The sequence below is a fragment of the Rhineura floridana genome, chromosome 4 (assembly GCF_030035675.1).
Source record: "Rhineura floridana isolate rRhiFlo1 chromosome 4, rRhiFlo1.hap2, whole genome shotgun sequence".
Lineage (NCBI taxonomy): Eukaryota > Metazoa > Chordata > Lepidosauria > Squamata > Rhineuridae > Rhineura > Rhineura floridana.
This window is the reverse complement of record NC_084483.1, coordinates 74,501,361-74,789,718: the sequence shown is the minus strand read 5'-3', so window position 1 is coordinate 74,789,718 and position 288,358 is coordinate 74,501,361. Positions and strand designations below refer to the sequence as shown.

At 41.7% G+C, this 288,358-nt stretch overlaps 1 protein-coding gene across 15 annotated transcripts; it reads right to left on the bottom strand.

The window, feature by feature from the left end:
* Positions 1-107,898: 107,898 nt before the first annotated feature.
* Positions 107,899-247,444, bottom strand: LOC133383184 (uncharacterized). Of its 15 annotated transcripts, XM_061623370.1 has the most exons (6): positions 247,279-247,444; positions 226,938-227,278; positions 202,079-202,145; positions 201,552-201,634; positions 200,821-200,902; positions 191,652-191,993 (listed from the first exon to the last, which is right to left on the bottom strand). In XM_061623370.1, exons 3-6 carry the CDS (start codon positions 202,125-202,127, stop codon positions 191,866-191,868), a joined length of 342 nt encoding a protein of 113 aa, XP_061479354.1. In that variant the 5' UTR covers positions 202,128-202,145; positions 226,938-227,278; positions 247,279-247,444; the 3' UTR covers positions 191,652-191,865. The 15 variants fall into 15 exon arrangements, 9 of the variants coding, with proteins under 9 accessions (XP_061479347.1, XP_061479348.1, XP_061479353.1 ...); XM_061623363.1 differs by lacking the exons at positions 191,652-191,993; positions 200,821-200,902; positions 226,938-227,278 and adding exons at positions 107,899-108,886; positions 112,345-112,559 and having other exon boundaries at positions 202,079-202,172; XM_061623364.1 differs by lacking the exons at positions 191,652-191,993; positions 200,821-200,902; positions 226,938-227,278 and adding exons at positions 107,899-108,886; positions 112,345-112,559.
* Positions 247,445-288,358: the final 40,914 nt, after the last annotated feature.

Sequence of the window (288,358 nt, the reverse complement as noted above, 5' to 3'; positions counted from 1 at the left end):
TTTCATCCCCAGAGAAAGTTGCTTTTATTTCCCCATTCATTCTCAGGGGACTTTAGAATTTCAGTAGATACAGGGTTTTGAGTTCACCTTATCATTGTGAGATGGCTTAGGGTGATGTGTGTGGGTGTGTGTGGGTGGGTGGATGTCTCCCGCACTTCGTAGCCTTCCTGGCTGTCCACACTTCCTGATCTGAAAAAGCATCATGGGAAGATTTACCTTATGACGTCTTCCCTTGGGTTTTAATTGAAGCACAGGCACTAGGGAAGGCTGCAGAATGCAGACCGCTGGTGAGCTGATTTGAAGAATGAAAGGACAAACACCTCTCAGCTACCTCAAAATTAAGACAAGCATGAAAAAACCCTGTACCCCACCCATGAGAGTTTCTCTGACATTTTTTCTCTGCTTTGATAATTTCTGAATGAAGTTTCTTTTCTCATTAATTGATGGAGAATGGTTGAAAAAATGCAGAAGACATTTTCAGCATAGCAGTAGTTTAAATATGTGCTAAAGCCCTCCCCCCCCATATTAGTTGGGCTTATTTCTTAGATTGATTGAGTTTGTGGGACTTCTAATTTTCTAAACTTGAAGAATGTTGGGCATCAGATAACAAATAGCCATAAGAAACATTACAATTTTGTTCTTACCAAAATGACATGGTATAAAAGAAAATAATTCTGGTTTAAAAAAATTCCCTGACTGCCCTTCATTCAATTTTTTTTTAAAAAAAATGCACAATCTAGGATTAGCTTTCATTAAAAGCTATATTCAAAACCTTCATGTCAGTGTTAATGATTGATATGGTATCAATGACTGGACCATTCTATTTGTTCTTGTATTTATTTATGAAATTTATATCCCACCATTCCTCCCAGAAGGAGCCCAGATTATATCTCCAGTGTTAGGGATTACTATTATCAGACCATCCAACATACTTATGTCACTTCACCAAGAATTCCAAATCCCTAATAAAATCTGTGATAGTATTGATGCTTGGAATTTATCAGAGGGTATGTACAATTCAGTCGCACCAGGAGACTTTATTTTTCTTTAATCATTACAGAGTGATTCATTTTATGGAGGATGCTTTTTTCCTGACTAATATAGTAGATAATCAAGGGAGAAAAACCTATTAACATAATGTAGAAAAAAGCTTCAAGGTAGAGCAATATTTTTAATCCATATTTGTATGAAATTCTATAACAAGGATTAAGCAAAATATAAACAATGAAATGCACATTAATTTCTTCTTAACAATAGCCATGATCCAGAGATAGCTGTGAGCAAGTAGGTGTTCTTTATTAGTAAGCCAGACTGCAGATAAAAATGCTGTTCATTCCCATCAGAAGATGGATGTGAACATGGTGATATTTACAGTGCAGTGCCAAAAGAGGTACAATTTAGTTGAATCACCAGCACATCCATATCGTGATGCTTTTGCAGACTCAGTTACAGTTGATGCACATCTCTTTCCATGCACATCAATTGTCTTATCCCTGTACAGTGTTCCTTAGTAATCTGCCCTTTCTTTGTTATTGCAATGAGTTGTGGAAGTTTGCATGGTGCAACCTGCTATTTCAGGCTGCAAGTCTCCTACCATTTGCTGGTGATGTCTATCTGATAAGGGTACTTCATGATTACTTTGGATGGATTTAATCAACTTTCTCTTTTAAAACCATATCATCATCATCATCATCATCCTACTCTTACTCCCAGAAGGAGCTTAGGGCGGCACACAAACATATTTCCTATATTTTGTTGAACTTACTACTCTTTTTAAAAAATATACCCTGTATCTATGAAGGTGAACAACACAAGAAAACAACTGTGGTTAAGAATTAGTAATATTATAACATGAAGACAGTTGCTCTACCCAGAATAATGCTATCAAGCCTATTGAAATAAATGGGGTAGTAATGACTAACAAGTCTCATTTATTTCAGCAGCCTTGGCTGAAATCTCCTGGATCTGGGCCTATCTCTTGCTATATCTTAGAGTTGCTTGGTCTTCAGTTTTTTCACGGAGACTCTGGTTTTTGGAGGTCCTTCTCAGGTCTCCAGTGAGTCACCCCAATCTTTGGATTCTTAGCTTCATTGTTTATAAAAAATTAAGTTTCTAGGTAGTCTGGTTCAAGAGATACACAGGTCTGTGGTGGCACCAGCGGTGGGGGAGTGCCCTCCGGATGCCGCTCCCGAGAATGCAGCCGGAAGAGCTGCGGCCTCAGCGTGGAGCAGGTGCGGCAGCTCTGGAAGTACAGAGCCAACGGAAACGAACACCTGCAAAAGCCATATTGAAGCAAGTGTCTCTTCTCCACCCCTACACATTTAACAGTGGTATTAAAAAGGGGGTTGAGGTTGCAATTTTATCAACATGGCAAGTTCTCCGGAAGATGATGGGACTTGTCTTAGCTACCGTGCATAAAATCATGAAAGTGGTGTTTCCAGCTACCCCACTACCTCCGGCCTCTGGAGGGCTTGCAAGAAGTGGCTGCAGGATTGAGACTGCGAGTAACATCATGGGTGGGGTGTTTCTAGGAGCAAAGCTGAAACTGTCTTAATTTTCTTTTATATTTGCCATATCACCAAGAGGTGTAATGTGGCCTGCTAAAGAATGTAATGTTATACTTATAGTATTGAAAAGGTTTTTGTGTTTGCTGTGACATTTGTTATTGTTTTATTACTGCTGTTGTATTATTTTATTATGAAATTGTTTTTGTAATTGTTGTTTGCTTTTGTTGTAAGCCACTTGGAGCACAATTTTTTTTCTGTAAGTCGCTTTGAGTTCCATTTTGGAAAAAAGAGACTAATAAATATCATTAATAATGATAATGATAATGATAATAATAAAATGTCAGCCCTCCCCCACAACGTCTGTAAGAAGTTGGCTGCTCTAATCCCTGCCCTTTCAGGTTTTTATCCCATAAGTGAAGTCAGGGTTGTGCCTGATGAAAGATTTGCTGACCTCCAGGCAAGAGCTAGAACCCACTGCAAATCCACAAAACAGTTTCCTTTTCCTGTTTGTCTGCACATCAGAAGTTGAGTGTATAACTTTCAGCAGCATCAATATTGCATTTCCATAATAATATACCAGGAAATCTAGAACTGAAGATCACAGCAGGATGCAGGTAGGCATACACAATAAACAATTTCAGTTATTATGATTATAATAAAAGTGTACATGCAGGTTTTTTTAATTACTTGCAAAAACAGCACATTATACATTTTATTTTTCAAATAATTTTTGAACAGAAATTTGAAAAAGTATACATGCTGCGGCTCCTGATGCCGTTTCTAATTATAAGGAATCAAACAAACTTAAATTTTACAGGGGTGTTGAAGAGGGCCATTTATTTATCTAATTCATAGCCTGTTTTGAAAACCTTCCCAATACGAAGCTTTAACCCTATACACACTTTTCTGGGAGTAAAACTGCAATGCTAATCCCACGTACCTGGGAGTAAACCCCATTGAATTCAGTAGGACTTACTTTTGAATAGACATGATTAGGATAGTGCTGTAAATCAGTGGGAGTTCTGAGTGAACATAGCAAACAATTGTGTTGTACATCTTTCTCTCCCCCTCCAATCCTTTTTTATTTTTAAGCAACTAGGCAGGGCTTAGAATTATTAGAATTAGAATTTATTACCTGCCCTTCACCCAAAGGTCAATACTCTTATTTGTAAGAAACTAATACTGTTTTTTTTTTAAAAAAAATGTTCTGCAATGACTAACTGGTTTTCACAATAAACTATTATATGGGGTATATGTATGTATGAGACCCGTTTGCGAATAAACATGCATAGGGTTGCACTATAAATATCTTTATAGGCTGTGTAAATAATAAACATCTTTGGCATGAATGCTGATATAAATATTTGTTCATACTATGGCTTGATATGTATCTGATTTCATGCTATGGTAGTACATTATTATTTCCTCTATGTTTTCAGTGTGTCCTTTCTTTGGATGGTCATGGTTCCCCTCTGTTGCTCTGAGGGGCAGCATAGGTTGAGAGATGGTGAGTAGCTCATGGTCGCCAAGTAAACTTTGTAGCTGATTTCCATTAAAAAAATAATTAAAATGATATATATGCAGGGAAAGTTTATGAAGTAATGCAGATCCACATAATGCATTTGAAGCACATGCAACTCACATTTAAAGCTCACGACTTCCCCCAAAGAATCCTGAGAAGTGCAATTTCCCTCTCACAGTTATAATTCCCACAAGTCTTAACAAATTACAGTTCCCATGATTTTGTGGTGGGAGTCATGTGCTTCAAATGTATGTTGAATATGCTTTAAATGCATGGTGTGGATCTGCCCTAGGTATGTTGTGCATCCATTAATGAATTGAAAAGAGCAATTTTAAAAGATAGCTTTTAAACAGGGGAAGGGCTGTAGCTCAGTGGTAGGGCACATGCTTTGCATGCAAAGGTCCAAAATCCAATCTCTGGAAAAGTCTATTGCCAGGAAACCTGGAGAGCCAATGCTAATCCACGTCATCAGTACTGAGCTAGATGGTATCAAATGGCCTGAGTCGGTATAAGGCAGATTCCTTTGTTCCTAAAGGTGGAAAGAGACCCAAGGGCCACAGTGACTCTGAAATTTATTTATATATTTTATTTACAACATTTATATACCACTTTATTATAAAAAACCTCAAAGCAGTTTACAGAAGGAATTAAAACAAAATTATTGGCAAAAATAGTTAAAAACAGTATTCAAAAACATTCAAAATAATAAAACCAACAATGAGTTAAAAACAGATAAAAGCACAATAGCTTCTACATGCCTGGGTAGCTTGCCTAAATAAAAATGTTTTTAGCAGGTGTTGAAAACAGTATAATGAAGGCACCTGCCTAATGTCAATAGACAGGGAGTTCCAAAGCATATGTGCTGCCACCAGAGCTTGGAAAAGTTACTTTTCTCCCATCAGCCCCAGCCAGCATGGCCACTGGATTGGGCTGATGGGAGCTGTAGTTCAAAAAAGTAACTTTTCCAAGCTCTGGCTGCCACACTAAAGGATCAATTTGTTATCAGAGCAGAACAAGGACTATGTGGCAGCCGTAACATGGAAAGCACACCTTGAACTTTGCCTGGTAGCAAATCAGCAACAAGTGCAGGTTTCAGAGCAGAGGTATTATGTGCTGATAGGGTCTCACTCATGTCAGCAATTGTGCTACAGCATTCTGCACAAATTGCAGCTCCCAGATCAGGTTATACTGTATGGCGATTTCTGTTACCTTGGCTGACTGGCTGCCAGGATTATTTTAGTTTTGATTTTTGGTTAGGAACCCTGACTGGCTGTGGGATGCTGAGTTTTCAGCCTTACTCATAGGAATCTTGTTGTGGTTGGTATGGCATTGCATTTAGGAAATCACTGTCATTTGTTTTTCTTTTTCTATTTGCATTTCATTTACCTCTGACCTCACTCCCTCATATCCATAAAAGCAATAACAATGTTTCCATGCACTCAGCTCAACCCACTTAAACCCACTGATGATGCACCTTGTTGTCTGCATGATGGTTTGTTTCTTGCCCAATAGTGTAAAGAGAATTGGGAAGTGTGACTTCAGTTGCTGTTGTTCCCATTCTACTGCCTGTGAAGGTAGACAAAACCATGTGTGTTTTCTCTCTGCCCATTACTACTCACTGGAATTGGGTTGGCTGTCAAAGCGCGTTTATAGCAACCCAAAGGTAAGGCAGGAAAGAGTAGAGAATCTTCCTACCTCTTACTCATTTCCTAAACCTTTCCCAAACCTCTTTCTGTAGTGAAGGGTCAAGTCTGCAAAGAGGTTCAGAGCAGCCACATTAAAAGGCAGGCAGGCCATTCCAGGCAGGGGGTTGCCTACCCTGCTTGGATATGGATATCTTTGCAGAGGATCCCTAGTCAAGCCTTACCAACAACACAGTCCTAACAATATCTACTCAGAAGTAAGTGCTGTTGAGTTCTATGGGGCTTAGGCCCTTAGTAAGTGTGTTTAGAATTGCAGCCTTCAGGGGCATCCATCTTTCATCCTGAGTGCTCCCATCTAACATCGCCACTACACTAGGCTCCCTTCTTCCAACAATGGCCTTCTGGTGACTGGCCTGGCCTGAGGGCATTGAAACCCTTCTTGCCAGAAGCAAGTAAACTAGATTAAATGTTCCCTACCCAGGCTCCCTAAGCAGGTGAGTAGGAATGATCCCATCACTTCAGCTGGACCTAGCTAAGATTTCTATCTTATTTCCTAATTGGAGAATATTTTTTGAGTGGTATGCTCCAAGCAACTGTGGTTGATGCTTAACATATGATGCTTAATGACATCACTAGGGCCCCACCCCACCCTGTGACATCACTAGGGCCCTTCCTGCATGACATCACAAGCAGAGCTTGGAAAAGTTACTTTTTGAACTACAACTCCCATCAGCTCCAGCCAGCATGGCCACTGGATTGGGCTGCTGGGAGTTGTAGTTCAAAACAGTAACTTTTGCAAGCTCTGGCACAAGGGCCTCACCCTGAAATCCCAGGATTTGGGATCCTTCTGCCCTGGCAACCCTACTATATTTTGAAAACTATAACACTGCAACTTCATAATCTTTATTCCACCCCCCCCGACTTGCACAGGAAATCCATGAAAGACACACTGAAATGAAGTGTGTTAATTTGTCCACTGTACCAACAGTCATTAAAAAACTGCAAGCACAGCTGGGGGTTTCCAATTGCAGCTGTGGAATAGCTTGTGATTATGGTTCTTTGTGTTTTGTAGCTGACAATGAGACCTACTGTGCATGCAGTTTTTCAGAATTGCTGTGTTTATAAGAATAAGTAGGAAGACCTTGCTCTAGATATTCACTCTCTGTATCTTCACTCTCCTGATGTACCTATTAAACATGTATGTCATTTTTACCCACTGAAAGCATTCAGGCAAGAACCTGGGTTTCTAGATCATCAGAGTCAGTTAAGTTAAACAACAGCTGGAAGTGCCAAATATCTAAACCTTCTTTGTAATCTTGTTAAGTTATCGACCATTTCACACTTTATGCCACAGGAAAACTGGGTTTGCCACCAAATCTGCCATTGACAGGGAGCTGCTATTAATTCTTGCTCTCTGACAAGTGTATCTGTATGTACCTCTATTTAGAAATGTGTTTGTTGTGGTTACATTTTAAATTTTTAGGTGCACACCAACACAAACATTTTAGATGTAGACTTAGACTTAAATTCATGCACATTTCCTGAGCATGAACATAATAACAAAGCATCTACAAGAATCATATTATCTAGGTTCCTGGCCTAAGAAAAACGATTGCATGCTCTAGATGTGTAAAACAAGAACGAACAGAATGTACTATCTAGATTAGCCTTTCCCAACCAGTGTGCCTCCAGATGTTGTTGGACCACAATTCCCATCTTTCCTGACCATTGGCAATGCTGGCTGAGGCTGATGAGAGTTGTGGTCCAACAACATCTGGAGGCACACTGATTGGGAAAGGCTAATCTAGAGCATGCACAATGTGCTTCAGTTTATTGAATAGCGCTGGCTTCAATTTATTGAAATGAACATGTGTAGGCTCTGGTTTTGCCCAACTGAAGCAAAATATTCCCTTTGTTCTCCTTTCAAAATGTATTACTTTTTCTGATTTTTTATTTGTATATTATAAAATGAACTTTTTTGAAAACAGATAACATGTTTAGCTCTTTCCTGGAGACCTAAATTCTAAATATCTGACAAGTTGTTGAAACTGGGGCTCAAGAAACTCTTCTTCTCCTAGTATTGTCAATGGATACATTAAATTACATATCATCCCAATAGCCTCTTGTGTTTGTAGCCCTTATTAAATTCAAAGGCTTAATATGTAACTAATCACAGAATTCAGGGACTGATGAGACAGATGTTCAGGAAAACTACTATTTAAGTCCAGTCGGAACTAAGCATTTACTAAAGCTTACCAATTCACCAGAATTACAAGAAATTCCTTTGATTTTGCTGGAATGAGAATTTCTACTTCTTGGAGGTGATGATTTATCTGTCAATAGTACCAAGGACGGCTGTTATATTGCTGTATTCAGCAGTATGCACTGTTGTCAGGCACTTGAGTAAGGTTAAATAAAACTGTGGGAGGCCTATCTTCAAACCAGGAACTTCAGAAGGCTAAAGACTTAAAATAAGATTAGTGGATCAGCACCTGACGCTAGTATTCCCATGTGGAGCACTACCTTTTTGGAACATGCAGTGAATTGTTAGCACAAATAAGAAAATAAGAAAAGCACAGTTTCCTTCTTTCTTTTTATCATTGTATGCAACTGGATTTGATATCTGAACAGCAATGTAAACTTGAAGTAACTTAACTCTGTTCACTGAGTTCTGCTATTTATTTATTTACTGCATTTCTACTACCCTTCAACTAAAAATGGGTCCCCAAGGAGGCTTACAGCAATAATTCAGAATACAAGAGCAATAAAGTTAATATAATAAGACTTCTGAAGACTGTTGTAGATTGCTTCTGAAGCTCTATAGGCCTAGTATGTATTCACCAATGGATAAAAAAAACACCTTGCGTTTTAAGAACGTACGTATAGCACACAGATATTACTATCAAACTTTAAAAAGCAGTGAAATTGGGCAGCTATAGTGAATGCACCAGGGGACCAGGGGACCTGACCTCCTCTCTGAAATATTGTATTGACCTACAAAAAATGCCAACACCATTTGGGTTGGTCTTTCACAGTCCAATCCATTTCCTGTGTAGCTTGGAAGAATTTGGTAATGTGCCTTTGAGCAGATGGTGAGTGGTGGCAGGAGGAGGGCAGAGGAGAGAGGGAGGGGAAGGAGGGAGTAAGGGGAAGGGAGGGGAATATGCAGCTTTGATCATTTGCATGCTTATTGAGTTTAATTTAGTTTAATGGGATTTACTCGTGTGAAATCATGCGCTGGATACATGAAACCAACCACGGAAAAGGAGGAGGGGAGAGGAGGAAGGGAGGGGGGAGGGGAGAGGGGAGGGAAGGGAAAAGAGAGATGGGGAGATGGGACAGGGAGAGGAAGGGAAATGGCAGGTCTGATCATATGCATTTGATTGCTTATTGAGTTCAATGGGAATTATTGCCATGCAACCATATTAGGATAGGTGAAACTGACCACAGGGGAGGTTTCAGTTTAATATGGTAGAACGTTAAAAATCCATGCTGGCTATAGTATACAGTCACTCCCATGGCTCTATAACAAAGACACCTAGGTCTTATAAATGGATAACTCCCTAACTGAGATATTAAGGAAATTCCCCAATAGATAGAAAGGTGAATTTTGGAATATGGCTAGTCCAACACACACTGATTACTAGAAAGGTAAAACATATACTTAAGCAAACTTATAAGCAAAACCTTGTTCCTCACTCCCCTGAAACCTGGTATGGATGATGAACTCTTTTTTTATAGAACAGAGAACAAACCAAGACACAGGTGGGGCTCACTATTATGCTGTGTGTTTTCTTGCTTCTAGATGGAGAAGGACTTGCAGAACTACCATATAAACACAGCCTGATATCCAGTAGTGGTTGGTGTGGAGGGGTGGTTGCGCTTTCCTGACCTGTCATCAGTGGCATCACTGTGCCTTACCAAGAGGGAGAGGGGAGAGGAGAGGAGGCCGGGAGGTCAGCACCGTGCAAACACATAGAAGCTTGGAACTTATAACTTTGAACCTGAGTGACTGCTTCTAACCTCATTTGGCAATTTAATACCTATCTCTCATTTTCAAGCAATCAGCATCAGCATCAGTAGCAGCTAATGACTAACTTTGTGTGGTGTTTTCTATAACTTTGATTTATACTGGAAGGAGTAGTTAATCTTATTTGTAGTTAATTTATAAAGCCCTAACTTGATTTAGGACTTTAATTATGAAAATACATTATTTTTCCTCCATCTCTGCATTAACAGCCTGCCTAAGACCTCAGAAATCTTGCCATAGATATTAGTTTTGCTAATACAATTTAAGCAGAGGCTAATGATACATAGATTACACCTGAATACTTAATTCCACATTTAATTCATATTTTCCCTTCCTCTAAATAATAAGATATTAAGCTAGAACTTGATCTCCACCAACGTGGTTTTTGAACTGTTTATCTTCATTGGCCTTGGAAGAAAAATTATTGTACCTAGTCAAAAGATAATCACCATGTCTAGGGAAGGGCAAATCAGCTGGTTTCTTTCAGTTTCTCATTTTTCCAATCTGAAGTTCAGTTCTCCACATTTCTATGTCATTTTGTGATTTTTTAAATAAAAAGTTCCTCATGAAAATTCACCAGTATTTTACTTCAAACTTCTGCTAATATTTACTTTTTGGCACACAGTTTTGCCTAATACACACATTTTTGCAAAGCAATTTCCCTAGTATAATGCAGTTTTGTGTACTATTTTCACTAGTATATGCATTCTTAATTATATCTTAGTATAAGCATTTTTGCACACATTGCTTGAGTGGAGAACTACATTGCAAAATTCAAAGGTTTTCAAGGATGGCTGTGGTTTGGTTCACGTATTGTACCCACCCACAGACCACGAGGGCAGAGCGACGCTGCATAGAAGTCCGGTTTGAGGCACATGATTTTCATCCATAAATCAGAGGAGCAGAAGACTTCCCCTGCTCCCCCCCAAATAATGCCCAAAAGTAATGCTGGAAACATTACAGTTACTCCACAAAAGTACTAACATTACTCCTAGTTCTATTACAATCAAAATGTAAAGGAATTGCCCACTCATTCCTCAAAAAAGTAATGAATTACAAGTAATTTGTTACTTGTAACAAATTACTTCCAAGCTCTGACATCACCATTTGCCACTTACTGAGATTTTACAGACTGCACTTATGGGGCAGGGTGGTGGCAAGGTCACAACAAGGTCAGGGCGGCACAGGTCCACTAGTACAGCCAATCCAGTGCTCCTCCCAATGCTACCACACTGCCCCAAACTCCCTGGCACTCCACCCCGCCCCATAAGTGACACCACTATTGGGAGGCCAACTTCATGGCACCACAGTGGAACTTTCTTTACAGCTGCAGTCCTGCTTCCTGGTGAACATAGAAGGATTCATTAGACTCCTCTTTTTTAAGTTATGAGGATTACCAGAGCAAAAGCTTTGGGATCATATTTATTTATTTATTACATTTTTTTCATGCAAGGGCAGGGAGCTGAAAACTCCCGAGAGCTGTTTTAAACAAACCACAGTTTCCTATTATGCCCAAACATTGGGAAACTGGTTTGTTCTAACAACAGTTAGTTCAAACACACCAGGATCAAACCACAGCCTCAGATCCTGGTTTATTATCTAAATGTATTACCTAAATTTTAAAACTAACTTTGTATTGAAGGATGGTACAGAAATGAAACAAACAAATAAATAAAAGTCATTTTTGATGGAAAGACTTTTTTTTACCATTTAGGGAAAGATGGGAGAGACCAGCATATTAGCAAATTTGAAAATATAATCCCACTTCCTCAAAGGCCAAAGCTAATAACATATAAATGTTTGAAATGTAGAATAGTCTAGAGATGTATATTCACAGGGCTGGTTCTAAAGGGCGGCCAGGTGGGGCACTGGCCCAAGGGCCCCTGGAACTACAGGGGGCCCTCCACTCTCCTTCCATGATCAGCAGAAGCATCCACAGACCACCATCCTCCCCGCTATCCCCCCACTTTACCTACTTTTCCGTTGTTTTTTGCGGAGTGCAGATTAGCCATCAATCAAGATGGCAGCATAGGTTTCCTTAAGGGGCTGAAGCCTCTGCCGCCATCTTGGCTGATGGCACGTACGCGTGCTACATGCGTGCATTGCTGCCATCAACAAAGATGGTGGCAGAGGCTTCAGCCCCTTAGGGAAACCTCAGCCGCCATCTTGATTGATGAAAAACCTGCGCGCACCGCAAAAAACAACGGAAAGGTAGGTGAAGCGTAGGGATAGTGGGGGGATGGTGGGTGGCACGGAAGCTCCTGTCTTGAGGTCCGTGGATGCTTAAGTTCCGTGGATTGCAGAGGGGCCCAGGGCAGGCTGGTACCCAAGGGCCCCGGCATGCCTGGGGCTGGCCCTGTTTATTCATATGAACTGTAGTTTGCTGACAGGGGGAATGTTGGGGTATTCTTTAAAAAGCACCGATTAAGCAGTGAAGCTTGATTAAAGTGTAGAATGCTTTTACTCTTATAATGGATAGACCTCACTGAGCCACTGCAATGTTCCAAGTTCTCTGTTTATCTTTGTTCTAGCTGTGCAGTCCTAAATCAAGATAAAAAGCAACTCGACATGAAGGAAAATAAAAAGAAGGTCATTTAATCACCCTGTTAGCTTAAAATGATTATTGATTTCTAGAGGTGATGTCTAATTCTGCCAGAAAATCCATTTCAGTAATGATTACTGCCCTCTGCTTTATCTATAGTACTGGAGGTTATTAAAAGTGGGAGTACCCAGGGAAGTATATGGGCTTAGACCACTAATATCATATTTAATATTTTTTTATCAGAACAGAGATTCAGACTCTGCCCTTTAACCTACAACAGAATTGGGATAGACAACTAGGAAAGTGTATTTCACTGTAAGTCTAATTATTAATACACCCCATGGAAATCTAGTGCCACATGGCAATACATGATACATGATAGATAAATATCAGCTGGGAGAAGGGCATAGTGAATATTTCATTGCACACATCTCAAGAAATATGCCTAGAAATATGCCTAGAAATCCTCAATATCTTTTTTTAAAAAACAACAACTTATTGTTCTTTTTTCAGAGCTCTTAAGTTTTTACATACAGGTTACTTATATGGGAATAGCCAGTGTTTTTCCTTTTTACAGAGAGCAAAATTGACTCATACTAAAACAAATTTACATTCCTTTCTATGACAAAGTTTCCAGATCTATAATTATGATGTTTGTAAAGATGTTTCTAAACTGGGCTTCTTTGACCAGGCATATTTGCTTGTAATTATAAGAGGGGAAGGAAACCGTGTCTGTTTATTTGTTAAATTTCCCAGACCTTATTGGAAATTTAATTATTCTCTCACCATGTCTTGATCATGGTATCTACTGTATAATTCCATCAATTTCATGCCCAGGGAAACATCCAAAACACAAACACCAGACATTTGTAAAAGCATCGTTTATTTGGCATATGTTTTTATTAACAAGGGGTTATGTGGGGACAATGAATCTGGCCTATTAAAGGATTCATCTCGGTTACAGACTTTCAGTGATTAAATATATTTGGTGTGATTTGTTTCTAAACCGAGAGAAGCTGGGGTTCACCTATGCCCTCTTAACATAAAACAAATATTCCTAAATCGCAGATATTTGGGCTCAGGCTGTGATTAGTCACTTAAGTGAAAAACATACTGTATATGCTTAGACATATCATTTTCTTGTTGGTACTTCACATGTACTGAGCCTGTTGCATCAAAAATTGTATCTGGAGCTGACATTCTGGCTTACATTGTGCCCTGTGATGATTATTTACTATTCATTTATTTATTATTGAATGTATAATCTCACCTTTCCTCCCAAAGGATCCCACGGTGGCAAACCCATCAACATTAAAAAAAAGTTTAAAAACATCTTTAAGGGGAAAAAAGGTTTAAAAACATCTGTTTTTTAAACCAGTCGGCATCTGTGTTGGAATTACTTTTTAAGATGTTTTTAAACCGTTTTTTCCTTAAAGATGTTTTTAAACCTTTTTTCAAAAAATGTTTTTAAAGATGTTTTGTTTTAATATATTTTAAAGTCTGTTTTTATGATGTTTTAAAGTGTTTTTGGTGCTTTTGTTTGCCACCCTGGGCTCCTACTGGGAGGAAGGGCAGGATATAACTCAATAAAACAATTTAACAACAACAAGAAGAAAAACATTCCAAAAACATAGCTACAGTTAAACACATTCTTTCATCCAGTGATCTCCAGGTTACCAGGGACAGTGCCCTTCAGCCACCAAATGCTTGGGTAAACAGGAATGTTTTCAACTTCCTCCTGAAAGTCACTAGTGATGGAGACAGGTGCACCTGACTGGCAGGGCCGGCTCCAGGCATGCAGGGGCCCTTGGGCATCAGCTTGTCCTGGGCCCCAGTGTGTGTGTGTGCATATGCACGCACATGCCCTCCATGTGCACACGCCCCCTGCGCCCCCCCCACATCCTCCCTATCTATCTAGTCTTTTACCATTGTCCTTAATGAAGATGGCGGCTGTGGTTTCCCTAAGGGGAATGAAGCCTCTGCTGCCGTCTTTGTTGATGGCATACGTGCTTGCTACGCGCGCACATCTCTGCCATCAACTAAGTTCAGTACCTTAAGGAAGCTGCGGCCGCCATCTTCATTAAGGGCAATGCTAAAAAGCTGGCTGACAGGTAAGTGGGGGCATGGGGGGGCTGCGGATCGCAGAAGGGGAATGGGGGGGCCCTCAGGGTCTCCTGTAGCTCTGGGGCCCTTGGGCCAGTGCCGAACCTGGCCAACCTTTAGAACCAGCCGTGCTGACTGGGGAGGGCATTCCACAGATTAGACTTAAACAGATTTTAAAATAAAACAACTTGAGAATGAAGGCATGTGAGTCAGGCAGACAGGCTGCACATTCAAAAATCATTCTATGGTTTATCTACATTCTTAATTATAGCAGCCTTCTCAAACAGTCGGTGTAGGCTGGCCTATGAAGGTGAATGGGGGGCTGCCCTGCCAATGTCAATCTGCCTCCAGCCAGCCCCCACCTGTGACCCGCCTGCCTTCTTTCTTACCCAGGGTGTAGCCCTGGCTGTCGGCTCTCTCCTCCTTAATCTCAGTGTTCTTCTTGTTGAACTCAGCAGAGAGAAAGACGGGGACCCAACTAGATTGAATTGCCAGTGCCTGTCATTGTGTCTGGCCCTGCCTACTGCTGGCCTCCCTGCCTTCTGCCCTCCCAGCCACCACTACTGACAGTAAAGGAACAGAAGCAAAACTAAATGCTGCAGAGATTTCCGTGCTTTTCCTGTAGTAAGCAGCTCCTTGTATAATATTCAGAACTGGTTGTAAGTGAATGTAGTTTCAGCCACGGTGTGTATAAAAGAACCTTTAAATGCTTGTTATTTGCTGATGTATCATGTGGGCTATATGGCTGGTAGACCTGTTGGCCAGAAGGAGCCCTAGAGGAAAAGTGTTCCCTTCAGGCTTTTATGTAGAGTGTGAGGCTTTTAGAATGCACTTCAGATTTTTTTTTTTGAGGACAGCTGCTTATAAAAGAATTGTTCCCCTGCATTGGCACTGCAACAGCAGAGCTCATAATCAAACAGCCCGTGACAGACATGGAAGGGATGGTGAACAAGGTGAAGGGTTGCGGCTCAGTAGTACAGCCTCTGCTTTATACGCGAAAAGTTCCAGGTTCAGTCTCTGACGTTTCTTGGCAGGGCTTGGAATATTTCCTGGAGAGCAGCTGCCAGTCAGTATAGACAGCACAGAGCTGGATGAACCAAATATCTGACTCCACGTTAGGCAGCTTCCATGTATTGACTGATAAGCAAAAATGAAATGGACTGCATGTCGCTACACGATGATGGTGGTGATATGCATTTGAATACTTCCATTTTTTGAAGAAAAAAAACCTGGCCAAAAAACCAAACCCTCCTTGTATAAAACTATGTCAGAGAAAAGACCAGGCCAAAAGTAAACAAACAAACAAAAAACAAAACCACTCCCAAGTCAAGGAGATTACTGTGGATTCTAAAAATGGAAATATTCCCAAACTTTTTGAGTTTAGTTTTAGCAAGCATTCATACTCCATGTAATTTTAAACAATCATTGGATTGATTGTCCTCTAGTGCTTTATCTCTGTCCCCCCCTTCCATTTTTTTTAAAATGCATGTACTGTTCAAAACTATCAGGAATTCAATTTACCTGTCCTGAAATGAATGAGGAAATGAAATTACCCAAACTATACCCAAGCCAGGGGTGGCTGAACTGTGGCCCTCCAGATGTTGTTAAATTCAGCTCCAATCATCCTTAACCACTGGCTACGCTGACTGGGGTGGCCGGGAATTGGAATCCAGCAATATCTGGTTACAGGTTCACGGTTCACCACCCCTGCTCTAGACAGTGAGATCCACACATATTTGTATGTGTAAAATGTATCTGATGCTCTCACCATCTAGAGTCACTCTCTCCCATACATATATGGTTTATGAACTATAAAACATGGAGCAAACCTTGGTTACAGCTTGTGGTTTGTCTGTATTTGGATGATGTGCTAAGGCAAACCATGGCTTAGCCAGAATGCTCTTTTGGCTTCCCATCACTGTGCATTGCTGATGCTGACCAAGGGGAAGAGGAAGAGGGGTAAAGCATGGGAAGTGTGTGGTGGAGCCATTCCAAACCACACTGTTGGTAAGCCAGAAGAGCAGCCCCACTCACACTGCCCCACTGGCTGCTATTTGGGTTAGCACAGCAGCCAACTGACTGTGGAGGAGCAAAGTGACTGCAATTTCCTCTTCTTCATGCTAAGCTATGGTTTGGTTTAGCATGACATGTGAACCAGGTCATAAATTGAACAAAATAAATAAATAGTTGGATAAAGCAGGTAAAAAAGAGATGTTCTAGAAATGCTCAAAAAATAATACTTGATTGGAACTAGAAATATATAACAAACAGCATAATCTATACATGTCTACTAAGAAGTAAACCTCATTATATTCAGTGGGTAAATTTCCCAGGTAAATAAGTATAGGTTTGCAGCTTTAAAATTATATTTTACAAACTGAGTATTTTAAATTTGCAACATTGTTTCTGAACAGTTCAAAGAAATCTGAGCACCAGCTTAGCTACATATCAGGACAATGTTTGTCTGTACTTTATTAACATAGTCTGCTGTGTTCTTTAATATAGCAGGCTCAACAAGACATTTACTAGATTGTACATATAGTAAAAGACATATTTTATAGTTGCTTTGAAAAATATAATATGGGCATGAAAGCTTGAGATGCATTTTTATCAGCTATTCAGACCCATGCAATATACCTTTTCACTTAGTTCATAGATGCATTCCAACACCCATCCTGAGGTTCCTTAGCTGTGTTGAGAAGTTACTCTCTAAGGCGGAGAATCAAGACTGATTGAGCCAAGCACATCCAGCACAACAATGGTTGATTTGGGGTATTATTTGCTAATATGCATCAACCCCAAGCATGCAAAGCATTTGTATTAAATGCTATATATCACAGAGTACTAGCAAAATGAAAAACCCCCATCAAGAATACATTTCATAAAGTTCGATCAGTTTCTGGTGAAAGGGTGATCCTATACTAAATCAGAGATGGGTGTAACCTACGTATCTCAATTTGGGGTGGCTGGTTTATTTACAAAATTTTCTTTAAAAGCTCTCTTTCAGGAAAGTTGTCTGCCCCTCTTCTGAGAGTGAGGGGCTGCAGCACAGTAACAGATAATCTACCTTGCCTGTGGAACGTCCCAGGTTCAAACCCTGGCATCTACAAGGAGGGCTGGGAGAGATTCCTGTCTGAAATCCTGGAGAGCCGCTGCCAATCAATGTGGATGATAACGAGTGAAAAGTCTGACTCAAAAAAGGCAGCTTCCTATGTCCCCGATTCTCCCTGATGCTTCTTTTCTTCTGACCTCCCCATTTCCAAAATGTGTGTGGCAATGAGGGAGAAGAGGGAAACCACTGAGAAGGAAGGCTGAGGAAAAGGGATGGATTATATTTTGATTCTTCAGTGAAATTTTCCCTACCTCTTACTAGTCTTTTTTTTGAAAAATGAAGGAAAATATAGCTCATATGTGCTCTGAGCACATTGTTATTCAAGCTCTTCAGTTATTTTTTTTAACCGCTCTGTTTTGGAGGGGAGGTTAATTCCTGACTTTCACCTCTGTTTAAAGGCTCTTTGGCCCTCATACTTTGGTTTTTGTAAACTGAAGAAGTTTTCAGCCCCTATATAAGCTCGATTGCTGTGTCCTTCAGTGCAGCTGCAGTAATTAACGGTAACAGGACAAAGATAAGAATCAATTAAGCCCCTTCTAGGATAACAGTGATACATTTTAAGATATTTCCTTTACTTCACTGAGTGATGCTTCCCTTTGATTTCCCATGTTATTTGTTCCTGTGTGAGCATGTTTTTAAATGGACTTGCATTGACTTTTTTATGGTTGCAGTTTTGGGCTCCCCCCCCCCCGCAACCACTTTCAATAGGAACCTATAATAATCTGGCTATGAACTGCTTTTTGAACCTGCTTGATGACACAGGATCGTTTTATGTTTTTCTAGCATCTCCAGCGGAATGTATCATGGTTGGCTTTACAAAACCAAACCTCTGCATCTTACCTTAATGGACTAAATGAGGCACTGTCACTGAAGCCAGCCAATTTTTTTCAGTGAAGAAAACATCAATTTGACAGCAGAGAAAATGTGATATTATAGGCCCTGTACAACTCTACGATTCTGTGATATGTAGGACATGAGTGAAGGGAGTGAGGATAGGCTAATGCTGGCCATACTCTAGGAGGGACAATATCCCTGTTCCCTTAAGAGCTTGAAAGCCCAGTAATTAATGTTTCTGTACTACTAATAGTATAATCACAAAAACGGAAGCTGTCTGGGTGGTTCACAAAACATATATTTATTTATTTAAATTTATATACTACCCTTCCTCCCAGAAGGAGCTCGGGGGGGGGGCAAACAAAAACACTAAAAACCACTCTAAAACATCTTATTTTATTTATTTATGATTTGGTTTATATCCCACCCTTTCTCCCAGCAGGATCCCAGGGCAGCAACTTAAAAATGAAAGAAAAATGAAAGATCTTAAAAATGAAAGATTTTAAAACATATTAAAACAAAGCATCTTTTTTTAAAAAAGCTTTCTAAAAAGGTTTAAAAACATCTAAAATAGTAATTCCAACACACACAGAGACTGGGATAAGGTCTCTACTTAAATGTCTTGTTGAAAGAGGAAGATCTTCAGAAGGTGCCAAAAAGATAACAGAGATGGCATTTGTCTAATATTTAAGGGGAGGGAATTCCAAAGAGTAGGTGCCACTACATTAAAGGTCCACTTATGTTGTATAGAACAGACTTCCTGATAAGATGATATCTGCAGAAGGCCCTCACCTGCAGAATACAATGATCGACTGGGTATATAAGGATATATATCAAAGCAGCTACCCCCCTTCCGCCCCTGTGAAACTCCTGACTTTCTCACATATCTTAAAAAGATAGAAAACCTTTTCACTGGGCAGAGTCACAGACTGTGATGTTTGCAGCAGCTGCTTTAAATGGTAGCCTGTAGCTGACTATACCTTCCTGCCGGATGGCAAGACTAATATTACTGTCCTACTTTATAGAGGACAATCCTCTTTTGAAGGGCTGTCCGTCCAAGTGTAGTAAAGAACCATAAAAAGGGAGAACAGGGACTGTGAAGTTGCCCATCCACAGTTAGCATCTGGACAGCAGCCACAGGTCACCTGGGTCATAATCTTCCCTACCATGGTGAGCTTGGTATTTGTATTTAAATAATAGTATGCATTTCTAAACTTGCATCTGCATGTGTGTGTGTATAGTGCTGTTCTCATTTCATGACCAGAGGCTATAGACAAGGGCCTTCCCATTGGGATACATCATGTGGAAAATTTTGAAACATCTGTGGCATGGTTGCTGGCCGTTGTTTGTGTCTTCTGCCTATCAGTGTTGATTTTTATTTTTTTATTTATTGTATTTGTATACCGCCCCATAGCCAAAGCTCTCTGGGTGGTTTACAGCAACTAAAAACATCAAAAACAAATATACAAATTTAAAACACATCTTTTAAAAACAATTTAAAACAATCTTGTCTAGTTATTTTAGTGGTGAGGTCCATTTAAGCACAGTCCTAAGCAGGGCTGGCACCAGACTATAGCAGGCCCTTGGGCAGCAGACTGGAGAGAGCCCTCTGCTGCAGCACACAGTATGCTGGCACGGTAATGTGGCAACACAGGAAGTGGCATGGCTGGGCCTATTTTAGGACCGTGCCGGCGGGGGGGGGGTGTTGCCTGAGAGGGTGACTCCCACTCTGTGATCCATGCCAGCATTAGATTGTGGGGTGCACTATCCATGACCTGATACTAGCACAGATCGCAGAGCGGGAGCTACACCCACCCATCCCCAGCAGCAGGGGCCCCTCTCAGCCACCGTAGCCCTTGACCAGTGCCCAACCTGGCTGCCCACTAGCACCAGGCCTGGTCCTATGTATGTTTATGGAGAAGTATATCCCACTAGTTCAATAGGATTTACTCACTGGTACTGCCTTACATTACAATCCTCTTAAATGTCTACTAAGAAGTAAGACCCATTGAGCACAGTGGGGCTTACACACACATAAGTGGGCATAGGGTTGCAGCATTAGCCTGTTAAAACTTCATAACTTAAGGCAGTGATGGGAAACCTGTGGCTCTCCAAACGTTGTTCCCATTGGCCCCAGCCAGCATAGCCAATGGTTGAGCATGATGGAAGCTATAGCCCAGCAACATCTGAAGGCCCATAGGTTCCTCACTCCTGCTTTAGGGCTACATCATGCACTAAAAATGTTCAGTGTCTATTTTTTAGGGAAGGCGTGGTTGAGAGCAGAGAAGCAGGAGTCGAGAAGTTAATGCTCTTCCTGTCCACCCAATTGCTCCCTGCTTCAAATTGCATTCGCCCATTAATTTCCACCCTGCAGGGTTTTGAAACTGTGTTTGCACATCCAGTTAAAAAGCATAATCATGCCAGAACAAAAACAGAGAAAAACATCCATCAATACAGTAAAAGACAATTCTGAAATGTACAATTGTAACCCTAGAACAGCTTCAATGAATGTGGTTAGGGCAAACATGCATTTGAAGCCCTATGGGAACTTACCTATTTAGAGGTGACATTTGGAGCCAGTAGCTGTGGACAAGGAAAGGGCTAAGCACCATGTGACTACTGCCACTTCTCCATTCAAGAGATTATTGTTGTTGTTATTATTGTTGGTAAATGGTGTTGGGGCTCTAATATGTGTGTTTGTATGTAGTGTATCATTTATCCCTAATGCTTCGTGCTCAGTGCAGTTGCTTAAGAAATGATAGTATGTTTTTCATTTGGCTAGTCCCAATCAGCTGTTGGAGCATTAGAGCTGGTTGGTGCTGTACTCTTCCTGCAGTTGCTGTATTGACACCTTGGCTCCTAGGGTGGGCTATATAGATGTGTTAAACTTGGTCTTTTGCTGCTGACATCCAGTGAAGGTGGATGCATCCCCACATGGATAACACTCAAGTACAAAAATGCACTTTCTGTGTGTGGCTGATATCTCTGCATCCAGCACTCAGGAAGCTAGATACAGTTCTTGCCATTGGATTGGTTAGCTGTGAATCTATCCTTCTCCTCATATTGTCTTCAGTGCACAAATATCTGGATCACGGCCTAAAGTAGAGTATTGTCCCCTGCCCCATTCTGCCTTTTCTGCTTCTGTTCCTAATTTATGGCTCTTAGAGATTCATGTTATTTTCAGGAAGTTACACATGATATAAGCTTTTCTAACCAATATGCAGCCAGGATGTTAAAGTATCAGAATAATCTGTGACTATTGACTTTACCCTTTTATGTCATTAGAATTAAGAACTTGGCATGGTTTGATACTAGACTTTAGCAACTTTGTGTCTGACTTTTCTTTTTTCCTCCCATTCCTTTTAATACACAGAATAAATCACCTATTCATCAGTTTTGATTTTTATCAGCACGTTGCCCCACAGGAAAAAGGTAACGAGATTATTGTGAGGGGTGGGGTGGGGAGGAAAACTTTAATGCTTAAGGTTTGATCTGTTTGTCACAAACAGGTGTTTTTGTACCACTGTTCTTTCTTTGAGAGCTGTCATATATGTGAAAATGTGAATAATCTGATTTTTTTGGTCTAAATGTACACTTCAATATTTTCACTCAAAGACTAGAAAACATTGACTAGTTGGGTTGTTGTCACATCATTTTTTAAGGCTCGTGCACAAAACTGTACACACCTCCCCTTCCTGATCATAACAATATCAGTCTCGGGGGCTCTTCTTGTCTGCCCATACTCCCAATCACTCTCTATCTCCCAGATCCTTGTCTGACTCTGATGTGATAGTGTTTATAACCTCTCTGGGTACATTGACTTGCTTGATCATCAGCTGCTTTTGTATCATCTATCATGACTTGTTAGGAAGTGTCTTTAAAATTCTCTGTCATGTGAAGTGCTGTGCTTGAAACCTTCTGTCATCTTGACTTTTATGTTTGAAGCCTTCTGTCTTGTTAACTGCACTGCTGCGACCAAGCTTGATGGTGCTTGATACAGTCAGCTCTTAACTTTCCACCTCCCCCCTTTTTTTAAAGAAGGGAAGTGGAGTTTGCTTTTCCTACAGCTTTAATTCTATGGATGTTGGGATGGAGCTGTTAGCTCCTGTACAGTGCCCCAGTGAATGCCCATCATCCCTGATCATTGACCATGCTGGCTGGTGGGGGTCGAGGCCTAACAACATCTGGAGGGCCACAAGTTCCCCATGCCTGGTCTAGGCTGAGTCACTTTAGACCAGCCTTTCCCAACCAGTGTGCCTCCAGATGTTGTTGGACCACAATTCTCATCTTTCCTGACCATTGGCAATGCTGGCTGAGGCTGATGGGAGTTGTGGTCCAACAACATCTGGAGGCACACTGGTTGGGAAAGGCTGCTTTAGACTATTGGGGAGAATAGGACTGAATAATGAAAATAATTCATTGCACATGGAAAACTAGCACCTTAAAAGAAGATAGGGTACTACCTGGCATTTAGCTATCTATAAAGAGGGTTTGTTTTTTTTACAGAAAAGAATTCAGTCATGTGACTCTACCTGCACTCTGCAGTTTTGTTACATTGTGGCTAGAAAAAAATGGTATCTTCCTTTTCCTAGTTAGGGAAATATTATAGTTACAGCCCAGACACAGCTTACCTTCTCAGTCAGAACTACAGTCAGTTTGGGATATGGACTTTGAAGGCATTGGGACATTTGTGTTGTTTTTTTTTACGTTAGTGTTTATGGGTTGTGACTACAACCATGCCCAGTGGAAAAGAGGACCCTTAGCCCTGTTGATGTGGAGAGGACCACTCTTAGTATTGCCACTATTCCCATCCTGTCCCATCCAGACAGCAGGGTTGCTGAATTACTGCACCAATGCACCATCCTTGATATTTGGCTGCAGCAGTGTAAGAAAGTCCAGAACTTGAACTAACATAAGAGGTCTGGTCCTATCTTTATATTTATTGTCCACTCTTGAGCCTTTGTCCGGACCGGAAAGAAAGAACCAAATGAAATGAGCAGCAAAACATGTGGGTTATTCACATTGCTGTAATGAATAAAACTGTTCAGCTCAAATGAAAGCTGAGATTTTTTATGGTCATAGGTATGGGTGCATTGCAGTCAGTTTTACCCTAGATCTATTGTGGCTGGTAAAAGGATCCCTTCACCTTCACCTACATTTTCTTGAGTCCACTGGGCATTTGTAAATATCCACACAATTGTAATAATCCACTATCATTTGTCTGCAAATGAAAATTATGGCTGAAGTGGCTGTCTGATCTGTGGTCTCCATGCTTACACTCACAGAGGTCACCAATCAATCACAGTCTACTCATGGGAATAATAATCTGAGCATGGCAAGTGGACAGGGAGCTAGGAATTCTCCAAAGCAGCTGATAGTTTGAATCTGGCTGTTGGTTTGGCTGCCAGTGATCTGATCAACCCTTGGCTAGAATGAAAGGTCAGTTATGCTTTGGCATCAGGAAAGAGACAGCAGCAACTCATACATTCCATAAATCTCTGTGGCCATTTCAAAACAGATGGTTGTGCAGTTGATATATACCATGGAATAGTCCTGGTACTTCAGCATATTGTGAAATGACTATTTTGTTTGTCCAACTTAGAAAAGAGAGAGTGACAACTATACCAGTGATATACCTACTCATTGGGCCATATGAATCACTTTATTATAATCCTAACCAAGGATGAGACTCAAATGAATTTTCCATGGAAAGAGTTTCAAGCAATTACAGGTAGGATTCATTGTTACCAGTATCATGGGAACAGAACAGCCATTCAGTGCAATCAAATGTAGCATTACCATGGGAAGAAAATTATACAGAAGCACATGTTCTATATTATGGAAACGAATGCCCCTAGGCGGAGATTTATACTGTAATTTCACAGGGAGAGAGGAAGTTGTCCATTACAAAACACCCCTGTGTATGTTGTGTTCTCCATTTGTGTGTGTTACATTTGGAAACATAAAGTTAGGAACATCAAAAGTTGCATTATACCACGTCCATCTATCTCAGCATTGGCAACACTGATTGGCAACAGCTTTCCAGTGTTTCAGGCAGGACTCTTTCCCAGCCTTACTTGGAGACAGCAGGCACCTTTTGCATGCAAAGCATATGCTCTGCTGCTGAGCTATGGCCCTTCCCCAAGTTCTCCATCACTTTTGGCAATGTCATGTTTTTCAGAACAACATTAGTGGGGCTCATGTACTGACAAGAGATCCTTTTTTTACATCTCCTATTATTGTCTGGTCCAATGGAATGCTTGGATCCAGTGATAATGTGGGAGTTTTGCATTGGCAGCAAATTAACTGTACTGTTTCTTGGTCCCTTTCTGTTGTCTTTGATCTCCACCTCTTGGGGATACATGTAGCAGACCTTTCAGTTTTGTTACATTGTAGCTAGAAAATGGTATCTTCCTTTTCCTAGTTAGGGAAAGATTATATTTCCTAATTTTCTGTTCGTAGAGTTGAAACAAACATAGGGGAGAAAGGGAATTCCGATCTAAATATTTAAAATTAAAAATCTGGGAACATAACTTCTTTCATTTTTGTTTCTTCATATTTCATCTTTTCAGTGTTTCAAAGCTCTGTATATGCTGCTTTGGGAAGAGAACATGAAGGCAGTTCCAAGGGAAGCCAGCTTCCTGATTCATTTCAATGGCGAGTATAGCTCTACTTCAGAGTTGGGAAACCTGTGGCCCTCCAGATGTTGTTGGACTACAACTCCCATCAGCCCCAGCCAGCATGATCAATGGTCAGGGATGCTGGGTGTTATAACTGAACAACTTCTGGAAGGCCACAGGTTTCCCATTCTTGTTCTACATGGCATGGAGCTGACCCCTCCAATTACGTGAATGGGAAAGGAGGAAGCTTTGTGGGGAAGGAAGCTCAGTGTTGACACTGGAGCCCCATGCTTGTAAGAAACTGCAGGATCACGTTGTCCAGGTCCATAATTGGATTTAGTTGTCAGACTAGACTATGGATTCCTGCTCGAAAACCAAGTGTCACACACTCTCAGTCAGTTGCTTTTTAAGCTCTGAAACAGTTTGACCACCATTGGCTATTTTCCCTTCCAGTGTGCAGTCACCAGTCTCAGTTTATGCAGGGTGACAGTAAGGCCTTACAGTCTGTCCAGTGCTCCACATGGTTTTGCTGTGCCCTGTATTCTGCTCCACTTTCCTTCTAATCTAACAAGCAGAGTTTCTAGAATTGCTTCTCGAATTGGCACAGCTGCAGTTTGCCTTGGTCCCTTTCAGGAAATCTGTCTAGTGCTTTTTCTCCATACGGACATCATATAGGGAAGACAGATATTGCCCCCATAGGTACATGGGTACAGCCATATTTTTTCTCTGTAGAATGTACTCAGGAAGGGATGGCATGTCATAATGTACCACGTCTTCCAGAGGCTTTTTTACTCAAATGTTTTCAACAAGTGCCACAAGCAAATTTTCTGAACATGCACATGCAGGATAGACCTTTTCCCCAGAGATCTTTCATTTTCTTGCCTCTCTCTTCAAATATTCCCCCTGCAGTGTAATTGCTGATAAACAAGCAAGCAAGCAGTTATACGCTACACACATCGCAAAAGAAGAAAGAAAAAAGAATACAACCCCCCACACAGTGGATCATGGTGGACATATTCATAAAATGTATGTTTAATTACATGTAACAAAATAATAACTCTGCCATTTGATTTTGAATCATCTAGTTTTAATCTATTTCTCTTTACGGGGCACACTTTACCCCCCCCCCTTGTCTCTATCAAAGTCTTCAACCAGAATACAGTGTGGACAGTTCTAGGATTCTTCTTGTAATAATGATATTGTAAGGGGGTAAAGGGCATGGCAAAGAGCAGGCAGAATATGCAAAGATAAAGATCTCAGCTATTTTAAAAGGTTAAACAGAACAGGTTACCTTTCAGCTGGGTGAACAAAGATGAATAGGTGATTTCTTCTGGGTATTAAAATCCAAAGGAATTAAAGAGAATAAATGTTAGAAGGTTATTTAAACTAGTTTCAATTATTAGAATGGTGGTCATTGATATAAGTGTTGAGAAGGAACAGACCCTAAGGGATTTGTTAAGAATTTCATTATACAGTGTGGCTAACACAATCTGTAGAATAAATGCATTGCCCTAGCTACCTTAACTAGTCACTCTGTGGAGTCACCTTCAGGCTTCTTCTATTTTGTTGGAATATAGTGCAAAATATACACTCTGGAAAGGAAGGGTTGGATAAGTTGGATTCATGATCACTATTCAGCAATTCTGAACAGGGCTTAAGTAATCACATGAAAAGGCATGCTAGCTATTGCCCTTAACATGTTCTAGGGTGACTGTCTGCAGTGGGGAAAACCCCTGTATTTGTGGAAGCTCCCATGCATTTTGAAATCCAGGAAAACCAAAATTCACAAATGTTCCATGAATTAGGAGGCTTCTTCCTGCAGACAACCACTCTAGAACATGCAGAAGACGATGGGGTGGGCCTAGCATGCTGATGCACACTCTCATAAGAACATAAGAACATAAGAAGAGCCTGCTGGATCAGGCCAGTGGCCCATCTAGTCCAGCATCCTGTTCTCACAGTGGCCAACCAGGTGCCTGGGGGAAGCCCGCAAGCAGGACCCGAGTGCAAGAACACTCTCCCCTCCTGAGGCTTCCGGCAACTGCTTTTCAGAAGCATGCTGCCTCTGACTAGGGTGGCAGAGCATAGGCATCATGGCTAGTAGCCATTGATAGCCCTGTCCTCCATGAATTGGTCTAATCTTCTTTTAAAGCCATCCAAGCTGGTGGCCATTACTGCATCTTGTGGGAGCAAATTCCATAGTTTAACTATGTGCTGAGTAAAGAAGTACTTCCTTTTGTCTGTCCTGAATCTTCCAACATTCAGCTTCTTTGAATGTCCACGAGTTCTAGTATTATGAGAGAGGGAGAAGAACTTTTCTCGATCCACTTTCTCAATGCCATGCATAATTTTATACACTTCTATCATGTCTCCTCTGACCAGTCTTTTCTCTAAACTAAAGAGCCCCAAATGCTGCAACCTTTCCTCGTAAGGGAGTCGCTCCATCCCCTTGATCATTCTGGTTGCCCTCTTCTGAACCTTTTCCAACTCTAGAATATCCTTTTTGAGATGAGGCGACCAGAACTGTACACAGTATTCCAAATGCGGCCGCACCATAGATTTATACAACGGCATTATGATATCGGCTGTTTTATTTTCAATACCTTTCCTAATTATTGCTAGCATGGAATTTGCCTTTTTCACAGCTGCCGCACACTGGGTCGACATTTTCATCGTGCTGTCCACTACAACCCCGAGGTCTCTCTCCTGGTCGGTCACCGCCAGTTCAGACCCCATGAGCGTATATGTGAAATTAAGATTGTTTGCTCCAATATGCATAATTTTACACTTGTTTATATTGAATTGCATTTGCCATTTTTCTGCCCATTCACTCAGTTTGGAGAGGTCTTTTTGGAGCTCTTCGCAATCCCTTTTTGTTTTAACAACCCTGAACAATTTAGTGTCGTCAGCAAACTTGGCCACTTCACTGCTCACTCCTAATTCTAGGTCATTAATGAACAAGTTGAAAAGTACAGGTCCCAATACCGATCCTTGAGGGACTCCACTTTCTACAGCCCTCCATTGGGAGAACTGTCCGTTTATTCCTACTCTCTGCTTTCTGCTTCTTAACCAATTCCTTATCCACAAGAGGACCTCTCCTCTTATTCCATGACTGCTAAGCTTCCTCAGAAGCCTTTGGTGAGGTACCTTGTCAAACGCTTTTTGAAAGTCTAAGTACACTATGTCCACTGGATCACCTCTATCTATATGCTTGTTGACACTCTCAAAGAATTCTAATAGGTTACTGAGACAGGACTTTCCCTTGCAGAAGCCATGCTGGCTCTGCTTCAGCAAGGCTTGTTCTTCTATGTGCTTAGTTAATCTAGCTTTAATCATACTTTCTACCAGTTTTCCAGGGACAGAAGTTAAGCTAACTGGCCTGTAATTTCCGGGATCCCCTCTGGATCCCTTTTTGAAGATTGGCGTTACATTTGCCACTTTCCAGTCCTCAGGCACGGAGGAGGACCCCAGGGACAATTACATATTTTAGTTAGCAGATCAGCAATTTCACCTTTGAGTTCTTTGAGAACTCTCGGGTGGATGCCATCCGGGCCCAGTGATTTGTCAGTTTTTATATTGTCCATTAAGCTTAGAACTTCCTCTCTCGTTACCACTATTTGTCTTAGTTCCTCAGAATCCCTTCCTGCAAATGTTAGTTCAGGTTCAGGGATCTGCCCTATATCTTCCACTGTGAAGACAGATGCAAAGAATTTATTTAGCTTCTCTGCAATCTCCTTATCGTTCTTTAGTACACCTTTGACTCCCTTATCATCCAAGGGTCCAATTGTCTCCCTAGATGGTCTCCTGCTTTGAATGTATTTATAGAAATTTTTGTTGTTGGTTTTTATGTTCTTAGCAATGTGCTCCTCAAATTCTTTTTTAGCATCCCTTATTGTCTTCTTGAATTTCTTTTGCCAGAGTTTGTGTTCTTTTTTATTTTCTTCATTCGGACAAGACTTCCATTTTCTGAAGGAAGACTTTTTGCCTCTAAGAGCTTCCTTGACTTTGCTCGTTAACCATGCTGGCATCTTCTTGGCCCTGGCGGTACCTTTTCTGATCTGCGGTATGCACTCCAGTTGAGCTTCTAATATAGTGTTTTTAAACAACTTCCAAGCATTTTCGAGTGATGTGACCCTCTGGACTTTGTTTTTCAGCTTTCTTTTTACCAATCCCCTCATTTTTGTGAAGTTTCCTCTTTTGAAGTCAAATGTGACCGTGTTGGATTTTCTTGGCAATTGGCCAGTTACATGTATGTTTAATTTAATAGCACTGTGGTCACTGCTCCCAATCGGTTCAACAACACTTACATCTCGCACCAGGTCCCGGTCCCCACTGAGGATTAAGTCCAGGGTTGCCATCCCTCTGGTCGGTTCCATGACCTACTGGTCTAGGGAATAGTCATTTAGAATATCTAGAAACTTTGCTTCTTTGTCATGACTGGAACACATATGCAGCCAGTCTATGTCCGGGTAGTTGAAGTCACCCATTACTACCACATTTCCTAGTTTGGATGCTTCCTCAATTTCATATCTCTCCCCTCCTCACATGTTGTATTTCCCAACATACAATTCATTTCCATTAATCTGTACCAATCAGATATAGATCTGAGAGTAATTCATTCAGTAATTCATGGAGAGCCATCTTGTGAATGCTAGATAAACCTGTTACATTAACCCGAAGTATGTGGGTTACCAGTGTAACCCACATACCTTGGGTTAATGTATTTCTTTTTTCTTTGAAACTCATGAAATCTAGAGTTTGTTCCCATATTACACAGTATGGCAGTTATTCTTCATAGGACTGTCTGCTGGTAACATGGGGAGGAGGGCATAATTGCATGAATGAAGTAATTTAAACAACAACATGTCCATGAGGATGATGTATTCATCATCAGGTATTTCAAAGAAATGTGTGTGTGTATATATAAATATATAATAAATGGCATATATATTTATCTATCTGTTAAGCACTAGAGTAGCCAATGTGGAGTCCTGCAGATGTTGTTGGACCATCTCCCATGATCTCTAACCATTGGCCATGCTGGCTGGCATTCATGGGAGTTGGTGTCTAACAACATCTGGAGGGCACCATTTTTGCTACCCTTGTTTAGCACCATAAATGCACATAGCACTTTATAGAATAACATAAGCAAAACACAGGTCCCTGCTCTGAAAGGTTTGCTTCACTTATTCCTAGATTGAATCAGGACTCATATAATGTGAATATGATCTCACAGATATTACAAATGAGCTGAAATGCCTTCACAGAACTCAAACCTGTACATAGCTGGCAATCGAAATCTATATTCAGAATTGGATGTTTGAAGTTTATGTGAAGCTTCAGTTTTTGTAGTCAGTCTTATAGTGCAAGGTCTGAGAGAGTTATATCAATTAGATTTAATGGGAAAACGATTAACATAACCATCATCCAAGCCTATGCTCCAAAGGCAAATGCAGAAGAAGAGGAATTGGAGAGATTTTACACAAAAGTACAGGAAGAAATTGATCACACACCAAAACAAGATATGATGATAATCATGGGGGACTGGAATGCAAAAGTAGGGAACAGAGAAGAATTAGGAATTGTGAGAAAATGGGGCTTAGGAGATAGAAATGAATCAGGAGAAAGACTTACTGAATTCTGTGAAGCCAATAATTTATTTCTTGCAAACACATTTTTTGAGCAACCGAAAAGACAACGGTACACATGGACATCACCAAATGGTCAATAGAGGAATCAAATTGATTATATAACTGGTAGCAGAAGATGGAGAAGTTCCAGACTTTCTGCGAAAACAAGCCCAGGAACAGACTGTGGTACAGATCATGAACTGGTAATATTGAAAATCAGAGTAAAGCTAAAGAACAACAACAAAGCAATCATAATGCCAAAATACAATTTAAATGACATCCCAGAAGATTGTAAAGATCAAAAAAGGAACAGATTTGGGGCTTTAAACTTAGTTGACAGAGAACCAGAAGAACTATGGATTGAAGTCAGAGACATTATCAGGGAAAATGTAAAAAGACAGTATCTCTCATTAAAAAGAGAGAAAGACCTCTATGGATGACTGAAGAAATTCTAAATATGGTTAAAGAGAGAAGGAAAGCAAAAGCAAAAGGATATAGAAACATGGTTAGAAAGCTAAATGCAACAATACAGCACCTGGTATATAGGGACAAGGAGAACTATTACAATACTTATTGTATAGAAATAGAAGAGGAAAACAAAAAGGGTAGAACAAAAGTCCTATTACAAAAGATTAGAGAAATTAAAGTGAAATTTAAACCAAGAGTGAAAAAAAATGAAATGGACTACCTTCAAGTCGATCCCGACTTATGGCAACCCTATGAATAGGCTTTTCATGGTAAGCTGTATTCAGAGGTGGTTTGCCATTGCCTTCTTCTGAGGCGGAGAGGCAGTGACTGGCCCAAGATCACCCAGTGAGCTTTATGGCTGTGTGGGGATTCGAACCCTGGTCTCCCAGGTCATAGTCCAACACTCTAACCACTACACCACACTGATGTTGAATAATCAACAGTGACTGACCGGACTTCCGGGAAGGGTGACTTAGCCTGTGCCTGCTCTTGAGACGGGCTCCTGCCTCAAAAGAAGCTTATTCAGATATATCAGTCAGATTTTTTCTTTTTTTGACTGATTAAACTTCTCCCGGGTAGGGAGAAACGAAGAGATTAACCTCAAAGCCTATTTTTGTTGGGACGACCAGATCTCATTAATTTATGGGACGAGGTCCAGCCGACGAAGGTGGGACGGATTTTTAACAACAAGCTCTATCTGGAAAAGCGAACGTTCATCTTATCTTCTAAGAGAGAACGCACTAACAGGCAAGCACCCTTCTTTCTATATTTTTCTTTTACTTGACTTAAATTGTTGCTGTTTAAAAGAGATTTGCCTGACTGATCAGTTTTTGACATCTCACTGGGGAGCCATAACTTCTCTCTGCTACTCACTAATTAATAGCTTATCTCTGTTTTTGTTGCAAAAAGCTGTCCTGGATTTGCATTCTAAAGATATACACAGAAGAGGGATTTCTATTCCAGATTTTTATTTTGAAGAATATTATATTGTCTGAGACTACTCTCTTTTTGGTCTATTTTATTTTGACGAATCTGTTTTCTGACGACCGCCATTAATTGTTTCGATCCTGGGAACTGCATTTTGTTTACTTTAGCATGGAGAGATAAGGCTGTCTGCTCTGTTTATACTGTGATGTCACCAAGTTTGGAGTATTAACCCAATTGTTGCTGAAATAAGAAGTGGTTTTCCTATATTTTTCTTTTAAAATGGCAATTAAGAAAGTGGCTGAGAAGCTGGAAATAACTATGTTTCAGAAAATAATGGATGAGATTGAGATAACGAAACAAAACCTGCGACAGGGTTGTAAGGAGCTGAAAATTGAATTGAGTAAAATGAAGCAGGAGATTAAAGATATAGGGGTCCCTGTGAGAGAGGTGACCCTGGAAGGGGTCCCTGTGAGAGAGGAGACCCCGGAGATTGGAACAAACGTGGAACAGGAAAAAGATTTGGAGTCTATAGACTTTAGAAACAAAATTTATTGTTTGGAGACACAGGAGACTGGAACAGGGGTCCCTGTGAGAGAGGAGACCCTGGAGACTGGAACAGGGGTCCCTGTGAGAGAGGAGATCCCGGAGATTGGAACAAACGTGGAACAGGAACAAGATTTGGAGTCTATGGACTTTAGAAATAAAATCTATTGTTTGGAACTCAATGTTATCTCTGAAGAAATTAATGAAGATTCTAGAGATAAAGTTATCAATGGCATGGATAATCTTCTGGACTGGAATGATGTGATGGAGCCCAATATAGAGAAAATCTATGGAATTAACTGCAGCCATGTGACAATGGAAAAACTTTCAAGAGATGACCCAGTGTATTTTGAAAAAAAGAACAGAGATATGATTTTACAGCAGTATTTCAGCAACCTATTCAGAATGGATGGCAAGAAAATATTTGGGATAGAGGTAATTCCCATCAGACTCTTACTATATGATTATGGCTTTGACAGCAAGATTATTATGGAATACTGATAATGGAAGATTGGATACTGAAATTACTGGACTTAACAAGACTACTGAAGATGGAAGATGGAAAATGGAACTAATAGGGATAATAGAACAATGGCTACTGAAATTACTGAACCTAACAGATTCTGATGTGATGGATTAATTGAAATGTTTATTTTGACTATGGTTATGACAACAAGATTATCATAATTAGTAATGAGATGGATTAATCGATATGCTTATCTGGAAAAAAAAATTGATAGATATATTTCTTAAAGAATTGAAACCTCTCTTTGACTTTTTGTGGAAAAGAATAAAGTAATGTTTATGAGATTTGATGATTAAGTAAGATAACTACTGGAGGAAAGTGATTTTATAATATGACTTAAGAGACAGGATTGTTATATATTATAGACTTATAACTGATTTGATCTTTGACAAATGGGAAGTCAATATTTTACTCTTTATTTTTTATTTTTGTTTTTTTTTCTTTTTTTCTTTTTGTTTAACTATTTTTGATTTTGTTTTTTGTCTTTGAATGTTTTATGATTTTGTCTTGTATGTTTTATGAAAATCTGAATAAAAATTATTGAAAAAAAAAAAAACAGTGACTGACCGAGATAAAATAAAAGGAACATGGACACAATACACTGAAGAATTCTAAACAACAGATGCAAGGATGACAGATTCATTCACAGAGGAACCGTATGATGAAGAACCAGAAATTGTAGAATGTGAGGTGAAAGCTGCTCTTAAAATACTTGGAAGAAACAATCACCAGAAACAGATGGCATACCAATAGAGTTGCTACAAGCTACTGAGACTGGATCTGTCCAAACTTTGACAAATATTTGTCAACAAATATGGAAAACTAAACAATGGCCCATAGACTGGAAATGTCCAATATACATCCCAATTCCAAAGAAAGGGGATCCCAGGGAATGTAGTAATTATTGAACAATTACCTTAATATCCCATGCAAGTAAAGTAATGCTCAAGATTCTACAACAAAGGCTCTTACCATATATGGAGCGAGAAGTGCCAGATGTCCAAGCTGGATTAAGAAAGCGAAGAGGTACCAGAGATCATATTGCAAGCATACATTGGATAATGGAATGGACCAAGGAATTTCAGAAGAAAATCACCCTGTGCTTTCTATATTACAGCAAAGCTATTGATTGTGTAGATCATGAAAAACTATGGAATGCTTTAAAAGAAATGGGGGTGCCACAGCATCTGATTGTCCTGATGCACAACCTATACTCTGGACAAGAAGCTACTGTAAGGACAGAATATGGAGAAACTGATTGGTTCCCAATTGGAAAGGGTGTGAGACAGGTTTAATCTATACGCAGAACATATCATATGGAAAGCAGGACTGGACCAAGATGAAGGAGGTATGAAAATTGGAGGGAGAAATATCAATAATTTAAGATATGCAGACGATACCATACTACTAGCAGAAACCAGTAATGATTTGAAACGAATGCTGATGAAAGTTAAGGAGGAAAGCACAAAAGCAGGTCTACAGCTGAATGTCAAGAAGACTAAAGTAATGACAACAGAAGATTTATGTAACTTTGAACTTGTCAAGGATTGTCACAGTCATTAACCAAAATGGAGACAATAGTCAAGAAATTAGAAAAAGGTTAGAACTGGCAAGGGCAGCTATGAGAGGACTAGAAAAGTTCCTCAAATGCAAAGATGCATCACTGAACACTAAAGTCAGGATCATTCAGACCATGGTATTCCCAATCTCTATGTGTGGATGTGAAAGTTGGACAGTGAAAAAAGCGGCTAAGAGAAAAATCAACTCATTTGAAATGTGGTGTTGGAGGAGAGCTTTGCGCATACCATGGACTGTGAAAAAGACAAATAACTGGGTGTTAGAACAAATTAAACCAGAACTATCACTAGAAGCTAAAATGATGAAACTGAGGTTATCATACTTTGGACACATCATGAGAAGACATGATTCACGAGAAAAGACAATAATGCTGGGAAAACAGAAGGGAGTAGAAAAAGAGGAAGACCAAAGAAGAGATGGATTGATTCCATAAAGGGAGCCACAGACCTGAAGTTACAAGATCTGAACAGGGTGGTATTTAACAGATGCTATTGGGGGTTGATGATTCATAGGGTCGCCGTAAGTCATAATTGACTTGAAGGCATATAACAACAACAGCTGATTTCTCTGGTCCTAAACAAAAAAATGTTGCTATTGAAACAAAAGATATCTAACTGGAAGTTATCATCTTGATGTGATTTCACACTCAGAAAAATTCTGATATGCAGTTTTAAATTCTGAATTGGCAAATATTTTATGCAATTATTATTATTTGTATTATTATTATTTATTATACTACCCTGATTTTTCACCTGTCATGTAGAATGCCTTTCTGATTTGCCACAGATTAATTTCTGCTTTTTTCTAATTTCCCAAACAGATAACTGATAATTTTAGAGATTACAAGGGCAAAGAAGCTAGCATGTATGCATGCAACTAACAATTATACAAGTGATGCAACAATTATACACAGTTGAGAGACTGCCAATGATTGCAAGTGATTGCAATCAGTGAACGTGGCAGGTGTTGGGGTAAAATTGTTGCAGAAAAAGAGGAGATTTCCATTACATATTCCATTGCTTCCATTACATTGGCTTAATCCAAAGAACTAGGGCTGTTTCAGGCATTACAAAATCACTACATTACACTGTTTGTGGACTTCCCATAAGCATCTGGCTGGCCACTGTGAGAATAGGTTGCCAAACTATGATGGGCCCAGCAGGGATGTTCTTATGTTCTTAGAGCACTTCAATGTAGGAACAAGTGTGACGTGCAGAGGTTGGAAAAGTTACTTTTTTGAACTACAACTCCCATCAGCCCAATCCAGTGGCCATGCTGGCTGAGGCTGATGGGAGTTGTAGTTCAAAAAAGTAACTTTTCCAAGCTCTGGTGACATGTGTAGATCAACATGTGTAACAAGCAGATGTATGATTTTTTTGTGATTGGTTATAGATACTTATGACCCTTTTATATCTTACTGCACTTTGTCCATGGTAAAAGCCTATATCACTGCAGTAGAGTTTGGAAACCTGGAAGCCAGAAACACTTGGTTGTGGGACAATTTATGTCAGCCCTTCCTCCCAGTCATTCCCTTCCCTTCCCAGCTAAATAATTATGGAATAGATCTGCATGACTGATCACTCTCACATACTGTATGTCCAGCTTCCAAATGTTACTGTAGCAAAAAAAAGGATCTCGTCAAAGGAAGCCATTTCCACACTACTGAGGTAACAGTGAAAGGGTCCTTAGTGTACATGTACCATTTGTGTGCCTGCAGTAGAACACACATGTAAATCAACATAATGTGTACTATGCATGAGGTGCTTCCTAAGGTATACACAAATGTACTTTCTGTATCATAATATTGTGACGGTTGAAAATTACAGGTAATGTTGCATGCTTTCCAACAGATCTCCACATTGCCATGGAAATGTGGTTGCTTTATGTGTTACTTCCCTAAACATTCATGCTGCTCTATTTGCCTGCAACACCAATCCAGCTTTCCTGTGGCACAATGATTAATTTGTAAGTGAAATCTGCTAGAACTCCAACCTGCTGGAATTCCAGATTTGTCTTCTAATTTCCATGCTGGGAGAAAAAGATACCCTGCACATGACCAGAGGCAATTTTCCTGTCCAGTTGGCCTGCAAAAGCAGAGAAAGGTTCTCCCAGCTATTCCATTAAGGGAACATTCAGATTCCAGGGCTTTGCAGTCATTTCTGATTCAGATTCTGATGCCAGATACTGCTGGGTCCCAGGTGAGATTAAACACTGATGGCTGATGCTAGTTCTTCTGTGGTTTTTTCTCTGTACATTAACCAGGCCACCAATCTAGAGGGCACATTCCCCCAACTGGGGAATCAACCCATAGGATAAAGGTTCAGTTCTAAGTTGCAAATAAAGGTTGTTGCAGAATGAAACCAAGCAACTGTATTTGGGGATGGAATTAATGAGGTCATGTGGATTTTCCTTCTTTTGGAGAAGATATCAGTGGAAATAAATTAATAATCATTCATTGGTTGTGGGGACCAGTCCTGGTAATGAAAGCAGATTCTAAGGCTGAGCACTAGGGAAATTTTGGCTTTCATGAAAATGTATTGTGAAGACCATATAACCTAAATTTTACTACACATAGTATATTCTCCCAAATCCTTTAAACTGAACAGAGTGGCCAATGCAAGCAGGAGCTCTGAGTGTGCATCTAAGGGCCTAACTTTGCATTTGAGTGTAAGATTTTTCTTTCACAGCCAGCCAGTGTTCCCCACCCCCCAAAATGGATCAGGAACCTGGCATGGTGGTGGTGGGGCTTTAATTGTTTGTCCCTTCTGTGGTCCCAGACCAGATAAGCAATTTATGAAACAAAATGTTTGGATGTCATGTGTTGCTTGGTTCTAAGCCAGAGGTGAGCAAGCGGTGGCCTTCCAAAAGTTGTTCAGCCCCTGAGTCCTATCAACCCCTCCCAATTGTCAGGAATGATGGGAGTTGTAGTCCAACAATATTTGGAGGGCCATAGGTTGCCCTAGGAGGCTCTGGATTAGAATAAGTGGCTTTGAAAATGCTCGTATGAAGCTATATTTATTAATTTAACAAAAAATATATACGACTTAATTGTAAAAAGCCTCTAAGCAGTTTACAAAAAAACCTTAAAATTATGGATAAAACAGTTAGAAAAAGGAATTAAAATTTTTAAAACAATTAAAACAGCAACAGACTAAAAAGATTAAAACACATCAACATCAACATTTAAAGTGTTTTTTAGCGCTACTGTTTGCTGCCCTGGGCTCCTGCTGGGAGGAAGGGTGGGATATAAATCAAATAATAAATAAATAAACATATATGTGTCTGGAAAGACTTGCCTAAAGAAAAAAGGTTTAAGCAGAATACAGCTAAGGTACCAGCCTGATGTCAATAGGCAGGGAGTTCCAAAGAGTAGGAGCTGCTACACTGAAAGACTAATTTCTTACAAGTGTGGAACGAGTATTATGCAGCACCTGTAACAGTGCCTGTTCCGCAGATGGAAGTGCTCAAGTGGGCACATATGGAGTAAGGTGGTTCCGCAAGTAAGCTGGTCTCAAGCTGTTAAAGAGTTTATATACCAATAGTAACACCTTGAACTTGGCCTGGTAACAAATCAACAACCAGTGCAGGTCCCTGAGCAGAGGTGTTATATGCTGACAGGATCTCACCCCGGTCAGTAATCTGTCTGCAGAATTCTCCATTAACTGTAGTTGCCAGGTCAAGTGCAAGGGAAGCCCCACATAGAATGCATTACAGCAAGCTAATCTTGAAGTCACCAATGCCTGAGCTACTGTGGCCAAACTCTCCTAGTCCAGGAACGGTCGTAATTGTCTTAGCAGGAGCAACTGATAAAAGTCACTTCTAGTGACTGAAACTACGTGGGCCTCCAGTGACAGAGCAGGATCCAGAAACACCCCCAGACTGCATGTCTGCTGCTTTGGGGGTGGGAGGTGGATGGAACCCTGTTCAGGCCAGGTAATTGACCATTTACTCAGACACGGGAACCACTCACCCTCAGTGTCTCTATCTTGCCAGGATCCAAGCCTGCAGTTACAGGGAGCCTAGAAAACTGCCTTAAACAGCTTCTAAATGTACCTAGAAAAACATGGAAGTCTCCTGATAACTTTTTGGAATATTATCAACATTCTCCCTACTTCCCTCAAAAAATCTCACAGATGTTTGCTTGAGCGTGACCTTCCCAATTCTGTTTGAATTCTACTTTAGAAAAAAGTCGGTTGTGAGTTAGATATATGTGAAACCCTTCAAGAAATTTCACTCATCGACTGGAAAATTTTTAACTTCCCATGAAATTCTTACATATTTTCAGCTTGGTCAGTCTGTTCAAATATGTCTTAGGGGGAAAAAAAATATAGATGATACCTTTTTAGTCTTTGGCAATGGGTTAGTTCCAAAGTTATGCAGAGTGGAACTCCGTCTAGACTTTCCCATGAGTGGAAGGGGGTGAGGAAACATTTTTTGCCATTTGCCCCATGACCCCCCAAAATTTCTTCTGACCTCTCTGGAACGGCTTAGGAGGTGCTGGAGATTGCTGGAGGTGGAGGGAGAGAGGAAATTCTTGTTCTGCCAGTGGGAGCTAGGTCCAATTTTTACATTACATCTACAGGAAGAAGTTATCTTAACAGGTTCTCTCTAAAATAATTAAACTTAAGATATCACTTTTAATCTTTATCTTCTGATCACTTTTTTAAAGGTTTGAATCCTTTCCTGTGAGTAGGAGACCACAAATCTACAATATCAAAGAATTAACAAATATGGTGGTGAATATGTATAAGCAGTAGCGTAGTGGCAAATTCAGAAGTGAGGGTCCCTTCATGATAGACACGCCCCTGCCTCTTTTTTTGCTGCTAGGTTGAGAATGAGATTCTTGTTCATGCCTTCTTCCACAGCAACAGATGTCCCTAGGAGCCAATAAGCACAGAAAATGTTAGCTACTGAAAAGAGTCTTCTCCATGGCTGACTCACCTCCTTTCACTCTGATTGGCTCCAATCAGCAGGAAAGGACAAGGAAGCATGTTAGAGGACTCTTCTCAGTGGCTAACACATTCCCCTTTCACTCTGATTGACTCATAGGATGCTGGTGACATAGGGACTCTGCTGAGACCCTGCTCCCAAAAACATAAGGGGTCTAAGACCCCCTGAAACCCTGGATGACTACACCACTGTGTATAAGTACTTGAATATCATTTTAAAGCTCTATTAGTAACATCTGAGATCCAAATGTAAAACTCATATTTCATATCTACAGCAGATGTAATACATATGATACTCCATGAGAAGAGCACTAGATAAGGCAAACTGTAACTTCAGAAGTTTAGGGCTAACTTTAACCTGCTACTCTAAGGATATGCAATATGATATCCTTGAATAGACAGAAAAATAATAGTAAAGGATACTTTTTAATTAACACATTATCAGTAGTAACTGTAGGGTGGAATTCAAGATTGTGCATTACAGCAGACTACTCAAATAACAATAGTTCTTTTTAAAATATCCATCTTACCGTTGAATCTATTATGTTATACCTTAAGAGCCAATTCAAAAGTTTAGAAGAAGGCAGCATTGCAGTCCTTTGGAAAGACGGCTACAGTATTGTGGAAACACAGGATTCAGGCAGTTGGTACCAAGAACAGTGCAGATTGTGCTGTTGCCGGCTCTAACAGCAAGCCTCAGAAACCCCAGAGAAAGAAAACAAGGGGCTACGATTACAGAACCCCCTAGTGGTTGCTTCCATATATTGCATCATGGCACAACTGTTCAGAACGCAGGGTGTCCATTGTCTCTGCATGTTACAGGGACAGCCCTGCCTACTGGGAAGAGTGAGGCTGCTGCCTCAGGTGGTAGGTGGAGGGTGGAAGGGAGTAGCATGGAGATATGTGTGAGCCACACAGCCTGCCCTGCACCCCCTCAGCTAGCCTGCTGTCTTCAGGTGAAGACACTGTCTCATCATCAGTGTTAGAACAAGATTCACCTAGCCAGCTAGCCAGCTTTTGTACATGTAATTCAGCAGGGGATGGGGAAACTGTGTCTTTTGCCTTGGGCAGCAAAAAGTCTTTGGCTGACCCTGGATGTCACCACGCATTAAAAAGTTAGCATGTCAGAGAAGAAGCTCCATAATATGAACTAGGGTGGTATAGATTTGACTTAACAGGGTAGTATAGGTTTGAGTTAATTCTTTGTCTGCTGTCTGCTGCTTTTACCAATCCATTTTTCCCTCATGAAAAAATTGATATTAATATTGATATTTTGAAAGGAAATATTGATTAATGAAAGGAAACATCAATAAAATTATCGTTCATAATATTTACATTTTAGAGGCTTTTTTTAAAAAAAAACATTTTCAAAAATAGCTGTGGAAAACTGCTACATAAAAGTCCAATCTGCAATTACAGAGAATGGACAAATTAATTGAAAATTTGGTACCAAATCTGAATTGGGCAGAATTCTAACATATCCCTAATATGAATATATATGAGCACAAGCCACATCAGTATCAAATGTGGAGTTTTTCTTTGTGAGAGAGGCAAGCTACACTTCAGAATATATAGAATTTGTAATGGACTCCTGGAGCAGTCGCTAGGACATGTTGGAAGCTGACGGCATTTCTCAAAGTTGTGGGTCTGAGGCTTTATATCAGATTTACCACTTGCACTTTGCCTAGCAGTGCTCTTTAGGCAAGTCTCTCCCAATTGCCATTTCCTCTGCCTGTCAAGCATTAGCAATTATGGCATTTATTTATTTTCAACTTCCCCAGTGTTCCATGTCTTTTGCTAATTTATAGTTCTAATCCAAAACCTACACGATTTCCCCTAGGTATTGCTTAAACAGATAAATGGGGAAACTTACATAATTTGATTTGTTTTCTGCCTAGAGCAGAATGATGATAGAAAGGTCTTTCTATGATAAGGATAATAAGGCTTGGAACTGACAGATGTCTGCTCCCTGCTGCTCTGTGTTAGAACATTATGTGACACATCCAGAATCTTTATTTATATTCCTCCTTCCTTTGGAAATCGTAGACAATCTACAAATAAGTTAAAAATCAGTCTGTGCAGTCTAAGCAGTTCATATCTCTGAAAGAGGGTGGAATGTCTGAGGGTAAGGAATGGAGAAGTGTTTTCTCAAATTACAGAGACACCCCTTCTTTGTTTTTGTAGAGCCCCACTGTACTCTTTGATCTGTGGTTTTCTTGGCTTTTGGTGAGTGCTTGTCTTTTACTGCAGTGTTTGTGTCACCAATGGGACCAAAGAGCAGGGCAAGGAGTTGATTTTGTTTCTAAAGCCTTCACACGGAGTTTATAGAATTACTACTGTGCTTGCTGTTTACTGCTGGGATAAGTAACTTGTGGCCCTCCAGATGATGTTGGATTACAACATCTTTGGAAAGAAGGGTGGGATATAAATTTAATAATAAATATATAAATCCCTGATCATTGACTACACTGGCTAGGGCTGATGAGAGTTGCAGTCTGACAACATCTGGGCTGCTTTCAGACTTGAGGCTTCTGGTGTTAGTTTAACGGATTAAAAAGGTAGCACTTCTGTCCCAATTTCTAAAATTCCTTTCTAGGGATGGGCTTTGATCTTTGGTTCCGGTCCATGTTTTGGTTTTCACAACTGGCTTGTGGTGCCAATCTGCAACATTCCTCCCCCCATTTTTTTTCTATTTCTGATCTGCTTGTAATAGGTAAGGAAATTGCTAATGCTGTTGGCATCTTTCTACCAATGGTCTTTTGGGTTTTCTATTTAAATTTAAATTAGTCACATCATCACCTGTCAATTCTGCCTCTTGCCTCAGGTTACTGTGATGCTGACCAAAGATGTTAATGGCGATTGTTATCACCTCATTGAGACAGAACTACACATTGTAGCACTTCAGGGCAAAGCTGTTTACGTTAATAACTATGTCAAATTAGCCGTGGACTTTTTTTAAAAAAAGCCGGTGTTGTTGACAGTCACAAGCATTAGTCAAACCCAATCCAAAGACATACAGGATTTACAGATTCTGACAGAATTCAGTAACAAATCAGAAAATGCCAAAATTCACCCCCATCTCTGTTCCTTTTACACTGCAGTATCTGTTCCATTAAGGAACAGTAGTTTTTTCAGCCGATATACCAGCAATTTTCACAAGTGTTTTAAACAAGGTTGCAATGAACAATGTCTTGTTTTAGTCCCTCACCTGTTATACACACATGTCCACAGTAGCTCTCCACTGTATAAGAGGTCAAAGATCTCATCAACCCCTCCCCCTTCAGCATCTGACATATATATATCGGGGAGTGTGCGAGAAATGCTGCTGCTACTCATGCCTATGCTGGAATACCAGTACAATTTTGACAGACAAGAAAAAAGCACACCTAAGGGGTAGGAACGCACTGCATGCTGGGATGCCTGTTATGTGAGTGGCTGCAGATAGTGAAAAACTCCCATGATTTTCTGGGTTCCCAAGCTTGCAGATGGATTATTTCTGGTATCATTTATAATGAAAAGTTGCACCAAACTTGCACTATATTCCACAAGATTTCTGGAACTAGCTTGTACGTCATGTGAAAGATCAAATATAATGGGCAAATTACCAGGTAAGAAATGGTCAGAATAATGGAATATAGTACAGTGTGAAACTAGCCCTGGAAGGCCGCAGGTTCCCCTATCCTTGACTGCCTGCCTTTATTTATTTTTGAGGCTAGGGGTAGGAATTGCCAGAGGACTAAGCATAGCTTTGTCACCAAGCAAACCTGCACCAACCAAACTGATAAGCAGAAAATTAAAGATAACAGCTCATAGCCAATGCTGCTGTTCCGCTAGCACTCCATACTTCTGCTTGCATAGCAGAACTTTCTTATTATCTCCCATACAGTCCTGGTACCCTCAAGCTCTAGAGCAGAGGTTTGGGGAACCCTCCAGAGAAGATTTTGAGGGTGCACAGAGAAAGAAGAGGAAGGGAAAGTTTCTCTGTGCTAGTGGAACTCCACCCATGTGACGCTGGATACAACCAAATGTGATTTATTTATTTCATTGCTTTCAATCTTCCATTTCATTTTAGTGTGCTCATTTCCATTGGTCCAATTTCCCCACCCCCATAGAATTCAAAGTATCATCCATTACAGACAGAGAAGACTTCCTAATTGCCTAGTGAAGTACGCATTAATAGTCCCATTTACAGATTAGGAACTGGGAATGAAAAATCTCTTCTGCAAACCTTTGCTTACTTATTTGGAAGTAAGCATGAGTAAGATTGGCCTGAAAACTTGCTGATGGCCAAATCACTTTATGGCTCAACAGGGTTTGCTGACACAGGTTCCAGGTCAATTTGTCTATCTACTCTACTACTTATGTGTAGAGAGAGATGAGCCAAACTCAGCTCAGATTAACATAGGAATAATGCCATTTCTTTTGGGAAAATAATAAGAAATCATATTTCCAAGCAAACTTAAAGATTCAGAAGAGTTTCCCTATTCCTACCAGCCCTTGCTGTCTCTGCCTGTCACCACCCTAGTGTTGTTGAGGGCACGCTGCCTTTTCCTTTTCCCAGCTACTGGCAGCAGTGGAAGCAGCTCAATGGATATGTAAGGAGATGCACAACTGTAACAGTTGTCAGGAAAGCTGCAATTATCATGGTCTCCTGGTGCTCTGCCAATGACATGTTCCCTCTCAACCCAAGTAACAGGATTGAAAAGTACAGGCAAACTGTGTGTTTGATGTAACATGAAGTTTGGCCCATTAGACCTACAGAATGTTGACAAGGCTATGTTATTGTTGCCCATTCAGCATAGTGGAATCTTCTGAACAGAGAAGATGAGGCTTGGAGGAGTTTATGGATATAGTATGTTGCTCAGTCTCAGCATTCATGTCTTTCCCCAACAGACCTGGAATGCAGCGAAAGAACATAAAAAGAGACCTGCTGGATCAGGCCAAAAGCCTGTCTAGTCCAGCATCCTGTTGTCACAGTGGCCAATCAGATGCCTATGGCAATTCTCCAAGCAGGGCCTGAGTATAGCAGCATTCTTCCCACTTGTGATTGCTAGCTACTAGTATTCAGTGGAGGTAGAAAATAGCCATCATGGCTAGCAGCCATTGATACTCTTATTCCATGAATTTGTCTAATCCTCTTTTGAAGACATCTGAGTTGCTGACCATCACTACATCTTTTTTCTTTTGTGCTGTGGAAAGACATGCTTTGTCTGTCTTAAATTTTGTAACATTTAACTTCATTAGAAGGTCGCAAGTTCTAGTATTATGAGAGGGAGAAAACCTTCTCCCTATTAACTTCCTTCACACCATGCATAATTTTATACGGCTTTATCATATCCTCCATTACTCACCTTTGTTCTAAACTAAAAAGCCCCAATTATTGTAACCTTTCCTCATAGGGAAGTTGCTTCTGCATCTCGTTCATTTTGGTTGTCCTTTTCTGAATAATTTCCAGCTCTACAATGTCCTTTTTGAAGTGAGGCAACCAGAACTGTACACATTATTCCAAGTGTGGTCTCACCATAGGCTTTCAAAACCAGCTGGTTCTGTCTATTCAATAATAATAATAATAATAATAATAATAATAATAATAATAATAATAATAATAATAATAATAAATGTCCCTGCTAGAAGCCCTAATTCAGACTGGCTTCAGGTTGGGATAGAATTCCACCCCTATCCATAGTAACAGTTTCAAAAGTAGCTTTGTTCGGTGGGCACATAACTTTATAAATGTCTGCCTGGAATGAAATGAATTAGAAGGTTTGTGTTTTTTTAGAAAACTTTAATTTCTGGTTGGACATCATGCATTTATTTTTTCTTTTCTTTTTTTCAGTCCAAGGCCACTACTCGTTCAGTCTTCTAGACAGAAAGGAGTTTGTGAGATTCCGAGTTCCTTTATTCTGTCCATCACACTAATGTAAAGGCAAGCTTTCAGGGGCATATCTCAAGACCTTCATAGGATTTTGGATTGTAGCACTTGTCAACCTATCTTTCACATACCTATATTAGGACTGTGAATCACAGGGGGGAAAGTCTTTCCTGTCTGTTTCAAATCCTTGAAGAAGCATGACCCTTTGATCACTTTTCATCACTCTCAGAAGCTGCAGCTCAGAGACTCTTGGGTTGGTGATATGGTGCTTTTCATTGCACAATATAAGGCAGCAGCAGCAGCATGAAGAATTATGAGGCAACGGCTGTAGTTCCAAAGACTGTTAATGAGGCAGCATGGAGGAAGCCCTTTCAGCAAGGAGACTGTTACTCCACTAGATGGCAATGCTGAAATGTATGACATACACAATTTTTTGTGGGGGAAAATAAATCCTGCATTGTTGCATTGAACTGTAACAGATAAAAAAGCATTATGTTTTCAAGAAAATGAAGGCCAAGCAGCATTTTACTAAAGGAGCAAACCAGGAAAGAATTAATATTTAACACTGAAATGCTGAAATCTGAGTTTTCATCTCCAAGTTTTGCACAATCTCATTTATTACTATTTAGGTGTACATTATTTCAATTTATGGTGTTTTGAGTTTTCAAGATATGGGCAGTTATCTAATGTTTGGCTTTTATTATAGTGTGTAAGCTGCATGGTTGTTTAATCAGCCTTTGGTCACACAGTGCCATGACCTTTTGCTTGCTAGGATGAGGTTGTCATCTGTTCTGCAAACAAAACTGTCTACTTTCAGCCTGAACTTGAGGATTTCTGATCTGAATACAGAGAGCACAATCTATTCAATTGACTTCATTGGTAAAGATTTAAGTACATGCTTAATGCTTGTTCTCTGCAGAATAATTTAGAATATTATCTTGCCATTTTAATTTTTTATAAATACAAAAACTCTAATGACCTATATTTTTTCAGTTTACATTTATTTACATTTATTTCTATATAATATGGAATGTCATTAAAGTAATAGAAAACAGTTTAACACAAGCAATTTACACACATGTGCACATACAACCCCCCCCCCACATTATCACACATTGAAAGTCTCAAAAGGTTATTTTTAGATGGGATAGAAGAGGGTTTTGTTTTCTCTTTGAAAGAACTGAATCAGAATAACCTCTCAGAAATAGTTATAATACTTGAAACATGCTGGGCCGAAATGGTGTTCCCACAAGTGCCAACCTCCCACTGCCCTCCCTCAATAAACAGTTGTGACTCCACTGATGAAGGCTACGTGTGCAGTGCCAGCCCTCCTCACTGACTGCTCCAGCTAATATGACTTTTCAAATATGACTCTGCTATACAGGGATGGCCCAAGACATTTTCCTTCCTGAAATGGAACATCAAAATGGAACATCAAATGGGTCTTCCCCTCTCCCCCCCCCCCAAGAAGTCGTGGTGCACAGTACTCAAGGCTACCCATGTGATTTTGGCACCTGAGGCAGAAAATCCCACAAACGTTTTCCTTGGGCTTGAATATAGAATAATAATAAATTAAATGTTTATTTATTTAGAACATTTGCTGCCTGCTCTTCATTAAATATAATCCCACAGGGGGTATAATTTTAAAAATGCTGACACATACTACTAATGCACAATAAAACCATAATTTATACAAAACTAATATAACTACAAGACAACAAAGAATTTAACATCATCAGCCCAGTGAGAGCACACACACCCATCTCCCCAACTAAACAGTCTAACCAAAGGCCCGGGTGAATAAAACCTATCAGGGATGGTACCCACAGAACCCAGAGAGGGAGGGCCTTCCACACTTGGGGTGCTTATATCAAGGACACTCTTGCCCATATTACTACATAGCAGATGCTCAGCAAATGCAATACGGCTAAATAATAACTAACAATTTGCTGCCTTTTTATAACACCCAGAATCAGTTGCCTGAGGCAGCCACCTCACTCTGCCTAATAGCAGGGCCAGCCTGGCAGCCATTTAACCCCTGTGCCCTGACTTCCATCATCTCTGCTGCCTGATCTTTCCATCCTGCACTGTACTAACAGAATCTATTAATGTCTAGCTGGTGCCAAATTATCTCTCACTTCTGCCACCACTATGCAGATTAACAGCAGGCATAGTGTTCCACATTGCCTGTTCCTTCAGAGACAGCTTATGTCCCTTTAGGTTGGAGTAGGAAAAGTATGCAGCCTTGAGCTATTTTCAACAGAGCAGAGGTGGACCACATATGGCCTGTGGACAGCATGCTGTTTGTGGGATAATTTTTGTTGCTATTGTTAGAATACAGTCTGTTTAATAATGTAACTTCTAGCCCTCTTGATTCTGAAGATGTTAAAAAATGTTATGGTGGTGGTCTGCCAAGAATCATAAAAGCAACAAGCCCATTCAGTACATTTTCATTCTTTCTAAAGACAAATTATATCTAAGATTTTGACTGAAGGGCAATCAGGGTTCTGGAATGAGAACATCAGAGAAGAAGTGAAGATGTCTACTAGGCGTGGCTTGGGAAGCATCTGCCACATCTATTTTTCTTTTTCAAATGATAATTATATGTAAGAAAAAGAGGAAGTCAGCTATAAACTCCCCCTTTATTTATTTAAACTCCTTTATATACATAAAGCACCTTTGCACATTGAAACACACTTTTCTTAGCACCCCTTCAGTGTAGAATCCATAATGTACATGTGCAGCAAATCACAATGAACACTTGTCCATTGTCAGTTCCTTATAAATTGGATCTGTTATCTGAACAAAGGCTCAGGAGAGCATAGGAGGTTCATTTTGGCTACTCCACCTTCTTAGGGATGGATCTGTCAGTGTAATTCTGGTCCATGTCAGTTTTTGATGCATTTATTTGTAAGTTGTTCCATTCCATTTCCTCATTAATCTGAAATTTATATTTTAAAATATCTGTACAGTTATCATATTTAATATATTTTATATAAAAATTATAAAGCATTTTATCCTACACACATTAAATACACACTTTAATACATTTTTTAAAGCTGAGAACTGTATTGAAAAATTTGGAAAAGTGTGACATCTGAAGGAAAATTACTTTCTAATCCATGTGCTGGTCCAGGATATGGGCATTAGATCAGTTCACTTTAAAATGAGAATGGAACAAAATTCTCCTCCATCCCTATTCCTGGTAATCTGTAGGGATGTGCACAGACACACACACACTGATCTCATTTGTGGCTCTGATCTTCTAAATACAGGTCAAGCCCAATTTAGCCTGGGCTTGAATCCTGATCACAATCCAGATATTGCAGATCTCCTGGAATCCCACTGACTAACGCTGCAAAACTAAAACGACCATAACGTTCATGGTTTTTCATCTAGAAACATGAAATTTAGAGACATGGTAGATGCTATATAAGGGATTAACCCTGCCAAGAGACCGGTGAATAGCCCAAGGGTTTTCATGCTATCTTCCCTTAAATGGTAAAATATTCTAAAATTAAAATGGACATAACAAATTTTTTTTCCCACACAAGTACATGAAATTTAGTGACATGGTAGCCCCTATAGAGAGAATTCACCCTGAAAAATTACAAGTGGGTAGCTTCAGGGGTTTTCATGCTAGCCACCTTTAAAGTTTGCTTTCTCAAAAAAAATGTAAAAAGACTGTGAGTGCTCAATCATGCAACACTCCTGTGTTTCCCCTATTCCTTCCTTCAAGATTTTGAAGAAAACTAGGTTTTTAAAATTAGGTTTCCAATACTAGACATGAGTGGGTAGATGAGTGGGTAGCATTAGGCAGGGAACAGTTAGCAGCACCACAGAAATTATATGCACTTAGGGACATGAAGTTTGGGGACATTATAGCCCCTATAGAGGGGATTAATCTTGCCAAATTTCAGGTGAGTTGCTCCAAGGGTTTTCATGCTAGCCACCTTTAAAATTTGCTTTTTCCAATAAGAAAAGCTGAGAACTGTATTATAGGGGGCAGATTGCCAACAGCAGTGGTGAGTGAGGGGGAAATAAAAATATTATTTAATATTAATATTAACTGTGGTTAGCAATTGGATGATGATGATGATGATGATGATGATGATAAATACTGAATTCAGAAAGCTGTGGCTAAATATGCCCACAAGGTTTAATAATAATTTTTAGCAATGAGAGTCAAATAAAAAAACCCACAGTCAACAAACATATTTTTTTAAAAAATATGTAAATAAGAATGGGACTGGGATTCATTGCAAAAGAACAAAAAGCATGCATAAGCTGAACAAATGCCACTCAACTCCCACCAAACATTCCTAAGACACAGAGACAAAAGATTTCTGCACTTTAAGACTTCACCCCTTCCTAGCACTGTGATTGCTAGGAGGGGTGATAGCATTCTTCACTTCATCCCTCTCTCCCCACCCTGGCATTCTTCTTTTTGCTGTTGTAATCGATCAATTAAAGTTAAAGTTGACAATGAGGATATTGAACTTGTCAAGGATTATCAATATCTCGGCACAGTCATTAACCAAAATGGAGACAATAGTCAAGAAATCAGAAGAAGGCTAGGACTGGGACTAGAACTAGAAAAGGTCCTCAAATGCAAAGATATATCACTGAACACTAAAGTCAGGATCATTCAGACCATGGTATTCCCAATCTGTTTGTATGGATGTGAAAGTTGGACAGTGAAAAAGGCGGATAAGAGAAAAATTAACTCATTTGAAATGTGGTGCTGGAGGACAGCTTTGCGCATACCATGGACTGTGAAAAAGCCAAATAATTGGGTGTTAGAACAAATTAAACCAGAACTGTCAGTAGAAGCTAAAATGATGAAACAGAGGTTATCATACTTTGGACAAATAATGAGAAGACATGATTCACTGGAAAAGACAATAATGCTGGGAAAAACAGAAGGAAGTAGAAAAAGAGGAAGGCCAAACAAGAGATGGACTGATTCCATAAAGGAAGTCACAGACCTGAACTTACAAGATCTGAACAGGGTGGTTCATGACAGATGCACTTGGATGTCACTGATTCATAGGGTCACCATAAGTTGTAATCGACTTGAAGGCACACAACAACAACAACGATCAATTTCAGAGACACCCTGTCTGGCTTCATTAGAGACTGTTTTGAGCTACAGATCTGTACAAATCTCTACAAATTGTTTCAGGACTAGCTGAACTGCTCTGTAGAGATGTGTACCTGCTTCAACTCAATCTGGACAGTATACAAATCAGCCTCAAGTGGCTCAATTTGGTTTGTGATTTATACAGTGCACAGCCCTAGCTATCTGCTAGCTCTTAATGCAACCTGCTACTTTCTTGGCTTCACCCTCTTCTCAAGTAAGTTCCTGGTAGTGAAGCATCTGACTATCAGATAAGCACCCCTCTCCTGGCTCTGGACTTCTTGCCGAACCTGACACCATCTCAAGATCTGCACAGCTGGGGATAACATGGCAGAGTCTAGGTTGATGCAGGGCTCCAGGCACGGGGGGGGGGTGTTGGAGAGGGTCAGGCACTTTGACCTTGGGTCTGGGCACCTCAGGCTGCTCAGACTATGGCCTGAAGGCACATGAGAACTCCACATTGCCGAAGGTAAGCAGGTCTGGGTCTGGTCAGTGCCTGATAGGAGACTGCCTCGGAACCACATGTATGCCACCTTGGGTTCTATGATGAAAGAAAGGCGGGGTATAAATGTAATAAGTATAATAAGTAAATAAATAAAACATTTTATTTATTTATTTGATACATTTCTAACCTGACCTTCACCAGCTGATCTCAAGATGGGGTACAGTAATATTCCAATGAAAGCAATATAAATATAAATCCAATTATAACAATCAATTGTTACATTGTTTTTATATTGTTTTAAATTTAAAAATTGTGTTTTAAATTGTTTTTGAAATATGTGTTTTAAATTGTGTATTTGTTTTAATGTTTTTGATTGCTGTAAACCGCCCAGAGAGCTTTGGCTATGGGGCGGTATACAAGTGCAATCAATCAATCAATCAAAACAGCAAGAAAAACCAGCTACAATGCAGGGCAGACTTCACATGTCTAGCAAATAAAATTAGCCACTAATAAAATGAAAAGAGAGTAGTTTACAGTCCCAGAATTTTGCATTCTTCATTAAATGATACATTTTTAGGAGATGAAATCATGGATTGTGTTGGATTCTGCAAATCACACAGAGTATTAATGCGCACAACAGATACTCAGCCCTGGGTTTTACAAGGCTCAGACTGATTTCAGTACTTAGACTAGAGTATGGACACAAATTACATAGATGAGTGCCTCCAGTTGCATGCAATATTTTTCCCTGCTTAGTAATCATACCCAATCACTCTTTTTTTAGAAGTTGGCTAGCAGCCAGAAGCACCTTCACCCTACAGAATTATGTTCCTAAACTCTATTTTTTTGGAGGAGTAAATAATCTGGTTTTTGCCTCAGAAGTACTCATTGTGCATCATGGAGTGTACTTAACAGATGTGGAATAAAATCAATCCAAACTAATGTAATTGTCCCATTCAGAAGGCAATTGTGGTTCTTCAGTTTTTCCACAAACGGAAATAAGCAGCGAATTGTAATGGATTACAGGAATTCTTGTGTCAATACAAAAGCGGGGAAAGGGATGCTAAATAATGCAACCTTATAGCAAATGAAATTCAGTTAGGATAACATGAGCATACTACAGAGTTTCTAGTTTTGTGACTGGCTGATTCTTCAGAAAACATCTGCCTCAGTTCATGCTTAAAAAGTCAAGATAGCTGTCCATATCTGGAAATCAAACGCATCTGTGGATAAAATGGCAAAGCTCCTCATCCCTACCCATCCACCTCACTCCCAGGCAATTGGTATATCTACATCACAGACTTAACCTAGTCTAATGGTTCTTACTTTGTAGCAGGTTTCTGACAAGAAAAATACAAGGAAAATATGAGACACACACACAATTAAAAGTAACACATGCATTTATTATTTGTATCTGTTCTGCAGGCTGTGCCACACATCTTTCCTTTTTTCTTGGCATCCTGGGAAATCTGGTCCCAAGGGCCAAATTCTAGGCCCTCGAGACATGTTCCTAAATGAACACAGCATGTTCGTTTTCTACAGGGAACTGTAGCTTTCTTAAGAAAGACAAGTACAGGGGAAGTGCAAATGCCTCAACTTGGCTTATGATTGTTAAGATTCTCTTGTGAGAGGCCATGACATGGTATATGAGCCCATCATTCAACAGATATCAGTAGTGGGGCCAAGATAAAAGAAAGTGTTTAAAATATATTGAGGTGCTGTGTGCACCTTCAGAGAACAAACATATGTTCTCATATTTGGAAGATTATGAAGTGGTTGATTAGTCAAGTAATGGGCATCATAAAATGCACGCTGTCGCAGGTGTATATGGGGGATCTGATTATCCTCTAAATCAGGGGTTGCCAACATTTTTGGACTGGGGGCACATTATGAATTTTGAGAGTTCTGAGGGTGCCAGTCACAAAATTGGCTGCCATGGGTGAATAATACAAAATGGCTACGGAGCGGAATATGGTGTAACAACACAGCTGCCATGAGGGGACATGGCATGACAAAAAAAAAGAGAGTATAGTCATTGTTGCTTCTCCCCACCTCTAACAACCTCGTGTTTACCTTGGGAAGTCAGCTGCATCTTTATATCAATGATTTTTATTCAAAGTTTCAAAAAACAAAACAGAACAAAACAAAACAAAAAAACACAAAAACAAATTAATAACTAATACAATAAAATAAAATGTTGACTTCCGATTTGTCGCAGATCAGTTATAGATCTATAATATATAACAAACCTGTCTCTTAATATATTACAAAATCACTTTCCTCCAGTAGTTATCTTAATTAATCATCAAATCTCATTAACATTACTTTATTCTTTCCGCAAAAAGTCAAAGAGAGGCTTCCACTCCTTGAGAAATATATCCATCGATTTTTCTCCAAATAAACATGTCAATTAATCCATCTCATCAAGTCTGCTAGGTCCAGTAGTTTCAATAGCCATTCTCAGTGTTAATTCCATCTTCCATTTCCATCCTTGCACCCATAATAATCTTGCTGTCATAGTCATAGTCATATAATAAAAGTCTGATAGGAATTTCTTTCATCATAAATATTTCCTTGCCATCAATTCCAAATGTACCACTGAAATGTTGTTGTAAAGCTGCATCTCTGCTCCTCCTTTCCACAGAATGCACCATCACATCTCCCGAGAGTTTTTCCATTGTCACACATCTGGAATTAATTCTGTAAACTTTCTCCATTTCAAGTTCCATCAAATCCTTCCAGTCCAGGAATTTTTTTGAACCGTTGATATCTTTATCTCTAATCTCTTCACCAATTCCTTCAAGGACAACGCTGAATTCCAAACAGTAATATTTGTCTCCAGGATCCATCACAGCCATAAAATCCAAATCTTTTTCCAAGTCCATATTTGATATATCTATTCCAATCTCCAGGGCTTGAACCTTTCCTTTAATTTTTCTTTCATCTTCTTTTATTTGTCCAGCCATATCTTTGGTCTCATCCACCTCCCCTCTCACAGAATCCTGAATTTCCTTCAGCTCCTGTCTCATTTTGCCAAATTCACTTTTCATCTCTTGTCTGCTCTGTCTCAGCTCCTGTCTCACCAGCTTCATCTCATTCATTATTTTCTGAAACATATCTAGATAGAGAACCCCTTCCTGTACATCCAGGGTCTCAGCCACCTTCTTGATTGTCATTCTTAACTATTCCCAAGCAAAGAACAGTTTATTTCTTTTTCCAGTCACAAAGGAGTTAATCCTCCAAGCCTGCTGACATCACCCTCTAGACAGCACAAACCGCCTTATCTCTTATGTGTCCAAAAGTGCAAAACAAATTTGGTTCACAGCATCCAAAAAATTAATGGCATAAAAAGTAAGCAGATTCGTCAAAAAAAAAAAAGTAAACCAGAAAAAATAGTCTCAAATGTCATAAAATCAGATTTCCTCTTTAGATTAGTTGCCCATCATCCGTTTATATCTTTAAAATGCTCAATTCCATGCCAGCTTTTTGCAATAAAAAACAAAGATAGGCTATTTCGATTTTCTTCCTCCTTAATTCCGTGTATATGAGAGAAAGTTATAACTCACCCAGGGATTCTTTGTTGCTGATCCTATAACAAATCTCTTTTACTGTAACGATAACAAAATGATAAGAGTAAATAGAAGAATGCTTGCTTGTTAGAATACGTTTTTCTTTAAAGAAAAAAAAAGTCTTGCTTAATCAGTTTGAGCTTGCTTGAAGTTCCCTGGCTCCGTCCGATGTTGCTGGAAGGTCCTTCGTTCTTAATGAATTCAAGTCCCCCAACAAACACAACGAAGCTTGTGGATAATCTCTTAGTTTCTCCCTTGCCTGGGAGAAAGTTTTACCAGTCAAAAAACCCCCCTTTGGCTGGTTTTAAAACTGAAAAAGCTTCCTCTGAGGCGAGAGCTCGCCTCAGAAGCAGGCACAAGCTAAGCAATCCTTCCCAGAAGTGGAAGTCAGCTGCATCTTACTGGTCCTGATTGTGGACATACAGCTGTTAAAGGGCTGAGAACACTGTTTTCCCAATGCCAATACTGAACTGAAGACTAGGCTGCCATCCTTTACCCAGCCCAGGGGTGTAGTGACAGGGGGGTGAATGAGGGCATTGCCCCCCCAAATGATAATGCTGACCCCCCAAATGAAAATTTCCTTCAGTCCCCAAATTTCTAGCATTGCAGTAACTTAAAACTTCAGTTGACCGTTCAGAAATACAATTTAGGCATCCAAAGAGAGGAACAGGGCAAAGTAACAAATGGAGTGCAAACATTGTGTTGTATTCTGTTAATAATAAGTTTGAGTTTAAGAAGTTTGTCTTGAGCAGAGCCCAGAAGTTGAGGGGAGGAGCTGGGAGGAGAGGGGGGAAGGGCAGGACGGATTAGGCCAAGAATGTGACTGGATGTGATCAATAAAGTTCTCCTCAAGAATCCACAGTATCTTTGTCTCATGGATAAAAGAGGGTAGATACTAAACAAACAAATATAAGAATTGAAAGGGTGAATGAAGTGATCAGAAATCTTGATGGATGGGGGAAGGAGTTGGCAAACCTAAGGGTTTGCAATTGGAGGAAGGCAAGGTAGGCGAGATTGTATTGTTATGCATTGCAGCACATCTACCCTATTGTTGCCAATTTAATGATTTTCCCAATAAATACTAATGTTTTTAGGCACATTTTTGGTGGCAAATTTTCCTGGCTAGTGGGAAATCTAGTGGATGTCAAAACATTTTATGGTTAGGATCTTGAATTTTTTATAAATACTTCAATTTCATTCTCTCCCCTCCACTTTAATGTATTTAACGAAATTGTCTTGCCAAAGTCTAGCCTGTTAAAAACATTTTCTACTTTCAGATATTTTCTTGTATTTTTCATTGTTTGCATTTCTGTTCCTATGTACAGTCTGTAAAGTGCTACTTGATTATTGTTTCATTTCTGCTGTAAACCATGGCCAGTTGGCTACCCCTTTGATTGAAAGCATATCAGAGTAATTTACCCAACACAACGCATGAGCCAGTGACAGAGAGAAGGATTTTAAGTCTAGTCTCCAGATTTTTTGTGCACTTGTTTTTTAAAGATATAAAGACAAGGAGGTTCTTGCCAATTGGCTGACTGAGAAGGAAAATGTGCAGGCAATATTCTATCCAATCAAAGTGTGATGCAGCCTAAGCACCACCAAAGGAGACATGATTAGGAACTACATGCTTCAGAAATAAATGGCCTAAGCATGCAGAGCACACTTCCTCACCAATGAGGAATCTGTTTGTATTTAGTAAGGTGATTCCACAACGTGTATCCTTTGCATAAAAAGTACATCTCATAATCATTGCAGGGAGAGCCTGCTGAATCAGGCAAAGGCCCATCTAGTCCATCATTCTATTCTCAAAATAGCCAACCAAATACACACATGCAGAACATTTTTAAACCTAAAAATCCAGGAATGTAAAACCTCCATACTTCTCTCAGATCTGAAAGGCACACACACAAATTTATATCTGCAGTTCCAAACTTAAATATAACATACCAATGGTTGCTAGTACTTTTAAATTATATTATCCACCTTGTTAAGCAATTCATCATAACTATTTCACAATAACACAAAAATGTTATAAAACAGTGTCTAGGGTTAAGGTCAGATTTTGGTAGATTTGGAGCGTGGGGTGGCGTGGGGTGGCGTGGCCGAAAAATCTTGTTGGCAACACTGATATTCCCCTCCCCTGTAATGCCCAGGCAGCCTCTCTAGGTAGTGAGTGCTGTTAGTTCATCCTGTGCCTAGGGTTTTGGGCCTAGACTGTGCAGCAGCCTAGCCTAGTTAAGGGCACGAACTGAGAAGAAGCAGAGAGGTGATTGACCTTGCTCTCCAAGGCCCTTACTAACTTAGTCCAAGCAATGGGGAGCTGGAATATTGTGTGTGTGTTCATGTGTGTGAGGCATTTCTCCCCTAGTTGTTAAAAAAGTTGAAAAATATATCCTTTCAATCCGGCTCCATTTCAACATGGTTTTGAAGAGTATCATTTTTATTTATTTTATTTATTTATTTTATTTAATTACATTTCTAGACCGCCCTATAGCAGAAAGCTCTCAGGGCGGTGTACAACAAATAAAATCACAATTAAAATATGAGCAAGTGTGGAAAAAAAATATATATAGTACAATTATAAAACATTAATAAAATTGCCATTGAGATTTAAATTAAGATCATATTAAGTTTACAATGTTAAATTAAAATATTTAAAAATTTACAAAATTTAAAAAGCCTGGGCGAAAAGGTAAGTTTTTACCTGGCGCCGAAAAGATAACAGAGAAGGCGCCAGGCGTATCTCGTCTGGGAGGGCATTCCATAGTTCGGGGGCCACCACCGAGAAGGCCCTAGATCTAGTTGTTGATCTCCGGGCCTCTTTATGGGTTGGGACCCGGAGAAGGGCCTTCGACGTCAAGCGTAGTGAACGGGTAGGTACATAGCGAGAGAGGCGCTCCATCAGGTATTGCGGTCCGATGCCGTTTAGGGCTTTATAGGTAAGAACCAACACTTTGAATCTGGCCCAGAAACATATCGGTAGCCAGTGCAGCTGCGCCAGGACAGGTGTTATATGGTCAAATTTCTTTGTCCCAGTGAGAACTCTGGCCGCAGCATTTTGCACTAGCTGAAGTTTCCGAACCGTCTTCATAGGTAGCCCCACGTAGAGTGCATTACAGTAGTCCAATCTAGAGGTTACCATAGCATGGATAACTGAGGCAAGATGCTCCTTGCTCAGATAGGGTCGTAGTTGGGCTACCAGCCGGAGCTGGTAGAATGCATTCCATGCCACCGAGGCTACCTGAGCCTCAAGTGACAGGAGCGGATCTAATAAGACCCCCAAACTACGTACCTGTTCCTTTAGGGGGAGTGTAACCCCATCTAGGACAGGTCGAACGTCAACCATCTGGGCAGAGGGTCCTCCCACCAACAGCATCTCAGTCTTGTTAGGATAGAGTTTCAGTTTATTAGCTCTCATCCAGCCCATTATTGCGGCCAGGCAGCGGTCCAGTACATCAACAGCCTCACCTGACGAAGATGAAAAGGAGTAGTAGAGCTGCGTATCATCAGCATATTGCTGGAAACGCACTCCAAAACTCCTGATGACCTCACCCAGCGGCTTCATATAGATATTAAAAAGCATGGGGGACAGAACTGAACCCTGCGGGACCCCATATTGGAGTACCCAGGGACTCGAGTAATGTTCCCCCAGCATCACCTTCTGGAGACGATTCCCGAGATAGGAGCAGAGCCACCGCCAAGCAGTGCCTCCCACTCCTAAATCCGTAAGTCGCTCCAGAAGGATACCATGGTCGATGGTATCAAACGCCGCTGAGAGATCAAGGAGAACCAACAGACTTACACTCCCTCTGTCTTTCTCCCGACAGAGGTCATCATACAGGGCGACCAAGGCTAGAGCCTTAGTTGCAACAGTTTTACACCTCCAACTAGGGTTGCGAGATGTCCAGTTTTTGCCTGGAGACTCCAGATTTTTGGGGTACTCTCTGGGTGAGTCACCTTAATCTCTGGACTCTCAATTTTCATTTTAAAAATGTTTCTAGGTGGTCTGGTTCCTGAGATATACAGTAGGGCCCCACTCAAATGGCAGGTTACGTTCCAGACCCCCACCGAAAAGTGAAAACTGCTGAAAAGCGGAACCCATTGAATAGAATGGCGCATGATGCTCAAAAACCGCCATAAAAACGGAACAAGCACCGTATGAGTGGGGCTTTAGTCTAATTGCGACTAATTGAGACCGCCACATTAGCAAAGTGCCGTAAAGTGAAGCGCCGTAAGGTGGGGCCCTACTGTACACCAAAATGTCAGCCGCTACCCCCGCAACTTCAGTTAAATGAGCTCGTAGCTAGCTGTTCTAAGCCCACCCTTTCAGGTTTGTAGCCAATAAGCAAAATCAGGGTTGTGATTGACAAGGCAGTAACAAGGCCTTTGCAAGTCAGAAAACTTGTTTTTTTTCCTGCTTTTCTGAAAATCTCATAAATTGAGTAAGTATATAGCTTTCAGTCTTTTTCTCTCTTGTGTGCAGAAGTCAAACAAGTTTAATTTTTTCTGGGCTGTTGAAGATGGCACTGTTTTGAAAACCTTCTCAATACGAAGCTTTAATCAGTACTTGCTTTTCTAGGAGTAAAGCTGCAATGCTAATCCCAATACCCAGAGTAAACCCCATTGAATTCAATAGGACTTACTTTTGAGTAGACATGGTTAGAATTGTGCTGTAAATTGATGGGACTTTTGAGTGAACATAGCAAAGGCTTGTGTTTGTGTTGTAAATCTTTCTCTCTCCCTCCAATCCTATTTTTAAAGCAATTAAGCAGGGCTTACATAGGTATCACTGCTTTTATTATGTAGGCAACTAATACTGTTTTTTTTTTTAAAAAAAAGTTCTGCAATGACCAACTGGTTTTGACAATAAACAATTATTTGGGGTGTATGTATTTTTACATCTCCAGTGTGTGTGTGTATGGAGTCTTTCCAACAACCCTGTGAGGTTGGGAGTCCAACGATGTCTGGACCCCATTTGCTATCCTTGCTCTAAATAGTATCAAAAGACTTCCTGGACAGAAGACTAATCAAGTGCATTAATGCATGCAGCCTTCAAAGCAATAAAGGTAGCCAACAGTCAACATTATCAAGAAACTGGCAATTGGTACTGACTGCAAGTTCACTATTAATGGTATGACAAAGCAAGTTCAAAAAGGTGATGACTAATGAATAGAGAATCAGTGAGGGGGATGTATTGGTAACAGATAAGATAGCTACATTATCGTTTCTGGAGATTGCCCTTGACAAAGGGTGACTTGTACCCGAAACACATCGGGCATTTATTAAAAACGTTATTTTTTCCACTACTGGCTTTTTCACTGGCTTGGCACTTTGAGGGTCCCCCCTCTTTTTGTTACTGTCACCTTTGGGTGCCTCCCCCCTTGCTTCCTTGCTTGCTAAGCTTTCAGAAAGCATGAACATCCAGTGGATCCCCTTTCCACGTCATGCCGGCTTTACTGGAAATGTTCCAGGTTTTGGATAAGTTGGGGAATAAAATTGAATAAGGCCAGATGTGCCAAATGACAGCAAGCAAAGGATGGCAATGGTCGAAGTGTCTGAACGTGGACAATGAGACATATACGTGGATCAACAGTAAATATGTGTGTTTCTTTAACAGTTGATTTCAGCAGGGAAAGGGGGGGGACTAAGAGGAAACCTAATAGTTAAAATACCAGTAGTCTTCCAAATTCTTTCAGGTATCAGGAGCAAATGACGTATTGATCTTGCTGTTAAACTGCACAGCTGTAACCAACACATTAGACATGGAAGATAAAAGCAATGACTAAAAGCACCTTATTTCATCTGTCACACCTGAGGCTCTGCCTGCTTCAGACCTTTAGTGTATTAGCACAGAAAATCAATTAGGTAAAGAGCTATACAAATGAAGGGGAAAATGTTTGTGGGGGAAAGGCTCTAAGGCTTCATTCACAGTGTTGAGGAATGTCAATGAACCCTGTAGAGGTTGGGTGTAAGATCTCTCCAAATATACCATAGCAACTTTTTATGAACCTCTGTTTTCCAAACTGATTATATATTATGTGGTTTAAGCTTTGGCTGAGCTATTGATCATGCACACACCAGAACTCTTTGCCAAACATAAAATGTAGCAATGTTATTCACCTATAATAAATGTTTGAAATGGGTCAGGAGTTTGGTTTGGGGGAATATAATTCATACTCTGGTGTGAGAGGTATGAGATTTGGGTCCTACTAAGAGGAACTGGGTTGCTTTTTAAATAAGATGGTTCAGTAGTATGACTGAATGTGAGAAACCTAGGTTCAATTCTGTGTCTGTGTACCAAAGCTCAACAGATGGCTTTGGAGATATTGCTATCCCTCAGCCTAACCTACCTTACAAAGTTGTTTTGCAGGTCTTAAAACCCTGAAGAAGGAGCAGGATGCAATTTGTGATATGTGTATCACCAGCAAATGCTCACTTGGTGTTGGTCTGTAGGTGGGCATTTGGAGAGGGAGTTCTATGCATGTACATCTATACACACATAGAGCCCCCTTCAGACTAACACCAATCATGTTTCACCTGGGAGGCATTGCTGATATTGGCATCTATTTACTACAATAGTAAATAGAAATGAAAATCTCTTCACACATTGAGATAGAATGCCTGAAGAGGGTTGTTGTGTCTCAGTATTGCTGTTTAAGTTTGTGATTTTTTCATTTAATATCTTGTGTAAAATCTTTTGGACAGAAAGCATAGAAGCACACTGAAGGTATACAGTTCGTTTCTTTCCTGAGAAACCACACAAATGTCAGAAAGTTTATATGTCATTTAGCAGAAGTTGTTTTGACCTGGGTGGGAAACATGCATTCATAACTGCTCAGTCATAAACCTCACATTACACTTCTGTCATTCTTGGGTGTATGTATAGGCTGCCCCATTCATTTCAAAGGAAGGCACACACTGATCTGTGACCTCCATTCAAACTGAAGGGGCAAGTATCGTAGGCAGGGCAGTCCCACATGAGCTCATGAAAAGTCCTATGCTGCTAAAGCTGCAATTCTAAGTGCACACTAAGCTGCTTCCTGTTGAACATACTGGGGCTTACTTTTGAGTCAACATGCTTAGGATCAATCTGCATAACTGGTTTTGCATGTTATAGTACTCATGGACGATTACAGCAGGTTAATTTAACTCTATTGCTTAATGTAGTACTAATGATTGAATCTTCGCAGTGCTATTGGCTTTCTTTTCATATTGTCAATTATTGAATCTTATTATATACGCTGGTGATGATCCTCCCGCCTTGGCTTCTTAAGTACAAGTATTGTTTTTTCTTATGACATTTGTGTATTTTTAATTCTTAGCTCTCCCCACTGACCCCTTTTTCTTTCATATGACATTATTTAGAATCATAGAATCATAGAGTTGGAAGGGGCCTTGTAGGCCATCGAGTCCAACCCCCTGCTCACAGCAGGAAATCCACAGCTAGAGCATCTCCCGCAGATAGCTGTCCAGCCTCTGCTTGAAGACATCCAGTGAAGGCATCCAGCGAAGACATCCCTAGGCAGTCGGTTCCATTGCCGAACTGCCCTTACTGTCAAGAAGTTCCTTCTAATGTCCAATCTGAATCTATGCTCCTGCAACTTAAAACCATTAGACCTAGTCCTACCCTCTGGGGCAGCAGAGAACAAATCTGTACCCTCCTCTATGTGACAGCCCTTCAGGTACTTAAAGAGTGCAATCATGTCACCCCTCAGCCTTCTCTTCACCAGAGTGAACATGCCAAGTTCCTTCAACCTTTCCTCATAAGACTTGTTCTCCATATCGGCTATCATCCTCGTCGCCCTCTTCTGAACCCACTCTAATTTGTCTATATCTTTCTTAAAATGAGGCGCCCAGAACTGAACGCAGTATTCCAGATGAGGCCTAATGCAGAATATAGTGGGACTAGTACTTCCCTGGACCTGGAAACTATAGCTCTGTTTATGCTTATTTGCCAAGAAGTGTTTCCTCCCGAGGTCTTCCAGTGATCTCATTTGTCTGTTTCTCTGAAACTCTACTTACCTGCCCACCCCCTACTGAGACAAACATGTCTATGTCCTTCTTGTTAGCTCATAGAGATCAACAGGGAAAAGAAAGAAAACTAAGCAGAAATTAGAAGATAAATACTTCTGCTACTTGCAAGAAAATTTGAGAATACAGCAACTTATCCTGCTAATTCTTTGCAAAGTATTATACACACACTTGGTAGAATTCTTCTTTCCTGTTACTGTTCAGTTGCGTTCGTTCATATCTCATGGTGCATATCTAAACATTTAAAATATAAAAAGAAAAGTCAAAGTGAAAATTATTACTGCTGTCAAAAACAGGATAACATCTCAGACACATAATTGTTGCTAGTTTGAGTGTCTTACTGCTTCACCATAGCAAAGCAAGAAAAACCAAACTAGCCAATTTGTCATAAGACCAAAGCATGCACTACTGCCACCTGCATTTTGACAGTCCAAACTTGGAGAATGAAACAATTCTAGTGGGCCCAAGGGTGAAAGAGCATGGTGCATCTGTGTCACTTGTTTGTGGTCACACTGCCGTTTATTATAGCTGGGTGGTCCATATCCAAGTACATGAAAGCATACATTCTCACCCATTCACATGTGACTCTTTTAAAAACAGTTCAGAAACTACAGTTGGTCTGAAATACAGCAACACCTTGGGCTGATGGTAGGAACGCATACTTTTTTAAAAAAAACCTGCATTGGTAACCAGCTGGTGTCCTGGGTACAGTCCTTCAAAGACCTCCTTTATAATGGTGAACGTAGAGCAAGGAAGATGCAACTATGGATCAGGAAGTCCCTAGTTCAATTCTTGAAAATCAGTGCAATGTAGTGGTGTGGGTCTAGGCCCAAGGAGGTCCATGTTCAAATCTGGACAAACCTCATTTGGCTTGCCCTAATCTGCAAGATGGGAATATAATGTCGATCTACCTTCCAGTGTTAGTGTAAGGACTACTGAGATGTTTGTGAAGTGCTTTGAACACTCCAACATGCTGCATACGTTATTCTTCTTATTAACTTCTAACCTAATCACGTTGCTCTGTCACATGTCTCTGTTCCCCATTACTATACTAATTATTTGCTTTAAAATGTGTTAGAAGATTTTTGCTTTTTCACATGGCAGGAGAATGTCTTTCCCATCCCATCATGTGCAGTCCATATTTGAGTAAATATCCAAACTTTCAACCTTTTATTCTGTGGGGAAATAAATGTTATGGTTGTCTGCTCACCAAAAGCAAATTCACACTGTGCTTGTTAGATAAAATGATCCAATTAAAAGAAAAAGAAAAAACACTGAAGCAATACCATAAATGTAACTGATTAACATGAGCAGAGAAGTGTAACTAAATTTCTAGGATTTTATTCACTGCTTCTTTCCAGATTTTTCTAGTTCATCTTTAATTTCCTCCTTTTTTGGGGTGGGGGGAGAACATACCTCATCCTGTTTCACTCTATTTTAACTGCTAGCCTTGAATGTAGAAGTGATTTACTTACTGACCACTACATATTTTTAGATAGTATAAAAAACACTCCCATTGGGGAGGAGGTGGTTGTTAGGGTTGTATCAATAAGCGTAGTTGTTTGTTCCTCTCCAACACTCCGAAATTGCACGGATATGCTCGGCCTTCTGTCTTCTGACATTGTTCCTACCAGTAATCGAATTCTCGGAAAAACATGCCCTTTCAATAGTGGCTGCACTCTTGCTTCTAGACTTCTCTCTCCCTCTTGGCCCCCTCTGTAACTCCATCAGTATGTGCACCTGAGACTTCCTGTGGAGAGCTAAAAATCACTGGGTTTTCAGAAGTAAACACTGAGTTGTCTTTATTTGAAAGGAGTTTTCTGTGAAGGTACACTTACAAATTGGCACAGCAGGTGTGTTTTTTCAGCTTGTGGCAAAGTCCTTGCAACCCAACACTTATGTGAGTTCTGCCCAAAGGAAGTTGCAAGAGTCGGAGTGACAAAGAGGGGAGGCAGAAATCAACGCAAGGCTGTTCCTGTGGGCTAGCTGCTGTCCTGCAACAATCCCAGAAGTGTGCTAGAAAGAATTAATTCCCTGTTCAGTTTTTTTTTTAATGACAAATGAGTTGTTGTTCCTCTTGTATCTTCAAAAAAGAAAGAAACATTGCGCCAGTTCATGGATTACCTTCCATAAACAGCACAAACACTTTAAATAATCATCATTTATCTACATAATTGCCAACCCTTAAACTTTAAGACAGACAACCATATTTATATTATTGATTCCATTAACCTCAACTTTAGCAGACTATACAAGCAAGCAATTTTACTAGTGGATTCTCACCCAAATATTGTGTTTAATGGAACACCTCTGCTTTGTATATATATTTGAAAAACTCCTACCCTTTCAGTATGCTTTTGGGTTTCTTTTAGTCTTATGTATTTATTTCAATATCTGAGATAGAGATCATTAAGAGGTGAAGAGTCATAGTTGGTGACAGGATTTCAATACATGTAAAAAATCCAGAACAGCAGTAGTAATTCTGAAAGCGATGTTAAAACACAATGAATGAATAACAAACTAACATTTTGTAATGAAATGTGGCAGCTTGCTTATTTCATTATTGGGGATGATGAGAGCTGTAGTCCAAAAACATCTGGAGGGCCACAGGTTCCTCACCTCTGCCATATAGGATGCCCAGTTAGACATACAAAGCCCTACAAACAGTAGAACTCCTATGTCAAATTTTGCTGATCTTCTTACAATTATTTTTATGTCCAAATTCCTAAAATGTTTTTCCAGAGCAGGAATCTCCAGCTCTGCCTCCAATTTTCACTTTAGGTGAAATTCAGTGGCAACAAGGTGTGTTGGGCTCTTGACACAGTTGACCCTGAATGCCCTCTCTGGCACTGTGGAGCCCATTTTGCATCTTGGTACACTATGAAACAGGCCAGATGATGGCTAGAGTGCAAGAAGCGAAAGAAGTGCGGTGAGACTGACCAGGCACAAGTGAAGCAACCTAATAATGCCTACTGCGTGGCAGTGAGTGTGGTGAAGAAGACCCACTTCTCTGTCTCCATCGCATCTTCAAGCCGCCATCCAGTGAAGCTTTTTCATATTGTTCCAAGTTTGTTAACATCTACTCCAGGAAAAGGAGTTTTAGGCTCTTTGGAAGCCCACTGTGAATTGTTTGCAAGGCACTTCAAAGGTAAACATGCTCACTTCTGTAGCAATCTTGATGTACCATTTCACTTTACTGTAGTCCCCAGTGAGGTATCCAGTGCATCGTCTGCTGCAACCTCTTGGGATCAGTTTCAGTTGATGTGGCCTGATGACAAGGACAAAGTGTTTGTGATGACATGGCCAGCAATATGTCTACTTGACCCTTGCACTTTTTGGCTTATTAAAGCTTACCAAGGGGGTATGACTGAGTGGATTCAGGGTGTAGTCAATGTGTCTTTGCGGGAGGGAGTGGTCCCAGATGCCCTGAAAGAGGTGGTGATCTGACTGGTCCTGAAAAAGCCCACCCTGGACCCATTGGTTTGTGACAACTACTGCCCAGTTGCAAGAGGGTTGTGGTGCAGCAATTACAAATACTCTTGGTTGAAATAGATTATCTTGACCCATTGCAAACCGGGTTCAGGCCTAGTTATGGGGCTGAATCAGTCTCGATCATCCTGATGGATTACCTTTATCAGGAGAACGACTGGGAGTATGACCCTGTTATTTTTATTGATCTCTCAGCAGCTTTTAATGCCATTGACTGACTGAGCCAACTTGGTGAGATGGGTTTTGGAGGCACTCTTTTACAGTCGTTCTGATCCTATGTCCAGGGTTGGTTTCAGACAATAGCATCAGGCAATTGTCTTTTGCCCCCCTAGCAGCTGTGATGTGGAATGCCTCAGGGTAGCATCTTGTCCCCAGTGCTGTTTAACATCTATATGAAGCCATTCAAAGTGGTCATTAGGAGACTGGGGCAAGGTGTTGGCAGTACACTGATACCCAGCTCTGTTTCTCACTAACGTCTGAATTGGGAGAGAGCATGAAAGCCCTGGACTAGTGCCTGGACTTGGTGATGGGATGGAGGACCAATAAACTGACTCTGAATCCTAGCAATAATCCTATTCAAGCTCGTGACTCCTGAGTGGGAGCACTTGTCTATAAACAAACCACATACACACTCCAGACTTAAATGAAAAACTGCATTTTGCTTTTTCTTCTTCCCTGCCCTGTGTTCTAATGTTTATCTTATTCTCACTTATCCCCAGCAAGGGATATTTTTCTTGCTGTGGAGAAACTGCTTGTAGTTTCTTTCTTTCATTATCACTACCCATTCATTTTCTCATCTCCAAAAGCATGTCGGTTTTCATCCTAGCTTTGCCAGTTTCAGCTTTCATAGGTGTCCTATACTTTCAAAATATTTGATGTACAGGGATTGGCAGTTGTACAGAATCAAGCCCCAGTTCCAATAACTGCAAAGCCAAGCAGAGGCTTCTGTGACTGTGGGTATGTGGTTCCCCAATTCTGATAATTGGTCAGTTGCCTGCTTTGAATGAAGTCATCCTCCCTCTGAAAGAGCAGGTTCATAGTCTGGGGGATGCTCCTGGATCCATCTTTGTCACTAGAGGCCCAGGTGACCTCAATAGCTATGAGTGCCTTTTACCAAATTTGGCTGGTAAGATAGCTGTGACCATTTCTGGACCGGGATAGCCTGACCACAGTTGTCATTACACTGCTAACCTCCAGGTTGAATTACTGAAATGCACTCTGTGTGTGGCTGCCCTTGAGGTTGGTCTGGAAGCTGAAGCTGGTGCAAAATGCAGCAGAGTGATTGCTCACTGGGGCAGGACATTGCCAAAATGTTACCCCACAACTGAAACAATTACAGTGGCTGCCCATTACCTACCAAGCCAAGTTCAAGGGGCTGGTTTTGGTGTATAACGCCCTATACATCTTGGGACCAGGTTACCTGAAAGATCTTCTTAGCCCTTGTGTACACACTCAATTACTACAGTCTGCAGATGAGGGCCTCCTGCAGATATGATCTCATCAGGAGGTCCATTCCACACAACATAGGAAGCAGACCTTTTGTGGCACCTACCCTTTGGAATTCACTCCCTTAAATATTAGACAGGCGCCCTCTCTGTTGTCTGTTCAGTGCCTATTAAAGACCTTCCTGTTTCAACAAGCCTTTTAAGTAGAGACCTTATCCCAGTCTGTATCTGTATTGTTTTCCAGATCTTTTCCAGATCTTTCTTTAAGAAAGATTTTCTTAAGGATGTTTTAAGATGCTTTGTTTTTAAGATGTTTTATAGATGTTTTAGTGTTTTAGCACTTGTTTGCTGCCCTGGGCTCTTTCTGGGAGGAAGAGTGGACTATACATTTAATGATAAATAAATAAGTCATACCATTGATAAGAACATAAGAAGAGCCAATGCCCCATCTAGTCCAGCATCCTGTTCCCACAGTGGCCCACCAGATGCCTGCAAGAAGGAACTCACCACAGAAGCACTCTCCCCACTTCTGATTACCAGCAACTGGCTAACAAAATGTCTTTACTAGGTAGAACTGCGAAACGTCCAAGTTGTTCTTCAAAGAAATGAATACAAAATCCTCATTCATTTCCTCATAACCAACAGAAATGTCAATAACTCTTATCTCCAAGCTCAAGACTGTACCTTTGTCAATTACTACCAATTACTTTGTTAATTACTACCATCAGAAATGTAAGCTGAATAAGGACAACACGTTTGGGTTCAGAAGCTTTCTACCAACCTATAACAAACATCTATAAATAAATAATGACTTCCTTAAGTTATCCCTTACTTCCTGTAAGCACTCTGCCATATTAGTTGTAAGGGTTCCCCCCCCCCTTTCCCTAGAATCACTTAGGAATCAAAAGGATAAAAGTGATTTTGAACACACCAGAGGGAATCTTGGATTAAAAGAACTGGGCAGATCAGATGAGCAAAGTATTGAACACTATCCCTTGGAAAGGGCACAAGCTGGCACTGAGTTCTTTGTAACCAGAAATGTTCCCATCGAAAACAACAAACCCAACTCTTCAGTCTTTAAATAGAAGCTGTCAGATCACTAATTTTAAAAGCCTATGGGTTGAAATCAATTGTGCTCTTCCATTCTCAGAAGGGCTTTTGATCCAGCCGGTGCTTCCTCACCCATGAAAATCTGCTGTAGATAACTGGGTGTCTTTCTGTCAGTGTGGATGATTGCAGATGGAGCTGCAGGCAGAAAGGTGAACTGTGTTCTTCAGTTAGTGGACACCTCTCTACTAGATGCTTCTTCTGTGAACCCAGGGACTTCTGTTCACAGAAGGGTACTATCAAATGTAACTACATGTTTAAGAAAATTCTTAGGTAGGTGAATCTATTTTATAGATTAGATGGTGTACTTGTTCGCCCCACCCCAGTGACAGCCTGAGTCCTCGCTGCCTCTTCTCTCAAAATTTCTGAGATTGCTCACTTATAATGCTCCATCCCACTTTAAATTTTGCTATAAGTGGTAGAACATCTGTTTTGCATGCAGAAGGCCCCATGTTCAGTCCCTGACATCTCCAGGTGCAGCTGGAAATGCCTCCTTGCCTGAGACCCTGGAAAGGCGCTGCCAGTCAGTGTAGACAAAATGGAGCTAGGTGGACCAGTATTCTGACTCTGTATAATGCAGCTTCCTATGTTAATATGTTCAGTGGTAATTCTTACTGGAATTAACAGGTTTAACTGGGTGCAAAATTGAAGGGATTAATTATTTGACTGCAAATATTAACTGCTTCGACAGATTTGTGATGGCTTATGTTGCTCATGGGTAACAGTCTTACAAACTATCCTGTGAGTGCTTGATATGTTTCAGGAACAATTGTCTCCTGGAAGGTTGGTTTTTAAAACAGTCACAGATACTATTGCTGATTCAAATTGTCACTGGACTTGTGACTTGAACAAGCAGGGATGACCATGTCTATAGAACTTTGGAACTATAGAAGCTGTAAGAAATGATTGTGCAGAATGCAGAGCCAGTTTCTGGAAGTTATTGCTGTAGGTAAGATAAGATCACGGTGCAATCCAGATCTCTCAAGACGTGGAAACTGATATCCTAACCTATTGTACAGTAAAACTACTGAGATGTACCCATCTAAATCAGAGAAGATCGATTGAAATTGATGGAATTATGTTAGTGTCTACTCTGAGAGTAACTTAGTTGGATGCAACCCAGTATTTTTTCCAAAACATACAATAGAATTATTTTTTCCTGTTCGATGGTACTTACCTGATATCTGAGAAAAGCAACTCCCCTTTATGTTTTTATTTCTATCGTGCCTTAAAAATGTGTTGTGCCAAGTTTTTTTATTATTGCTGTTTAATGATGAACATAGACCACTTTTGCTTCTTGATTTACTAATAAAAACTATTATAAAAATGACCCACAGGAGTCATTTTCATGACATGTAGCTAATGATATAAAGATTAGTTGCAGGAGCATAATATTTTTTCAGTCAGTAGTCACAATTAGGACTTCAAACCTATGCACATTAATGTGAGAGGAAGCCCAACTGAATTCTGTGAGACTTACTTCTGAGTAAACATTCGAAGATCAGGCAGCATAAGTCACGTTGATATAATGTGAGAAAACTATATTAGTTGCTCAACAGAGAAATATATGCATTGCTCTGTACTGTCTGTGTTGCTCATATTTTTTTTCTTTTGCAAGGCCTAGATACTCTCCCCCATAATTAATAAGACTTCAGACTTTTGAAGGTATAATTTAAAGTCATAAGTGTGACACCTACTATACTGTAATTAGACAAATAAGTTTCCTTCTTACATACCACCTGCCATCTTTAACCATTCAATCAATGTCTCTTATTAAAGCACGTTGAATCTTTGGGTGTACATATATCATTATGCTTTTTAAAACCAAGCGTAAAATATGTGCTCCCCTCCCCACTCTCCCCTTAAGACTTTTTTTCTTGCTGATCTCTGTGGGGAAAAAAGTACAAAATCTGTGCTGAACTAAAAATTGTATTTCCTTCACTTTTAACCAAAAATCAATAAATAATGTAACGACAAAAAATATCCTGCCAAAAGAGGCAGCACCTAGTGAGTTATAACTTTATTTCTGTATAGCTCAAGGGGGGTTGCAGAGGGAGTGTGAAAAGTTCATTATTATCAGCCAGAAAAAAAGAGCAAGTGCTAAGAAGAAAGAAGCTTCTTTCCTACTGGGATTTCTCTCAAACTGCATGATTTGCATGAAGGGCGCCACATCAAACATATTGGGTGCCCTTTTTCAAATATTAATGCAAAGCTTGTTTTAAGTTCTCTCTTGACTTTGTGCCACCTTGTATCATAGGAAGTTAAAAGTAAGACTTGGAAGGAAAATATACTTTTTCCAACTGTTTTAGCACTTAGACAAAAAAATCTTTTCCCATTTGCTCAGTTCAGCATCAAACTTTTAATATTTTGACAAATAGGTGTATATTTTTTATGAGATGCATATTTTAAAATGAATGTTTTCCTTATCAATTTAATATTCTACTGAATGCTATACAATCCAGTGTTCCATAATAATCATACCGTAGCATAAGTTGAGGAATGCTATCTATCCTATCCATGTATTTGGAGATCCTAAATTAATCTTAATAATTTCCTCCAAAGTCCTATGCATGTATGTGTGTCTTTCCTTCTAAGAATCCAAATGAATTATCAGGATGGATGTTTTTTAAAAGCTATTGTTATGTGTGGGTTATGCTTTTAAAGTAGAAAGCACATGCGTTGTTTAAAAGTATGCCCTTTCCCATAGACTAGAATTTAGGAGCAAATATTTGAGAGATCAGTTTTTGTCTAATATGTCAGTTTCTGCCAGCTGCACTGAAGTGATATATGATGCTGTAAAACAATTAGCTAGCAGCTGCCTAAGCAGGGGCTTGGTTGTAAAGCAGATAAGCAACGGAGAGGGTCAAGGAGTCTCAGTGCGCATACCAGGTTGTGTTCCAAAAGGCAAAGTCAGTTAACAAAGCAAGTTTTGATATTCTAACAAGATAATCCAGGTTTCAAGGCACAGCTGGTGAGGGTCTGATGCTAGTGTCTTGACGTTGCTTCCAGCAAAGGGCAATCGGTGTCTCACTGCCTTTTAAGCTCCCCTTCCTGGTTCAGGTACTAGTAATCAGCCCTCTGACTTCTGGGAGCTTGTAGCCTTAAATGGCCAGAATGCCTGTGTTGCTTTGCTACTCACAGGCGTCTTCATCCTGCAGGAAGTGGAGAGGCCTCCTGTTCACTCTCTGAGTCTGACTGAGGGGTTCCAGCTGCATCCTGAACCTCCTCCAATGGTGGGAGGTCTGGAGCTGCTTCTTGAGTGGATCTGCTTGTTCCCTCTCCTGGGTCTGCTGTTCCAATCCCCTGCTCCTCATCCTCCTCTGAGGACTCATTCAAAGGAGGCATGGCATAATAGAGCAAAATTGGCAATGTTATACTATGACACAAATATAGAGGTATCTCCATTACTACAGTGGCATAGGAACTCTTCTTCCTTCCCCTCCAACACACACACACACACACCATGATACATGAGTTATGTAGGGATGGTTTAATTGTTTGTATATTTATTGAGATGTTTTCATTGGTGTATTGTTACATTTAGTTATATGCTGTAGATGTTAGAGTGAATTATGTAATTTTTTATGTTGTAAGCTGCCTTGAGGATGGTTTAATGATAGAAAAGTGACATGCAAACAGTTGTTGATGATAATATTCTGTCTGATACCAGTTAAAAAGGAAGCTGCCTAAAGCAGGGATGGAGGGCCTATAGTCCTGCAGATGTTTTTAGACTACAGCCCAACATCCCTGACCATTGGCCAGACTGGCTGAGGTTAATGGCAATCCAACAACAACTGGAGGGCTACAGGCTCCCCATCCCTGGCCGTTTCTGAAATCTTGACAATAAACATTTTGATCTTATTTGGGTCTATGTAAATCCTCACTCTACCTGGTCTCAGCTCTTCCACCAAGCTGTTCTGATGGGCCTTAAAAGGTTCTCTCTTGAACCAAGATGGCATATGGATTGAGAATATTTTTTCTGTTGCTTTGTGATTATCAACCCATTTTTCCTACAGAAAATATTTATATTTTCTCTCCTTGGTGCAGGAATTACAAATTGATTATATTATCCATAGTATGGTCAGTGTCTCCTTTTCCTGCTCTGTCCTGGACCATATGTTTAATTAGGATGTTAAAAATGCTAATTAAACATTAACCCCATCCCCAAATTGATTTGATGGGGAACCTCTGGCTTTTACATGGCAGGAATGTAGCCTGTTGCACATAGATAAGAGTCACATGCATTGCTCTATCTAATTTTGCCTCTGGCCCTACCCACCACTGGCATGTAGACTGAATGTTTTTTCAGTGGGGGAATATGGCCTCCAGAAGAAAAATGTTTCCCACCCCGGTCTAAGAGTATTGTTGTAACTCATAAAACACTGTATCACTGTGAATTTGACGTGATGATATCATCACACTGTGAATTTCCTTACTTCTTGCAGCAGCAGCCGTCAGAGATCAGATTGGGAGGACTCAAATATGATGATGCATGCTAGAGTATTGAAGGAACTGACTGAAGAACTCTCAGAACCGCTGTCGATTATCTTTGCGAAATTGTGGAGGACCAGTGAAGTGCCAGATGACTGGAGGAGAGCTAATGTTGTCCCTATCTTCAAAAAGGGCAAAAAGGAGGAACCAGGGAACTATAGACCAGTCAGCCTAACATCAATCCCTGGAAAAACTCTGGAGCAGATTATAAAGCAGTCAATCTGTAAGCACCTTGAAAACAATGCTGTGCTTACTAGGAGCCAACACGGATTTATGAAGAATAAATCCTGCCAAACTAATTTTATCTCATTTTTTGGCTGGGTAATCTCCCTTGTAGACTGTGGGAATGCTGTGGACATAATATATCTTGACTTCAGCAAAGCTTTTGACAAAGTGCCCCATAATATTCTGATTAGCAAGCTAGCTAAATGTGGGCTGGATGGAACAACTATCAGGTGGATCCACAGTTGGCTCCAGACTCGTACTCAAAGAGGGCTTATCAATGGTTCTTTCCCAAACTGGGCAGAAGTAACGAGTGGGGTACCACAGGGCTTGGTCCTCGGCCCAGTGCTCTTTAACATTTTTATTAATGACTTGGATGAGGAGGTACAGAGCATGCTTACCAAATTTGCAGATGATACAAAATTGGGGGGCATAGCTAATACCGTGGAAGACAGAATCAAAATTCAAAGGGACCTTGATGGGCTGGAGCATTGGGCTGAAAACAACAGAATGAAATTCAACAGGGATAAATGCAAAGTTCTACACTTAGGAAAAAGAAACCAAATGCACAGTTATAAGATGGGGGATACTTGGCTCAGCCATACGACATGTGAAAAGGATCTTGGAATTGTCATTGATCACAAGCTGAATATGTGCCAACAGTGTGATGTAGCTGCCAAAAAGGCAAACACTATATTAGGCTGCATTAACAGAAGTATAGTTTCCAAATTGCATGGAGTATTAGTTCCCCTCTATTCAGCACTGGTTAGGCCTCATCTTGAATACTGCATCCAGTTCCGGTCTCTGCACTTCAAGAAGGATGCAGACAAACTGGAACAGGTTCAGATGAGGGCAACAAGGATGATCAGGGGACTAGAAACCAAGCCCTGTGAGGAGAGACTGAAAGAACTGGGCATGATTAGCCTGGAGAAAAGAAGACTGAGGGGAGATATGATAGCACTCTTCAAGTACATGAAAGATTGTCACACAGAGGAGGTCTGGGATCTCTTCTCAATCATCCCAGAGTGCAGGACATGGAATAATGGACTCAAGTTGCAGGAAGCCAAATTTCAACTGGACATCAGGAAAAACGTCCTAACTATTAGAGCCATACGACAATGGAACCTATTACCTAGAGAGGTAGTGGGCTCACTGACACTGGAGGCATTCAAGAGGCAGCTGGACAGCCATCTGTTGGGACTGCTTTGATTTGGATTCCTGCATTGAGCAGAGGGTTGGGCTTGATGGCCTTATAGGCCCCTTCCAACTCTACTATTCTATGATTCTATGTCAAACTATGCAGTGAATTTCAATTGACATTATGGAAAAAGGGGGAGATGCTGAGATGTCACTTTGTAGCTGCATGTTTTCCATAACATCTAGTTCCACTTTTAGTTATGCCTCTCCAACGGGTCATGTGACCCTGTCAACACATGGTCAGAAAACACTCCATCCAGTTTCAGCTCCAGCAATGTTGTATTACTAATGTCAATACATAACAAGTTCAATGCATGTTGACTTTGGACATGCAATTATAATAATACATAATGGTCTAGGAGGGGTTGTGTGTATGTGAGGGTGGGGGCTCCAGATCAGTAAACACTTTAAAATCTACTAGTGTTTAACCCCCCTAACTAGCAGAAAGGACATTTGGGAAGGGATGGCAGGAGATGAAATAAGAAGATATATATATTCTTCTGTATTAAGCTTTTATAACTCACATTCAGGGCTTTAGCATTTTTTAACATAAATGGAAATGCATGACCCTGCAGACTCTCTCTCTCTCTCTCTCTCTGTGTGTGTTCATAAATAAAGTATAGAGGTTGGTGTTCAAATCTATGCTAGCAAGATATCTTAAGAGTTGTATTCTTTCCCCCCTACATAGCCTATTAATGTTAATTGTAGTTATATCCACACAGGAGATAATCCTTCTGACAGGAAGATGAAAGTGCCAATCTCATAACAAATTCTGTCTTGGTTTTCAGAATGTTAGAGGCCTTGCTGGGGAAGGCTTGCATAGTCAGTATCATTTTGGTCTGATCTGTGTCTCTATTTTTATCTAATTTCTTTGGTTCTTTGTAAAGATTGGGGTGACATGCAGGTACACTTAATACTTAGGTTCCCAAAGGGTATATCACAAAAGTGCCACCCTGGGCTCCTACTGGGAGGAAGGGCGGGATATAAATCTAATAAATAAATAAATAAAAGTGGAAGGAAATGCTATAAAATTGTAGCCACTGTGTACCTCAGGGTGGTGAACTTCCATGTGAAGTTCCATGCGATACCAGTCTGCTTCTCTTGGAAAATATAGGCAGTGATATCATACTGGGAGATAATCCAGAATTCTTCTGATGGGACATTTTAGGCATATGAAACATATTCTCATTCAAAATAACCCATCTTCTGCTTTTTTCAATTGGCATTTTTTCATCTGTTGTTGCTCAGGTTTCCTACAGAGCTTCCAAAAAGCACCATGCGCCACCAGTTTAAGCTGAATAGTTGTATACCGATTTTATTACCAAAGGGCAGATAGAACACACTGTTATGTACAAGAAGGCAGAAAATGAGAATAACAATGCAAAATATAACAGATGGGATTCTCAGGTAGGTTAGACGGAGGGAGTCTGGAGAAAATATAAGTCTATGGCTTTTATTAGGGATGGGGGGAGAAATTTGATTCAGTTTGCATTTCACATTGAATCTATCAAATTCACACTTTCCAAAACAATATGAGAACTGAAACACAGCCATCATTCAAAATTTGCATGTATCCAAATGTTGTGATGCAGTTCTACAACCAAACAGCGTTTACAAAAATGCATTAGTGAGAAATAGGCATAAAAATGAATATATTCATGGAAATGACATAAAAATAGGCATTATATTAGCAGAAACGTTGCAAAAATGTATACATCAGTCACATCTGCATACAAAAAATGTATTTATTAGGAGACATACACTAAAATGCTGAAGAATTTTCATGAGCATTTTTTTTAAAACACGAACATTCACAGGAATGTGGAGAATTGGATTTAAGATTTGGAAAATGAGAAATGGAGAGAACTAATATTGACAGATCCTTCCATCCCTTGATTTTATTAAAAAAGTGTAAGTAAAAAAACAGTTCCTCAAATATTACTCTGAGGTGATAAACATGCCACAACCTTGTGGTCAGTGTGAAATCAAAGACAAAGTGCATGTAGCATTAATTGCATGAACACAGTCAATGTGCACATTTTGTAATGTAAATAGCAATGGGGGCTGAGCTCCATCAAAATCACAGAATTGGTTATGTGGGAAGTGAGAACTGAACCCTTCCCTGCCCCCATTGAAGCAATAGTCCCAGTGGAGGCTTCCTTCCTGATTCAAATAGCATTTGGGGGAGGGGATGTGTGATTTTTTTTTGGAGGGGGGATCAGGACCATGACAGGCAAGGAAAATTTTAAGACCTCTTCCCTACCTCCAACTGTGTAGATGTTACTTATCCACGTGTGCTTATTATTGTTAATTGCATTTACACAATGAATGTCACATTTAATTTAGCCCACTGATAACCAAAATACACTGTACTGTTAAAACTGCTAATTGAGCTGTTCTGAGTGGCACACTTCTGTTAGTCAATGCTCTTATCTAGTAAGGGAGACAGGAAAGGAGGCAGGGCTGGCCTCCCTCCTGTGGGTCAGGAACTGGCTAGGAACCAGGAAGCAGAGAGTAGGAATAAATGGACAGTTCTCCCAATGGAGCGCTGTAGGAAGTGGAGTCCCCCAAGGATCGGTATTGGGACTTGTGCTTTTTAACTTGTTCATAAGTGATATAGAGTTAGGAGTGGGCTGTGAGGTGGCCAGGTTTTCTGATGATACTAAATTGTACAGAGTCATTAAAACAAAAGGATATTGTGAAGAGCTCCAAAAGGACCTCTCCAAACTGGTGATGGGCTGTAAAATGGAAAATGCAATTTAATGTGAACAAGTGTAAAGTTATGCATGTTGGGACAAAAATCTTAATTTCATATATACATTCATGGGGTCTGAACTAGCAGTGACTGACCAGGACCTTGGGGTCATAGTAGATAGCCCAATGAAGATGTTAACCCAGGGTGTGGGAGCTATAAAAAAAAGCAAATTCCATGCTGGATAGAGATGGGGGAGAAATTTGATTCAGTTATCATATAAAGCCAAAACTATCAAATTTTCACTCTCCAAAGCAATACAGGAACCGAAATACAGCCATCCTTTGAAATTTAGACTTACCTGAATTTTGCAATGCAATTCTCCAATCAAACAATATTTACATGTATGCATATATTAGAGCAGAGCTTGGAAGTAACTCGTTACAAATACCGAGTTACTTGTAATTAATTACTTTTTTGAGTAACGAGTGGGTAACTTCGTTACATTTTGCTAATAATAGAACGACTAGTCATTTCCTTTTGAGCAGCAATAGTAACGTTTCCAGCATTACTTTTGAGTGTTACTTGGGGGGGAGCAGGGGAAGTCTTCTGCTCCTCTGATTGGTGGACAAAAGTCATGTGCCTCACACTGGGCTTCTGCGCAGCGTTGCTCTTCCCTCGTGCTCTCTGTTAGGAGACCATGAGGGAGGAGGTGGAGAGCCAGATGGTGTGGAGTGAAGACAGAAAAAAAATTGCAGCAGAATGGAGGTGAAGAGCTGTGCAGGTGAGTGATGATGATGATGATGATGATGATGTGTGTGTGTGTGCATTAGGGTTACCCTTTCCAGCTTGCAGGGGTGATCTCTGGACTCACTCCAGATGGTGGATCACCCGCCCTCCTGCCTGCTCGCTCACTCCTTCAGTGGCCCTACTGCCCCCACCCCAACCCGCTCTCTTGCCCCTGCCCCCCCACTCACTCACTTGCCCTACCACCCAATGCTCTTGCCCCCACTTGCTCACTCTCACTCACCCTACTGCCCCATCACCTGCTTTTACTCCACTGCCCCCTCACCCCACCCCACCCCACCCCCACTCGCTCACTTGCCTTACTGCCTCCCCTCCCACTCACACCTGCTCTCTCACTCCCTCACTCGCCCTACCGTGCCTGATAACTTATAGATTGATTCGGTTCTCCCTTCCCCTCTGCATGTCAGAAGGATTTAGTGGTATTTGTTTGTTCCCAGCTCCTTCCATTCCACCCCCTTCCTTTCCCACCAACCCTCCCCTTTCCCTTCCCTCAGCTTGGTAAGGAAGGAAGGAAGCAAGGAAGGAAGGAAGGAAGGAAGGAAGGAAGGAAGGAAGGAAGGAAGAAAGGAGGGCGGGAGGGCCTTGTACAGGAAACACCAAGAGGAAAAAGGAAGGGAATTCTCCAAAAAGCCCAAGCAAACAAACAGCACTGTAAGCAGTGCTGTGCTCTGCCAGGCTCTCTTTACATGAGACTTGGGAGGTATTTTGCCCAACTGCCTGCAAAAAGAGCTGTGTAAAGCCAAGGGGTTGAGGAACTAAAGGAAGGCACAGAATTGTTGAGCTTCCCAGAAAAGGTTGAGCTCCGCTCCTCCCCCTGCCTTTGCTCCCCCCGCCTTCTACGCACACACACTCCCTTAATGAGGACACATTAAGAAAAGCAACAGCCCTGGTGCTCTCTTCTGCAAAAGCCATTGCTCTGCAACAAATGGTGGCAGAGAGCAGTGATTTCGAGTGAGATATATTTATGTATAACAGGTGGAGGAGATGCCTTTTGAGACAGCTCAGCTGGGCCCTCCCTCCCACTCAACAGGGATTTAAATGTGTCTGCTTCCACTGAAAGTAAATGCATGGTGGTGGGTTTCTGGTGTGTGTGTGTGTGTGCGTGCGTGCGTGCGTGCGTGCGTGCGTGTGTGTGTGTGTGTGTGTGTGTTTGCCCTCAGCTAAAAAAACCCTCCCCATCAGCACAATCTCCCCTTCCTTGCTTTTTGTTTACAAAGACTTCTCTGTATTTTCTGGTCATTTTACAACATGGACATTGTGAGAGTCTACAATTGTAGACCACACACACACACACACACACAAATTGTTTTCTATGCTTTTGCATTTTATTCCCTCACAACCTGAGCCCATTTTTTTAAGCTTCTCATGCAGGTAAAATACATATACAATCTAGGAAGGAAAATTGCCTACCCAGTGGACTAATAATGTAGACATCACCACAAGGCAGCTATTTTCAGTAGCAATTCTAGCCTCCCATACAGAAGGTAGATTATGAAATTGATGGAGTGCTACCTACCATCATTGGCAATGCCAACTCCAGATTTAGGGGATCTTTGGACTAAGTATTCTCAGAAGGCCCTCCTCTTTGAGTGTGCACCCACTTCTTCCTTGCCACTGTTAAAAGATGCATCATTGCTTCCTGCACCCAGAAGCCACGTGAAAAGACAAGGCAAAGGAGACACTGTAACATTGTGCTGACTACAGTGCAACAGGGCATGATGTTACACAATCCAGCACTGAGTCAGATATTTTGATAACATTTCTGCCTTCTAGTTGTAAAGCTTCACACGTGCCAGAAAATATGCACCTACTGGACCAGGCCAGTGGCCATCTAGCCCAGCATCCTGTTCTTACAGTGGCCAACCAGATGCCCATGGGAAGCCTGTAAGCATGACCTGAGTGCAAGAGCACTTTCTCCTCCTGCAGTTTCCAGCAACTGGTATTCAGAAGCATAGTGCCTTCGACTATGGAGGCAGAGCATAGCTTTATCCTCCATGAATTTGTCTAATCCTCTTTTAAAGCTGTCAAAGTTGGATGCCTCTTATGGGAGCCAATTCCATAGTTTAACTATGTGTTGTATGAAAAATTACTTTCTTTTGTCTGTCCCAAATCTTCCAACATTCAGCTTCATCGGATGTCCTCATTTTGGGGGAAATCTCCACTTTTGAAGTCAAATGTGACCATTGGATTTTCTTGGTAATTGCTTAATTAATATTATAATAATCTTCAGTGAAATACAAAATCAGTGACAAAAGGAGACTGTTTAAAAATGCTGTTGAGTCCTAAATATGTATTGTGATCTGATTCTCCCCACCCCAAAGAATTTTGTAAGGGATTTGCCATCTAGGTATTATCCACAGAACACTATTAAAAAGTCAGGCCTCCAGTCTTAAAGCACTATCTGTCTGCAACCACTTCAATATTAATAGTCATATTCTATACATGTGATGCTGGCAAGAGGTGAAAGGCATCCAGGGTGAAAGGAAATTAGTTTCATTACACAGTAATTACAGAAAAAAATGTGATGGCTGACTTTAGTCGCCCTCTCATGTTATTCCAGTGCTGCTTGGTTAAAAAGATCTTGATCTGTGCTGTTTGGCTAATGAGCAACAGTTTTAGAAATGACATCTCCTAGGAGCATGTTCTTTGCATTATGTGGGCCCTCCTTTCCTCTGATACAGTTGCTGGATCTTTCAAATTGTTGAACACTAACAAATACAGGGAGTGCATTTTCTTCATTGTGGAGTATCTGGTGCTGAAAACATTTTAACGCTTGTTTAATATTGCCTGAAGCTGAATATTCAAACTATATTGACCACCTCAGAAAACCACAAAAACAGCAACTAGGGAGCAAAATGTATTTTCACTGAGTTAAAAAGGTGCCATTAGAAAGGCATATTTTGCTATGAAAGGCGTGTTAAAGCAGTTTTCCAGAAAGTAAGGCCAGATGCAAATGCAAAGGATGAAAACACAGAATTTTGATCATAAGAATTTGGGTGGGAAACTTAAAAATAGATTTGTTCAGCTAGCTCAGCCTTCACCACCCTGTTGCCCTCCAGATACTTTGGCGAAGGTTGAGAGAAAAACTTCCTCACCTTTGGGACCTTTGGTGCATGGCTGAACTTTGCTCTCCTGGCATCAGCAACCCCATCTGAAACATCATGCTGCGTATACAAAATGTCAGGGTAGAGGTTGCACCCTCTGTTTCCCTCCAGTGTGCTGAAGTTCAATTTATACAGGGAGATCCACTCTATGAAGGCTTATCCAAACATCTGGGCCCCTCTGCTGTGCCAACCTAGAGCTGGCACAGCAAAAAAGGTGAAACTAACTGACCTTCACCTTTCACTCTGGACAGGGCTTTAGACGTGGAGGTCAATGCACTCCCTGCTGCTCCCACCCAGGACTTTGGATATCTCCCTTAAGCCCTCTTGTCTGAAGGGGAAAAAACCTAATACAAAACATTTGGACCCACCCATGAATTCATATGGCTCCTCAGTTTTTTTTTTACTGAGATTTTCCAATAATTGTGTGCATAGGTTAATAATGTAAGCAGCAACAACAAAATGAGGACAGAGCCATTCATTTCACACACTCGTAGCAAGTGTTTTGTGCAAATTGTATCCTATAACAGAAGAGCACTATGATAAAACCTTCCTGAGATTTCCAATGATTTGGGTAACTTCCATTTGAGCTGCCATCATGAACTGAGAGAGAGAAAGAGAGAGATGGGGTGCGATGTCTGACAACATTCTAAACCCCTTTGTCGGACAGAATGTTTGTGCCTTTGGACAAGTCCATCAAAAAAATTATTCTACTACCCTCTGTTTGTGTGTGTTTATTTTTAATGTTGTTTTAGGCTACTTAGATGTGCAGCAGCCAAGACCAGCACCTTGCAGGCATTTTTTTAAAAAAAGTAACTGAAATGTAACTGTAGTGATTACTTTTGAGAAAAAGTAATCAGTTACTTTCATAGCAATTGTAATTGTAACGGTAATTTATTACTTTTTAAAAGTAATCTTCCAAGCTCAGTATTAGAGGAAAGAGTGCATAAAAATGCATAGCTGAGTGAAAAGAACATACCAAATATTAGGATAAATTGCTTGCAAAATTATGTACATACAAAAATGTGTTTATTGGGAGATATTCACACTAAAATGCTGAAGAATTTTCATGAGGATTTTTTTTAAAGCAAATTGCTGCAGAAATGTGGAGAACTATATTTATTACTGGAAAATGAGAAATGGAGAAACGCAAAACTGACAGACCTTTCCATCCCTAATGCTAGGGATCACTAGGAAAGGAGTTGAAAATTAAACTGCTGATATCATAATATTGTCATATAAATCTATGGTATGACCACATTTGGAATACTGTGTACAGTTTTGGTTGCCTCACCTTAACGAGGATATTTTAGAGTTGGAAAATACTTAGAAAAGGGCAGCCACAATGATAATGGGGATGTAGCATCTCTCCTGTGACGAAAGGTTGCAGCATTCAGGCCTTTGGGGGTGTGAGGGGAGACTTGACAGAAGTGTATGAAATTACGTACAAAGTGGATAGAGATGTTTTTATCCCTCTCATTATATTTCATTTCCCTCTGAGTTCATTCCTCTCCATTTCCCCCAACTAGATAGACAGATAGACGTGTTTGCCAATTTTGGATTACATTTTACCAGTACCTATAATTCTTATTCAGAAAATGAACATTTATTTCACCAAATGTGGAAGTCAGACATTGGTCTGTTGCCAGTGACTGCAGCATCTTCAGCCAGGCTTAGAAGAACTGGTAGCTTGTTGTACAAACTCCTCTCCTTTTATAGGCTTTATTATCTGTGACATGACTTTGCTTGTTAGGGTCATCAGCCCCACTGCCTTCTCTCAGACATGGCATCACATCTGCCATCTGTACAAGACAGCAAGAAAAACCAAACTAGTTTAGCTATGCAGGTGGTAAAGACTCCATTTCTTGACTCTCCATATTAGGATGTTCCCACTAGAGGCTCTTAGACAGTGTTGAGTCTTATCTCACTTGTTTATCCAAAAACAAGCAAGCTGGCAGACTGTCCAGAACTCGAATTCAGAATGAGCAACCAAGAGGGGAGAAAATGCCCAAGTGCTTTAACACTAGATAGCATTCTAATGATTTTACATAATACATAATAATCTTATTCCTTACTAGGAGGGCTTGTGAGGGGTAATACCATGAAGTAAAAAGGGGAGCAGCCCATGACAATAGGCAGAGCTTGACTCACGTAAAATTGACCTGAAAAGGCAAAACCCAATAGTCAAGTGGGTGGACAGGCAGGAGTCGGAAAGCACACCATCCACACTGCACTGTCAAAGGAGGTGTAGTGGATGGTGCATAAACTCTCAAGAATAAAATCATTAACCGATTCACCCCAGGGATAAGAGAAGTGGTGTATCAGGTGAAATTCACCAGGTGCCTTCTTGAACACTATGCCCAGTGGAGACTCTAAATGAGGGTGTGCGAAGGGGCCTAGGACCCTACCCACCTGCAGTTCCTTAGGGATCTTCTCCATGGCCATTGCTTCCAAACCCACAACTGATTTAACAGACTGCCCGGGATCTAAGTATGGGATCTGAAAAGAGAAACCTTCCAACAAAAACTGAGCATCCTCAACTGTTGGATAAACTCTAAGTAAACTACGAAGCTTGGGAAGTTTAACTGGGCTGGGGTCCTTTGCTTTTAGCTGTGCCAGGAGGGCCCTGCTTCTTTCCACCTAAGGGTTTCCTAGCATTGCCCTGAAGGGCCTGCCTCTGGGACAGCTAGTACAGGCATGGGAACCCCCACAGATGGCTGTGACCGTTTCTGCAAAATAACTCAGGTTAAATAAGTGGGAAGCCAATTTGTCCAAGTTCTCTCCATCCTCTGCTGCTTTGGCTTATCCTGGTTCTTGTCATCACTTTTATACTTATTCTTCTTAACTGGCTCCCTATAAAGGATGGAGAATAAATCGATACATTCCACTCACCACATTTTTCTTTGGTGGTTGGCAGCAAATGAAAACCCAATGGAGCAGAAGTTCTACCAAATGGTATGGCATCCTCCTTAACTGTGCCCAAAGGGTGAGCAACCACTGTGGCTGGAACTAAAGCAGTGGAAAGAGACATGGCCTCCTTCCCCAAAGGGTCCAGGGTGGCGGGCTGCCACACCTGATGCAGGCCTCAAGCAGAAGTAGCTATTGCTGGTGGGGTACACCCTCAGGAGAAGGCAAAGACCCTGAAGGGGAATCAAACTCAGAACCATATGGAGGGGGAAATGGTCACACCTGTCGAGAGCTACAGTAAGGAAAACAGCAAGGAGACCAATTCCAGACTAGCTAGTTCCATTGTTGTGGTGGTGTAGAGGACTCCTCAGGGATAGTCAGCTGAAGGCTCCTGTGCAGATATCTGGTCAGGAACTGCCCCTGTCTCACAAGCTGATACCTTCAGGGTTACCGTGCGAGGCCTGGCCTCCAAAGCATCCAAGTGAGCTAAAATGAAATCAACAGACCTCTGATGACTTTACCCATAGGAGACTTAGCATGCTTGTCCAGAGACTTGGCAAAGAGTTTAGGAGGGGGAGGAGCAAGAAGCTCTTATTGCCTTGGTGCTGTGTCTTTTAGGGCCTCTAAGAGGGCTGGGATTGCCCGCTCCTGATCCAACAACATCCAAGGAAACATGGGTGGGGGCTTAGGGGCCTTCCTCTTAGGGCCATTCTTCCCTTTCTTAGTCACATCGTTACCCCAAAATACCCAGGCCTGGTCTAGCAAAAGCACCTACTGCAGGTCAGGTCCTGCATAGGGCGTATAGAAAGAGTCAGGCCAAGAATAAGGCCAAATAAGCCATGGCATAGCAGTCCAACTGAGAAGGCCACGGCTGCAGCCTAGTAGTGAGAGACTACACCTGGAGACAGGCAGCCCAAAAAAGGTTGCCACTGCATTAGACACAAGTAATAATTAAGACCCCAGCAATGAGGCAGAAGGCTGCAGCAGTCACTCACAACCAGGGGTCAGCACAGCAGATCTGAAGACAGGCCAAGAAAAAGGCCATCACTGCTAAAGGCAGCAAAGAAAGGCCTAGGCAGTGAGGTAGAAAGCCTTAGCAACAGATCACCCACTGGTGGCCAGCCTAATAGGCCTGAAGGCAGGCTCAGGAAAAAGGCCATCTCTGCTGCAGCGCTAAAATGTGTTAGAAAATCCTACAGCAGCAAGGCAAAAGGTCAATGCCACTACCAGCCACTAATGGCCAGCCCAGCAGCCCTGAAAACCAGGCCACTGCAGAAGGGGGCATGGAGGAGGAAACAGGCAAGGCCCAAAGCAGGCCTGAAAGAAAAACAGCAGCAGCCACAGCAGAAGCCACATGAAGCCCAAACTGCAATGCCAAGCAGCAGTGAGCAATACACATCTCTCTCTCCTGTCCACATCCCTTGATGCAAAAGATCCAAAGAGGGAGGGGCACAAGTGGTGTGGGCTTAAATAAGCATGACCATGTCAGCGCTAGGGGTGTGCTTAAATTTTGCAAAATTTGAATTTGACACAGGATTTCCTATTTATTCATTTTTTTTGGTCCTTGTGGGTCGTTTTTTTTTCCTAGCAGTTTTCCGTGGCTAAAGTGGATCTTAAAAAAAAATTCATGTCAAAAATATTGATATTGTTGCGCACCTCCTCAATCTTCAAGCAGTGAGATTTGAGGGGTCCCTGCGCTCGCCCTGGGTTTGGTTTCCTTGGGAAAGAAGGTCAGCAAAGACTATGGTGTCTTTATGAAATATGGTTTACTTATTTACACACATTCCAACCTGAGCTTAGGATGGAAGCAGTCCAATATCCAGCTTTCCCATCAGTGTTATAGGAGTCATCCTAAAGCCATGGTGCAGAGAGAGAGCCTCTCTGCCTGCCTCCAGTTCCCAGCCTTTCTCCAGACACAACTAAAAATGCAAGCCTCTCCTAGCAGCCAGGAAGGGGGGGGGAAGGCTCTCCTGAAGAGTTTCAATGACAAAAGGGTGTTCCTGGCCCACTCACCAGTTGCTGGGCACCTGAAAGACCCATTAGCAAACTGGCCACTCTATTAGCTTAACAAAAGAAACTAATCTGGCCAGTACAGCCAGCCCCTCACTCCAAGGCACAGGATTCCAAATCAGCGACTGGAAGGGGACCCACAGGAATCATCCATTCCAACCCCCCAAATTCACAACAATATTAATAACGTTTTCATCAAAATATCAATATTTTTAAAAAATCTATGAAAATGATATTTTTAAAACTGAATTGGTATTTATCGCAAATAATTAACATAGATCCCTGAAAATCATATGCCCTCTAAGAAGATGACGGAGGAGGCTTGACCCGCATGTTGGAAGGCTTGCCCTGTGGCCTGGTAAAGGTACTTGGTAATAAAAATGTTTTGGTTTTGAAAAATCCAGTCATTTATATATGTATTTTTTATTGAGCAGGAAGAAAATGTTGGCACTCTGCAGAACTGAAAATGCTGTCGAGCTTAATAGAACAACCTCTACTGCTTCTGCTCTCACTGAGCACAACATTTGGCATCCACCTTTTTGTAAAAACAAAAAAAGGAAAAGAGCAACAAATAATTTGCTCTCCAGAGCCAGAAAATGCATCAGTCTGTGAATTCTTGCAGACATCTGGAGATTTTTTTATATTTTATTTTTGGCTATCTAAATTCTCTCTTCAGCAGAAGCTTTATTTAGGATGAGAAATCCCAGTTGATGTGCAATGGTACAGTTTAATTTTGCTAATCTTTGCTATTAGGCTACTTTTTGGAAACAGTGGTAGTAGATAGTATTTGTTGCCTGCAGAACAGAAACATATGTTTTTTCTGTTCTCTTTCTCACACACGCATGCTCTCTCTCTCTCTCTCTCTCTCTCTGGGCTAGGGTGACAGAGCACTTTAATCCACTTTAATTGCACATACCTAAATTAATTGCACATACCTAAATTTCTCAGTATGCACTGGAACACTTCCTGAAAAATGCTGACTCTCTGAATCATTCTAAAGTCCTGTTCGGGCATTTTTCCTCATGCACTTATGATCCATGATGAGAAGAGCAGGGCTGCTTTCAGTGGTGCTGCCTCCTCCTCCATAGTTATGTGTCCATTGCCACCCGCCATGCATTGGGGCTGAAGATCTGAAGCAGAGGATGGTTTAGAACCCTGAACACACAGGATTTTAAATCACACGAGGAAGTCAGCCTAACCACATACAGCAGTCTCCCTGCTTCTTTAGACCTTCCCTCCAAGACGTGGAAAATGACTACACGGCGAATGACTGCAGCCTCACTGGATGCCCTCATGTGATTCTAATTATGTAAGGGAGAACACACAAAGAGGGGTCATGTGCCATTAGGATGCCTGGCCTTATTCCTTGGAACAGCAAACCCCTTGTTACCCTATCACAAACGGCTTTTGATAAATCCCAATGTGGAATTGGAAGGCTGATTTTAAAGCGGCACACATCTAAAGCCCTGTTGAGCCCAGGAAATATTAATTTGCATGTGTTGGCCTTTGGACAGCTTTTTGGCCTCGTTATTTATGTTTGGTATGAGTGTTTTGGTGCACCCCTCAAAAAAATATCAAATTTACAATGTTCTTTTCATTTCATCTGGCCTCTTTTATCCTCCTCCAACAATTAAGTCGCCTTAGGTTGTGAGCCCTAAGGGACAGGACTATTGACACTTAGAGAAAAAACTGCTGCAAGCCATTCTGAATCTATGGGATGGAGCAGCATTATCAGTCAAACAAATTAAAATGAACTAAAATATTTTACAGTAAGTAAAGTAAGTGCCACTGACCTCTGGGTAAACATACCTGTGAGTACCTTATATATGTAATTCTCCGGACGATGCCTTTTATTTTATCAGTGCAAAGTCCTTTCAGCCTCAGATGTATAATATTTCCTTTCAAATGTTTCAATAAAATATAAATGCAAAAATAAATGCATTATAAATAACAACAAGAACTTATAAAATTATGATTGGTGTCTAAGCCAACCAGATTGTTGGGGCCTATGGAAATAGAAAATATGTTGTCGCTTAGCAACCACAAGGTAGTAATTACTCTCTCTTCTGAACTTGGCAGAGTAGCCTAGACCGAGCATCTATAGTGGAACCACCAAGAGTGGCCAGAAGGCCCTTTAAATAACTTGTCCATTTTGTTAAGTGAATAATTCTGTTGCTGTAACTTGTTACATATTGAGCTGATATTTTTCTGAGATGATATTTTTAAATTAAACATTATTGGATCATAAACGTTTGGGTATATGGCAAGGATTAATAAACATTTAATTGCACAGATTACAAGACAAATTAATAGAAATTTTAATTAAGGTACAAACTTAACAAGATTAGAATTCATAACCTCATAAAATCTGAATTGTATTGTGCTTCATTATCTCTTCTGGAAATGTACAGGTGCTAAATTAGCTATAGGGAGTCTTCTCTACTGTCTCACACATACAGTAAAATATATAGAAAAGTGCATGATGTTCTCTACTGTCTCACACATAAAGTAAAATATATAGAAAAGTGCATGCAAAAAAATAAGTTATAAACTGGTTCAAAGAAAATGTGTTCTTGGTGGATCATGAGGCAAAGCTGCATGCTCTTTTGCTAATTGCCTTCAAATAAGATAAAATATAAGGAGTATCCCAGCCCAAGACATTTTGTTGCCTAAGGCAAAGGATAAGATGACACTCCCCTGGCTTCTGTACAAAAGCCAACCATAGGGGCAATTGAATCTTAGGCCTCATCTGCACTATACACTTAAAGTAGTACCATACCACCTGATCAGACATGGCTCCCCATGAAGAATCCTAGGAACTATATTTATTTATTTATTTATTTATTTATTTATTTATTTGATTAATTGATTGATTGATTGATTGAACTTTTATACCGCCCATAGCAAGCTCTCTGGGCGGTGTACATAAAAAATAAAACACTTACAAACAATTTAAATAGATTGTAAAAGGTGCTGACAGTGGTTTAACAGTCAATTATCCTCCCTGGGGTACTCTTGAAATTGTAGCTCTGTAGCTCTGTGAGGGGAATAGGGGCTCCTAACAATTCTCAACACCCTTAACAAATAGATCCCAGAATTCTTTGGGGGCCATCATGACTGTTTAAGGTGGTATGATACTGCTTTAAATGTATAGTACAGATGGGGCCTTATTTCCGAACTGGTGTTGAGATTGCATCCTCCCACATGAGTGAAGGAAGCAGCTGCAGGCTAGCTTGAAAGGTGCGGGGAAGGCCATGCGGTCCACACAGATTTGCCCTCCAAGCCTCACTGCTGCTGCCACCCATCTGATAGCATTTGCCACCTGAGGCTGCTGACTCATTCTGAGACTCATTCTGGTAGACCCAGTGCTGAAAAATATTCCAGATCATATGGAGATCTTTCCAGAGAGCCATTCTGACACAAATAATAATTTGTGAGAAGCAATTTGCTAATAGGATGGCAGATTTGACTGTCACTTTTGCACTTCAGACAGTCTTGTTTCTGATTTTTTTTGGTAAGGAGCCAGCATTGCACTCAGTACAGTGCCAAAATATTTTTATCACTGGATCTTTTTGAATGATCAACCTCAGTCGATGCATTATATGAATTTCCCTTGGAAAATAGACCCCATAAAACAAAAGAGGTCATCTAATTATTCTACACATATTGTGCTTCAATGTATCCATATGAATGAATGGATATTTATATATATTTACAGGCGAAATCTAATCATTTTCAACCAGAGGAGGGTCAGTGTTGGGGTTTTTTTTAGCAGGTATGCCACACGAGTCAAATCCAAACTATTGACTGATATGCCACAAGGCTGAAAAGTTGGAATAACACAGAACACTTTGCATCTCCCTATAATTCCACAATTACAGTAATCATTAACCTGACACAGTAGCAAATGCCTTCAGCCAGTTGCATAGCTTTTCTGCAGCTTACCAACCATTCTTACTTTCTGTGAAGCTATTTATTTATTTTATTTTTATTTATTATTTGATTTATATTCTTTCCTTCCAGCAGGAGCCCAGGGCGGCAAACAGAAGCGCTAAAACACTTCAAAACATCATAAAAACAGACCTTAAAATACATTAAAAGAAAACAATGTTAAAAACATTTTTAAAAAGCTTTAAAAACATTTTAAAAGGGTTAAAACGTTATTAAAAACATATTAAGCAATTCTAACACAGACGCAGACTGAAGCTATAATAAAGTTTATGTGTTTCAAAACAAATAACTTTGTATATTTAAGGTGAAAGCCATATGCTTTTCAATAACCTCTTCCTACCCTAACGTAAGGAGTTCTCTCTGTTTTGTGTTACACAATCATTATGTTAATTTTTTATCAACTTGATCACTGTGTTGGAATAAAGTTACTGTATCATTTACGATTTACAAAATCTACATCGGGTATGAAAATTAAAGAATGCAGCTTGATTCCAATATAGTTTGAAAAATGAACCCTCCATCTGTTCCTTCCCTCCCACCTTATGGCTGGCATTTAGTTAATAGAACAATGACGTCACCAGAACCCATTACAATTAAGACTTTAACAGGAAGATATTGAATATCTTCATTCCAATAGAAGGAAAGTTTTGCATGCTCTCTGCTAGAGGTTACTAGCATATGCATAGTGTGTTCTTACACAGGAAAACAAACTTAACACACCTGCTGCTGTTTCACAACAGCGTAAGGAAGAAAAATGGGTCAAAATGAATGCTTTTGAGTAATCTTCATTTGGTACTGGGATTTCCTTCCTTTGGGAGAAGAATGTCTTTTCAGCCTCCCAAATTTATCTAAGGAGGAGATTGTGCTTCCTATATGGGAAGGAAGAGTCCTGCTTGTAAACTATAGGTCTGCCTGCAAGAGTTGCATGACTCACTTAGCAGATAGGGGATAGAATTGGTAGGGGATAGATAGGGCTCTGCAAGCCTCCCTCCTGGATCTGATGTGGGGCTCGATCCAGCACTTCAGAGTGGCCCTGATCCAACTCGTATCTAGGGATGGGGGAGAATATCCACCAAATTGGACCTGGCACTGGATTCCAGCTGAATTCAATAGTTCGCCATTCTTTCGGACCGGCACCTATTTCTTGCTGTGGGCTGCAGCTGTAATTGGCATGGATTTTGGGGCTACGGCTGCAAATCAGCAAGAATTTTACATTGAGTAATTTTTGTAACACTCTATAAATGGCGCATGTCCATTGAAGCCAACATTTCATGCCCTTGCGACCTCCGTCACTTGTCAATCAACCCCTCGCCAAACCCTGGGCATTGCTAACAAGGAAAAGCAGCTTCAATTAGCCAAAACCACATTTCATTATACTTGCAAATATCCATGTCGCAAAGCCTTCTGGGTTCATTCTTTAGCCCTGTTTTTTTCTGTTCTCATGTCCCTTCACTTCCTCAAATTTTAGGAACCTTAGTATTTTACAGAAATGTTCCTAATGAAGCCAATTTTGAATCTAGATCATCCTAAGGGTAAAGGATAATCCGTTCATAAGCCTGACACCATTTGGCTCCAATCGAGTAGTCTCTGTGGCTTTTGCCTTGGAATTCAGGAAGAACTTGCAAGAGGAAGGGGAAACTTCCCAGAAGGTCCTTCGGGATCCATCCTTCTTTGGTAAAGAAAAGAACACATATACAGAAATTTAACATACATTATAAGACCTTGAGACCTCCATGGCTCCTGAGATTGATAACTACTTGGCAACCGGGGGGGGGAGCAAATCGAATCACCCAAAAATGTGCACAACAGATCATATCGGCAAGTGCTAGAGCAAACTTGAACAAAAAAATGGTGGATTGGTATTAAACTATGGACTATCAGAATGCAAGCGGATTGGAACCATGCAGCGAACCCTATCCCTACTCATTTCTGGGCCCTGCATAGAATCGGGGCACTGAAGCTGGGGGTGGAAGGAGATGCAGGCAGCTTGCTTCTGACTTATTCTCTCCCCACCCTCCTGACTGCCCAATCATACTCCCTTGACAGAAAGCAATTTTTTTTAACAAAAATCATTGGGTTGTATTCAGTGGAGTGTTGAGTCAAACACTCTGCCAGACCAAAAACCTTTTCTTGAGTAATGAAATGTTCTCCCCATCTTCCACCACCTCATGCATTCACTAAATCTATTCTTGGGGTGTCTCCAACCTTCTGGATCAGATTTGGGAATGGTGCGGGGCATGGGCAGAGGGAGGAGAGGGAGAGAAGTCCCCTTGTGTTAGTTGCAGTCATTCTGCTAGTGCAAAGATTTAGTAGAATGCAGCCCATTATATTCAGAAAGTTACTTGCAAAATATTTTTGTATCTTAAGAACTGCATATAAAATGGCATATTAGAAGAAATATTCCTAAAATGGATATTGATTTTTAAAAAACAAAACACAAGCTGACATGGAAATAGGGCAAAATGAAATTAAATTGGCAAAGGGGAAAAAAATGGAAGCTATGAGAAGCTGAAATTTATTGATTCACCCATCCCTACCTAGACCTGAATCAGTGTTTAATCCCAGTGTAATTCCACATGTTGTATTATTGACCACATCTGCACTATACATTTAAAACAATATCATATTACTTTAAACACCCATGGATTCTCCCAAAGAATCTTGGGAACTATAGTTTGTTAAGGGTGTTAAGTTGTTAAGAGACCCCTCTTCCCTTCCCAGAGTTACAATTCTCAAAGTAGTTTAACAGTTAGTACCTCTTCCCAGGGAATTCTGAGAATTGTAGCTCTTTGGGAGGAATAGGGGTCTCCTAATAACTCTCAGCACCCTTACCAAACTATAGCTCCCAGGATTCTTTGGAAGAAGACATGACTGTTTAAAGTGGTATAATACTGCTTTAAATGTATAGTGCAGATGGGGCCATTGTGTGAGCACTTGCTGTTTTACATCACCCTAAACACATTGGGTGGTACTCCAATGAATTACTTCCATTAGCACAAGGATTTCCATTTGTGCAATGGTACTTCTCCTCCTCCTTCTCTCCCCACATGTGCCCCCCCACCACATCTACACTGGATAATTGGGGAAAACCCCATAACAGATTTGTGGGACATGCAGGGAGAGGAGGGAGAGGAGGGAGAGGAGGGAGGGGAAGTTCCATTGTGCAGCCAAACGTCCTTGCATCAATGAAACTACCTCCTTGGATACGCCCCCCCCCCCGTTTTCAGAGCAATGTAAGAGGGGTTATTTGATGTTTGTTGCTGATTTACCTTCTTCACTTACTGTAGCAATTACATTTATAAGAGCTGATGTTAAAAACAACTCATCAGTTAATTAAAGGTTTTTCCATTATCAGTATTTATAGCATACACACCAATTTATTAAATAGTTTGGCTTGGATCCAGAGTTGCAAAAGGGTCTTTGATGCAGTGGTGGTTCCCACTGATGAAAGTGGGGAGGAGGTTTTTTCACCGATTCCCCTTCTGCTTAAAAACTACCATGCCATCTCCCATGCTGTTCCAAAGGCAGATTTGCAGAGGGTGTGTGTGTATAGAGAGGGCTGCAGAGTAAAGAAGGATTGTCTTATATATTTATAACCAGATTATAACCAGATGGATTAAAATTAAGTTTGGAAGAAATCAAGGTCCTATTCCAAAATAATACTCAAATCTAAAATGAGGTTGAGCTTAGCAATAAGTTTGCTCAGACAGGTAGAGCAGCAAACACTAGCAATCCATAATATAGCCAACATTTCTATACATTTAGTCTGAGCATGAACTAACATAACAAAGCAGCTATAGTTATGGTTTCATAATGGCTCAGTTCAGCATTTCATAGTCCACTGGGGACTTCACCTAACGAATTTAACACAAATGCTTAATGTAATTTTAAACCACATTGTATTGATAGCCTACATGCTATTCTTCTTGACCTGAGGACTCTCAGCTTCAGGCTGTGGGTTTATCTGTCAATTAACGTTTTTCAGGGCCTCCCTGGCAGCCTGACTTGGCTATTATGTGTTCAGTGTACTGTGCAGGAGGTGAGTGAAAAGTTATTAAATATGTGTATGTATAGAACCTATATATTTTGTTAGGTAGACAGTAGTGAAATTGCACTGTGTAATAAGTTCATTTGTTGTCTGTCCCTCTCTGGTTTTCACAAGCTCCTTGTTTTAGGCCTCCCACGCCTGAGCAACTGCTCCTCTGTCATCCCAAATTCAAGGTTAACCTAAGGTCTCCTTCAGGTCAGTGGACCATGTAATAGAAATCACTTTGGATGGACTATGCCATAAGAACATTAGAAGCATTGTGGGTGGGACACTGCTTATTCTCCTCCATTAGTTTACCTTAGTGGTATCAGGGGAATCCTTCAGATATTGTTATAAACCACCAGATTGCACAGGGGTACAACATTTCATATAATATAACCGGAGCTTGGAAAAGTTACTTTTTTGAACTACAACTCCCATCAGCCCCAGCCAGCATGGCCACTGGATTGGGCTGATGGGAGTTATAGTTCAAAAAAGTAACTTTTCCAAGCTCTGATATAATCTGCTAACAGTGCAATCCTAGCCACATCTACTCAGAAGTAAGTTCAGCAGAGCTCACTCCTGGGTAAGTAGGTACAGGATTGCAGTCTAGAATGAATATGATTGGGAAAAGGGATATCAGAATGAGGTTTGAAGACAAAAACTAATACAGAAGGCAATAAAGAGGTGCAGGGATATCCATATGCATTTAGAATCTATATATGTGTGTGTGTGTACACACACACACACACACACACACACATGGATCTTGTAAAGTTATCTGAGAATGATACATCCACAGCAAAGTTTTAGGAAAATATTTATTGCTGTTATTGTAGCTGTTTTTGTTTATGCATCTTTTTCTTTTTATGTTTTTTGTTTTAAATTTTTTTGTAAGCTACACTGAATTTTTTGTATTATTATTATTATTATTATTATCATTATCATTATCATTAGCATCATCATCATCATCATCCGCCCTTCACCAGCATATTCCTGGGCAGGTTACAACAGTTTAAATCTCAGTGTTAAAAACAATAAAAACAGATTACAATCACAGGAACAGGGTGGGTCCTGAAAACATTCACCTCAAGAGTCAAAGGGTAAAGAGATGCACCTTCAGCATTTGCCAAAAACTATATAGTGAAGATGCCAGGTGCACCTCTGAAGGAGGGGAATTCCACAATTTAAGGGCTAACACAGAGAATGCCCTCTTCTGAGCCCTCCTGAATTTATGAGGGTGGAAGGCCCCCTCTGCTGATCTTAACACACAAGAGGTTTGTAGTAGGGTTGCCAGGTTCCTGGCCTGAGACTGATCCTATATCTTTAGGAGAAGAGAAAGTCAGCCAAGTGCAGGTGTTCTTGCAACACTATAATGGGAAAAACAATAAGTGGACATCTGCTTTCCCATGCATGAAAAATGATCAAACCTGTTAGATCAGGAAAACCTTTTCCTGTTAGATCAGGAAAATCTTCCTTGTTGGTTTCCCACAGATGTGTAGGGCTTAGCGCAAGTTAGGTTGCAATCCTAAATATACCTACCAGGAAATAAACCCCACTGAACACCATACAACTTTCTTTTGAGTAGACGTGCATAAGATTGCACTGTCAGTAGATAGAATATATCTGTGTGGCTATGGGAACTATATTCATGAGCTCTTGTAAGCAGCCTTAGTTCAGTTGTCCCCCCAGCGATCAGTTGTATGATCAGATACGCCATCATTGTAATACTAGCAATCTCACATATTTTCCCCAGTACTTTCCTTAAATTATCCTAAACGTACTATTTCTTTATTCTGTTCATATAATAGTTTCTTTGTGGCATCTTTTCCCCTGAATAAATGGACACTGGATTGGGCCCAAAATGATTAAAGAAAGAAAAAACATTTAGAAGAGCCTATATTTGGTTTTTGCTTAGAGCAATACATTATTAATAGGTAATGCAAATATGATATACATTAATAAGTAATTTGTTGTTCAGGCTGCAAGGTACAAGTCTGAGAAATAGAAATTTAACAAAAGCTTATCTGGCTATGGGTATTCCAATTATTCTTCTAAAATGACCTGAGACATAGATATGAAACATGGTTTGTTCTCTGTCTTCCCCTTACTTTTTTTTAAAAACAACATACTTAACATTTTGCTTTTGAATTTGATATTACTGTCAAGGCTCACTTTTAATTTAGATAAATTTAAAAGATTCAAATAACTGGAATAATAGGTTTTTTTGAAGGTTGGTATCTAAGTCCTTAGTATATATATTATTATCTTCCTCCCATTTTTTGTAGTGTCTAATTACTGATTAGCATCATGTCTTGCTTGCATTCTCTTATTATTTTGACAACATTGCTTTAAGGACATTTCCCCCCATTCATAGACCAAGAGGAAAGCTTTGAAGTCCAGCCCATACAACATCAATGGGTCAGACAGCAAAATAAGCAACTACCAATATTGAATTCCACTTTGTCTCAAGGGCAGTGAATCAAGAGGGGTTTGTTCGGCATTATTTTTCTGGTTAGCACAGAAAACTCTTTTTCTCTGAACTGCTTTCTGCTTGGCTATTAGTGAACTTTTCCAGCTGCTGATGGAAGAATATTAGGAGTTCAAGCCTGGTTCACCGGCACAGGTCACATGAGGCAGGCCACAGAGGGGGAACCAAATAGCATTTGCTCTTAACGTCCCTAAGCAGCTTGAGCCTACAATAAAGAGAGAACGAGCCCAGCTGGCCCTGTCACACAGAGGGAATATGCATTTCGGTTGTGTTTTCTCTTTTAATGTAAAAAAAAAGCCATAGGGATGGAGAGAAAAAGGAAATATTTTTGCAGGCATTCCAGAAACTTGATTAATGTTGCTTCATTAAGAATCTCATTGGGAGAAAAAAAACCCACAATAATTTGTGCCTCTTTGAGCACAGTCCTGTGGTTTATTTCTTTTATACTTTTCAAGTTTACTCTCATTTTCATTTCATACTTGGGGAATTAGTTTGACAAGGCGAGTTTTGCCTGTTACAGAAGTTCTTTCTCTTTGCTGTAATGACTCTATTGATTCATGAACATAAGAACACATCTCTCTGGATTTGGAAGGCATGTATTGCGTATAGCCCTGATTCAGCAAAATGCTTACATAAGACTCAGGCAAGTCTTTAGTGGGGGTGGGAGTCTAATGGTCTGATTCATTGGCACCTGAGCTTACATTTTGATTCATACATGGACTTAAGATTAATGTTTAATTTCATAGAATCACTTGATTTCAAAGTTTTTCATTTTAAAAAACTATTATTTTATAAGAGCCTTATTACCTCCAGAATTTGTCTATTAAAAATGGTTAAATTTTGCATATCGACAGTAATGTGAGCTTGGGAAGCTAGTAATACTAGCCTAGTATGTGAATCACCTCTGGCAGTTTAATTCAGCAATATTCTTCAGGAATCAAATGAATTTTGCCACCATGCCAACAAAGAAGACTCAGTGTTGGATTAATGTTATATTTATTGAAATACAACAATTTTTTGAGAACTTGCAGACCAAATAAACCAAATTTACCAAATTTAAACCATTGGGCAGTTGAGGGTTAAAATCCATCTGATAGGGAAGGATCCCGTCAGTCTCCAGGCATGTAAAGAGGCCACCAGCTGCAGCTCCCCAACCAAAGATAGGGAAGCAATTCCTCCCTCCTTTCTTGACAAACTTTGGGTGTGCACTCCATGTGCATATCCTGGCCCAACTGCACCCCAATGTGCAAATCTGGTTACAAGGGCACCCCCCAGATTCCTCCCCAGGCATAAAGCACTCATGTATCCCTCAAGGATGCTCTTAATCCAAGAATGTCTCTGTATACCTGTTATTTACCCCCGACTTCCTCATCAACTGAACTCCATGCCAAAAAGACAAGTTAACTACTCCACTCCCAAAACCAGTTGAATCAAACCCCAGCAATAAGGAATATGCAGAAAAGGAAGGATCTAAAAAAGCAGAAATTTGAGGGCAGGAGGGAGAATACAGAACAAAGCGTGAAGAGGGAGAGTTGGGGTGGAGCTGGTTTATAAAGCACACACTACTCCTTTCTGATTGGCCTTATGGCTCCCTATGGATGCCCCATTACCCCTCCCTTTGGGAAACTCCTGAGCCGTCTTTAGGCAATGAGAGTAGTAGGGGCAAATGAGTCCCCGCTGAGAGCAAGAACGATCTTCAAACTGAGAAATATGATTAATTTAAGAATATCTTTAAATGGGAGAATCAATCCGCATAACTTTTTAATAGGTTTACGCAGAATGTCTCAGAACCGATTGTTAATATTTGAAATATTTAAAGATCCAGTGTAGTATAGTGTAGTCATAGTGGCTAGAGTCTAGGACTTGACCTGAGGAAGCTCAGGATTCAGCCCTTGTTTAGCCATGAAGTTTACTGCATGGCGTTCAACAAAATAAATATAGCCCTATTCAGACATTCAGAAAACACTTGAAGGGATAAAGGGGGCATAGGGCTGTGCACCACACCCATCCCCAAGGTCCCCATCCTGCTGGCTATACCCCATCCTTCCCACATTAAGCAGGAAGGTCTGAAGAGGGATTTTAAGCATGTTCTCTGAGTGTACATAGAAGCCCCATTAAAGGTGGGAGCTCTGATTGCACATGGTTCCTCACTGCAAAGAGGATTTCAAGCACATTCGGTTGAACATAGAACATTGGTCCATCTCACTCAGTATTGTCTACGCTGACTGACAGTAGCTCTCCAGTAGCCTGACATTGTCAGGCAGGGCTCTCCCCCAGTCCTTCCTGGAGCTGCCAGGGATTGAACCTGGGATCTTCTACTTGCAAAGCAGATGCTCTACTAGTGAGCTACAGCCCTTCGCTTCAGACCTTCCTATTCAATGTGAGAAGGCTGGGAGTGGCAGGGATGGTGGCACTGGTAGCAGGACTGGCACACACGCTCCCACCCACCCACCCCACACACATTTTGTTCTCATATGTATTCATTGAATCCCTGAACAGAGCATACAACTTAATTTAATCTACTTAATGGTAATATGAGGAGGTACCATAGCTTTTTATTATTATTATTAATTTTTATTCAAAGTTTCAAAGAACAAAACAAAAGAAAAACAAATTAATAACTAATATAATAAAAAATATTGACTTCCGATTTGTCGCAGATCAGCTATAAGTATATAGTATATAACAAACCTGTCCCTTAATGTATTACAAAATCACTTTCCTCCAGTAGTTATCTTAATTAATCATCAAATCTCATTAACATCATATCATTTTGTTCTATCCGCAAAAAGTCAAAGAGAGGTTCCGCTCCTTGAGAAATATATCCATCAGTTTTTCTCCAAATATACATGTCAATTGATCCATCCCTACCAAGTCAGCTAAGTCCAGTAATTTTAATAGCCATTCTTCTATTATCAGTATTAATTCCATCATCCATCTGCCATCCTTGCACACATGTTAATCTTGCTGTCATAATCATATAGTAAGAGTCTAATGGGAATTTCCTTCATCACAAATATTTCCTTGCAATCAATTCTGAATGTATTACTGAAATGTTGTTGTAAGGTCATGTCTCTGTTCCTCTTCTTTACGAAATGCACCAGCATATCTCTTGAGAATTTTTCCATTGTCACATATCTAAAATTAATTCTGTAAATGTTCTCTATTTCAAGTTCCATCAAATCATTCCAGTCCAGAAATTTTATCAAGACAGTAATAACTTTATCTCTGATATCTTCACCAGTTTCTTCAGGAACAGCACTAAATTCCAAACAGTAATCTTTGTCTCTAATATCCATCACGGCCATAAAGTCCAAATCTTTTTCCAATTCCACATTTGATATATCTGTTCCAATCTCCAGAATTTGCTCCTTCCCTTTAATTTCTTTTTCATCTTCTATTGCTTGTCCAATTATCTCTTTGGTCTCATCTGCTTCTTTTCTCATATAATCCTTTATTTCTTTCAGCTCCTGTTTCACTTTGCCAAATTCAGTTGCCATCTCTTGTCTACCCTGTCTCAGTTCTTGTTTCATTGTCTTAATCTCATCCATTATCTTCTGAAACATATCCAGAGGTGAAATCCCTTCCAGGGGTACATCCAGGGTCTCTGCCACTTCTTTGATTGTCATTCTTAAAGCCGAAGAAAAAACCCTTCAAATTTCCAATATAGCCACAATTCCCAAGCAAAGAATAATTTGCTTCTTTTTCCAGCAATAAGGGAGTTAATATTCCAAACCTGTTGACATCATCATCTTAGACAGCACAAACTGCCTTATCTCTTATGTGTCCAAGAATGCAAAACAAATTTAGTTCACAGCATCAAAATAATTAGTGGCATAGAGAACAAGCAGATTTGTCACAAAAAAAAGTAGACCAGAAAAAATAGTCCCAGACATATAATTCTCAAATATTCATATAAATCAAATTTTCCTCTTCAGATTAGATGCCCCTCATCCATTTGTATCTTTATAATGCTCAATTCCAGGTCAGCTTTTTGCTATAAAGCCAAAGATAGGCTATTTCGATTTTCTTCCTCCTTAATTCCACATATAAAAGAGAAAAGTATAACTCACCCAGGGATTCTTTATTGCTGATTCTTTAACAGATCTCTTTTGGTGTAACAGCTTAGTCCAATTGATAAGAATAGACAGAAGAATGCTTGCCTGTTAAAACCCGTTTTTCTTTGAAGAAAAAAAAACACGTCTCGCTTAGTCAGTTTGAGCTTGCTTGAATTCCTTGGCTCCGTCTGGTGCTGCTGGCTGCACCTTCGTTCATAGGCGATCCTAATGAATTCCAGTCCCCAACAATCACAACGAAGCTTTTGTGGATGATCTCTTCGTTTCTCCCTTACCTGGGAGAAAGTTTTTACCAGTCAAAAAACTCTTCTGACTGGTTTTAAAACTGAAAAAGCTTCCTCTGAGATGAGAGCTCGTCTCAGAGGCAGTCACAGGCGGAGCTTTCCTCCTGGGAAGTCCGAATCGGGGAGGTACCATAGCTAAGAGCATGTGGAAGGTCCAAGGTTTAGTCCCTGGTGTCTTCAGTTAAAAATGGATTTGGTGATGGGAAAGACCTCTGCCTGAGACCCAGAGAGCCATTGCATATCTGAGTGGATGATACTGAGCTAGAAGAACAAATAGTATATTACCTAGTGTAAGGCAGCCTCCTGTGTTCCTGTTCCAACAGGGCTGTTATTAGAATAAAATAGGATAGTCCCTTCCCATATATCTTGCCCTGAACTCATTGGATGAATAAGTGAATGAAGCCTAATCTAGGTTCACAAATATGTACTCCATTTCATTTGTAAAGGATTTTCAAACATAGTAAAATTTGGGTCGAATAAGGTTTGAATCCCCACACAGCCATGAAGCTCACTGGGTGACCTTGGGCCAGTCACTGCCCCTCAGCCTCAGAGGAAGGCAATGGTAAACCCCCTCTGAATTCCGCTTACCACGAAAACCCTATTCATAGGGTTGCCATAAGTCGGGATCTACTTGAAGGCAGTCCATTTCCATTTCCCAAGGTTCTTGGACTAACAACATTAGAATAGATCTTACTTGATTTTGTGTTAAATATAACAATTAATACAGACTATTCAGTCACACTGACCCCCCTCTCTCACTCTCTCATTCACACTCTCTCTCTCTCTCTCTCTCTCTCTCTCACACACACACACACACACACACCGCTTCCTACAACAAATTAAACATCATCCAGCAAATGTCTTCAGGGTCATTTTTCACATTAAAGCAACCTCACAGAAGTCAAATGAATGAAAATGCTTCCACATGGCAGTGGCTCCAAGCACAGGTTGTAATGTGTGACAGTTGTTCGTTAGATGCATTACCCTTATGACATAGGGAAGCTCTAAGCCAGCACCAACTGCCACTGTGAATCAAGCCTGATGAGTCCGATTCAGTGCCAAAGATCTCAGGTCATCTTTCAAAGTCTCTTTAAACATTTATTTATTTATTTATTTTAAAGATTTAGGCTGCATACACCCTACACATTTAAAGCACATTATTTCCCCAAAGAATCCTGCTGTCAATTGTAGCTCTGTGAAGGGTAAACTACAGTTCCCAAGATTCTTTGGGGGAAATAATGTGCTTTAAATGTATGCTGTGTGCACAGCATTAGGCTTGGTCATTCAGTCCAATTATTCTACAAGGTAACTTGTAACAGTTCTACTGATACAGTGCAAACCTTTTCTATCTGGCTACAGCAGGGCCAATCCATTGTGTCTGCTGAGAAACTACTGAGTTTTGTCTCCTCCTCTCCTTGAACTGTTTGAACTGTTTTCACTCACCGTGTCATTAGAAGAAATTTGTTAAGTAAGAACTAGGGCTGAGTTTGCTTTTTTCCTCCTCCCTCACTATGCCTTTTGCATCCTGGTTTTAAACTATAAGTCTCAGGGCAAGGGCTGTTTTATCATTTATCTTTGTAACCTTTTTTGCCTGATGGGCAGGGACAAAATGCTTCAAATAAATACACAATAAAATGAATCAACTCACTCTCTTGGCAGTGGAGAAGCCAGGAGAGATGGAGGGTGGTGGTGGTCATGATGATAAAGCCTCTCTCCAACTCTCTGGTAGTTCTGCCACCTCCACTGCCATCTTTACAGAGCCCATTGTGAGCCCACCCTTAGAAGGTGGGCTGCCAGTTGGCACCAGACACTGATGTCACTGGAAAGGTGGTGCTTGCTATCGTACAGGCCAAGTGGAATGTGGCTCCTATCTCATCTCTTGATTGTAGGACACCTAAAAATGATAATGGGAGAAATTGGGGAGAAATTCAGTTTCAGTTCACCTTTAAAGCTGAATCTATCAAATTCATCCTTTCTAAAACAATATTAGAACTGTAATATGGCCATCCTTTGAACTTGACACTAGTCTGAATTTTGTAATGGAGTTCTCCAAGCAAACAATGTTTACAAAAATGCATATATCGGGGGAAGCTGTGCATAAAAATGAATATATTAGTGAACACAACATGCAAAAATGCATTATATTAGGAGGAATTGCTTATAAAAATGCACATTGGTCAAAACTGCATATACAAATGTGTTTATTAGGAGAAATTTGTACTAAAACACTGAAGATTTTTCATGAAAAAATGCAAATTGCTATAGAAATGTGGAGAACTGAATTCAAGATTAGAAAAATGAGAAACAGAGAACCAAAATTAATATATAATTAATATATAATTCCATCCCTAGATGATGGTGTTAAAATCCCCTCTCTAGCACTCTAGCACTATTTATGTGGTTATTGTCCTTTTAGGATCAAGGACATGCCAAGGACAAATATCCTTCAAGCTGGAAATGTAGTGCCAGAGAGCACCAGGAGCAAACTCCTTCTGTTTGCTGGCTGATTTTCTGATATACAGAGACAAAGTACAGATATAGCACTTAAAAGAGATATAAATAGTTCAGAGGCAAAGTTATTTCTAGGGTCAGGAATAATTACCCTGAAAACAATGTTAATTCTAAAATTTGTATACATTAAACTATTTCTGTGAGTTGTGGATCATCAGTTCATGTTATCCATTCAAGGTGATTATTGGTCTTGAACCAATTCCCCAATCCTGCATCTCAATGGGATTTCATTAGCACAGTAACATATAGTAGTCCTTCAAAACTGATAGATATCAATCATTTCATGGGCTTCACAAGAACACAAACAATGAAGCTTTGGGCAGAGAGCTTTGATGTGTGTTTGTTTTTGAAAGAAAACAAGCCAACACAAGAAATGTGAGGCATCTTCAATCCAACTGGCCTATGGTCAAAAACCATTTCAACATAAATATTGAGATTCTGGTATTTATGAGGCAGTGATTGTTTACATTTGTCCCCCAGCAGCAGGAATTAGGCACATAGTAAGCACACACATCTGGAACGCTCACAATGAGCTGAACATGAAGGGACATCTCATCCTGGACTGGCCATCGATGGTGAGGCAATGTCTGCAAATAGCTTCCAGTAGGAATAATAAATCCACAGGGAATGGGAAAGAATAATCTTTTATAAGTACATCTCACACATCTGCCAGCCTGTCCATTTATCTTTCCATCGTCTCCTAAAGTATTTGCTGGTAGGGCTCAGAAAAATGCTGAGTGTGAGAGAAAGGTAATAAACTGGGAAATCTGTGACTGTTTGGAGAAATGTTCCTTCCTCTAGGAATCGTATAGGGCACTGTCAGTTCCTTCTTCTGGTTAAGGGAGACATTGGTGCCCTTATGATAGTAGCGGGGGGGGGGGGTTCAGCACCTTTGATGTTTGATTTTTCAGTACTGCCTATAGCTTCTTTTAATTTTTTTAGTAGAATTGAAAACAATTTGCAGGTATGGTCAACTTTCTCAGGGGGTGAATCCTACCGAATTTCAGCTGCAGCAGTTTTCCCACAAGGCAGCTTTTACAGTTTTGGAAAATAAAATAAAAAAGAATCACTTAATCTCCTCTTGTATTTTGTGGGCAATTGTCTGAAACCTGTAGATATATATGAAAGGTACCCCAAGTGGGTCCAGGGAGGGTTGTGCTAGGCACTTTTAAAGTTGATTGTGAAGAGAACTAAAAGGGATTTGCTTCCCTTTCTGTAGTGTCATTGGCAACAATTTTAGTTTGATCATGGCATACTTTGTAGATGTGACCCTAGGAAAGTAACCTGAAAAATTTCAGAAGGATGGGAGCAGGAAGTAATGATTAATGCAAAAAAAGTGTCAGGCTTGGGTTCTGCTAAATTGGCACAAAATGTCACTAAGTGCAAAGCTGATTTGAGAGGAGTGGATGTGTGGGCATGTGGCACATGGAAGCAGAAGGACTTGAATGTCCAGCATATCCCAAGTAAGCACCACTAGCCTAACTAGCAAAGAGCACACAAACAGCAAGGGTGATACATTACTTCCAGATTCCTTCCCTGCAGCACTATGACTGAGCCCTAGTAGAATCATTTCCTCTGATTAGAAGCTAGATCTGTCAAAAGAGCCTTCCCGCCACCATCTCCTCACCCTTATTTTTTTTTTATATGTCAGTCTTAGGAAGTAATGTTTTATTGCCCACACTGTTTGCATTTCTTTTAGTATCCAGATCCCCAAAGTATCTGGAAGCACTTCAGAGATCCCCGCTATGGTCCAGAATGCCTTGGAGATATCCTGAGTTGGTTTGGAAAAGCCCTGAATATCTTCTGAAACTGCCGGACTTCAGTTCTTGATTTGGCTTTCATCCAAACTTTTTGCACAGCAATACTGGAAACCAAAAGATTCTCTTACTCACTTCATGGCACAGACCAGCACTGTACACGTAGTGTTCATATGTGCGCTGTTAAGTACATAGCTAAGCAAATTACTGGATCACGGACCCCAATTTATTTCTAGGCTAAAATCTCATTTGCAATATGGGAGCTTGGGCACCAACAAAGCCTTGCCTGAGCCACAATAACACCACCTATTCTGTGCTGTTTGAAACCAGTGAACCCTTCCCTCCCTGCCATCCTTTTGTCTTCTTTGCCATATCTATCATTTCCCATCACCATTATTCCAGTCCAGCAGAAGCAAACCTGCTCTATTAAAATCTATGGAAGTTTTGTCACTGATGTCTACAGGGCTAGGAACCCCTGGGTAAAGTACCCCATTACTTCTATATTCCATACAGCACTTAGCAAAATGTACATTAAAAAATAATTCTTGAATAATAGCAGTAGTAATTAGTAAGTGAGACCTCTTATTTGGCACTGCCTGCTCTTCCCTAGTGCTTTCTGTAAATCTCATTATCTGAATAAGTACAACAACCTGGGGATCAAACCAGTTCTTTTCTTAGCTGCATACTAAGTCCCAGCTTCCATTGATTGTTGGGCTGTATAGCAGGTACCCAATATAATTTAGGAAGTAACTGCATGGGTTGAGGGTTTGACTTGAAAGTGCAGGAGCATCATACAAAAAGGTAACCATGGGTTTATTTAGTTCTCTGGAAAAGAATGCAAGTTATATCTGCAACAGCAGCTTGTGTATATAAATCCCTTTTGCACAGTTCTGAAATATCTCCTCCACAATTACATCTCGACTCTGCAAGCAGCTCCTGTTGGTTGGTCAGTGACAAATGTCTTGGGCTTATAAAATCAATGGGAAGATTCTGTTTTGCATAACTCTTCCTAATGAATGCTGGAATGTGAAGGGGAGTTGGAACAAGATACCAAACTAATAGTTAATTAGTACTTTCCAGGAGCTGTTAATCATTGCTTTCGCTGAGCGGCTTCAAAAGATTTAAGGAGGCCTGGCAATAGATTTTTTCCATTTGCAGTACATATGAAAGGCATCTTATCACTGATGATGTAACAAAGTGTTTCGGTAAAGTGATCCTTCCTCCAGGTTTTGCAAGAAGGATATATGTTATATCTAAATAGCACCATGCATTAGATAGATTTGTTCTTTTGTCACTGTCTAGAATGAGGGAGTATCGTAGGCTACTGTTGGGAAGGGATTTTTGAGGAGGCAGGAACATGACGCGAAGGGAACCCTCTGTTCTCACTGCAGGAAGCAAGCCTTGGCCTCTTTTCCTTCCCATCAGCCTTGGCCAGAGATGAATATGCTCTTTGGATGGATTATTACTGGTGCACCTCTGTGTCCTCACCAGTGCACCTCTCTTAAAATTCATTATGTTTTGTTTCTTAATATTAATTTGAAGTTGCTTTAAACTGTGTCTGAGAACAAGTTCATCTGGCTCGGCACTAAACTTTGATTATATCCACATAAATCTTTCCTAGCCCTCCTGTCTTTCATCCTCTTAACTGGACATGCCAGGGCTTGGATCTGGGACCATCTGCATGCAAAGGAGAAGCTTTGATCTATGGCTCAGAAATGCATTGCTCCTTATTGTTCTGTACAATATTTCTCACAACTTTTGTGTAAACTGCACTCTGCTTTTAGTATGTATGTACTTCTTCCTCTCATAAAGGGAATTAAAAAAATGCATTGTGCCATTCTTAACTTTCAAATTTTACAATATCTTCGCATTCTCCAAAACGTTTACTTTTTATGAGAGCAATCTCAACTCCAGCAAAGTTGTCCATCTATAAAGGTAGTATGTCTCACTATGCACAAATCTGGATTTTTTTTAAAAAAAATAGAGAGATAGCTCAATGTTTTATTTAACAAAATTTATATACTGTTTGAGAACCTCCAAGTGATTTACGTTGTGTGTATCTTATTCTACCCCCACTCCCAACCACATGGTTAATTAGGGTAATTAGGATTTTAATCCTAAATAATTAGGATTAGGTAATTAGGATTTTAAAACTCTGCAAGGCCCCAGATTTGGTTCAGGGTCTGGATCCAGATCAGGTCAGCCCTGAATCATCCCAGGTTGGATCAGGGCCTCTGTGAAGCACCAGACTGGGTCACAAATCAGGAGTCATGCACAACCCTAGTTTATGGATAGATAAATGTAAAAGGTCAACTCTTTGTAAACTGTCTGGAGTTTCTGCTGGGAGCTGTGGAGATACAGTATCTCAGCAGAAGGCCAGCAGGTGGGTTGAGCTGCCGCTAAACTGCCATTATTTACCATGTGTCAAACCAGGATTAGTTCTGTGAGTGAGGCTTCTGTCTTTATAGACAGGAGCCAAGGCATCAGAAGCTGGTAAATTCTTACTGGTCACTTTGTGGATATTTTGCTTCATCCTATTAGATCAGTGTGATATGTTGCTGAGGGAGGAAGAATGCCACTCAAATTGAAACGATTAGATGGGTGGCTGGAGAGAATAAAAGGCCAAGGTCTGGTCAAGAAGAACAGAGTTGGGTAAAACAGACATTGCCACCACACAAGGAAGACTCGTGACACAAGATTGGAATAATGTTATATTTATTAAATATAACATACTAAATCCAAAGCAAGACAGCCAATCATTCAAATATAATTACTTCGGGCAGGTGAGGTTAATCCTAACTATGTGGGACTACCCTCCCACCTTCAAAAGGCATTAATTCTAATTATTGCATAACTCCAGAGTGAAGGACGTGTGTAAAATCCTCACTCCTTGCTCTTGGAGCCATGCGCGTGGTTCCAACCTCCACACCATGGCCCCGCCGTACAGGCGTTCACCATGATGCGCAAGCCGGTCCCATAAGGACACCACCCAGATCCCCACCAGAGATGAACCCTGATGGTTCCCTGGGAAGTGCTCCTTTTGTGATGCCTTAACCACCTAAATATATAATCCCCCACTATACCTCACCTGCCCGAATTCTATGCCACAGGAGGGGATCAGCTCAAGCTTGGTCCACTCCACCCAACGAAGACAACAAAACCCTTAAACCCTTCATAATATCCTCTAAAAATAAATCACACCCCTGGTCCGAAAGATGAACACCATCCCCACGAAACAAATGTGGGGCATGGAACCTAATCCTGTCATGGGGAATGAATGCCCCCCCAAGCGACAGGACAAGAGCCCTGATCTTCCTATTCACCCATTTCCGGGATCTATCGATCCTGTTGGGATGAATAGCACCCCTCCACACCCTTCTAACAAGCATATCAGACCACACAATTATAAGGCGTGGATAGGAATTAAGAAGCCACGTGAGATCGCGAGTAACCTTAAGAAGCAGGTCCACACCAGGACTCTGCACCAAATCATTTTCCCCTAAATGGATTAATAATATATGTGGCCAATCCATAGAAGACATAATACGGCACACAGAAGGCAAAAACGCGTCCCATAACATGCCCCTCCGGGCTACCCAGTGAACTGTAGCGGTAGCAGAAAGCTGCAGCTGGGTCCCAGGAGCAGACGAAGAAGCCCTCCGATGAGCCCAAAACAAAATTGAGTGGCCACACAAGGCGATCCTCACGGGAATAGGGATGCTTAGCAAACCTAGGGAAACAAAAACAAAACCTTATTATTAAGGCCTGACATAAGATTTGAATGCATCGGAAAGCCATCTTCCAATCGCCTGTATATCGCTAACGCTCATGCCCACGAGGGCTGCGGCCGTAGCCGCACCAATCCGGAAAGAATGCAGCCCATAGACTCCAGCTTCACGACCACTGGCCAACAAGGCCCGCCGAACAACGGCCCAAAATTGAAATTGAGTCAGGGCAGAACCATCAGCATGAATGAAAAGATAACACTGGCCCGCTGGCCGGAGAGACAGAAATTGTCGCATTGCAGCCACAGGGCACAATTCAGAGACCTGGCAACTGCGTAAAAACACAATAGTGCCACGGCCTTTCTGATCGGTCTTAGAGACCCGCAGGGAAAGCCTCACTATATCGGCACCTAATGTGCAATCGCCTATGCATAAGGCACGATAGGTCACATCACGCTTGGAGGGGGCCAATACTTCACTAGGGCGAAAAGCACCGTAAAACATCGTCAGAGTTAGTGTGGCGAACAGGTGCGACTCATACCGAGATGAGCATAATGAATTAAACAACGCCAGGATCTGGAGGAGAACATCGGGCGTGATTGGCCTCCTCCGGTCAGTGGACCTGGGAGTGGAACGCGACCAACCCTCAAGGACCTTTCTGACCCTAAAATCTACAGAATGATCCGGCAGCCCCCGTGCCTTAGAGATAAAGGCAAGCGCGGAAATGTGACCGGCGATAGTAGAAACAGCATTGTTTTGCCCTTTTAAAGTTATCATAAACTGCAATAGATGATCCACAGGAATAGGCCACACCAAAGGCATCTCCTTGCTGATGCGGAAAGTCTGGAACTTAGCAAATGAACGCTCGTACGCATTTCGAGTACTGGGAGCCAGAGCAGCTGCAATCGCAACCCCAACTTCTGGTTGCCAAGGTTCCACAGGAAAGGTGGGACTGGCACAGGATCTAGTGCCACTCCAGGTGCAAGCTCCCGAAAGCGCGCCATCTGTAAGCGGGAAAGGGCATCAGCAACGGAATTTATTAAACCTGGAACATGCCTGGCAAGGAATAAAATATTAAAGCGCAAACATTGCAAGACAAAAGCCCGCACTAAGCGCATAACACGGGGAGACTTAGAAGTTTGTGCATTGATAACGCAAACCGTGGACCAATTATCACACCAGAAGCGCACTGTGCGATTCTGAAATGACAAAGGCCAAATGTGTACAGCTACTACTATAGGAAAAAATTCCAGGAATGTCAAATCAGAAGTAATTCCATTGGCCAGCCAAGAGGCAGGCCATCGCTCAGCGCACCACTGTGATCTAAATATTACTCCAAAACCAGTTCCCCCAGCGGCATCAGAATGCACCTGCAATTCAGCTTCCAATAACAATTCCTGTCTCCAAAAGGAAAGGCCGTTGAATTCTGTCAGGAATTCAAGCCACATGTGCAAATCCGCTCTCATTCCTGCTGTAATACGCAGAAAATGAAAACGAGAGCGAACACCCTTCATGGCGTCACATAGCCGCCTGAGAAATGCACGACCAGGGGAAATAACTTTGGAATCAAAAACTAAATGTCCTACCAGCTCCTGCAATTGACCCAGTGTAAGTTTCTTTAATACAAGCACTGATCAAAGCAGTTGTCGCAGTGCAACCAATTTATCCAACGGCAAACGTGATGACTGCGCTACCGTATCCAATTGGATCCCTAAGAAAATAAGGGAAGTAGCAGGGCCCTCAGACTTCTCAGGAGCGAGCGGAACTCCCAATTCCTCAGTTAAAGAGGTGAAGGATTGCATTAAATAGAGGCAGTGAGAAGTCCCAGCCGGCCCAACAAATAAGAAATCATCAAGGTAATGAGCAGAGAAGGAGGAGGAAGCTTTCCTCCACAGTGCCCATTCCAAAAATGTGCTGAATGCTTCGAAAGCAGCACAAGACACAGAACAACCCATTGGCATGGCCCTATCTACATAAAACTGGCCCTGAAATTTAAAACCCAATAAATCTACATCATCAGGATGTACAGGCAGGAGGCGAAAAGCAGATTTTATATCACACTTCGCCATTAAGGCACCCCTGCCTGCCCTCCTAACTACTCTCACTGCCTCATCAAAAGAGGTATACTTAACTGACGCGTGTAACGGTGAAATGCCATCATTAACAGAGGCACCTTTCGGGTAAGATAAGTTATGAATAAACCGGTATTCGCCAACCTGCTTCTTAGGCACAATACCTAACGGGGAAATCCTCAAATTTCTCAAAGGAGGACAAGGAAAAGGGCCGGAAATACGATCGGCACTTATCTCCTTATTAAGCTTAGCTAACACAACAGACGCTAAATGGCTAAGAGAGGGCTGATTGACTACTGATGTAGCAATCCGTGGACCCTCAAAGGGAATACGAAAACCATCAGTAAACCCTTGCAGTATAAAACTAGCAGCCTGTCTATCAGGGTAAAACTCTAACAGCTTAGCCAAAGGAGCCAGCTTGACCGGCCTACTGGCCTTGCGACGTACTGCCGCTGTTGCCAGAACCACGTTTGGGCTGGTGATGCTCCCCTGTACCCTGGCAAGCCGTGCGTGCACGCTGACAGGAGGAACTGGGGTGGGTGCCACCGCACATTGCGCAAGCGTGTCTGAACCTACAAGGACGTCTGAAACATCTGCCAGTGCTGTTGAATGCCCAGCAGACTTGCTGGGATTGAACCCAGTGCCCGTCTTGGTTGGAACCAAAGGCGGCAGTCTGCGCTCGTGCTAACAAATGCCCACTATCAGCTCTATCGCCCAAGGTGGGCCTGGCGGGGGTCATAGATTGGAGCCAAAGACTGGCATGCTCAACATCCCAACGGAGGGTGGGATCCAATGCCGCCCTCTGCCTGAAATTCTCGTCATACCGAAGCCAAGCGGTGCCAGAGAATTCCCGGAAAGCTCGATGAACAATGTCCTGATACTTTATCATGGACAAAGCTCTAGAAGGATATGCCTGAGTCATAACCCCCATATAAATTGTGTAGGCATTCAACCAGTTAGGCCAAATGCGATCGACCCTCCACTTCATAGCGGCCTCACGCTCCTTAACCTCCTGACCATCCTTAGGTTTTGTTTCATTTTCACGAAACAGGAGAGAAAACAAATCGATGTACTCTCCGCGCCAAATTTTTTCTTTTGTTCCTAACAATAAATGGTCCCCCAAAGGAAGAGATGTGTCACCCTGTGGATAAATTCCTTGAGGAAGAGGCAAGTAAGCGGGTGCCAGAGAGGAAGAATTGGCAGAAGGCTGCCAAGGAGATACTGCAGCAGCAGGCCAAGGGAGCTGTGGGTGCTGAGGCACCAACACCCCCCCATAAAAACAGCAGGGTGCGTAGAATCACCCAGCACCGGGGAACCATCAGCAGAGTTATCCTGAAGAAGGGGACTAGAGGCGTGTGCTTGTGTAGCGTGAGGGTGTAATTGTTGCCCACCTGTATAAGTTGCAGGAGAAGCAACGACCGGCGGCATGGTGAACCCTGGAGACCCGGGAGTGAAAGTGGCGGATGTTGAATGGACAGGCATCTGTACATCCCGATGCTCAAGTTCAGGCAAGGTAAGGTTCGTGGGCGGAACAGCAGGCAAACCAACTGGAGGAGTATGCACTGAAGACCCCTCCATGGGCGTAGCATCTTCAAGCACACCAACTCTAGAAACCAAGACGAGATTTAGTCATTTTGGAAGCTAACCTAGCAGATTTCTTACCTATAGGTCTGGAACTGGGACCCGCATCAACGTCCTGAGTCTGCCTGCGTTCCCTTTCAAGCGCTTCAACTCTAGCCACCAAGGCACGGATGGTCCCCAAATCCTCCTCCTCGTCAGAAGATTGATGCTGCATTGAGGAAGGGCGCTTGGTGACCTGCTTCAGCACCCGAACCCCTTTCTTCTGTTGCACCTTCTTGGGAGGCATGGTCAAAAGACCAGGATAAACAAATACACAATTAATAAAGTGTATATATACCACCAAATATGAACAAGTTCTGCAATTTAACCAACTAACACAATTGCCAATTATAATAGAAAATCAAAAATTAAAATTATTTTAATTTTATGCTAATTAAATTTATTTATATATATATTATTTATTGTATTATTATTATTAAGTGATTATATAATTAGTTATTATTTATTATTTGATAATGAATAATAAAATTAATACTATACTATAAACTATGTGGTGGGGGGATAAAGGAAAAGGAATGGGGGTGTTAAATTTCAATAAGCTAATTATAGTTAAAAAGCAACAACTGCAGAATAACTAGCACTACACACAAAATTGAATTATGAGAAATAAAACTATTAAATTCAATAACGAGGCTCCAATAAATTAAAAGATCAACGATCAAAATGCTATATACAGCGATTACACAGAGAGAAACGGAATTAAAAGGGGTTAGACGAGGACAAAAACGAAACTCAGGCAAGAACGGAGAATTAACTTCTAAATTAACACAGGAACGACTACTCCACCAACTAAACTCCAAAATTTGGACCAAAGAAATTAAGAAAACTGAAGCTGTACGAACTGAAGAGGGGGGGGGGAACGAACGGGAAAAAAAAAGAAAAAAGCCGCTAGGCGCGCGGGCGGTTGCCCGCCGCCCAGCTGTTCAGCGGGGAGGGAAATTCAAATCGGGTAAGAGGTTGAGGATTACAACGATCGAATATAACTTAGGAGAAAGAGAACAATCAAACCAATACGCCGACGGAGCCACGGGAAGCACCAACCAACCGCATATGCCGCGAGGCGAAAAAGGCAAGAGCGGGAAGAAGAAGAAGCCTTTTATATGCTGCTCAAACACCCTTCCTGATTGGGTGAACGATCTCACGTGGCTCTAAAATGTTTGTATCGCGAGCATTCACGAGTCCTCCTTTTAATAATGGCGGCGGCAAATCCGTCCCTAAAAGGAACGACATTGTCAGGTGAGTGGTAAAGGCAGTGGGAGTTGGGCTCTGCAAGTAGGAGGGTTTTCTTCTTTTGTCCATTACTGGAGGATTTCAGAATATTTTAAACTGAAAGGATGGCAGAGGAAGGCTAGTCTGTTCAGAGACTTGACTGGGCATTGTACTCTCTGGAGTGGTTTATACATGGCTGGGAAGATTGATTCTGGGTGTTGTGAGGTTTGTGGGTGGAAGAAACAGTTTGTCATGTACTATGGGACTGTTTGTGTTATGTGGAACATAAAGACCCTCTCCTTCATAGGTTTAGTGATTTGGGGTTTCAGACTTGTCACTGGGGGCTGTCCTTCAGGACAAGAATCTCTGGAGTGTGGTATTGAAGATATTATGGCAGTTTGTGAAGGCTATGGGGCTTTATGAAAGGCTGTGAGTGAAGAGTGGCAATCCTGTTTGCCAGTAGGTGGTGGTAATAGGGCCTTTCCTTGGACTTGCTTTACCATTAAACACCTAAGGAGGAGGAGAAAAAGAAGAACAGTGTGGCTAAAGACAGAAGACTCATGTGGGTCTGTTGCTCAGTTGAAGGAAGAGCTGTGTCAGCTTCATTTACACCTTAATTAATAGCTTTAATACATATACAATCATTAGCTCAGGCTACATTTATAATCAACAGCTTTGCCAATACCAGATACAATCTTCATATATACATGATTCTCACTTAGGCCACATTTAGTCTCCTAAGCATTTATTCTGGCAGCTTAGTAATTATAGCTTCCAGTAGTTTCCAATGTCAGTAACAGGAAGATGAGGCATACTAGATTCTTAATTTTTAGTTATGAGACCATTTGTGGTCATCCATCATTAGAATAAGATAGGGACAGTTTTATTTCTACAAGGTACAAGATCTTCCTGATTTTACAATGTATTGGAAAATACTTTGGAAGCCAAGGGACACACAATCATATAAGGTGGCAATGCAGCTATGTGGGTGACACAAGCCTCTTTGCTACAGTTAACCTTTCTAGAAGCTTTGTAGAAAAGGGTTACCTTATCAAGTTTTGCTAACTACTTCAGGCCGTTGGCTTGAATAAAAACACCTGATACACACAGATTGCGTTTCTTCTTGGAGGTACCTATCAGATGTTTAATGTATGCACATGAGTTGCTATTTTTACTATATGCTACAGGTTTATCTTCTGTAGTAGGGACCCTGCTTTTCTAATACAACTTTAGAAATCATGTGATGTTTTGACTGAAAGGCAAGCTGCAAAAAAAGCTCTTATCTACTACAGCCTTAAAATTCCAATCTGTCTGGAGCTGTAGTGAAGAGGACCTCTCTTGACAGAAGTTTCATGAATCAGTTTGGACATCTGCTGCTCCTTGGGAGTAAAACTCTAAATTCTTCATCAGCTGGAAACTGGAATCAGACAGTGTACACTGAGGGATTTCAAGTGGCCCAGAAAGGCTTGAGAAGCCTGAAAGGAGCTTAGAGCTGACATCACAGGCTAGAGTGAAAATCTGTGGGGAAGAACTTGGCTTGGGAGGCAGCCTCCCAAGTGTCAGCCAAGTGTCAGCAGGATTACTAGAGGCAATTCTGGTTGCTGGGCTAGAGGGAAGACTACAACAGACTTCCTGAGAGAAATCTGAGAGCCACTAGAGCAGCCTTTCCCAACCGCTGTGCCTCCAGATGTTGTTGGACCACAACTCCCATCAGCCTCAGCCATTGGCAATGCTGGCTGAGGCTGATGGGAGTTGTGGTCCAACAACATCTGGAGGCACACTGGTTGGGAAAGGCTGCTCTAGAGGGAAGAGGATGTGGACAAGATTGAAGACTGCAAGTATAGACCTCAGTGCCTAACTGATGTGTGTGATCTAAGGAGGAATCTTATAGGGAAATTGGCTTAAGTTTGGATAGAGAGAGGAAATGAATCCCACATAACTCTTCTTAAAGTGACCAGAATTCTGCACTGTGTTTGATATACCATTTTAAACCCAATTGTATACACATTCTTCTTGAAAGCAACTATAACAAAGTTAAACATCTAGTTTCTTAAGTAATCATGCACACAAACATCACCCTTTGTTTATATGACTCATAATTTTAAATAAAATATTTTATATTTTGCTTTTATTTTATATTTGGATCTCTGAGTTGTTTTGTCATGCACTTAGCTATATCTACTGGTAGGTAAACTGGGTAAGGAAACAAATGTTAGTTTCACATGTGTTCATAACCTTGCTCCTTCCTATGTCTGCATAATTCTGGAATTTGGTTCCACATGCATTTTTGAGCCAAGAACTGTGGGTTGTATTCCACTAAATCCTATTCAGAGTACACCCATTGAAATTAATGAACCTTGGTTAGTCATGTCTATTAACTTCAATGGGTCTTCTCTGAGGAGGACAAGCATTTAATACCACCTTGTATAAAATTCAGAGAATTGTGAAAAACAAAAAATAACTGTGTTCTTCTGATCAATGTATTCATCGAAGAACTATGAATCAGGCTGCTTCACTTAAAAATGTGGACCAAACAAAATCCTCAAGCATCCCAAGATGCTACTTCATGGCATAGCATCATTCTGAAGGAGCTGTTAGAGGCACCAAACTTGTGAATGTATGACAAAGATTAAGGGTTAGCTTCTGGGCTAAGTTCAAGGTTCTGGTTTGGGTGTACAAAGCCCTATACAGAACCAGGATACCTGAAAGATAGGCTTACCCCTTAAATACCCAGTCAATCACTACACTCTGCAGGTGAGGGCCTTCTGCAGATACCATCTTATCAGGATGTCCATTCCGTACAACATAGGAAGTGTACCTTTAGTGTAGTGGCACCTACCCTTTGGAATTCCCTCCCCATAAATATTAGACAGCTGCCATCTCTGTTATGTTTGCGGCACCTAATGAAGACCTTCCTCTTTCAACAAGCCTGTTAAGTAGAGACCTTATCCCAGTCTGCATCTGTGTTGATATTGTTTTTTAATGTGTTTTTACAGCTTTTAAAAATGTTTTTAAAGGTGTTTTGTTTTAATATGTTTTTAAGGATGTTTTGTTATAATATGTTTTAAAGTCTGTTTTTATTATCTTTTAGAGTGTTTTTAGTGCTTTTGTTTGCCACTCTGGGCTCCTACTGGGAGGAAGGGTGGGATATAAATCCAATAAATAAATAAATAGAACTTAACTGAGCCATGATGTGGGTTAACTTTGTATAGGTTCTGTCATCTTCAGATGCTTGAAATAACAAGCTACCAAAAGGATAATTCCCTTAACCGTTTGAATTGTACAGAAAGATCATTCCATGCATGGACACTGTCCTTACATTAGGAACGGCTGTTCCTTAAGTATTGGCTCTATACCAGCTACCAGACGTATATGCTCGATGTACAGGAATTTGGCTGATGCTATTTTGGCCTAAGATTAGCCACAAAGTCCTAAAGAGCTTCTACATCGCTGTTAGGAAACATGACATCCCCCCCTTTCACTACATCAACTGTTCATGGTTTGTTTGCTTGTTTGTTTGTTTGTTTGTTTGTTTAAAAAACCAACCCCATCAAGATTAAAACTCCAGCAAAAACTTTATAGCTTTTGTGTGTGTGTAAATTTCTCCACAGCTTGTTGTTTACAGTGAATCTTAACACCCTGTCACAGACATAACACAAATGCATGAATACAAGAAATACAGATTGGATACAAAAGATGGGGCTTTGGAGCCACAGTTGCTTCCTTTTGAAAGGAATTTGCATACAAGATGGCACGTTTGATTGCATTTGATCACTGGACAGCTTCCTTCCCAAAATAGCATTTCAACAAGTTAATTGTTTGATCTGGTAGATGGCACATCAGACTCTCTTTCCCTGCCTGTCCCCTTCTCCATGCTCATTTTATCTGTTGGCAAAGATGCTTATAAAAGCAACCTGAGAAAGACAAAATGGACATCACAAGAACTGAAGGAGTTTTAATGGTTATAAATTTATAAACTAACAAAAAGTGTCCAGAAATGATGAAAGAAACAGAGGCAATCTGCCAGCTTTCCACTCAGACCCTCTGCTAGGTCATTTAGAACACTTTCATGTACTCTGAGAAAGTCCGTTCACAAATTAATACTGTTAGGTACTGTAAGAATAGTATAAAGCCTCCTTGCTAGTGGCAGTGTATGAAAGAAGGTGTATAGCAAGCTTCTCTTTTTCTCCATGCAGGTTATTCAAGTGTGCACAACTGCAAAGATTCACAAGCTAAGGGCCAAACTACAGGTGATCTTAACGGTAGTTCTGCAATTGACTACATGGATTTCTCCACAAATTTCCAAATTGGGGGTGGTGAACCACATTGGAATCCTAACTAGGAAGAGCTGTAGGGGCAAATTCAGAAGTGCAGGGTCCTTTCATGATACTCACAGCCATCCACCTTTTTTTGATGCTGGGTTGAGAATGAGATCCTTGTTCTTAATGCCTTCTCCCACAACAACAGTGTCTAGGAGTCAATCAGCATGAAAGGGGAGATTGTTAGCTACAAAAGGCTTCTCAGTGGCTGACTCATCTTCTTTCACTCTGATTGGCTCCAATCACCAGAGAAGGAGAAGAAAGCATGTTAGAAGACTTTTCTCAATGGCTAACACACTCCCCTTTCATGCTGATTGGCTTGTAGGATGCTGGAGACATAGGGACCCTGCCCCCCCAAAATAAGGTGTCTAAGACCCCCTGAAACCCCAGATGACTGCACCGCTGAGGAAGAGTAATTCTTTTCAGCCTGCTGTGGTCCCGTTCCATATTGGCAGCCCTGTGCCTCTGCCTTTCTCTCTTTTGTAGTCAAAATTACAACTGTGGGCTGCCCAGATTCTGAGTGGGAGGCAGAGAATTAACACCTCCCAACTAGGATCTCCAGGTCAGACCCATCCCAAACCCTGAGATTTCAGGGCTGGGCCTTAGTGATGTTATGGGTACGAGCCCTAGTGATATCATGGGGTGTGCCCTAAAGATGTCACAGAGGTGGGCCCTAGTGATATCATAGGGGCATGTCGTCATGATGTCATGGGGTGGACTCAGTGATGTCATTAAGCATGATACATTAAGCATCAAACACAGTTGCTTGAAGCATACCACTCAGTTTCCCCTACCCCCCAAAATTAAGATAGAAATCTTCACTAAATGAGGGTGTTTCCAGGTCCAGCTGAAGTGACAGGATCATTCCTTCTCACCTGCTTAGGTAGCTTGGGTAGGGAACATTTAATCCAGCCTACTTACTTTTGGCAAGAAGGGTTAAGTGCCCTTAGGCCAGGCCAGTCACCAGAAGGCCACTGTAGGAAGAAGGGAGCCTAGAGTTAATGGGAGCACTCAGGAGTAAAGATGGATGCCCCTGAAGGCTGCAATTCTAAGTACACTTACTAAGGGCATAAGACCAATGGAACTCAACAGGACTTACGTCTGAGTAGATATGGTTAGGATTGTGCTGTTAGTAAGGCTTGACTAGAGATCCTTTGCAAAGACATCCATATCAAAGCAAGCCCCTGCCTGGAATGTTCTGCCTGCCTTTTAACGTGGCTGCTCCAAATTTCTTTACAGACTTGACCATTCACTGTAAAAAGAGCTTTGAGTAAGAGTTAAGAAGCTTCTCTACCCTATTCTGCTTACCTTGTGGACTGCTATAAACTCACTTTGACAGCCAAGCCAATTCCAGTAAGTGGTTTGATCTACCTTCACAGGCAGTGGTTTGATCTACCTTCACAGGCAGCAGCCTGGGAACAACAGCAATTGAAGCCACACTTCCCAGTATGTGAGTTCTCTTTTACCATTATCAGGCAAGAAACAAACCATCATGCAAACAACAAGGTGCATCATCAGTGGGTTGTTGTTGCTTCTATGGATGTAAGGGAGTGAGGTCAGAGGTAAAGGAAATGCAAATAGAAAAACAAAAAGACAGTGATGATTTCCTAAATGCAATGACATACCAACCACAACAAGATTCTTAGGATTAAGGCAGAAACTCAGCATCCCTAACCAATCCCTAACCAAAACTAAAAACTATCCTGGCAGCCAGTCAGCCAAGGTCACAGAAATCCCCATGCAGCACTACCTGACTAGAGGGCTGCAGTTAGTGCAGAATGCTGTGGCCCGAGTGCTGACATGAGTGAGACCCTATCAGTATATAATACCTGTGTTCTGAAATCTGTACTGGTTACCAGTTAGCTACCAGGCCAAGTTCAAGGGGTGCTTTCTACGTTATGGGTGCCACATAGTACTTATTCTTCTCTTGTAAGATATAGATCCTTTAGTGTGGCAGGACCTACACTTTGGAACTCCCTGCCTATTGACCTTAGACAGGTGCCTTCATTGTAGTCTTTTTAGCACCTGCTAAAAACATTTTTGTTTAGGCAAGCCTCTCCAGGCATGTAGAAATGATTGTTTTTTTAAATCTGTTTTTAACTCATTGTTGGTTTTATTATTTTGAATGTTTTAAATATCTGTCTTTTAACTGTTTTTGTCAATTTTTTTGTTTTAATTCCTTCTGTAAACTGCTTTGAGTTTTTTTTACAATAAAGGAGTATATAAATGTTGTAAATAAAATACATAAAGAAATGTTGGAGTCACTGTGGCCCTTGGGTCTCTTTCCTCTTTTAGGAACAAAGGAATCTGCCTTATACTGACACAGGCCTTTTGGTACCATCTAGCACAGTACTGATGTCATGGATTAGCATTGGCTCTCCAGGATTCCAGGCAATAGTCTTTACCAGACATTGAATTTTGGACCTTTGCATGCAAAGCATGAGCCCTACTACTGAGCTATAACCTTTCCCCTGTTTAAAAAAGTATCTTTAAAAAAAATTCTTTTCAATTTACTAATGAATGCACATCATACCTAGGGCAGATCAACATCATTCATTTAAAGCACATTTAACATACATTTGAAACTCATGAATCCCACCACAGAATCGTGGAAACTGTAGCTTGTTAAGGGTGATGGGAACTATAACTGTGAGGGAGAAACTACACTTCCCAGGATTCTTTGGGGAAGTCATGTGTTTTAAATGCAAGATGGATGTGCTTTAAATGCATTGTGTGGATCTATGTAATAAATTTTGCATGCATGTAAATAATTTTGATTACATTTTAAAATGGAAATTAGCTGCAAGGTTTACATGAGCTGCCCACCATCTCTCAGCCTAATCTGCCCGTAAGAGTGAAAACAATAGAGGACCATGACTACCCTAAGAAAGAAGGTCACACTTAAAATGTAGAGGAAATAATAATGTACAGCCATAGTATGAAATTAGATACTTGTCAGGACATAGTATGAAGAAATATTTATATAAGCATGATTGTCAAAGATGCTTGTTATTTACACAACCTGTAAAGATATTTATAGTGCAATCCTATGTATGTTTACTCAGAAGCAAGTCCCAATGTATTAAATGGGGCTTACTCAAACAGGGAAGCATACACAGGACTGCAACTTCAAGTGATAAGGAACTTCACTCACCCAACCCAAAATTCAGAATCATGCCACTTTAAGCTGTTTTGCAACTGTTAATACTTGCTTTATAGATCATTGAATGTTAAATGGATTTATATCTTATTATGAGCTGCCTTGGTTTCCAATCTGCAACCCTACCTCACAGGGTTGTTGGAAAGACTCCATATACACAAATACTGGAGATGTAAAAATACATAAAACCCATATAATAGTTTACTACCAAAACCAGTTGGTCATTGCAGAATATTTTTTTAAAAAAATCAGTATTAGTTTCCTGCAAAATAAAAACAGTGACACCTAAGTAAGCCCTGCCTAATTGTTTTAAAAATAGGGTTGGAGGGGTGAGAAAGATTTACAACACAAATGCAATCCTTTGCTATGTTCACTCAAAAGTCCCATTGATTTTCAGCACAATCCTAACCATGTCTACTCAAAAGTAAGTCTTCTTGAATTCAATGGGGTTTATTTCCAGTATGTGGGATTAGCATTGCAGCTTTCTCCCAGAAAAACTTGTACAGGATTAAAGCTTCGTATTGGGAAGGTTTTCAAAACCGGCTATGAAGTTTGACAACCCAGGAAAATTTAAACTTGTTTGACTCCTCATAATTAGAAATGTATAACATATTGTAATGGCATTATAACCTATATGTATCCTTCTTTTAAATCTCTGTTCAAAAATTATTTGAAAGATAAAATGTATAATATGCTATTTTTGGTCATAATTTAAAAAATCCTGCATTTACACTTTTATTATAATAATAACTGAAATTGTTTACAGTAAACAATTGCCTACCAAGATCCTGATATGATTTTTTGTTCTACGTATCTTGCACACAGACAGAAAAGGACTTTTGCTACTTCTGAAAGCTATAAACTTACTCAATTTATGAGATTTTCAGAGAAGCAGGAAAAGACAACAATGTTCTGGCCTTGCAATGGTCCTAGCTATTGCCTGGAGGTCAACAAATCCCTTATCAATCACAATCCTGACTTCACTTATTGACTACAAACCTGAAAGGGCGGAGTTAGAGCAGCCAGCTACAATCTCATTTAACAGAAGTTGCCAGGGGGGGCAGCTGACATTTTGGTGTATATCTCTTGACCCAGACCACCTAAGAACTTACTTTTTTAAAAAAAATGAAAGCCAAGAAACCAGAGATTGGGGTGACTCACCCAGAGACAGAGAGCTTTCCAAAAATCCGGAGTCTCCAGGCCAAAACTGGAAACCTGGTAACCCTACCCCTAACCCACAGGATAGGGGCTATCTAAGTAGGGTATACCATACTGGTAATTTGTGTGTGGAGGGGAAACCTTTACTCCAGGGCACAACTATGCAGTTAAGGTGACACAGATTTGCCTGGGCTGGCAAAATACATTGCACTGCCCCCCACTTCTCCTCTTCTTCTGCCCCTGCCACCTCTACTCCTCTTCCCATTCTTTATCTTCTCCCTTACCTACTTGGTGAAGTGTTTGCTGCTGCTAAAATGCAACAGTGCTGGTGGTCTTTCCCCCTTCTCTCTACCTTGCTCTGAGGAAAGGGTTCCTTTGTCTGAGTGAGACATTCTGGAAGACGTGGCTCAGTAACATACTTGCATTGCTGCCACTTTGCTGTGGCAGCTAGAAATTAGTATATGATCAGTATTGGAACTTCCAGATAAAGCAGAATGAATAACAAAAATGTGGGGTTTTGTAGCAATGGATAAATTGACTTATAAGAGCAAATGTAAGACATCAGTAAAAATTTCTGGATAATCTGGCTCCTTTTGTTGAATTTTGAAGACTGAATTAGCTTCCTACCCATACCTATGTTTTAAAATGAATTAATCTAAGGAATAGTATGTTATGATATAAACAGTTCAATTTTTCCCATTTTTATATTGTTTTTTATTTTGAAATAAAATATTGTATGTGTGTCCTTATTGTTCTGTCTTTTGTGTGCAGCCCTTGTTCATTTGACTGCTTGTATACATTAAATTTCTTTTTTAAAACAAATGGCAAACAAAATGCTATCCTCATTGTCTGCTTTGCTGCTGCTGCCATGTGTGTCCTGTCCTTTTGAAGAGGAACTTGACTGTGGAAAATGAAAAATGCCACCTGAACTAGAAAAAAGATGCATTTATAACTAGAGAAAGAGAAGAAGGGGGTGGTGGTGGTGGGGAAACCAAGCCTGTAAACATTACTCTCTCTGATAAATTGATAGGTACAGAAATCCAAATAGCGCTATCAAGTGCTATCTAAAGTGTGCGTTCAACTACAGTCCTATAACATTAAAGATGGAAACGAAAACACAATGTTTCTGAAAAACCTTGTAGCAACCAATACAAACAAAAGTGAAGCATAAAATTGATAAGAAAATGGAAGTGGCTTGATTAGATCAATTCTATTAAAAGCATTGAAGGACAATAAATGATTCAATAGAGGTAATCTGCAGTTCAGGTTTACTCAGTAATCCACTGGAGGTCTTTGTCAAAATCTTTTGACAAGCTAATTAAAAGAAGACAGTTATGCAGCCCTGAGTATTTACTTTTCGCAAAATGAATCAACCAATTGGCAAACTCCCACATCCATATTTTCCCCTTCAGTAGTGCCATGGTGACCTTTTGTGATAGCATGAATAAACTCCTTCTCCCTCATGATAGTTTCATGGCAACTTAATATTTAAATAGCATACCCTTCTGTAGGAAAGACAGCATACAAATTGGGGGGCTCGGAATATCCATTCATGGTAACCCTGTTGTTTGCTCACTGTAAGCTATGAAGAAGAAGAAATGTTTGTGTGTTCAAGAAATGAACCAAACACTGCTTTTATCACCACTTGCATTTCTGTACCTTCTGTATCTTTTCTCGTTCAGACCAGTACCTAGAAAACAACTAAATATGAAGGTGGAAGGAAACCATTTTTTGTAACTGGATTAAAGTTATATGTTCTGTCTTTGCAATATCCAAAGGGAACTTATTTCGACACTGGGGTGGTAAATACAGAGGGCAGAGAAATTCGATTCAGTTCACATTTAAAGGAGAATTTACCCAGTTGCACTTTACAAAACACATACATGAACCAAACACAGCCATTGCGGCTGAGGGGCGAAATAAGACACAGACACAGCAGTTTGGGTTGAACAAAGGGCCACTTTATTAACTATAACAAAAACCCCTTTTAAAGTGACCTGCAGAGGGGAAACCTAGGTGACGGAACTGTCTATAAGCAAGCAGCTTGTCATACAGCTTTCGGGTGACCAGCCCCTGCTGGGGCAAGAGCAAGCCCATCTGCTTACCCCGGCCACACCCTGTAGGTGAGCAGGGGGGCCTTCCCACATCACTACCCCCTGGGGCCCTAAAACTCTGGGTGGATGAGGTAAGTTGGCCCCCAAAGCAGCCCATATCCTGCCCTCAGGCCCTAAAGCCCTGACAGACAGGCCTCTGGAACCACCAATCACCTCCAAAGGTGCCTAAGGGGGGCACCTAGCTGCCCTTACCTACTTCCCTTCCCGCACCTTCCCGCCACAAAAGGGGGACAAATCTCTATTTAGTCCCCCTTTACCCCACTGTCGAGAAGCACCTCTCGCAGACACCTCTGCAGGTCTCCCCAGAAGACGTTGTTCCCTGCATCCAACAGGTGAACGCCATCGGCCCTATAAAGCTCAACCCTTGAATGCTGTATGTGGGGATACAGAACAGCCACCCCCCCCATGCTCAAGAAGAGCCAACCGAATCTGCTGGTTGACCTTCTGTGCCCGATCAATCCCCTTTGGGTCCCATACACCATGCCATACCCTGCATGGGAGAATGTCTGACCACAGCAGACGTACCAAAGGCCAGCGTTGCCTTGTCAACTGCATGCATCCTCACATGCCTGCCAACTGAGGGCCTTGCCCTTAAGTAACCGCAGCCATCGTTGCCTCCCAAACTGCATGTCCTCACATGCCTGCCATCTGAGGGCCTTGCCTCAAGTAACCGAGGTCATTCCCACCCAGGGGAATGACCACCACATGTGGAACCATCAGCACTGGACCATGCTAGAACGCGGGTAGGAGCCCATCCCAGCGCATACTCTGTCGACCCAGCCACCGAACAGTGGCCCACCATCTGAGGCCTAGCTGTGAACCAACGTGAGCTAGCTGCCCCAAGGCCAGCCCATAAGATCATGCCATGGCTGCAGAGTAGGCTGCTCATCTGCTCCATCCCCATCCAGCAACCTGCCAAAACAGAAACAATTGTGAACATTGGGTCCTGGACCTCCAGGCTTGCCCCAGGGGTGAATGTATTCTATACGCCCCATACTTCCACCTTCTGATGGCCTGCACCTGCATTTATGAAAACTCAAGATAGACTGTGCCAGGTAGGCAATTCCACTACTGTGTAGGCAACTCAAATTCTGGAGGAGCACGTCCCTAAAACCCCCATGGGGTCTGCTCCAAGGCCTTGTGATGCTAAACCAAACTTTGTGTGGGGAGATCTCTCCTCATGAATATCAGACAACCATACCTGGAACCTCAGGTATCCAAGAACACTATAATGTCCTCACAGGGCACGTGTCCAGTCCTGGGGCAGGATAAAATAATAGTGTGACCCTTGCACCACCAGTCTGCCTGAAAACTAACCTCGGCCACAGGTTCATAGGGAAGAGTCTGCCCTGGCCCAAGCAACCCCTGCCCCCTCCAAAAGACTCCAAATTAGTGTGAGGACCACTGCATGTAACTGCTGAACTTCGAAGCGTGAGGACCACCGGGCACCTCCCTGACTAATATTCCCAGGTGGGGATGAGAATCAGGGGTATGTGGGTGTTCCCCCCCTGCCGAGCTGGCCAGCACATGACATATCCCAGAGTTGTCCGCATGGTCCTGAAAGCCTTTTGCCTTGGCCTGAAAGGACAACTCTGCCCGCATACCTCATAGCACCTGACAGATGGGCTTTTATTTCTACCATCCACAGGAATTCTAGCACACAGTTCACAGGAATAGCCCACCTTCGCACAGCCCCTGCGGCCCTGAACTCCTGGGAATCCCCTCCTCATTCTGATAGCTGGTGATCATGCTAGAGCAACATATAGGCTTATGGCCATCTCCAACTCCGTTCCCAATCTCCCAATGTGCGGTTTGTACAGCACTGCTGAAACCTCTCCAAGAACAAAGGAACAGACAAGGGCCCTACCCCTAGTGTTCCTAAATATAAGGGAGTTACAAAACCTGGCCCATGGCCATGAGCCTTTCTGCCCATAAGTCGACCTCCAACACATTGGAAAAAAGTTAATGAAAGGTGAAATCCCTAGTTAACCCCTCCCGAATCCAGGCCTACAGCCGCAGGAAAGAGGGCCACACAGCCAGGTCGGTGCATAAGGCAGCCATAACCCTGAACCTGTAGTAAGGCTGTGAAAGCCCTGCCATGGCATCATAACCCACTGTAAAAGACCCCTAACACCTGGAGGGCAGAAAGCAAACATTTTCATGGCCCATGAAAACTCCAGGATCCTGATCTGCAACAGTTCAAGCTTGTCCCCGGGCAGCAGGCAGCCCTGGACCCCCAGAGTCAATCTTGATACCCAGAAAGGTGAACACTGGGGCAGGATCCTCCATATTCCCAGCTGTCAAGGGAACCCCCAGTTACATGCCCATACTATAAATTGTGACCTCAGGTGCTAACATGCACCCCAAAATCTGCCATACCTATGAACATCCAATCATACAGATAGTGCCTCACTGCTTCTGAGCCCACTCGTCTCCTGACTGCCCCCTCCCAGAAGGAGCTGAAGCACTCCATGTGAGAAATATAGCAGTCCATAAGTAATGCTCTGCCACATAAAAATGCATAAGGCACCTCTGCCATAGGCATACACCATGTTGAATGAAGTGTAGCGCTCTGTTCCTAGACTATCTGGTATGAACCCATTACTGCCTGACCCCTTAAATAAGACTGGTGGTGAATCAGGTGTAATTTGCCCGCTGTCTCTTAGGGCCCTACACCAACTGGGGCATCCAGGATGGGGCCAAGAACCCTGCCCAACTGTACGTCTTTACAATCTTTCCCTGGCAATTACTGCCATAACTAAGACAGATTTAAGATTGTAGGCCATGAAGGCCAGCCGAGAGTTGGAGTATGGGATTGGGAAACCAAAAGGAAAACATCATAACACAGACAAACCTCCCCTTAAACCGGGTAGCCTGTAAGCGAAGTTCGTAGTACCTTGAGACTAACTGGGGAGGGACACATGTCCCCGAGCAGCTTATGCTGGGGGCTTCTTACCCCTTTGAAGGCCTCTGGCCTCATATCTCACTGTTGCACATATCTTTTTGTAAGAAAGGAAGGAAATCATTTATGAGTAAGTACACTTTACCAACTACTATTTCATTGCAGCTAACCCAGTTCCCCTAAACCACAGAGACTGAGGATATGCTGCTGTCACCAATATTTGGACCCACTGCAGCTTTCTCCTAGCTGGTTTCCAAACACCAATCAGAACAGATGTTCAAAATGCAAAATTTGCATGCTATATTAATTTCAAGTAACTGATATAATAAATAAATGCAACTTCTGTCTCAGAGTTAACAAGTAACATGGAACTGACACTTGGAAAAGGATTGCTGTCACCTAAGTTATGGTGATTTAGACATTTTCTAGCAAACCCTGTCATCTGTGCACACCATTAGTATCTAAATATGAAAGGCCCAAAGGCCCAAAAGGCTCACCCGGCCCCACAAAGGCCACCATGTAATATAATAATAATAGAATTAATTACCTCAACCTACTATATTCCTGGGCCTAGCAAGAAGTCGGAAGCCTAACCAAAGAGCTCCGCAACCCCCAAAGCAGCCAACATGTAATAAAATTAGTAGAATAAAGTACCTTAAACCTAATATAGGCCCGGGTCTAGCAAAAGGCTGTAACCCTAACCAAAGAGCCCTGCACAATGGCCAATAGAGACTGCCAGGGCCTCACCCACATCCCTCACCATCTGGTGCCCCCTACCTAGGCTGAACTCACACCCAGTCTTGGCAACCAAAAGGGGGAAATAGGGCCTGCGTTGACAGGCTCGAAAGGCCTGTGCAGCCTCCTCTCCCATAAGTTATTCTGAGCCTGCAGTGACTGGCCCAAGGTCACCCACTGAGCTTCATGGCTGTTGGGGAGATTCAAACCCTGGTCTCCTGGGTCATAGTCCAACACCTTAACCACTACACCAAGACCTATCCCAGGTGTATGGGGGGAATGAAAGGCACGTGCCACCTCTCCCACAATCTGCCCTAGGCTAAGGGGTGTGTGTGTTTTAAAATGCCCAAAGGTCTATATTTTATGAGGGGGGGAAGGCCTGAACGGCAAAGGGGAGCACAATCCCTTCCTTATATCACCCTCTGTGTGTGCGGGGACTGGATTTTATTTATTCATTTTATTATTATTATTATTATTATTATTATTATTATTATTATTATTATTATATGGGTGGCTAGGCTGCCCCAGCGAATCACCCCAACTACGGGGGGAGGGGCAGCCGACAACACACTACCCCTCTAAATCACTGCATATATGGCTGCCCACTGTCACCCTCCCCCAACTGTGGGGGCTGGTGGTTGTGAAAACCAGGCTGACTGGGCCTCTGCTGTTGCCCCCTCAACTGTATGTGGGGTGCGTGGGCATGAAAACTGGGCCTCCACTGTCCCCCCAACTACCTATGGCGTGGGTGGGTGTGAAAACCAGGCCATCTAGGCCTCCACTGTCACCCTCCCCAACCGCCTATGGTGGGGCCCGCCAAACCAGGCCATCTAGGCCTCCTCTGTCACCCTCCCCCAACTGTCTGCGGGGGGAGCGCAATACAAGGCCAACTTGGCCTGCGACCACGGCCTCCTCATCACTGCTAAACTGAGCGCCTTAAATGGCACCGTCCATGTGGCCGCCACAAATGGCTGCTGCTGCTCTCGTCCCATGCCGCGTCCTTCCTCCTCCTCATCGTGCACCAAAAGGAGGAATAGGAGGGGCGGTGCTGGCTTAAATAAGCCCCCGATGCTCTGCCCCTCCCAATGCTGCACATCGCGCGTGAATATTCCATGCAACGCGCGACACTGCCCACCTTCAAGATGGCGACTGCGGCATCACCCCCAGCCGCAATTATGCTCCGCCCATCCAGGCTGCAAGCAGGCAAGCGGAGCATCATTTATTTGCAATTTGCCCTTCTCCAAATTTTGCAAAGCAATTCTCTAACCAAGTAATGTGTACTAAAATACACATGTACACACAGTATGCATAAATGTATATATTGAAAATAACATACAAAATACCTATGGGGAACTCTGCACAAATGTGCACATTACGCAAAGTTGCATATAAAAATGTTAGGAGAAATCTACAGAAAAGTTATGATGAATTTTCATATAGAATTTTTTTAAAAAAGAATCACAAACTGATGTGGAAATATGGAAAACTGAACTTAAGACTGGAAAAATGTAAAACAAAGGAGCTCAAACTGACAAATTCAGCCAATCCCTAGTGAGGGGTAGTAAGGGCATGACTGGTATGTCTATTAGTCACCCTAAATGGCCAGAGTAGTGCCACCTCTTTTCCTGTGGGGGGAGGCACAAGGACCCACTGATCCAATCTTTGTATGCTTACCCAAAAATAATGGCTCTGCTATAGTTTTTACATATCCCACCATCTTCATACCAATCAATGTCTCCCATTGACTTCTCTGGGAGCTCTATTTGGGAAGACTTTTAAGACAGATGCAAAACTTAGACCTCCTTCACCTCACTAGGGGAGAATCAGTGTCTATAGTGGGAAACAGTTTGGATCCCCACACACATGCCTAAGCCATCCACACCCAACTGTGCCCTTGATTGCAGCCTCTTTACTTTCTCCAGGAACATCATTAGGAGCTGTTCAATTCTGTTGGTGACAGCAATGATAATCCATTGAACTGATGAGAAGACCACTAATATTAAATAATGACAGACAGAAAACAGCAAGGCTGGGTAGAAAGTGGCATGGGATAGCTTTGTTTGCAGCAATTCTGAGATGTGCACATCACAACTCGAATCCAATCAGCATAGGTTTTTGTGTTGTCTACTATACTGAAGGGCCTTTTATGTAGGAAAGGAGCATTAACTCAGTTGTACTGCAAGTGATATGAATGTTGCTATGCTGAAAAGGATTGGGGAACTCTCATTTAGAACTTCACACATGGCACTACTGACATTAGGCCTTCTTCCCAAACATACTGAACTGCATCACTCTTAAAGGAGCAACACAGCCAGAGCCCTATTGACTCCAATCCTTTAAATATTCCCTCTGTGTATAAAGCATCCCACCATGCCAGAGAACACGTTCTGCCAAATTCAAGAGAATAAAGGGAAAGTGTCTATGTTTACCATAGGGTGGGACAGCTTCGAGTGCCTTCCATAGTTAAATATCAGTAAAAAAGAAAGAAAGAAAGCTGTTATTCCTGAGTTAGGGGCATACAAAGCATTATTACAAAATTGGCTCTTCATTTTGTCCGTGGTAATGTTTCTTCTCCCAAAGTTGTATCAGAAATTTCTTTGAACATAATAAAACCTTACTGAATTTGTCAACAAGGACCCAATATTCCGTCACAAATGTCAGACATGTTCAAGAAACCATAGGACAGAACAGCCCAATAACAGAGTATGTTGTATTATGAATCCTCTGTGTGCCTTTTCTCGGTTCTAAGGTTCAGCAATATGGTTGGTATTCACATTTTTGGTTTGTGTATTCATGTGCTGTTAACAGGAATAGCACCAGAGTACTCTGTGGTTCTACTCGAATGGCAGATCAGTAGGGAATGCATATCAGTCTTCTAAGTTGGCCATCAATCACAAGAAGTATTATAAGTGTATGTTTGAATCTCCACATGCGTGTTTACTCATCAGAAACTCAAATACCACTTCTGTGAGGGTTGTTTTTATGTGCCTTCAAGTCGATTACAACTTATGGTGACCCTATGAATCAGTAACCTCAAAGAGCATCTGTCATGAGCCACCCTGTTCAGATCTTGTAAGTTCAGGTCTGTGGCTTCCTTTATGGAATCAATCCATCTCTTGTTTGCCCTTCCTCTTTTTCTACTCCCTTCTGTTTTTCCTAGCATTATTGTCTTTTCTAGTGAATCATGTCTTCTCATGACGTGTCCAAAGTATAACCTCAATTTCATCATTTTAGCTTCTAGTGACAGTTCTGGTTTAATTTGTTCTAACACCCAATTGTTTGTCTTTTTCACAGTCCATGGTATGCGCAAAGCTCTCCTCCAGCACCACTTTTCAAATGAGTTGATTTTTCTCTTATCTGCTTTTTTCACTGTCCAACTTTCACATCCATACATAGAGATCGGGAATACCATGGTCTGAACGATCCTGACTTTGGTGTTCAGTGATACATCTTTGCATTTGAGGACCTTTTCTAGTTCTCTCATAGCTGCCCTCCCCAGGTGCCAAGGTATTGATAATCCTTGACAAGTTCAGTGTCCTCATTGTCAACTGTAAAGTTACATAAATCTTCTGTTGCCATTACTTAGTCTTCTTGACATTCAGCTGTAGTCCTGCTTTTGTGCTTTCCTCTTTAACTTTCATCAGCATTCGTTTCAAATCATTACTGGTTTCTGCTAGTAGTATGGTATCATCTGCATATTTATGCAGCTTTAAGGTTGACAATGAGGATATTGAACTTGTCAAGGGTTATCAATACCTTGGTGCAGTCATTAACCAAAATGGAGACAATAGTCAAGAACTCAGAAGAAGGCTATGACTGGTGAGGGCAGCTGTGAGAGAACTAGAAAAGGTCCTCAAATGCAAACATGGATCACTGAACACTGAAGTCAGGATCATTCACACCATGGTATTCCCAATCTCTATGCATGGATGTGAAAGTTGGACAGTGAAAAAAGCGGATAAGAGAAAAATCAACTCATTTGAAATGTGGTGTTGGAGGAGAGCTTTGCAGATACCATGGACTGTGAAAAAGACAAATAATTGGGTGTTAGAATAAATTAAACCAGAACTATCACTAGAAGCTAAAATGGTGAAACTGAGGTTATCATACTTGGGACAAATCAAGAGAAGACATGATTCACTAGAAAAGACAATAATGGTGGGAAAAACAGAAGGGAGTAGGAAAAGAGGAAGACCAAACAAGAGATGTATTGATTCCATAAAGGAAGCCACAGACCTGAACTTACAAGATCTGATCAGGGTGATTCACGGCAGATGCTGTTGGAGATCGCTGATTCATAGGGTCGCCATAAGTCGTAGTCAACTTGAAGGCACATAACTACAACAACAGGGCAGTACAATATCTCAGAGAGGAGGTCAGGTCTTCTGTGCATTCACTATAGCTGCCCAATTTCCTTGCTTTTTAAAGTGTGATAGAAATATCTGTTGGCTATAGGTACATTCTTAAACCACAAGGGGTTGTGTTTTTGCCTATTAGTGAATATAATCATCATTGGAAGTAAATGAAATTGTTCACCTTAAATATCTACATGTTTCATATACGTAAACTGTAGGACCCACACAGGCAGAGACTACATACAAATATGCCTGTGTGGTGACAGAAAGAGGAGGAGGATTATATATGGAGATCCCCAACAGGTATAGTTCCTTTTGTTGTTGCTGCTGGTATTTACAAAGCCAACGTAAATTCCAATCACCTGACAAAACAGAAGAAGATGAATGTCTGATAAATTAGATGTGGCAAGACCATTTCAATTATTGTCGTTGTAGCCAATGAAAAATAGTCTAATTGTTTAATGGTTCTTGCTTCCTTTCATCCATTACCTTTCTTTGTGACCTTCATTTCATGTAATGAATGTTGCCACAATGATGCATGAGATACTATCTTGGTTCCTGGTTTTGTTGGTTGTTTTATTTTTTTATTTTTTAAGTATGTGAATGAAAAAGATAATTCTTTGATTCCTTCAAGAGAATGTGAAAATGGCGGTTACCCATTTGTTTTGGGAGTCTTAAATGAGCTGCTTCTTAATCAATACCCTATTAATTACAATGGAAGGTTTCAATGCACTTTCATCTTTTACAAATAAGCAGCTGGAGTACATGATTTTAACACTAATGATGGTAATAGTTGAGCATATCAATATGCCACAATGCATCATTACTCATGACTAGACAGCCAGATATTGTGTGAACTTGACAAAGGTTTTAGCCAGCCCATGTAATGTTAAGAAGCCTGAGCCAAGGCACAAGAAATCCCTTATCTTGAAGGAAGGAAGGAACTCACTAAAAAAAAGCGCATGTGCATAAGGCAGGATGGGGTGCATCAAAAACCCCAATTATTCAGTTCAGTCTGTTGTACTTGGAAGACAAAAGAAAATTAGTTACTGACATTAGACCTGGATGAGTCATCCAATACAGGGAAAATAATAAGGGCTGGCACCAGGCATGACTCGCAGCAACTGTCTGCATGCCCCACCTACCTGTCTCGCCGTATCACGTGAATGCCATGCATGTTGTGTGCGCATGCCTGCCATCAACCAAGTTGGCGATGGGGGCTTCCCTAAGGGACTTATGGCCCTGCCGCCATCTTGGTTGATGTCTTGCATGTGCACTACGCTGTATGTGCGCACATGCCTGCCATCAACCAAGATAGTAGCAGGGGCATCAGCCCTTTAGGGAAGCCTCCACCACTATCTTTGTTGCTGGCAGGCATGTGCGCACAGAATTCACAGCAATGAGACAGGTAGGTGGGTTGTGCGGGTGGCCTTATTGAAACCCATATGGTCTATAAGAGGAAGTTGCCTGTGAGCTCCCTCTCTGCAATCTGTGGCAGGGTTGGGAATCGACGCTGCCGCAGATTGCGGAATAGGAGTGCTACCCTCCCACCTTAAAGAGCTGTCCTTGGCTAAGGCCCAATCGGGCCACCCTCTGGTGGCAGCCCTGAAAATAATGTTTATGAAAAGAAAAGGATGGGGAAATCAAATGTGTCACATCTGCTTTTTCCCCTTCTTTCATCTTCACAAATGCTTATCTCCTGGATAAAGTAGTAGGAGGTTTCAAAATGCATCAAGTAGGCCAGAAAAAAGGAAGAACATACATCCTTCTATATCACTGAGGTTGTTCTGAAGTCTTAAGATGAACTCTCTGATTCACAAGTGGTACTAATACCTCCAAAGCAGGACTATTTACTGCAGATTCATGCCTCACCTGAAGCATTTGCACAGCCCTAATCTGCATTCAAGCAAACCATTCTTGCACTGCTATCATCCTATGCAAGTGCATATGATTGTGTTTTTGTTTTTATCTGGTTATGTGGCCACTTTGCATTAGAACCTATTAAGATCCGGATAATTTTGACAATGTGTTTCACATGTCTATAAGCAATCAAGTCTGAACATTTTGATTTTTCAAAGGTTTCATCCCACATTAACAACCCTGGGGACGGCTTAATTACAGAAGGAGAAGATCAGAAAGATAGTATGGCTAAGATTGCTGTATCAGTCTCAGAAATGATGCTTATTCAGTGTAAGGGACCAGTGAGGAGGTATCCAAAGACCAGCACTGACTCTCCTTGGTGGTTCAAACAGTGGCATGAAAAGGGAAGCACATAGGGCTGTTATAAAAGGAAGAAACATATGAGTAAAAACAATTATTCCCATCAAACGTTATGATGAGTCTTAGCCTGTATTATTGGTTTAAGTATTGCATGTACTTAATTATTTCACTAAATAGGATTCCAAACACTTCAGAGAGATGGGACAGGAAGTAAACCTCTGCATGATACTGCAATAACATGCACATCTGAAGGTTTTCCCCCACCCTTTTTCTTTCATAAGTCTCACAAGCCTTGCCTGAGGCATCCTTCCTAGAAATCCTGTTTAAAGATTTATTAGCTAGATGTCAGATCATTGCTGGGAACATACTGTGGCCCTTTGCCAAAATACTGCTTGGGACTGAGAGTCTTTTGCTTGTGCATTACTGGTCCGCATTATCTACATGGAACAGATGGAACTCATGCAAGGAACTCAGCTGAGGTACACAAAAAATAAAATAAAAAAGCAGAAATCCAAAAGGAGCATAAGCATAAACAAAATGAAAGTCAAGTTCAGAGCTGTGTTAATCTGTGACCGTTCATTTTTGTAAAAGACTTGCTACCTGTAGCAGTTAAAGACAAACGGAGCAATCCAACTCATGGGAAGCCAGGAAAAGTGATGCTGGCAGAGGATCTGCTGGGAAGTGCTGTGGCATCCATTTGCCATTTGGGAGCAGGCAGGGCGGTTAAACATTGGCTCCAAAGATGGAGAATTACATTTTTATGTTTGTTGGTGTTCTTACTTTTCTTCAATTTAATTGTTGTAAACTGCACAGAGAGCTTCGGCTATGAGGCGGTATATAAATGCAATAAAATAAATAAATAAATAAATGAAAACATAGCGCACACCTAGAAATTTGCTGGAATATATTTCACCTCCCACTGTTTCATCTTGTGCAAACTGAGACCTTTGTGAAAACAGGGGTGGGGCTTGGCACAGCATGAAGCTAGTGCCAGACACCTAGATGGAAACATCTTTGCCAAATCATATAATTTTTGGTATCCTCTCAAGGGCATTTTAAAAAAAAGCGTTTTCCAGCTACATTAGGCTTAAAACCCAAATAATTCCTCCCAGTAGTATTTAAATTATGGGAAAGCCTGTAATGGTACCCCACATCTCTGCCGGTGCTTTGGGGTGTGAAATGGATTTGGAACAACATTGTTTGTCCATTACTCTCAAAATCCACTCAACTGGGCCAATGCCTTCTGGCTGAGTAGCTTGCCAGGCCCCAACATTCATGCCCTGTGGCATATAGGCATATGCAGATGAACTAATATATATTTTTGGGGGGATGGGAATGGGCTGGACCATTATCTGTATTTATCTACAAGGTTTCAGTGAATTATAAAACTATTATTGTTTATTATTTGACTATCTGACGCTAGCTCAATGACAGTGGTCAAATAATTTTCAAATTATGTCTCCCTCTTGTTCAGAAGCCACCACTGTTAGCTTCAGCGATTTCAGAAAAGTCTGATCAAGTATGTAGTTACCAAACAAACATATGTGAGCTTTAGCATATCTGAGCAGTATGGAACGGCAGCAGGGAGGGGGACAGAGTTTGCTTCAAAAATGTGCTAGCCTAGGATCTTATCGACACATGTTCCTCCTTAAGAATAAAGCCAGTTGATTTGTGATGTGTGAACAAGCTACTTAATGAATTCTTCCACAGCTTGCCATTTGTGCAGTAACAGAATTTAGCCTTTTAGACAAATTTGTTCATTAATCATAATTGTTTAGATATCTGATTAGTTTATGAAAAATAATGGCCTGCAGCAGAATACTTTATTGTGTCAGCTCTTCTGAATGACAGAAATTGTTTGAAAAACTCAGGTAGATTTTTTTAAACAAAAAATCTGGCTGAATTCCCAACAATCAATATTTATTACAGTATAATGGATTACAAAAAGGGTTTTTTTCTCCACCCCCCCCCTATCAAACTAACTGAAAAGGTGAGTCAGGCTAATTCTATACTTTTAACAAGCATAAAAATATACTGACAGATCCTTCTGTTCTCAGGCATTAGTTTGGCCCAATGCTATTAGAGTGTTGGACTACAACCTGGGAGACCAGGGTTCGAATCCCCACACAACCATGAAGCTCACTGGGTGACCTTGGGGCAGTCACTGCCTCTCAGCCTCAGAGGAAGGCAATGGTAAACCCCCTCTGAATACTGCTTACCATGAAAACCCTACTCATAGGGTCGCCATGAGTCGGAATCGACTTGAAGGCAGTCCATTTCCATTTTCAGACAACAGCAACCCATGATGACTTTTAAAATCACCATGTAGACTCTTTCTCAGGAGCAGCTGAACCCAAATACAGACAACCTGTGCCCAGGTACGAAGAAACCTGTGAACACCCCTGGTGGTGCCAGCAGCAAAAGAGGGAAAACATTCCCCCCTGCATGGATGGAAAGATGGTGCACAAATACTCTTCCTGTTACTTTTGAGACTTACTTACATGAATAGCACCTTTCTCATAGGAGTTTTTTCCTCATCCGCGTTTCATTTTATTAGTCAGGGGAAAAAATGTAATCAACATGACAAGGCCACACAAAGAGAGCCCTTCCAACTTGATAAATCTTCATTAATTTAGATCTAATCTGAAGATACGGCAATTACTTTGTGAGAAATTAATTTTGTCCCTAGTATTTCTGAACATAAGGGACGCCAGCCTACCTACTGTTACTATAGTAATCATATTTTTCCTCTATTGTAATAAATATTCTCCCATCTAGTTTGGCATTAGCGCAAGCTGCCAAAATCCTGTGGGAGAAATGGGTGTTTTGTCACACTGTGCTTTGCTGCAGTAGTGAGATGCATGAAGATTCAGGAGACTGAACAGCTTCAATTATCAGATATTGGGATACACCATATTCTCATGCTGATGCAACAGGGATTTATATGTTCAACACCCTAGTGTTAATGGGAACTGTATGTGTAAATCTGCTGTGGACAGCAGAGAGAGTCTTTTATGCAATGCATTGGTGGGTCAATCTAAGCCATTCACAACACAATGAAATCCATACAGCATAGTAGGCAGAAAGCCATATAAAATGTGGTTTTTTTAAAAAAATGTTTTATTTTGGTTCTGATTTATTTTTGGTAAGTTGTTTTGAATAATTCATTGTATGGAACAACTGTTTTTTTTATTATTAGTGCCATCATCTTATCAAACTGCAACAATTGTGGCTTATGCTACCACATCCACAATAATATCCTCTCTCTGGGCAGAGGGGCAGATTTGTTTTGCTCCCCTGTATGCTCAAAAAACATCACTATTTCCCTTTGTTCTGGTGATGTGCTCTTTTCCCATGTTATGCTTTCTTTCCCATGGGGTAATAATATTGTTATGGGTTTGGGGTTGAGATAGATGATTTCTATGAGTCCCTTTCCAGCTGATTTGGAACCGTGCACCTGGGGGTGAGAAACCCGCTCTGCTGGTCAGATGAATTCCCTTTGTTAGTCTAATAGAGTGGCCAGGAGAGTAAATGGGCCTATCAAGTGCCCATTAACTGGGCCAGGGTGATCTTATTGTTATTGAAACTCTCCAGGAGAGCCCCCCCCCTTTCCTGAGGCCAAGGAAAGGCTTTTTAGTTGAATCCGAGGAAAGCCTGGGAGCTGGAGGCAGGCAGAGAAGCTGTCTGTCTGCACCATGGCTTTAGGGTGCCTCCTGTAAGCCTGATGGAAAAGAAAGTTCTATAAGACTGCTGAATGCTTTGAACCCCTCCATCTTAAGCTCAGGTTGGAATATGTGTAAATAGATAAACCATATTTCATAAAGACACCAGAGTCTCTGCTGACTTTCTTTCCAAGGAAACCAAACCATGGGTAAGTGCAGGGACCCCTGGAGATCTCTCACTGCTCAGATATTGGGGTGGCACGCAACAATATCCTATTTTATCTCTTATCTGTGGTATACTATCTCCAGCAGTACAAGCCTGGCACCATCATTATCAATTTTTAGGCACCAGGCAAAGACATTTTTATCCACTCAGGCCTTTAGTAATGAAGCTGGCATCTGTGGTGGTGCTCATCTTTTAGCAGCATGGGGTAGGACTTGCCTTTTTGTGCTATTGAATGAGGTTGTGGATGAGCATTTTAGGCATTTTCCATTATACATTGTTTTAATTTTTCTGGTTTTTAATTGCTTTTATTTGTTTGTATTTTATCTTAAGTTGTTTTGAGTTGTTTTTTGTACAAAACAACAAACAAATGTAAATAATACTTATAATAATAATCCACACCATATACCAAATGCTGCACAAGTTCACTGTTGCCAGAACAACACTGGACACTGCCATCACCATCTGAGACACTTCTCAGCATCCCACCTCAGAAGAAGTATGGAGGGTGGTGACCAGAGAATGGACCTTCTCTGTAATAGCCCTCTGTCTTTAGAATTCTCTCTCCAGGTAGGTACATCTGCCACCACCTTTAGTATTCATTTCAATGCCAGGTTAAAGAAATATTCTCCTGGGCATGTTCAGACCACCAGAGATACGATTTTGTAGAATGAAAAAACACAGACACTGGCATGAATAATGTAATTATTCATACAACAAAGAGCAGTTATTGCTGTATGACGATAGATACTACAAAAAAAAAAACCCTCCCTACAAAGAAGTAAGGTTAAGTGTAACAAAAATCCTGCATCCCATCCATGAGAATTTCCACCAAAATTTGATTTCCCCTTTGGTAATTTTCAGATGCAATTTAATTGTTGGTGAATGATTGGAAGAGAGAAAAAAATGGGGGGAGAAAATTTTGCCACAGCACTAGCCTATATCGATTCTATACTATGAAGTCACATACACATACTTAAATATTTTGTCTTTGTCAGACATTTGTCAGAAGAATTTATACATACTTAAAACCAAATATTCTGCCTAATAATTCAATGTAACCTCAAAGAGCAAGTGTTTGAATCTTCCTAGCAAAACATGGGATAGCTAACTGTATTCTTAAACTCTGTGTCTGAAGGGAATTGTGTAGACAAGGCAGGTTTCTGCCCTCAAAAGCTTTTGAGTTTGCAAGACAGACACTTTTGTATAGAGGAGGTCTTTGAAATTCTCACTGATGTGGTATTTTAGGCTTATTAAGAAGGTGAATGTAAGTGCCACATCACACTGAAATCTCATCTTTGGCTCCTTTTTTAAAAAAATAAGAAATAACCTTGCAGTTCTTCTTGAACACTGCAGTAGTGTTCTTTCCACTTGTTTAGAAAATAACAAGAAATGAGCTTCAGAAAAGAGAATGAACAAAAATTTTCTTCATTTTTGCCATTCCCATCTGTGTGCATGGAAGAGCTTATATGGAAACACACCCAGGCCAGGTATAGGAAATACAGATATGCTCATTTCCAGCATGAGATATTAATTTTTACTTTACTGCTTTTCAAATCAAGTTTGGGATTAATATATCATCAGTTCTTCACACAGTGCTTAGTTAAACTATGGAATTTCTATCATAAGTTCTGGTTATGGCTGCCAACTTAGATGGCTTGAGAACTGACTGGGCTATCAATGGCTATCAGTCAAGATGGCTGTATACGGTGCTTTTTTGGTTAAAAAAAATGAGATGCCGGTACTCATATATTGATAAAAATGCCATGAGGAGCAAAAAAAGAGGTGAGTAGTGTCACAAAAAAAGTCCTAGCTTTATACATCTGCATGAGCAGAGGCATCATGCCTCTGGATATCAGCCACTGGCAGTGGGAGATGACTGTTGCCTTCAAGTATCTGGTTGGTATCTGGTTGTGGGGAACAGGATGTTGGACTAGTCAATCCAGTAAGGCTCTTATGCTTTATGTTTTTCTTACAGTTAGCCAATCATCAAAGTTATCAGAAATTCACTCTCTTAATAGAACAATTTTCATATTCCTTCCCTCCATCCATCTTATTTTTGAGTCCATTGCATTTCCAAACCAATGGTGCTACAGTGGACTGAAGTTAGCCAAGAAATGTTTGAAGGACTTAGGGGACCATCTTTCCTAGTAGGGGCACAACCCCCTTCACCAATTCAAACTGATCCACAGGGCTCAATAGAGATCCGTTTCTCTTTCCAGGTGCATGTACAGGTAATGTACATAGGCATCACATGTAATGAGAGATTTGTGTACATTATCCTGTCAGCTGGCCCTTCTTTGTGCATGGCAATTGCTCAGAATGCCGGCGTATTCATGTCATGAAGGGGGGGGCAGAAAATTGGGACCACAATTCAGCTTTATTGAGATCACTCTGCCTTTGGGCTCTGCATCTGCACTAATGTGATGCAGAATCTGTAGTTTACGAATGTGAGCATACAGAGAGTTTATAAATATATTCCTTTCTGCATAAATTTCAATTAAATTATACACTACTTGGCTGTGTATACGAGCAATATATATTTTTTCAAAAAAATTCATTGTACAACCTTCTTTGTGAATTGTGTTAGATAATTATATTTTAGAAGTTTTTTTGAACCTAACAAGATATGCCTTATCCAGAATTTAGCAACACCCTTCCTTGAGGACACCCTTGAGGACAACACTGAAAGCAGATTTTGTTGGGTTATATTACAAAAGTTTTTATATGAGTTAACATGTGCAGGTGTAAATATGTACAGATATGGAATCTGCATATTTCCAGGATAAACTGGATTTCCAGGATATTTTCTTTAGTTGGCCCACAATCACACACATTTTTTAAATGTTTTTAACGTTTTGTTTTTAATGTATTTTAAGGTCTTCTTATGATGTTTTAAAGTGTTTTTAGTGTTTCTGTTTGCCGCCTGGGCTCCTGCTGGAAGGAAAGCCGGGGTATAAATAAATAAATAAATAAAATGGAAAGTTATACTTTATTTTCATGCATCCATGGGTAAAGGAATAGCTAGCAGCAGCCAATGAAGTGTTATAGTCGTGTCAATCACAACCACTGGGGCTCCCACACTCCCAAACAGCAGGCACTGGACAATGGCATTGGAGGCAGGTGATGGTGGAGCTATCTTTGTGCTGGCCCAAGGCTTCTGACAGGCCAGCAGTACCCTGCACAGGCAAAGATGAATGATATCAGTGGCACAATTGGGGTGTTGTTGTCCAGTTGTCACCTAAGTGTCTGTATTGAGCTAACATCACTGCCCTCTGGCACTCAGTGATAAGGAAAATGGGGCCAGTAACGGCTGATGGGGTGCCATGGGTTAGGTCCAAGGAGCTCAGCACAATGTAATGGCACAAGACAGTAGCAGCATCAGATTGGCTCCACTGCACTGCACTGAGCTCCCCTAGTCTCGCCCCTCTCCCTATCAGTGACTCATGGAGTTGGGAAGCTGGGAGAGCAACAGAGCCCCACTATATGTGGCCCTTCGCCTGCTCAGTCTCCACTTTCTCAGACGTTTACTGCCTGTTGCCCCATCTGGCATCTAAACTGAAACACAGCTCTCCTTCAAAATGCTGTTTTTTCTGAATTTTGTGATGAAGTTCTCTTGATGAATAATGTGGACAAAATGTGTACATTAGGGGAAAATGTGCACAAAAATGCATATATTAGGGATAATAAAATACAAAAACACATTATAGTAGGAACATTTGCTTGTAAAAATGTGTATATCGATAAATTCACACCCAAATGCTGATGAATTTTCATGAGAACTTTTTTTAAAATTGCAAACTGATGCAGAATTGTGGAGAACTGAACTTAAAAATGGAAAAATGAGAAAGAGAGGGCAAATGACATTGACAGGTTTGTACACCCCTAAAGCCTGCAGAATGCTACCCATTCCGTCACTGGTCTCCAGTGCCATTGCACAACTCTTGTTTTTGGGAGTGTGGTATTGTCCCCCAAGGATTATCTTTAAATTCAAATTTGTATCATGTATGAAATGACCCTTAGAGAATTCTATGGTGAAGAAATCTATGAGTCCAAAGAGTTTCCAGTCAAAAATTCTTACTTAAAACAATGTAAACATTCAGAAATCCCTGCTTCCTATCTAAATAACTATTTTAAGTAGTTTTCTTCTTTTTTACTGTTTCTGTTCTTTTTTTCTGAAATAAACAGTCTATTCTGTCTGTCTTCCTATGAGCTATTATCTATGACCATAATCATTCTTTGTTGCCCTTTCCTTAGCCCCATCTAATTAGCAATATTCTTTTTTGAGGTTGGTTGACCATTATTGCACACTATATTTTAAATGAGAACAAACCGTTGATTCATATAATGAGAGATTTTTCCCCCTCCGCATTTATTTTCCACATTCTTCTCAAACCATTTCCTCAGGCAGCCTAACATTTGATTGTTCTTTTGACTTCATCTCGTCATTAGAGAAAGACCTTCCTTGAGACATCCGCACTGCTCAGGCCCCCTTAATAAAATTATACTTATCATTTATAGCCCTTCTAGTTGGATGTACCGTTCTGCCTTCCCACTCAAAACATGCATTAATTAATTAATTCTGTGTATTTTGACTATTTTTTTATCTATTATTGTGCTGTGCATTCAGCTAGCTTAATTATATCATAGTGGAATTTATCACAATCTTCTCTAAAACTTGCAGAATCTAAATACCAAAGGGAGAGGATGAGCAAATGTTGCAGCTTTCTGGGTCACTTGTCGGGTTTTGGGGGTGGGCGGGGGGGGAGAGATCTTGATAATTATATTGCATAGAGCTGAGACTTAAACAAGAATCCAATTTTAGCCTTAAGAAAGTAGCATTAGTAACAATGGTTTAAGAATTTTATGCAACACAGCTGGCTTGCCTATTAATATTAGACATGGATAAAATTGGTTGGTAGGGGGACAAAGAGAGAGGAGAGTGAGAAGAATAAACAGGAACACATGCTAATAAAATTTAGCAAAATGATAGGAGACCATCAATGAGCAAATTACATGGATGACTTTATAGAAATGTTGGTTTATTTTTAAATGGTTTACTGTGGATTTTTAAATGATGTAAATGTTTCTTTTAAAAAAATGCATAATACGTAAGTGAGTTTAAGGGAATTGTATGGCTTAATTTATAATACTATAACAATAGTAGTAGCAGCAGTAGTAATTTTATTGTTCTGGGTGCCACTGTGCACTAGAGGACAGATGGAATTAGGATTATGCTCACTGATGTGTATTTGTGTTTTCTTGAATTATTTGTTTTATTAGTTATTTCTGTGTTTGTTTTTTAAAGAAAAGATGTGGGTAGTTTTATTTTGAGTAGTGGTGCATCTCTTTCTGCTGCTGCTTCCCCCTTGGGTCAGGCTGGCTCTTGCTTGGCTCTGCCCACCCTCCCCATCGCCAGCTTGCTTGTTTAAAATGCTGCCAGCTGCTGATCTTTAAGCTTGATTAGAGGTTGAGTGAGAGTAGCTGCTGTTGCCTCCCTGCCTCCCTTTGTATGCCATGGCCCAGCTTTCCTCTAGGTCAGTGGTAGCCAATGCTGGTGCCCTCCAGATATTATGGACTACAACTCCCATCAGCCCTAGCCAGCATGGCTAATGGTCAGGAATCATGGGAACCGTAGTCCAGCAACATCTGGCAACAAAGGTTGGGAAAGGCTGGTATAGGAGGTTTGTTATAATGGCGTATAAATCTTATATTAGGGACACTTCATACATGTTGCTTTTTCCTACTCAGTAATAATCTCCATATGATTAAACCATTTATTTATTATGTAAAAGCATTTCTAAACTACTTTAGTTTGATTATTTTTGTGTTTTTATTTTGCTCTGTGATGAAATTGTCAGTGTGATTTGTGAACTGCTCTTGGATTTTTTTAAAAAAAATTAAGAGCGATGTATAAATGAATCAAATAAATAAATAAAACTAAATGGAAATAGTTATCTTAGACTGTGTTCATCAGAGACTTCAACTGAAGTCACTCATTTTCCTTTGGACTAAAATGTGGGTTTAAATTAGGCTACCAGAGATGAAACACCATTGCTTCGTTAAGAAACTCATTCAGCCTTCATTCTTACTACTTTTGGAAAAATATTATCCTGCAAGCATGCTGTGAGTATCTTTGAAATAATATTACAGTCATTCTTTGATAAGGACTGCCTTCTATTTTCGTGGCTAAATGGCAGATACATAATTTATATTAACCTTGACTTGGTCTTCACCCATAGATCCTCCTATTATATTTCTTAAGGTTTTTTTTTCTTATTTGCAAATGTAAAATGAATTAAGCCCCATTTCCCCATTCTACTACTCTTTCTGACACATTAGATTTTTTCATAAAACATGTCATGTGCTGCTGCTTTACTACAAGAAACTAACTTGTTTCCATAATTCAGATCTGTCCCCAAAATCTCCCAGGACACCTTACCCGGAGCATTAGAAACTGTGTAGAATATTGGCCAAATTATTAAAGTGTCAATCAAAGCTTAATTCTTAAGGAAATCTCTGCAGACCTTACTAATGCAGCTTAAGGAATGACAGTGTGATATACACTTTGGTACATTCAAGGTATTTTTAAATACTTTAGGGTAATGTGGAGAAAGAGAGCGAGCGAGCGAGAACTTATGCATTTAATAGTGCCTTTCAGTAAAATTTAAGCCCACTTTAACACTGCAAACACTGTTGTTAAAATGTCTTATTGCATCTGTATAAAGTCTCTCTGGCTCACTACCCTTCTGATATTTCAATTATCTGGTTGTAATCACATAGCAAAGCCCATATTGATTTCCTACGTATTCAAATTACACCTTGAAATGCAGGAGCTGGCTATAGAGTAGAAGGACTGGCTTTTTATCATTTGGAAATCATATAACATTTGCTGAACCAGGGTTGCACTGGAATGAGAAATCATATTCCTCTCTTTCAAAGTTAGAGTTTGAAGATAATCTGTGCAAAATATATGTCATAAGAATCTTTTCATTTAGTATTAATCCTCATTAAAGAGCAAAAAATAACCGAAAAATATTGTTATAAAATATGTATATAGTTATACAAGTATTTTTGAAGGAGTACAGTAAGTCCATTGGACTAGAAGACTAATCACTGTAAACACTAAGCTTAACTATAGCCCTGTTCAGAAGATAATGCTTCCATGTTGCTCACTATGGGAGAGGGGAACATGTCAAGTAGCCCTATCATGTAGCCTTGTGTGAGCAGCAAGACTACCTGTAACAAACGATCAACAAAACAAAACACACCTCACCCAACACTGACCCACCCCCAGGGGTTTTTCCAGGCTCTTTAACCCATCATGCCAGCCACTGATATAAGCAACAAACAGGCATGGGTCAACTCACCCAGGGGAGAATTCCTCTAGGAATACGGTAAGCCTCAGGTGCTTCATAAAGCAATATAAGACCAGCGCAAAGTGGGGCATCTTTGTTGATCCCAGACACTCCATCTGGAATTTGATCTGAAAGACCTAGAAAAAGTGAGATTAAGTTCTAAGCCAGCACAATATGTGACTTTGCATAGCATAATTGTTGACTGTGGGACATGTTTGTTAAGGCATCGGCCTTAGCTTAACATTTCCCGAGTTTGTGGAGCTTAAACCAATGTGAGAGACCTTTAACTCTGATCTTAAACTGGCAGGAGATATATGTTTTATGGATGCCATCTGTCCCGTTCTGGTCCTAGGAAAGTCCACAGGGCATAAGGGGAGCACATCAGGAGGATGCTCCTAGAGAGCATCTTGATCTGACATCTGGGACCAGACTGAAGTGTTTTAGAAAACTGGATGGCCTTAAAGAGACAAGCCTTTGGTCTTCAGCCTCGAATTCTATTGTCTCTCCAGGAGATTGTGATAGTTGTATGGCCTGTTTTGGTGAACTCACGTGGTCTCTTGTGGTCTCTTGTAGTCTCTGGTCCAATCTTGGGGACTCTGGTTCAAAGGTTCTCTAGCAACTCAGTTCCAGGAGCTTGGGAGGTCTTCAGTTCTGGGCTTGGGCCCAGAGCCTCCTCAATTGGCATCACTACTCTTTCAGCTTCTGTTTGCACCTGGGTCACTGTTGAACATCAGAGCCCTAACCCTATCAAGCAATGAAAACACTTCAAAACATTTTATTTTTTGGGGGGGGCAGGATCAATAGGTTTATAGTGGACTTATGGTACTTAATGTAAAGATGGACACCACTTGAACAACTCTCTTATTAAGTGTGCAGTTGCCTGAATCAATAAATCTGGTTATTTTCTGATAGGGATGGGAGAGAAATTCAGTTCACATTTATTTATTTATTTATTTGATTTATTTGATTTATATCCCACTCTTCCTCCCAGCAGGAGCCCAGGGCGGCAAATTTAAAGCCAAATCTGTCAAGTCTGCACTTTCTAAAACAATATGAGAGCTGAAACGCAGCCATCCTTCGACATTTGTACTTATTTGAATTTTGTGATGTAGTTCTTCATCCACACAAGGTTTACAAAATGCAAATATTAGGGGAAAGTGCATGAAAATGAATATATTAGTGAAAATAACACAAAAATGCATTATATTAGTAGAAATTGCATGCAAAAATGTATACATTTGTCAAAACTGCATACAAAAATGCGTTAAGAGAAATTAGCACTAAAATGCAGAAAAATCTGCATGAGGATTTTTTTAAAAAAATCACAAATTGCTGCAGAAATGTGGAGAACTGAATTTAAGATTGGAAAAATGAGGAATGGAGAGGATTGAAACCAGCCTTTCTTTCACAGCATTTATGTGAATGGTTAAATACGATTTCTAAAGTTTGTACCTCTCATGAATTTCAAATAATGGTGCCTAAACTGTAAACCACCCAGAGAGCTTCGGCTATGGGGCAGTATACAAATACAATCAATTAATCAATAAATAAACAGACCTTAACTGTGCTTATCAGGATTGACCCCAGAAATTCTTTCTAATGCTGTAGCAAGTGGTGTAATGATGAAGAAGGGACAGCATTCTCTACTGAATTATGGAAATTGCTTTTCCTTTCCCCTGAATAACAAACTAATTGAACACTTAGAATTCTGGGTGGAACTGCAAATTCCAAAACAAAAAAGGGGGGAAGGAAGTGGCAGCCTTATATCAAATTCTCCTCAAACCCACCACAAAATATTTGGCTCTTGTCCTGCAGTATGTTAAACTGGGGATGGTGAAAAGTTTAGCAAAACAACTCCAGCACATGATGTAATTTGAACTACATATTTTGTACAGGAGGGGAAAATTCATTGTGGAGCTGCCACAAGAAAAATGGCAATATCATCTTTCATAATGTGTAGTTCCACACTATGCGTAACAGATTCCAGGGATGATGGTGATGATGATTTATTACTATTTTATTTCTATAACGCAAACTGCAGACATAATTCTTCCTTTATACCCAATTTTTTCTCCAAAGAGCTCAAGGTGATACACATGGTTCTCCCCCTCCCCATTTTATCTTCACAACAAGCCTGTAAGGTACATTAGTCTGAAAGCCTGGAATGGGCCCAAAGTCACCCATTGAATTTCATGGCCAAGTGGGGATTTGAACTCTGGTCTCCCAGGTCCTAGTCTGACACTAACCACTATGCCACACTGGCTCTCGTATGTAAAATATAGGTGAAAAAAGCTGATAAGAGAAAAATCAACTCATTTGATAGGTGGTGTTGGAGAAGAGCTTTGTGGATACCATGGACTGCAAAAAAGACAAATAATTGGGTGTTAGAACAAATTAAACCAGAACTATCACTAAAAGCTAAAATGATGAAACTGAGGTTATCATACTTTGGACACATCATGAGAAGACATGATTCATTAGAAAAGATAATAATGGTTGGGAAAACAGAAGGAAATAGAAAAAGAGGAAGGCAAAACAAGAGATGGATTGATTCCATAAAGGAAGCCACAGACCTGAACTTACAAGATCTGAACAGGGTGATTCATGACAGATGCTCTTGGAGGTCACTGATTCATAGGGTCACCATAAGTCATAGTCGACTTGGAGGCACATAACAACAACAAAATGTGGTGTAGAAGATCTCAATTAAAACCAAAACAGCATAACAAATAAAATTGAATCAAAATACATTAACATATGGTATGTTACTCTGGGTTGGCAAATATACACTATTCTTAGAGGAACACTATTTGTAAGTATTACATAGATTAAAGAGGTAACTAGCTGTCAATAAGTATTCTGGAGTTTGTAAAAATAAAGAAGTGTTGTCAGCTCTAGTAATGGAATCTATTTTGTATAAAGGTGTTGAAAAGAGAATAAAAATGGTATTAACCATTTTGAAATAAACAGTAATATTAAACACTAACAAGGGTAAGTACATCCAAATGATAATTACATGCAGCACACATAGTATGTCAAATAGATAATACAAACATGCTCCCTAGTTATGTAAGAAATCTCTCCAAACTATAACTGGAGGTTAATATACCCATCTCTCTCTCTCTCTCTCTCTCTCTCTCTCTGATGCCTAAGAATAATGTTACTAGTCTTGGCCCTTGCTTCCTCATTTTCTTAATTTCCATCACACAGATCAATGGGTGTGACTATTTGCTGTGGATTCACTGTGGTCTTGGAACCATTTAAAGCTTACCTGATTGGGACAATAATAAAGAAGGACATCCTTCCAAAGTTTATCTTATTTCAAACTATTACTACAAACTATTACTATTTGAATATTAAAAGAATGGTTTAAAAATGGCAAAAAAATCAGAAAGTTGACTGGATTTCTAAAGTTTAATCAACTGTACCAGCCCAGCCCCATATTCCTAAAGGCAATTATCTTCTTTCTCAGACAGCCCATCTGTTGGTATATGGATGTGTTCAGTTTCCTGGGTAGGATACGTGTTTCACAAAATGGGGTCAGCATGTGAGTTCTCTGACAAACAGAAATTACTTCTCCATATAAGATTTACATGGGTATTGATTGAAAACCTTATTTGCACATCTGTGATTAGCCAGTTTTTCATCCTTGGGCCCATTGGCTAAAGAGACTTTTCTGCCCATCTTGATTGCATAAATGTTATATATAGTGTATGAATTAGTCATTCAAATGTTTGTACACCACTGGCATCTTTTGATTAATGGTGGTTAACAAATAGATTCAACAAGTAAATAAGTTTTAAAAATAAGAGAAGAGAAATAGGAAATTCAAGCAGAGGGCAGGAGGGGTTGTCTGGAGAAAATCTATTACTTTCCTGATGCTAACATCAGCACAGGGGCCATGAAACAGCCTAGGAGACTGGTTTTGTCAGACTATATTGTGACATTGTTTGAAATACAGGAATCCTGAAGCTATGTAAGTCATGGAGGGGCCTGCCCTGGCAAGCCACCAATGCCACACAGTGGCAACAAACTTTTTGCCTAAGGAATCTTGTCTTATTCTACTTTTTATGGTTTTTGCTAGTTTGAAATATTTCCCTCCTTTTGCTTTTATTTAATTTATTGATATAAGAATTTTATCCTGTTTTTCTAATGCATATGCATCCTCGAACTGCCTTGCAAGAAATAAATCACAATTACACAATAAAATGCCATGCAGAGTGTGATTTCATTTATTAGAAATCCAATTTTACTTTTTGAATTACAGTGCTGCGCCTTGGGAATTTTCAGGCATGCCTGCTCATACCCTCTTTGGCTCATGCATTCCAGATGGACAGATATCCAGAAAATACTGTTTCTTTTAATAGCATTTTCATAAGGCACCCTAGCCACCTCATAAATAGCTAGATGGTGGCAGTAGTATGTCTCTGTCTCTCTTTGTTTCTTTAAATAGGTTTTTATGGTTATTCTTTAGAGAAGGGTCAGGGTTCATGTCAGGAAATTAGGCAAAACTTCTGTATGTTCCAGCACATGATGATTTGACACGTCACAGAGCTAAAGGCAGAGTGGGGCCAGTGGTTGTGCTGCCATACTTGGAGCACTGCTTCACCCACCCCAAAATATTTTGGAATAATTAGCTTCTTAATTTTGGACATGACAGCATCCACTGAAAGAATGAGAATTAGTCTTAAGAACAAGAGGAAAGCCTTGCACAAGAACTCTTGCTTACCCCACAATCATGTCGGCCTCTAGAAATGTGATTGTGCCACCTAGTGAGGAAGGCTGGCTGTGGCCAGATGTCAGTTAAAGGGTCTGTGAGAGTAGTTTATGGGAGCTTTTGAATAGACCAATGTATACCTCACAGATTTGCTTGTTCTATCCACCAGACACCCACTTAAGCCTGCTATCTATTGCTTAGTTGCTCCTGCTGGTTTTACAGAAAGGTGAATATGCTTCTCTATTCCCCCCCCCGCATAACGTTAGCTCTGCACCTAATGATTAATAATATAAATTAAAGCTGCCTTAAGTGTGCTTTGGCATGCTAAATTGTAGTGGCTCTGAAAAATCCATTAAAGCTATTATGTTAAGATTTATGTGTCATGCTGTGATTATACTATCCTGTCTGGAGATCATACGCGTAAATGCAAATAAAATACATCAAGTGATCCTTAAAAAACACACCTAATCTTATGTTTAAAACAATTCAGCTTGCAATACCTTCTCTACATCATTGTTCCTCCATTACAAAAATGTTCTAGTTAAAAAAGAAGAGGCAAATTGTTCTGAGTTTTCATCAAAATTATGCCAACTTTAAAACCCACTGTAAAGAAGAACATTATAAAACACAGTGGGCAGCAGAGCATTAGTTCATATAACAACTCTTTGCCTCTGTGCATAATAATGTTGTAATTATTCTCTACTTAGAACTTTTTAAAAAAATCTCTGCATACTTAGCCAGATCCCGGTCCCTAAAACAGAAACTACACAGTTGTTTGTCAAGAAAAACAATACTGGGGGGATTCTTCCTATATTTTGTGGTGGGATAGGGACAAGGCAATAGGCTCACTGGCAGCAGCTCACTCCAGTGCACCTTCTGCCATAAGCCATGAGTGCAGCAACTGGATAGATTAGCTCCTCTTTGTTTTTATTTCCTGAATTCAGCTATGAATTAAAAGGCTAATTCTAATTAATGGACTAAATGTGAGCATTTTGTGTATGTAAGTAAGAACACAAGGCCAGTGGTCATCTAGTCCAACACTATTTTCCAATAGTGTCCACCCATGTGGCTCAAGCAGAGCATCAAGTTGATCATTATTACCTGTTGTTTGTACCAAATATGGTGCTCAGAAGTATCCTGCCTCTAAATATGAAGGTTCTGTTTAGCTTCATGGCTAATAGCTGTTGATAAAACATTCATCCATTAAAACTACAATCCTACCCCCCTCAGCCCGGCGGGACTTTACAGAGCGGTAGGGCTGCTGTCTCGTCTACAGCTTTGTTACATACAGTGACCAGGGATCTAATGGGACTTTTTGGTGGCTACAGAAGGACATCTCTGGCCAGTTCACACACATGCACACACCAGCCTGGCACAAAGGGCTTTGGATTGCCCTGCCCTCCATCAATTTCTTTTCAAAGCCACCTATGCCAATATTTATGCTGAATGCAGGTCATGGGTAAAGCCCTTGTTATGTTTATAAACCCTGATCCAACTGCATTGGCTTGTCTTTAACCATGTCAGGGGTGGGTCCACCTAATGTGCACATTATTTATTTTCATATATATTGGCACAAAATATGGTGTGTGTTTTTGGTATACAACAACAGCAACAACAACAACAACAACAAAACCTGCTATAATGTATGAAATGATTCAGTTCAGATCTGCAACCCTGGCTGACTCCAATGTGATTCTGCTCATTTAGCTTCAGTAATACTTGAGAAGTAAACTAGGCTAGATGACCTCCGAGGTCCCTTCCAACTCTACAATTCTGTGGTTTTATTAGCTACTCTTTGTGCTTCAGCAAACAACATTAGCACTGATGCAGAGCCTGTATTGCCAATATTTACCATCCCATACCCATGCCAGGGACAGAAGTTCTAATGACACATCAATCCCAGCTATTCCTAATGAGACAGTCGCCTGCAATTATAACCTAATTAAGCAGGAGCTGATTGTCCAGGTACCCTGGAGCTGAACCTCTCTGACTGAGAGTTATATGGGGTTCATTATAAGGGTAACCACCTTATTTGTCACATAAAGTAGAGAAAAGTATACTCTGTGCACCGACAAACTGTTAGATCTGCTGCAGACAAGGTGGCAAAGTGGATTTAATATAAATACAGATGACAAGAACCAAAAGATCTCATTGACTGTATAGACACCAGGGATCATTTCAACTTCCGAAAATAGCCCTGGTAAAATTGTTCATGTGCATAGGAAAATTCAGCATCTGCTTCTTCCATCTGGCACTAATTTCTCACACAGGCTATTTCTGTTAAAAATTAGAATGAAATGTTTGTGGGACTGTACAGTTGCCACTGCAGGATCAGAAGGCAAAAGTGAACAAACATATACACCGTAGTCTGTGCTATCAGAGGGAGCCCTGGTCCATGTAGAATCGAGCACAGGACTGGGCTCTGTGTTGAATTTGCCAGATGTCTATGTTGTCTTTTCACAAATTAAAAAAAAAGCCTCCCAAGAATGAGGATCCACAACAAGGATGTTGTTGCACTGTACAACTGCATTTATTTCTAGGTTCTTTTCTATATTATGTCACCTGTATCTTCTTTCTTTGCCATTTATTTCACTGCAAGACTGAATGCCCTAGGGGAGTTCCCAGTAGATAGAGCACAAAATTCAGGTGCACATTTTGAAGGATGGCTGTGCTTCGGTTCTCTTGGGTCTAGCTCTAGCCATTCAGCCTCATAATCTCCTTGCAATGCATGGGGAGATAATCTGACCCTCCCATTGCCTACCTAGTCCTTTCTCTCCCTCCTTCCCCTCCCTATCAATTGAATTTTGTCAATCTTCTAGGAATGAAAACTTAAAAAAACAGAAAGAAGCATGGAATTCCATGGAATGCACAGCTTCTCACTTGGGAATCATTTGCACTTTGTGGTTTAATTCATGAGGAATGGTGAATGAAAGGGGCTCATTCACCCCATTTCCCCCAAATGAATGAGACTCCCCCATCTCAAGTAGTTCAATGTGAAATATCCTTGGCAGTTATTCCAAATAATTGCTTCATGCTACCTTAGTTCTGGTACATATACTTTAGCCACTTTGTTGGTCATCATTCTTTGTGACTTTTAAAAAACAAAGTCAGACTGCTGTATGATTTTTGATATTCAAGGTTTTAAATATCAGACCTCACACAGAATGTCTAAGAAAGCTATAACGTTTTACAAATTACTTCGGTGTGGTTGTTTTCATTGGCCTTAATGTGTGTAAGCAGACTACTCTCATATCCCAGGGGGACAATCCACTGATGTCAATGACAAAACTCCCATTAATTTGAATCGATCTGGATTTAATACAGAATAGAGTACACTTAAGCTCATTGGCACCATGCTTAATTCTGTGTTGGATTTTGGCCCTAATATTTAGTAGCAGACTTGTAAATAGCTCTGAAATATGGGCCTCAGTGAAAAAATACAAGTAGATGCTCCTTTAATTTCCTTTTGTTTTGATTAATAATTATTTATTTACTTTTAGAAGCTGTCACATCAAAAGATAATTATCTAGTGTCTATATTTATTTATAGAATACTGGTGCTTCTTACTTTAAGGATCAAATTATGACAAATGCGTCCATTTTCTGTTTTAACAAACCTCATCAACTAACGAGCATTAGAACTGTTTTCAAGAATTTAACATCAAAACATGTTAAAAGACAAGACTGAAATACATTATAAAAAAAGTGTGATTATTGTCTCTTTGGGAGATGAGCCATGAAAAAAATGTATTTCTTATTGTAGTCAAAGCAATTAACACTGTTTTTCAAACTCATTTGATGCTTGCTGAAAGGTGTTTCGGCATGCTTTTCTAGCATAATCAGTGATAAAAATTATTGGCAAAGGAGAGTCGTTCTCAATTTCTCTTTAAATCATCAAGCTGGCTCCTGCTATTTTTATGATAGTAGATCTCTTGGAGTCAATGGAACTAGGCATGGAGCCATAGGTATTTCCTATCTAGGCTGTGTAGGTAAAAGAACAGGGAGCTACAGACAAATCTGGAGGAAGGAGTGTCAGCAGCTTTAAACAGATTCCTATGGCAGTTGACAGCTCACCATCACCACCTCTGGACCAGTTCCAAGGGGACCGTGTGGTTCTGTATAATGAACTAAAGTGTTTGCATGCCTGTGTGAATCCAATATATTGTTGGTTTCCAATAACATATCCAACATTAGGGGTTGGTGTAAGGCAACTACTTCAGAGGAGCCATTATGTGAATCATCTCATGGCATCCATTTGTCTGTATCGGCCCAATGCTGCCATATCCAAAAGATAACCCTGTACTTCCAATATCATTGAAAGTAACAGAGGAGATAATGGGGGTGTTCTCATGTTACTCTGTACCCAGGTACAAGTTGCCTGTACCTGTGTACAGCTGCTCGTGAGAAAGATTCTACACGTGGTGATTTTTCTAGTCACCACGTGTAGCTATCCCCTGAATAATCTTGAGTTCTGCTCACGTGTTCATGTCTCCCTGCATTCTCTCCACATGATCTTGAATGTGTGTAGCTTTCTCCCTGGGGAGAGCCTCTCCGAGACAGTCCGCTATTGGCAGCAGCTGTCAACCGGAAATGAGATAAACGAAGCGTCAATCTGTGGAGAGGGAACCTTAAGCAGAGCTAGGGATAAAGCCCAGTTGACGGAGTTATGGAATTGGCTAAAACTGACTTGTTAGTTTCAGGGCAGGTCGGAGGAGGTGAGAAGGGGAAAGGAAATGAAAGGAATGGAATCCAGCCCCATAGTAAAAAAAAAAAAGACAAAAAGTCTGAGGGAAAGCTCAGCCAAAAGGGAAAGGGGAGGGGAGTTCAGCAACAGAGGGATGGCAATGTAATCCTAGAGGCTTACTCTGAAGTAAGTCCCCAGAGTTCAATGGGGCTTACGCCCAGGTAAATGAGGGAAAGCACAGCAAATGAGGGAAGGAGGGAAAAGAGAGAGAGTTCAGCAGCTGAAGGATTGCAGTGTAAACCCAAAGAGGCCTACTCTGAAGTAAGTTCCATAGAGTTCAGTGGGATTTACTCTCAGGTAAGTGAGAGAAAACACGGCAAATGAGGGAAGGGAGAGAGTTCAGCAACTGAAAGATGCTAATGCAAACCTAAAGAGGTCTACTCTGAAGTAAGTCCCAAAGAGTTCGATGGAACTTACTCTCAGGTAAGTAGAATTAGGACTCCAGACCTACAGAGGAAACATTTTGAGGAAAAGCGCAACAGCTGAGGGAAAAGAAGAGAGGGAGGAAAGAGATTTGAGAATCTGAAGGATCGCAGTGCAAACCCAAAGAGGCCTACTCTGAACTAAGTCTCATAGAGTTCAGTGGGATTTACTCTCAGGTAAGTGAGTGAAAACACAGCAAATGAGGGAAGGGGGGAGAAAGAGAGAGTTCAGCATCTGAAGGATCATGGTGCCATCCTAAACATGTCTTGCATCTCATGGCCTTCTAGTTTCCTTTATTAATTTTTTTTGGATATATATGCATGTGTGTGACTATCAACTAGTGGGAAAGGCATTGGTCCCCATGAGTATTTATGCCACAATAATTCTGCTGATCTGTATTTTACTACAAGACTGAATGGAAATGATGGGTCAAAATTTATTTTGAAGGTAACTCTCCCGTCCCAAAATATTATACTGTTCTGTTGCATGCACAGTGCACACACCCATTTCCTCAATTTTGTTCACATCAGAATGAGAAGCAATTATACTGGAAGATGTGTTCTTTTAAAGAGAGCAAATACATCTGTGTGGTGTGTGAGTGTATTGACTGTGTAGTTAGGGCTGACGGGGAGAGGGGCAAATGATAATTCAGAGAGTGGCAGATGATAAAAGAATCAGTAAAGAGGAGAATCACTGCCAACACAGGTGTGCTGGGGCCCACTAGAGGAGTTTATGGTCGCTGCAGCATCCTTTCATATTTCTTATTTTATAAAATATTTTATAAAATATTTCAATGTCCAAGGGCAGCTGGGCAGGCAGGTCCATGGCTATAGATGCTCACTTTTTTAATTTTAGTGTTAAAAATATATTGTCCATTTCTATGACAAATTGGTCCTTATTCCCAAGTAAATGTGTTAACATCAGAAGAAGCAAATACTATTTCATCCTGTTGTCACAATGGCACTATGATTTAAGTGAGCATTTAAAATGAGAAACTGCATATGCTGAGTGTATTTCAGATAGTAAAATCAGGGTTAACATACTGCTTTTGCTTGTTGTTTATGGTAGCTGGGGGGAGGGGAACCTGTGGCCTCCAGATGTTGTTAGATTTCAGTTCCCATTAACCCCAGCTAGCACAGCCAATGGTCAAGGATGATGGGAGTTCGACTCCAACAACATCTGGAGGGCCATAGGTTGCCAGGCCCAGCCTCCAAGAGGTCTTCTGTATCTTTAAAAGTTGTGCAGGGGGAAGGGAGAATTCCACCTTGTGGTTTTTCCCATTACAGTGTTGCAACAACACCTGCACTTGGCTGACTTTCTCTTCTCCTAAAGATACAGGATCAGTCTCAGGCCCTGAACCTGGCAACACTAGTCCTAACCATATTTATTCAGAAGTAAGTTCCACTGAGTTTATTGTGGCTTACTCCTGAAGTGAAAGTGAATATAGAATTACAGCCTTTACTTCTAAATTCAATTCTTTCCTTTAAATACTAGGTGATTTATCAATAAATACTATAAAATTTATAATGTCTGTTAAATGTTCAATGTGTCATCATGTGACTCTTATTGTTTCTTGTTACGAGTAGTATACCTACTCTTCAGCATAGTGGCACAAATAGATTCCAAAAAGTCTGCTTTAAGCTTGCTCCAACCCCCTGTGGCTCTTCCTCTTCTTTTTCTGCCTTCAAGTCGATCCCGACTTATGGCGACCCTATGAATAGGGTTTTCATGGTAAGCGGTATTCAGAGGGGGTTTACCATTGCCTTCCTCTGAGGCTGAGAGGCAATGACTGGCCCAAGGTCACCCAGTGAGCTTCATGGCTGTATGGGGATTCAAACCTGGTCTCCCAGGTCATAGTCCAACACTCACTACACCTGTGGCATGTAATGAATAATAGCTGCAGTCACAACTGCAATAGTAAAATAACTTAATGGCTAGGTAACACATTGCTCAGAAATGATAGTTATGAATAAATAATATAGAAATGTTGGGTAATAGTTATCCCTTGTATCTTAACAACATAATCCCAAGCATGTTTATCAAAACTAACTTTCACCATTCAATGGAGCTTACTCTCAAGTAATTGTGCATAGGATTGTAGCCTTAATCTCATTTAATGCCTTATTTCATTTACGTGTCAACTTTCCTGCAAAGAGCTCAGTGTGGCATATGTAGTCCTGCACCTCCCCAATATATCCTCAGAATAGCCCTATGAGGTAGTTTAGGCTGAGAAGCTGACTAGCCCAAAAGTCATCCAGTGAGTTTCATGGCTGAATAAGGATTTGAATCCAGGTCACCCTAGCCCAGTACTCTTATCATTACACCACACTGGCTTTTGCAGAACCTGTACACTATAGTACCTCTATAAATCCAATATAAATTACCCACTATACTTTTCTTCCTTGGTCTTTTAAAACCTATTGAAATCAATCGTAATGTATATTCTGTTGTGTGCTTTATATTTCCTCCTAAAGGTCAAGAGAGAGAAATATACCCAGGACTCTTCCAATAATTTGATGGCATAGGTCAGCAGTGATACATGGGGGGGGCAGAATGGCAGTGGCACAGAGATGGCAAGATTGGGGGTACTTTGGTGGAATGTAGCACAAGCTTGCAGGTGTGTGCCCACGTGCTGCAGGATGGTGGTGCCACCAGCCCTGAACTTACAGGTACCTTGCCCCATCCCATACCTCTACAATAGCAGAGGTAAGAATCTTCAAAACATTGCCAAAGAAAGCATTGTCAAAAAGGCAATGTCACCTTTCTACTGCGTATCCAGAAATTGAGAAGAAAAAAATGTGGATTTGGTCATCTCTATGCAGCTCTTACCTTCTGTGTCAAGTGTCATGCATCAAAATTAGACACACCTGATGGTCAAACGCATGATAATGGCTGCCTCCATTAGAAACTGCTGTCAGAAGTAGGGGCATCACATGGTTTCATGGCAATACAAACCTGCCTTGTAGGGTTGTAATGTTTATTTCATTTATTTATTTATTATTTGATTTATATCCTGCCCTTCCAGCAGGAGCCCAGAGTGGCAAATACTCTAAATCAGGATGGTTAGCCTTCATGGTTAGACTAGATCAGGATCTAATACTCTATATCAGGATGGTTAGACTTCAGGTTTTTGGTATTGATTTTTTAATTATTATTATTACAAAAACCCAAGATCCACCAACCAAAGCAAGCCACAAAATATATACACTTAGAGTTAAATAATTCTTAGCCCAGGAATTTGTTTTGAGTTCCAAAATTGAACAGCTCACAGTATTTCCACACAAAAATCCACTCCTGATTACCCCCCCCCATTTTCTTCTTTTCAGCAGTATATTACTAGGGGGTCATTTTCTTGTGTTCATTGTGAAACAGGAGTCTGAAATCCTCATTGATCTTCTGCTAGTTGTCCTGAGATACACCAATATATTTTGATCTACTTTCTGCCCACCCTGCATTTAAAGTGCTATCCAAAAGCTAAATATTATGACATAGATCAGTGGTTCCCAACTTAGGGGACGCAAAGTAATCCAGAGGGGCCCGCAAACGGTAAAGAAATTAATTATTTATTATTTTTTTTAAAAAGTCTTCACTCCCTGGACACTGTCTGCTCCCCACCGCCACTGCAAATGACACCTCCTCCTTCCTCGAAATGAGAGGGGAGGACTTTTGCTGAAGTGCTAGAGCATCTTTCAGGTGCACCAAAGGCAGGCATCTGCCTATAAAATACATGGCAGACACCAAAGAAGGCTGAGGGTGGAGCTACCAGAAAGAAGAGGGAATTACTACCACTGACTCCTGTCTCCTCACACTGCCACTGCTGATGACGCCCTTACTCAGAACAAGAGGGCTTTTTGTGAAGCAAACAAGCAAGGCTGCAAGGAAAGGCTGCTTTCCGCTTTCCTTTCTGGCAGCCAAGCTGCCTTTCTGGAAGGAGGAGGTCACAAAATCATTTGAGCTTATAAAGGGGGTCCTGTATTCATAAAGGTTGGGAACCACTGACATAGATCATAAAAAGATACTGATGATCACTTTTTGATACTGAGCTACAAACATTTCTACTGAAAAACCACAGCCCAGAGCTTTCCTGTTTCCCAAATACCAGGAAAGGCTTTCCAGGGGACAGAGTATGTTACAGTGGGAGCAGTAGGCTGGAAAGCCCAATTGATAAAGAATTTTCCCCACATTTATATTTTGAGTGTAGTTTTGTGTATTAAAACACATGATATCCTCAAGAAAGAATCAGGTGTACCATGTTGGAAGAATTGTTTCAATTCATACTCTTTTAGGCAGCTTGTTTTTGTTGCAGCCCCCTCCTCCTCAAAATATTTTCATATATAAATATTCAATATATTTAGGTCTGCACTTTCACAGATTTATCTATGAGTAAGTCCTATTGATCTCTATAGATCTGTATAGACATGTATAGGATTGTTCCATGAAAGCCTACATCAAAAACCATACATACTCTAATAACAGGCATTGAAAAATGCAATATTTTAATAACTATAATTATGATAGTTACAGGTTGGTATTTTCTTTTAAAAAGTTGGTGTTTTGATTTTAAAAACTTAAGAATCTGCAGGAAAAATGAAGAGTAAAACTAAATTCCCATTTCTGCCAAAACTCTATTGAATGTACCCCTTGACAGGAAACAGTTTCAGGAAGTATAGCAGACCCAGCATGCCTTGCCTTGTTGCCAGTAAAAGGGAATTGCTTCAATGGCGCATTTAATAAGTGTCATTGAAGCCATTTTCTTTCCCTGGCAGCAAATGTGTATATAATGGAGACTGTACACTCATTGAATGTTACATGTGAATAACTGTACGAGTGTACAGCCCAGCTACTTGTGTACCCAGGTACACAGACTGTACACTCGTTGACTGTACTGTGTGAACAGGGCCAATGCCTCCTGAGCTTATGGGGTTGTATTCAGTTAGTAGTCCTTCGCTGATAGAATGCATCCATCATAGAGTTACCAGGTCTCCGGTTCTCAGCCACAGTCTCTGGTTTTGGGGGGGGCTCTGGCTCTCCGGCTAGCACCCCTTAATCTCTGGACTCTCAGCTTCAATTTAAAAAAAAATTACGTTTCTAGGTGGTCTGGTTTCCGAGATATACACCAAAATGTCAGCCGCCCCCCCGCAACTGTTTAATCTATTTAACTGATACGACGCTGAAGTTGGTTCCTAGTTCCCAGTTCCTTATTTGCTTGAAAGTTCAAAACACTAAAAAAGAAGAGTTGACAACTACAGCAACTTCAAACCAAACTTAACATGTCTCTGAACCCCAAAATATATGTTGGGGTACCCTGTATGATATATCACTGTGATCAGGGGACTCTCCCCGTCAAGAATAACAATACATTTATACAATCAAAATCATCAGGCTTCTGATATTATCATAAATACATAATGATGTCATAAAATCGTAAAAAATAAGTAACTGGGGGTGCCCACCCCAAACTGTGCTCTGGACCAGGACAAATCATATACCCCAGGAAAGGGGAGGGTGTCCTCTACGAGATGCCACTGCTTCCCGCCTGGCCCAGAGCTTCTGCTGGGTGCAGGGCATGGAAGAGGGCATCTATGCAAAATCAAAGCAGACCAAAACATACAGGAAAAAATAAGTAACTGGGGGTGCCCACCCCAAACTCTGCTCTGGGCAGGACAAATCACATACTCCAGGAAAGGGGAGGGTGTCCTCTATGAGATGCCACTGCGTCCTGCCTGGCCTAGAGCTTCTGCTGGGTGCAGGGCACGGAGGAGGGCATCTATGCAAAATCAAAATGGACAAAAACACGTAGAAAAAATAAGTAACTGGGGGTGCCCACCCCAAAATCTGCTCTAGGCCAGGACAAATCATATACCCCATGAAAGGAGAGGGTGTTCTCTATGAGATGCCACTGTGTCCCGCCTGGCCCAGAGCCTCTGCTGGGCACAGGGCACGGAGGAGGGCATCTATGCAAAATCAATGCAGACCAAAACATACAGGAAAAAATAAGTAATTGGGGGTGCCCACCCCAAACTCTGCTCTGGGCCAGGACAAATCATATACCCCAGGAAAGGGGAGGGTGTCCTCTATGAGATGCCACTGCGTCCTGCCTGGCCCAGAGCTTCTGCTGGGTGCAGGGCACGGAGGAGGGCATCTATGAAAAATCAAAATGGACAAAAACACGTAGAAAAAAATAAGTAACTGGGGGTGCCCACCCCAAAATCTGCTCTGGGACAGGAAAAATCATATACCCCAGGAAAGGGGAGGGTGTCCTCTACAAGATGCCACTGCATCCCGCCTGGCCTAGAGCTTCTGCTGGGCGCAGGGCATGGAAAAGGGCATCTATGCAAAATCAAAGCAGACCAAAACATACAGAAAAAAATAAGTAACTGGGGGTGCCCACCCCAAAATCTGCTCTGGGCCAGGACCAATCATATACCCCATGAAAGGGGAGGGTGTCCTCTATGAGATGCCACTGTGTCCTGTCTGGCCCAGAGCTTCTGCTGGGCGCAGGGGAAGGATGAGGGCATCTATGCAGTCAGAAAGGGTAGAGAAACTTCTTACTCTTACTCATTTCTCAGACCTCTTTCTGAAGTTTGGAGCAGCCACATTAAAAGATAAGGGCAGGGCATTCCAGGCAGGGGGTTGCCAACCCTGCTTGGATATGGATGTCTTTGCAGAGGATCCCTAGTCAAGCTTTAACAACAGCACAATCCAAACTATATCTACAGTAAGGCCCCGCTTTACAGCGCTTCGCTTTACAGCGCTTCACTAATGCGGTGGTTTTCAATTAGGGAAAGTCCTCGCATTAAGGTGCTTGTTCCGCTTTTACGGTGGTTTTTTTCCATCGCACTCCATTTTGACGTCATTTTTGCGCGACGTGCCCCATTATCATCAATGGGTTTTGCTTTATGGCGATTTCCGCTTTATAGCGGCAGTCCAGAACGGAACCTGCCGTATAAGCGGGGCCCGCCTGTACTCAGAAGTAAGTCCTGTTGAGTTCTATGGGGGCTTAGTCCCTTAGTACGTGTGTTTAGAATTGCAGGCTTCAGGGGCATCCATCTTTACTCCCGAATGCTCCCATCTAACATCTCCACAACACTAGGCTCCTTTGTCCCTACAGTGGCCCTCTCTTGACTGGCGTGGTCTGAATGCACTTAAACCCTTCTTGCTGAAAGCAAGTAGGCTAGATTAAATGTTCCCTACCCAGGCTCCATCTTTTAGCTAAGATGTCTAGCTTTTCCAGTCAGATTTTTTGTAATTGTACGCTCCAAGCAACTGTGATTGATGCTTAATATATCATGCTTAATGACATCACTTGGGCCCGCCCCGTGACATCACTTGGGCCCGCCCCTAAAATCTCAGGTTTTGAGATGCTTCTGACCTGGCAACCCTAATCCATCAGTGGAACAGGAAGGAAAGCCAATTTTTTTTATTCTCTGTCCCTTGCCCTCCCCAAATGCCCCCAGTTTGGCTTTGGATTGTTGGGGAACCTCCAGAACAGATCCAGGGAGTATGAGGAGCGGCAGGTAAAGGAGGATTCACTAAACACTGCCCCCTCCCCATTCTGCTGATGGATACCACCCACCAGTGCAGCTGAAGCAAACTGAAAGAAACAGACCTCTCAAGCAAATTTTCCCAGTTGTAAAATTCTGTAAATAAAAAAAATCTTCTGAAAACTGTTTAGCATCTGAAGTCTTGTACCAGGTCTATATTTAAAAAGCAATGCCTATGTCCCGTTTGAAAGGGGAAAGGCCATAGCTCAATTGTAGAGTACATGCCGTGTGTGCAGAAGGTCCCTGTCATGAAATTGTAACATGGTTTAAAATGGTTTTTGCAACATGGCTCAGATGCAGAGAATTGTGGCCCACTGTAATGAGTTTGCTGAGCACTTCCAGCATAAGATCTTATGCATCCGCCGGGACTTAGACTCCCAATTTATAGCAGCTGATCCTCATGAGGTGTCCGGAGCACAGTCTTGTCATGTTTTATTGGATGAGTTTCAGTTGGTTCAGCTCGAGGACGTGGACAAGGTGCTTGGACAGGTACGCGCAACCACTTCAGTACTGGATCCGTGCCCCTCTTGGCTAATAAAAACTAGCAGGGATGGAACAGTTGACTGGACCAAGGAAGTGATAAACACCTCTTTATGAGAGGGAGTGGTCCCTGGCCATCTGAAAGAGGCGGTGGTGAGACCACTTCTGAAAAAACCTTCCTTGGACCCAGAAAATTTCAACAGCTACAGAGCAGTAGCAAATGTTGCATTCCTGGGCAAGATCTTGGAACGAGTGGTTGCTGGCCAGCTCCAGGCGCTATTGGATGAAACTGATTACCTAGATCCATTTCAATCGGGTTTTAGGCCTGGTTTTGGCACTGAGACAGCCTTGGTCGCCTTGTATGATGACCTATGTCGGGAGAGGGACAGAGGGAGTGTAACTCTGTTGATTCTCCTTGATCTCTCAGTGTCTTTCGATACCATTGACCATGATATCCTTCTGGGGAGGCTCGCAGAGTTGGGAGTTGGAGGTACTGCTTGGCAGTGGTTCCGCTCCTACTTGGCCGGCCGTCTCCAGAAGGTAGTGCTTGGGGAACATTGCTCGACACCGTGGGCTCTCCATTGTGGAGTCCCGCAGGGATTGGTTCTGTCTCCCATGCTTTTTAACATCTACATGAAGCTGTTGGGTGCGGTCATCAGGAGCTTTGGAGTGCATTGTCATCAGTATGCTGATGACACGCAGCTCTACTTCTCCTTTTCATCCTCTTCAGGTGAGGCTGTCGATGTGCTGAACCGTTGCCTGGCCGCGACAATGGACTGGATGAGAGCTAACAAACTGAGGCTCAATCCTGACAAGACTGAGATGCTGTTGGTGGATGGTTTCTCTGATCGGATGGTGGATTCACACCCTATCCTGGATGGGGTTACACTCCCCCTAAAGGAGTGGGTTCGTAGCTTGGGAGTCGTTCTGGACTCTTCCCTTTCACTTGAGGCTCAAGTAGCCTCGGTGGCACGGAATGCGTTCTACCAACTTCGGTTGGTAGCCCAGCTACGTCCCTATCTGAGTAAGGAGGACCTCACCTCAGTTGTCCATGCTCTGGTAACCTCGCGTTTGGATTACTGCAATGCGCTCTACGTAGGGCTGCCTTTGAAGACAGTTCGGAAGCTACAGCTAGTGCAAAATGCGGCTGCCAGATTGTTAACAAGGACCAAGCGGTCCGAGCACATAACACCTATTCTGGTTCACTTGCACTGGCTACCAATATGCTTCCGGGCCAGATTCAAAGTGTTGGTATTAACCTATAAAGCCTTATACGGCATGGGACCACGATACCTGTTGGAACGCCTCTCCCGATACGAACCGGCCAATACACTACGTTCTGCTACGAAGGCCCTCCTCCGGGTTCCGACTCATAGAGAGGCCCAGAGGGTGGTGACAAGATCTAGGGCCTTCTCAGTGGTGGCCCCCGAACTGTGGAACAGTCTTCCCGAGGAGGTGCGCCTGGCGCCGACATTGTTATCCTTTCGGCGCTAGGTTAAAACCTTCCTCTTTTCCAAAGCATTTTAATTTAAGTTAACCTGATTTTCATATTTGTTTTACTGATTTTAGATTGTTCTTATTTTATATGTTCTTATTGTATTATATTGTGTATTTTATTGTATTCTCTGTGTTCACCGCCCAGAGAGCTATTGCTAGTCGGGCGGTATGAAAGTCTAATAAATAATAATAATAATCTTGGGAGGAGATGAGTGGAAAACTTTAAGTTTCGTTTCTCAGCTGCAACTAATTAAGAGCTGGAGAAGCAGCACCTGGTTATCTCCGTTATCTGTTGGTCAAGCAGGCCTGAGAAGAGTTGAGATCAGGAAGGGAGGGGGGCCTGCTAGGCGCGAAAAGTGAAGAAGTTTCGGGAAAATTACTTCATTAGAAAGGCCCCTGATTGGCTGAACCACTGTGAATTGTTGCTAGGGTTTTTTCTTTAAGTATAGGGAGTGACACCTATAGCCTTTGTTCCCCTGGGTTCCATCTAGATGGGTGGTTACCTGAGTGGGATTCCACTGTCTCCGCTACCCTACTTATGCCTCTCTGAGGAGAGGTGAGATTTGCAACAACTACCTCTTCAAGTAAGTAAAATAGGTCAGTTAGTTTTGTTATTTTTTGGTTGTGTCTGAACTCTCTTATATGTCTTACCTGAACCAGTTTGGGTGTAGGTTTTAAGGAATTGTTTTGCAGCTATTAATTGTGCACTTATATTTTTGTTAATAAAGCTACTTCTTATTTACCCCTGTGTGTTCATTGAGCGAGAATAACCTTGGTCCTGGATCTGGCACCTTGACCACTGACTGCAAACTACCAAGAGTGTGTTTTGGTTTTACTCGAGGGCTTCTGGACAAGGGGTGCCTGTTTGGCTCTTGTCCTTAGAAATCCTTGGTGGACCTACATCTGGGCTCTGGGTTTCCCCTGACTCAGAGTGTGAACCAGTAGAAGGGGTGGTGGCAGCCTATCTTCTACCTTGCAGGGTTGGTGCTGGTTTGCACAGCCTTGGCAGGGGGAAATTGGGTTCCGGATCAATTACCCAGGGTGGGGAATTGGGTCCGAAGCATGCACCTGGCACCTGTGGTGTGGCTTAGGGCATGGCAGTTTCATGTACAATCTCTGGCATCTAGACCTCTGGCTGAAAGAGATTCCTGTCCGAAACATTAGAGAGCTGCTGCCAGTCATTGTACACTACTAGGGTTGCCAGGTCAGAACCATCCAAAAACCTGAGAAAATGGGGGCGGGCCCTAGTGATGTCAGGGGGCGGGCCCTAGTGACATCACAGGGTGGGCCCTAGTGACATCAGGGGGTGGGCCCTAGTGACATCACAGGGCGGGCCCTAGTGATATCATTAAACATGATACATTGTATCAACCACAGTTGCTTGGAGCATACCATTCAAAAAAAATTCTCTGGAGATTAAAATAGAAATCTTACCTAAAATAGGGTGTTCCTAGGTCCATCTGAAGTTACAAGGTCATTCTTTCTCACAAGCTTAGGGTGATGCAAAATGGAAATGGACTGCCTTCAAGTTGATCCCAGATAGGGTCTTCATGGTAAGCAGTACTCAGACAGAGGTGGTTTACTATTGCCTTCCCCTGAGTCTGAGAGGCAGTGACTGGCCCAAGGTCACCCAGGGAGCTTCATGGCTGTGTGGGGATTCGAACCCTGGTCTGCCAGGTCACAGTTCAATGCCTTTAGTGAACATTTAATCTAGCTCACTTGCTTCTGGCAAGAAGGGTTTACGTGCCCTCAGGCCAGCCCATTATTGGAAGAAAGGAGCTTAGTGTTGCAGAGACGTTAGATGGGAGCACAGATAGATGCCCCTGAAGGCAGCAACTGTAAGCATGCTTATTAAGGAACTAAGCCCCATAGAACTCAATAGGACTTACTTCTGAGTAGATATGGTTGCAGCCATGTTAAGGACAAGGGAGGGCATTCTAGGCAAAACAGACAAATAATTGGGTGTCAGAACAAATTAAACCAGAACTATCACTAGAAGCTAAAATGATGAAACTCAGGTTATCATACTTTGGACACATCATGAGAAGACATGATTCACTAGAAAAGACAATAATGCTGTGAAAAACAGAAGGGAATAGAAAAAGAGGAAGGCCAAACAAGAGATGGATTGATTCCATACAGGAAGCCACACACCTGAACTTACAAGATGTGAACAGGATGGTTCATGACAGATACTCTTGGAGGTCACTGATTCATAGGGTCGCTATAAGTTATAATCGACTTGAAGGCACATAACAACAACAAACCTCCCTGATAGACTGTGGGAATGCTGTGGACACAATATATTTCAACTTTAGCAAAGCTTTTGACAAAATGCCACATGATATTCTGATTAGCAAGCTAGCTGAATGTGGACTGGATGGAACAGCTATTGGGTGGATCCACAGTTGGCTACACAATCATATTCAGAGTGCTAATCAATGGTTTCTTCTCAACCTGGGGGGGGGTAACTAGCGGGCTACTATAGGGCTTTGTCTTGGACCCAGTGCTCTTCAACATTTTTATTAATGACTTGGATGAGGAGGGGCAGGGAATGCTTATCAAACTTGTAGATGATGCAAAATTGGGAGGAATACCTAATTCCCTGGAAGACAGAAACAAAATTCAAAGGGATCTTAATAGGCTGGAGCATTGGGCTAAAAGCAGCAGAATGAAATTTAACAGGGATAAGTGTAAAGTTCTACACCTAGGAAAAAGAAACCAAATGCAGTTATTAAGATGGGGGATACTTGGGTCAGCAATACTACATGCAAGAAGGATCTTGGGATTGTTGTTGATCACAAACTGAATATGAGCCAACAGTGTGATGTGGCTGCAAAAAAGGCAAATGCTATTTGAAGCTGCATTAACATTTGGAGGCAATATGCCTCTGAAGGCCAGTTGCGCTTATTTATTTTATTTATCTATTAAACTGATATCCCGCCCTTCCTCCCAGAAGGGTCCTGCTTGCAGGCTTCCTATTACGGTTGGGGTGAGGAACTAGATGTTCTTATGTCCTTAAGGGAACCTGAAAACTACTGAAAGGTACCAGGAGAACAGATGGGCCCAACTCCTGCTGTGCAGCTCCCAGCACGGGCGGATGAAGCAGGGTGGCCAAGGCAAACTAAGACTCCGAGCCCTGGCCTGAGGCAGGATTGGACCAGATGCGAGGATCTGCTTCATTTACCCAGGAATGTTGGATGCAGACCCATGGGTGCTCTCTACCCGAGTGCTGTCTGCACTGGCAGCGGCTCTCAGGGCTTCAGGCAGGGGTGTCTCTCAGCCCTACCTGGAGATGCCACTGAGGACTGAACCTGGGCCCTTCTGCATGCGCAACAGTTTCCCTAAAAATAAAGTAAGATTCTAGTCCTTATGGTTCTGAATGAAGGGTGATTTAAACAGGGAGCTGCTTTATACTGAGTTAGGCCATTGGTCCATCTGGTTCAGCATCAGCACTGTCTACAGCGACTGGCAGCGACTGTCCATGTTCTCTACCACTGAGTTACGGCCATCTTCCCTTGATTTAAAAGGGGGGGATGGGCTCTGGCCTGCAGGTCCCCCAATATCACCTGCTCCACAGGCTCTTCTCAGGCGGGAGCGTGTTCAGCACTGGGCAGTCTCTGCTTGAGGAGAATTTTGAAAGTGCACATTGGGCAGGCTGGCAGCTGACCCAAGGCATCTTCTCCTCAGGCCACTGACCCACAGACAAAGCCAGCTGGGGCCTCAGGTTGATTTGGCTGCTGGTGGTCAATGGCTCTTGGCAGACAAAAATAGGCTTCCTACTCTGCTGCGGGGGGCTTTGCACGCACACTGAGAGGTTTAACTTCCAGAGTCTTGAGTGGAGGCAACTCAATGCTGAAAAAAGACTAGAAACTTGTTAGCAGAGTTAGGTTTGGGATCAAGAGCAGACCCAGCGCTGATGTGCGTGTGTGTGTGTGTGTGTGTGTTTGTGTGTGTGTGAGAGAGAGAGAGACTTTCCCTGTGAAGTAGCAAACTTTTACGCTGCAGCAATAACTGAGGATTCAGACTTAGTAAAATAAGGAACAGCTTGCTTCATTGAAGGAAATACACAATAGATAGGAAAGGGATTCTAGTTCTAGTAAACTACCTGCATTGGAGGTTCATGGACCTGACAAGGGCTTTGCCCTCATGCTGCAGGTGAGAGAGACAAAGCAAAGACATCTCTTCTCTTCAAGAGACAGAGAAGAAGCAGGAAGGAGAGAGTTGGAAGGTGTGGTCGGCATTCCTAAGAGGTATCAGTTTTCAGGAAGGAAGATGAGCATATGACCAAAGGAAAGGCACAGCCTAGCAACCTGGAGGTCTCCTCTCTGTCTCCCTCCAGACGTGGAAACACCCAAATCGAGTTGCATTTCCACAATTCCAACACAAGTGATGCTTAAAATGGAAACTGTGATTTATCAGGGACAGGGATTAGGAAACAGACATTGCTCCGGGGGAACCTGGCCTGGTTTTCCCTGCCTTCCATCTGCAAGATTCTTTCTGTATTTTAAGACCCACTCTGCACCCACCTGTTCCCGGGGCTGCCAGCTTTCTTTGGGTGGCAGCCAGAAATTCAAGACGTAGAACTTTCATTGTCACAGAGATGAGGGGACGGGCCTGTTCACCTGCTGAAGTTCCATACACACACAAACCCAGCTGGAAAAATCACATGGCAACCTCATCCTGCTATACATTTTGCTTATTTAAACATTTGGTTTTCAACAATCCAAGGAGCAGTGGCAGACATGGAACCACCAGCTTTCCACAATCAGAAAAGGAAGGGGGGGGCAGGGTGTGAGAGAGTGTGTGTGTGTGATGGAATTTCCTCCCCCAAGGTGTGGTGATGGCCAGAGACTGCTGAGCCCCATCGCTCAGGCCTCTCTCTCTCTCTCTCTGGCCTCTCAGGCCTCTCTCTCTCTCTCTCTCTGGCCTCTTTCTCTGGCCTCTCAGGCCTCTCTTCTCTCAGGCCTCTCTTCTCTCAGGCCTCTCTCTCTCTCAGGCCTCTCTCTCTCCCTCAGGCCTCTCTCTCTCTCTCTCTGGCCTCTCAGGCCTCTCTCTCTCTCGGGCCTCTCAGGCCTCTCTCTCTCTCGGGCCTCTCAGGCCTCTCTCTCTCTCTCTCTCTCTCTCTCAGGCCTCTCTCTCAGGCCTCTCTCTCTCTCTCAGGCCTCTCTCTCTCTCTCTCTCTCAGGCCTCTCTCTCTCAGGCCTCTCTCTCTCTCTCTGCAATCAGCCGCAGTCCAAACTGCTCCAGCTCCTGCCACCCAGCAGCCTTCTACTTCCAAACGAGATTCCAAACTGCTCTATCGGCCGTGATGCAAACCGCAGCCAGAAACGCCCATCGCGGCCTCTCCTCCACACAGCAGCCATGCGTGTCAATCATGCATGCGTGCCTGAGGGGGAGGTCCAAAAGCCGGAGATCAGCCTCTTCACACCAAATATGGTCGGAGGCCAGAGACGGCCCACTTTTGCCGGAGACTCCGGCAGAAAACCGGAGACCTGGCAACCCTATACACTACTGAACTAAATGGGTCAATATTTTGACTTGATATAAGGAACTTTGCTATATTCCTATGCTAGCTGTGAAACAAATATGAAACTAGGAGCCTATTGAACATAGGGAACATATACAGATTTTGTATCCAATGTATTGAATGTAGCACCGGTCCTTCCTGTTTAAATGAGACCACTTAATGCTAGATTGTGTTTTGAACACAGAAGGTAGGACAAGCCATTTTGCTTGGTCTTGATATAAACAAAAGCTTTGTTCACAGTTGGGTTTTCTCTCTTTTTGCCATGTGAGAATCTAATTTTTAGCTGTGACATTATAATCTGTCATCACAGAAAGAGATACATATGCCAGTGTCCTGCTGTTCCTGTTCAATTTGCAAATAGTAAGCTAAAGTTTGTCAAATGTAGATCTTTATGGTAGGCTTCTTTCTTACTATCTTGCAGATTAAAAGGCCACCGCATTAACAACTACAGGGTTTTTTTCACAGCAGAAATCAGGTGTGTGTTGATTACTTCATCAGCAGGAAGATGCCATCTTAAACTTTTTGCTTTCCATGTGTCCATCACATAAACTACTGAGCTGAAAAGTGCTGACAAACTGGTTAAGTGGTGAACCTAGCCTTCACAGAGAACTCTGCAGGAACGTGGATAATATTTCTATGTGACTGCTTCAAATCTATTTTTTTTGAATTGGTACACAGTTTCATGCCTAGTGAAAATCAACTGTATACTTCCCCATGTGAAACTCAAATGTGAGGATAGTATTACCTCATCAAATTACTTAACAATCAGGACTATGTCTGAATCTGTGGAGGACCAAGATAATTGGGCCTAGAATTTACTGTGAGACCAGTGGGAAAGTATAGCCTCTGTCCTCTGGGAGCAAGAGGGGAGCCCCAGCTGACTAAGCATCTTGGTCCCAGTGACAAAGCCTCAAGGTAACAAGTGAGTGAGGCAGCTGGGCAAGAAGAGGATAAGTACCGTTAATTGATTGATTGATTGACTGATTTTATTAAAGCATAAGCCAAAACACTGTGGCCAAGAACTAAATCCTAGTTTTTATAAATTGAAACTTACAGCTCAAAAGATAAATCTGTAAAAAAAACATATAGCTCAGTAACTAAACATAGCTTTCAGCTCTAGCAGGGCAGTCTTGAAGGATCACAGTAAACTGCATCAAGAAATGTAGTCTTCATCCCATTTTTGTAGAGAGGGAAAACCCCTAATATATAATTTCACATAGTACATGTTAGGGTTAGGGTTACCAGGTCTCCGGTTCTTGGGCAGAGTCTCCGGTTTTTTGGGGGGCCCTCTGGCTCTCTGGCTAGTGCCCCTTAATCTATAGACTCTCAGCTTCAATTTTTTTTAAAAAAATAAGTTTCTAGGTGGTCTGGTTCCCGAGATATACACCAAAACGTCAACAGCCCCCCGTGCGACTGTTAAATCTGTTTTACAGATGTTTAGAACAGCTCCTAGCTCTAACTACAACTCCCATCAGCCCAATCCAGTGGCCATGCTGGCTGGGGCTGATGGGAGTTGTAGTTTAAAAAAGTAACTTGTTCAAGCTCTGGCTCTAACCCCGCCCTTTCAGGACTGTAGCCAATAAATGAAGCCAGGTTGTGATTCTTGATCCAGGCATGCCTAAACTTAATTTCAACGTCAGAAAATTGAGGCTTTCAGATTTTGCAGTTTGTGTAAGTAATATGGCTTAACGTTTTTTTTTCTCTTCTGTGCAAGAGTCAGACCCTGGGCTATGAAATTTGAAAGTATTTAATCCAATACTTCATTAGGACCTACTTTTGAGTAGACATGGTTAGGATTATATGGGGTGTATTTTTACACCTCTCTCTGTGTGTGTGGTCTTTCCAACAACCCTGTGAGGTAGGGTTGGTGACTGGAAACCAAGGCAGCTCACAATAAGAAATAAATCACTTTAAAAACCAATAACCATAAAACAAGTATAAACAGTTGCAAAACAACTTAAAGTGGCATGATTCTGAATTTTGGGTTGAGTGAATGAAGTTTATTTATTTTTATTTATTTATTTATTTATTATTTGATTTATATCCCGCCCTTCCTCCCAGTAGGAGCTCAGGGCGGCAAACAAAAGCACTAAAAACACTTTAAAAATCATAAAAACAGACTTTAAAATATATTAAAACAAAGCTTCTTTAAAAACATTTTTAAAAGCTTTAAAAACATTTTTTTTAAGAAAAGGTTTAAAAACATATTAAAAAGCAATTCTAACACAGACACAGACTGGGATAAGGTCTCAACTTAAAAGGCTGATTAAAAGAACAAGTTCCTTATCACTTCAGGGTACAGTTTTCCCTGGTTAAGTAAGCCCCATTGAATACATTGGGACTTGCTTCTGAGTAAACAAACATAGGATTGCACTATAAATATCTTTACAGGTTGTATAAATAATAAACATATTTGAAGCAAAATTTAGGTTGCTAGGTAGGATGCTGAAAGCCAGGACCTCCAAGGTGGCTTTCTCTGAAATGCTACCGGTTCCACGTGCAGGACCAGCCAGACAGGCCCAGCTTTGCAGTCTCAATGCGTGGATGAGACGATGGTGTCAGGTGGAAGGGTTTGGATTTGTTAGGCACTGGGGAACATTTTGGGACAAGCCAGGCCTGTACAAAAGGGACGGGCTCCACTTGAACCAGAATGGAACCAGACTGCTGGCACTTAAAATTAAAAAGGTAGCAGAGCAGCTTTTAAACTGACTGAGGGGGGAAACCCGACAGGAGCTGAGGAAGGTCCGCTTCGGAATAAACCTCCCCCCGGGATAAAAACCAAAGAAATGATGAAATTTTAAAAGGGGTAGGCCTAGAAGTAGGCATTGTGAGAGCAGGGGCACAGGATATAAATTCAGAAGAGCAAAATTACCACAGGCCAAACCACAAGTGCCAAAGACACTTGAAGAGAGACACTGCTTACAAGTGCCTGTACGCTAATGCTAGGAGCCTCCGAACCAAGAAGGGAGAACTGGAGTGCTTGGTCTTAGAGGAGAGTATTGATATAGTGAGCATAACGGAGACCTGGTGGAATGGAGAAAACCAGTGGGATACGGTTATCCCTGGATATAAACTATATCGGAAGGACAGGGAAGGATGTATTGGTGGCGGAGTCGCTCTATACATGAAAGAAGGCATTGAATCCAGCAAGCTCGAAACCCCAAAAGCAGACTCCTCCACAGAATCGTTGTGGGTGGTGATACCATGCCCCAGGAGGGATTTAATACTGGGAACGATCTATCGTCCCCCTGATCAAAATGCTCAGGGAGACCTTGAGATGAGATATGAAATTGAGGAAGCATCCAAACTAGGAAATGTGGTAGTAATGGGTGACTTCAACTACCCGGACATAGACTGGCCGCATATGTGTTCCAGTCATGACAAAGAAGCAAAGTTTCTAGATATTCTAAATGACTATTCCCTAGACCAGTTTGTCATGGAACCGAGCAGAGGGACGGCAACCCTGGACTTAATCCTCAGTGGGGACCGGGACCTGGTGCAAGATGTAAGTGTTGTTGAACCGATTGGGAGCAGTGACCACAGTGCTATTAAATTAAACATACATGTAAATGGCCAATTGCCAAGAAAATCCAAAACGGTCACATTTGACTTCAAAAGAGGAAACTGCACAACAATGAGGGGATTGGTAAAAAGAAAGCTGAAAAACAAAGTCCAGAGGGTCACATCACTTGAAAATGCTTGGAAGTTGTTTAAAAACACTATATTAGAAGCTCAACTGGAGTGCATACCGCAGATCAGAAAAGGTACTGCCAGGGCCAAGAAGTTGCCAGTATGGTTAACGAGCAAAGTCAAGGAAGCTCTTGGAGGCAAAAAGTCTTCCTTCAGAAAATGGAAGTCTTGTCCGAATGAAGAAAATAAAAAAGAACACAAACTCTGGCAAAAGAAATGCAAGAAGACAATAAGGGATGCTAAAAAAGAATTTGAGGAGCACATTGCTAAGAACATAAAAACCAACAACAAAAAATTCTATAAATACATTCAAAGCAGGAGACCATCTAGGGAGGCGATTGGACCCTTGGATGATAAGGGAGTCAAAGGTGTACTAAAGAACGATAAGGAGATTGCAGAGAAGCTAAATGAATTCTTTGCATCTGTCTTCACAGTGGAAGATATAGGGCAGATCCCTGAACCTGAACTAACATTTGCAGGAAGGGATTCTGAGGAACTGAGACAAATAGTGGTAACGAGAGAGGAAGTTCTAGGCTTAATGGACAATATAAAAACTGACAAATCACTGGGCCCGGATGGCATCCACCCGAGAGTTCTCAAAGAACTCAAATGTGAAATTGCTGATCTGCTAACTAAAATATGTAACTTGTCCCTCGGGTCCTCCTCCGTGCCTGAGGACTGGAAAGTGGCAAATGTAACGCCAATCGTCAGAAAGGGATCCAAGGGGATCCCGGAAATTACAGGCCAGTTAGCTTAACTTCTGTCCCTGGAAAACTGGTAGAAAGTATTATTAAAGCTAGATTAACTAAGCACATAGAACAAGCCTTGCTGAAGCAGAGCCAGCATGGCTTTTGCAAGGGAAAGTCCTGTCTCAGTAACCTATTAGAATTCTTTGAGAGTGTCAATAAGCATATAGATAGAGGTGATCCAGTGGATATAGTGTACTTAGACTTTCAAAAAGCGTTTGACAAGGTACCTCATCAAAGACTTCTGAGGAAGCTTAGCAGTCATGGAATAAGAGGAGAGGTCCTCTTGTGGATAAGGAATTGGTTAAGAAGCAGAAAGCAGAGAGTAGGAATAAACGGACAGTTCTCCCAATGGAGGGCTGTAGAAAGTGGAGTCCCTCAAGAATCGGTATTGGGATCTGTACTTTTCAACTTGTTCATTAATGACCTAGAATTGGGAGTGAGCAGTGAAGTGGCCAAGTTTGCTGATGACACTAAATTGTTCAGGGTTGTTAAAACAAAAAGGGATTGCGAAGAGCTCCAAAAAGACCTCTCCAAACTGAGTGAATGGGCGGAAAAATGGCAAATGCAATTCAATATAAACAAGTGTAAAATTATGCATATTGGAGCAAAAAATCTGAATTTCACATATACGCTCATGGGGTCTGAACTGGCGGTGACCGACCAGGAGAGAGACCTCGGGGTTGTAGTGGACAGCACGATGAAAATGTCGACCCAGTGTGCGGCAGCTGTGAAAAAGGCAAATTCCATGCTAGCAATAATTAGGAAAGGTATTGAAAATAAAACAGCCGATATCATAATGCCGTTGTATAAATCTATGGTGTGGCCGCATTTGGAATACTGTGTACAGTTCTGGTCGCCTCATCTCAAAAAGGATATTCTAGAGTTGGAAAAGGTTCAGAAGAGGGCAACCAGAATGATCAAGGGGATGGAGCGACTCCCTTACGAGGAAAGGTTGCAGCATTTGGGGCTCTTTAGTTTAGAGAAAAGGCGGGTCAGAGGAGACATGATAGAAGTGTATAAAATTATGCATGGCATTGAGAAAGTGGATAGAGAAAAGTTCTTCTCCCTCTCTCATAATACTAGAACTCGTGGACATTCAAAGAAGCTGAATGTTGGAAGATTCAGGACAGACAAAAGGAAGTACTTCTTTACTCAGCGCATAGTTAAACTATGGAATTTGCTCCCACAAGATGCAGTAATGGCCACCAGCTTGGACGGCTTTAAAAGATTAGACAAATTCATGGAGGACAGGGCTATCAATGGCTACTAGCCATGATGGCTGTGCTCTGCCACCCTAGTCAGAGGTAGCATGCTTCTGAAAACCAGTTGCCGGAAGCCTCAGGAGGGGAGAGTGTTCTTGCACTCGGGTCCTGCTTGCGGGCTTCCCCCAGGCACCTGGTTGGCCACTGTGAGAACAGGATGCTGGTCTAGATGGGCCACTGGCCTGATTCAGCAGGCTCTTCTTATGTTCTTATGTTCTTATGAGTCATGCTTATATAAGTCATGCTTATATAAATATTTTGTCATACTGTGTCGCAATAAGTATCCGATTTCACACTATGGTTGTACAATACTTCCTTTACATTTTTAGTATGCCTTGGGGTGGTCATGGTTCTCCATTGTTTTCATTCTGAGGGGCAGATAGGCTGAGAGATGTTGAGTAGCCCATGGTCACCCACTACAGTTTATAGCTCATTTCCATTTTGAAAAATTAATTAAAACAATTTACATGCAGGCAAATTACATGCAGGCAAATTTATTAAGTGGATTCACACAATACCTTTAAAGCACAGCCAACTCGCATTTAAAGCGCACGACTTCCCCTAAAGATTCCTGGGAAGTGTTGTTTCCCCCTCACAGTTATAGTTCTCACCACTCTTAACAAACTGCAGTTCCCATGATTCTGTGGTGGGATTCATGTTCTTCAAATGGGTGTTGAATGTGCTTTAAATGAATGGTGTGGATCTGCCCTAGGTATGATGTGCATTCAAGAGTGAATTGAAAAGAACAATTTTAAAAGATACTTCTTACTCTTACTCATTTCTCAGACCTCTTTCTGAAGTGAAGGGTCAAATCTGTAAAGAAGTTTGGAACAGCCACGTTAAAAGATAAAGGCAGGACATTCCAGGCAGGGGGTTGCCAACCCTCCTTGGATATGGATGTCTTTGCAGAGGGTCCCTAGTCAAGGTTTACCAACAGCACAATCCAAACTATATCTACTCAGAAGTCAGTCTTGTTGAGTTCTATGGGGCTTAATACCTTAGTAAGTGTGTTTAGAATTACAGCCTTCAGGAACATCCATCTTTACTCCCCAAAGCTCCCATCTAACATCTCCACAACACTAAGCTCCTTTGTCCCTACAGTGACCTTTTGATGACTGGCCTGGCCTGAAGGCACTTAACCCTTCTTGCTAAAAGCAAGTAGGCTAGATTAAATGTTCGCTACCCAAGCTCCATCTTTTAGCTAAGATTTCTATCTTAATTACCAATCAGATTTTTTTAATTGTATGCTCCAAGCAACTGTGATTGATGCTTAATGTATCATGCTTAATGACATCACTAGGGCCCACCCCGTGACATCACTAGGGCCCATCCTGTGACATCACTAGGGCCCGCCCCTCAAACCTCAGGTTTTGGGTTGCTTCTGACCTGGCAACCCTAGTTAGGGTAGTACCACATTAGGTATGGGCAACAAGATTTGCCTTGTATCTGTGCTCTTTTAAATATTCTGATCTGTTTCTCAGGGGCTCTGGGCTCTCAGCTTTGATTTGTAATTCACTAATAGGCAAAAAACCTTGTGGTTTAGCCCACAGATATTTCTATCAAACTTTAAAAAGCAGGGAAATTGGACAGCCATAGTGAATTCACCAGGGGAGGAGACCTGTCCTCCTCTCTGAGATATTGGACTGCCCTACAAATTTGTCAAAATGCAAACACCATTTGGGTTGGTCTTTCACAGTCCAATCCACAGGGGGAAGGGGAGGGAGGGCTAGATTGGGCAGGGGAGGAGGAAGAGGGGAGGGGAGGAGGAAGGAGGGGAAAGGCAGGTCTGATTATTTGCTTGCTTATTGAGTTCAATGGTATTTACTCCTGTGCAATCATGCTTAAGATAGGTGAAACTGACCATGGGAAGGAGGAAGGGGAGGGGGAGGAGGGGATGAGGAGCAAAGGAAGGGGGAGGGGAGGGGCAAGAAGGAGGGGATAGGAGGGAGGAAAAGGGAGGGTGGGTTTGATCATTTGCATACTTTTTGAGTTCAGTGGGATTTATTTCTGTGCAATCATGTTTGAAAATGGAAATGGACTGCCTTCAAGTCGATCCCGACTTATGGCAACCCTGCGAATAGGGTTTTCATGGTAAACAATATTCAGAGGTGGTTTTACCATTGCCTTCCTTTGAGGATGAGAAGCAGTGACTGGCCTAAGGTCACCCAGTAAGCTTCATGGCTGTGTGGGGATTCGAACCCTGGCCTCCCAGGTAGTAGTCCAACACTGACCAGGGGGAGGGGCAGGGAAGGTAAGAGGAGGGGGAGGGGAGGAGATTGGGTGAGTGGGCACTGGGCAGAGGGGAAGCCCTTTCCTTTCCAGAAGGAAAACATTGTGGTTCATTGCTTTTCTGAGTTTCTGCCACCTTTTTATTCTACAGCAGGCACGTGTTACCTCCCACCCAAATTTAAACCAAAGCTGTCCCTGGCCACATCAACACCAGACCTTTATTTCACTTTGGCCAGTCATGGCTTCTCTCAAAGAATCCTGGGAAGTGTAGTTAGTGAAGGGTGCTGAGAGTTGCTAGGAGATGCCATGTTCCCCTCACAGAGCTTCAATCACAGTGGCTGACTGTTAAACCAGTCTGGCCACTGGAGCTCTCTCAGGGGAACTGGAGTTGCCTCTCATCAACTTTCACAAACTACACTTCCCAGGATTCTCTGAGGGAAGCCATGACTGTCTCACATAAAATCAAAGTCTGGTGTAGGTGTGGCCCCCTGAATAGGCAAGCCCAGAAGCTGTAAGTCTGGCTTTTAGAATGCTGACAGTTGGTTCTTACTGAGCATGCCCGACATTATCATTCAGTTCAATGCAAAATTTATTAAATTAATTAAAGATCAGCCAGGCATCTTTTAAACTGCAGAAGATGAAGGTCAGAGTATGGGGCAATGTCAGTAATAGGATTCCAGGTACTCTGTGAACATGGCTGATTTTTAATGAACTTCAAAAAATTATGAGAACTCTGGCAGAAAAAAGTCCGAAAGGACTCTGGGGTTGTTTTCTCCCTTTTAGACATTGAACTCTCTATTCTCTCTGACTGTTTTGTGTATTGCCATAAAAATTGACAGGGTTGTTAAGCAAGCGTTTCTGAGTTCAGAACTATAAGTTTTGTAAGGTTTTGTTTTGAAATGAGCTTATGGGAAGCATCAGAATGGCATGGGGGTATTTTCAATTTAACATTGCGGAATGTGAAAAATTTGGGTTCTGTTGCTCTCTGTAAACAACAACTTTGTCTTCCACATTTAGTATGAAGGGGAAACTAAAAACAGACTCCCCATCTTTGGCCAAAAGTGGATGAAATGTATAGGCGCAGCAGTCCCTCCAGCGTGGACTCATCCTGCCAATGTGCAGACAAATAAGGCCAGGGACTTTTTGTGGGAGAAGTAGAAAGAATTCACTTTCCTCCCATAATCCCATAGACAACATTTTGGAAAGCCTCACATCTTGCAATGCCCACAGACCTAGAGAAAAATAGAGATATAGGAAAATATACAGCTATTTTGTAAATAATAATATCAAAACAGCAAAGCAACAGTGTGACACAAGGCTTTGTAGGGGCCATGATCCAACTCGGGGAGCTATAGACATTGTACTTCAATTTGGTAGGGGGAGAAAAGACCCCTGAATCACCCCAATTCACCTTGTTATTTCACCCCTCAGTACGCCAATGCACATCCCTAATACAGACCTTAAAATAAAAAGTGTAGGGTTCAGTAAGAGCCTATGACGTTGGGTGGACTAAGAGCTGCTCTCCTGACACCTGCATCACTGCAGCTTATCTGTGTGGAATTGGGGACTAGACCAGGATTCCTCAGAGGAAGACTCTTGCAGCAACTGCAGCTCCAAGGAGGAGGAGGAGATCTACTCCCCCGTCCATCCCATGTGGATCCATGGACATCACAGTCTCCCTTGAGCCATGAGGAGACATCTCTGCTGCCTGACTGTGATGACTGGCTCACAAACTCCATGGGGGATCAAGTGACTCCTCGTGGAAATTCCTACAGCTGGAAACTCCACTGCCCTGAAATAGCCAATGCTGCAGAAGAAGGCACTAACCATTTAACTGGTCAGGAGGTAGCACTCAGGGGGTGGGGTCAATGACTATTTAGCCTTGATATGAAACTCAGCCAGTTGCTCCAAGACCTTGATGAGAAAATTTGGATGGTTAGCATCAGCAGCAGGTCCACCGCATGTGGGCCTGAACCCATATTGTGGTGTCCTAGCAAGGTGCCTGACTTTTTGGAACTAGAAACATCTGACTGCTTGCGTTATTACCCCTCCTCAGTGGCAGACATCCCCTGGATCACAACTTTGGACCTAGTGATAAAGTGTGGTGAGAGACAGTGTGGTGTAATGGTTAGAGTGTTAGCCTATGACCTGGGAAACCAGGATTCAAATACCCACTCAACCATGAAGCTTGCCTTGGGCCAGTCACTGTCTCTCAGCCTAATCTACCTCACAGGCTTCTTGTGAATAACATGGGGAACAGAAAACCATATATACCACCTTGAGCTCCTTGGAGAAAAGCTGGGACATAAATGTAATAAATAATAAATGCATAAATAAATAAAAGTGTCAAGAACACAAGTGAGTTTGGCAGCTGTATGAGGAGGCCAGGGTGGCCAACTCTCCTCCCCTTTTGACTTAAAAAATCTGAAGCTCCAAAGTAATTTAACTCAATAAACAACAATGACAGGTATGCAGGTAGAAAGTCAGCAGGAATGTGGGGGCTATCCAGTGCGTTGTGCAGATTGTCACATGCATGACTATCTCCCTGCTGGACAGAAATCATGGGGGTGTGCTTTGGGAAATGAACTTCTGGCCTTCAAGGAACAAATTCATTCCCTTCAGTCCAAGGTATCTGACCTAGAGAAGCTGATAGAATAAGACAGGTTGAAAGATGCAACTTTCAGGGAGATGATGCCCTGAGAATGACAGCTCCTCCATAGTCACAGAGAATTAGAATATCAAGGAAGGAGAGTGTCTCTCTGAGGAGGAGTGAAGGGATCCTTTAGGAAGGACCCTTTGGGTAACAGGGTCCTTGCTGAAAAGGTGACATTCTCCCACATTAATCTTTCCTGGGGATCCATGACCTTTTTTCTGCCCTCCACTCCCCTATGATTCCTATTGTAGCCACCTGCAAGGTGTGAGCTTGGTTTCACTTTTATAAAAAATGCAGCTGCCAGTTGAAAGATGCAGTTTTCAGGGCACCAGAGTCTGCACATCATCTTGGTACTTTGTCCTTGATCCAACTTAAAATGGTAACGATGTATTCCAACTCAGGAATATTAAAACTCCACCCAAATAACCCCTGTTAGCCTCATAATTTGACAAGTACACAGTAGGGATGGGCAAGAAATTAGATTCAGTTTTCATTTCAAGCCGAATATATCAAATTTGCACTTTCCAAAACAATATGAGAACCAAAACACAGCCATCCTTTGAAATTTGTACTTACTCAAATTTTGCAATGTAGTGTTTACAAAAATACATATGTTGGGGAAAGTTTTCATAAAAATGAATATATGAGTGAAAATAGCATACAAAAATGCATTATAGTTTGAGAAATGGCTTGTAAAAATGTGTGCATTTGTCAAAACTGCCTACAAAAATGTGTTTATTAGGAGAAATTTGCACTAAATTGGTGAAGAATTTTCATGAGGATTTTTTTAGAAAAAAATCACAAATTATTGTAGAAATGTGGACAGCTGAATTTAAGACTGGAAAAATGAGAAACGGAGAGAACCAAAACTGACAGATCTTTCCACCCATAGTACACAGAGCTGATAAACACCCCTACTATATAGATGCTTGAACTTGCAAATCAGTGGCTTTTCATATGAGGCAGCTGCCTATGGATCATTTTGAGTCCCACTAGCTCCTGCATTCTGGGACTGTGTCACAGTGGGAAAGTTGGCCCTGAGATATCATGCTCATGGCAAATATAATGCTTAACCTAATTCTTTGTCAACTGTTATATAATTTTGCTCTAGTATTACTCACCGGAAGATGACAAATCCATCCTTTTGAGTTGCAAAAGTACTTTCTAAAATATGAAGTTCTGGGAAACTTGTCCCCTCCTCCTTTTCTTTGAATAAAAGCTTGGATTCTGGAGAATACATTAAAAAAAAGCTGCAGGAAGTCCATTGCTAGGCTCTAAATCCTGAAACCTAGCAGATTTCCTTGCCTGTTGTTTCCTATTGTCCAGAAGCATGAATAATAAACAGGATGGATTTGAATTAATAATGCTTGGGTTCTGGGGAGGTATGAATACATAGCAATTACTGAAACATGGTGGGATGAATAACCCAGCTGAAATGCTAATACTGGTGACTAGAAATTGTACTGAACTGGTAGAGAACACTGGCTTTTCAAGCAATCTTTTACAGACAGAATGTAGCTCAGTCAAGTCAGCTTTAGCTATATACAGTGGGACAGATCATTACTGAGAAGACTACAAGCAAATGTTTCAACTTAAAATCAAGACTATCCAAATTATATGTATTCAGGATTGACAGGTCCACATTTGAAGATAGTATCTACACGATTCAGTGTTTTGAACATGGTCTCTGTAAGTTTGTTCTCCATAGAGTAGAAGAGGTGGATGAAATGATAAAAAGAGCAATCAGATGAAAGCCCCAGTGGTACCAGGCAGGATCTTGCTCATTACTTTGGCGGCAATTAAAATTGCAGATATCATTAGTATTAGCATTTCTATGCCACCCTTCCATTTTTCTGTCCCTGAATTATCTAGAGTCACAGTTATGGTACTGTATGATTCATAGAAACATAAAGGGGCAGCTCCTTTTATACCAAGGGTGAGGAATCGAGAGCAGACCAAGAGCAGCAGTAACTCATGGAGTAGGGAATATGTGAGCCTTCTGGGGCCCACATGTCTGTGGTGGGTGGAACAACATATGGGATTCTTCCCTTTGCTGCAGTCCAGCTAGGTAAAAGCCAAAGGTTCTTACACCCACCTCTCTCCATCTACGTAAGCACGAGACAGGTCACATCCACACCATACATTTACATCATTCTTTAACAGTCATGACTTTCCCCCAACTGTTCAAGTGGTATAAGAGTGCTTTAAATGTATGCTGTAGATGTGTCCCAGTTGTCAAGGTTCAAGGACACTTCCAGCTAGGCAAAAGCATTCAGATAGCAGGACCATTGAGGAGTGGGGTCTGGGGAGAAGTGGGCTGCCCTGAATCTTCCAACATTCAGTTTCATTGAAGGGCCCGTGTGCTCTAGTAGAAACTCCCTCTCTCATATTACTAGAACATGAGGCCCTCCAATAAAACTGAATGTTGGAAGATTGATTTTTCTCCCTATCTACTTTCTCCACACCATGAATAATGATATGCATGCCCCCTGTTACTTGCCTTTAAAGTTTAGCCAAACCACATGTTGTATCATCTTGGCAGTGAACTCTGGCACAGGATGATGGCATGAGCTACACCAGCCTGATGTCAGAATTGTTCAAGGAATATCTGTGGACGACCAAACTCCAATGAATACTCCAGATCCCACTGGTCTTTTGTGGTGAGGAAAAAGAACCACATTCCACCAGAACTACATTCTATAGTGTGCTGTAAGTGCTGGGAATAGTGATATAGCATGCCCAATGCAGTGCATTGGTTAGAATGTCAGATGAAGACTGAGGAAACCCAGGTTCAATTCCCCTGTTAGCTATGTAGCTCACTGGGTGACCTTGGGCCAGACACACTGTCAGCCTGACCTCTGTCACAGGGTTGTGGAGACAAAATGGTGACGGCAGGGGTTGGGGAGCACCATGTATTGCCTCGAGCTCTTTGAGGAAATGCAGGATATAAATGTAATAAATAAATAAATAAAAATCCTATGTAACAAATGAATGTCAACTTAACATTGGTAGATGGAAGTGGAAACAGAGCAGCTGCAATACCTACACCATCTTATGAATCTTGCCCAATCCAAGAGTGGAAGGCAACTGTGGTGGGAGAGTGTTGCACTGATGTGGAAGTTGCCATGTTCTTGGAAAGACAAAGAGTTGTGGCATCTTTCAAACTACAAACCTGATGGCACAAGCCCTGATGACTCATAACCCATTGCATCAGGTGTTTCTGAGCATCACACCCCATCTCGGCAATATTATCCTTTTGGGGCATCACAAGCTTAAGAGTGGCTGTTCACCAAGAGACACATTTATTTTTGATGTGCGAAATTCGACATCATGATTTTGCTACCACATTTTAATGTAGGCAGCTGCAAAATATATCAGGAAAAAAAACACCTGTGCAGGCTACAATCCTAATCCCATTTACCTGGGACTAAGCCTTATTGAATTAAATAGGACAAGGTTAGGATTGTGGTGGCAATTTGGCATCCCTTATCTTCTCTATTTTCAGAGTAAGCTGTTTCATCTAAATGGCTGCCTTATTTGCTTTTCCATTTCAAAAATAAACATATGAATCAGCTTCATATACATGATGAAGAGCTGTTCTAGCCCTCTGTACTCAGTAGTGTAGCGGCAAGTTCAGAAGTGCAGGGTCCCTTCTTCTTAGTCACAACCACGCCCCTCCCCCTTTTTTTGCTGCTGGATTGAGAGTGAGATCCTTGTTAATGCCTTCTCCCACAACAACAGAAGTCCTTAGGAGCCAATAAGCAAGAAAGGGGAGAGTTTTAGGTACTGAGAAGAGTTTTCTCAGTGGCTGACTTACCTCCTGTCCCTCTGATTGACTCTAATCAGCAGGGAAGGGTAAGAAAGCATGTTAGAAGACTCTTCTCAGCAGCTAACACACTCCCTTTCATGCTGATTGGCTCATAGGATGCTGGAGACACAGGGACCCTGCTGGGACTCAGCTCCCAACAAAGTAAGGGGTCTAAGACCCCCTAAGATCCTGGACCACTATACCAGAACAAGTTGCCTGTGGACTGCACACTGAGAATGCATTTTACCATTAAAACATTGTTATCATTAAGAAACTGCCATAAAGTGAGCTGTCTGTGTAATTTTTGCCTGGCATTTGTTTTAATACTTTCCCAATCCACGGCGGCATCAGTACTTGATATGTCCTTAAAATATAAATAAGTAAAAACCAGGATTTTATCAGTCTTAAAATATCCTATAATGAAAATGATCTTGGGAATCAAAAATGCATGGGACAAATTGTCCCTATGTAAGAATTGTTGGATATTTTCCCCCCTTTCTTTTGTAAATCTAACAGGACCAGCTGACCCTAAAACAATCTTGGGATAGTTCTTTGTGAAATTAGTGTCATATATCAAATCATATCTCCTTTAATCCCCTCAATACTTTCTGTCATGAACCTGTAATGGTCATGAGTTATTAAAAATCTAATAACAATACTTTGGCTCCAGTAAGGGACTCTGGGAGATGGTTACAGTTAGAAAAGACAAGCCTTTGCCAATTTGTAAATTTAAGTTTCACTTCCCAGCTGAAGATGGTTAGAGAAGCCTTAACAAGCTGCACCTGTTTATCTTTGCTGATTAGCAAGTGCCTGGTACCCAAGGTCATCCTTGGCCTGTATAGTTGGAAAAAAAACACAGTTGGGAGGGGGGCCTGAAGGCGCGAAAATGTGAGAAACATCGAGAAGAAGGTTACATCAGCCAATTCCTGATTGGTCAATTAATCTTGGACCGTTAGGATCTTTTTCCTTTAAGTATAGGGCTAGAGACCCATAGCCTTTGTTCTCTGCCTATGCTGACTGGCACCAGAGTTCCAAACCTTTCTGCCTTATGGTTCCAGGGGTTGCTTATGGGAAGGCAACCTATGTCTGGTTCCATTGCTTTATGTTGAGCATCCATCTCTCTTAGGAGAGGTGCCACGCAACCAACTACCTCGTGAGTAAGTAGTTAGGTGAGTTAGTTTGTTATTTTCTTGTTGTGTGTATGAATTCTCTTGTAAGAACCTAAACCCCTGTTGGGTGAATGGTCTTAAAGGATTACTTGCTGCTATATGATTTGTGCACTTATATTTCTTAATAAAGCTACTTCTATTTAACCTGGTGTGTTCATTTGAGAGAAGGGGTGGTTCTGAATTCAGTACTTTGACCCATCTCAGTCACTCACTACCAAAGAGGGTTAAGAAGTTGAAGGCTTGGATTTTAAGTGTTAAACCAGAGGTGCCTGGCAAGGAGTGTAACTGTGACTCTTGCCTTTTAGGACCTTGGTTTTATATATCTTCTGGGCTCAGAGATCCCCTGGCTCTGAGTGGACCAGTATACAGGGGTGGTGGCAGCCTACCTTCTACCTTGCAGGGTTGTTGTGAGCGTACACAGCCTTGGCAAGGGTGAAGTAATAGCTTTTTGGTTCCAGTCTCATTTCCCTAAGGGTGGGGGTCTGAGCCTGATGCATGAACCCAGTACCTTGAGGGTCTGGGGGGCATGACACTTTCTACTATACTGTATGTGTGTACTCAGAAGTACACACTGTACTTCTGCTGTTACGAGAGGGGGATTTTTTTTCTCTATTCACTTTTTGTATGCCATGCATACTTCTGTCATGTCACCTTTTACTCACCTTTTCTCTAAACCAAAACATGGGAAACTAGCACTTTATCTCTACATTTAGATGCAAAGGTACACAGAGTGGTATGCCCAACAATCCATGATGTCATAAAGCAGTGGTGAGGAACCTATGGGCTGTGGTCCTCTATGGGGATTGGGTTTTCCCTGCCACTACCTGTTTTCCTGGGTGCAGCCTGTTTACCTCAGATGCTTTATTGTGTGGATACTCTGTATGGTCTGGTCATTCATACATAGTTGAGACACTTGTCTAGTTAACTCTGATAACAAATTAGACCCTAGCAGGCTGAGTCATTATACCAGAGTCTGTGCCCAACTTCTTTGACGTGTAAGTAGCGTTCAAGCCCAGGATCGAGCAATAATAGATCTATGATGCCCCTTTGGCTGAATAAGCTTTTGTGGACTTTAGCCCATTTCATCAGATGCATGAAGTAGAGCGTCGTTGTGGCAGAGCTGCAGATATCACAGATCTGCATGATAATAACAGAAAGATACGAGACTGAGACTAGGTTGTGGAATCAGCTAAATGCTTACATACTTACTACATAGAATATGTAGGCTCATATGGAGGAAATTAACTGGCGCCTCTGCCAACACAGTTTAGTCTAACATTATCACTCTTCTTCTTCCCCAGATATCTCCAGGGTCGCTCTCAGAGAATAGCATTGGGTGACTGTCTTTCAGCCCCCAGGCAGTTGTGCTGTGGGGTGTCGTAGGGTACCATCTTGTCCCCCATGCTGTTTAACATCTATATGAAGCCCTTGGGAGTGGTCATCAGGAAATTTGGGGCAAGGTGTCAGCAGTATGCTGACGCTACCCAGCTCTATTTCTACGTAACATCTGAATCGGGAGAGGCTGTGCAAGCCTTTGACCGCTGCCTGGACTTGGTGGTGGGCTGGATGAGGGCCACTAAACTGAGCCTGAATCCTAGCAAGATGGAGGCACTGTGGGTTGGTGGTTCCTGCGTTTGGATAATTGGTCAGTTGACTGCTTTGGATGGAGTCACACTCCCTCTGAAAGAGCTGGTCCATAGTCTGGTGGTGCTCCTGGATCCATCTTTGTCGCTAGAGGCCCAGGTGACCTCCATGGCTAGAAGTGCCTTTTACCAGCTTCGGCAGGTAAGACAGCTGCGGACGTTTCTGGACTGGGATAGCCTGACCACTGTTGTCCATGCACTGGTAACCTCCATGGTTGGATTACTGAAATGCACTCATTGTGAGGCTGCCTTTGAGGTTGTTCTGGAAGCTGCAGCTGGTGCAAAATATGGTGGTGAGACTGCTCACTGGGGCAGAGTATCGCCAACATGTCATCCTGCTAGTGAAAGAATTGCACTGGCTGCCCATTTGCTACCGGGCCTAGTTCAAGGTTCTAGTTTTGGCGTACAAAGCCCTATACAGCTCAGGACCAGGATACCTGAAAGACTGTCTTACCCCTTATATACCCAGTCAATCCCTGTGCTCTGCAGGTGAGGGCCTCCTGCAGATACCATCTTATCAGGAATTCTGTTCCACACAACATAGGAAATGGACCTTTAGCGTGGCGGCACCTACCCTGTGGAATTCCCTCCCCTTAAATATTAGGCAGGCATCATCTCTGTTAACTTTTTGGTGCCTTTTGAATACCTTCCTCTTTCAACAAGTCTTTTTTAAAAAAATAATGTTTTTAACCCTTTTTTAAAAGATATTTTAAAAGATTTTTTTAAAAAAATGTTTTTAAAGTTGTTTTTGTTTTGGTGTATTTTAGGGTCTGTTTTTATGATGTTTTGATATGTTTTTAGTGCTTCTGTTTGCCACCCTGGGCTCCTGCTGGGAAGAAGGGCAGGATATAAATCAAATAATAAATAAATAAATATATAATATCTGAAAGGGGTAATATAGGTCAGGTGTTAGCCTGAACATGTGACTGCTGAAAGTGTTGATGAGGGCTTAGATCTGCACACAAGGCCTGTCCCAATGTCCTTGTGTGTGTCATGACCCATCACTCCATCCTTGACCTTCCTTGAGTTGCATGGGAAAGGTCTGTGGGGGCTTCTATGTGCATGTGAGTAGAGTCCTCTGTGTGCTCAGGGACCCTAATTTGCATTCAAGTGAGTGTGAGAAGAAGCCCCTTGGAGCCTTTCCCCATGCAGCCCAGGGAGAATTGGGGACTGACGGGGGTTATGATGTGCAGAAGGATGTTGGGGGCAGGGCTTGCATGAACGCCACTGCCCTCCATTCATACTTTCAGCTTTCGCCTAATGTTTCTCCTCACACATGACTGAAGATGGCTCCCTCCCCACATGGTTATGGTGCTTTTGTTCATGGTGGTTGTAAAGCTTTAAGCAGCTACTGTGTGCTTCCTTGGTAAATAATTCCACCATTAGGCCAAAACACATCAGCAGAAAGACATTCTGAGAATGTTACTTTAAAAAGAATTGCACAATGATCACATGGAGTCCTAAGATTGCAGTCCAGTGCACACTTTCTTGGGAGGAAGCACAGTTGAATTCAGTGGTAATTACATTCAAGTAAACATACAGAGGATCAGTCTGTACTTCTAAAATGTCTGTTTCTAAGGTTTCTGATTTACAGCATTGATGGTATTTAAGCTTGAAGTTTGTAATTAATATTCAGGCTTTTTATTTTTAAAAATTGCTGTGGCTAACAAAGATCTGGTGATTTTTCATCTGTATCAAGAAGTGCCAGTTTTTTTTAAAATGTGCAGGGCTTGCAAGTTTAAAGATGATGAGTGAGCCTGTAAAATATAATATTTTAAAGATAGGTTTTATTCTTTGTAATATAATCGCTGCGGTCTTCTGCTATAGTAATCAAGCATCCTACCTCTGGCAAATTTTGATAGGGACTACCAGCTTCTAATGGTCAAATTTATTTTATTGAGAAATAGCAAGCAGAAGAATGCATTGCACAGGAAAACTAAGCCTATTAACAACAAAAGAAAGCTACTAAATGAAATCTAGCAAGCAAACTTGTAAGGAGCTTGTCAAAATTAATATGAAGTTAAAATGATGTGAATTGTACAGGGTATGCTTTCTGAAAAAGTGAAGAGTGTATTTTGGAAATCATAAATGCTAAATTGTTTTGATTCATAAATGAGACTTTAAATGTGTGCTGTACTTGTGAGTCCAGCTAATTGGGCAGAACACCACATAGAATCATAGTACCCCGGGACTGGGAGATACTTGAAGGTCACATAGAATCACCTTCTGCACAGTGGAAAGGTTTCTAGTAATTTATCCTCATAACATCCCTCTGAAGTACGTTAGGCTGAAAGAGTGTGACTTGTTCAAGGCAGTACTGAGGAAATAAAATTCTGCTGTGTTAGCAAAAGCACTGCCCCGTTATGAAATGCTACTTGCCAGGAAGGCTAGCCCTACCAGAGCGTAAGAAAATAGCCATTGTAATCTTCCCCAGTTAAAACTCTTAGCTTTTTAATAGCACCACCCCATCTAATGCCCCCCTTTACTTGTGGCAATCTCAGATTCCTCCAGAGAAGCTGAGGAGTGAATGAATAAAGAATCCTAGTCCATTATGTACAAATCCTGAAATAAAAATGTGGGAGTCTCGTACTGGCACGCTCAAAGGAAACAATGTTTTACATTAATTTATAGCTGACCCATGCTCTAATGAAGAGGTATATACTTGGGGGCCCCAGGAATAACCAACTAGTTTACATCATTCTCATTGCCCTGAATATATGTCCCTTCCTTAGGGGTGTTTGTAGTTTAAAAAACACCACGCCATAGAAACAATACTGCAGTTGTTGTATGCATGACTGGGGTTTTCTTGGAATTTATTCCATTAATAAAGAGATAGGAAACCTGTGGCCCTCCAGATGTTGCTGGATTACAGCCCCCATCATCGCTGACAATTGGCCATGCTGTGTGGTGCTGGTGGGAGTTGGAGTCCAACAACATCTGGAGGGCCACAGGTTAACTGCCTCTGCACTAATCAATCCTTGACGATGATCCTTTAAGTTATAGCAATGCTGAAGAACATAATGATTGCCATACCAGGCAAAATGAGTGACTTAGTTGCAAATGCATCTCCTAAAGTGGTAAGTGCACCTCCTAGTCAACAAAGCAACTTCTTTATTATTCTAATCTGTAGGCCTAACTAGAAAATAGGCAGTAGCCTCTTCTTGGCAAACAAGCTTCTGAAAAGCTACAGAACGGTATATTACATCATATTCAAGCAGTCAGGTAAACATGGCTATTTCCTGGGTAGTATTCTAATACCATCTGGTTTAATCAATATCCAGTAAAAGTCCTCCACAAAATGGATTTTGTATGTAAACCATATTATGGTCTCACTTATTATACCATCTTTCTTTAATAAGTGTTTACAACTTTTTCAACCCTCTCTATAGACACAGCTGAACTGGTATCATAGTTGGAAAGAGAGTTATACAATTATCACATCAGTAAAAAAATCATTTGAGATGTTTTATGACTGCTATCTACTGAATTTTACATACAGAAGAGAAATAATAGAAGACAACCAGGACTGGATCAGGATCGGAGATTCTGGCATGTTAATACAGAGAACATTGGATAACATTCAAGAATTTCAAGGGGGGAAATTGACAGAGATTGGTTTAAATAAGTGGCATTCCAGTGCACTCGAAGGAACTCTGTTGATATGCATCAGCTGTGATTCTGCCCCATGATTTTTTTGTGGTCTGTGCTTTGGCAAGCTGTTAGCTCTGTGTCCAGCAGCTGGCCAGTGAAAGAATCTCATCAGCAGCAGATGAACAATGATGCCATTGGCACGTGTCCTCCTGCACATTAGGAATGAAGGATGCCCAGCAACAGGATGCTATAGCAGCTGGTCAGACAAAAGGCATTGTTCAGTATTCCAGGAGCTAATTGAGCATTCTGATAATATATGCTCCAAAGAGGGTGACAATCTCCCTCACTCATGAAAATTCTAAATAGGAGTGGAATGCATCAGCACACATTCAGAGCAAACCTTGTTGAAGCACATTGCACTAATACAAAAGTCATTTGAAGAGGTCCAGAAACTTCTTGAGCAAAGCAAAGGGATTTTTGTTGTTGTCGAGCCTTTTGTGAGTACTCAGGATCTAACTATTCACATGGCCTCTCTCTCTCTCTCTCTCTCTCTCTCTCTCTGTGTGTGTGTGTGTGTGTGTGTGTGTGTGTGTGTGTGTACCAAATATAATATTTCAGTATCTGAGAATCTGACTGTGTGCCCAGAGTTAATTATGCTAGGGGAAAAACATCTAAAATGTGCAGGTGGCAGGTGGTTTTTCTCTAGCCTCAGAGCACATCATTGAAAGGGGCACTTTTCAGTTTAAACATTCCACCCCAAGGGCTTATTATTCCACATTGTTCATTATAACATTTTAACCACTAGAAATCTATTCTCGGAACAGCCCCATAGAAAATGAGTAAGAGGTGTGCGCGCAGGACAAATAGTTATCCCAGCAGATTGTGCAAGTGATCAGGAGAGATTTTTGAGAGTAAAAACAACAACAAAAACTGTGAAAATAATGAAACCTGCATTTACCTGGAAAGTTTTGCCTATTCAAATAGCTTAAGTCTTCAGCTTGCCACAACAACGTGTCTTCTTCTTTATCCAAGCCCATGCCACAAGCCCCAGGATAACACATTTTGCTTATTGTTGTTGTTTTTATTTTCTAAAATCTGTATCACCTAATGTGGACATATCCACAGTTGCATTCCAGAATGGCCCCCTGCACTTTTTCAGTTGTATTGCCTAATGTGGTATCCCAAAGTAAGCAACCACTGAGCAAGCAATGAAAGGTGAGATTTCCACTGACACCACCGACTGCCTGTGCAGCTCCCCTTGCTTCAGTAACCTATTAGGTCCCGGCAGGAAGTGACATGATCATCAAACAGGTATGATGCTTCTTTGCTCAGGCCAAGCGGAAGGGTGTTATACATGTGGAACATGCCCTCTCCTGCTGTGCTTATGGAGGGTGGGAAATAAAATAGCCAGTGGGGAGGGGAAAGCCACATCTTAGGAAGCTATGGAGTGTCAGAAATCAAAGGGAACAAACAGTACCCCAACTTGGGTCCCCAAGCCAGTGTAAGTCCCCACCCCACAAATGGCCTGACATCAGTATTATCATGAGAGATTGAGACTGGTTCGTCATACACAAATAACTTTGGTTCCCCCATCCATAAAAAGGTTGAAGGATCAGATTGAGTCTTGTTCCTTTCCCCATAAGGTTGCTCCCAGGACAGCAACAGGCCATAAACATAAAGTGAGAGGCCTACAGTTGGCACAAAATCCTAAACTGGGTGAGGAAAAACCATCCTCATAAATCCCCCAAATCATAATGACACGTACACATTGTTTACACATCCATGGATTATGAATTATGCATTTTGCCTCCATGGGTTGCATGTAGAGATGGGGGAGGACTTTGATTCTATTCACATTTAAAGCCAAGTCTATCACATTCATACTCTCTGAAACAATATGGGAACCGAAACAGCCATCTTTCAAAATCTGTACTTATCAAAATTTTGCAATATAGTTCCTCAACCAAACAAGATGCATGTATTAGGAGAAAGTGTGCATGATAATGAACATATTAGTGAAAATTAAATATTGTTCGCAAAAATGTGTACATTGGTCAAAACTGCAGACAAAAATGTGTGTTCAGAGAAATTCACACTAAAATGCTGAAGAATTTTCATAAGGATTATTTTTGTAAAAAATAAATTGTTACAGAAATGTGAACAAATGAGTAGGAGCAGAGTAGCAAATCCAGAAGTGCAGGATCCTTTCATGAGCATCACAAACACAAAGACACACACACTTTTTAAGCTGCTGGCTTGAGAATGAGATCCTTATTAACACCTCCCGGATGACTACACCCCTGCAAATGAGTAGACTGTACTAGTGAGAAACTGAGAGAGAACCAAAACTGACAAACCCTTCCATCCCTATTTGCGTGTATCTAGTGATGGCTTTACCCTAGCACACAGTGCTTCTGGTTATGGAAGCTAGGGCATCTGATTTTTGTGGATCTCCCAAAAACTGCTCCTGCAGGTTGCAGGATCCTCTGGAACAGTATGGGAAATAAGATGAATGCTGAAGTTAGGGAGGAGCAACGAAAATTAGGTGCCTTGCCTTCAGCTAGCTCAAAGTCACCATTGGATAAAACCCCATGCTTTCAGGGCAAAATCTTCCTAAAATGGCTTACAAAAAGATAATTAGTGTCATATACATTTTGGTTTCATTGTATTGAGTCATGAATACACTTCTCAGAGGCTGTAATTAGATAGTATATAAATTGTCAAAATAAATAAAATGACATTTTATATATGAATAATTAAGCCTAATATACATGTGGTTCTAAATTATTTACAGTAAATCATTTTATTATACAGGGAGGGTTGCTTTCTATTAAAGGTGTGTCTAGACACAATGGAAAATAACAACAATGCATTTCAAATGTTCAAAACTAGTCTTCACATATATCTTCCCCTCCTCCCAAAATTAATAGGGCAAAATGGTTAGGAAAAAAACACCATATGGAAAACCATTGGTTGGGAAATGGGGTCTGTTTAAAATTATTGTTTAAACTCACCAAGTAGAGATTTGCACTTGTCAGGGATTTAATGAATATTGGGAACAGCTTACAAGACTCTTGAAAGCAGTTTTCGTGTTTCATCATCAGTGTAACACCATTATTGAACTGACATTTTGCTTAACTGCAAGGGGCAGGCAATGCCATGACTGAATGGACACAGAGTTCTTTTGAGAAAAGCAATGCTTCCATTTCCTTCATTGGTATCAGGATTCGTTTTGATATTAGCCTAGTCCCAAGCACATTTACTTCTAAGTAAATTCAACTGAAGTTCCTTTGGATCAGGCCACTGGTAAGTTAAAATCTTGGTTCCTCCCTCATCACCTAAACATGAGCTCCTGAAAGATAAAACCTATCACTCACAAAGAACCTGGTGCTATCAGGCAGAGCAGAAACCTAAAAGAACATTTTGTCATATCATAAAAGCTATGAGCTTCTGCTGGTTATCCTTTGACAGCTATGCATAATGTTTAAACAATGAAGATGATTAAATGTCACCTACAGCTTTTTTTTTTTTTTGGTTAGGATTATGCATTCAGCAGATAAAAGGTTTCACATTGCATTTTTGTCCCTGCTCAGATAATTCAAAACAGTACAAGGAAGGTGAGTTACAGTGGGAGGGGGGAACTCTTATCCACAAGAAAAATATTTATTATGATCTTTCTGTTTGGTGGGTTAATACCTGCAGTTCATCCAAAAAAATTCAAAAGACTTTTTTTTCTGAGAATTTTTTTGAGATTTTTCTTTTCATTCTTAACTTCCTAGAAAAGGAAGACCAGTTTGTAGAATTTTCTATGGACATTCACATTTTGTGTGTCCACTCCAGAGTGCCCTGGAATGATATTAGATCCAGAGCAGGAGCAGACAGTATGGTGGACCTGACCTCCTGACATCTGAGTCCAATCCAGCGCTCCTGCCAGTGTTCATCCCCCTCTCCTGCCCAGTAAGCAGCAGCAATTCAGCCGCCGGGAGATCAGGTGAGCACAGTTGCCCCTGCTACCATGTCATCTACTACTTGTTTGGGTCATTGTGGTGGATGCAAAATGGTAGCCAGGCTGCCAATCCAGCTGCTGCTGTTGTCACTTACAGCAAGCAGTAGCAGCCACAAAAGTCAAAGACCTGGGGTGGTGTGTGTGTGTGGGGGGGGAGAAGAAGTAGTTGTGCTACTGTCACTAGCAAGCCCCACTTCTGAGAAAACCATTGCAAAATTTCTCCTTCCCTTGGAGACATTTTTTTCCTGTCTGCAAATGAGACAGAGTATTTCAAGATGCCATTTGCACACAAATATACTAGATCTCTAATTGGAGTATCTGCAGTTTAAAAGGGACACTATCTAAAGCAGAGGAATGTGGTGTGGTGGATAGGATTTAGGAAAATGTTATATTTCTTATAACATAAGAAATAAGAAGAGCCTGCTGGGTCATGTCAGTGGCCCATCTAGTCCAGCATCCTCTTCAGGATGCCCAGATGCCAAAGAAGGACATTGTGTTCACCACCCAGAGAGCTATTGCTAGTCGGGCGGTATAAAAGTCTAATAAATAATAAATAATAATAAATAAGCAGGACCTGAGTGCAAGAGCACTATCCCCCTCCTGTGGTTTCCAGCAACTGGTATTCAGAAGCATACTGCCTCTGACTATGGAGGCAGAGCATAGCCATTATGGCTAGTAGCCATTGACAGCCTTATCCTCCATGAATTTGTCTAATCCTCTTTTAAAGCCATCCAAGTTGGTGGCCAGCACTGCCTCTTGTGTGAGCAAATTTAACTGTGTGCTGTGTGAAGAACATGAATTTAGAACAATAGAATCATAGAACAGTAGAGTTGGAAGGGGCCCATAAGGCCATCTACTTCAGCCCCCTACTCAGTGCAAGAATCCAACTTAAAGCATACCAGATAGGTGGCTGTCCAGCTGCCTCTTGGATGCTTCCAGTGTTAGAGAGCCCATGACCTCCCTATGTAATTGGTTCCATTGCTCTTACAGTTAGGACGTTTTTCCTGATGTTCAGCTGAAATCTGGCTTCCTATAACTTGAGCCCATTATTCCATGTCCTGAAATCTGGGATGATCGAAATGAGAACTTGGCCCTCCTGTGTGTGACAACCTTTCAAGTACTTGAAGAGTGCTATCAGGTCTCCCTCAGTCTTCTCTTCTCAAGGCTAAACAAGCCCAGTTCTTTCAGTTTCTCCTCATAGGGCTTTGTTTTCAGTCCCCTGATCATCATTGTTGCCCTTCTTGAACCTGTTCCAGTTTGTCTGCATTCTTCTTAAAATGCGGTGTGTAGACCTGGCTGCAGTATGAGGCATAATCAGTGTTGAATAGAGGGGAGCTAGTACTTCACGCAGTTTGGAAACTATATTTCTGTTAAAGCAGCTAAAAATAGCATTTGCCCTTTTTTCAACCACATCACACTGTTGGCACATATTCAGCTTGTGATCAACAACAATCCCAAGATCCTTCTCGCATGTAGTATTGCTAAGCCAAGTATCCCCAACTTATAACTGTGCATTTGGTTTCTTTTTCCTAGGTGTAGAACTTTGCACTCATACCTATTAAATTTCATTCTGTTGTTTTCAGTCCAATGCTCCAGCCTGTCAATATCACTTTGAATTTTGTTTCAGTCTTCCAGGGTATTACCTATCCCTCCCAATTTTGTATCATCTGCAGATTTAAGAAGCATTCTCTGCACCTCCACATCCAAGTCATTAATAAAAATGTTGAAGAGCACTGAGCCCAGGGCCGAACCCTGTGGCACCCCACTTGTTACCTCCCCCCAGTTTGAGAAGGAACTATTGATAATCACTCTTTGAGTACAACTCTGTAGCCAACTGTGGATCCTGCCCACATTTTACTACCTTGCTAATCAGAATATCATGGGGTACTCTATCAAAAACTTTGCTGAAGTCAAGATATATTATGTCCACAACATTCCCACAGTGTACCAGGGAAGCTACCAGATCAAAAAATAAATAAGATTAGTCTGGCAGGATTTGTTCTTGACAAATCGATGTTGGCTTCTAGTAATCACTGCATTGTTTTAAAGGTGCTTCCAGACTGAGTGCTTTATAATCTGCTCTAGAGTTTTCCCAGGATTGATGTCAGGCTGACTGGCCTGTAGTTTCTAGGTTCCTCCTTTTTGCCCTTTTTGAAGATAGGGACAACATTAGCCCTCCTGCAGTCATCCACCTCTTCATCCATGATTCCATGATTTCACAAATATAATAGACAGTAGTTCCAAGAGTTCCTCAGCCAGTTCCTTCATTACTCTAGGATGCAGCTCATTGGGCCCTAGAGATTTTAACACATTCAAAGTAATTGCTATGGTTACATTCAAATTACTAGGGTTGCTGCTGGTGTACCATCCACCCTGCTGCCCAGCAGCTTCTCCAACCAAGCTGGCAGAGGCCATCTCAGCTGTGGTACTGGAGGAGCCCAGATTGATAGTACTGGGTAATTTCAATTTCCATGCTGAGGCTGCCTCTAGTATTCTGGATTGGGACTTCATGGCCTCCATGACAACCATGGGGCTGTCTCAAGTTGTCATTGGACCAACACATAGTGCATGGCACACCCTTGACTTGGTATTTGCTCCAGATGGAGGAAAGGGTGGTCTGCAGATGGGGAGGGGGTGGATGTCACCCCATTTTCATGGTTAGACCACTTCCTGGTGAAGTTTAGACTTATGACTCCGATCCTCCCCTGCAGGAGTGATGGATAGATTAAGATGGTCCGCCCCCAGAGACTAATGGAATCCACTGGTTTCCTGAATGCCCTGGGGGAGTTCCCAGTAGACTGAGCATGTGACCCTGTTGAAGCCCTTGTCACATTGTGGAACAGAGAGGCACGGTTACCCCCAAGTGCCCTTTCTGGCATTGTGGAGCCTGGTTTGCACCCTGGTACACCAGTGAGCTAAGGGCTGGACAATGCCTAGAGTACGAGTGGTGAAAGATGTGCTATGAGGCTGATTGGGCATGAGTAAAACTTCATAACTATGCCTACTGTGTGATGCTGAGGGTGGCGAAGAAGGCCCATTTCTCTGCCACCATAGCATCCTCAAGTAGCCATCCAGTGGAGCTTTTCCGTATCGTCAGGGGTCTGTTGACATTAGTGCCAGGAAATGGAGTTTTACCTTTTGGAGGCCCACTGTGAAGTGTTTGCAAGGCACTTTGAGGGTAACGTTGCTCGCCCCTGTAGCAATCTTAATGCCTCATCTACATCTACTGTAGTCCCCAATGAGGTGTCCAGTGCAACGTCTGCTGCAACGTCTTGGGAATGTTTTCAGTTGATGTGGCCTGATGATGTAGACAAGGTGCTTGCAATGATGTGGCCAGCAACGTGTCCTCTCAACCCTTGCCCTTCTTGGCTTATTAAAGCTTGCTGAGGGGGTTTGACAGAGTGGATCCAGGGTGTGGTCAACGTATAGTTGTGGGAGGGAGTTCCAGGTTCCCTGAAAGAGGTGCTGATTCGACCACACCTGAAGAAGCCTCCCTGGACACATTGGTTTGTGACAATTACTGCCTGGTTGCAAATACCCCCCCCTGAATTATTACCTGAAAAAATATCTTACCCCTTATATACTCAGTCGATCACTGCGCTCTGCAGGTGAGGGCCTCCTGCAGATACCATCTTATTGGGAAGTCTGTTCCACACAACATAGGAAACGGACTTTTAGTGTAGTGGTGCCTTTAGTGTAGTGGTCCCTATCCTTAAATATTAGACAGAAACCATCTCTGTTATCTTTTCGGTGTCTGCTGTAGACAATCCTCAACAAGCCTTTTAGGTACAGACCTTATAGCAGTCTGCATCTGTGTTGGAATTGCTTTTTAATATATTTTTAAACCTTCTCTTTTTAAAATGTTTTTAAAGCTTTTAAAAAATGTTTTTAAAGATGTTTGGTTTTAATGTGTTTTTAATGGGCACTGTGTTTTAATATGTTTTGAAGTCTGTTTGTATGATGTTTTAAATGGTTTTTAGTGCTTTTGTTTGCCACCCTGGGCTCCTACTGGGAGAAATAAATAAATAAATAAAAGGCATTCCTTGACCATTTGTCTATTTATCTCAGACTGCGATTCTGCCTCTTCAACTTGCACTTCACATTTGTCAGGAGGTCATAGATCCTTTTTTGGGAGAAGACTGAGCCAAAGTAGGATTTGAGCACTTCTGCCTTTTCTGTGTCATCTGTTATCATTTTGTCACCCTTATTGAGTAACTGAACCACCATTTCTTTTCTCTGACTTTTTCTATGCATGTACTTTTTTGTAAAAGCTTTTTTGTTGCTTTTAGCATTCCTCACTAATAGGGTTGCCAGGTTCATGGCCTGAGACTGATCCTGTATCTTTAGGAGAAAAGAAAGTCAGCCAAGTGCAGGTGTTGTTGCAACACTGTAATGAGAAAAGCCACAAGGTGGAATTCTCCCTTCCCCCTGCACAACTTTTAAAGATACAGAAGACCTCTTGGAGGCTGGGCTTGACAACCAAGAGGTCTTCTGTATCTTTAAAAGTTGTGCAGGAAGAAGGGAGAATTCCACCTTGTGGCTTTTCTCATTACAGTGTTGCAACAACACCTGCACTTGGCTGACTTTCTCTTCTCCTAAAGATACAGGATCAGTCTCAGGCCATGAACCTGGCAACCCTACTCACTAACCTCAGGTTATTCTCAGCTTTAGCCTGCCTGATGCTATCCCTGCAATACTGTGCTACCCTGTCTGTACTCTTCCTTTGTGGCCTGACCTTCCTTCCACTTCCTGTATGTGCCCTTTCTTGTTTTCAGGTCATTTCTAAGCTTCTTGTGAAGCCATATTCGCTTCTTCTGCTGCCTTTCACCTTTTTTCCTTGATGGAATTGTTTGCAATTGTGCCTTTAGAATGACCTTCTTTAGAAATTCTCACCCATCTTGGACTCTTTTTCTCATTAGGATCACTTGCCATGGAACCTTACTTACCATTGTTCTGAGTTTATTAAAATCTGCTTTCCTGAAGTCCAGGGTATGCATATGGCTACTCTCAACTTTTGATTCCTTTAAAATCAAGAACTCTAGTACAGTGTGATCACTTTCCCCCAGAGTTCTCTTACCTGCCGCTTCATCCACCAGCTCATCTCTGTTGGTTGGATTCAAGTCAAGGATAGGCGATCCTCTAGTTGCTTCCTCCACTTTCTGTAGGAGAAGGATATCTCCAACACAAGTCAGGAATTTTTTGGAGGAGCTGTGCTTGGCAGAATTTGTCTCCCAACAGATAGTGGGGTAATTGAAGTCTCCCATTGCTACTACATAATGAAACATTGGCAATTTGCTTTTCAAAAGTTTCATCCTTGACGTCTCCTTGATTGGGTGGTTAGTAGTAGACTCAAACTACCATGTTCCTTTTATTCCTTGCCCCATTTATTTTAATCCAGATACTCTCAGTGGAGCTACCAAGCTCATCCTCCTGTATTTCTGTGCAGGATATATATTATTAACATTAAGTGTGACTCCTCTTCCCTTTCTATTCCTTCTGTTTGTTTTGATCAAGTTATATCCTTCAATTGCTGTATTCCAGTCATGGGATTCATCCCACAAAGTTTTGGTTATACGTATCAAGTCGTATTTACTCTCCTGTATTAAGAGTTCAAGTTCAGCCTGTTTGTTTCCCATACTCTTTTGTTCTATGTCTTATTATTTTAATCCGGATGAACAGGTTATTGCCTTCAATTGCTGTATTCCAGTCATGGGAATCTTGACAGACCTGGGTTCAAATTCCCATTAAGCCTTCAACCCTAAATCTCCTTACTAGGGACTGTATCCTATTGAAATTAGTGAGACTTACTTCTGAGTAAACATGGGCAGGAGTGCTCTTTAAGCCACAAATCCCTTTAGGTGACCAATCACAATCTTCCAGTCTAAGCAACCCTTGGAAAAATGCAGATTGAAAATGTGACTACATGCCCTTGCAAGACCTGTCTAGCTGCAGGTCACACAGCACTCATGATAGCAACTGGAAATGGAACATTTTATTTTCCAAGCAGCAACATTGTTGTTGTGGTTTAAGTGCTATGAAAATGCTGCTTCTGTGAAAAACTTCATGTTCTGCCTTAAGCAAAGACATCCATTGCCCCTTCCCTGCAATGGCTGAGTGACAGTTGCCCAGTTTTGAGTGAAGACATTTGGGTCTTCTGCATCAACTGCATAAGACTAATATATTTGATGTATATATTGCTCTCTTTAAAGGCCATAATATATCATCGGCTAAAAACAAGATAATGTTAATTTGATCAGTCTATGGAAACTCTTGTTCATTTTAGTAGCAGCTCTTATGAAACATAACAATAAGGATCATTAAACATCAATGGGTACCTGAGTTCTTCAGAGTAAGTGTCACTGAAGTCTGCACGTAGGATATCATTTTCCTTTTATATGATATCTGCAGAGTAAAATGGGGGCAAATGATCTGTGAAAATATATGTAATTATTATGACTGCTGGCTTTTTGACATAAAATGGAAACTATTTCAGCTTCTATATAGATCATGTTAGCTTCTGGAACAACACTTTGTTATTGATATGACAGCCAAATGAACATCTGTAGTTCTTGTTGTTGTTGTTAACATTTATTATCCACCCTTCAACCAAATGTCCTAGGATGGGTTACAACAAATTTAAAATACAGTTTTAAAAACAATTAAAAACAACCTAAAATCACAAAATAAGATGGGTTCTACATTACATAACATATTTTAACAAGAAAAGTAGTGTATAGCTATGCCGCTGCATTGACTGCATCATTAAATTGTATCATACACAGGCAGAGGGGCCATGCCCTTAGTTGTTACTTAGCTTTGGCTATATTTAGCATGCTATAACACTGCAGCATGCTGTAATACTACATAGTATTGCTTAGACTATAATACAAACTGTAAGCATTTGCTTCATGTGTACATTTCTATCAGAAAACCAAGGAAGAGATCCAAGGATTGACAAGCCCTGTAAAAAGGATTGTTCATACATTCCTCCAAGTAGGTTTGAACGCATGGAGGAGGGGAGCAGGATCATGGCCATTAGCTCCACCCTTCCTTCCTCACATTTAACTAACCATACACATTTGTTCAAATTGTATCTGGGCATCAACTGTTCACACATTATCAGGGACCCTGCAAAAGATAGGGTCTCCAATAACATGGAAAGAGCCTATTCATAAACAAGATATAAATATAGGTGAGCATGTAGAGAATGGGATGAAGGATGAGCTGCTATCTAAACATTCAAATTTATGTGAATGAATACATGAATAGCCTTGTTCTACCCATATGAAACGTGCATGTCCAAAATGACAAGTTGAGATGTCCTCAGCACAGAAGAAGACATACAGTGTGCAAAATAAGATCTCTTATTGCAATGCCTTATTGTTTACAATCATTATGATCTTTCAAACATAAGGATTTTTCTTCAAGCATAGGTGTTAGAGAAGGAATAAATAACCTTACTTCCTCACTCTTTTTTCCTTTGTTACATATCCATTTTTGGTATTGGAAATCTTAGGCAGTATAAAAAACAACAACAAAGGTGTGTCTGACCTAATGATTCAATAATATTTTTTTTTTGGTCCATCACACTCAACCTAGATTTGAAGATATGTCCACAAATACCTAACCAGTAAGTTCTTTAATAGGCCAACAAATTACTGTTCTTGTTATATGGATCAGGCCAGATCACAGACATGGAACAGTAGAACTTCTATGGCCTTTTATACAGTTCACTTAGGGGTAGATTTCTCTGTTTTCTAAACATAAATTCAATCAGATGAGTTCAAATTACAGAGACATTTCTCACCTACAGGATAATTTTATACTCACTAGCAGTTAAAATATATCGACTACTTTTTATACCCCAAAGAGTGTCTACTGCCAAAAGGATTTTATTTTAAAAAATCTTTGAGAAAATTTACCATTTTAATCTTCAGTTCTGAAAATTGATATGCTTTAACTTACTGTTGGATTGTCTTAGGGTGTGTGTGTCTGTGATTTACAATGTAATTTCCATTGGCTAGAAACAATAAAAAATCTGACTGACTGACTGGTCCATCACAGAAGTGGCTACTAAATCTCAGGACTAAGCTACCTGTTACATTCTAGCCATGTGCAAGGTGAAACTAATATTGCTATTCACCCCTAAACAACTTTGACAGAGGATGTTTTGCCATGCAGAAGTGGACCTCAGGTGGACCACTTGAGTGGATGCAGGCTTTTTTGGTGTTGACATTTAAACTTGTGCTGTCCAGACAAATTGTGGTCATCTGGCACCCTTTGCAATTTTTAATAAAATATGTGTTTCTGTATACTTTGTTTTGAAAACACTTCTCTCTGTAATTACTCTGTGCTATGCACGATTCATCTATTTCCTGTTTCTAACTCCTTTAATGATTTTATCATCCCAGTTCTGAAGAGTGTAGAAATTCTGAAGAGGAGAAACAGGCATATTTCCTTACAGGAGACTTCCCCCAGAATCATTCTTCAGGGAAAGAGTAAGCTTGCTGCATATATTTTAATCTGAAGGATCACATTTTCTGACACTATGAGATTAGAGTATTTATTCTGGTTTTGTTGCCTTGTTCAGAAGGTTCCATCAAGAGAGTCATATACAGAAGTATCAAGCAAACTATGTTATAAAACAGAAACTCTGAGCAGTTAGTGACCTGAAAATTGCTACTGAAACGAATGACAGAGGAATACCTCTCAATCTAAAAACATCCAGCATAGAATAGAGCACAAGTGTTAAAATAAATGTATAACTACTGGTACCATGAAAGGATTGCATCTAACAATGATTTTTTAAAAAAATGTTATAAATAAAAAAGGGTTCTATAGTATATTCTTCCTCTCTCCAGTGCCTTATTTCTATGGTCCATTGAGGCTTGCTGCTTCCTCAGAAGGTCTTCAATATTCGTGGCTTGGTGTCTGCTTCAGTATTCTTAGTTTGGTATTCCTTTCCAATGGCAAGATAGAACGTAAGATGATATAGTAATGAGAACAGATAAGTCATTGATCTGCAAGGTTAAAATGTTATATCACAAAACATATTCTAAGAGGCTACTACTTAGTTCCATGCAAATATATATTTTTAGATGGATAGTCATACAGTCATAGATACACACACACTTCGTAGGTATCCACAGGGCTTTTTAATGATAGTACTCACCAATACAGAGTACCAGCACCTGTTCTGGGTGGGTTTTTTTTACTGCTCATGGCAGCCGTTTTGTGCTGGTACCAACAGCACTTTTATATATAAAAAAAGTACTGAGTATACAAGAGATGAAATGTGATCTTTCCAGTATACCCTATCAAAACATCATTAACATGTGAATGGCAGAAATACTTATAACTTCCGCAAGCCCCAAATCAATGGAAATTGCTTCATTATTGGCTCCAAAACCTCATCTTAAGGAGCCAATATATATGAAGATAAATTAAATGTTCACACTGTCCAAGGAAAATACAAATGATTGTCTTTTTGTTCTGCAATCAATAACTTATTGGCAGATGTGAAACTAAATGACAAAAAGGACAGAAATCAATAACAATTGGGCAAAGCGCAAATCAATAGCTGAATTTCTCATTAATGCAAAGAATTACGCATTTTGACACAGAAAAAAAAAATTAAACCCCAGCCTTTGTGTCCTTTTGCAATGAGAACAAAGAGGGAAAAGGGTCAACTATGCATAATGAATGTGGATCTACAATTTCTTTAGATCAAAAAGCCCTTGAAGTTCTAAAATTTATTTTTAAACAGATTTATGATCCCCTGTGTAAAATCCAGTGGAAATCATTAGAAATTATGGATGAGCAGTTACAATACTGTGGAGAATTGCAGACCTGCTTCCACATGCTTTATAAGCTCTTTTCATGCAGCAGTAGAAAATAATATTGGTAAATTCCCTGTCTATATAAATAAACCAGGTTCCACCTTCCCCCCCCCCCCATGGCACATCAGTTATCTCTTTAAAAGGATAATAATTCCCTTCTTTTTTTTATACCATCACCCTTATTTAGAGCCCCATATATACTCTAAGAAACAAGTGAAGCCTATGCATTCTGTGGCAAATGAACTGTCCCACAGTGAGTAGAGAATGAGCACATAGCTCTTCTGCTCCATGTTATTGAATAGGCACTACTACATGCACATAAGGGACTCTGGGAATTGTAGCTCTCTGAGAGGAATAGGGGTCTAACAATTTCCACACTCTTAACAAGCTAAATTTCCCAAGATTATTTGGGAGGCAGCCATGACTGTTTAAAGTGGTATTACACTGCTTTAAATATATCGTACTGACGGGGCCAGGGATAGAACATCTGAACAGGGATTCTGTTTCTTAAAAAAAATTGTTGGGTATATTGGTAAAATTGGGCAACCATTAAAATGTATGAAATACCTTAAAGTTTTCACTGTAGTTTAATTATTATTATTTATTATTTATTTGATTTATTAGTCGCCCATCTGGCTGGAATACTCAGCCACTCTGAGCGACGTACAAGGCAAAAACTTATAAAACATCACAGCATCAAAAACAGCAAGAGCATCAGAACATCAAAGCTAAACAATAAAGACTAAACAATAAGGTAGAGGCAACTAGATTTCACTAATAGGGCTTCTCGCCTATTAATCTGCACTCTTCCTTCATCAGGACATTCTTTAAGTCTTGTAAGCTTTGTGGCAGAAAGTATAGCTATAGAAAGAGAAGGCTCTTGCCATGTGATTGCTACTAAATACATGTATAAGTAAATGAATGTGTGTACACTGTATGTGTCTACTATGTAATATATACCCTATACTTGTCTTTCATGTCATTTAAACCACATCACCTTCTTGGGGGGAGAGGATGGTGACTGGAACAAGGAGGTACTTTAAAAGGCAAAAGGAGATACTTTAAAAGGCAAATTGAGTGTTACTCCTTACCCCCAGAAATAGTTTGCCAATTTTCTTCCACCCTGAAAAATTGTCAAAATGACACTGCAATAGGCTGCAAAACAGTGAGGGCTATCTCAGCTAGAGGAAAGCATACCCACTCACAAGGTAGGGCACCTGAATTTGGCTTTTCCCTCTTACCCACTACAGTCCCCTGCATAACCAGATGTCTGCAGTAGATTGGTGAAAACCTTATGCCCTGCCCTGTGTGGATGTGAGTGTTTCTCCTTAGTACTGTACAAACTCAACATTATGTTTAGAGCTAAGGTAAAGTTACATATAAGATTTTGTAAGGTAACATAAAAATTGGGCTTCTGGGACTCTCCCAAATACAGATCTCAAGAAGTTAAGTTTAGGTGACTTCCAAAGTCACTTTCAGTTTGAAAAGACTCCAGAAAAGCTCTGAAGGTTTTGTCTCTATTATAGTTAGTTGGAACATATTGAATTACTTGGTGAATAGGGATTGGGGAGAATATCTGACAAAATTGAACCTGGTACTGGATCCTGACTGAATTTGCTAGCTCACTATCCCTTCGGAGTGGCACCTATTTCTTGCGGCGGGCTGTGGCTGTAATTGGCACAGATTTTGTGGCAGTGACTACAATCGGCAAGAATTTCCCCCCGAAATCCTCCCCCTATTTTACGTATTTTTTTTTTGTAATTAAGATGTTGTGTCAACCACAGGGTTTCCATTTGTCCATTATATATTATGAAAAACATTTCGTTATTATTGCAATATAATGCAAAAAAGAAATGCCTATATATGTCTTCAATGTTAATTGTCAAATCATCCTGCAATGTCATGTTTTTCAAACAAGATATCTCAGAGCATTCTGAATTTCTTGTATGGGAAATATTACGATGATGAGACTGACCAAAGCTACGCACCTCGCCCCACCTCCACCCCTCTTTCATTGCTGCTGTCCTGAGCTAACCAAGGGCTGTCTCTCTCTTGCTCACTGGCTCTCTCTGTGCTAAATGTGTGTGTGTGTGTGTGCATGTGTGTCACTGTGTGATTGTCAATGACAGACAGTGTCACGGCAGCTACCTAAAAATTATGCAATGTTTTTTCCCACCACCAAAAAAAGTGTGGAACACTGTGATTTGATCATTCATTTATGGCAGCTACCTAAAAATCATGCAATGTATTCCCTTCCACCAAAAAACCATGTGGAACACTGTGATCATTCACGTAAGTGACCTAAAAAGTATGCAATGTTTTTCTCCGTCGCCAAAAAACTACATGGAATGCAGTCATTTACATGAGTGTCTACAAAAACAATAACGTTCCTGCCCATTTGGCTGGGGCGGATTTGCCTACACCCTATTATTGGGAAGGCTCGGGAAGGTTCCAGAAAATTGTGTAATAGGTCAGGTGGTGCACCTTGACCAGTTGGGAAGGGTTTTGAGCAGCTATATATAGCCTGCTCCTCCTTAAGTGCACGCCTTTTTTGCCTTGCGGCACGCTTGCACTTAACTCTTTTGTTGGATGGCTTCAGCTTCCCTTGCTGGATTTCTTCGTTCCTGTGTTTCCTTCCTCCCGTTGCAGCGACGCAGCTGGGCTGTTACAGAGTCGGTGCTGGTTTGTGGCAGTTTTCCCGCCTTCCTAGCTGCGTGTTCCCCTTCACTTGCTCCCTCACAGATGCCACCCCAGTGTGTTAGGGAGTGTGTGTGTGTGTGTGGTTTCTTTCTCCTCATTCCCGCTTCAGCTGTGCTGCGGGTGAATAAATTCCCTGTGTAATAGCAGGCAGGCGTTGCTTGCTTGGATTTTGTTGTTGTCGTTGTTGTCTGTTTTTCTTTACCTGTTTTGCTCCCTGCCTGCTCCGGCGTTATTTAGAGCCTGGGGGGTCGTTTCCTTCCCCTTTTATCCCCGCCCGTCAGCTGGTCAGCGGGTAGATAGCGGGCAGTTTTAAAAAAAACTGCGGGCAAGCGTTTCTTTTTTGTTTTGTTTTTAAAATCTTGCTGCTTGCTCTGCGACAGTTTGTGAGTTATAGTGATTCCCCCACCCCAATTTTTTTTTTTTAGGGGCCTTTTGAGCGGCATGTTTTGTGCTGGTCTGTTGGAGAGGGCCTTTTGATAGTGCGTTCCAGCACCATTCCTCCCCCCCCATTTGTTTTAAGGGCCTTTCCTTGCACCCTACTGGGGCCTTGCTGGACTGGGATTTGTTGAGGCGTTTTGCACGTGCACCCCCCACTTGTTGGTATCCTCTGTCAAGCCCCCCCTTCCATTCAGCCTGCTCTGTAATTCTCCCACCCCTTATTGGGTGTTGTGGGAAGTTGGGTCATTTACCACCTCCCCTTGCACCCCCTCTTGTTCCTTTTGCCGCTTTCATGGGGGAGGTGTGAGTTGCTTCAAAGGGTGGTGGGGTGTCTGTTTTGTCTTATTAATTTATTATATATCATACAATTTTATGATTATTAAATCAATGGATAATTGCATAATTTAATTTTAGGATAATTATAGATATATATTTTTATTATTAAATAAATAAATAGATAAATACATGAATTCATTTTAATATATTTATAGATATATATGTACATTTAACACACACACCCGTTCCTTTTGTTTATTGCTTTTCCCCATATCAATTTATTTTATATTTAGTTCTGTTTGTACTCCTACATTCATGTTTTGGTTTTTAAAATGCTGTTCTTGATCATTTAGCTTCATAATTTTGTTGCATTTATTGTGCATGGAGAAAAAGTATAGATGCTTATGTAATATCATCTAAAGGGCAATAGATAATTTATTTTAAGGTGAGTTCATTGGAATCCCACATCTCTGACTTCTTATGTGGCTTCAAAATATGTATAAGTGTGATTCAGAGAAAGGTAATTTATGCTATGCAAGCATAAAGGAAATGCTCTACAGCCAGGTGAACTCATTGTTGTGGCTTTCTGAGAGCCAATACGTTAAGGTTAATGGAAAAATAAATAAATAAATAAGTAAATAATAATATATATATATAAGTTTGCTAAATCAGTATTTGTTTGCTTTTTGAGTGATTTAGTTTTAGCTGTAATTTTCTTTATGGATCTCTAGTAGTTAATAAGCTTATAACAATAGTTTTTTCTATAGCAGGAGTGTAGCAGGAATGTTTTAATATGTTGGTTGCTTAAGGCATTCTATTGCCTGTAGTTTTAAATGCTTTGTTTTATCCCTGAAATAGCTAAATGAAATATAAAATATGCCTATTTTATGAATGATAGCTTATTGGTTCTTGCTTAAACTGCTCCTGTAGCATTTGGTATATTTATATCATGAAGCTTTTCCAAGGCATTTTTAATTCAATTTAACTTCATTCCTAAAATATGAATAGTATACTGCTTGTTTCACAAGATACAGGTACCCTCTTCAATCACATCTATTTCATGGCAGTCTCGTGCATACTAGGTACTGCTACCTGTTCGATTCACATTCATTCATACGTCGGGATGGCAGCTCTTGTTTATCATATGAAGAAGAACCTTCTGTGGGAAACCTGCATAGGTTGTGTGGGCTTTTGCGTTATGGCCAGGCTGTCGTCTAGATCCTGATCACTTCTACTGGGTTGTGCAAGTGCTGCTGGCCAGATGTGACTTCAACGGCCATTCTTTCTTCAAGAACAAAGGACTTGCTCCTGTAGCTTGAACTGTAGGTAAGCTTTGATGCAGTCGGTGGTTGGTATTTTGGTGTCAATTCAGGATCTTGGGTGTGCCGAATAATGGCTGGCTGCTTTTAAGGTGCCTGGGGTTCACAATAGAATTTATTTTCTGGACTATTTTCTGACAGTGCTTGCGGTATATATGTGGCATTCTGCCCTTCTGATCCACATGATACGTTCAGTGCACCACTTGGCTATGGTTATGTGGTAAATCCCCAGAACCTCAACGTGATTTGAGCTATGCGCCTTGTGCATGCGTTTATTCCGCAAAGTACAGTTGCATTCCACCCAAATGCCGCCTGATCCTATGAGGCCATCCCCCCCATGTATGAATGATGTATACCTTGTTGCAGCCCATGCTCTACTAAGGAGGGCAGGACATTACCGTTGGGAATATATCCTGCCTCCGTTTTGCCTCTTTCTTTAATTTTCAGGCCAAATGCATTCAAGAACCCATTTTATGGAAACCAAAGGAGGCTAGTCACATTCCACCCTGAGACCGCCTGGTCCTATGTGGCCCCTGTTATACTGTTGATGTTCCTGCCTTCGATGATTCTTAGTGCCCCCCCGTCTTCCAGGCCAGTTATCCTGGGCAGTGGCCTTACCAATAATTTTAGGGAGCCTTTTGCCCTGGTAAAATTAGCTTTCCGGGCAAGTCATTGTAATATTTGAGCCCTGCACTTATATTGCTGTGCTGTTGTCAGCGCATATGCTTAAGTCAGACCAGTGGGCTTGTGATTGAGTGGTGAAACTGAGGGGCTGCCCATTGCCCTCTCTGTCACTGGTTCGCTGAGGGACCTTTCTCTCTTTCAGGCCAGTGGGCCAGTACTATCTTTTCATGTATCAATGGCTACGCATTGATTCAGTTTTGATTATTGCTATGTTGTTCGCAAGGGCATTATGTTTAAGGATTACATTTCTTTCATACAGGAGCAGCTGCAACAGTTGCCATCGTGGGCACGTGTTCTGGAAGTATTCTGCTATTTATGCTGTATTCAAAGGGCAAAAACTTATTTCTGTCATAACTATCGCTTGACACTTCTCGGCGCTGGCCTTTAATCCAAGGCAAGAGGAATGCAGGATCATTCTGTGGATTTAGGGTCAGTAAGGTCCTTGTGGGTTGGTCGCGTTCCGCTCCTAGGGCCTCTGACCGGAGGAGGCTAATCACGCCCAATGTCCTCCTTCAGATCCTGCCTTTATTTAGGTCAATGTGCTCATCTTGTATGAGTTGCACCTGTTCGCCGCAGTAACTCTGACGATGTTCTATGGTGCTTTTCGCCCTAGTGAATTATTGGTTTCCTCAAAGCGCGATGTGTCCTATCGTGCCTTATGCTCTGGCGATTGTACGTTAGGTGCAGATTTAGTGAGGTTCTCCTTAAAAGTCTATAAGACTGATCAAAAGGGCCATGGCAGTTTTGCTTCTTTATAGTTGCCAGGTACCTGACTTATGCCCATTTTCCGCTATGCAGCAATGTTTGTGTTTCAGGCCAGCTAGCCAGCGTTATCTCTTTATACATGCAGATGGTTCTGCCCTGACTCAGTTTCAATTTTGGGCCGTTGTTCGGCGGGCCTTGTTGGCCAGTGGTTGCGATGTTGGAGTCTATGGGCTGCATTCCTTTCAGTTTGGAGTGGCTACGGCCACTGCCCTTGTGGGCTTGAGCATTGAGGATGTCCAGGTGATTGGCAGGTGGCGTTCTTCAGCGATAACTTCTGCCCTTGCTCCCAGCACTCAGAGGGTGTACCAGCTTGCCTTGGGGACGTTCCAGGCATTCCGTGCCATTAGTGCTTTGCCTCCTGTATGGCCTATTCTTGTTCACATTGGCTGCAGTTTATGTTATATCTGAATGGGCAATCTCATATTTCTACCATCGCTGGACACCTCTCTGCGCTGGCCTTTATTTCCAAGGCAAGAGGAATGCAGGATCATTCTGTAGATTTTAGGGTCAGGAAGGTCCTTCAGGGTTGGTCGCGTTCCGCTCACAGACCCACTGACCGAAGGAGGCCAATCACGCCCGATGTTCTCCTTCAGATCCTGCCTTTATTTAGGTCTCTGTGCTCATCTCAGTATGAGTCGCACCTGTTCGCCGCAGTAACACTGACGATGTTCTTGTTGGCAAGTAAAAAAAGTTCCTAAGAGTATTTTTCCATGGCAGAGTTACAAGGCCAAGTAGCTCACAAGGCTGGAGTGGTCGTGCACTCCTCAAGGACACGTTGCCAGGACAACCAGCTGTCTTATCAGTATAGAGCTGGAAACTGAAACTGGCAGAGTGTGGGGGAAAGAGTTTGTTAGCAGAGCTAGTATGTATGTACAGAACTTTCTTGTCAGTAAAGTGACTCCTAAAACTTATTGCGTGTCTGGCTGAATACTTGCAACGGGACCTAGCCTGCCACTATTCTATGCTGCATCCTGGGCATTTCGTCTGAGCACAGTCCACACATCCAACAAGTGGTAGCAGAGGATGGTTTCGATGCACAGACAGATGTCTGAAGAAAAGACAAAAGAGAAGAAAAGGGGACAAGCGTGTGAAGAGACAGCGAAACCGAAAGCTGAGCTGAAAGCTGTGAGAGAGCATGGGAAAACTGACTGAAGGACGGAGGTGAGAAGCTCTAATTACAAAGGCGGTGAACTGTGAAAAGTGAAAGTATGTCTGTTACGTTATCGGCCGGGATTCCCCTGGAAAGGCTGACAGGGAAAAATTATGGCAGTTGGAAACAGAGAATGCAGGCTTTTCTAGTGAAAGAAGGCGTTTGGCAAGCCATCGCAGATGACCCACCCGCCGTGGTGCCAATTCCAGTGGATTGGAGAAGGCTGGATGAAAGGGCAAAGGCGTTAATTGTTCTTGCTATTGATGATTCGCAACTATTGCACGTGCGTGATGCAGTAACAGCAAAGGAAACCTGGGAAACTTTGAAAAATATTCATGTGAAAAAGACTGCTAGTAGTAGAATTTATCTTGCCAGAAGATTATATCAGATGCGCTTATCTGACAATACAACCATGTCAGAGCACTTATTAGAGATGAATAGACTATTTGTTGACTTAACAGAACGTGACGTGGAACATTCTCAAATGCAAAAAGTCTATATCGTGTTATCATCTCTTGATTCCAGTTATGATGCTCTGGTGAGTTCGATGGAAGCGATGAATGACGCAAATCTGACCATGGATTACATAGAAGGCAAACTTTTGCAGGAGTATCAAAGAAGGCAAGAAATGGCAAAGCAGGAAAAGACTGAGACTAAACACGTGGAAAAGCAGAACAACAAAGCAGCGGAGGAGAGACTGTATGGACAAAAGGCATGTTATTTTTGTGGTTCCAGGCAACATCTTCAAAGGAATTGTGAAGCAAGAAGAAGAGAAAGAGGAAGAAAACCATGTGTACAGGTGATCTATGCTAGTAAGAATAAGCAATGTATTAACAATGAGCAGGGAAATAAATGTAATGATGTATGGGCTCTTGACAGTGGGGCTACAAATAGCATAATCAAAGATAAATCAATGTTTCATACATTTTGTGACGTAGAGGATCATGTGATAATGGCTTATGGAACTAAGAAACTTATCAAAAGTAGGGGTACAGTGAAATTAGCAGGTTTTAATACGATTATGACAGATGTGTTGTTTATTCCTGACATTGAAAGCAACATAATGTCAGTTTCTAAACTCAATGAAATGGGATTCAATGTGTTGTTTCAAAGGGGCTCATGTCAAGTCATGAAAAGGGACAAAATATTCATGAAAGGAATAGTAAGGAACTCATTGTTCTTCTTACACTTGAAACAAACAAATCATGTACTCATGTGTGCTAATGAGAAACCTCATAATGATTGTGTACATTTATGGCACAGAAAACTAGGCCATATAGGATATGAAAATGTGGTGAAAACAACAGAGAATAGTAATGATGTGACGTTAAGAAACTGTGGAAAATATGTAGCCTGCAATGTGTGTAAACAAACCAAGGCAGTTGTGGCAGCAAAGAACACTGAAGCCATGCCTAGTACTAATGCACCTTATCAGTTAATACACGTGGATTTAGTGGGGCCATTACAACCAACGCAGTGGGGTGCAAGATATTTCCTGACTATAGTAGATGATTTTTCGAGATTCTGCACTGTTGATTTACTGAAAGCTAAAAGCGAAGCTGCAGAGAAACTGAAACGGTTTATAACAAAGATTGAAGTGCAGTTTGGTATTAAGATACAGCGAATGAGATCAGACCAAGGGGGAGAGTTCACAGGACACTCATTAACTGAATACCTAGATAAAGGAGGAATTAAACAGGAGTTAACAGCCCCATTTAGTCCACATCAGAACGGGTTAGCTGAATGCTGGAACAGGTTGCTTCAGGACTCGATGAGAGCAATGCTGTGTGACTCCTCTTTAACACAAGGTTTCTGGGGAGAGTGTGTTCTGTATTCAGCTTACATTCAAAACAGAATATTCCATAAAGCCATTGGAATGTCTCCTTATGAGAAATTGTATGAAAGAAAACCCAGGTTACAACATTTGATTCGGTTTGGTGCAGCATGCTGGGTGCACGTTCCCAAAAGTAAAAGGACAGGGAAGCTGCAAAAGAGAGCAGACAAAGGGTTCATGCTAGGATTTGAAAACGCATACTACAGGGTCTGGATGCAAAAACAAAGGTCTGTAGTTTTAAGCAGAAGTGTGCAAGCAGTAGAGCAGGATTGGGAAGAGAAAACATATGTAGATCTGGGACACACTGATGAGAGTAATGCACAAGCACAGGCAGACACAATGCCAATAAAACAAGAAGAAAAAGAGAGCAGTAGTGAAACTGACTCAAGCACTTCCAGCTCTGAGAGAAACAGAGGAATCGCCAGACACAGAGGAAACAAAGGCAGAAATAAAACCACGTAGGTCAGAAAGAACAACCAAAGGAATTCCACCAGTAAGATTTAGGATAAACTCCATAAAAGGTCTAGATTTTAGTAACAGGAAAAATGGGATGATGGAAATCATGAGGATTGAACTGTGAAAGCAGAAATGAATGTAATAAAAGTGATGCTGAGTGAATAAAATAAAAGATAACTGATGTTGATGTAAACTGGAAAAAAATGTATCATGTGGAGAAATGTGATTTAAGTGAATACAAGAAATGTAAATGTAAATGTAATGACAAATGGAAGCAAAAATGTGAACAAATGTAAAAGGTGCTGCTTATGGAAAAATAGGTGGGGGGTGTTGGCAAGTAAAAAAAGTTCCTAAGAGTATTTTTCCATGGCAGAGTTACAAGGCCAAGTAGCTCACAAGGCTGGAGTGGTCGTGCACTCCTCAAGGACACGTTGCCAGGACAACCAGCTGTCTTATCAGTATAGAGCTGGAAACTGAAACTGGCAGAGTGTGGGGGAAAGAGTTTGTTAGCAGAGCTAGTATGTATGTACAGAACTTTCTTGTCAGTAAAGTGACTCCTAAAACTTATTGCGTGTCTGGCTGAATACTTGCAACGGGACCTAGCCTGCCACTATTCTATGCTGCATCCTGGGCATTTCGTCTGAGCACAGTCCACACATCCAACAAGTGGTAGCAGAGGATGGTTTCGATGCACAGACAGATGTCTGAAGAAAAGACAAAAGAGAAGAAAAGGGGACAAGCGTGTGAAGAGACAGCGAAACCGAAAGCTGAGCTGAAAGCTGTGAGAGAGCATGGGAAAACTGACTGAAGGACGGAGGTGAGAAGCTCTAATTACAAAGGCGGTGAACTGTGAAAAGTGAAAGTATGTCTGTTACGTTATCGGCCGGGATTCCCCTGGAAAGGCTGACAGGGAAAAATTATGGCAGTTGGAAACAGAGAATGCAGGCTTTTCTAGTGAAAGAAGGCGTTTGGCAAGCCATCGCAGATGACCCACCCGCCGTGGTGCCAATTCCAGTGGATTGGAGAAGGCTGGATGAAAGGGCAAAGGCGTTAATTGTTCTTGCTATTGATGATTCGCAACTATTGCACGTGCGTGATGCAGTAACAGCAAAGGAAACCTGGGAAACTTTGAAAAATATTCATGTGAAAAAGACTGCTAGTAGTAGAATTTATCTTGCCAGAAGATTATATCAGATGCGCTTATCTGACAATACAACCATGTCAGAGCACTTATTAGAGATGAATAGACTATTTGTTGACTTAACAGAACGTGACGTGGAACATTCTCAAATGCAAAAAGTCTATATCGTGTTATCATCTCTTGATTCCAGTTATGATGCTCTGGTGAGTTCGATGGAAGCGATGAATGACGCAAATCTGACCATGGATTACATAGAAGGCAAACTTTTGCAGGAGTATCAAAGAAGGCAAGAAATGGCAAAGCAGGAAAAGACTGAGACTAAACACGTGGAAAAGCAGAACAACAAAGCAGCGGAAGAGAGACTGTATGGACAAAAGGCATGTTATTTTTGTGGTTCCAGGCAACATCTTCAAAGGAATTGTGAAGCAAGAAGAAGAGAAAGAGGAAGAAAACCATGTGTACAGGTGATCTATGCTAGTAAGAATAAGCAATGTATTAACAATGAGCAGGGAAATAAATGTAATGATGTATGGGCTCTTGACAGTGGGGCTACAAATAGCATAATCAAAGATAAATCAATGTTTCATACATTTTGTGACGTAGAGGATCATGTGATAATGGCTTATGGAACTAAGAAACTTATCAAAAGTAGGGGTACAGTGAAATTAGCAGGTTTTAATACGATTATGACAGATGTGTTGTTTATTCCTGACATTGAAAGCAACATAATGTCAGTTTCTAAACTCAATGAAATGGGATTCAATGTGTTGTTTCAAAGGGGCTCATGTCAAGTCATGAAAAGGGACAAAATATTCATGAAAGGAATAGTAAGGAACTCATTGTTCTTCTTACACTTGAAACAAACAAATCATGTACTCATGTGTGCTAATGAGAAACCTCATAATGATTGTGTACATTTATGGCACAGAAAACTAGGCCATATAGGATATGAAAATGTGGTGAAAACAACAGAGAATAGTAATGATGTGACGTTAAGAAACTGTGGAAAATATGTAGCCTGCAATGTGTGTAAACAAACCAAGGCAGTTGTGGCAGCAAAGAACACTGAAGCCATGCCTAGTACTAATGCACCTTATCAGTTAATACACGTGGATTTAGTGGGGCCATTACAACCAACGCAGTGGGGTGCAAGATATTTCCTGACTATAGTAGATGATTTTTCGAGATTCTGCACTGTTGATTTACTGAAAGCTAAAAGCGAAGCTGCAGAGAAACTGAAACGGTTTATAACAAAGATTGAAGTGCAGTTTGGTATTAAGATACAGCGAATGAGATCAGACCAAGGGGGAGAGTTCACAGGACACTCATTAACTGAATACCTAGATAAAGGAGGAATTAAACAGGAGTTAACAGCCCCATTTAGTCCACATCAGAACGGGTTAGCTGAACGCTGGAACAGGTTGCTTCAGGACTCGATGAGAGCAATGCTGTGTGACTCCTCTTTAACACAAGGTTTCTGGGGAGAGTGTGTTCTGTATTCAGCTTACATTCAAAACAGAATATTCCATAAAGCCATTGGAATGTCTCCTTATGAGAAATTGTATGAAAGAAAACCCAGGTTACAACATTTGATTCGGTTTGGTGCAGCATGCTGGGTGCACGTTCCCAAAAGTAAAAGGACAGGGAAGCTGCAAAAGAGAGCAGACAAAGGGTTCATGCTAGGATTTGAAAACGCATACTACAGGGTCTGGATGCAAAAACAAAGGTCTGTAGTTTTAAGCAGAAGTGTGCAAGCAGTAGAGCAGGATTGGGAAGAGAAAACATATGTAGATCTGGGACACACTGATGAGAGTAATGCACAAGCACAGGCAGACACAATGCCAATAAAACAAGAAGAAAAAGAGAGCAGTAGTGAAACTGACTCAAGCACTTCCAGCTCTGAGAGAAACAGAGGAATCGCCAGACACAGAGGAAACAAAGGCAGAAATAAAACCACGTAGGTCAGAAAGAACAACCAAAGGAATTCCACCAGTAAGATTTAGGATAAACTCCATAAAAGGTCTAGATTTTAGTAACAGGAAAAATGGGATGATGGAAATCATGAGGATTGAACTGTGAAAGCAGAAATGAATGTAATAAAAGTGATGCTGAGTGAATAAAATAAAAGATAACTGATGTTGATGTAAACTGGAAAAAAATGTATCATGTGGAGAAATGTGATTTAAGTGAATACAAGAAATGTAAATGTAAATGTAATGACAAATGGAAGCAAAAATGTGAACAAATGTAAAAGGTGCTGCTTATGGAAAAATAGGTGGGGGGTGTTGGCAAGTAAAAAAAGTTCCTAAGAGTATTTTTCCATGGCAGAGTTACAAGGCCAAGTAGCTCACAAGGCTGGAGTGGTCGTGCACTCCTCAAGGACACGTTGCCAGGACAACCAGCTGTCTTATCAGTATAGAGCTGGAAACTGAAACTGGCAGAGTGTGGGGGAAAGAGTTTGTTAGCAGAGCTAGTATGTATGTACAGAACTTTCTTGTCAGTAAAGTGACTCCTAAAACTTATTGCGTGTCTGGCTGAATACTTGCAACAGGACCTAGCCTGCCACTATTCTATGCTGCATCCTGGGCATTTCATCTGAGCACGGTCCACAAATCCAACAGTTCTATGGTGCTTTTCGCCCTAGCGAAGTACTGGCTTCCTCGAAGTGCGATGTGTCCTATCGAGCCTTTTGCTTTGGCGATTGCACGCTAGGTGCAGATATAGTTAGGCTTTCCCTTCGAGTCTCTAAGACTGATCAAAAGGGCCGTGGCAGTATTATTTCATTGAGAGTTTGCCAGGTCCCTGAATTGTGCCCAGTGGCTGCAGTGCGTTTATTTCTGTCAATGAGGCCAGTGGGCCAGCGTTACCTCTTTATACATGTGGATGGTTCTGCCCTGACTCAATTTCAATTTTGGGCCATTGTTCGGCAGGCCTTGTTGGCCAGTGGTCACGATGCTGGAGTCTATGGGCTGCATTCCTTTCAGATTGGGGCGTCTACGGCTGCCGCCCTCGTGGGCATGAGCGTTCTGGATATTCAGGAGATTGGAAGGTGGCGTTCTTCCGCTTTCAAGTATTATATCAGGTATTGATTCTGATGTATTGTTCTTTCTTTCCTAGGTGTGCTGAGCCTTCCGGTGCCTGCGAGGGTCGTCCTGTGTGGCCACTCGATTTTATTTTGGGCCCATCGGAGAGCCTTTTCTACGCTTGCCGGGACACAGCTGCAGCTTTCCGCTAGAGCAACGGTTGGCTGGGTGGTCAGAGGGGCATGCTTTGGGATGCGCTCATGCCTTTGGTGTGTCGCCTTATGGCATCGCTTTACCGGCCACATGTGTTGGTGGTTCATTTAGGGGAAAACGACTTGGTGCAGTAGCCGGGTATGGATCTGCTGCTTAGGATCACCCGGGATTTTAATGCTCTTTCCAGTCATACCCGGACCTTGTTATAGTGTGGTCCGACATGCTGGTGCGACGTGTTTGGAGGGGTGCACTGCACCCCAACAGGATCGACAGTTCCAGAAAGTGTGTGAGTAAGAAAGTTAGGAATTTAGTTTTGTCATTGGGTGGGGCATATATTCCACATGATAGGATCCGTTTTCATGCTCCATATCTGTTTCGAGATGATGGTGTCCATCTTTCAGATATTGGGTGTGATTTGCTATTGGAGGATTATAGGTTGGGTTTGGGGGCTTTGTTTTCTTTGGGTTGAGGGGACCAAGCTTCAGCTGATCCCCTCTTGTGGCGTTGGATTCGGGCAGGTGAGGTAATTGGGGTTAAAATGGAGGTGGATGAGGCATTTGGGAAAAGGGCACCCCCTGGTGAAACATCAAGGCGTAATGTCTGGTGTGGATCCGGGAGGTGTCCACGTGGGACCGGCTTGCGCATCATGGTGAACGCCTGTACGGTGGGGCCAGGATGTGGAGGTTGGAACCACAAACCTGACTCCGATTGCAAGGAGGGAGAAGTTTTCCCACATCCTTGTCTGGGGAGTTGCAGTACGATGTGACTGACTTGCCTCCTGGTTGGGAGGGTCTAGACCCTCATAGATAGGTTGAGCCTCACCTGCCCAAAGGATTTGAGATTCTTTAATTGGCGGATTGGCATTTGATTGATTATGTGTTATATTTTAATAAATATAACATTTCAACCATACATGTGTCACGAGTCTTCCTTGGTGTGTGGGCAATAGCGTTCCTGCCCATTTGGCTGGGGCGGATTTGCCTACACCCTATTATTGGGAAGGCTCGGGAAGGTTCCAGAAAATTGTGTAATAGGTCAGGTGGTGCACCTTGACCAATTGGGAAGGGTTTTGCGCAGCTATATATAGCCTGCTTCTCTTTAAGTGCATGCCTTTTTTGCCTTGCGGCACCCACCCACCCCTCCCTTGTCAGTATGGGCTCTGCTAGTCACCTGAGGGGGCTGAGTAGGAATTTTTTTTTGGAGATTCTGATTTCAGAATGTCTTTGGTTTTGCCTACTCCATACTGCTTGGGTTTGATTCATTTGGCTTGTTCTGGGTGGGTTGTGGTGATTCCGGTTTGGCTGGTGTTGGATTCGGGCAGGTGAGGTAATTGGGGTTAAAATTGAGGTGGATGAGGCATTTGGGAAAAGGGCACACCCTGGTGAAACATCAAGGCGTAATGTCTGGTGTGGATCTGGGGGGTGTCCACGTGGGACCGGCTTGTGCATCATGGTGAATGCCTGTACGGTGGGGCCAGGATGCGGAGGTTGGAACCACAAACCTGACTCCGATTGCAAGGAGGGAGAAGTTTTCCCACATCCTTGTCTGGGGAGTTGCAGTACGATGTGACTGACTTGCCTCCTGGTTGGGAGGGTCTAGACCCTCATAGATAGGTTGAGCCTCACCTGCCTGAAGGATTTGAGATTCTTTAATTGGCGGCTTGGAATTTGATTGACTATGTGTTATATTTTAATAAATATAACTTTTCAACCATACATGTGTCACGAGTCTTCCTTGGTGTGTGGGCAATTACTTTATTTTTGTAATCCCCCAAAAAATCCCACCTACGGATCAAATCACCCAAAATTGCGTGCAGCAGATCAATTTGGCAAGTGCCAGAGAAAGTGGAAACAAAAAAGGATAGACCAGTAAAGAAACGATGGAGTACTGAAATGTATGTAGATCGGCACCATGCAGCAAACCCCATCCCTATTGGTGAATGTCTCACACAACAACAACACTGTTTTCCCAAGGTGGTACAACTTCAAGAAAGAGCTCTTTTAGAAGCACGGCACCCTACCTCTTGTTAATTTGATGTAACTGCAAGAAAAACTTGCGCTCTGTAGTGGCATGAAATCTGATGATGTCACTCATGCTTTTTTAACCTTGAAAATCTATGAAAGTTACTAGAGTGGGAAGTAGTAGGTTTTATTAGCTATCATCTTTGTTAGGTTATATAATTCACAAGTGTTGGACTTTAAGCAAAGCCAAGAATTACAGCTAGTTAAGGTTCAAGCTATTATTTCATATAAGCATATCTTTATTCATGTCATACTATGTTAATTTTAATCTTTGCACTCCAGTAATAGGGCTACATGATTTTGTTGTTACATGGAACATTTATTCTTTCTTTATGTTACAATCAGAGGAAATAAAAGCTGGGCTCTTCAGATTCAACCCCATTTAATAAGGCACTTTGGTACATTTCAGAATTAATTACTAGCAGCCTTCATATGCATGCTCTGATCCAGCAGCTCTAAAATGCTGATAGTAGCTTCATAAACACACATGCATCACCATACAGGCTGTGGAAATCACCATACAGGCTGATTCATATATTGGCATGTTATTTGGTCTGTGGAGTACTGAGGTCTATAGGGAAGTCCCTGCTTGCATGGAGCTCTATGTGGGCTTGGAACTGAGATGGACAAAAAATTAGATTCAGTTTGTATTTCAAGCCAAATCAAACCTGCATTTTCTGAAACAATATGAGAAGCAAAACATAGCCATCTTTCAAAATTTTCCCTTATCTGGATTTTGCAGTGCAGTTCGCCAAGAAACAGTGTTTACAAATCTTTGGGGAAAGTGTCCATAAAAAATGAATATATGCGTGAAAATAACATACAAAAATGCATTATATGATGAAAAACTGCTTGCAAAAATGTGTAAATTAGTCAAGGCAGCCTACAAAAATGTGTTTATTAGCAGAAAGGTACACCAAAGTGTTGGAGAATTTCCATGAGGATTTTTAAAAAAACAAAGAAACATCAATTGCTGCAGAAATGTTGAGAACTGAATTTAAGATTGTAAAATTGAGAAAGGGAGAGAACTGAAATTGACATACCTATTCCTAGCTGGGAGCTAGATTTTTGCTGCCTAGGGCTGTTCCATGGTGGAAAAAAGGTGTGATATAAATGGAAGATGATAAAAAATAAAATGAAATAGGACACTAGACCTGAGTGTTGAACTGGATAGATGTTATCATGTATTTTGTACCCCCTGGAAAATGTTGACACAACTCAAATGTCACATAGTTCATTTTTATATCTGTTGCTTTCTCAAAAATCTGTCAACCGAATATTTATATACCCCGCCCTTCCTCCCAGTAGGAGCCCAGGGCGGCATGTAATCTCTATAATTGTTATAGAGAACTTGGATTTCCTCCTGACACTTTCCATCATTCTTCATAAGGTATGATAAGATGTTAAAAGGCTTGTGCACCGTAAGACGATGGAGAATATGGCCTGCAAGGCAATGAAGAACTGTTTCTTGTCACAATATCACAAATAGGATTCAGAGTATTCATGGTAACCTTTTAAGTGCTATTTGTAGTTTCCATAGAACTGAGGATAAGGGCCAGAAATATAGCAGGCAAAACTGGAAGACTTGAAGCTCTAGTGGATCACAGTGGTACTGTTGTAAACCACTTTGTGGCCCTTGTATCATGAGAGTTGCTCAGTGAAGTTCTTCTTCTTCAGACTCTGCAGTGTCATAGGATGTAAATCCCACATAATTATTACCAAATCTTGCAGCCTTGCTTTCCTCCTTCTATGAGAAGCCTCCACCTTCCCACTTCAATTTATAGGATCATTTGAGGTGCTCAGAATTTAAGGAAAATCTTGCAGGTTTTTTTACTCAGTGGTAATTAAACACTGAAAATTCAACTTTGGATGAAAATCCTCTTCAAAAGAAACACTGGGTTGTGTTCAGAGCACACAATGGGGGTTCATGCCAGAATCATGAATAGTAGCACTCCACACTTCAGCATGTTGTTGCAGGTTCTGTGTGTGTATGTGCAGATGTGCACACATGTACATTATGAATGGCTGTATTTGTACTAGGGATTGGGGGAAATGATTCAGTTAACATTTAAAGATAAGTGTATCAAATTTGCACTTTCCGAAACAATATGAGAACTGAAACACAGCCATCCTTCAAAATTCACACTTATCCAAATTTTGTGATGGAATTCTTCAACCAAAGAATGTTCACAAAAAACTATATATTAGGAAAAGATGTGCATAACAATGAATACATTAGTGAAAATAACATACAAATATGCATTATATTAGGAGAAATTGCCAGAAAAATGTGTACACTGGTCAAAACTGCATACAAAAATGTGTTTATTAGGATAAATTCACACTAAAATGCTGAAGAATTTTCATGGGGACTTTAAAAAAAACTAAATTGCTGCAGAAATGTCAAGAATTCAATTTAAGATTGGAAAAATGAGGAACTGAGAGAACTGAAACTGACAGTTCTTTCCATCCCTAATTTGCACCTGTGTTTTTAAAATGCAGTCAGCTCAGCTATTCCCGCATTAGAGCTTACACAGAGAGGGAGAGACAGACAGACAGCATGAACATTTTAAAAAAGTGGTGCTACTCCTCTGAAATAATTCACCAATTCCCTCCCTCCAGCCCCCAAAATGTGTCCCTGATTTTACATCATTGGATACATACAACCATAGTTATTTGTAATGCTTGATGCACTCTTCTTCCCTGTCTGGTGCTGCAGTGGTAAATAACTTTATCCCCAATGAACTGTAAAGTAAGTTGTTGTTCAAGCTGAATTGAAGTAAAAAAAAACCCATTTGGTTTTTTCCAGGGAATTTAAAAACAACAGCATTCTGCATAATTTATAAAGAACAATATCATTTTGCTTTTAAATGCACTTTGTGTACAATCTTCTATTTTTATTTCACCAGTAGAGTGTTGCTTACTCTCCAGCAAAGCAGATCAGGTTGAGTGATAAATTTGCAGAAATATGGCAAAGCAATATTTGGGCTTTTTATTTGAATTTATATTAATGTCTATCATAAAAAAGACCACAATAAAGTTCCACTATACACATTTTCTTTTAGAATAAGTGAAAACTAAAGGGTCAAACTACAGTTGACATGAGAGATGTTTAATTGTACTGAATATGAATTGTATATTATATATTGTATTTGTTTTTTATGTTGTAAATCGCCCAGAGAACTTCGGCTATGGGGTGGTATAGAAATTAATTAAATAAATAAACAAACAAACAAATCATCATCATCATCATCATCATCAGGTATCCTGGCAATAGTTAAACAAAACATGGCCTTCAAATTTGCCACCTCATTCACAGGTAGTGAGTTGGGAGGCATTTTGACAATTGAATTTGGCATGAATTTAAATGCAGCCAACTGCTGAGGGAGTACAGCAATCCAAACCCTGTTTATGCCATACTGGTGGTGTGTGTGGATTAGGTGGAGGTGTCCCTCCACCCAGCGCTCCTGGCTTAGCCAGCTTTCCACCAGCTGCTGCCTCCCCCTTCTGCCAGCTGAATTGGCAGGCAGTAGGCCCACTGGCAGTATCCCTTCTGGCAGGGGTGAGCGGAAAGCCCGCAAACAGGCTCTTCTGAGGATGGGGAGGGACAAGGGATGAGCTGAACTGGGATCAACTAGTTCCTGAGCTAGCCTCACAGCTGTCCTGCAGTGGCATCAGGTCAAATTCAGGCCTGATTATCCTGACTCCCTCACCTTCTGCCACAACCACCACAAGCGGCAGGACAGCAGATGTGGTAGTGGCCCACTGTTCCACAAAACCCCACTGGCAGAGGGTGGGAGTTAGGGTTGCACTTGAAGAATGGTCAGTGCTGTGGTCTTAAATATTAAACTGTATGCTTCTGTCTCACTAGTTTCAAGGGTGTGTTGACACTACTGCTGAAAAACATGGAGCACTGTGCGCCAAAAACAAAGCAACCACCACCACAAATCTACTGTGTAGCATTATGGAACTATAGTACTAAGCAAGAAGATGAAGGACAGTAGCTCAATGGCAGAGCACATGCTGTGTATGCAAAAGGGCCCAGGTTCAACCCGTGGTGTATCCAAGTACATCTGGGGGGGAAACATTCCTGTCTGAAACCCTAGAGAGGTCCTGGCTGTCAGTGTTGACGAAACTGAGCTAGGTGAACCAATGGTCTGACTTGGTATAAGGCAACTTCCATGGTCCCTTGATAACTAGGAACCACCACTGTTCATCAGGAGAAATGATGATTTTTCTCAAGAACTGTCTTGTCTATCAGGAAGACTTTACTAGCCAGCCAGTCTACCTAAAGCAGCAAATTTTGGATTGAAAATCAAACATCAGCACAGCACCAGCTAAAAGCAACTGCAACAGATTCCAAATTTTAATACAATATGAATGACAAAGCAAGCCATGCTGATTGGAAAACACTGGTGTGTCTCTCAAACAGAAGCTAACTCCCTATTCATTTCAACAAGCTGAAATATAGTTAACTTCTATGTGTATACCATATTGCACAACAAAAGAGAGCAACCTGAAAATGAGAAAACTCAGACAATCTCCATATTGGGCCTTAGTATAAATCTGGATGAATCTGTCCATGTATGTCATTTAAAAATTGATACATTTTAATCAAATATCAGTGCTGATTGACAGCTGAGACCTTAGGACCCTCCTCCCCCAAATCTCCAGAGTCAGCTGAAACCAACAGCTTCAGCCTGAGGCTGGGCTGTTGCATCTCTACTGTATGGAGCCTTTGAAGCTGCCATTGCCTAGGCTGAAAGCAGTCTGAATAACTCAAGGAAGAAGCCATTGCTATGAAACATCACAGATGAGGTATGACACAAATTTTGTTGCTAGTACAGGACAGAGTATGTACAAATGATTCTCTTTCGGCTTGAGTTGACAATGTCCAATTTTGGGTTTTGACAATTGTTTTGACAATAAATGGCATATCTCTTGAAAAAATGATGCAGTGTCAAATGTTCAGTAGATGGCAAAGACTTTTCAAGTCAAAGGGAAGAAGGCAACCTGAAAATCTTTTTTAGCACATCCTCTTCACTCAATAGATGCATTGATAAATCTGGAAGACCAGAAAGATCAGCTTCTCTACTTGGTTTCAATGTCAGTCCTGATATATTTGAATTAATTGGTTATATTCAATGAAATCCTACTCAGAATAGACCCACTGAAATTAATAACCCTACATTAGTCATGTCTATTAAATTCAATGGACCTACTCTGAGTAGGACTAGTGTTGAATGCAACTTAATCATTTATGTCAATAACATATACACACCTTTTCTCTACCACACATCCAGAAATAGCAGAAGAGCTTGAAAGAAGGGCTTACCAATAATCCCAGGAAGACCTGAGTTCCAGCATCTCTCTTTGTAGAAATTCAACTCTGAGAGTGACTGGGAGCAGGGGAAATTGTGGATGGATTCCATTAGAAACTCAAGGTGGCGAATAAGACCCATAGCTCAATGGTAGAGCATCTGTCTTGCCTGCAGAAAGTCCCAGCTTCAGTCTTTGGCATCTCCAGGCAGGGTTGGGAAAGACTCCTCTGTGAAATCCTGGAGAGCCAGTCCCAGCCAGTGTAGACAGTAGTGAAATAGATGGACCAATGGTCTGATGTGGAATAAGGCAGCTTTCTATATTCCTACTGGATTTTTTCCTGTCAGCATTGATTTCCTTTTGGAGGGAAGAATGAGGACTGTATTCATTCCTTGTTTTTTTCTCCAAAGTGATCAGTCTACTCTGTCCTACCAAAGTTGTTTCCAGAAACCATACATTTGGCAATCTAATCCAACAGAGAACCCCTTGACAATGAATGCCACCACAGGGTAAGGCTGAATCAAAGTGGTACAGAATTGGTTAACAGCTGGTCAGCTGTGCCATTTTATTGTTAGTCTCTTAATGTTTTGATGTTTGCATGTTCTGCTTTGTACGTCGCTTAGAGTGGCTGACAATTCAGCCAGATAAGCAACTAATAAGTCGAATAAATAAATAAAATAAATAAATTTCCTGGACACAAATTCCTGCATGTGACTCATGAAGTAGTAACCTCACATTTAGATGACTGTAATGTACCCTGTGCGGGGCTTCCTTTATGGCTAGTTTGGAAGTTGCAGCTAGTGCAGGATGTCACAGCCTGATGGTGAGTGGTACTCGTTAGCAGGCACACATCACTCCAGTGCTAAGGGATCTGCAGTGGCTGCCTATTAGCTGTGAAGCCAAGTTTAGAGTTTTGTTACTTACATATAAAACTGTAAAAAAGCAACAACTCTGGACCAGATTACCTGAAAGACTGACTTCTCCTCCATTACCCAGTATTTATTTATTTATTAAATTTATTAGTCGCCCATCTGGCTGGTTGTCCAGCCACTCTGGGCGACGCACAACATAAAAACATATAGTTCACATTAGAGCCTTAAAATTCCAACAATAACACTAAAATCCATTACCCAGTAAGGGTATTAAGATCAACAAATGGTCTTGCCATGGCCTAATGATTATCAGCTTGTGATGATGTGGAGGTGGGCCTTCTTACCATTGTTATGGAATGCTGCTGAAATCCAAGAGGTCCCATCTGTTTTGGCATTCCACTGGCTCTTGAAGACACACATGTTTACAAAGGGATTCCCTTGATCTGTTAACCTGAGTCTCATCTTATAATTGCTGTGTTTAAATGGGATTGCTTTATTGCATGTATTATTTCATGTTTATATTTTAATGCAATCATTTTTATTGTGTATTTTAATTATGGTGTATTTTGAATTTTGGTATATTTTAATAATGCTGTGTAATTAGTTTTCACATTTTGGAAACCACATAGAAGCCTATTTTGGTATTAAACAGTATATAAATAAATAGCTATTTATTTATGTATTTAGTTATTGCATTTATATACCACCCCATAGCTGAAGCTCTCTGAGCGGTTTACAGCAATTAAAAACATTAAAAACAAATATACAAATTTTAAAACACAAAAACATAATTTAAAAAAAAATTAAAAAAATTAAAAACAATTTTAAAAGATTTTTAATATTTATTTCATTTGTTAGGCACCTAATATCAAATGTTCTCTAGACGACTTTAAAAGCATACAAAAATTTAAAACAAGAATTATAGATAAAAACACATACAATCTAAAATCTAAAACTCTTCAATACTATAAAAATCAAACACAGACATGAATAGCCAATAAAAATGTAGAAACCCACAAAATAACAATAATAATTGGGACAGCGCAAAGACCCGAGTGAAGAGAAATGTCTTTGCCTGGTGCCTAAAGATGGATAATCCTAATTGGTCCCTAACCTCTTCAGAGGGGGGAAAAAGCTGAAAGCTTGAATCACAACAAGAGGTTATCCGACCATGACAAGCGACTGATGTTAATATCCCACACTTTCAGATCACTCTCCAGCCAGTTGAGAACATGAGACCAAGAGTGTGGCCTGCACATGCTTCGAGCTGATGACATATTGGGACAGCTCCATAGTTGTCATGGTGGCCATGAATCCTAAGCCACCCCAGAGATAATTGTCTCAGCATGGATGTTGAAGACCCCAGAAGTAAGAGTCTACAAGTCCACAACACCACTTCGAAGACTAGTTCAGGCAGGCAAACTGCTGGGCAGTGAGGCAAGTGGTAAACCAGCAGAATCCATAATCTGTCCCGATTACCCAGTGCCAGGTACAAACACTCTAGATCCCCACTTAAGTGAACAGGAAGCCTGGATAGGGAATCCCTAAAGACCACAGCAACTCCCCCTCCCTGACCTTCAAGTCTACCCTGATGCTGCACTGAGTACCCAGGTGGGCATGACTCCACCCTGCTCTCCCACCCAGGTCTCCATAATACAGACCAGAATGAGAGAGAGGAACAACTGTCTATACCTCTCATAACTAGCTGAGCCTTTGAGTGTTGCACTATGATTAACTTTCCTACATGGATTAACATGGATCATGGCAATGGTCTACATAGTTTGGTTTTTAGCTGTTATGTAGGTGGCCTGAAACAGAAGACCAGTTCTAGCTTTTTGAGGACCTAGGCACCTTAACCTAAGAGGACCTCTTAATTGTTTGGGGGCTGGATGGATGTCATAAATTTAACTGGTTTTTAATAATCATGCTGTTATTTTGATTGCACTGTATTTTTACCTTGTAAGCTGCCTTAAGATGGCTTTTGCCCTTAAAGGTGGCCAAAAAGGCAAATCAATAAATACATGTCATGGAAACTGAAGGAGATTGGAACTGTGAACTGAGAGATCAGACCAGATTCCCTTATCACAGGGAACTCTGAGGCATGCCTTCATTGGCTGTACACCAACCAAGTTGGAGACTTTCTCTGATCTTTCCAGATGCTGCACCAAGAGAATGGCAACTGGGCATTTCCTCTCTCATCCCCTGTTAATGCCTGATTTCATCATTAGGGATGTAAGAAGGCATCATTTTCCATTCTACCCAGCATTCGTCACATGCAGCACTGTTTCTGTTCTGCTGCAGTTCATTTTGTGTCAAAAACTACATTATTTGTCTCACTGTCCACTGTGATGAAATTACATAATTTATGTAATTAATTTATGTAATCATGTAAATTATGGTGTTTTTACAGTCCCCCCCATTCATTTCAGTGTAAAGGAAACACAATGCAAATGTAATCAAGCAGCAGACTGAAAGAAACAACAACAGTGAATACCAACTGTATTCACTGGATTGATTTCCATTCTGGACATGGGATAACTAAGTGAACATCAGCAATTACCGCTCCAGTTTCTGTTTCCATTAGAACTTTCCAACATTTCTACTAATCATGACTAGCATTGGCCAAGATCAAGCAACTGATAACTACATGCTGATATCAGCATTAGATTTTTACTTCATAGAGCCTCCAATTAGTTACTAAGCCTAAATTGTGAAATGTTGTCTGCCCCTCCTTTCCACACTGCAGCAAGAGAGAAGAATGGTAATATTTAGTCAGAACAGTGTGTTGGTTTCGACTAAGCAGCATTATTAATGCATTATATTGATCAGCAATTGGCTCCCAAAATCATAAGAAATGAAGTGGCCTTGGGTTATTGAATTTAATATTTGCACAGCACAATGTACAATCAATGCTATCTTATGTACTATCGATTCTATCTTTTTGAGTAAAACTGTCATATACAGACTTCACAGTTATTAATAACCATTTCTTTTATAGATTAATATAATCAACTGATGTTAAACCAAAATCACTTTCAGTACCTCTGGGAGTCCCCTTGCTGTTTGCTGTTGTTTATGGTTTTTAAATGGATTTTATAAAGACTCAAAGCAAGAGGAATCAAACTGAATTAACTAATGCAGATACTGATTTCCCCCCCAGCTTTGAACAAGCTTCTTACTTCATTCGATGCGGTGTCCCTGCCTGCTCCCTCCCTTCCAGTTCTAGAGATCTGCCTCAGTCCCTCCCCCCCCCAAAAAAAACCACTTTGCAGCATCAGGGGGCAAGAGGCTAAGTGACTGGATGATTCAAAATATCAAGTTCAGAAAGCAACTTAGAAGGCAAGGCAGATCTTCTCAGTGTTTAATAGAGGGACTACCTCAGATTTCAGTACCCAGACAGAAACATTTCAGATGATGGGCCAATTTATTTATTTATTTATTATAGTTGTATACCGCCCCATAGCTGAAGCTCTCTGGGCGGTTTACAGTAAGTAAAAACAAATACAATTTAAAATACATCTTTTTAAAAAACAATTTAAAACACAATTTAAAAATTTAAAACAATATAAAACACATGCTAAAATGCCTGGGAGAGGCCAAGGTTCTTAGGAAGGTTTAAAGCAGGAGTAAGGAATGTTTTTCAGGCCAAGGGCCACATTAATGTAATAGAAAGCTGTCAGAAGCCTCATTCCAGTAGTGGGTGGGGCCAGGCCCAGACTGAATCATATAACCTTAATACAAACACACATAGTAACACGCATATCATCATACAGAAAGCTATTTCCCATGGAAACAAAGACATACATTTAATTCTTAGCAACTCCACTCAAGTTACTTCTTCCATTTTTTAATAGATTTTTTCACACAGTTTGTAAAAAAAGAGTCCTCCAGCACATTTTATTTGTTTTGACAATGCAAATCCCAGCAGAAGAATACAAATAAGAGCAGTGCACAGCTGAATTGCCAATTCTGCCTTATAGGTTTTCACAGCCCCAAACTTTGCAAATGCAATTGCATCCTGAAAATGACATTTGTGCAGTTGCAAAATGCCTTGCATATTTGCAAGGTTCACAAGTCTACCTCTCTGCTGAGCCATTTCCTAATTTGCTTTGATCTTTTTATAGCAGATGCTCCCTGCCAATCAATGGGTGGGAATGAACCCAAAGGGTGAACTGAAATCCAGTTGCAGGCTATATCTGGCCAGTTGGCTGGAGGTTTCCCACTGCTGATTAAAAATTCCCACCTGCTTTTCCCTTCCCCTGACCTGGCCCTCACATCCTTTCTACCAATGAGTTGCAAGAGGGATTGGCTGGCGCCATGCACCTTCCACTAAAATTCCCCATATAGAAATGTGGCTGTCCCACCTACCAGGAAAAACTGGCTACAGGGCTGCTGGTAGGGCCATACTAGACTGACTCGAAGCATGTGACTGTCATTGAAAGCAGCAACTGTTCATCTTGCTCTTTGCTGCCCTTTTAAAGCATTTAGTACAAGTTAATAGGCTTATCCTAATAGGCTGGCCACTTTGCCCAAAAGAGAAATCACCAAAAAGGATGACAAAAGATAATACCAATTTGCATATGCTACTATTTTAGAAATCACTATATTTAACCAGAAACACAATACATTTCACATTTCACCATAATGGGGAAGAGTATGAGCAGATGACTTATGAGTCTACTCAATTTGCTGTCCAGGTGCTAGCTAGCTGTTGATGAGTACCTTCAAGGCTCCTTCTCCCCTTTCTCGTGGTTTTTTAATCTTTAAATTTTAAATTAAAAAAAAATAGTATTTGGACCAGACAATCTTTCAAATAGAGGACTCCTTCAAACAGAGGGCTCTGTAAAATAGGACACACTAATACCCTTTGTCCTGATGCCATTCAATCTGCATTTCCCTGCCTCCACTGGAAATGCATGACAGTAGCTCACTCTGACAGGGCTATGTCAGTGAGGGTCTAGCCCAGGAGGAGGCAAAGCATTGTCCTGCAGATGTTATTAGATTAAAACTCCCATCTGAAACCATTTTAAGTGTGAAGCCTACAAGACCCGTTCCCTGCTTTACTAACCTATTGCCACCAGGTCTGGCAAGGCAGGGCCCTGACAGACTCCAACTACAAAAGCCGCTGCTATTGCTGAAGAGGCCATGGCTGTTAGCCATGAAAGACCTGCTGGTCAGGATGCCTAGAGATATCTGGGGCAGAGGTGGCTGATGCCCATTAGAACTGATAGGGTGGAAGGCTAGGAGCCCAACTGTAAGTGGAGCCAGAGCCAATGACAGGCAGAGCCAACTCATTCTAGTTTTATCCTTATCTTTTTTCCTGCTGAATTCTATAATGGTGATGCTGAGATGAAAGCAGGAAGTTGACAGGCAAAGCCATCCCCTAGGCTGGTTATAATTGAGAAGGCAGGCAGGTAGGGGGCTGGATGAGGACAGACTGAGGCTGGTGAGGCAGTGTCCCAATTACCCAAGTGTAGGGTTGCCATATTCCAATTCCACAAATCCGGGCAGGCTAATATGCATATTATGCAATTATGTAAAATAAGTAATGGTTGCATTGTCCAGTTTTGTTTTTGTGCTTAGTAATTACCACCAAAAACTGGGGGAGGATATAAGGAATCTTTTTTTAAAAAAAAGCACCTTACATTTTCAGCCTTAAATGCTGAGACTTTAGTTTCCAATACTATGGAATATTTATTTATTACTGTTATTCTACTGTTAAAAACAAAATTCAGATAATAATTTTAGAAATACTATAAGTTCTAGATCTAAATCCATTGTGCTACTGGTCCAACTTTGTAAATAATATTTCCCTGCTGATTTTGTTCCTTATAGTTCTTTAACATCTGTTGTAGTTTACTAGTTCTGTATTGCAATACCGTGAGGTTGGTCTGTACAGAAGACTGTAAAATATATGAAATATCTCTCACTGACTTGTGAAACTTTACACTGAACATCTATGCTAAATGAGGCAGGCAGAATAGCCTTAACTGGGAACAATAACGATATATTCCAGGGCTATGGGAAATTCTGATCATATCCTCTGTATTAGGTAGTGAAAGAAAATGAACAAAATCTATTTGAATTACTCCACATATCTTTTTTAAAAAAAAATACATAGAAAATCTAACAAACATAAAAAATAATTAAGGCTGCAATCCAATACACACTTACCTGGGAGTAAATCTCATTGAACCCAATGGAGCTTACCAGAGTAGACATGTATTGGATTGCACTATAAATTATACAAGTTTTACTGGTCTAAGCACATCTAAAGTACATTTAAAAGTACATCTAAAGAAACAATCTGATCATATATTCTGCTACAATAATCAACACATTTATTCTGTTTCTCTAAAAAGATATATTTTGTCCCTCTACATTTAATATTTACTCCTCATCTTTTTAGCTCCATTTAAAAAAACCTATAGGATAACACAGGGGCAGAATGGCTATAATATGTGATCAATGCAGTTTGTAGCAGTGTACTACACAGGAGAATGTTAGTAAAAACTATGAATCAAAGTCTATGTAGAACATTGGTGTGATATTAGAGTTACCCAAGATAAAAGGTTTTAAATCTTTTACAGAAATTGTGAAAGGATTTTAGACTTGATTTTGTAGACTAGACAAAAGATTAGCAGGGCCTCCTCTATGACTAAAGTATGCTCTTACATTGATCCCTTTGGGCTGAACATTGCCTAGGACTCGGGAGCCATCAGTCTTCCACCTCCCCTTCAAGGGCCTGCGGCACAACTCGGCTCACGTGTGAGAAACACCATCCCCTGGACTCACCATAGCAACCTGACCAAGCAAAGGGCAGCTGCAGTAACAACAAAAAATTATTCACAGGCAACACATGTGCCCGCCAAAGCTCTAAAAGACAAAGCAAGGAAGTGATGTAGGCTTATGAGCTTAATGGATGGAGACTGGCATCGCTCTAAAGCCCTGGTCATCTCTATGGTGAAAACTCTAATTACTTTGCATTGGAAGTCTGGGCAAAATGGGCAGAAAACTGCCTCCACATCTCTGGATCCATAAGGGCTAGAGACTAGGTGTTTGTTTTTTAATGAACACTGAGAATCCGCACCACCTAATGGACTAAGCGGGCACCGGGTGGTATGGATAGAATCCAGGTAAAACCCAGCTAACCGGTCAATATGGCAACCCTACCCAAGTGGACCAGCCTCACCTGCTCTCTTGTTGAGGTGTTTTGCTGGAGTCAATATATAATTTTAGAGTTGCATTGTTTTTGCTGTTATGTAGATTATGTTTTTATATATTTATTATTAAAATTGATTATGAATTATGTGGGGATTATTTAATTTTATTGTAGACTGAGATATTTTCATTAATTATGTTATCAAAATTACATACTGCACTCTAAGACAGTATATAACAAAATTTAAATAACTATATCTCAATAATGATTATTTAAACTTTGTTACATATTGTACCTGCTATAGTGCATTATGCATTTTATTTTTTTATTTTGATGTTGTAAGCAATCTTGAGCATGATTTACTTATGGAAAGGCAAGCATGCAAATATATTATATAATCCTTTGCCACTGGTTGTATTGGCTAGTGCTGGACTTGATCTCCAATCAACAATATCTGGAGGAGACCACCTGTCTTTGGTATGTAGACATTATACTGCTCTGCTGTTCAGGAGGAGTGTAGCCTCCCCCAGTTGTGCCCCTCCCCATCATCACTAGATCACTGATGCCATTGAAGACAATTTGCAATTGCAATTGTCATGCACGTCCTGGGGTCCTGGACTGGGCTTTTCAACTGGAGGAACTACATACTGTATCAGTGTATTGCATGTCCATTTACTCCTGCTGGGACAGGATGATTATCTTCATATTTTACAAGTGGCATGTATTATTATTATTATTATTATTATTATTTTATAACTGAAAATCAAAAACAATCATGACAAAGGGAGTAATCTTCTTAGTGGATTACTAGACACAAAGCACTTGTTCCAAAAAAATGCTAGCTGAATTTCCAAACCAAAGCATGTTGTATACTAAAAAAAATCATTAAATAATGCCCTGAATGGGAAATTGTGATTTGTTAAAATTTCAAATCAGCAGGCATTTTAATTTTAATATTTTAATAAAATTATCATATACATCTTGGTAGGCTTCAGAGTGGAAGAATCACAGAGAAGAAATAAATCCCAGATTTCAGAATGTGTATTTAAATATTTACGGAGATTTTTGCCACATGATCAGTGAAAGCACGTCATGCCCCAAATGCTCTTTAACCTTTGTGCTTTAGAAGTGGCTTGTCTCGCTAGCAGTGGGAGCTGCAGTTTATTACCCAAGACCTTTCCCTTCTACCCAGCTCTAGCGGGGGAAAACAAGCAAAGAGTCCCAAATACAAAATCTTACTCAGATTTACACATATGAAATTCAAAACATCCAGTCTTAAGCACATGGGCAGGTTTTTGATGAGAAATTCCAGAAAATTGTCTTTTGAAACCAAGGAAGCCAAATATCCAAATATAAAGAGTTTTATTGGGAGGAGGGACAGAAAAGGAGGAAAAAAATGAAGGTATCAGTTGCACACACACACGAAAACAAAGTAAATCTAACTTGGCTAGTTACATGTTACCTACTTGAGCAGAGTCCTGGGTTTCAAAGCATGTGCTGAGATTCTGAAAGAGAACATCTTTGGACTCCTGATCAGATATTTCCAGGAAGACAAAGATGGGGGGGGTTGTATGTGACTAAGTCATATTCAGACTTAAATGTGGCTAACAAGTCTGTTACTAGAACACTGGAACAACAACAGCAAAGAGAAGTACAGGAGGTGGAAGAACAACAACATCTTGAAGCAGAAGAGGAGACTGTTGTGGAGAGCAACAATGAAGTGGAGGTAACTCCCTGGGAAAGGGTGGCAGTTAGGAACAGAAGAGTGAGAATATATCCATCATCGGTGGAACTATGGAACTGCTTCCAAGCACTTGAGGATGAGACTAGAGAACAGTCTGTATAGGAAGAATTACAGGAGATCCCACATGACAGCGAGAGATTGAAACTCAGTCAAGCAAAGGCAATGAAACCGTGCCCCACAACAAGAAGAGAAGAATAATAATGGTGGGAGATTCCCTACTGCGTGGAATTGAAACCCAAGTATGCCAAGAAGATCCATGGACTAACCAAGTATGCTGTCTCCCGGGAGGACAGATTAGAGATGTGACAGAAGGGTTGCCATCACTCATAAAGCCTACTGACAGGTATCCTTTTCTTCTCATCCATGTGGGAAGTAATGATACTGCCAAGCAGAGCTTATGATCATGAGCTTTAATTCAAGTTCTACACTACTATGGAAAATATATTCCATAGGTGGCCAGGAGAATTGGTAAAACTAAAGGGAGTTGGTTGGGTCAACCTAACAAAGCCAGTTCTGTATTTATTTATTTAGTTAGTTAGTTAGTTAGTTAGTTATTGTATTTGTATACCACCCCATAGCCGAAGCTCTCTGGGCGGTTTACAGTATTATAGGTTTGAAGGGTGGGAAAGAAATATTTAAAATAAATAAATAAGTACTTGAGAGGTTGCTACATGGAGAAGGGCCAGGATCTCTTCTCGATCATCCCAGAATGCAGGTCACGGAATAATTGGCTCAAGTTATAGGAAGCCAGATTTCAACTGAACATCAGGAAAAACTTCTTAACTGTGAGAGAGTTACAACAATGGAACCAGTGACCTAGGAAGGTGGTGGGCTCTCCAACATTGGAGGCATTCAAGAGGTAGCTGGACAGCCACCTGTTGGGTATGCTTCAATTTGGATTGCTGCATTGAGCAGTCGGTTGGGTTCAATGGCCTTATAGGCCCCTTCCAACTCTACGATTCTATGAGTCTACGATTCTATGATTTTAATGAGTCTCCTGACCTGAGTATAGCTTAGCTGAGGGTAAAGCGTGATACAGGCGGGCCCCACTTATATGGCAGGTTCCATTCCGGACTGCTGCCGTAAAGCGGAAATCGCCGTAAAGCGGAACCCATTGAGTATAACGGGGTGCATCGAGCAAAAATGATGCAAAAATGCCGCAAAATGCCACAAAAGTGCAAAAAAAGGCTTTAAAATGGGGAATTTCCCCTAATTGAAAGCAGCCGCATTAGCGGAACGCAAGAATGTGAAGCACTGGTAAGCGGGGCCCTACTGTACATTTATGGGAATCTGAGACGAGTAAAAGCTGGCCTCTTTCCTAAAATTGATTATTGTTTGGCTCAGTCATGACATGGACTCCATCTCTGATGTCACTGGTCTCTGTGGCCGATCTGTGGAAAATCTGTGGAGAATCACTGCTAGAGTAATCCTAACTTTCTCCTGCCACTGCTGGGACTAATGCTGGGAGCCATCACCACTGCTGGGAACCACCACATGTGCAGCCTGGTCACTCACAGCAGTGGAAGGTGGTTTAGGTTTGATGCTGGCCAGCACTGGATATAAGAGGAGCTTGGGATTATGTGGATCCCAGGCTGGTTCTGCCCTGCCCCCTCTCCCCTCAGAATGCTTTCATTTTCAGCAGGTGGCAGGAGACCACCTGAGTTCAGACATATAAGTGGAGGGACACTTCTGCACAATTCAGCTCCCCACACACACACACACCCTGGCATATGGTGAGGAAGGGACTGGATTTCAGCCTAAGAGGCTAGTTCCATCATTTTAATGAGTCTTCACTTGCATGTCAAAAGAGCTAGCCAGTTCTGGCCAGTTAGGCTTTGTGAAAAAAGGGTTAATTTAAAAATGTTTATTTGGAGGTAAAGACCAGGAAATATGTTTATTCATCTTCATGATAAGGGTTCAAAATCTCCAGATGGTCTAGGTGGCACTGTTGATATACACCAGAATATATGGGCTCATTACAAGGTTTCTGAATTTTGCTGTGTGCGTATATTCATGCACAGATAAGTGAACAAGTGGCTGCAGGGAAGGGGTACCACTCACCAGAAGAAAGAAGGGACAGGGAGAGGAGAAGCCGTAGGGAGATTGGCACTATGTGGGCACCCCAGCGGCAGGGCTGGATTGGCTCCGCCTATGAGTCCACACTGTGCCGACCTCCTCACCGCCTCACACATCCTCCTCTCCCTGCTGGTAAGTGGCACCACTTCTAAGAGGGCAGGTGTGCACTGCCACCCCTCCCCACCAGCCAGTCCTGGATGAGTGAAATATCATGGGGGAATTGTGCATGTCTCCATTGTCATTCAATTCCATCTAAACATTTCAAGGGATATCCCTACAGGTTTTTCCAATGAAATCTTACAGGAAGCTTTCACCTATCTCTGTGCAAAGATTCAGGCTCTCTGCTCTAACGGTCTGATACGTAAATAAATGTTATGTCCTAATATTTGCTTCTGCTCGGAGGTCATCCCAGTGACAGTAAAAAGCTGAAATGGAAAAACAAGAACTGCTGACTCTCTGCATGCACAGAGGTGACCACACTGCACACTTCATCCAAACTCTTATCTGTAGCAAAGGCTTCTTGATCCCTCTTCTTGAGAATTGGTAGGCTAAGGATCCCAAAATTGTGGCCACATACATATGCCGTGAAGTTCCAGTGAGTCAATTAGCTTCTGCTTTTTTCTAGTATCAGGATCCCTTATTCAGAGCACAGGGATTAATAAAGATTTACATTTCTGCTTTCTTTTAGATCAGGCTGTGAAGGAGAAAGGGAAGCCCACATTCCCTCTGATAAGCTATATATTATACTGTTGCTAAAAATATTCTCTTTGTCAAGAGAAGAGTAAAAAAAAAAACTATTCAGTGCATTATCCCATATCCCCCACCCTTAGCTAAAGATCAATAACTCAGAATTTAGAAACATTTGGCATTAGCCTTGCAAATCCTATAAACTATACAGTTTAGGATATTATACACACACACATACACTTTTTATTTAAATTGAATTACATAAAGTTCTGTGTTTTTGGAAGAGCAAGATAATGAAATGAAGAGTTCACTATTATGGCAATGCACATCAACAATATTTCAAATGAGTGTAGAACCAAACCATGAAAAGTTTCGTTTTATGCAAAAGTTTTAGCTTGGAATACTTTCCTAAGTATGCTTTGAATTTGTTTAAAGGAAACTTACTTTCCCCATAAAACGATTTGATTGAGCACCACTAGTCACAGCCATGTCACAACTGAATAACTACTGTTAACTGGGCTAAGTATCACTGCGCGCGCTGCGCACACGCACGCACGCACACACACACACAGAGCTCTTTGATACGGGCTGATCTTTCCATCCTTCAATGAAGCACTGATGCTCTTCACCAAAGGTCCACAAGTTCTAACTCCAAACACTATGTCCTTGAAAGAAATAATGTTGAACTAGCCCACATAGCTGCAATAAGCAGCTGCTTTTAATGCCCTTGAGATAAACCTGGGTGGCAAATTTGTGGCAAATGGGCCAAATTCGTTATCTGGCCCACCAAGCCACTGTGGTTGACTTGCTGGCTCCTGGTAAACACAGGCACCACTTCTCTCTCTGATATGGCACAATAATTAGAAGGTCTTATTGGTCAGGAAATAGGAGTACTTCTTCCTGTTTTCTCAGCACTGAGACCTCTCAGCAAAAGTCCCGCACATGACAGTAAGAGAGGCATCTTTGCAAGGTAAGCAGGTGGGATGTTCTAGTAATCATGGTGTTCAAGTTGGACATGAGCAATTGGACTAAAACAATTTTATCAGCAAATAACCATGCAAGATCATCACTGCAATCTGTAGCTGCCATCTTGGAACACATGGAACAAAGCAGCTTGCAGCGATTCCAGTGACATAATTATGGCAGAGAGAGAGAGAGAGAGAGAGAGCAACATTCTTGCCCAATGATACTTAATAGGCCTACAAATGGGTTTTATAGTGTTCATTTCCAAGATGTTGTGTGTTGCGAAACTTAGTGCCGGGATTAACATTCAGAAATCTGAACGTTTGGCTTGAATTTGGGGAACCCCGCTTCGCACCCGGGACTTACCAGTTGCGGGGCGTGTTTGCGGCCCAGGTGAAGCCTGAGCCTCCATGCCTGGAGAGGGCAAGCACGCCGGCTGGGGTGACGCAGTAACGGCATGCTTCTAGAGGGGGCGGGGCATATGAGCTTATTTAGGCTCACGCCATCTGCCCCCTCTCCCTCTTCATAATCACCATAACTTAGTTGACAGTGATCCTTTTTCAAGTGTCAGTGCCACGCTAATTGTCACCTCTGAGACAGAAGTTGCATTTATTTGAATTTAGTCTCGTATCAAAAACAAAGCATATGGCATTTGTTGTATTAAAGAAGGACATGCAAACTTCTGCATGGAATTGAAGGTCTAGCAGATTATAATGTGGCTTGATGGGAGGATAGGAATAACAAGGAAAGCCAGACTGTTTATAAGGCTCTTATCCTAATTCCAGGATCTTAGACTTTACTAAAGCAGGGACTGCCTTGACAGGATTTTAGATTCCTGTTGACATAGAGGCTGCCTTTTAAGTTCCAGGCAGACTCTTTACCCTTTCCTGATGATTTTGTAACAACAACAACAACGACAAAAAACAACCTTCTTTGTTAGGATTTCTGATATCATTTACCTGCAGTCATATATAGCATGCAACTTTTATATTGGCACTTCTATTTTGATATCAGTTACTTAAAATCAATGTAGCATGCACATTTTGCATTTGAACATTTATTATTATGGTTGTTTGGAAACCCACTAGGAGAAAACTGCAGTGGGTCCAAATATTGGTGACAGCAGCATATCCTCAGTCTCTGTGCTTTAGGGGAACTGGATTAGCTGCCAAGGAATAGTAGTTGGTAAAGTGTACTTACTCATAAATGATTTACTTCCTTTCTTTGCAGAAGGATATGCACAGCAGTGAGATATTAGGCCGGAGGCCTTCAAGGGGGTAAGAGGAAGCCCCCAGCTTAAGCTGCTCAGGGACATGTGTCCCTCCCCAGTTAGACTTGAGGTACTACGAACTTCGCTTACTGGCTACCCGGTTTAAAGGGAGGTTTGTCTGTGTTATGGTGTTTTTCTTTTGGTTTCCTGATCCCAGATTCCAACTACCGGCTGGCCTTCAGGGCATACAGTCTTAAATCTGTCATAGTTATGGCCCTAGGATGCAGTGGGCAAATTACGCCTGATTCACAACCAGTCTTATTTAAGGGGTCAGGCAGTAACGGGTTCATACCTGATAGTCTAGGAACGGTGCTCTATGTTTCATTTAACATGGTGTGCACAGTTGTCAGAGCATTGCCTATGGACTGCTATATTTCTCGCATGGAGTGCTTCAGATCCTTCTGGTAGGGGGCAGTCAGGAGACAAGTGGACTCAGAAACAGTGGGGCACTATCTGTATGATGGGTTGTTCATTGGTAGGGCAGATTTTGGGGTGCAAGTTAGCACCTGAGGTCACAGCTTATAGTATGGATATGTAACTGGGGGGTTCCCTTGAAAACTGGGAATATGGAGGATCCTGTCCCATTGTTCACCTTTCTGGGTATCAAGATTGGCTCTTTGCCAGTGCTCTGTCACGGAACCAGATGGAGAGATTTCGCCACCTGAAGCCGTGGGCCAAGGCTTGGCCGGACGTGGTCCCGCCAGATCTGTGGGAGATTGGCAACTTGAGTCGGAGAGAGCGATAAGCCTGTCCATTGCGCCCAGTACTATGGCCAGCTACCAGAGAGCAGGTAGGGAGCTATTGGCTTTCAGGGTAGAAAGGGGTTACGTACAGCAGTGGCCCATCCCAGTGGAAGACCTCATAGAGTTTTGTGTGGAAGGCAGGAGGAAGGGCCTTGCCGTTAAGACTATTTGAGGTAGGCTCTCAGGCCTATCCTTTCTGGCCAAGTCCCAAGGTTTGCGGGACTTTTCTTATGACTTCTGACTTCTAAGATGTTGGAAGGGTGGGCAAGGGAACACCCCGCCACTTATGATCCTCGCTCCCCTATTCACCCAGAACTTTTGCTAGGGCTCTTGTCCCAATTTGAACGTATATGTTCATCGTCTTTTGAGGCCCTGCTTTTTAATGCGGCCGCACTTACACTGTTCTTCGGAGTTTTTAGGATCAGTGAGGTGCTGGCGGGGTCCAGGACTGACCTATCCTCCCGTGCCCCTTTTGCTGTCTGACTTTAGTTGGAGGGAGGGACAGGCTACCCTCCAGCTGTGCTGGTCAAAGACTGATCAGCGCAGGAGGGGACGTATGGTGGTGCTTTCCCCCTCACAGCTGCACGAAATTTGCCCTGTAGCCGCATTAACCAAGTTCTTAACAGTCTGTGGACAACAGCCTGGATACTTATTTGTACATAAGGATGGCCTCCCCCTTTCTAGATTTCAGTTTTGGGCGGTTACTAGGTTAGCCCTTGGGCATATGGGACTCGATCCCAACAAGTTTGGGACACATTCTTTTCATATTGGCGCAGCGTCTACGGCTGCCTGCTTGGGTTTTTCCCAAGGCCAGTTACAGTCCCTGGGCAGATGGCGTTCTACAGCCTATAGGTCCTATATTCGGCCTTTTTGAGGGGTTCAAAAAACCAGTTTGTGACTTGTTTCTGTCACTGTTATGAGTTTCCATTGTTTGTTTTGACAGGCCGCTGGAAGGGAGACGAAAGAGTGCACATCCTCCTCTGAGGCCATGGTATTGTCTTTTGGGCAGGCCGCAGGGCGGCAAAGTCGCATGTGGGCAAGCAGCTTGGGCTTAGCCGGTGGGCTAACGTGCAATGGTTGGGCCGCCGTGGGATGCGCTGGGACGTGCTCCTTCCAGCGCTCTTCCAGACGGCAGTAGTTCGGAATGCGCCACAGTTTTTGGTCATTCACCTGGGAGGGAATGACCTTGGCATGTTGAAGGGCAGAGCCCTTATTGAACAGGCGACTGCTGACTTCCAGGCCATTATGCAGTGCTGGCCGGGGGTACACTTGATTTGGTCCGATATTTTACCCCGTAGGCACTGGAATTATATGGGTGACCCTAGTGGGATAAATAGGACCCACAAAAAAGTAAATAGGCAGCTCCGTCTTGCTCTATTGGACTCTGGTGGTTTTGTCATTCACCATCCAGAGATAAGGCGCAGTAAGGTTGAGCTATATCGGTCAGATGGCGTTCATATGACCGATGTAGGTAATGATATCCTTTTAGAAGACCTGCAGAGGGGCTTGAAGGACATCTTGTCTGAATGTGGGGTAAAGGGTGACTAAACAGAGGTTTGTCCCCTTTCTGTGGCGAGGAAGTGCGGGAAAGGTTGAAGGTGAAGGGCAGCTAGGTGACACCTTTAGGCACCTTTGGAGGTGATAGGTGGTTCCGGAGGCCTGCAGCTCTGGGTTTTACGGCCTGAGGGCAGGATACGGGTCGCCTTTGGGGCCAACAGGTCTCATCCACCCGGAGTTTCATGGCACCGGGGGGCGGTGACTCAGGTTGGCCTCCCTACGCACAATTGGAGTGTGGTCAGGGCAAGGGGTTGACAGATTGCACCCCTTTGCCCGACAGGGGTTTGGGTCACCCGAATAGCTGCAAGCAGGCTTTGCCTGACTCACCAGTTGAATCCCGCACTTATGTTCCCCTTTGCAGGTTCATTGTCATAATATGAATTTGGTTTAATAAAGTGGCCCGTTATTTAACCCATCATATTGTGTCTGCGTCTTATTTTACCCCTGGGTCGCAACCCCGCTTCGCACCCGGGACTTACCGGTTGCGGGGCGTGTTTGCAGCCCGGGTGAAGCCTGAGCCTCCATGCCTGGAGAGGGCAAGTGCGCCGGCTGGGGTGACGCAGTAACGGCGCGCTTCTAGAGGGGGCGAGGCATATGAGCTTATTTAGGCTCGCGCCATCCGCCCCCTCTCCCTCTTCATAATTGTGGCACCCGCCCTACCCTCCCTCTGCTGCAGTGTGATTCATTTGGTCGCCTCCGGGGCCGAGTAGGAATTTTTGGCTTGCCTGCGTTTTAGCCGGCAGGTTTCTTTTGCCTACTCCATACTGTGGTTAGCAGGAAGGGCATTCAGGGTTAGTACGGGTGTTTTTTCTGTGGTTATTAGGTTGATTTGGCTGTTTGAATTTAATACTTAATGGTTGCTTTATTGAGGAAGTGCGGGAAAGGTTGAAGGTGAAGGGCAGCTAGGTGACACCTTTAGGCACCTTTGGAGGTGATAGGCAGTTCCGGAGGCCTGCAGCTCTGGGTTTTATGGCCTGAGGGCAGGATATGGGTCGCCTTTGGGGCCAACAGGTCTCATCCTCCCAGAGTTTCACGGCACCGGGGGGCGGTGATGCAGGTTGGCCTCCCTACGCACAATTGGAGTGTGGTCAGGGCAAGGGGTTGACAGATTGCACCCCTTTGCCCGACAGGGGTTTGGGTCGCCCGAATAGCTGCAAGCAGGCTTTGCCTGACTCACCAGTTGAATCCCGCACTTATGTTCCCCTTTGCAGGTTCATTGTCATAATATGAATTTGGTTTAATAAAGTGGCCCGTTATTTAACCCATCATATTGTGTCTGCGTCTTATTTCACCCCTGGGTCGCAAAGGGTTTCACGCTGACAGAGGATGTGAATCTGCCTTCTCTTGTTTGCCTTTTAGGGGTAAGGGATTAATTTTGATTCTCATATGGGCTCTGCCATCCTCTGTGTTGCTTGTAGCTGCTATTTGGCCCCCACCCCAGCATATCACTCAGAATGAGATTGCATCATAATGTGGCATCATTCCAAAGTGTTTTGTGGAAAATAAATGGTGTCCCCCAAGCAGCAGAGATGCCGCAGGTGTGACAGAAACCAAAATAACCCAAATCCCCCCCGACTTTGTCAACCTGTGAAGGATTATGAAAGTGGTGTGACCATTTCAATCTGCCCCAAAGGGAAAACATAGGCCAGAATTTCTACTCCCTTTTGAGATTTTTTTTTGTAGTTGACAGTTGTTTACATGTCAAGTGCTAAATGCAACAGAGCAGTGATAGCCTTTTCCTTAATTGAGGATATCAATGCACTATTGCCCTAATATAACAGCCGAGGCTAGACAGCCCTTCCCAGAAACAAAAGTCCAATAATATCTAATGATTTTTAAAAATGTCTATGAACAGAGAGGATCATTCCTGAAACAAATTGCTACTTTGTGTAGGTGAGTATACCCCAACTGACATTTTCTCAGTATTCATTTGTTTATACTTAAGCTAATCAATAATGGTGTATTGTTTATTTTGATGAATGCCATGGATCTTTTTCAGAAAAAAAACCCTATGACATTTGCTATTTGTCATGACAATCATTAAATGTTATTAAAACAAGAGATTTATCCTGTTAACAAGTTTGTTATACATATACAACCATACTAAAAGAAACACCAAGACTGACTGATTCGAATCATTAAACAAATTGACTCCATTGTGGTTCACAGTGATTAAGAGATTTCTAGTGTAATGTATGAGAGAGAATTCCTTATAGTGAAATAAACATACTTGATTTTATATTTTCATTAAGATTCATCTTTGTTCATTGAAGACTTGTATGGAATGTTTAGATTCACATGAACTTTGAATGCAAACTGAGGAAGATGTCATATGGATGAAATCCACAATTTTTTCAGAGGAAATTCAATCAAATATTTGAAGAGTTGAAAGAGAGTAGAGGCAAAGAGGGTAACTGCAACCCTAACAGTGCTCTCAATTAGGTAGCTTCAGTACGAGAGGGCACTGCCAATTAAAATGAACATAGTATGGCATGCCATCCCAATCTCCAAGCAGTGAGAGATCTCCAGGGGTCCTTGTGCTTGCCCAGGGTTTGGTTTCCTTGGAAAGAAGGTCAGCAGAGACTGTGGTATCTTTTAGGAAACATAATTTTTATTTCCACACATTCCAACCTGGATGGAGGGGTTCAAAGCAACAGCAGTCCAATAGATCTTTCTTTTCCATCAGGCTTTCAGGAGGCATCCTAAAGCCATGGTGCAGGGAGCCAGCCTCTCTGCATGTCTCCAGTCCCCTTTCCTCAGACTCAACTAAAAACACAATCCTCTCTTTTGGCTTGGGGGAGGCTTTCCTGAAGAGTTTCAACAACAATAGGATCTCCCTAGTCCATTCACCAGTTAATGGGCACTTGGCAGACCCATTAGCTCACCTGGCCACTCTATTAGATTAACAAAAGAGACTCATCTGACCAGCAGAGCAGGTTTCTCACCTCCAGGTGCAGGGTTCCAAATCAGAGGCTGGAAAGGGACTCATAGAAATCATCTATCTCAGCCCCCAAACCCATAACACTACACCCTTCCTTGACAAAGGTCTGCCCCAGACCTGCAAACAAACAGAATAATAATTTTTTCTATAAAGAAAGAACAGATACAGGTTAGTAAGACATTGAAATGTACATCAACAAGGGCATAGTCATAGTATAGTCGCATTCCCACACAAGTACAAAAACAGTCCATTCCTTTACAGCAAGTTTTCAATTAGTTGCTCTCTCTTTAGGCTTCCTCATCTTAGAGCTCCCAGACACAGTTCTGTATCCAAACTGCTTACCATATATATGTTGGTGCGTGTGTTCACACGGTCCAGAAAGTCGGCTGTGAAGCAGTTCCGAACAGAAATAATCCAGGCCAGGCAAAGTACTTTGTAAGAGTCTTTTACTGACACTAAACTTCTCAAACACAGTTCCCCTTCCATACAACATTCCCCCACACCAGAGCTGCTGCGAGTCCTGCTCTTATCAGAGCTGTTGCCCTTGCCAACCAGCTGCTGGCCTTGACAGACCTGGCATTCTCTCTTGCTCTGGTTAACCCTTTTTCTTCAGGTTTCTTTTTCCTCACAAGAACCTCTTTCTGTGAGACACACAGATAACACAACAGGCCAACAGCCCCCACCTGTGACTCACAGAAAGAAAAATACATTTATCTTATTTCATTTTTACAATACAATTTCAATACACATATATATACATATCATTTTGTTTCTTATTACTTTGATACAGTCTCTATTTCCATTTCAATTCTTGTTTTGTTTCTTTATTCATACAATTTATACAGCATTTCTGTTGACTTTATTTTTCTCAAATTCATTTATGTTTCGCACGTTGAGCATCTGTACTAGAGATTGGTATTTATCATCACTGAGTGGTTTCGTCATTATGTCTGCCAACATATGTTTTGTGTCACAATATTGTAGCTTGATGACTCCCTGATGTATGCAATCGCGAATATGGAAATATCTAACACTGATATGCTTAGTCCTTTTTGTATTAGCTTCCGATGTTGCTAATGCAATACAGGTCTGGTTATCCTCAAATACTGTTATGGGCAAGACAGTATTCACATGCACTTCCTGAGCAAGTTGTGTAAACCACTGTATTTCGTTACAGGCAACAGACAGGCCCACATATTCAGCCTCAGCACTGGATGTTGCTACAATAGCCTGCTTTCTGCTGCACCAATCCAGTACTGAACCGTGTAATCTAATTACAATGCCTGTTGTAGATTTTCGACTGGCTAGGTCTCCAGCATGATCTGCATCTACATAGCAGTCCATGCCACCTTGTTTTTGCGCTGACAGTATTAATCCCTTTGTTCTTGTGCCTTTCAGGTATCTTAGCACTCTTTTGACACCCAGCCAATCACGTTCTGATGGCTTTTCTACTTTCCTACACAATATGCCTACTGCATTGCATATGTCTGGTCTAGATACTTTTACAAGGAATTGCAGTTTCCCTATAATGTGTCTGTAGAACTCTGGCTTTTCATATGCTATGTTGCATTCTTCTTGCTGGAATGAAACTGTCATTGGTGTACTCACTGGATTGCATTCACTCATGCCACACGTCTCTAGCAGACGATCTATTTTCCCCATCTGTATTAAAGCAAAACCACCATCTGCAGTGCGTATGATTTCTGTTCCTAGATAGTGACTAACTGGCCCCAGGCGCTTTGTATCTACCTGTTGTTGTAGACTGTCAAAAAACTGTCTTTCTTCTGATTGTTCTGAGCAAATATATAAAATGTCATCAACATAAATAGCACAATATGTTTTCTTGCCATTTATGTTTTTCACATACACACATGTATCAGCAACACATCTGGTAAAGCCCATATCCTTTAACACTTCATCCAATTGTAGATTCCAGCATCGCGCACTTTGGCGCAAGCCATACAATGATTTATGTAACTTACAAACTAAACCCGGTGTTTCAACGAACCCTGCTGGCTGTTCCATGCCATGTAAATGTCTTCTGTTAACACTCCATGAAGAAAAGCAGTGCTAATATCATAGTGAAATACCTGCATTTGATTCATTGCAGCAATTTTAAGTAACATCCTGATTGATTCAAACTTCACTACAGGCGCGAACACAGTATCATAGTCGGTGCCATAAATCTGTGTGTAGCCCTTGGCCACTAAGCGAGCTCTGTGTCTCGTAACTATACCTGCACTATTTGTCTTTCTCTTAAATATCCATTTACAACCCACAGCCTTTTCCCCCGCTGGTAGTGTACAGAGTGACCAAGTTTTGTTTTTCATTATGGCATTCAGTTCTTCTTCCATCGCTGCCTTCCACTTCTCTTGCTCAGCCAGTGGTAACAGAGCAATATCAGCCAAATTAGAGGGATCCCTCTGTGTTCCCTGTGTATTAATTGAGGCTAAGACTTCTACATGGGACTGTTTTGCTACAGAACATTCCTTCACAGCAGGCTGTGCTTTGTTTATGTCATGTACCTGCATTATGTTTGCATCCTTTGTGGCATGTATGTACGTGGGCGTATTGACATAAAACAGTGAATCCTGCAATATCCCCTGCATACATATTTCATTGCCTTTCTGCACAATGCATCTATTTCTTTCAAAATACACTTTACAACCAAGTTGAGTTAGTTTTCTTACTGAAAGAATATTACATTTTAGATTAGGAACTAAAAGTACATCTGTTACTATTGTTTTGAGATTACTCAACCTGATAGTGCCCCTGGCAATCGCGTCCCGTGTCGATCCGTCGGCTAGATAAATCTTCTCTTGAACAGGCTTTGAAGTGTAAAACAAACTTGCGTCAGTAATCAGGCAATTTGATGCCCCGCTATCCAGAAGCCACTTAGAGCTAAGTGTTTTATTGTCCTCCTCAGTAATAAAGTTCACACTTGCTTTCTGCCATCCATAGTCCCTGTTTCTTCTTTTCTTACTCAAACAATGTTTTTGTATATGTCCCCAGGACCCACAAAAATAACATATTTTATTTTCTTGCCTGTTTCTTGGATACTTCTGTTGTGCAACTTCAGCCTCTTTGAACTCAGTCCTTTTACTCTCTTGTCTTCTGTTCCATTCCTGTTGCAGTTTTTGCTCTACAAAGTCCAAATTTAAAGTCCCATCAGGTAATGTTTCCATACTTGTCACCAAATTGTCCCATTGTTGATCAAATGATAAAATGATATAAACCATTTGAATGTCACTGTGATTCACTCCTCTATCTTGAAGATCTGTAAACAATCGACGAAATTCAGCAAGATGCTCACTCATAGTCACTTCATCAGTAAAACGCATCTGATAAAGTTTCCGCGCTAAACACAGCCGGCTCCCTGCTGTTTGCTGCACATGAGCAGCCTTTAACGTTTCCCACATTTGATGTGCAGTTGGCTCATTTCTTACGTGTAGCAGTTGAGTATCAGACAGCCCTAGAGTAATAAACGCTTTCGCTTTCTCGTCTTTCTTCATCCACACTGCTGATGGAGCGGCCGGAGGGGGATTTTCCACCACGTCATATAAATCTTCTTTGACCAGAACTGCTTTCATTCTCCACTTCCAACTGGTGTAATTAACTGCATTCAATCTCTCCATCGGCATCCCGGATGACAGGTTTATCGCCATGTTGCTCACTGTTTTACTTGCCTCTCTTTTGCTGCTTCCTTTCTCTTCAGCAACGGATCAGAACAGCACCAGAACCTCTTACTTTGGACCGTAAGCTGGGCCCATAACCCCTGTTGGTGCGTGTGTTGGCACGGTCCAGAGAGTCAGCTCTGAAGCAGTTCCGAACAGAAATAATCCAGGCCAGGCAAAGTACTTTGTAAGAGTCTTTTACTGACACTAAACTTCCCAAACACAGTTCCCCTTCCATACAACATTCCCCCACACCAGAGCTGCTGCAAGTCCTGCTCTTATCAGAGCTGTTGCCCTTGCCAACCAGCTGCTGGCCTTGACAGACCTGGCATTCTCTCTTGCTCTGGTTAACCCTTTTTCTTCAGGTTTCCTTTTCCTCACAAGAACCTCTTTCTGTGAGACACACAGATAACACAACAGGCCAACAATATATGGTTACCATATATATATATGGCCTGCCCAAGATGCATGCTTTCAGCCTGCTATACTTAAACTACTCTACTTAAGGAAAGGTGGACATGGTCAATTAAAAACATAGAGCACACCTAGAATTTTGCTAGAATATATTTCACCCCCCCCAGTTTTATCTTGTGCAAACTGAGACACTCCTCATGTCCATTGGAAACTATTCTGCAGAATAGTCATTTCCATTATTCCACAATTGTTTTTGGAGCTTTTTTTTAGTGTTGCAAAGTGTTGCTGTACTTCACATATTCACAGAAACAGAAGCAAAAGAAAATAATTTACTATAGGAAACTTCACTAAAATTGCAAAGTAAATCAAACATATTAAACATATTTAAAGTGACTATCTGAACTGTTTTAATATTATTGCTTTCTCCCTGCTAAAACAAGATCAGCAAAGCACATGTCTTGTTTCTGTTACATGGGATGATTGCAGATTTTCCACGCTACACAGCAAGTGGATTAGACTGTGAAAGACCAACCCAAATTCTGTTTGCATTTTGACAAATGTGTAGGGTAGGAGAGGAGAGAGGAGGTCAGGTCTCCTGCTCCCCTGGTGCATTTACTAGAGCTGCCCAATTTTCCTGCTTTTTAAAGTTTGATAGAAATATCTATTGGCTACAGGTACGTTCTTAAACCACAAGGTTTTTTGCCTATTAGTGACTTTCTCTGCTTTTTTAATCCAGGAGGTAAGAAATGGAATCCTGTGCATGTTTGCTGAGATTGGATGAATCATTTGCATGCTTACTGAGTTCAGTGGGATTTACTCCTCTGCAATCATGTTTAGGATAGGTAAAACTGACCATGGGGAGGGAGGCTTGGAGTGGGCAGGGGAAATGGAAGAAGGAAGAGGGGAGGGGAGGAAGAAGGGAGGAGGAAGGGAGATGAGAGGGGAAGGAGGAGAAAGACAGGTCTGATCATTTGCATGCTTATTGAGTTCAGTGGGATTTACTCCCGTGCAACCATGGGTAGGATTGGTAAAACTGACCATGGGAGAGGAGGAGGGGGAGGGGAGAGTATAGGGAAGTAGGAAGGGGGGAGGGGGGAGCAGAAGGAGGGGGAGGGGAAAGGAGGGGATTGGAAGGGGGAAGGATGGATTGGAAGGGGAGGGGAAGGTGTGAAAGAAGGGGAGGGAAGGAGCAAAAGGGAGGTGATGGGAGGGAGGAGGAGGGGCAGGTTTGATCATTTGCATGCTTACTGAGTTCTATGGGATTTACTCCCATGCAATCATGCATAGGATAGGTAAAACTGACCATGAGGGGAGAGGAGGGGGGAGGAGGGGATTGGAGGGGAAGGGGAGAGGAAGGGAGGTTGAAGGAAGGGGGAGGGAAGGGGCAAGAGGGAGGTGATAGGAGGGAGTAGGAGGGGAGGGCAGGTTTGATCATTTGGATGCTTTTTGAGTTCAGAGGGATTTATTTCTGTGCAATCATTCTTGAAATGGAAATGGACTGCCTTCAAGTTGATTCCGACTTATGGAAACCCTGTGAATAGGGTTTTTGTGGTAAGCAGTATTCAGAGATGGTTTTACCTTTGCCTTCCTCTGAGGCTAAGAGGAAATGACTGGCCCAAGGTTACACAGTGAGATTCATGGCTGTGTGGGGATTCAAATCCTGGTCTCCCAGGTTGTAGTCCAACACTCTAACCACTACACCAACTGGCTCTCTGCAATCATGCTTAGGATAGGTGAAACTGACCTGGGGAAGAGGCAGGAAGGGGAAGAGGAGGAAGGAGGAGGGGAGCGGAGGAGAGAAGATTGGATGGATGGGCACTGGGTGGAGGGAAAGCCCGTTTCCTTTCCAAAAGGAAAACATTGTGAACGGTATCATTCTTTTTCAGGGTTTTCCCCATCTTTTTATTCTACAGCAGACACATGTAGCCTCCCACCCAAATTTAAACCAAAGCTGTCCCAGGCCACATCCACACCAGACCTTTATTTCACTTTAGACAGTCATAGCTTCCCCCAAAGAACCCCTCTGGCCACAGGAGCTCTGCCAGTGGAATAGGAGTCTCCTCTCAGCACCCTTCACAAACTACACTTCCCAGGATCCTTTGGGGGAAGCCATGACTGTCTCAAGCAAAATAAAGGTCTGGTGTGGGTGTGGCCCCCTGATTAGCCACGCCCAGCAGCTGGGAGTTTGGCTTTTAGAACACTGACAGTTGGTTCTTACTGAGCGTGCCCAACATTATCACTGAGTTCAATGCAAACTTGCTTAAATTAATTAAAGATCAGCCAGGCATTTTTTTAAACTTTTAAACTTCAGAAGACGAAGGGCAGAGTATGGGGCAAGGTCAGTAATAGGATTACAAGTACTCTGTGGACTTGGCTGATTTTCAATGAATTTGAGCAGATTATGAGAACTTTCACAGAAAAAAGTCCAAAAGGGATCTGATTTCCCCCCTCTCTTTTTACACTTTGAACTCTCAATTCTCTCTGACTGTTTTGTGTATCACCATGAAAATTTAGAGGGTTGTTAAGCAAGTGTTTCTGAGTTCAGGACTATAAGTTTTGTAAGGTTTTGTTTTGATATATGCTTATGGGAAGCATCAGAATGGCATGGGCGGTATTTTCAATTTAACATTGTGGAATGTGAAAAATCCATGCTGACTATAGTATACTGCCACTCTTGTAGCTGTATAATTCATGGGACAGGGAAGCTCTGGGTTCCTGCTGGAAGGAAGGGCGGGGTATAAATAAAATAATAAATAAATAAATAAAAATGTCCAACTGAAAGACCTCCTGGATACATTATCTTTCCAAATGGAGGATTTATTTATTTATTTTTATTGCATTCAAGCAAACATGCAGTGCCCCACCTTACAGGCTATGAGACACAGTCTGGATAGATCTATACTATATTTGCCCACTAAGTAAGAAATTTCTAGAACTATTATTTTTAGCTCAGTCAAAAACAAAATTTTAGTGCCTGGTAGACATAATTGTCAGAATACATAGATTTATTATGGTTTTCTTTCTGTATAATAATGAGCTATAAATAAAGTGGACGTTATTGTAATTAATTAAAGGTTCCAAGGAAAAGAATTTAAATTTGTTTGTTTCAAATGAACCAATATGCACTGTTAGTATACAAGGTGCCCCTTGCTATTATTTTTGGCAAAATAGATTTCTTGCTGGGATAAGTGCTGCAATTGTAAATTTTAGATGAAAAGTGATTCTGATCAAGCAATGGGAAGGTGTTTTTTTTTAAGCAGCAGAGCAGCTTTCTGACAGCTGTTATAAATACTCAGAGATATGATAATAAGGATCAACTTTAAAAATAAATCATGGTAAATTATTTCTTCTATACATTGGGGTCAGAGAACATGCTAAGTAATTTGGAAGCAAGCTATGCTCAAATTGGTGGTACATTAATCCAAAGAAATGCGCCCAGGTGTTTTGCATAAAACGTGTGAGACACTGTTTTGAGTCTCTGCTGATATGTACAAGGATCAGGCCATCACAGAAGTATATTACTCTCTGATCACATATCCACACCATACATTTAAAGCGTTCTTACACCACTTTAATAATCATGCTCCCCTTCCCATCAAATCCTAGGAATTGTGGTCTGTTAAGAGTGCTGAGAGTTGTTAAGGAGCTCCCTCACACAGCTAAGTTCCCTTAACAGACTACAGTTCCTAGAAGTCTTTGGGGAAAGTTATAGACTCTTAAAGTGGTTTAAGAGTTCTTTAAATGTATGGTGTGGATGTGATCTCACATGCTATATTATGTTACCTCGATCCTTTCACTTCACGATCAGAGGTAACTTCTGCAATTCTACCCTCATGTTGCTAATACTGCAAAGGTATTGTCTTGTTAAAAGATGTGCTTATCATTGCACATGGACCTGTTACATAGAATGCTAAACCTACTCAGAATAAACCATAGAAGTTAATAGATACTGTATGAGTAATTTAGCTTCCTTAATTTCAATGAGTCTACTCTGAATAGAACTTAGTTTAATATATCCCAAAAAGGTACAATCCATCCTCAATCCTGCAGTGCCAATGGAATTTTTTATGAGGTACAATAAAGCCCTCTTTATTCTTTCCTCTCCAGCTGCCCTAGGGATTAGTTTACAAGTTACTCCTGCCCCAAGGAGTAGCTTGCAGGCCAGGATTCTAGGAGGGGAAGAATGAGAAACAGACACAGGATCCCATTGTAACTAATGATGAATCATGCACGTACACAATGGTATGATGAACCATGCATGCACACAAAGCACGGATAGCCAGGGAGAGGAAGAAGGAAGACTGTTTCCTTGGTGATCCATTTTGGGGAATACATTAGAACGCCCAAGGAAAACATTTTGTGGAACATGGCCTGAAATTTTATTGTAAACTTTTGTGAAGAAGAGCTCATATATGGTCAAGTGTAGGGATGGAAGGATCTGTCCATTTTGATTCTCTCAGTTTCTAGTTTTGCAATCCAAAATTCCGTTCTCCACATTTCTGCAGCAATGTCTCCCAATATATGTTATTTCCACAAATGTATTCATTTTTATGCATACTTTCCCCTAATATACGCATTTTTGTAAACATTGGTTGGAGAACTTCATCACAAAATCTGTATAAGTGAAAATTTGGAAGGACAGCTGTATTTCAGTTCTCATATTGTTTTGGAAAATGTAAATCTGGTAGATTAAGCTTTAAATTCAATTTTTTCTCCCATCTCTAGTAACATACATATCATTCTGAGGTGGTTGTGTGGGGTTTTTTGGAACTTGCATTTTCAAAAAATATAACAGAAACAATTATATATTTGAAAACTAAATTACGATGGATCTAGCCCAGTCATTTGTTTGCAAAGGCATAACAAAGGCTGAAAGGAACATGATCAGAGTGGAGCATAGATTTCATCTCAGAGTTATTCTTCCTGCATGAAGGGTTCCTCTCTCTCTCTCTCTCTCTCTCTGAATGTCACTCCAGTGCTGGCCAGCATGTACTTTTAAATTTACATATATTTAAACCAGGGCTGATGCCAGGCATGACTAGGCCCTTGGGCACCAGCCTGCCTTGGGCCTGTGGCATCATAGCCCAACACACACACACATAAAGGTATCACGGGGCTAATAAGCCTGTCTGCACACCCCACCTACCTCTCATGTTGTGTGACTGGCATGCACGCATAGCGCACATGCCTGCCATCACCCAAGATGGTGGCAGGAGCATTAGCCCCTTGGGTGATGGCAGGTATGCGTGTTCAGCACACATGGCATTCACACTGATGGGAGAGGTAGGTGGGGCATGTGTACAGGCTTATTGAAGCCCGCATCGTCTGTATATTTGGGGATGACTGGGAGCTCCTTCTCCACGACCTGACACTGCCAGGAGCGCTACCCTCGCACCTTGAGGAGGGGCCCTTCAGGGATCCCTCTGGGCCACAAGGGCCCTCAGCCAGGCCCCAACCTGGCCGTCCTCTTGCACCGTCCCTGATTTAAATACATAACCATGTTCAGACTTTGTTTCCCTACTCTGAAAAAATGTGGCAATTCAATTAGCAGAACCATAGTTTTGTTCCTATTTTTTGTTCCTAGTTTTAGGTTTTGTTCTTATTACTTTTTTTTTTTTTAAAAGTCCCTCAACACACTAAGTATTCAACCGTAAATTACTTAGAATTCAAGTCAAAGACCTAAAACTAAATCACCCTATAATTTGGAGCACTCGCTTTAAAAAGAGCTCCAGGTTCTTTTTTTCCTATTCCTGTTATTTTTAACCCAACTTTCTAAACTAGGCAATAAATAATACTCTTCTATCCCCCCCCCCGCAAACTCCATGGAGTTCTACTAATTTGAAATATTCATTTAAAAGCCACACTCTCTACATTTTATTTTTAATACTTATACCTGTATTTTAATTTCATAGTATACCATTGATTTCCTTTTCAACTTTATTAATAAAATGTTATTCTACAGTAGTATTTTAAAGGTTATAGCTTTCAAGCTACTATTATAGTCCAGAGCATTCTAAAAACAGATCAGTTGTTATCCAATTCTATTAGAAAGTTGGAAAGATAAAGGGCATGATCTAGCCAAAGTTAAGAACTTTGAAGTCCCATCGATTTTGACAGCGTAACTCTCCCATTGACATTGATGGGACTTTGATTGTATTTAGCCCATAGCTTGTTTTTTGTACAGCTTTCATGCGAAAGACAATAGCACCCTACAGGATCAAATCCTCCATGCAACAGCTGTAGAATGGAGGCATTGATCATGAAGGGTGCTGTTTCACAAGTGACTTCCTTGCAGGGAAACTGCTTGCAAGTAAGCACCCTGCACTCTGCGGGATTAAATCCACCCAACAGCTGGTGAGTGAAGACATAGTTCCTGCAGTGTGCCTCTTCAGGTGGTGGGCAGGAAAGAGAGCCAGGCTGTGGAGGGACAGAAAAAGGAGATATTGGGTGGGGAAAAAGGGGAGGCCAGGCAGAGAAGGAGCACTCTGCTTCTCACATCCAAAGGCATCCACCACCATCCCTTCCTTCTCCTGGGAAGATCCAACTGGCTCAGTAGGTCCTTCCAACTTTCCTAGACCTTTTACATAAGAACATATAAACAAGAAGAGCCTAGTCCAGCATCTGGTTTTCTCAGTGGCCAACCAGTTGCCGATAGGAAACCCACAAGCAGGACCTGAGTGCAAAGAGCTTTCGGCAACTGGTTTTCAGAAGCATACTGCCTCCAGCTGTGGAGGCACAGCACAGTCATCATGGCTAGTTGCCATTGGTAGCCTTATATTTGTCTAAGCCTGTTTTAAAGCCATCCAAGTTGGTGGCCCTCACTGCCTCTTGGGGGAGTGAATTCCATAGTTTAGTAATGTGCTGTGTTTCTTTTGTCTGTCCTGAAATTTCCAACATTCAGCTTCATTGGATGTTCATGAGGTCTAGTGTTACGAGTTTTAGTGTTTTCTTTCACTGTTTCTACTTCCCACATGGCCTCTCCTTTTTCCACCTGATACCTACTTCTTCCTGTCTGATGCCCCACCCTCTGACAGCCCCAGATCACTCTGGGTGGCACAGCCCATCACAAAGTGATCTGAGGCTCTCTCCACCTGACTCAGATGAAGCCCAGAACCCCCTGAATCTGCCCAGTTTGGTTTGAAATTTGACTGAATCCAGTGCACAGCTCCAACAGAGAAATGTAGCAATATTATACACCTCTATTATGTCACCCCTTTCTTGCCCTTTCCCCCTCTCAACTAAAAAGCCCCGAACAATGTAAGCTTTTCTCCATGATGTTGCTTCAACTCCCTGATAATTTTGGTTGCTATTTTCTGTATATTTTACAGCTCTATGCTACTCTTTTCGAGATGTGGCAACCAGAACCGTACACAGTATCCAAAGGCATCACAATATTGGCTGTTTTATTTTCAGTCTCTTTCCTAATGATCCCTAGCATAAAATCTACATTTTTTCATAACTACGATATGCTTGTTCAATGTTCAGAGAGGTAATGCCCACAATACACCCCTCCCTGACCTTTATTTAATCATATCTGACTGGTTTTCTCCACTCTGCTATGGATCCATTATGTCCACTCTATGTTCTTTAAAGCATTGCCTTGAAGATGTCTAGTAGTAGCATATACATACCTATAAAAGGTGTCCCTCTCCAAATGTGTCTGTCATTTGTGCTGTCCCGCCATGGTGTTTTGGCCAGCTATCATTCATTGCCTACTTTGGGGGTAGCCTCCAGATGTTGCTGGACTACAACTCCCATCATCCCTGATCATTGGCCATGCTGGCTAGGGCTGATGGGAGTTGGAATCCAACAATATCTGGAAGGAACCATGTTGGTCATGCCAGGCCTCGTTCTACCCCATGCCAATATGGATGCTCGGAAACATTTTTTCAGTGAAATAATGGTATAGCAACTAAAAGAAAAACCTGCGTTTGTAGGGACAGTGTGTGTGTGTGGACTCCGTTTTTCTGTGGCTGAGAATCTACTCTATCTCTAGGACATGGCACAATGCAACTAATCACAGAAAGGCAACTCACAGAGCAGTGTGTGCAGACAGAAGGTGGCTCATTTCTCTGCGCATGTGTAGAAGATCACATGTAACAATGTAGTGATATCCTGATACTATAGTGTTGCCAGGTCAGAAGTATCCCAAACTCTGAGATTTCAGGGGCGAGCCCCAGTGATGTCATAGGGCATGGCCTAGTGATGTCACAGAGTGGGCACAAGTGATGTTATTAAACATAATACATTAAGCATCAACCACAGTGCTTAGCGCTTACCACTCAAACAAAAAAAATCTCTGATTGGAAATTAACATAGAAATCTTAGCTAAACAAGGGTGTTCCCAGGTCCAGCTAAAGCGACAGGATCACTCTTTCTCACCTGCTTAGGGAGCCTGAGTAGGGAACATTTAATCTAGCCTACTTGCTTCTGGCATGAAGGGTTTAAGTGCTTTCAGGCCAGGCCAGTCACCAGAAGGTGACTACGTTGAGCAGGGGACTGGACTTGATGGCCTTATAGGCCTCTTCCAACTCTACTATTCTATCATTCTATGATTCTAAGGCCACTGTAAGAAAAAGAGTGCCTAGTGTTGTGGAGATGTTAGATGGAAGCACTCAGAAGTAAAGATGGATGCCCCTGAGGGCTGCAATTCTAAGCATACTTGTTAAGGGCCTAAGCCCCATAGAACTTAACAGGACTTACTTCTGAGTAGGTATGGTTAGGATTGTGCTGTTGGTAAAGCTTGACTAGGGATCCTCTGCAAAAATATCCATATCAAAGCAGGGTTGGCAACTCCCTACCTGGAATGCCCTGCCTGCCTTTTAACATGGCTGCTCCAAACTTCTTTACAGACTTGACCCTTCACTGCAGAGAGAGGTTTGAGAAATGAGTAAGAGTTAAGAAGATTCTCTTCCTTTCCTGTCCACCATGTGGACTGCTATAAACTCATTTTGACAGCCAACATAATTCCAGTGAGTAATAATGGACACAGAGAGAGCACACATGGTTTGGTCTCCCTTCACAGGCAGTGGTTTGGGAATAACAGCAGTTGAAGCCACACTTTCCAATATGTGAATTCTCTTTTACCACTATTGGGCAAGAAACAAACCATTATGCAAACAACAAGGTGCATCATCAATCAGTTTAAGGAGGTTGGGCTGAGCACATGGAACCACTGTTGTTGTTTCTATGGATGTAAGGGAGTGTCAGAGGTAAATGAAATGCAAATAGAAAAAGAAAAAGAAAAGATAGCGATGATTTCATCAATGCAATACCATATTAACCACAACAAGATTCCCACAACCAGTCAGAATTCCTAACCAAAAAACAATACTAAAAAACCAGGCAGCTAGTCAGCCAAGCTCACTGAAATCCCCATGTAGCAAAAGCTGACCCAGGGGCTGCAGTTAGTGCAGAATGCTGTGGCATGATTGCGGCCTAGGGGTGAAATAAGACACAGACACAATATGCATTGGGGTAAATAACGGGCCACTTTATTAACCAAATGCATATCAGAATAATGAACCTGCAGAGGGGGACATAAGTGCAGGATTATCTTGGTGAGTCAGGCAAAGCCTGCTTGCAGCTATTGAGGTGATTCAACCCCTGCCAGGCAAGGGGGTGGCAATCTGCCAACCCCCTGCCTTGACCACGCCCATGTGGTGTGTAGGAAGGCCAACAGGCATCACCGCCTTCCCTTGGTGCCCTGAAACTCCGAGTGGATTAGACCTGTTGGCCTCAAAGGCTACCTGTATCCTGCCATCAGGCCGTACAACCCTGAGCTGCAGGCCTCCAGAATCGCCTATCACCTCCAAAGGTGCCTAAAGGTGTCACCTAGCTGCCCTTCACCCTTAACCTTTCTGCACTTCCTTGCCATAAAGCGACCAATTAAGATATTAAGTCAAACAGCCAAATCAACCTAATAACCACAGAACAACACCCGTGCTAACCCTGGGTACCCTCACTGCTAACCACAGTGTGGAGTAGGCAAACTAAACCTGCCAGCTAAAGGTGCAGGCAAGCCAAAAATTCCTAGTCGGCCCCGGAGCGACCAAATTAATCACACTGCAGCAGAAGGAGGGTAGGGTGGGTGCCAAAGAAAGAAGAGGGAGAGGAGGAGCCAGTGCGAGCTTAAATAAGCCTGGCCTCTCATCCTCAGCGGCGCGCCTTGATGATGTCATGCCAGTTCTGGCGCACCTGCCCACTTCAACTATGGCGGCTGGGCTTCACTCCAGGCCGCAAATCTCGCCCCACGGCCCGGTAAGTAAATTGAGTGCAGAGCGGGGGTTGCGGCCCAAGGGTGAAATAAGACACAGACACAATATGCATTGGGTTAAATAAGGGGCCACTTTATTAACCAAATCCATATCAAGATAATGAACCTGCAGAAGGGGACATAAGTGCGGGATTATCTTGGTGAGTCAGGCAAAGCCTGCTTGCAGTTATTGGGGCGATTCAACCCCTGCCAGGCAAGGGGGTGGCAATCTGCCAACCCCCTGCCTTGATCATACCCATGTGGTGTGTAGGAAGGACAACAGGCATCACCGCCTTCCCCTGGTGCCCTGAAACTCTGAGAGGATGACCTGCTGGCCCCAAAGGCGACCCATATCCTGCCCTCGGGCCATACAACCCTGAGCTGCAGGCCTCCAGAATCGTCTATCACCTCCAAAGGTACCTAAAGGTGTCACCTAGCTGCCCTTCAGCCTTAACCTTTCCGCACTTCCTTGCCACCAAAGAGGGGACAAACCTCTGTTTAGTCCCCACTTGCCCCACAGCCAAACAACAGCTCACGCAAACCCCTCTGCAGGTCCCCTGGTCACAGGCCTGGAATAATGTGGGTTGTTATTCCTGATTGCCAACCCCTTCTTGCGTAGCAGCAGCTTGGTCAACCTCCTCAGCTCCCACTGGTGCCGAAAAGGGCCAAGAATGCCCCTGCCCCCAGTATGGATAGCCCCAAGGAGGCCAGCCCTACGGAGGACTAGATCCATGTGATCCCGCCTTGGTACAGTCACCCAAGGCACCCTCAGATCCAGCCTCCTGCATGGACTGTTGAGAGGAGGAAGCAGCCTGTTCAGAAGCGGAACGCCCTGGCCGACCAGCTTGGCCCTGCCTCAAGAGCATCCAGACGTGCTAAAATCAAAGCCAAAGTTGCTTGGTTAGAACCAGAAGCATCATCCAATGTAGGAGCAGCGTGGTCAGTTATTCCAGTAGCAGCAGTCAGCGGATCCCTCCCCCCAGCCTGGTTAGTGGGGGAATTGCCAGCTGTAACAGCCACCATCTGAACAGGGGTGGACCACTGAGAGGAAGAGACAATAGCAGGTTGACCATATACTCCTGATGTTTGCTTACCCCTCCCCCTGGCCGCTTAGCAGGGGGATTGTTAACTATGGTAGCAGCCGACTGAATGGAGTTGGGTTGTGTAGAGGAAGCCCCCTCCAAGGCCTCCAGGTGAGCCAGGATAGCAGCCCAAGGCGCTTCTACATCCCCTGGCCTGGGAGCACTGGGAGGGGGTGCCTTTTTAATCAGTCTGGGGGCCCTTCCCTTTGCCCCCCCATCCTTTCTTAGGCAGCATGGCAAGCTAAAAGATGGCCCTAGTGCCCTCACCTGTTTGGCTCCAACGCAGACCCCCTGCCCTAGCCAACAATTGGCAAGGCTATTGCCTTCCCCAAAGGCAGGCCCATACGAGGCCTAACTAACTATGTCGGAGAGGCCTGTGAAAACGGCCTCCGTTGTCCCACACTGAGGCAAATGATCTGCCAATCCTTCCTCGTGAGTGGCAAAAAGGCCCGGTAGTCTAGAAACAGGCCTCCGTAGGGCCAGATGGCCTGCTAAACAGAACAGGCCTCCGCAAGGCCCACTAGGCTAGAAATCGGCCTCGATGAGGCCTATGTGAGGCTGAAAGACCTCGCTATCAGCGCTCCCGAAGTGAAAGGGAAGCTCGCCCCCCCTGCAGCAGCCCCAGGTAAATCTGCCCTGAATGAAGAAGGCCAAATTCGTGTTAAAATGGCACCCGTCACGATGCTTTGTGCTCTTCAAGATGGCGCCCGCCACTCCACCATCTGATACTCCAAAGATCTGGCTGTCAAAGAAAGAAGAGGGAGAGGAGGAGCCGGTGTGAGCTTAAATAAGCCCAGCCGCTCGTCCTCAGCGGCGCGCCTTGATGACATCATGCCAGTTCTGGCGCACCTGCCCACTTCAACAATGGCAGCTGGGCTTCACTCCAGACCGCAAATCTCACCCCGCGGCCTGTTAAGTAAACCAAGCGGGGCTTGCTGACATGAGACCGTGTCAGCACATAATGCCTCTGTTCTGAAATCTGCACTGGTTGCCAATTTGCTACCAGGCCAAGTTCAAGGTGTGCTTTCCATGCTACGGGTGCCACATAGTACTTGTTCTGCTCTTGTAAGGAATTGATCCTTTAGTGTGGCAGCACCCACACTTTGGAACCCCTTGCCTACTGACATTAGGCAGACGCCTTCATTCTACTCTTTTTGGCACCTGCTAAAAACTTTTTTTTTTTGTTTAGGCAAGCCTACTCTGTCGTGTAGAAGCTATTATGTTTTTTATCTGTTTTGCAATGCGTTGGTTTTATTATTTTGAATGTTTTTAAATACCTGTTTTTAACTCTTTTTGCCAACATTGTTTTAATTCCTTCTGTAAACTCTTTATTGAGGGGGTTTTTTTACAATAAAGCAGTATATAAATGTTGTAAGTAAAATACATAAATAAATTTTTAAAATGGAAATCAGCTACAAAGTTTACTCACCATCTCTCAGTCTAATCTACCCCTCAGAGTGAAAACAACAGAGGGGGACCATAACCATTCCAAGGAAGAAGGGCACACTTAAAGTATAGAGAAAATAATAACATACAACAATAGTGTGAAATTAGATACATATTGAGACATAGTATGAAGAAATATTTATATAAGAAAGAGTGTCAAAGATGTTTATTATTTACACAACATGTAAAGGTATTTGCAGTGCAATCCCATGTCTGTTTACTCAGAAGCAAGTCCCAATGTTTTCAGTGGGGCTTACTCAAATAGGGAAGTATGCACAGGACTGCAATTCAGTGATAAGGAATTTCACTTATCCAACCCAAAATCATGCCACTACAAGCTGTTTTGCACCCCTATGTGTGTTTACTCAGAAGCATGTCTACTCAAATCTGCACAGAGAAAGTACTCTTGATGCTGCTTCAAGTTATAAATTTACTGAATACCTAATGTGCAGCCAAGCAGGAAAAGGAAACTGTTTTTAGAACTTGCAATGGGGTTTCGCTATTGGCTGAAGGTCAGGAGATCCTTTGTCAATCACAACCCTGATTTTACTTATTGACTAAAACCTGGAAGGGCAGGGGTTAGAGCAGCTGGTACGAACAGAGGTTGTGGGGGGCTGACATTCTGGTGTACATCTCTTCAACCAGACCACCTAGAAACTTATTTTTAAAAAATTGAAAGTTAAGAGTCTGGAGATTGGGGTGACTCACCTGGAGACTCAGAGAGGACCCTTGAAAACCGGAGTCTCCAGGCGAAAAATGGAGATTTGGCAACCCTATGATAGTACATCCTGACAGCACATGATGCAAGGCTTTTTTTGCTCAAAGAAGCATCAAAAATCCACTCACAATGGCAGAAATATGTGTTTCCCCAATGTACCCACACATTCTTCTAAGTGATCTAGTATGTGAGGACAGAATTATGTATAGACCAAATTGTCTTACTCATAAAATGGGCTGACTGCACTAATTCTGTGTTGCATTGTGGCCAAAGTTTCAATTGTTTTTCTCTTCATTTCACATGGCACTTTTCCCCAAACAGTAAGCACTTACGTGTTTAATAAAACCTGCATGCAAATTGTCCTTCGACAATTGTACATATATGTAGTACATTTTGTTACATGAACTGAGAAGCCATGATTGTCCACAGCTTTCCAGGACAATACAACACATTATATATAAAATACATTTCATTAATTCATTTGCTATGTTTTATTTCCTGCTATTCCAGGGAAGTTGCTCAGAGTGGCTCAGATATGGTTCCTGCTTTGGGAGTTCATCGGTGTCATTTGCCTTCAGCCATTTTCTGGACAATATCACAAATGTGTGAGGTTTCATAGTTTCCATAGAGAAAAAGGGTAACATGTAAAGCAGGCCTTAAGGCACATTCCTAAATATGTCTACTCCGAAGTAAGTCCTATTGCATTCAGTGGAATTTATTCACAGGTAAATGGGGGTAGGATTGCAGCCATAGTCTCTTGATAACAGAAGCTAATCAGAAACATAGGCTAAATTTAAAAGTTTACAGTTTTCAAATCCATATCTCATGCTGAGGGATTTACACTAACTCCATGAAATAGTACTGGATGGTTCCTTATAGTAAAATTCATTATTTCAATTATGGTAGAGAATTGCTGCAAGATACTTTGCAGATTGTATCCCCCTATACTTAATAACAGGGAGAAAAACACTACAAACGCACTCTTAATCTGCCTACCAAGCAGAGCCACTCTGCAACGTTAGCTGAATAGAAATGTTTTGGATTAAGTTTAACACAGTGTTCAGTATTCAGCTGTTGTCGGTGGAAAATCTTTCACTGAAACTAAAAGTTATCACATGCCAATATTATCTCCTTACATGAAAAAGGCATTTATTGTTGTTTATATTTACACTAAGAAAAAAACCTAGGATAATAATTTTAAAGGAATGTATTGATTTGGCTTTGAAGTCCATCGGTTATTCTTGATTTAGAACCATATAGGGACCTTTGAACTCATCCAGTCCAACCTGTTGCTCACTGTAGGATCTGCTATGCAGGATGCTCAGCTACAGCAGCCCTGACAGATGGCTGACCAGCCTCTGCTTGAACACCTCCAGTGAAGGTAAGCCCATCACCACCACAGGCAATCTATTCCGCTTTTCAAATAGTAGTCACCATAAAGTAGTTTTTCCTAATGTTTATGTCCTAATGTTTGGCTGAAATCTGTTTCTGTGCAGTTTTCATCCATTTAGTTTCCAAATCACATTAAAACCGTAATTGACATGTGCATTTGAACAGTTTCTCTTTAGCCTGAACACCAGCATAAGAACATAAGAACATAAGAAGAGCCTGCTGGATCAGGCCAGTGGCCCATCTAGTCCAGCATCCTGTTCTCACAGTGGCCAACCAGGTGCCTGGGGGAAGCCCGCAAGCAGGACCTGAGTGCAAGAACACTCTTGCACTATGCTGGCCTTATCCTCTTCTTCCTAGATGCCACATCAATGCTAGTGACAGGATCTCAGATAAGTGCCACTGCCCTGTCCTGCCAAACACTGTCCTGCCAAACACTGCTGCCAAACACTGATTAGGACACATTGAAGTGGCTCCGATATTTGACATGGGTCCTATCTTTTTTAGTATATTTAAAACTAATATGAACCTGTCCATCTCCAATTTATGGCTTAGATTCCTCAGTGTATATCTTAAGGGGAAACACTTTTGCCTTGTTTTCTGTGACTTTATTTGCCAATTCTTTGTCCAGAAGGGCTGATTGTGATTGTGAGACAAGTATCACATCCTGAGACTACGCCAATTTTCAGCTTTGCCTGTGCTGTGAAATTATTTTATCATACGTTTCTTAAAATCTTATCTTAAGATTTTTGTAAGAGTACAATAATTTTCAAAGCACAAAACCAAAGCAAGATCAAACATCAAAACAATGACTATGGGTTGTATCCAACAAAGTTATACTTGGAGTAGACCCACTGCAATTAATGGGCCCAAGTTAGTCATGTCTATTATTTTCAGTGGGTGTACTCTGAATATTTATTTATTTATTTATTTATTATGAATAGGACTAATAACGCATTCAATCCAATGTCTTGTCACTCTATGTGTCCTTTCTCCTGAACTACTCATTCTTATCACTATGATTATAAAAGGTTCTTATGTCCTAATATGTCTACAATGTTCTACAGTCAACCAATACATTTGTGCTCAAAGCAGCGTACAGAAAATAAACAGTAAAAATAAAATAGTACAACAACCATAAAACATAACAAAAGTAATATAATTACAGCATGACACTGACAACAATTACCCATTCTTTAAAAAGAAATCAAAACAGAGCAAGCATAAAGCTCACTAAAAGGTCAATTGACAATGTCCAAAAGTAGTCCAGAGTTGATGCTATTACCTAACAATCCATGCCCTGCTTTTATACCCAGATTCAAAATGCTGACCCTCCACACACAGTTCTTCTTCCACTTCCTAATGAAGACTCCTATGGTAGGAGGGTGGGGCATGGCAGGTGGAAGCCACTATCTTGTGATGGTAAACACAAGCCCTACTTGAGCATTCAATGTCCTCATGTGCAAGTAAACATACTTTGCAGTTTATAGCTCCCCTTAAGTTTGAAGGCAAAGGTTTGCAGCAAGGGGCCTCCTCTCCTGGGGGAGTCATGGCCTTTTGGGCCATAGCTGTTCAGTGAGAGAGAAATAGCTTTCTATACAGAAGGTTCCAGATTCAATCCCCAGCATCTCCAGGTAGGGCTGGGACAGACCCCTGTCCAAAACCTGGAGAGCTGCTGTCAGTGTAGACAGTGCTGGGCTAGATGAAGCAATGGTCTGAATCAGTGTAAGGCACCTCCCTACATTCCTATCCCTGTGTGATTTAGAGTCCTGCACAATCAGGGTTTTAAATTGCAGGGGAGCCTCTTTGAGTAGAAAACTCCCTACTTCAGACTTCTATCTTCCTCCTGGCGGCAGCTAAACTCTGTAAATATGATGTGTGGACAGGGATGGGGGAGAAATTTGATTCAGTTTGCATTCAAAGGTGAATCTACCTAATTTGCACTTTCCAAAACAATATGCAAACCGAAACACAGCCATCCTGCAAAATTCACACTTCTCTCAAGTGTGCAATGCACTTCTCCAGCCAAGTAATATGTAAAAAAATCAGTTTTTTGCAGAGTTGCCCTTCTTTGCCCCCCCCCGAGCCCCCAAACTACTTTAAACTTTCCTTTGTTCAAAAAGCAGTTTTGTAGATTTGTCACAAGAGCAGTTTAAAGAGAACCCTGGGACAAATTTCCTGGTAGGGGCTGGTGCCAGTTTCCCTTTAAATGAATCTTAAAACAATAATCTGGAAAGGGATTTCATTGCTGTTCTCTGATTTACTAAACACTGTGCTTTGTGTTTCTTGAATTTGTGCAATCTGACAATTTGAAGTGAGACACCGGGACATGAAATTATGTGCGAAGGAAGCATAAGACTCAGCTAATTCTGTGTTGTTGTTTTTAATCCACACTAAACCACTGCATTTTGCATAGCCATAGCAATTTTGTATTATTAGGGGAGGAAGAGAAATCTTGCTATTCCTGCACTTTTCAAAAAATAATATGGATAGATTTCTGGAACACTGATGTAACTGTCATTTTTGATATATCCATATACTGTTGAGCAGAGATTCTTCCAGCTATGGTCACCCAATGCAACAATTTCAAGACTGTCAAAGAAAAAAAAAGGCTTTTAATCCCTATCCACACATGCAGAGTTCATTTACATGAATCCTACAAATAAACCAAATGCCACTCAAATCACGGTAAGCACATCCCAAACTCAAAATCCATTTGCATCAGTGAAGTGGAAAGATGCATGTTGCTTGTCATTGTTCCTTTTGACAAATCTGGGAATTCCTTACTACACCCTCCTGCTGTTCCACCCAACATCAATTCTTACTGAAGATGTGAAATATTTTAAATGTGGACAATAACCAGTTTACTAAATTGCTGACACAGTTCTTTTAAAAATGGTGGATATGAAATAAAAACACTGTGTTTTTTAAAGTCATCTATTTCCTTGGATCGTATTATCTGACAGTAGCAGTGAAAGGCAATTTCTACCGCAAAGGCTGGGTTTAGGACCAAAGATAATTTAAATTCCTGTGTTTAAGCTATCGCAGTAACAGAGTTGCTGATAATATATATTTATTGATAAAGGGTTGGAACCAGAGTTTCCATGAGCAGAAATCTGCTCATGGGATATTTCTGTTAGGTGAGCAACCTTTTTTTCTGTAAAGTACTACATTTTTGGGGGGGTAGGGATGGGGGAGAAATTTGATATACGTCACATTTAAAGGTGAACCTACCTAATCTACACATTCCAAAACAATATGCAAACCAAAACACAGCCATCCCTTTAATTTTGCACTTTTCCGAATTTTGTAGTAGTTCTCCAGTCAAGCAACGCACATAAAAATGCACATACTAGAGTAAAGCATGCATATAAATAACGCCCTGCTTGCCGTGTAGCTGGCAGGCTGGGCACAATTGCAGGTTGGGATGAAGCTGCTGCCTCCATCTTAAATGAAGGCAAAGTTGTGTGTCGCGTCTATGATGTGAACGCGATGCAGCAGACATTAGGGGCAGAGCTGCTGTGCTTATTTAAGCCCAGCATCCCCTTCTACCTTCCTCTTGCAGCGTGACGCCCACCCTGCCCTCCCTCTTTTATGGTGTGCCTAGGGGTCGCTTCGGGGCCGAGTAGGAATTTTTATCCTGCCCACTCTTGTTGGCGGGCAGATTTTTTGCCTGCTCCACACTATGGGAGGGGGAAGGAATCAGGTTAGGGTGTGTTGTTATTAATCGGTGGTTTTGGCTGATTGGCTACTTGACATTAATAAAGGTTAATGCCCCTTTTAGGGCAGTTCGTTATAGCACTGGTTATAGGTGCGGGAAGAGAATAGTTAAGGACAGCTAGGTGGCCCCCTTAGGCACCTTTGGAGGTGATTGGCAGTTCTGGAGGCCTGTCTGTCACGGCTATGCGGCTCGACGACAGGATATGGGCTGCCTTTGGGGCCAACTCATCTCATCTACCCAGGGGTTATTCAGCCCCGGGTGGGGATGATGTGGGAAGGCCCCCTACTCACCTACAAGGTGTGGTCAGGGTAAGGGGTAAGCAGATGGGCTTGCCCTTGCCCCAGCAGGGGCTGGTCGCCCGAGAGCTGTGTGGCAAGCTACTTGCTCATAGACAGTTCCCGCACCTAGGCTTCCCTCTGCAGGTCACTTTAAATTGGGTTTTTTTCTTGCTGTAATTTAATAAAGTGGCCCTTGTTCAACCCAAGCTGATGTCTCTGTGTTTTATTTTGTCCCTTAACTGCAAATGCATCTCTTTGTGAAAATAACGTACAGTAATGCGTTATACTGGAGGAAATGTAATATGAGGAAAAATACACTTTGCAAGCATGTGTATATTAGGCAAAATTGTATACAAAAATGTGTATATTAGGAGAAAATTTAACAAAAATTCTGGTGAATTTGTGTGAGTATTTTAAAAAATCACAGACTGATGTGGAAATGTGGAGAATGGAACTTAAGATTGGAAAAATGAGAAACCAAGAGAAAGTGACATTGACAGATTCACACATCCTTCCTTGGGAGTAATCTGTAAAGGGCTATATGTTGCCTGGGCAAGGCGAAAGGCCAGAGAGTCACCCCTTGTTTCTCCCTCCTTTCTGCCACCTCCTTCTCTCTTTTCCTTTCTTCTTCCCATCAAGCAGGCTACTGGGGGAGGGACAGATTGCTCTTGCCAGAGGTCTGATCACTTGCAGAGAGCTTTTGAAAGTAACCCTAGGGCTGTAGGTTTCCCATCATATGCTAGGGAAAAGGGGAGGCAATATCCACTGACTACCCCTTCCTTCTGAAGCCCGCTTCAACACCTCCCTCCAGAAAAGGTGTTCTGGAACATGGCTGTTCTGTAACAACATGGGAGATGATGCAGGGGGCTGCAGGGAAAGAGGGCACTGACAAAAATAACCTTCCTCCCAGCACATAAAAATGAGTATAATGATTGAGAATAGTAGTGTATTGGCAAATTTAGAAGTCCAGGGTCCCTTCATGAGTCACCAGGATCAGCCCCATAGGCCAAATTTGACAGGTGACTGGGGGCATCCACCTGCTAATCACATGAAATCATTAACCAATCCAGTTGTCAAATCCCCTTGAAGGGGGTTCCCAAGCCACAACATCCTGCTAGCAATCAGGTGCTTGGAAATTGCTGCACGTGGGGCGTTGCTAGCCTTGTGCTCGGTGCTTCCTAAAGCATCAAACATAGAGCTAGCAAAGTGGTTGTTTCTCCCCTCCCCATGTGGGGTGGGGACAAAGAAGCTGGTATTTTACAGGCATTGCTACCTGCAAGAAAGGTTGCTATCACAGCTGATCTGCAAAAAGCAGATTCCCCCCCATGTTTTGCATATCAGCTGAGAGAAGGACCTCTCTCGCATGCGATGCCTGCAAAATACAAGGGACATTATTTCTTTCTCCTTGAACATACTCACTGCAGCCAAAATGGGGGGAGTGTGGGGAGAGAGAGAGAGAGGGCTAAGAAGAGTGGGTGGAGAGTGAGGTGAGGTGGCATTTCCTCACACAGAAGGGGACAAAGGAAGGGTGAAGAAAGGGAGAAGGAAGGCTGCCTATAAAATACAAGGGAAATTGCTTGTAAAGCAGTTCTTTTCCCCTCAGTTGTGCTTTTTGCAGATTGTCTGTGAGAAAGGTGGGGGAGAGCCTCATGGAAGGTGGAGGAAGACAGAAAGAGCAAAGGGCTAAGAAGAATGAGGCTGCCTGTATTTTACAAGGGGAAGAAACCTGCTTTTTGTAGATCGGCTGTGAGAAGTTATGTCTCACCCAGTGATGTCTCTAAAATACCCCCACTCTTCTTAGCCCTTTGTCTCTCTCCCCCCACCCTCCACTTTCTCCCAGTCAATCTGCAAAAAGCAGCATTAAGGGAGAAGCAATGCTTTACAAGCAATATATCTTGCATTTTACAAGCAGCCTTCCTTCCTTCCTTCCCCTTCTCTGTAAGAAAATGCTGTTTTGCTTCACTCTTGGTCTCATCCTCCCTCCTCCCCCCAATGTGGTTGTTTTAACACCCTCTATGCTGGCTGCTATGGGTCTGTGTGGGACTGTGTGGGAGACCCAGTGCCTGCAGGAAGAGGAGAACACCGCTACCCAGGGAAGGAGAGCCTGCTGCTGCTGCTGCTCTTGGATCACCACCTCCACCACCCTTCCCTGTGGGACCTCTGCCTTCTGCCTGGCAGACCTGCATCCTGCAGGACCAGGCCCCAGGTACCCAGCCAGCTGTGACTGATTGCTACCACCTGTCCCTCTTTGGAGGGATACATAAGCTGGCTGGCTGAGGTGGCCTGGGTGTTTTTTTGTGTGTTGGTTTTTTTTCCCCCTTTCTCTTTTGGGGGGGTTGTTTTAAGGAAGGGCGGTGAGAGGTAGGGGGGGTTCTTGGGGTGGAGGCCCAGGAGTGGTGGGAGGTGAGAGGTAGGGGCAAGGGCCTGCCTGACTGGCGAACAGGGAGGAAGATATGTGTAGACCAGGAGGGGATACTGTGAGAAGGGTGGGGAGCCATGATATTGAAAGGCTGGGCGGCAGATCCTGGAGAGGCGCAAGTGGCAGGCAACACCAGCATAGAGGAACAAGGGATAGATGCATAATATCCATCCCCTGTTCCGGACCTGTTCACGACCAGAAGATAACTGGGGGATGCAGAACTCCATCCAACCTTTGACTGCTGTTGTGTAATGCCAGGTCTGTGGTACAAAAAACAGCACTCATCCATGACATGATATTGGATGAGAACGCAGACCTGGCTTGTATTACGGAGACCTGGCTGGATGAGGCCTCAGCTCCAATACTTGAGGCCATGTGTCCAGTGGGTTTCCAGTACGCACAGCAGCCGAGGATTGGTAGGCGGGGAGGGGGTGTGGCAGTCATCTATCGGGTGTGGTTACGTGTGGTTACGTTCCCCCAACCTTTTGGTTGTGGGGGATTTTAACGTACACGCCGAGTCTATCCTCATGGGAGCCCCTCGGGATTTCATTGAAACCATGACTTCTTGGGATCTGCACCTCAGTAATACAGGGCCCACCCATGTAGCCGGTCATGCTATTGACCTTGTGTTTGTCTCGGGAGGGGAGGGAAGTGTTCTGAAAGGGAGGGTTGTTTCTTCTAACCCTGTGTCATGGTCAGATCACTACCTGGTGAATATAGACCTCTCAATGCCACACACCCTCCGTAGGGGACAAGGACCTATTAAGATGGTCCGCCCCAGACGCCTGATGGAACCTCAGGGATTCCTGAATGCGCTGGGTGATTTGGAGCTGACTGAAGGTCGCCCGGTCGAAGCCCTGGTGATGAAGTGGAATCGGGAGATCACTGGGGCTTTGGATCCGGTGGCCCCGAAACGTCCTCTCCCTCTGAATAGAACTCAGACAGCACCCTGGTATACACCACAGTTGTGGAGTCTGAGGCAGGAGGTGAGACGACTTGAGCGCCGGTGGCGGAAATCTTGCACTGAAGACGATCGGACACTGGTTAGAGCAGCAATAACTGCCTACCAAGTGGCAATAAAGACAACAAAGAGGGAGTTCTTTGCTGCCTCTATTGCGTCAGCAGAGTGTTGTCCCAGGAGATTGTTCCAAGTGGTCCAAAGCCTGGTCGGTCCAGTTGCTCAGGAACCCATGGAGCAATCGAAAATCTCCTGTGATAATTTTGCTAAACACTTTGCTGATAAAGTCGAGCGCCTGAAGAGCACGATTCTGCTCACCGTGGATACAGGTAGTGGGCCAGGGTCGGCCAGTTGCATTCCGGTCCGGTGGGATCGGTTTCAGCCTCTTCTCTCTGAGGAAGTGGACAAGGTGCTCGGTACCATGAAGCCAACCACCGGTCTGTTTGATCCTTGCCCTTCGTGGCTTGTTATGAGCTGCAAGGAGAGACTGAGATGAAGGGATCAAGGCAATGGTAAATGCATCCTTGAAAGAGGGTGCAATGCCATTAGCCCTCAAGGAAGCGGTGATAAAGCCCATCTTAAAAAAACCCTCCTTGGATCCCCGAGAACTGAATAACTTCCGCCCAGTATCTAACTTACCATTCTTGGGCAAGGTGATTGAGCGAGTGGTGGCCAAACAGTTACAGACACACTTGGAGGAAACAGATTGTTTAGATCCATTCCAATCGGGTTTCAGGACTGGGCATGGAACTGAAACAGCCTTGGTTGCTCTGGTGGATGATATGAGGAGGGCGCTGGATAGGGGGGAGTATACCTTCCTTGTCCTCCTAGATCTCTCAGCGGCTTTCGATACCGTTGACCACGGTATCCTTTTGGATCACCTTGAGGGATTGGGAATGGGGGGCACTGTTTTACAGTGGTTCCATTCCTATCTCTCAAATAGGCAACAGAGGGTAGCTTTGGGAGATGAGGTTTCAGACCCTTGGTCTCTTAATTGTGGAGTACCACAGGGCTCTATCCTCTCTCCCATGCTGTTTAACATCTATGTGAAACCGCTGGGGGCCATCATCAGGAGTTTTGGGCTGAAGTGTCACCAATATCCAGATGACACTCAGCTCTATCTCTCATTTAAGTCCTCACCACAGTTGGCTGTAGATAGCATGTCCAAGTGCCTGGAATCCATAAGTGGATGGATGGGAGAGAACAGGGTGAAGCTGAATCCTGACAAGACCGAGGTGTTGCTTGTGGGAGACAAAGGGAGGCTGGGTATTACAGACCTGATGCTTAATGGGGTGAGATTACCCTTGAAAGACCAGGTCCACAGCCTTGGGGTCATTCTTGACTCCCAGCTGTCCATGGAGGCTCAGGTGTCAGCAGTGAGTCGGGCAGCTTGGTATCAATTACGTCTGATACAAAGGCTGCGCCCCTACCTTCCTGTTCATCTGCTCCCACAAGTGATACATGCCCTGGTCTCCTCTCGCTTGGACTACTGTAATGTGCTCTACGTGGGGTTACCCTTGAAAACAGTCCGGAAGTTACAGCTGGTATAGAATGCGGTGGCGTGCTTGATCAAGCACAGCCGTCGCCATGATCACATCACTCCAGTGTTAATGGATCTTCACTGGCTACCAGTTGTCTACCGGGCCCAATTCAAGGTGTTGGTATTGACCTTTAAAACCCTAAATGGTTTCAGCCCAGTTTATCTGAAGGAGCGCCTCCAGAGTCACCAATTATGCCGCCTGACAAGATCAGCCTCACAAGACCTTCTCTCGGTCCCACCGGTTAAAATAGCTAGGCTGGTGCGGACCAGAGATAGGGCTTTCTCGATTGTGGCCCCCACCCTCTGGAACTCCCTTCCTCTTGATCTTCAACATACACCCTCCCTGACAGGTTTTCGCCGAGCCTTAAAAACCTGGCTATTCAGGCAGGCCTATGGGATTGGGGAGGGTTAGTTTTATGATGTTTTAATTGGAAACTGATTTTAAATTGACTATGACTGTGTTTTATTTTGTATATTGTATTTGATGTATTGTTTTTTATTGTAAGTCGCCTAGAGTGTCCATTAACCTGGACAGATAGGCGACCAATAAATAAAATTATTATTATTATTATTATTATTATTATTATTATTATTATTATTATTATTATTACTGTTTGAAAGCCTTTTGTTTTAGTAAGATTCAAATCAGGTTTGGTTGTCCCTCCTCTTCTAAGTAAACTTTCCTCTCTTAACTCCTGCTGACTCTCTCCCTCCTTGTCTTTCTCTTCTACTCACAACAATATATGGTGGGAGCCAATTAGCATGCAAGGAGATTCATACTGACTGCTGATTAGCTGTAGTGACTCCTGACTTTGCTGGATTCTCCGGCTGAGTACATGCGGCATTCGGAATTGCTGTGGCTTGATTGGCTGTAGAGACAGACAGAAGGACTCCAGGAGAGGCTAGCAGGGGGGGCAGCTGCAAAAAAAGTAATGGGGCTGTGTCCCAGAGCATCCCCCCAGGAAAACATACCTGATTGAGAAATATTTCTACCAACATAATGTGAAACACAAACTTTAAGAAGTTGCTGGGGGTGGCTAGGGGTCATAAAAAGTCACTGATCATAAAGCATGACATCACAGTTTAAGAAATAAACCTAAATTTTTTTGCACTGCACTGTTGAAACACATCATCTCCTGTCCAAAAACCCAACATGTATGCAGCAGACAAACAATTGCAGACACTATGAATGCAAGGAAAGGTCCTTGTCCAGGTATAAGCAAAACTGTAAGAGTAACAAATTAACAGAAGAAATATCTCTACCAAACAAGAAATTCTATGCTCGCTTCCCTGAAGTTGCACAATCCCGAGGAATTTAGATGTGCCAGACTTTTAAATCAATGGGACTTAAGGGCTTAAGTGCATATTTTAAAGCCAATTGGCTTTAATGGAATGTAGGTGCATCTAAACCCCCCCTTTTTTTGTGTGGCTTGTTCCCAGTGTGGAGTCAGGGTGAAGAAAATCCTTGCGTCTCAACTTTAGGCAGACGTTCTGAGTTCATTCCATGCCAATGAGCCTGGGTCCATGAAAGGTAAAATAAAGAATGGTTGAGCAGCCTCTAGAAATTTGACCCATTATGGGAGACTGGAGATAAAGTTCAGTATGGATAGCTTGATTTATGAAGTCCTGAGGCAGATCTAAATATCACATTTGTAGCTCAATAAAGGGCAGGATCCAGGGATAGTGTCCCTTCCAGTGTTGTCCTCACGTCATTCCTGTGAGTTAGATTAGGCTGAGAAAGGGCAGCCAGCCTGACAAACAATGTCCCCTAAATGTCATGTATATACTTATTTATTTTATTTTTATTTATTTGTTAGATTTTTATACCGCCCGTCTAGCATAGCTCTCTGGGCGGTGTACAGCAAAAATACAAATACATACAATAACCCATCATAATAAAACAAGAACACATATAAAAAATGAAAAATCTAAAATCAATTATAACAAATTTAAAACTAAATAAGATTAAAATTAGATTAAAATGCCTTGGAAAAGAGGAAGGTTTTAACTTGGTGCCGAAAAGATAGCAAAGTCGGCACCAAGCACACCTCATTGGGGAGACTATTCCACAGTTCAGGGGCCACCACCGAGAAGGCCCTAGTTCTTGTTACCACCCTCCAAGCCTCTCTCTGAGTCGGAACTCGGAGGAAGGCCTTCGATGTGGAGCGTAGTGTACGAGCGGGTTCATATCGGGTCCTTGTGGTCCTTGTCAGATGAATTGGCAAAGAAAGAGTTTTTAAAAACTTATAGCAAGATCAGATAAACATATTTATAGGAAAGAGAGGAAAAGGAAAGTTATTGTGTATGGGGTTTTTATTTTTTATTTTTCAGCCAGAGCTGCAGTACTATACATGCATATTTGGGATCAAGTATCTGAAAGCAGTGGGAATTATTTCTATGAAAACACATTGCATAGGGCTGCATGTAAAACAGCAGATTTTGTAAGAGATAAGCTTTTCTTTTTGGATGGATCTGTCTATATATTTTAAATTATCTGTCTATAAAACATACATATACAATCACCATGACTTTAGAATGTAAACAGTTGCACTTCCTTGTCATATAATTATTATGTACTGTGAATTCCTCTTCATGCCTTGAACTTGAAGTAAATGGATGCAGAACACATGGGGATGTGGGTCACTGACCCTTTACTGATCAGGATGCTAGCCACTTTTTGGATGCTAGCCACTTTTTGTTGTCGCCTTTACTGACCATAACAATTTTTACCAATGGTTTACCTATCCAGCTCTTTAATCTCCAGCAGTGCCCTGATCTTGATACTTTACAAAATGCAAAAATAAAAATTAAATTCACCACTGTCTCCCCATAGTCTGAGATTTAGGAAAGTTGTGTCCAGCCATTCTTTTTCAGGAAAGGGAGAGCATCAGGAAGTTTTCATCATAAGGAACCAACAGTAAAGCAAAGAGAGAGCCCGTTGATGCCCTCTCTTTTAAGTTGAAGGTGTGCTCCTAAGACCCTTTTATTTCTCCACGCTTTTAGTGTGGTTTAATGTTCTGTCTCCCAGTGAATTGTTCTATCCTGTTCTTGGTTGGGCAAAGCAATCCCAAACCAAGTCAGGAGAAGCAGTGGGGTGGAGCAGCAGAGCCACAACCACAACCAAAGCCCTGTCACTCAAATGGAAGATGGGAGTGGTTTTCTTCATTGTTGAGGTGCAAGCTCCAGGCTGGTACAGCTGAAAGGCCCAAATCAGGCCCCTCAGGTGGATTGGGCAACTTTGGATCCAGCAAATCCAAGGCTGCCTCTACTTCAACCCGGCCCCATCCCATTTTGGTGCCCTATGCTGAAGCACCCATGCTTTCTGTAGTTGCAACAGTGATGCACAACCCTCTTTCAGTGAAGCTTAGCAAAGGGATACCTGTGCCTAATCCTAATCCCAGCCTGGTCCAGCAGTTTAGGGGATTGGGATTACTCTGTTAATGAATGAAGATAATATTAGTAATTTGAACTGTTTTGATGTAATGTGAACTGTTTTGATTGTTCCTTGATATGTTTTATTGTGTTTTATGTGCATTTTATTATTTGTGTAAGACACTTTGGGTTTGGAATATAAATATTTAAACAAATGAATATTTAGAAGTTTATTTAACACAAGTCAGCTTTACATTTTCCTTTCTTAACTGCAGCCTATTATTGCTTCCTGTTATTACCTAATAATATCCAGTAACATTACTAGTGTTAATAGATTCCATTACTTATGGGAGTTGCCTATTAATATGGAAACTGTGCCCAGTGGCATTTGTCAATAGTTTAAAAATGTAGACTTCACTGAAAGTTCTTCTGTTCTAAGTAATTTGGTTTTGCTGCTATAGTAGCTCTCCTGTCCCAAATCTGTCTCTGTTTATACAAATATGAGATGCCAAACGCGAAAGGCAATATTCCAGGTGAACTCATCACCTGAGCCAGGTGTAGAAAGAAAGAGGCAATTATTTCCCTGATTCTCATAACTTAATGCTCTTGTGGATACAGCCTGAAATTACATTGGCCTTTTTTCTTTAGCACCATATCCAACTACAAATGGATGTGTCTAACTGGCCATCAGCTATTAACAGAATTACGACTTTTGTTTCCAGGGTTTTGTTTCCTGCTGAGAATGTGCATTTGTTTGCTTGATTGTGTGTGTGTGTGTTTCAGCTTATCCTTTCAGAGATATACTAGCTTGCATTTTATCCAAGCTGAATTTCAATTTTTTTCTGCCCATGTTGCTAATTTTCTAGTTTCTTTTTGTGTTCTTTTGCAGTCCTCACTTGTGTACATTGTACACAATAATCTATTGTCAGCAAATTTCCTGAGGTGAAAATGTTTACTCTCCCCCCCCCCCATTTTATATCACTGCAATGTATATGTTTCATGAGAAAAGAGCTGATACTGAACTTTGCGGCTCCTGTTCTTATTAGAAACTCATAGCTGGCATTTGAAAACTGCCCTTCAGCTAATGCCAGAGGTACCCTGCCTTACACGTATCATGCATTTCACTTGATAATGTCAGGGCTGGTGGCCCAGAAGTAACAAGGCAGTCAAGCACCTCGACCTGTACCTGCTAAATAAGTTACTCACTCTGAGGGAAACCTGAGCTGAAATTTTTCAGGATGCATTTTTCACAGAACATTGTTGAGATTTCTGTTTTTCTCATCCCTGCTCCCCGCTTTAAAGAGCCATTTTGCAGAATTTTCTGTAAATATTGTACATAATTGTGGTGGCTGCCATTTCAAATGCACACATATGGTGCACAACACACACCATGTCCAGGACATTGTGAAGGATGCACAATGGTGGCCAGGCTGCCAGACCCAGTGTTTCCTGTTGCTACTTGCTATGACAGTTTTTTTTAAAAAAGCTTAGGTAAAAAGAAAGAAGCTGTGCTAATATTGTTTGAACCAACCCTGAGAAACTGTTGGAGAAATTCAATGAAATGGTCACCCATCACCATTTCTTTGCTCACAAATATGGTGGAGATTTTTGATTGGCCATTTTGCACACAACTCTTGTTTGAGAAGTCAGATACTTTGTAGAGCCAGACTAGTAATCTATTGGCCCCTTGTGTCACCTGTTTCCTTTGACTGCATTCTCCAGCCATCCACAGCAGATAAGAGCAGGCCAGCATTTTTCTCCACTTGGGTTGTCACAGTACCTCAGAGGGTAATGCAGCTAAGTCTCGCTGCCATTGTCCCTGTTTTGAGTCCCCTGGTAAACAAGTGGCTAACTGTCATGACATGTTCCATCCATCTATTAATCTAGGAAGGTCTTAATCCTTTCAACATGTACAGCTTTAAAGAGCGTGCATTTTAATTTTAAAAGGTAATCAATTCTACTATTAGTAGAGCAGAATATATAGAGATGTATATTCTTAATTTTATAAATTTTGAACATCTAAGAAAAAATGCTCTCATCTTCCACTCCCTCTTGCCTTGTCCCCCACACACCTCCCTCTCTAATCTTCATTTCTGTTTTTCATTTGGCCACTCTATCCCCTTTCAGTCATTCCACAAATGAGTTCAATTGACATAAGTAGGGAGGGACTCTCTACTTCTCCTTTTCCAACCTACACATCGGTGCTGTGATGCCACTGCACTAGGGATGGATGAGAAATTCAATTCAGTTCACATTTCAAGCTGAATTTATCAAATTTGCACTTTCCAAAACAATATGAGAACTGAAACACAGTAATCCTTTGAAATTTGTGCTTTGCTCAAATTTTGCTATACAGTTCGTCAAACAATGTTTGCAAAAATGCGAACATTAGGGGAAAATATGCATACAAATGAATACATGAGTGAAAATATTGTATTATAAAATGCATTATATGATCAGAAATTGCTTACAGAAATGTGTTTATTAGAAGAAATTCACACTAAAATGCTGGAGAGCTTTCATGAGGATTTTTAGATTTCTGCAGAAATGTGCAGAACTGAATTTAAGATTAGAACAATGAGAAATGGAGAGAACCAAAATTGACAGATCTTTCCATCCCTACATTCACACGCATAAACACCCAGGCATATTCATTTCATGCACATACTGAACAACTGAAAAGGATTTCTGTTTAGCACAAGACCCACCCACCCCCAGTCAACATCCAGTGTGAGGCTTTCACAATCAAAATGTCTTTTTGTTCCTTTCAGAAAAGTTCCATACCTGCCAGCATTCTGACCATTGGCATTTTATCCTCAATGGCTAGAATTTCATTAGTAGTTGAAGGCATCAGGGCAGATGAAACAATGTCTGAGAGGGAAGACAGTAGGTGACAGACATGTTTTCATATATGTATCATCGGAACTTGAGGATTACATTCAATTAAGTACTATTCACTCATAGGCAAAAGAACCCTTGTGGTTTAAGAACGTAGACATAACCCACAGATAAATCGATCAAAGTTTAAAAAGCAGGGAAATTGGGCAGCTCTAGTGAATACACCAGGTGAGCAGGAGACCTGACCTTCTCTCTGAGATATGCCCTACAAATTTGTCAAAATGTAAACACAATTTGGGTTGGTCTTTCATAGTCCAATCCACTTCCTGTGTAGGTTGGAAGAATTTGGTAACATGTGCCTCTCACCATATGGTGAGTGGTGGCAGCATCTGCCATCTCCAAAGATGGAGAATTACATTTTTGTATGTTTGTTGGTGTTCTTACTTTGCTTCTTTCCTGTGTAACTACTGTCTCTACAGAGAATCTAACCTAGAAAATTATATTTCTCTCATTATTTATCCTAGAAATCTGTGTCAAAATTATTTTTATTAATTTCAAAGCCTTTGTATCGGTCAATGTCATGTGATGGTGAAGACAGCCTTTGGTCTTTCAAACTGGAAGGTATGTTCTATTTCTATTTTGGGTACATTAACAGTTGAAACTGAAACTGCAGGTTGATGTAAAATCAGACTGATTACAATATGTTGCTACTTAAGCAATAACTCTACTGTTGCAAAAACAACAAACCTGCCCTGAAAGGTGGGCATAGTCAATTAAAAACATACAGCACACCTAGAAATTTGCTAGAATATATTTCACCTCACACTGTTTTATCTTGTACAAACTGAGACGTCCACTGAAGACTATTCTGTAGAATAGTCAGTGCCATTATTCCACAATGGTTTTTGGAAGTTTTTTTTAGTGTAAATTTTGCAAAATGTTGCTGTACTTCCCATATTCACAGAAACAGAAGCAAAAGAAAATATTTACTATAGGAAACTTCACTAAAATTGCAAAGTAAATCAAACATATTTAAAGTGACTATCTGAATTATGTTGCCACAACTCAATATATTCTCAGAGGCATGTTACCAAATTCTTCCAAGCTACACAGAAAGTGGATTGGACTGTGAAATACCAACCCAAGTGGTGTTTGCATTTTTACAAATTTGTAGGGCAGAACAATGTCTCAGAGAGGAGGTCAGGTCTCTAGCTCCCTTGGTGCATTCATTATAGCTGCCCAATTTCCCTGCTTTTTAAACTTTGATAGAAATATCTGTTGGCTATAGGTACATGCTTAAACTGCAAGGTTTTTTTTTTTTTTTTGCCATGAGTGAATTTCTTTGCTTTTTATTCTGGGAGGTAAGAAGTGGGATCCTGTGCAAATTTGCTGAGAATGGATGGATCATTTGCATGCTTACTGAATTCAATGGGTTCTACTCCCCTGGAATCATGCTTAGGATAGATAAAACTGACCATGGGGGGATGGGAAGGGGAGGAGGGGAGGGGGAAAGGCAGAGGGGAGGAGGGGGATGGGAGCAGGTGGGAGGGGAGGAGGAGGGAGGTTTGATCATTTGCATGCTTATTGTGTTCAGTGGGATTAACTCCTGTGCAGTCATGGTTAGGATAGGTGAAACTGACTGTGGGGGAGGAGGAGGAGGAGGGAGGGCTGGAGTGGGCAGGGAGGAGGAGGGGAGAGGAGAGGGGAAGCAGAGAGGGGGAAGTAGAGGAGAAAGGGGATGGGGAAAGGAAGATCTGGTCATTTGTATGCTTATTGAGTTCAATGAGATTTATTCCCATGTAATAATGGTTAGAATATGTAAAACTGATCTTGGAGGAGGAGGGGGAGGGGACAGGAGAGGGAAGGAGGAAGGGAGGGAGAAGGAGGGAGAGGAGATTAGAAGCAGAGGAGGAGAAGGAGGGAGGGGTGAAGGAAGAGGGAGGGGTGAAGGAAGAGGGAGGGAAGAGGCAAAAGGAGGGGATAGGAGGAAGGAGGAGGGGAGGATAGGTTTGATCATTTTTTTAATTCAATGGGATTTACTCCTGTACAATCATGCTTAGAATAGGTGAAACTGACTTGGGGGAGGGCCAGAGAGGGGGGAGAAGAGGGAGGGGAGAGGGAAGGGAGAGGAGCAGATTGGCTGGGTGGGCACTGGGCAGAGGGAAAACCCCTTTCCAAAAGGAAAACATTGTGAACAGTATTCATTGTTTTTCAGTGTTTCCCCCACCTTTTTATTCTACAGCAGCCACATATAGTCTCCAACTCAAATTTAAACCAAAGCTGTCCCTCACCACATCCACACCAAACCTTTATTTTACTTTAGACAATTACGGCTTCCCCCAAAGTATCCTGGCAAGTGTAGTTTGTGAAGGGTGCTGAGAGTTGCTAGGAGACACTCTACTCCCCTCACAGAGCTACATTCTCCAGAAGAAGTGCTAACTGTTAAACCCCTCTGGCTACTGGGGCTCTGTCAAGGGAATAAGAGTCTCCTAACAACTCACAGCACCCTTCACAAACTACACCTCCCAGAATTCTTTAGCCATGACTGCCTAAAGTGAAATCAAGGCCTGGTGTGGGTGTGGCCACCTGATTTAGGGAAGCCAAACAGCTGTGAGTCTGGCTTTTAGAACACTGACAGTTGGTTCTTAGTGAGCATGCCCAACGTTATAATAGAGTTCAATGATACATTTCTTAAATTAATTAAAAATCAGCCACACATTTTTTTTATAATTTTATACTGCAGATGATGAAGGTCAGAGTATGGGGAAAGGTCGGTAATAGGATTACAGGTACTCTGTGAACATGGCTGATTTTTAATTAATTTCAACAAATTATGGGACCACTGGCAGAAAAAAGTGCAACAGGGGTCTGGAATTTTTTCTTCTTGTTTTACACTCTGAATTCTCAATTCTCTCTGACTGTTGTATATATCACCATGAAATCTTAGAGGGTTGCTAAGCAAGCATTTCCAAGTTTAGGACTCTAAATTTTGTAAGGTTCTGTTTTGAAATGTGCTTATGGGAATCAGCAGAATGGCATGGGGGTATTTTCAATTTAACATTGTGGAATGTGAAAAATCCATGCTGTCTATAGTATATAGTCACTCTTGTGGCTGTATAATTTTTAGAAAAGACTGAACAAGCCCTCTTTTAGTATAAGATTTGCAAATTCTATACAGAGAATGCGAATAAATGATATTGTGGGGTTATTTTTTTACATTTCCTTTCTATAATTATGTGTGGACCAAGGGATTTTTCCTTTTATACCAGTGACAAACAGGTTTCCTGTTTTGTTATTAATAATATAAATAATTTGAATTGGCCAATATAAATAAATATAAATAAATTGAATTGGCTACAAGTATAGGGTACCTGTAAGGTAAAAAAAGGAGCCTATGTGGCGTAGTGGTTAGAATGTTGGACTATGATCTGGGAGTCCAGGGTTCCAATTCCCACACAGCCATGAAGCTCACTGGGTGACCTTGGTTCAGTCACTACTTCTCAGCCTAAGAGAAGGCAAAGGTAAACCACCTCTGACTACCGCTTACCATGAAAAGCCTATTCATAGGGTCGCCATAAGTTGGAATCGACTTCATTTCCATTTTTCAAGGTAAAAGAAAAAATATTGCCATTGAAGGTTGTTAACCTTTCCATTCTTTCCCATTTCTTTCATAAGAACATAAGAAGAGACTGCTGAATCAGGCCAGTGGCCCATCTAGTCCAGCATCCTGTTCTCACAGTGGCCAACCAGGTGCCTGGGGGAAGCCCGCAAGCAGGACCTGAGTGCAAGAACACTCTCCCCTCCTGAGGCTTCCGGCAACTGGTTTTCAGAAGCATGCTGCCTCTGACTAGGGTGGCAGAGCACAGCCATCACGGCTAGTAGCCATTGATAGGCCTGTCCTCCATGAATTTGTCTAATCTTCTTTTAAAGCCATCCAAGCTAGTGGCCATTACTGCATCTTGTGGGAGCAAATTCCATAGTTTAACTATGCACTGAGTAAAGAAGTACTTCCTTTTGTCTGTCCTGAATCTTCCAACATTCAGCTTCTTTGAATGTCCACGAGTTCTAGTATTATGAGAGAGGGAGAAGAACTTTTCTCTATCCACTTTCTCAATGCCATGCATAATTTTATACACTTCTATTGTGTCTCCTCTGACCCGCCTTTTCTCTAAACTAAAAAGCCCCAAATGCTGCAACCTTTCCTCATAAGGGAGTCGCTCCATCCCCTTGATCATTCTGGTTGCCCTCTTCTGAACCTTTTCCAACTCTATAATATCCTTTTTGAGATGAGGCAACCAGAACTGTACACAGTATTCCAAATGCGGCCGCACCATAGATTTATACAACGGCATTATGATATCGGCTGTTTTATTTTCAATACCTTTCCTAATTATCGCTAGCATGGAATTTGCCTTTTTCACAGCTGCCGCACACTGGGTCGACATTTTCATTGTGCTGTCCACTATAACCCTGGTGCAAAACTGATGGTTCCATTACAAACCCCATCCCAGTCACCAGGTGGGTGAGACAGGGATGCATACTGGCCCCCACCCTTTTCAATCTCTATTTAAATGACCTTAGTTCATACTGCCATTCCGTTAACTTTCATCCCCCTAAAATAGCAGACCACGCTTGTCCCTTACTACTCTATGCCGATGACACGGCTCTTTTGTCCTTATCTAGAATAGGCCTTAGAAGGCTCCTTTGTACCTATATGGCCTACTGTGATTTAAATCTTCTGACCATTAACTTTTCCAAAACTAAGATCCTGATTTTTTCCTCGCGTCTTGCCACCTCAGTCTGGAGAATTAATGGCCAGAGGATCTCCCAGGTTAGGGAGTACAAATACCTAGGGATCACATTTCATTCCTCACTTTCTTGGACTTCCCACATCCGTTCCTCTGTTGCTTCCGCCAAGATCATGGCCAAAGCGTTACTTCGTTACTTCCTCTCCAAAGGTGGAAAATTTATTCCTGCTGCTACCAGAGTCTTCGCCGCTAAGATCATCCCTCAACTCCTCTACAGAAGTCCAATATGGATTATGAACTTCTGCTCCAAAATTGAGGCCATTCTCTCTAATTTTCTCCGCTCCATCTTTGGTGTCCCCCGCTGCGTTTCTAATGCAGTCTTAAGACTCGAGGCTGGGTTGTCGTCTCTAGAATGTTTATCTTGGTCCCGAACACTATATTTCTGGGCCAAGATGGCCTCTCCTAACCCTACTTTGGGCTACCTTACTGACATGCAGTTCGACTGCTTCAACAGCTCCTGGGCCAAAGCGGTACAACATAATTTTTCTTCCCTCGGCCTTCCATTGGAATCCTTAACCTCATTTGATCCAAGCTCAATTAAAGTGTCCATCATTAGGCGATTAAAGGACATAGATCTTCAGCGGGATACAGCTAAGGCGGCCACAACCTGTTTCCCTCTATACTCTGGCCTGCAGTTCTCTTCCCCCTTTCCCGCCCCGTATCTTGAATTCCTCGATCTCCCATGTTATAGATTAGTCTTCACCAGGGCCAGGTTTAATTGTTTAATATCAGCCCTCCTTGAAGGTTGCTTTAGCGGTATTCCGCAAGCCAACCGTCTCTGTCCCTGCCGTCTTAATGAAATTGAATCCCTTTCTCACGTGCTTTTATCCCTTCTTATTCTATTGCACGCGCCAAGTTTCTAAATCCTCTGACCACAAACCTGTCACAATCTGCCACAATCCCGGATAAACTGCAGTTTCTTTTAAGTGGCACTGATAAATTCATATTGCTCGGGGTTGCCAGCTTTCTCCACTTGGCTCAATCCTTACGCTGTGAAAATATCACTAACTCTGTATCCTGACAGACGTAACTTTTCCATACTTGTTACCTTTATTTTATATGTTCGCCTGTTTTAATTTCTTTTAATTGTATATGTTTAATGGGTCTTTGACCGTATAATAAATTTGAATACAACCCCGAGGTCTCTTTCCTGGTCGGTCACCGCCAGTTCAGACCCCATGAGCGTATATGTGAAATTAAGATTTTTTGCTCCAATATGCATAATTTTACACTTGTTTATATTGAATTGCATTTGCCATTTTTCCGCCCATTCACTCAGTTTGGAGAGGTCTTTTTGGAGCTCTTCGCAATCCATTTTTGTTTTAACAACCCTGAACAATTTAGTGTTGTCAGCAAACTTGGCCACTTCACTGCTCACTCCTAATTCTAGGTCATTAATGAACAAGTTGAAAAGTACAGGTCCCAATACCAATCCTTGAGGGACTCCACTTTCTACAGCCCTCCATTGGGAGAACTGTCCCTTTATTCCTACTCTCTGCTTTCTGCTTTCAGTTATACTTTCCATCAATGACAGACATAGAGGAAAAGATTCAGTGATCATTGTCTCAGAAAATTTAGGTAAATTTCTCTCACACAAAAGCTTATGATAATTCCAGAGAAGATTAGAAGAGAGAGGGGGTGGTGGTGGCATGTTTCAGGAAGTCCACTGCATCCTCTTAATCCACTAATGTTATAATCCTATTAAAAATCAAGTCATTTTAGATTTATTTCTTATGAAACATGCTGTTTTTACTAACATTCTGAAGGAAAACTAGCCCATGCCGATTAGAGGGGCAGCCCAAAAACTTTGAGCTGCATAAATGTCACTGAATTCCACACTGTTTAGCCAAGCAGGACATTAGTGGTGCATATTCTGTGTTCTTCTACCCAGACACAGGGATCAAGAATGACCCTTATTTCATTTTATATCCTAATTGGTTTATAGATTTGTTAGCTTTGGTATTTCATCACTGTAAGAGGATCAATATGTACAGCTATGTGGCTATGCATGTAAAATATGTAGGGAGCATGTGCTTTCAAGCAGTCATTGTGAGTGTTCTATAGGCATACTGGAAAGACCAAAATTAAGATTGGATATTTCAGTTGTATCTAATGACTGACTGAAGACATGAAAGTCTTTGCTTCCGATTTTATTACTTTGTTGTTGTTATGTGCCTTCAACTTATTCAACGACTTATGGCGACCCTATGAATCAGCAACCTCCAAGAGCATCTGTCATGAACCACCCTGCTCAGATCTTGTAAGTTCAGGTCTGTGGCTTCCTTTATGGAATCAATCCATCTCTTGTTTGGCCTTCCTCTTTTTCTCATCCCTTCTGTTTTTCCCAGCATTATTGTCTTTTCTAGTGAATCATGTCTTCTCATGATGTGTCCAAAGTATGATAACCTCAGTTTCATCATTTTAGCTTCTAGTGACAGTTCTGATTTAATTTGTTCAAACACCCAATTATTTGTCTTTTTTGCAGTCCATGGTATGCACAAAGCTCTCCT

Excerpts from the sequence above, each read along its gene's own strand:
- LOC133383184 (XM_061623361.1), bottom strand. The coding sequence starts at position 247,422 with ATGGAAGGGGAACTGTGTTTGAGAAGTTTAGTGTCAGTAAAAGACTCT. Across the intron at positions 146,147-247,278 it reads CACGCACCAACATATATATG|GTCTTTCAGATCAAATTCCA; the intron begins GTAAGCAGTTTG and ends CACTTTTTCTAG. Across the intron at positions 108,887-112,344 it reads TTCTCCTGCAACTTATACAG|GTTTGCTAAGCATCCCTATT; the intron begins GTGGGCAACAAT and ends TTGTTTCCCTAG.